Source organism: Mastacembelus armatus, chromosome 12 (genome assembly GCF_900324485.2).
Source record: "Mastacembelus armatus chromosome 12, fMasArm1.2, whole genome shotgun sequence".
Lineage (NCBI taxonomy): Eukaryota > Metazoa > Chordata > Actinopteri > Synbranchiformes > Mastacembelidae > Mastacembelus > Mastacembelus armatus.
In genome coordinates this window covers 5,934,477-6,219,972 of record NC_046644.1, presented here as the reverse complement: position 1 = coordinate 6,219,972, position 285,496 = coordinate 5,934,477, and the positions used below count along the sequence as shown (strand labels likewise).

The window sequence follows — 285,496 nt, the reverse complement described above, 5'->3', positions numbered from 1 at the left end:
TGGATTTATACTTAAATCACAGTTTGACGAGCAGGCATGTCCCATAAATCAAGAAAGCATTTTGACTCATATGAAATAGGATTTTTATCGACTGCATTTGGCAGCCCCTCTGGAGAGATTTGTGTGACTACTGTGTGAATGTGTGATATTGAAGTACATGTCTGTAGGTTTTTTTTTTTTATGTGTTCCAGGTGATTGGACTAAAGCAAAAGGAGGTACTGAAACAAAACTTTGAGTATGCAGTTCAGCAGGCCACAACTCAAGCTCTCACAAATCTGTTTTGAAAAGCCCTTGGATTAGTTCTCCTAGTACACAGTTGACTCTTCTAATTGGAGGATAGCTACTTTTTTTTAGACATTTGACCCATTGAAAACTTTGTTGAAATCCTTGAATTCTTTATCTTTCAACTGAACACATAACATTTCTCATACAGAAAGCATATTCAGCTCAGCTTAGCACCCATTCACACTTCAGTCCAGTCCAACAACAATCTGAACTCCTATAAGAAATGAAATGGCCTTCGAATAACATTTATCTTCCAGTGAGCAGACGTTATTCATATATTGTACACTGCTCTGTTCATTTCAAAAACACACCTTTCCCCGCCGAATGACACGACTGCCATTGTGAACCACAGTATTTCAAATCATACACCCCTGGTAAACTGACCCATCGTGCTTTGCTCGTGGAGCGACCTAATTTCAAGCAGCACATCCTTCTTGCAAACGAGAGCGCTGTCATTATCACCGAGTGCCATCAGATACCTGGAGGAGGACGACAGTGGCTAAGGATTGCTGGGGGTTCGGTTCGGTGGGAGAGAGAGTAACCCGAGCTTCAGATGTTAATCTTGCTACGCTTGGGCATTTTGGGGGATAATTGTAGCCCTGGATGAGCTCAGGTGATGATGCAGGCAAGCCACTGAAGTTAAACCCCACCATGCCCACTAGTTTTGCTCTTGTTCCCCTTACCTGTCCTCCCCCCTCTGCTTAGTCCTAATCTCTTTTTCTTTCTATATCCTCCCCTCCTCCCTCTATATGAATATTCCTACAGAATACCTGGCAAACCGACATTAAGAGCTGTTGGGGAAGGGTCGCAGGCGTCAACTTTAGCTGGAGTAATGAGGCCTAATCCTCTGCTGACTGGGGCCTGTTTAAACAGCTCCTGGCTGAGCCACCCAGTAATGGAGTAATTAACCCCAGTGCCCTCTTTTGCCCAGTAGTGCTGGTCCTCCATGACAAATGCCCCCCACATTCCACTCGCTGCATTGCTGCTCTGTCGTCGTCCTGGATGTGATAGGGAGGAAAAGGGCAGGTGAGTGAAAAACATCACATCATCACAATCTCATCATCTCAATAAGCTTGAGATCAATGAGTAATGCTATGCAACCTTTCTCAGTCTATTGCCGCATTTCCCTGATACTGTCTTTGTAGTGTATTGAAAGAAGCCAAATCATATGTGCTGTGTGAAGAATCAGTAATAGGAACAGTTCAAGGTTCAAGGGTCATTATAAGCGCTGAGAATCACTCAAAGCAGATCTAGCATTCGGGTGCGAGACACAGCTCTCTCCATTGATCTGATTTCCAGACAATCATACACGGCAGATTCTTTGTATTTGCTTTAGGTGGGCTCACAAAAACAATCAGCACAATCAAACAGCATACGCTACACACAGGCATCCCATCAAGCCAATAGGAAAAGCCTTGTGTGTTCATGTCCCGGCTCTTGCCGTCTCCAATGGGCTTAATGCAGAGAGGCGCTGAAGCGTTTGAAGTAAGCAGCAACCACACATTATGCCAGATGAAATGCTATCATGCGTGGTCGCTGAATGGTTTGTGTCATTAAGAGAATAAGGCAAACAGGGAGCCGGGCGTGCTCAGTACCTGTCTGCACGCGTGCTTTTCTGAGGGGAAGGCAAGATTAAGGGGATGTTCAGAGGCTCTCGTCTGTCAGGACTTCAAAGATGCCATCGACACTCCTTGTTTCTGCCAGCACAGCGACCAAATCGCACACACTGTGCTGCCTATGTGGCTGTCAAAGCTCCTCTGACATCCCCTTTATCAGGTATACAGACTTTAATCCAGGCACAGATAAATAAATCAACACATTGGGGTCCTGCACTTTTCAGCGCCTCCTGGTGGCAGGGTATCTCCACAGCCAAGAAAAATATCAAGAAGTCATTAGTCTGGGCACAACAAAGAAAAGGCCAATTACACCATACAAAAAGGATAATTAATGTGCAACTGTCAGATACAGACAAGCAAAGAAGTGAAACAACAATCACTGCATTTTTTTTCTTCTAGCAGCCATGTCAAGATAAATCTGTGTGAATAACAAGATATTAAAACAGCAGTGGCACCAAGGCTCACTGCTTTTGGCTCCTCTCTTCCTACATGCCTGAACTTAATTTCAAAGTGTATCTATCGACTCCTACAAACAGAAAAATGTATTGCTTTCCACCTTTTTTGGGGAAGCAAGATCCATTTTGACACCCAGCGCAACAACTGGAGCCGACAGATGAGAGGAGAGCAGAGGAGTTTGAATTAGAGTTGACACGTCGACATGCAGGCAGACATGGCGCACATCAGAGTCAGCCCTGCGCAGTCGGGATGGACATACCAGTCTGTTTGGATATGAGCGAATCCTGAGTGCAAAAAAAACAGAGCTGAGTGGGACAGTGGGAAGCAATCTGAGATATCGACAATGAAATAAATACAGAGGAACAAACCAAAGAAACATCAGTGTGTACCCAATATGACTGCTTTAACTCGCAGAGAACTTCCCGGGAAGGAGAAGAAAAAAAAAAAAACACAAGCTGGAAAGACAGAGTGTTGTACCTGTCTGGGTATATTTCCTTGGTTCTTTTCATTTTACTTTAACAGCAAAAGCGAGGCAGACAGAGATCACCACAACAAAAATATGATATCTAAACTGAAAAGAGAGATCTGTTGTTCCATTGTTCTGTTTGTTTGTTTTGAAGACCAGTCTGGCAGCGGAAAGCACATCCCTTTCAGAATACAAAAGATGCCTTAGAGGCAACATAAGTGAAGTTTTATGCTGATGACTGACTGTTTGACAAACATCGGGGGTGAAACTGCAACTCCTTTCAGTGAGCAAGAGGAAGAAGGTGCCGAAAAAAATAACAGGGGTACCTGAGTAATGTGTAAAAGAAAAACAGAAAAAGGGGGTTTAAAAACTGAAGGAGTGAGAGGACAAAAAAAAACCTAATTTATATCCTATAAGAGGAATGTGAGGCACCCAGGGGGGGCCTGTAAGTTGTGAAAAATTAAAGGAGACGGATTCAAACTGTCCAATTTCCACATCAAACAAACCCTGGGCTCCATGCTCCTGGAGAGACTGCCTCATATCCAACACATAGCCTCAGAAAAAGGTCCCCCCCACCACCACCCTCCACTGCCTCTTCATCCTCTCCATGAGTCCACCACTGCAGCCGCCACAGTTTTTTTTTCTTACTAGTACCCTCCATTTCCTCAATAACCCTACTCTCTAATTCCCCTAAGCACTGTACTGGTTACACTAGCCACTGTCTCTCCCCTGCCTAATTATACCCTTGTGAGTCTATTAATCAACTTGTGAATTATTTAAGAAGAAGAGCTCCTCTGCCTGTAACTGGCTTTGACACTGGGAAGGAGAGACGAAGAAGAGAGGAGAAAGGCAGCGGGTAGGTGGGGGGAGGATAAGCAAGAGGGGATGAATGTTAGGAAGGAGAGAAGGAAGGCGGTAGGTGGGTGGATGGAAGGGAAGAGAGAAGGGAGACGAAAAGACAAGAAAAGGGAGATGGAATCGTGGTCTTCTTGCACACATCCCTGAGGACTGGGCTGCCTGTGCAGCGCTGCACCTAGACGAGACATCCCCCCATCAACATTCACCCTGTTTGTTTTTTTTCTGTTGTTTTTTTTTTTTCCTTCCCACCCTCTATTTTCATGCATAAGTTTTAATGATAAACAGGAAATTCATGAATATATGGAGTGATACAGTGAGAAATGAAGGAGGGGGGAGACAGAGGGATGAGGTGAAGGAAGAGAAAGAGAAGTGAACAGTCAAAGCCAAAGAGTGAGCCGAGACTGGGAGGGAATTATGTAGACAGCAGGAAGCGCACATGCACACACACATACACACTCACACACACACACACACACACACACTTGCATACACATGGACACACACATACACAAGCAGATGCAGTCACATACATTTACGCACACACAACTTCACATTGCAGGCAAACCGGGGTCCTTCGCTGTTTGACAGGAGGCAGCGTCTCCCCAGAGCAGCAGCTACGTGTGGCGATGGTGATGATGATGATGGTTGTGGTTGTTAGTGTGCCAGAGTCTGTCCTCCTCCTGCTCCCCTGGTCCCTACTGCTGCAGCCGCTCCTCATCAATTGAGAGGAGAGCCCGACCCTTCTAATGACTCCCATCGACACTGACGCCCGCCATAAGCAGCCGGGGCAGGAAGAAACAAGCGTGAAAGTGAGATCATTATTATTTTCATAATGTTTTGTGCTCTCAGTCGGACCCCTGGCGCATTGCTGTGCTGCCCACAGAATTGCAATGAACTCTAGTCTGAGGAGTGTTTTGGGGGCCGAAGAGAAGAAGTTTATTTCAAAGGCAGGATGCCAGTGTAAAGGGTCAGTTCACCCAAATTACAAAACCAATACTGTTTCTCATTTACCCTTGATGGAATCTAATCAAACAGATATGTCTGGACTTATCTGGCCAAGTTCTGACTCCATAGCAAATAACCATTTTCAAAGGGATTATTTCTTTGGTACAAAGCAACACCAAAAAAAGAAATCCCTACAAGCTCAGTGGATTATCCAGAGTGAAAAAGTACTTTCTGATTGTTGACTGAAATGTATCTGAGGAGCATAAGAATCCGACCCAGCACTGACAAACAAAATTCAGTGACTGACACATTTCAGACACATTCTGCATCGTATGAGTTCAACAACAAATCTGACTCAAGATACAATGTCCTGCTTGGCTGAAGGATCCACAGACCACATAGTACTTTTCCAAAAAACAGTCCTTGCAGAATCTTTTGACAGTATGTTAAGTGGATTATCCAACGTACTACTGTTTGTAGGAAAGCACCACAAATGAGGCTGCATTAATTTCCACTGTATTGATGTACAAATGAGTATTAGAGCCCACAATAGGCAAGTGAGCCTGTGGGCTGAATGTCAGTGGAAGGGTGTGTGCATATTTCATATATGTGTGAATAGGTGTGTGATAGCAGCACATCTCATTAGGTCTGAGCATGGCTGTTGTCTGCAAGGGTTCGTAAGTCCACATCAGTCTCTGTGGGATGTTTATTAAATTAATAAAAAGTTGCTCAAGGCGAGCTGTGCCGTGGAATGCCCAGGGCTCGGCCGTGATTGGCACTCTCCGCCGCCCCGCGTTCTCTCCAGGGTCCGCCTGTGTTTGCTTTATCTAACTGGCCGTGACTGAGGAGAGCGGGCTGACATGAAGCCCCTCTCCTCTCCCGCTGCCTCTCTCACTTCCTCCCATCCACCTCACCCCTCCTCTATCTGACTGGGCCTTGTTTGCTTTGTACGGGAAATCAGTCAGAACAACTGCTTCTTGTTTTGATGACAGGCTGCTGTTTAGTTATCGATTTAAAAGCATCAATTACCTTGAACCTTGGCTCAGTGGACCTTGGATGGAGACTATTACAAATATGCAGTGCAAAAAATGACCAAAATTTGAGTGCAAATAGGGCATAAGAGGTGTTTTGGGCAAATCTGTCCTGCTGAACGTGTCTCAAACACTAACTTAAATAGTTTTTCATAAGGTCTGGAATGACATTACTATTTAAATCCCCCCCTGTGAGGTGCAGGGCTACTGAATATTACTCATTATGTTCAACTTTCTGCTTTAGATCCACCTGGTTCCATTTTTTTTAACAGAGCTATTTGTTAGAGAACAGCCAATTCCTTTTTATAGGTTCTTGTATGCTGCTCTCCTGTTTCCGTGTACATCGGAGCACACAGTGATGTGACTTTAACACCTGGCTCCTTTCCTCAAAACCACCAGGATGACTAAGCAGAAGACTGAGGCCTGCAGACAAAAAAAAAAAAAGGAGGGATCCAGACAGAGCAGAGGTCATGGAGAGGAAAACAGTATTTTTATTGAAAGAGAATAACCAGACAGGCAGAGGTGGAGCAGACTCCTGAGGGGAAGATGTGTCTTACTTGTAGGAGAAGAAAAAACAATAAAAACAAAAAATTTAGTCATTATCCAGCCATTTCTCACTTCACACGAACACTTTATTTAGACTACTAGTATTATGTTCCAATTAAACACAAAAGAAAAGTCTGGCATTTCAAACTCTTCAGAGAATCTGCATATTGCCTTTCAGGAAAAAAACAAAGAGAAAAATTAAAATATATTATCATCTTTTAAAAATCCTTTTAAAAATAAACAAGAAAAACACAAACAAAACACAACAAAAAAGCCCCACTCTGTCTCTTTCTCTTTATGTCTCCGTCTATCTCGCTCTCTCTAGCTCAGATGGGCGACTCTCTGAGGAGGAGGAAGCTGAGAGAATCATTTGCATATAAACTGTGAGAGGCAGGGATTGTCATCGGCGGCACATTAGATGCAAGGAGCGCGAAGGGAGAGGATTTTCATGTGCAAATTTCAGCCTCGCCAACTCTGTGCATTATTATTTCATCAGCGACTAAGAAGGAAACCCCTCCGATCCCCAAACCCACCATCCCCACGGACACTTCAAGATTCAGACCAAATCCCCTCGCTGCACCTCTTCGTCAGAAGGCCTCACAACTGACTAGCTGTTTACACCGGGCCCACAATGCAGGAGGAGTCGATCTGCCTCTGAGACAGCCATGACATCAGATAAGAGGGAGCTGATACACACCAGTTGTGACCAGCAATATTGGTGTTCCTCGCATTAATGACTTGTAAACTGTGAGGCTGGATGGTTGCAGGCTTTCAAGTTTAAAAAGGAGATTACAGCCAATTAGCAAGGCCTGTGAAAACCCTTTACTGCCTGGGGAATAGTGGCTGATCCCTAATGTAGGACAGCTGTGAGCAACAAAGGACCAGTCGCAGTCCTGCTTTTGAAAATACACTTGCAAGCACAGCAGTTTCAAAACACACACACACACACACACACACACACACACACACATTGGAAGCACTCATGTATCATCTCAAATGCAAACAGAAAAGAAAGCTGATTGATAGCAATAGCTGCAAAGAAGTGCTGTTACGAGCATGAAAAATGAATGAGTACATAGATGCAACCATGCAAACGTGAAACAAAGTACACACACACACACACACACATTCCCCAAAATGACAAAATGGGAACAGACAGGGAGGTAAATATGTTTTAAAAGGTGAGGGGAAAACGTTTGTGGGTTGGGGAACGTATTTCATCCTTTTAAATCAATTTGTCAGGTTCTTCTTGGAGCCACGTTACCAAAAGAGCCGAGTGTTTCCCTGTAAACTGCCATCTTTAATTTCTTTGTCTGACATGCTCCACTGTACCACGACACACCAGAGACAGAGTGTGAGGTGAGCAAAAGGTTCAAAGCCCAGATGGGAGCAGAGCCTGTGTACCCCTGAGCACAGTGGATTACCTCATTCACTCTCATGTCAAAACAGAAGGCAGGAAGAGGAGGAACACAAGTCGAAAGATCTCCACAGGCTCCGTAATCTACAACGATTTATGCCGAGCCCCGCGACTCCTACATTACCAGTCTCGCTCAATGATTCCCTTCTTCCTCTTTATCTTTTCCTCCCTGTTTCATTCCACTTTCTGTCTGTTTTCTGTCTCTGTACCTTTCTGTCACAATCGCTGTGCACCTGCACATCCACAGCTACACCTCGCCGCCCTGCCATTTTCCTCCTCCTCCCTCATCCCTGCACACACATTAGGAAAAACAGCTGTCTGCCGACTATTCTGACTTCAGGTAATGAGATTCAGATCCTCCATATGTACTGAACAGCTTCACCTAAAAGTGTTTCTGAAAGATAAGATAGCTTCATACCATCAAAAGGGTTTTTTGTTGTCGAACAGTTTAACGTGTTCTGGTGTTAAAAAGGGCAATTTCACCAAACTACATCAATGAATTGTTTTCCAGATGTTTTCACAAAATCCTCGTACTGCTATGAATTAGCACTGAAACTTTTAACTGCTATCTCACAAGATAAACAGGGTAATTCAGCTAAGACAGATGTTCCCAGCCCATGTTCCTTGATGGCCAGTGTCCTGCTTTGTTGAACACATCTGATCCAGGTAATGAGCATTGGGTAGGCCAGGGATAATTGAAAAACAAGCAGGGCAGTGGCTCTCGGGGACTAGAGAATCTGTATTGAGACTCTGAAACTTCTGAAAAAAGAAATAACACCTTTCTCTTAAGAAGTTGAAGCAACGATACACACCCTTGCTCAGTTCGGTATATCCATAGATTTGGTTACTCCAGCCTAAGTATGTTACAGATTAAAACAGTCAAGTTCTTCCTCGTCAGGACTCAGAAACATTGTCCTCACCAGAACAACTAGTGTCCTGGCTGTTGCTGAAGTTCTTAAAATGACCAGTGTTTGTTAGAAGCATTTCCATATTGTGGCTCAAACACTGCTGTCATCTCAGCCACCCACAGAAACTACCAACATATTTGATAGGAGAAGGTGGCGAGAGATGGGGGGGTATGGGAAGGAGAGCCATACAGTGTATGACAGCGGGTCCAGGAGTCAAACCAGCATCACATGTATTCATGGCTGGGAACACTAGCCATTACACCACCAGCTGCCCTGAGATTGCAGCAATCTTTTAATCAGCTCAGCAGAAGTGCCACTGTATGTTCTTGAACAACACAGAAATCCTCTGGCAATGACTGGGTTCAGCCACAAAAAGGTTAAGGTCAGAGAATGATCGCAGGGTGCACTGATGGTATTAGCTCCTGTGTAATGTAGAAATTTGTGTTTTTGGTACTTCTCATTCCTGATCCCAGTTACTTTTTTTCTGATATGCTCTACTTACTGTGCACTACCAGTGCCAGCATAAAGTCTATCTTACCTACCTAAAAGCTGTCACAAGCTGAGTTTATGGTAAAAACACACGGAACATGATTGATTATATTCATGATCTATTGCATTCAGTATGCTTACTGTTGTTAAAAGCTTTTGTTGACTATACAGATTTTAAAACATGTAACGGCGAAGCATTATGTTTCTTCATGGCATATAAACATAATTCTATAGGAGACAAGGTTGAACAGAAGGTTCCTGTAAACTATTTCATGGGTCTGCACATTTTCAGATAAGCCCAATACATGTCCAAGAAATAACATAGACATTGCCATTTGTTTCCAGATGCACACTTCAAATCACCTACTTTTCTTCATTTTGTATGCCAGATGTATTATGGGTAGATGCCTGCTCTGTTCACTGTGCTCAGGAGACTATTTATTGTGTGACCCTCTCAGGAAAGTCAACAGCTGTTTCCAGTCGGGCTTAGCTGCGACATCACCATCCTTCAACATGATTGGTTACTCCTCTTAATGCATCACAGTTAACTACGTCTTAATTAGAACTAATGACTTGCTTGTTAAAGAGCTCTACAGCTAATTGGCATACTGAACTGCAAGCAGGTAAACACCACAAGGAGGTAAGGAATTTAAAAAAATAATACAAAAGTTGTAAAGCTGACCAGAACATGCTACTAAAATTCTTATCAGGCTGCATTTTTAATTACAGACAATCAATATTCAAGGCGATGGATTTGCCACAGTTTATATATCCATCAAGAATCATAAATATTTAATGCTTTAAAAAATCTGAAAACCCCAACATTTCCAAATTTTTATTCCCCAAGTTTATGGCAATCTGGCAAATCAGATATGATTAATTATAAATTAAGCCATTACAGCGCGCTTCAGAAGCTCACGTTCATAAATTACATCCACAACTGGGGTTGAACATGAATTTGCTCTCCTGGTATTTCTGCAGCTCATATGCAAAGTTGCTGGGTCTGATTCGCATGCAAGGTCCGTTCTGCACCCTGTAGTTTCATTTAGATCAAAAAGACTCAAATAGACAGAGAATCACAGGATATCCAGAATATCTGATCACCCCCCCCCAACCTTGTCTCTTAAGAATCTCAGCCGCTCCTGAGACGATCTCATTAAATCAGAGAGGTAAGAACAAAAGAGAGAAATACACAACAGAAAATGTCCCGGCTATTGTCTTCACTATAAGACACGATGCATCCAGGTTAAGTGCTTAAACAGTCCTCTATGTTGGACTGTTCAGGGCAATGGTGGACACAAGTCAAAGCTTTGACAGTCACACCACATTAGTGCAGTAACTGTAAAAATGGCCTTTCTAGGACTTGTTTCCTAAAAATTCTTATACCACTGGAAGCCAGAGTCTCCTAGGAGCGTGATTTAAAACTTTGCAGCCTGAGGACAAGGTAAGCAAAGGCAGAAAAAAAACTGAGCATGTCCCAAAACTGTTCCTATTACAGACACAACATGGAAAAACAGTGGAAAACAATAGTTTTTTCAGTGCAGGGCAGAGCAGGATGGAAAGCAATGGAATCTTAAGGCAGAGGGCTGGAGGGCTGGGTGGGGGCCACCCGGGCGGAGGTGGAGGGAGGGCTGCTCTAATGGGCTCAGGGAGGATGGTGAGCCCTGCTGGAGGCCCACAAGAGGCCCTAGCCTGTGGTCTTGCCTTGGGCAGGCCTGCCACAGCAGCAGTCAGGTGGGCTGACAGACTGAGGAAGAGGACGCCGTCCCCATGTGGCCTGCCATCAACCCCCCCACACCCCTCAGCCCCCTCTGCACAGATGTTTGGGGTTTGGGGAGCAACAAGCTATATAGAAACAAACAAAGACAGGGACTTGATATAACCAAGCTGCCTCTGAGTGATATCTTTCTTTGGATTCCTCTAACTGAGTCAATCTAATTCGTACTTGAGCATGTGTTGACATGTCTGCTCCCAGATTAAAAGTTAAATGTTTGCTCATGCAACATGGAGAAGACTGAAGTATGAGCTTTATTAATTAATGGTCATTTAAGCTTTAAATGAAACATCAACATGAGCCCTCAGCGTCCACGCAGATCAGTACAAGGCTTGTTTTTGTGTGTTTGTGCCTGAAAAAGAAGAAAGGGTCAGCATCAGTGCCAATCTGTGCATCAACACACACAAGCCTCTTCTCTCAGGTGTGTTATGGATTTGTGCTCTGTACTTACACAGTCGACCTTTAGCCCCACGCTCCCTGAAGCCCCATCCATATAGCCCACTGTAGGAGGTAAAGATCAGGGCAGACCGTCCTGGACTCCCCCCTCCTGACCGGCGAGGCGTGTGAAGCCTCTAGCATGACTCTCAGCATGGGAAAAGTGCAGCTTTATCACCACTACTCAAACATTCATCACACAGCCTCTCCTGCAGTGCGCTCCAAAGGGAGGCAATAGTGCCTCCATCAACTCCCAATTGAAACTGCCGATTTAGGCAGAAGGTGGCAGAGAGGCAGCTTCAAAGTTTTTGGGGCCTGGGTCGACGCACACATCGCACCAAAGAAGAAGAAGAAGAAGAGAAGAGGAGAGGAGAGGAGAGGAGAGGAGGGACAATCAAGGAGGAGCGGCTCTCTCCAGTCAGGAGGGAGGTCATTATCAGGCCATGTTTACGCCAGCACAGAGCACACTGATGTGTGCTGCTGTTTTAACATTTGGAATATAGTACTGCAGCCATCACTGCAGGCAAAATAGTTTATGTTCCCGTGTTTGTGCTCGTCTCTGTGTGCAGTTTTTCCAAAAGTCTACTGAGACCACACTTTAAAATGTATTTGCATGATATCAGGGTTAAGGTCAGTGTCTCCCCAGTGAATATCAACATCTTTGCACAAACAGCAAAATAAATACTTTAGACAATATGACATCAGGAGAATATACTGCAAAAAATATCAGATTTAACAAGTCATTTGTTAGTTATACTATAAAAATGTCTTTTTATGTAAGCAAAAAAGTTTTCCTGGTTTAAATAAATATTAAATAGTTTCAATATTTTTGTTGCCTTGAGAACACTGATTCACCCTGTTAACACACATTGTTAACACAAAATCAGTATCATTAATATGTGACAAATCTATCACCTATATAAGCCATTTTTCACACAGCTAAAAGATATGAATATTAAATTAAATTATGAGAAAGATTCATAGATGTTCTTCTTTTGGTGAATCTAATACACGTTTGTATTTATTTAGATTAACCATTTTTGAAGTGTAGAAACAATCAGGTCATACGATTGGCAGAAACATGAAATCGTGAAAAGACTTGTGCTAATAAATTTAGGTTTCTCAAACAGTACAGGCAACAGTCGGCTCTGACACATAGTGCCAGATGTTTAATTACAAAAAGGTGATGACGTGAAAAATATGAAAGAAAAGCAAATGTTTTGGGACCATTGTTGACACAACCTGCAGACTTAGCAATTCCATGAACTGTAGTTATCAAGCAGGTTTTTGGTGTTTAGTAAACTGATCTTGGTGTCACTGTGTGGAAATGTGGAACACTGCTCATCAGTGACTAAAGCAAAGTTGACATTTTATGACTTGGGTCCAATTTCAAGCACAGATGAGGTTGGCCCAGACTAATTTTTAATCAAAACATGAAACTGACAAATTGAAGTGTTTATGTTCAGTGTAAGCATCCTTGTCATGATTAGTGGCTCCATCCATCTGTACACTGTGACAATAAAAGCTCCATGTCTTGGCAGAGCAGAGAGGCTGAATCAGAAATGTGCAGTGCGAGTTAACCGAACATCGATCATTAATGAAATTCACACAAAGTGAGTCCAACACAGACTAAAGTGCTGTGCTTTTGCACCATGTGGGCATAAAAAACAGCTGGAATCATTTTAAGAATCAAAAACAATAAAGAACAATAAATGTGCAGTTATTTCTCTTGGTGGCAGAGATGTTTACAGACCTGCTGTGCCGTTCCTGTATCTACAGACCAGTTAACCCATATTTTATAAACACATAGAGAGACTGAAAATAGCAAAACAAAGTCAAACTATGCCACATCACTGGTGTCAAGTGAAGTATGATAGCACATTTGAATTGGAAATCTGGCAAAGTGATGATAACAACCTCATGCACTCGCTCGAAAGGCGACAACAGGGTTAAATGAACAAAGCCTTGAAAAAGAGTCCAATTCTCTAACTCCTGCCCCAATCCTCACAGTTACCCCCACAAAGTACACAAGAAAAAAGAAAATAGTATCATGCATATCATTCATTAGCAGCAAATAAAAGAAATTCTCTCTAATAGTGCCCCCAAATCCCTGAGCTCCCAGCACCACGGAGCGGGGAACTAAAGAAATGGGGAGGGAGATGCAAAAGGAAGCCGTCTCCCTCAAGTGCTTGTTAGGCCCAAATTATTATGGCGATGAATAATTTTAAAAATAAATAGGAAAATAAATAAATAAAAAAAGAAACATTTATAGATCTAAGTATTATCAGAGGAGCTGTGGGTCTGTTGCCAAGCTCTCTGGGCCCGTTTGAAATCCTCCTTTGTTTTTCACTTTGATCTTTAACTGCTAACCTATCCGTCGCTTCACCTGATCCCCTGTTAGCGCTTCTTCACCCACTTCCTCCCGTTAAACTTTCTCCTACATGGCATGGAACTGCCCGCACTAAGTGGTAATCATAATTGCATCATCATCATCATCACCATCACCACCATCATCGTCCTCGTCAGCGTCATTAACTTTCCGTTCTTTCACAACAATAATTAACATACTGCGCAGGGAGCAAGATGAGACACAGAGATGCAGGAGTAAATGAGGGAATACAGAGGAACGCAGAGCAAAGAGATGAGGGAAGGAAGCCATGTTGGAGGAAGAAAGGGAGAAAGGAGACATGAGAGAAAGTTGCAACAAGCTCCTCTACTCTTGCTCCCTCTAATTTTATCATGATTTCTCTGATTTCACTTCCCTCCCCTTTTGTTTCATGTCTTTTCATCTCATTTCCTTTCCTCTTGCTTGCTTGTTTCCTCTCATCTATTTATTGTATATCTGTATACTGTATGTTCTTTCTTGTTTGTTCTTTCCTCTTCACTAATGCCATTTCCTTTCCCTTACCCCAGTCTCCTTTACTTGTGCTCTCCTCTCATATACTTTCCTTTCCTCCCTCTTGCTTTAAGTTCATCTGGTTCCTCTGCTCTCCGCTCAGTTCCTTTTCGTCTCATTTTTCACCCTGCTTCCTCTGTCTTTCCTCTCATTCTGTCTCTTGTCATCCTTTACTTCCCTATTGATTCCTCACCTCACATCTGTTGCATCTTCTCCTCTTGTCTTTTTCTCTTATTGTTTCCTTTTACTGTCCTGCAGTATAATGTCCTCTTCTCCTCTCTTGCATCCTTGTCTCCATATTAGTTTATGCATTTCTCTTTATTTCCTTTATGTCATTTCCTCTGTACCTCTGGTTTCTCTGGAAAGTCAGAAAGGAAAGGTCCTTTCTGACTTTCCTTTCTCTCTTCTCATCCACTTTCCTCCCCTTTGTTTTATCTCTGTCATCTTCATAATTCTCATCTAATGTCATCTGTTTTGCATTTCTCTCCCCATTGTTCTTTCTCTTCTTCTCTCCTTTTCTTTATTCTTGTTTCCTTTCTTCTCTCACCCATCTACTCTTCTCCCCTTTTATTTCCTTACTCTAATTTGCCCTTTCCTTGTTTCCTTCTCTTATCTATTTATGGTCCATCTCTTCTTTCTTCTCCAGTACCATTTCCTTCCTCCTTTTTTCCAGTTTCCATTCTTTACTTCTCCTCTAATCCCATTTCCCAACTACTTTCCTCAAAACTTTCTTCTGATCTGCTTTATTTTCATCTAATTTCCTCTTCTTGTTTCATTGTCTTCCTCACCTCTTCTCCTCTAGTCTCCTCCCCATTGTCCTTCTCCTGAGGTTTTTGACCCCCAGTGCAGGGACATCCCTACCCTGTTCTCTGTGCCCAGCCTCTGATTGATATTGTAATGAGATTTACCCCAACATCCCTTCCTCCTTGTACTCTTCCCCACCTCTCCTTCACACCCACCCCATCACTCCTTGTAGCCTTCCTCATCTCCTCTCCCTCCCCCCTTTGCTCCCTGAGCCCCTGAGTGGCTCGCTCGATTCTGTTTCATCACACATCAAACAGGCCTGACGGTCTCCATGCAGGCAGGACCCAGGGACAGCAACATCTGCACGGGGAGGCATGCGGGGGTGTACTCCGGCCTCCGGGGGGGGAGAGGGGGGGCACACTGTGCTTCGAGCAGATGTCACCGAGACCTGAACAGCAGGCTGGGGGGGATGCCGCGGGGAAAGAGATGTAGTGAGGGACCCACCCCTGCAGTCCAGCCCAGGCTGGGAAGAAGTGGAGATGAGCCCAAGTCTCTCCAAACATTCCACCTCTGCTCCTCTCTCCTCTTCTCACCTTGCAGCCCAGTTGCCCCTCCTGCTCCCCCTTTTGACAGTACAATTAGGTAATTAGTCACCTCAGCGCTAATAACCTAATCATTACTTGTCTCTGTGTGTTTTCTCTCTATTTCCATATCTGCATCCTCCACAGGAACTCCCTTGAGTAGTGACGTGGAGGTGGGAGGGCAGAGGTAGTGTACAATTACCTTTGTCTGGATACTCCCAGTGGCACAGACAGAGCCAAGGCTCTGATCCAAACCAAAGCAAAGGCCCTTTTTAATGGAGACAGAGAGCCTGCTCTTTGGAGAAGGTCAAGATTGCTCTCACATCCATTAACACCAGAGCTATTCTATCACTGCCTCGTTCTGGCAGGCAGAAGCTGTAGAGGGACTGTGATCAGCCCCTGTTGAGTGCAGACGCTGACATTTCCCCAGTTAGCAGAAGTGGCAATTGGGAGCTTCTGCTGTCAATGAGTCATCAACGGGCTTGTTGGAGAACAGCTGCTGACGTCAGCACGCTGCCATAAGCATTAGCCCTGGGTGAGCAGGGATTTTTTTTCTTTCTTGGTTGTTAATTTTGCTTTAATCTGCTGGGACTGCTGTCATTTTCTAAGAAGCTGAGGAGAAATCTCAATTTAGACAATGCATCCTAGAGAACACTTTGTATCTCTGTGTCGCAGTGCATTTTCTTCACACCTGTTCAGCTCAACCAGAGGTTTACGTGTAGGTTTAGGTTAACTGTATCTTTATTACGTATCTAACGTATCCATTTTAAATAAAACACAATCATTTTGAGAACAAACTGTACTGAAAGGACACCAATAGCTCATTGGAAGATCATAAAACAAACATTCAAAAAAAAGTTTTTGAAACAGTTGTTTTAATAGTAATAATAGTATGATCAACAATATCAACAATAATAGTTTAAAACAGTTTTAACACATGTAAAGTAGTAAAGAGACTGAAACATTCCTAACATTTCCTACATTTTTAAACTGCTTTTCTTTCAGGAATAATTTTCAAATCTCCAGACGTCAGGTTTATCAGCAGCACAGAAAAAGCTGCTCATCCTTGCTCATGAATCCGCCCTCATACATTCCTCGTAATCTAGTCTCATGTTTTTGGTTTGTGCCGTTTCAAACCCTGCTATGCTCCCAGTGACAGCTGTCATGTCATCCGCTTTATAATTCTGATTTCTTGGAGCCAAACAGCTGTTTTCCATGGCAGATTGAATCAGAGCTTGTCCTGACTCCTGACGTTCAGGTGTCAGTCTGTCGGACTGACGTTTGAATCACGTCAAAAGTTGCTGTTGAAAACGTAACTAATAACATAATGCACAGCACATCAATGAAGAATTGTAGCTAACTCCTTTTTACTTTTAAGTGTGCTGTGGAGGTTGTTAGTGTGAAAGCTTCACATAGTGTACATCCATACTTGTATATAAATTAAGTTTTACAATGAATAAAACATCTAGACTTCACGTGCAGGAATTTTTAACTATGGAGACAAGCGTCAAAGCACAGAGCGCAAAAATTAATTGCTGCAGCCAGTAACAATATTTCTCCTCCATAACAAACTGCTGCAAATGGATTTCATGAGCAAGTGCATGGCAGGAAGCAGCCTTTATTAGATGGAGCTGAATGTATTGCTTTAACTTGATGGGGAAGTCAGTGCACTTTATCACAGTACGGGTAATGAGAGATAACTTCCCTGCATCTGTGGGATGTGAGTCCGGCACCACAACAGCCATGCATTTTTTATCAGCTGCAATTACTCAGAGCTTGTTGATATTTCCCATTCGTTTCATTTGGGAACATTTGCATCAGATCACCACAAGCCTGCTGTAGGGCTAACCGAGCCATGCTGCAGTAAATTATAGGTCTCCAACTGTCCAAAAACATCTTGGAGGATATGCTAATGGTCCTGCAGAAAGGAAGGTCAGCCAGTTCCTTGTGATGTTTAGTCTGTTGGCAACTCTCCATCAGTTCAACAATTCCTGGGTCAGAACTTATGAATTTACATGCTGTTCAGGTGATGTGGTTACTATCCACACACTTTGTGTTCCTGTATGTTTGTTAAACTTTCTAAATTACAGTTTCAAAGTTTCATGAAATTATATAAAAGTTTGTGACAATGACGAACGGGATTTTAAAACAATTTTTTAAAAATGGACTGCGTACAGTGATGATGGCAACGCACTGGCCAGGCTGTCCTGAGGTCCACAACAACAGCGTTACTCAATGTAACGAATGAACAATTTTATTTATCAAACCACCAAACTTGCTATTAATAGTAAACCTGCTATTCTTCTTCATCTATTAGTTATTATTAGAGAGAGAGAGAGCGAGAGAGATAAACTATGCTATTTGTGTGTCAGGCTTTCTCGTCATTCTTAATTAGCATCAGTACTGCTCAATTAACGCTGCAGACTTGAGGTACAGATGAAGGGCTGAATATCAAGAGCTTCCTGACAGCACAGGGTAACTCCGTCTGATTGACAGGCAGACTTCTACCCCAATCAGGGTGCAGAGACCAGGGTGGCTGCTTCCTGGTGTTTCAGATTTGATGTTATTGACAGGTGCAGAGACGTTTGGGGGTCCTGGTGGAGCCCTGTGCCGTTTATGCAGATTAACACGTCAAAAGTACAAATGAATACATAAACCGGTACGCACGAATCAGGCATTTAGCCCGAAGGGATGCCATCATTACCAGATTAAACAAAGTGACTAATCACAAAAAACAATCCACTTCAGAAAACGAAGGGAGTCAAAAGGCACCAAAGCTTGGGGGTAAAAAGCTAAGTCACCTTAATTATTCAGCTATAGGCAAACAAAGACATAAATTCATAATTAACAGAGCAACTGCAGGTAATAGTTTTATTCTACAAACAGATGCTAGTTTTAATAAAAGAGAATGTGCTTTCCTATTTATTATACATATACACACACATATATATGTATATATATATATATATATATATATATATATATATATATATATATATATATATATACATATATAACATTGATTGACAATGGAAACTGTTAAATTCAAACTAAAAATAAGCTTTGAGGATGGGATCACAGGAATGCCCCACATACCTGAAGCAACAAAGGAGCATGGGCACCTGAGGTAAAGGCCTGGTGGGAAAAGTTTAGGTCAGTCTAAAGAAGAAGGTGGGGTAAGAGAAAACTAACAAAAAAAAATGTTTGTCCCACACGGTGTGTTTTGACACTTCCACAGCTTTCTTTGAAACCCAAATGAACTAATGCAAGGAGCTTATTCCAAACAAAAGCCATGACACTGCCTGAATCCAACCCTCAGATGTTTGAGAGGAGATGGTGTTTTTTTCAAGGTGATTTTCTTATTTCACCGGGCTGACCAGACCAGCCATAACCTCAGCTTGAACTTCCTCCTGCTTGGACACAACTCAGCTGTAAACACATCACTTTTCTTAAATTGGCCTAAAAGCGCCCCCGGTTTCCAGACTTCACTCCACCAGGCTCCCTTGACCCTCACACCAAGCCAGGCCCAAACCTCGGCCATTGATTTTTCTAACTATCTGTTTACTCCTCATCTGCACACTTTCCCAGCTGCTTGGAGAGCATCGTTTGCCCTGAGGCGATCAGCAGGGCTCAGCTTGTTCCAGTCTTTGATCATCGTTCAGCCAGCGGATTAACATATGCACACTCTCTTCCTCCCTTTGTCGCTGAGCTTGATAATAAATCTACAGCCTTCCTCTATCTCTCTCTCCTCCCTCTCTTTCACTCCAATATGGGACGAGCCATGAATCAATCACCCCGCTTTACGCCTCGTGTCCGACATGGATGCAAATCACAGAAGGATCTGTGGGTAAAGCTCTGCTTATTAAAACCCGATGCCTGACTCATTACAACCCGCTCATGCACATGCATGTCGCCAAGATGAACAGCAGGTAGCACGCGTGAAATACAGCAACATTGGTGGAGATAAAACACAGACACACAAGATTAACCGATTTCTGTGACTATTATCTCAATGGAGGCCAGAACTAAGCCCTACCCACTTTGCCAAAACTAAAAGAGAATTGAAAGCTAATGAAGTTAATTACCGCCTCATTGTGGGAGGTTATAGCCTCGTCTAAAAGAGGCTTAATCTGAGGGAAACTGCAGTGCAGAGGCTTGCCTTCGTACCTGCCCTCGCTGTGCACTAAGTGTACTAATTAAGGTTGGTTTGAGCCTACAACCACCCCGGTTAGCTCACTTAAAGGGCCAGGGCTTCTGGGGTTTAGAACAACACTCATAAGGACTCTGCAAGTAGGACACAGTAAATGTGTGTGAGACCAAGCAGAAAAAAAGAGAAAAGGACTGTGTGCATTTCCGGGTGGACAGGTAACTTTTTTTTCTTAAAAAGCAGCCTATGTGGTATAATCACCACTGTTGAGACACGCCCTCACTCGTGTTGGCTTTCTCATTTATTATGACCTAATTATATCAGTGTGTCAGCTAAAGTAACAAGCTCCTTGCCCTAAATGCCGCAATGCTCCTGTGGCTGAGCTCATACTTGCAGACCTTATGTTTCCGAGCCGTGTACCATTTAACCATGGCTTCTTAAGGCACACACAGTTGTTTAGCCTGCACTCTCCCCCATCCCATCAAGAATTCAACAGATGAGGTAGAGGAGCACATGCGGTGAATAAAAATACAGTAACAACATGAGCTCAGGCCTGGCAGGAGGAGGAGGAAGAGGAGGAGTGAATTTGGAAGAGTTCCCCTCCTCATCATCAGCATGGTGGCCTAAGGAGGCCTGTGAAGAGACGGTGTTGGGGCCCTATTAAAAAAAAAAAAGAAGCCCGGCTTGCTGGAAAAGATCCGTCCTCTCACCTTGGAAAACAACAAACCTGCCTGCACCAACAGTGAGACAATCAGCCTGCACCACTCAGGGTGAGGCGGTGGTGACCCGGCGTGCCGAGACGTGGCTGGTTCTACACACTGATGAGAGCTTCCTCAGACATCAAATGGGGGTGCCGCAGACCTCCCCATGACCTGCCTGTTCTGCCTTGTCTCCTGTGTTCCACGTTTATTTGAGGTTGATACACGCAGACAAATTGGCAAATATCGATCACGGTGTGCTTGGCAAAATTCTTTCTCCAGGTCTGAGAGGTGATTACAGGCCCTGGACCCAGGTGATACAGACTTGGTGTGTGTATGTGTATTTACATTTAGGTTTTTCCTACCCCAGCTGTCAGACAGGCCACCAGCTCTATATTCTTTGGTTTGACTGTCTCCAGCCATCAGCAATAATTGAGACCTCTTTACAAAAAAAAAAAAAAAAAAACAACAAAAAAAACTGAAGGCACTCAAATAGAAAGGCAGGCAGGCACCATACAACACAGAAAATAGGTTATAAAGCATGGAGAATCATGCACATGAATCCCAATCATCGAAATTCTAATTATTTGGAAGCGTCCCCAACCAGCCCTGCTCTCCTTGTCTGCCTTCTGTCTGGGCCTCAGAACTCACCAACTGGATTGAGGGAAACAGGCTGCAGATTCAGAGGGTTTGCATTAAGAATGGCCTGTTATTAATTAAGCTTGTGGGGATGAGTTTTCTGACAGCGGCTCCCAGTGCGGCAAGCGGTGTGGATCTTGGCGCTGACCTGGCCCAGCAGGGGTAGGAGCTGTGTCTTTGAGGTGGTGGGGGTAGCGAGGGTAGAATGGTGGTGGGCAGGAGAGAAAAAGGGGGAAGGAGGGGGTGCTGGCTTCATGCCGACAGTCAGGCCTGCCACGTCTGTGTGCCCGCTTTGAAGTGTCACCTTGAGGGAAGAGCCTATGGCCGGGAAGCCGGGAGGGCGGGAGCTGTGGAAAGGAGTGGCACGGTTGGCATTGCCAGACATGGTGCTTTAATATTGCATGGGCTCCCGTCCATCTCTGTACACACTCAGGACATTCCTTCTGCTTGATTTAGTTTGAAAGTAGATCTTTGTTTTTTTCCTCTCCTTTCCCCTCCTCTCCCACCATGCTGGGGCTCAACACCTGTGCTGGTTTTGTGCTCATTTTTGTCTGAACAAATGTCAAGCTCTGCAGTCAGAGGTACTTTAACAACTCCCTGCACCATGAAAGTTGACAGTGTTGCATTTGGCCTAGTGAGTGATGTGGAGCTGATGAATATGGCTTCTTATACAGATTAAATGATCACACTGCAAAAAATGATCTCAAGATAAGCGAGTCCGTTTAATCTAACATTGATTTTTAGACAGAAATATAAAAATGGTCTTAAAAACTAGATTTTTGTAAATAAAGTTAAAAAAAAATGCAGCTTAATTTACTTGAACATGGAAAGTGAAAGAATTCTGCAGAATGTCGAGGCCAGTCTACTGATCTAGGCACACAAATGCTTTGTGTTGTCTGAACTTTGACTGTACTCACAACCACCACTCTCTTTCTCCGCTCTACCTTCATGCATTTTGAATAAGACAGTTTGCTCCACAAGAAACAAGAAAATGCATGAGACAAAACAATCTGCACTGTGAGCAGACAGACCTTCATCACTCCATGACCGTCCTTGGCCTCAGAATAAAAATGCAATAACTGTTTAAATCAATAACCTCATACCGTATTCACCAACCTTCTGCAAAATCTAGGCTCTATTGTAGAGGTCACTAACAGGCGGACCGCGGTCCGGGTGCGGACCCAGAAGCCGCCCCATACGGACCCGGACGTACAGCCAAAACAGAAGATTGTGATTTAAAACCTAACGGGGCGCTTCTATTTCCACCGGCGCAGCTTTTTTAGACTTTACAGTAGTGGAAACGCACAGACCAATTGCATGCGAGTTGAGCCATCCCACGTGATACCACTCAGCCAATCAAGTCTGTGCATCCCAGGCGGTAAACATTACGACTCTACAGTGTAAACAGCGCTAGAGGCAAGTTACACATGAAAACAGTGTTGCCAACTTAGCGACTTTGTCGCTATATTTAGCGAGTATTCAGACCCCTCTAGCGGCACATTTTTTTAAAAGCGACTAGCGACAAATCTGGCGACTTTTTCTGGTGTTACTGGAGACTTTTGGAGACTCTGATGTGTCTGTACTGCACCATTCTTACACTTCTCAATTTGCTGCAGTAAGACGGCAAATCAGCTGCAGCCGCGGGCCCCTCCCCCGTCCCAAAGCCTTCACAGGCGGCCCAGTCCTCTCGCAGCAGTCCCTCCCTCCAAGTTGCAGTCACAGCAGGAAGTGTTCACGCCTCCGAGTCCCGACTGCAAATGAATCGCGCGTGCGATCATGTATGTGCGTGATCTGTGCTGATGCATGGCATAATAAAAAAATAAAATAAAATAAAATAAAAAGTAAAATGTTCTTTGTCTAAAATAAATCACTGCATTTGACTCAAACAGCCTCAGCCATTTACAGTAAGGCAAATGTATTTAGTTCTGAGAACTTATTAACTGCAGGCCGTCATGCTACATTATATGGCACAGTACAAATATTTTGAGTGTCCCTTATTCTGTCCCTTATTTCTTATAAAGAATCACAATTGTCTCTTACTTTCCATTTCTGAAGTTGGCAAAAGCGTCCATCACAATTACAGCATGTGCCATGGACATTATGCAAATTACGCGATGACGTCATCCAGCGACTTCTAGCGACTTTTAGGACAGCCAATAGCTACTTTCCTTACTGACGCGTTGGCAACACTGCATGAAAAGACAGTACAAAGAAAAAGAAAGAGAGCGATACATGTAGAAAACAAAGGGAGAGAAACTGTAAAGTGAGACGGAGAAAGAGCGAGAACTTAATGAGAGAACATACATATCTACAGCCATACAGATATGTTCAGTTGTGTGTTACATGACAATAAATATTGTCAGAAAGTTTTTGAATTGTACTGAATTCATTTGATTTGACAGTCAGGTATTGATTACATGCAGATGTTGATAAAACTACTAGGCTACTTAAATATATATCACACTAACTAGTTAGACATTATGATCTTCCGGACCTTTGCTTCAAGAAATTTTCTCTAACTGGACCTCTTTAAATTTTAGTTGAATACCCCTGCTCTATTGTGTTGCTGCTAATTGCAAATTTTGCTTTCATCACTTCCTAAAATGGCATTTTACTTTATGAAAAAGAAACCGTATCACTGGGGACTAAACTTAAACTTTAACTGTTTTCCTCCAGTCGTGCTGTGTTTGTCTGACCTGCTGCCAGCACAGTTTCAGAGCGCGGCAGAGAATCAAACATGGCGTTAGTTTGAGGAGATGCATGAGAGGGAGTTTATCAACAGAGGCTGGAGGAAGGAAGTGTTTTGAAGTGAGGAAAAATGTATTTAAAAAAACACTCACACTGCACGCACTTTCTACCCACTTTAACAACCGTCCCAGTTCACAAATAGCAGTTTTAACTCCCCTGATTAGCACTGACATCTGCAGCCTTTCATCTTTCCCTCCATCTTGTTTTTTTAATCAGATTAACCCAAACGGGCATCCTTTAATGGCCTCTTTTTTAGGAAAGCTGAAAGAGGAGAGATAATTAAAATAATTAAACCGCTGGGACCAGTCTGTGCACGCTCATCTCCCACTCTTTTCTTTTCTTCTTGCCTTTAAGTTTGGATTCTGCCTTGCTTACTGATTCAAGCAGCACAGAGAGAGAAAAACTCATCATCTTCACTTAATTGTATTAAGTTGACTCTCCACGGTCCAATTTTTCCCTCCAAAACCAACAGCCAATGTAGGATCTCATCTTTAGGTGCATGTCAGCCATCTAAATGTGGAAGTAGAGGGTGGGAGGGGGGCACATTTCTAAACAGTCTTTACGGAGCATATTTATTCAGTCAGTGAGTGTATTTTGCATGAGGCCGAAGATAAAAAAAAAAAAGGGGGTGGGAGAGAAGTATCCCCTTGATTATTTATTCATGGACTTTTAAGCTTTTAATGAGGACAAATGAAGCCGTTTTCCAGAGTGTCAGTATGTAGTATGCTTACCAAAAATATTCTTGTTTAGCATTTTCTTTTGCACTGTGTGTCCACGAGGAATAAACATTACATTTCAATATAACTAGGATTTTGGAGCAAGACTTTTAAGTGATCAGTTTATCTTGATCTTGCATGAATGTAAAATTTCCCACAAGTTTTGATCAGACTCCGTGATGATGATGATGATTTATTAATTTTCAGTAATCCCTGTAATTGAAGCTAAATTGACGAAGGGTTACTGATGTCCACTGCTTACAAATACACTGCAACAATTCTTTTCAGAATAAAAACTCTCTTCACTTCTTTCCAACTCAAACACACAAAGCAACTTTATCAATAAATGACCTTTTTCACCAATGTATGCCTTACTATATGAATTATTCAGTCCAGTGTGATTTATTCCCATTCATATGAACACATGTGTCATACATTTATATTCTCTAACTTCTACACTGACAACCTGTGCAAAAAGTAGGCTATATTTTTCATTATAGGTGTACATATCTTGAATATTATAATTACATGTCTTCAGATGAATTCAAACTTTACTTCCTGTCAAAAAGAATCTAATAAATTCTTGCATGAGGATTTTTACCATGAGCGAGAGCCCCAACATCCTCCTCAGAGTGCAGCCCCGAACTTTACACAAGCTCAGATATCCCCCCCCACTACCCCGTCATACACTTTCACTTCATTCAGATCATTTTCACAGGGCTTCATTTCAAGCTGGCACACAAAAAAGGAAAGAAACCCTTTGCTGGAAATACTTACGATTTATATTTAAATTTTCATGGAATCTTTGAGAACATTGAGGAGCAATTTCACATTTGCACTGACATCTAATTTCTCAAGTAGACTCTGAAAGCACAAATTGCCAAGGATTCCCTATGTGCCCAATTATCCTGCATCAATTTCCTTGACCCTGCGGAACACTGGTAAATTAATCATACCACTTTTTTTTTTGGACTCTCTCTCATGAAATACATATGCACACATTTGATAAACTAATCATACTTGGTCGGTTATACTCACAAAAATGATCCGGCCCCGGATGTAGAATGAGATTTAGCAGCAAGGCCCCGGGAATTGGCAGCTGAAAAAATAAACAGATACTTATATATACATACACCGTGTTGGTGTAAAAATGATTTATTGGTTTACTACTGATCTTACTTTCTAATATGTCCATTTTAATATGAAACACATTGAGATATATTAATGAATTAATAAGGCAGATTTAATTTGATAAATTATACTCCGGGTTTTAATGTAACGTCTGCACTGTTTTGCAAAAGGTGTTTCAGTTTTTTTCACTAGTCGTGACATGGCTACTCAAATATCAAATCAAAAATACATAGGCTGCAAAAAAATAATGTTAATAAAAAATAGCAAAAACTATAACACATCTGGTCGGTATCATCAATACTGCTGTAATGATTTGACTGTAGCAGCACCTTTAACCGCCTAAAGATCTGAATCACCTTCAATCATCAGCTGTGTAACAGCATATTTCCCAGCCTGCCTTACCTGTTGATCCCAACATGGCTGCAGAGTCTGGGGCTAGTTTTTGGAGCAACAGTGTCCTCTGCTGGAAACAGGACAACTAACAGAGGTAAATACAAAAGATAAGGAAACAGAAACATCTACAGTTGTCTATGTGAAGAAATGATCACATAAATGCACTCACCGTTTTAAAGAGCAGAAAAAATCATATCACAAACAATAAACTTGAGATTAAAAATGTAGTTAAAAATTGGAACCTATTGTTGGTATTAGACACCACATTACAAGGTAACAACCGTTTAAATGCTCTAGTAAAACTAGCAACTGCAATATTTGCATTTATGACATGACATAAATCGATGATAAAACAACTGTGCAGCATCCTCCAGTCAAAAATCTCACATAATCAGAAAGCAGGACAGCACTTCAGTGCAATACTGCAGTTTAATAAAGCACAAATAGGGTTTTGGCAGATAACACCTGACAAAAACAAGTTGTCATTTTTAAATGGTGTCTTTTTTTTTTTATAACAGTTTTGTGAACAAGCTGCAACCTGTTGGTATTAGGTGACCTACCTCTAGTCAGACAGAGCCTATTTAATTAGCAGCAGCTATTTCCTGCTGCTTCATGTCCTTATACTAAGACAACCTCCGCCAACTCTTCTTCTTGGTGTTTAAAGGCAGTTGTTATCCTGGGGCTGCATTAAAAGCCCACTTCACTACAGCAATAATTCAAAACTAATGTTAGAGTTTAAATATTGCTATATGCCAAATTTAGTTTTCCTTTTGTAAATCTGTGTAATAGGCTAAAATGTATAGCAGAACTAAAACCAGTGTCTTGACTGGGTGTTTTTTTAATTACTGGGTCTGTTTCAGAAGCAGGCCAGAGTATGTTTAAAAGTTGACATTTGAGCAAATACAGTTTCAGATTTTGGGAATATAAACATGTTGCTGCTAATTTAACGACTCACCAACCTCAGTGTTTGATAAAAACCTGTTAATTATTTTAATATCTTTAACTATACTGTCTATGAAATTCACAAAATAGAGCAGGCAGGGGTGTCTTATGTCTTATTTTGTTCAATCGACAATTCAAAACTTAATATTAAACTTAATATTACTCACGTGGCAAATCCTTATATGTGACAAAGGTTGGTTTCAGTAATGTTTGATAATTTTACTTGGGATCATTTTAATTTCCTGTTACTATTCAGTTAATCACGTAGCCATTTTAGCTTTATCGTTTGCACCTGTGCTCCCATGTCCAGGTGGATCATACACCAGAGCTCAGTCCCACAAACTCAGTCCTCACTGATCAAATTGACAAAACCTTTTGATGCTGCATTTTAACAGAAGTACAAACCATATGGAGGGACATGCATAAAAGAAGCAAAACTCAAGCATTGTAGTGCAAAACATCAAAGACGATCTTTATTGTTCACAGTTAAACACAAGCCACTGCTTTAAGAACTTCCTTTTTTTTTGCCATTTTGTCCTAGTCTCTCCAGCTCCGGTCAGAGTCCTGGTTTCTTCCGTTTGTGCTGATCGTACCTTCTGTCTTGGTTTGCTGTAGTTACTACGGTTGGCATTTAAAGTGGATTGTTGAACATGCTTTGGATAGCGAGGCAGAAGGAAATGACAGCAGGAGTTCCCAGTGGACAACAGGATTTAGACGAGTTTCAAAAGCCAGTTTAATTCTAATACTCAAAAGCACAGAGGTAACGCAATGTTTGTCAGACCTGTAGGAGGATAACCTATTGGACAAGACATTGTTGGTCTTCCTTGCTGTACGTAGCAGCTGAGCATAAAATGAAAAGCAACACTTCTTTTTAGAGATGTTTGAATTCAGCTAGAACCTAATCTTCTCATGGCACTGCCAAAATGATCAGTTGGTAGTCTTTACCAAAAAAAGCTGAAAACAGAGTTAATTTTTTAACTGTGCCACTTGCCAGGTCTGATTCAAATTTTGAATACAATTTTTCTTGTGAGCATCCTTCATTAAGGAATAAAAAAAAAAAATAAAAAAAATATGTGTGACAGTGAAATTTATAAAAATGCAATAAAAAAAAAACGTTATCGGTTTCTAAATTTCATACTTTCATCCTTGCTTCTTTAATGAAATATGAGAATATACACCCTCGCACAAAAATATTCTCACTGATGTATTTTAAACAAAAACCAGAGGGAGTTTTGTATGGAAAGGTTACTCTTCCAATTCAAGGGAGCAGCAATAATGTCACATAAAGTTTCCCCAGTCAACATGACTCAACAGAAATATTTTGGCCCACGGTCAACACCAACAGACGACATGTTTGACAAGACAAAACATAAAGAGATGGCAGCTTTTAAATGATTAAGGGCCAGTTTACTCCTGCCTATTGGTATTGACTTCAGCAGATAATTTAGGTTTGGTTTGTTCAAGGTTTGTGACGGTATCTACATTTTCCGCCTCCACCCGGAAATATATGAGGTGAATGGAATTGTATTTGTAGTGCTGACAGCATTAAAATAATGACATCTCACATTTTTAACAGTAACTCGTCTTTCTTCATTACTCTGGACGATCCATAGACCTTGCTGTGACCTTTTTTTGAAGGAACTATTTCTTCTATAGGAAGCAATTCCAATCAAAACTCTTCACTGGGAGGTGTCAAGATTATCTTTTCTGCATGGCGGATACAGCTGAGGTGATGGAGAGCAATTTGTACATATTTGTAATCTAGTGGATCTGGCCCTTTAAATTTCACTCAGTGTGTGTTATAACCAACACTGATCCCCTCCTGTCGGTGTATGTTTGTCTCATAACCAAATTCATACTATCTTCACTGGTAACATACCAACTTTTTGTTATTGTCACCTTGCTGAAATTGTCAGGAGATTGAATCAGTATGAAAAAAAAAAAAAACGGGGAAATCCTGTTGTCCACTCAGGGGAATGGAACAAATAACACTGAATTTCAAAGAGTTGCTGACGTGTTACTCTTTTGCTGATTTGTAGCTCTTCTCCATCATTAAACTGCAGCTTCTAATTGTCGCCCGTGTCCCGGCTCAGTTCTCTATCTCTAACTGTGCTCATGATGTGTTTCATTGTAGTCCATGATCTTCAGCTGCTGCTGCCGGGGGCGACCTGGCCCTGCCTGACCCCGCCCTCCACCAGACCCCACCACTGCCTTCCTTCGGGGGCTTTCCTGGCTGGAAGCCCGCTTGGGTTCAGATGGGGACTCCTTGGTGGGCACAGTGAGAGGGGTGACAGGAGGTGGGGTGGGGGACAGCGTTGGGATGGAGGAAGGTGCAGGGCCGATGGGGACAATATAACCTGTGCAAGGCGGCTCCACGCACAGCTCAGTCTTCAGGTCGTGTGCAAGGCCGGCCAGGCGTGGAGGAGGTTGTTCCTCATCACACTGGCTCTCGCTCTTGTTGCGGAACAGCTCGCGCGCCCTCATGCCGAGAAAGCTCTTGGCGCTGGGGTAGGAGCCCACAGTGAGCGGCGCGTCAGAGGGGGGCAGGGGCGTGAGTGGGTTGGCATGGGGGCATGAAAGAGAGGGCTCTACCAGCAGGGGTGGGGTCAGGTCCTGGCTGCCGTTGACAGAGTTGGCTGTCGACTTGGAGGAGTTGCTCCCCTTTGTTTGCCCTGGTGATAAAATGCTGCCATTGTCCCGGGACGACTCCTGTGGTGGTCTGCTGTCCATCCCCTCGACATGAGTTTTGCTTGGTCCATCTGCCATCATGACACTGCGGAGGACAAAATGATTGCAATCATCCAAACAATATCTTATAAATACAGAAGTGCAAGCATACATTAATTACATTAGAAATACATTATAAAATCTGTCTTAGCGTTGGTGTCACTTGTTACAAAAGTTGCTGCATTTTAGACCCCTTATGATGGTACACTTTCCATTCCTCTCATCTTCTTTGTGACAAAGAGAAGACATTTACTACTTCAGAGTGCAGACAATTAATGTACTGTGGTCATTAACATGTCAGTAAGACAATGTGACAATCTTTGTTCTTCTTACATAATAATGGACAGTTTAAACCTTAGTAAAATGACTAACTGAAAATGTGTCAAATTCTGTAGTAAATTCAGCAAAGCAGCCCTAAGATAATACCACGCAGACTGGACTAAAACCAAATAAATCCATTACTCGCTGAAATTAAAACAGCTGTGTGTTTGGAGCCGAACCTGGAGTCAGCAGGGATGTGCAGGTCACCTCTGCCACCTGGTGGTGAGATGGAGGCAGTGCTGGCTGGAGCCTCCATCTCCACTCTGCTGTAGAGCTGCAGGAGCTCAGTCTGCAGCAGCTGAGTGATTCTCCTCTGAGCCTGATACCTGCTGTCTGAGGCCTGCAGCTCCGCCCTAAACAGAGAGACAAGACAGGAGCAAGGAAAAAGACAAAGAGGCAGAGAGAACATGAGAGCAGACATGGAAGAAATGGAGCAAAGCAAAGAGAAATACACAAGAGATTGTACGAAGTGTGACAGACAAGAAAGAGAGACTAATTGCAGATGCTGGCACAGAAACAGCTGACTGTATCTGCTGCTCCACACAAACAAAACTATGATCTCTGATCTACTTGATGTCCTTCTGATGGTGTTAAACATGTGTCACAAACATTAAAATACTTATGTCTTTTTTTATTATTTGCAGTTTTTCCCATTTTGTGCCATATAGTTATGACCATTTGTGTCAAAGACAACTGCAAATTTTGAGGACTTGGAGGTTTAAACTAATTCTGACAAAGCGGCACTCACTTTGCTTGACATTTTACGTCCTCGAGGAACTTCTTTTGCTCTACGATGAGGTGTTCCTTCTTGGAGAGGTGCGTCTCCAGCTCGGCGACTCTCTGCTGTGCTGCCTCCAGTTTCTGACCCTGAACTAGCAGACTCTGCCTCAGCGTCTCCACCTCTTTCCCATAGGACACCTGCAGCATCTGGGCCTCCTGGATAGTGGGTAGTTGTTCAGATCAGAACAAAGTGAATAAAGAACCTCAAAATGTAACGGTGAAACATATTTTTCTACTGTACTGATGAACACAGTAGGCCATTTCTAATCTGTAAATTATAATAACACAAGTGCCAAATTCCCAAAAGTGGGCAGTATTGATCTGTAGGGTGTGGAAACATTGAAACACTAGAATTATAGTGGTAGCCTGGCTCAAGAGTGTGGCTGCAGCTAAACACTGATTAGGTGATAATTTTCTGAATTTTTTCTTTTAGTCCTTTAAAATGTGAGGAACCGACATACAAAATGCAGATCACAACTTTCTATTGGATCTAATATTACATCTCTCAGACTGAAATGTTTTAACTAATTATTCATCCAACCTTATTATCTTGTTTACAATTATCATATTACGATCACACTTTTGCCCCTCCTCCTCAGAAAAAGCAGCTGTAGCTGTGAGTGACTTTATCTACCAGAGCTGATGCTGCAGCGAAGCTGAAAATGCTTTAGTGGGGCAGTCTGACTAGACACGCAACAAAAACTCACTTAGTGTCCCTTTATTCACCTCAGTTTGCTGTCTCCGCCATCATCTGCATCTGTCTCACACACAGACACACACACAGACACACACACAGACACACACACAGACACACACACAGACACACACACAGACACACACACAGACACACACACAGACACACACACAGACACACACACACCCCTGTCCACCATACCTTTGTATTATCTGCGCCTGCGTGCTGTAGCTCCTGCATGGACAGCTTATGTGCCTCCCCGAGGAGCAGCAGCTGCTTGTTCAGGAAACTCATCTGCTGCTGGGTGCTTTCACTGTTGCTCAGCTGAAGGACACATGAGACAAGCATTGATGAGCGAGAGGGCAAAACGGCAATTATGTTGTAGATCAGACCTGTCCAGAAAGATTTGGGAATACATCAACAACAAGTGAGAAGTAATGATCACCAAATTTAGTATGGTGCAAATACCTCCTCAAGAAAGGGAGGTATTTGTTCGAAACAAATTCCAATTTATGACAGAATTTACTCTGTGCTCAACGTAAAAGAGGAACACTATGCTTAGCCATATTATGAAAAATATCTTTAGAAATCAGTCCTCAAGCCATGACACTATAAATAAAATCCTTTTGTCGACTGCATGGGTGTTGTCTGATTTGAACTGCCAGCTTCCTGAATCAACGGCTCTTTGTTAGCCAGGATTTGGGTTCAGTCTGGGCCAGAGGAGGAACACAGACTTCAGATAAACCCCAGGAGGCAGAAAAACACCAAGACCTCCTGTGCCGCTGACCCAAAAATAAAGAGGAGAGACAATGTCTCCAAGGCAACCGAGCCCTGGGACAATCTGCGGTTCATACAGAGGTGGCAGGACAAGCAAGGGGGCATGTGCTGTTGGAAATCCCTGATTCTCAGATAACTGTTTTCTGACACACACACACACACACACGTTATAAAGATGCTGTACAAATAAGAGTGACTGGTATTGAATTACAACGCACCATTACGTAAACAGCCAGATGAAGCCAGACAGGAGCTACACATTCCATGTCTGAAAGGGACTTTAATTAATTCTGTGACCAAATTGAAACTGAATTAATTAATTATAATATCCATCCATCATCTATACCCACTTATTCCTTAACCAGGGTCACAGGGATCAGCTGGAGCCTATCCCAGCTCTCTTTGGGTGAAAGGCAGGGGTACACCCTGGACAGGTCACCAGTCCATCACAGGGCCACATAGAGACAAACAACCTCACACACTCACACTCACTCCTATGGGCAATTTAGAGTCACCAATCAACCTGACATACATGTTTTTGGACTGTGGGAGGAAACCAGAGTACCTGGAGAAAACCCACACAAACTCCACACAGGAAGGTCCCTGATGGGTTTCAAACCAGGAACCTTCTTGCTGTGAGGCAACAATAGTAACCACTAAAACACCATTCTGCCCACTTAATTCTAATAATAATAACTGCAATAATCTACCAACTTACTCAACTTAGACCATGGATCAGGCCGTTTTGTTTTTTTTTACCTTGACAGTCATCTGGTTGAGTAAGTGACCCGTGTGGCAGACTTTGTTGTTGGCCCTCTGAAGCTCCGCCTCTAGTTCATCCATCCTTTTCTGACACTCCTGTAACTTAATCTGAAGATGCAAATCAGATTTTTAACAAAGTATCTTAAATTTGCACTGTATTATTCTGATTGGGTTGTGACTGATACAGTTTTGTATCTATGTAAACCTGGGTGCATATGTGTGTGTGTGTGTGTGTGTACCTGAAGCTCCTGGTTCTTGGTGTAGTAATCGTCTCGGCCCTGCTGCAACTGTCTGATCTGACTGTGCAACCTGGTGACCACCGTTTCCCGGTCATCCCACAGCTGCCTGTACCGCTGCTGCTCCACCTGCAGGCTCTCCCTCAGAGACAGGATGTCCACACTCTGCAGGTTCAGCTGGTCCTTCTGCATGAACACACACACACACACACATGCACTTTCTCTCAAAAAGGTCAGCTATTCTTTTAGTGAAAGCAGAGAAGGACTAAGAATCACTAAGTCTTTCAGTTAACTGTGCTGAAGTACCCCCTCCTGTTTCATTCCTCGAGACTAAGCAGCCTTCATGGCATCTTTGGAACCCTCAGTTGTTGAAAACCCCTGAATTGCTGAAATAAAACTGTTCCCTGTTACCTGCAGCAGATGACACTCAACTCTCAACTTATTTAACAGCTGGAGTTAAAAATTAAACAATCTGTCTAATGAGTCCATGGAAACTTACCATAGCGTTGTTCTGCTCCTCCAGCGCAGTGGCATTGATGATGCGTCGGAGGAGGCGTCGGTTACGGACGGCGTGCTGCTCCCTCTTGTAGCGCTCGTACAGCAGCTGGTTGTGCAGCAGGAGCAGCTGGCTGCGCAGTGTGTGAAGCTCGTCCAGCGGAGCCGAGCCTGGGGAGGCCACGATAATAACGCTGTAATTAACGTAGTCACACGCTCACACACTACTAGAAATGACAGTAAGTGTGGAAGATCAAAACAGCACAGATAAGGTTTTGAGGATATAATAGGCCAAATAACTGTATAATACGAAGCTGGGGGTTTTGCTGAGTTATAAACCCAGAAAGGTTGCATATTTCATGCATATTTCATATTACTTTATAACTGATTGTGAAGATGTTTCTAAACTTCAGCTGATATGTCACATATATTGACTAAAAACTAGACGAAACAAAACATTTACCTGAGATTTAATTAACAGAGCACGTCTGCATTTTTAAAATCATAATGACAACTGCAATTACTAAAGATACTATTTGACCACTTTCCTCCCAAAGAAAAGTTTTGTGTTATTTATATCTTTTAAAAATGGCCAGAATTTTTTAAAAACTGTGCCAGGAATATATAAATTTATGAGCACCACTGTTTCACTTGTTTTTTGGCTCACGGTCCAGCCTCCCACTAAATTCCACCAGTGTGTTTCAGAGATATCTCGATAAACAGGATGGAAAACATAACCTCATTGGCAGAAGTAACAAGTACAAAAAAATCACAATGTTTCTATTTTGCTGTGAGCTGCAGCTGGGGAGGATTGGATTCTTCCTGAGGTTGTCTAAGCACATACAGAAAGCTAAATACAAGGAGAAGAAATCATTAACGGCCAACCTTCAATTTTCTAAGGACATTCAGGTTCCGCATGTCTGTGGGAACTTTGTCCAGCTTGGAAATGTATTAACATGCTGTTCATGTCTCAGAGCTCGTGATGAATCACTAGTCATGCCTGAAGAATACTCTGTCTGTGGCCTTTATAACAGCTTTTTGTATCAGTGCTGTGGTGGGAGTACTTTACCTCCAAAGTGCGTCCAGTCAGCTGACTTACTTGGCAAAGGTAACCTGTAAAACAGAGAGAAGGGAATAAAAAAACGATTTTCTGTTTACTGCTGCAAGAGATTCAACAAGACTCACCACAATTGCTGAGACCAGCCATGGACAGCACTGTTTAAACAACTGTGATACTGTTCCCTATACGGTGGCAAACATGATGATGACAGAAAACAAATTATCTGCAATACAGAACAAAAATGCTAAAAATATTAGACAAGTTTTCCTCTTAATATATTGTGGTTTATAACTGTCAATGCATAAGTCAAACAGTCTGTCATGGCATAAAATACTTTTGGGAAATGCTGCTGTTTTTACATTTTGATTTCAGTATGAATTTAAAAAAAGATGCCAACAAGCTGCTGGGTCTAAATTTACACTGAAGCATATATATCAAGTATTATTTCAACTAAAACAAGTTAAGATTGTTTGCCCAGTGATGATATTACTCACACTTTCGGCTATTACGTTACTGAATCAGAGGACTGCTCAATGTGTGTGTGTGTGTGTGTGTAAAGAAGTGGGGCGGCAGATTCAGGACAATGTCATACTTGTTCTCAGCAGGGTCTTTTCTTTGGGCTGCAGTAATGGAGTGGAAAGAAACCAGGCAGGCTCTGCACAGTAAACAGCTCAACGCTCAGAGTTTGGTCAGTGTGTTCAGCATAAGCTGACAGGTCTAGAGAGCAGAATTTTAGTGAATCATCTACATGTGCAAGGTGTGTGCTTCGCTGAGGACTGGCTGTAGAAGGAATGCTGAAAACAATGATCTAGTATCGCAACAAATTTAACTGAAATCTGCTCACTTTATTTAAGTGGTTTAGAGAAATCAGAGAAAATAGAAGTTATTGTATTTGGGCCTAAAAATCTCAGAAATAACTTTTCTAAAACTATAGCTACTTTAGATGGCATAGCCCTGGCCTCCAGCACTACTGTGAAAAACCTTGGAGTTATCTTTGACCAGAACATGCCCTTTAACAAACACATAAAACAAATCTCTAGAACTGCATTCTTTCACCTGTGCAACATTTCCAAAATTAGGAACACCCTGTCTCAAAACGATGCAGAAAAACTAGTCCATGCATTTGTTATCTCAAGGCTAGATTACTGTAACTCATTACTATCTGGATGTCCCAATAATCTCCATAAAAAGCCTCCAGTTAATCCAGAATGCTGCAGCCAGAGTCCTGACAGGAACTAGCAAGACAGATCATATTTCTCCTATATTGGCTTCTCTTCATTGGCTCGCTGTAAAATACAGAATAGAATTTAAAACTCTTCTTCTCATATACAAATCCCTTCATGATCAAGCTCCTTCAGACCTTAAAGACCTCATAGTACCATATTATCCCAATAGACCACTTCACTCTCAGAGTGCAGGTCTACCTGTGGTTCCCAGAGTTTCCAAAAGCAGACTGGGAGGCAGAGCCTTTAGCTATCAAGCTCCTCTCCTGTGGAACCAGCTCCCAGTCTGGGTTCAGGAGGCAGACACTCTCTGTACTTTTAAGGCTAGACTTAAAACCTTCCTCTTTGACAAAGCGTATAGTTAGGGCTGGCTTCAGGTAACCCTGAACCATCCCTTAGTTAGTTATGCTGCTATAGGCCTAGACTGCCTGAGGACCATCGGTGCACTGAGCTCCCCTACCCTAACCCCCCCCCCCCCCCCCTCTTCCTCTCATCCCCCCTCTTCCTCTCATCCCCCCTCTTCCTCTCATCCCCCCTCTTCCTCTCATCCCCCCTCACATGTATATTCCACCATTGAATGTCACTAACCTTATGCTCTCTCTCTCCCTCTCTCTCTCTGTACCTTCTGCAGGTGTCCCTGGTCCTGGAGCTGTTTATCGCTGATGTGCAGTTACTGGCCCCACCAACCTGCAGTGTCTATTTGTTGTTTATTGTTGCTGTTCTTTTCTCTCTCCTCTATCCACTCACCCCAACCGGTCGAGGCAGATGGCCGCCCAAACTGAGCCCGGTTCTGCTGGAGGTTTTTTCTTCCATTAAAGGGAGTTTTTCCTCTCCACTGTCACCAAGTGCTGCTCATAAGGGATTTGTTGGGTTTTTTGTTTTTGTAAAGTGCGTTGAAATGATTTGTATTGTGATTTGGCGCTATACAAATAAATTGAATTGAATTGAATTGGTTTATCTGTATCTGACTAGGTCAAAATGCCTTGGTAGAGGTAGAGTAATAAACCCAGAAAACAACCCTGGTCAAGCAATTGAATTGCACTGAAACTAAAGCTAAAGGGCCCTCACCTCTTGAGAACTTTATCGTGGGCATCACTCCCCTGCTGAACAAGGCGATCCAGCACCTCCAGTGGTGAAGCACCAACCACCCCTTCCTCCTCTCCATCCTCCAAGCCCTCCTCCCGCTGTGACAGCCTCTCCATTGCCGCCTTGTGCACTGCCTCGAACGTCTTCTGCCCCACGAAAAGCGAGGCTGCCCTGGGCAGAGCCAGGTCAAAAAACGACTCATATGGCACTGGGGCCGGGGTCTTGCTGCACGGGCTCGGGGAGAACATCCCGAACTTTCCTACCTCATCATCTGGGATGCAGGGGCTTTGGTGCAGGTGGTGATCTATGGGGGTGAAACCTGATTGGAAAGACCAGGACTGCTCGAGGCTAATGGCTGAACTCCTGCTGTCTCCTCCTGCTCCTCTTTCACTGCCCACACCACTTGTATTCGCAGTGTTCTCCGATTTGTCTGGTGTTGATACAACATTGTGGGTGTCCCGGGCTGGGCCTCCCAGCTGGGTGGTGGACAGGCTCTTGGGTTGTGCCTGGCCTCCAGTCAGGGTCTCAGTGGTGCGATAGAAAGAGAAGTCAAAGCCTCTCAGGACTGATAGCTCCTGCTTGTCTTCAGTGATCTTCAGCAGCTCCTCCGTGATGGCAGCTGCAGCAGAAACAGCATATGGAGAATTGTAGTGGAGTTAAACCTGTATGTATGTTCTGAATGTCAATGTCTGTGCTTAAATATTTCTACATTCACAATAGGCATCAGGTACCTAAGGTCCCACAACTGTGAACTGAATGAAAATAGGTTTTTGGGGGTTTTGTTTAAGCAGCCAGATTTGGCAACAGATCTCCAGCCGTTTGGCAGATGCTTTTATCCAAGGTGGCTTTTAGCAATGTAGGCGTATTTATTTTTAGTACAAGTCGCTCAAGTGGGATTTAAACCAATAACTATGCAGAGCTAGGTAAACACACAGATATAAACAGGGATGTGGATATTTAATCTAAGAGCTCAGGCTCATTTAACTTAACAGGAGACTTACAATGCAAATTTTACATTCAACATGATTTGGTTACGGTGAAGTATTTCCTTTAAGACGATGAGCCCAGTTTGACCTGTGCTTTCCACGCTGAGTCACACAGTGACTGGATCTGGTCCTATGATCGATACTCACCCTCTTCCCTCTCTTTCTCTGTTCTCAGCTGAAGCTCCAGCTCCTGTTTCTTCATGAAGACAGACAGCTCCGTCAAAGTCATGGACACGTTCTCAGCAGCTCCTGCATCTTGGGAACAAATGTACAGCAAGTATCACAACTATGAGTAGAATGTCAGAGAGATAATGATTCCAGAATGAAAACCAACTGAACTATAATCACACCTCTGATAATTATTTTGGGAAAGATGATTACATGTTTGCACATCAAGATTAACACACAAACACTGGAGCTCAATTGCTGGTAAATGAGACCTGACCTGTATCCAAATGATATTCATTCTAATCTGGTTGGTCCCATTGTATTGCAACAGGTTTAAGGTATGTGTCAAATGACTCATCGCTAGTTAACTGTTGTGGACCCACTATCAGTTCTGCGACGTGCAGACCTGGAATTTTAGTGCAATAAATCACGTGACCAACCTCTGTTTGATGTTATTTCTGCACTCCTCTCTGTCTCTTTCACTGGATCCTGTCTGACCAGTGCAGGCTTACTGCTGTCTCCCTGTCGACGCTCCTGAAATTTCACAGTTAACAGTTTCATTTTGGAGTGTATTATGGATTCATTTCAGAACACAAGACAGTGGATTTCTCTTTTATCTGGTTCTTCAGGGGTTTTTACAGAATAGAAACACATGCAAATGAGGATGGGATGCTCTTATCCTCCACTACTGCATTTTTATGCAAATCACAGGAAAACAAGTTCACAATCGCTGAATGATTGACAGATACAAGTTTAGCCCATTCGGCTTTTTACATTTATGTATATACCCGAATATCATCTATTGCTTAGAACCAAAAATACTACCACCAGTATTTCAACTCTTTTCTTCATTTCCTTACTTCTGGGTGCTAAATCAAAACACTAAAATCACATTTGACAAATAAATGTGTGGCCTGCTTTGACAGAAATGAGTTTTCAAGATGACAGAAGCCAAGATAATTTATCTGGAGGTGCCTGTCATGAAATTTATTAAAACATTTCTGGTGATGAATCATCACAATCTATCCACCAGCCTTTGCTAACTCTGTCACACTGAAAAAATTCTTTTAAAACTCAGCCCAAGAACAACTATTATTTAAAAAATAGCATAAACGACAACTGTTCATTATAAACTCCCTCATGACACATTTCACAATGATGAGAGAGCATACCTTTCGAGGTGGACTGGACTGGACTGTGTTGGTAGGTAGGGAGATAATGGGGAAGTCGTCTGATAGGGTTGGAGGTGGGGAAGAGGTGGCCGGAGTGCTGGAGGCAGGTGTTCCTTTCCCTCCTGCTCAGATCAAAACCATCAACAGTCAGTCGAGAAGAAAACTACAAAGTGTCACTCAGGTACAAAGTTAACTGACAGCAGAGTTAAAATTTATTATGATGGTGTACATCTTGACCTGATGTGCAGTGGAAGCGGCTGGGAAGGTGCGAGGCACTGTGGGAGAGCTCTAAGTTGGGCGACATGCCCCTGGAGGAGGGGGGCGTGGCCATGCCACACAATGACGAGGGGCTCCACAGAGGGTCCTTCCCACCACAGGAAGTGTTGAATTCACAGGTGGAGTTCTGCAAAGAAACAGACACAGCTGCAAATTTATTACAAATGTGACATGTATGGAATTAGATACCAGACAATAACAACTGTAAGTCTATAAAACTTGATTTTTGAGGAAATAATGATAATGAATAATCGCAGAAAGCTATGTTGCAGATAATCAGGCCGTCACCTCCATCCACGAGCTGTGACTGAAGAGGGAACACCGACCTACACTTCTTTGGCCGCTATTATGATTATTCTGTTACCATTTCCTCAAAAATGCAAGTTTTACAAAGACATGCCTTCATACCACATGCACACACACAGTATCTATTTTCTAAATTTATTACGGGCCAGCTTCAGAGCATTTCAGTCTCCAGGCACAACAGCCCTGGCAACAGCAGCTGGCCAGTAAGAACAAAGTGCAATAACAGCCACTCAAAAGTAACAGGCCAATGACGACACAGTCCTGTGACAGTCAGCCCATATTAGCCAATGAGGACATGATCCTGTAACACCCGCCCTCATGAGACTTTTGTGCCAGAACTGAAACGGAAAAAATGAGAACTAAAAAAAAAAAAAAAAAAAAAAAAAACAATTAAATATAAAACTGAAACTGAAAAACAGAAAAATGAAACTGAGAAATTCCAAATTGAAACTGACAATTTTTAAACTGTAAACTGGAAAAAAATTAGACTTGAAACTGAAAAAAAAAGAAAAAGAAAAGAAAAAAAAACTCTCAGTTTCCTAATTTCTGTTCAGTCTCATATCTCATTCCATAGACATGTAAACAAAGACAAAACACACAGCAAAGTGTCCACTGGGCTTAAAGGAATTGTTCAACATTTTTGGGAAAGAAATGTATAAAAAAAATAAAATGAAAAGTGTCTAATATGAAATCACACCAAGCTTATCTTAGCACAAACACTGAAAACATTAATTAGCCAGGCTAGCTGATGTCCCTGCTGGGTCTGGTCTTTAAGCTGAGCTAAGCTAACATTGACAGCTGACTGTAACTCCTTACTGAACAGACATATCTTGCAAAGTGTTGAACTGCTCACTGCATTATATGCAATGCCTGATTAATCGTATATCACACCCAACGAAAGTGAAATTCAAGTCATCTATATTCATGTCAGCTTACCCAAATCACAGAGCGCATATTTCAATCACTCTGGAGCTCTGGTTCTAGGTGTTTCTATGGTTCTGAGATAATAGCCTCTGAAAATAGTAACTTATTTAAGTAATTTAAGATGCAGCTTTTGCCCACATGGCAGTTCTCCCATGTTTCCTAGAACATCCATCTGTCTGGGACGAGGCGAGTGTTAATGCAGAGACAAATCCTTAGACAAATCCTTAGACAGACCCCAGGGGGCAGAAAAATACCCCTCTCTTGTGTGGCTGGCCCAATAACTTAAAGGAAGAGACAGTACCTCCAATGCAACCAGTCCTTGGGCGTGTCTACAGAGAGGTGAAGAGGCTGGGGGGTAGGGCATATTTTCCTGAAAAATGGCTGCTGACTGTCCAAACCACTTCCTCTCTCCCTCCTTAAATAACATGCCGACAGTAGCTGTTCTGATTAAGGGCATTGAAGCAATTTTGGACAGAAGGAATAAGCTTCCTACGTCTGTGATATATGGAGTGTAAACATGCCGTGTACAACAGCCAGGAGCCAACAGATAATGAGCAATGTGGTTATTTCATTTAACCTCCAATTATCAGTTACTCCCCAATCTCATGTATTAAACCAGCCTCGGACAGCATCAGCCCATGCTATGGATGATCTTACCTGACGTCTGGCGGACTGTGGGCTGCGGTAGGAGGACTGTGACCCTGAGAAGGGGGGCAAGGACAGGGGCGGGGGTAGAGGCTGCCGTGGAGTCGAGAACGGGGTTGAAGAAGAGCTTCCTGTTGTCAAGAAGACAAAACATCTGATTAGTCTTCAAATGGATGCAGCTAGCAGCCTGTGGTCTTTGCTCTTCTGGACACCACTGCTCTGTGTTTGGCTCTATCATTTTCATTATTGACAACAAATGATGCTATGCTTTAATTGATGAATAGCAGCTAATCAACTAACCAGCACAGAAAAGCTAAATGGTTTGACCAAAACCAGTGACACTATTTTACTATGATCATTTATCCAGTATCCATCCATTAGGGGTTTTATGCATGAGATGTTTTCTGACCATGGCTGCTGTGAAGGTCAGTGAATGGGCTGGAAGTGCAGTCTTGTGGTCGCAGGTGGATTTGGGGGTAAAAGTTCTCAGGCATGGTGGCATAGCCCTCCTCGCAGGAGGCCTCCTTGGGGTCTAGTGACACTTTGGCACATTCGATTACGATGTCATGGATTTCATACTTTTTCCACCTGAAACAAAGCACAGCATCATCAGCCAGAGTCAGAAAGAAGGTTAAAAACTAAATAGTTCTTTTGACAGACAGAACAGCATGGCACTTACCTTGTGGGGTCAAGCTCATGATCTTTCGTTCCTGTCACCAGTTCTGGGTGTATACGAACGTGTTCGAGCATGGGCTGAAGGTTAGACACAAAATTTCTGTTAGTAATTATTTTTGCTACACAAACTCTAATGCAGGGCATCAAACTCCAGGAGCAGCAGCAACATCACCTTGACTACCTCCTCAAAGGTTTTCATGTTCTCCTTCATACTGTAGTGTGATCGCAGGTAGGACACAAAGTTGCACGGGTACATGCCGTAGAGCCGATGGAAGAGTGAATAGACACTGGCGTGCAGGTGGATTAAGTAAACTTCTGAAACATGCCCTGAATGTACACAAAATATCAAAGATGGGGAAAAATACAAAACATGAAGTCTGCACTCACAAGTTGTCTTTCCTTTAACCAAATTTGATCCTTAGACTGTTGAATAATACAAGCAAACATAATATTTACTATGGTCTGTGGCTGTACAGTTAAACACAAAACATCTAAATGCATCTTGCCTTGTGCACTTACTACGTTGGTTAGCTGGGACTGTCCCATCTGAAATGAACATGTAGTTTTAACCTCTTACCCTGAAATGTTTTAAGACAACGAGAAATTCCTACCAGGATTCTTAAGGTTCCAGGATGCCAGGCGGCTGAATATGTCAAAATACTCCCAAAGGTGCTGTTTCCCAGCCTGAGGGATCATGGGCAGCAGAGTGATCAGCACCAGCACTCCAGTTATCAGCACCACTACATCTGTATCCGTCTGCCAAGAAACATCAAATGTTTTTGATACAAACTGTGATTATGAGGATGACTAAAAAATTCTAACTGAAACCCTTTAACCGATAAAGACTTCCTCCGTTTCTTGGTGTGTGTGAATGTCACCTCAAGGAGGAACATTTTTCCCCCCAAAATATTTTCTTGTTCTCCATTTATTTTGTTCAAATCATGAGTAAGTTTTGCTTCCCTTTTAGATTATACACAGCAAGATTTACAGATCTATTCCCGTGCAATTCTGCATTTATATTTTATATCTGCCCTTTGCTTTCCCTCTCTTCCTCCACAGCTGAGCTAGTGGGAAAATCTCTGGGCTTTATTTTTACTGACTTTTGCATAAACATGCTGGAGGGTCGTGTTTAAATTGGGTTTTAGAAATATGACAAACTGTATTTCACACGTTACAGCTGTTTAAGCAAGAATAAGAGTCCAGCTGAAAATGTAATCAAGGATTAGTAACCAAAAGTCTGAGCAGCAATACTGTAAACTTCACCTCTGTTTGGTTTGGGTAGGCAAACAGTGTTTCGGTAAGGAGCACTAATTGACAAAGCTAATCAATAACATCCTGTGCCAAACCTGTAACAAACTAGTTAGAATTCAACAACACACTTCTGGTGCTAGCCATTATTAAATATTTGGTGTGTAAAAACTGAAATGAAGCTGGTAAGACAGCCCTCAAGGATCAATGGAGATAAAATAAATCCAAATAAATATTCCCTTAAGTAGCTGTTAACTGACATGCTTAATACTTCATGTGCTGCCACAACATGCAGGACGCTTACAACACACAACACAAAGAAACTTTCACCAAGAGTCTAAATGCAGCTGGGTGAGAATGTCTAATCCTCATCTGTCCACACACACCTCTCAGCATCTTAACAAGCCATAACTGGGTTGTTACCTTTAGGCATTTGAGCAGCGAGTGCAGCAGAGGGTAGCGAGCGATCTTGTGGATCCAGGACGGTTGCTTGCGGATTACATGGCCGAGAAGGGTGAGGGTGGGCAGTCGGCAGACCTGTTTGGTCATGCACTCGTTCATCTTGTCCAGAAGGTGCTGTGAGGGAGGGCGAGACAGATCGGTGTTTAACATAAACGCTGTTGCAGACAGGTTGCTTAATTCAAACCATATGCATATACGTGGTGTGCTGTGCAGAGCATTCAAAGCTACAGAAAACTTCAAATAAAAGCTAAAAACAATTACTGTGATTCTATATGATCTCCAGTCCAGGAGTCCAAACCACAATGTGGCATTTCAGTTACATGCAAACAGAAGACTATAGGATGATCGCATCAAAGCCCCATATCAAGAAATCTGCTCTTTTTCATTCAAACAGCTACATTTATAATGTGTTTGTTGGAAACAGTAAATAAATCAGTTTTGAATACTGAAAGTATAGCAGTGGTTACACCAGAAAGTGAAATCTGCTTGTCCATGTGAAACAGGTGGCTTCCCATCTGCCAACAGCGTAAATTCATGTCAGAGTTTCCAATCGTTGAACATTTGCTTGGATTAATTTCACCTCCTCAAGGGGGATAGCCTGATCTTGGCAAAACCATTGGAACGAAGCCATTTCACAGTTTTAAATCCCGGTGTGACCAGCATTTTGCAGGAGTGTTTCTCACCTTATCATGTGGCTCTCTGACTGAGGAGAGGATATGTATGGCCTGGGCAGAGTTTGTTTCCAAGTAGTAGTCCACCAGGCCGTTCAGCAGCATGGACCCTCGCTCTTCAGGGAACACAGGAAGAATTATTTGAATGAGTTTGCTGAATTTGACAGAAAGACACATCAAATCAGAAACATTCTACCAACAGGCAGCTATGCCAAAAGAGGGCAGCTTATTAAGAGCACAGATAGATGCACCAAGCTGAAATGAAATGAAACAAGCAGCCCTACCAGTGCTGAGCTGCTCATTGATAAGGCCTCTGATCTCTTCGAGCTGGTGGAGGTCAGAGGTCTCCAAGAGCGGGAGAAGGTCCCCCACATTGGGCTGCTCCCTGGCCATGGTGGAGGCAGTGCTGGAGGTGGAGGCCGCTTCTCTCTCACGGTGTCTGTCCCTGGCTGCCTGGAGGACACCCGGGGCCACCCACCAATACAGTCTCCAGGCACCTCTACATCCACACCAAGACCATTTCAGAAACATTTTCCAAAATTAGCTTCAGATCTGAGCTGGGATTAGTGGTCACATGTACTCAGAGGCAGGTTTTGTGCAAAGGCATTTCTTCAAAGATGAAAAAAACCTATCCTTGAGGAGGTAATTGTTTCTTTATCTCCTTTACTTAAAGGATAAAGCCTCTGAAGAATAAAATGAACTACACTGTACGGTGATACGACGGCTCATTTTAAGGCAAATAGCTTAGTTCCCATGAGGTCAATCCATTAGACAACAGTGCGACATAACATACCATGAACCTGTTATTCTGCAGACTGCTCATAATGAACACAATGGTTTTTGCTGTAAGTACTGGTAAATCTCAGTGTTACTGAATTATGGAGAATAATCCTAATAACTTCCATTTAAGACCAATTTAACCATAACCTCAGTGAGGACTTGCACTTCTATTACATTTTTGGTTGAGAGTATTCATACACTGTTTTGTATTATTATTTGAAACAGTTACAGTGTAGTTACTGGTGAACACTAAAACATTTGTCATTACCACCACTGTGGTGCCCTCGATCGCAGTGAACACAACACAGACATATGATCATATTTTCAGTTGCAGACTGTAGTGTTAATTTCGTTAATGAAGGTGATAACGAAAAATCCTAAAACCTTTCTTTCAATGACTAGGATGAGCGAAGCTGCAAGTAGAGCAGAGTTACATGAGTTGTTACCTGGTTTCTAGACCTGTGGGATTTGGTATAAAGAAATTTCCATTTTGTAGTAATGTAATGACTAATAGTTAAAAAGAACATAACTTTTCATTGACAAATACTATAAAAGATGCAAATGACTAAAATGTGACTAAGACTAAGAAGTGTTTTCATCTAAAGACTAAGACTAACTCTAACATAGCTGCCAAAATTAACACTGTTCAGTTGACAATGGCAGTCTGGTCAGCAAACAGTCCATATCAGTTTATATTTCTGAGAACCATGATAATACATGTAACGTCATGGCTACATGATGAACAAAAGGGCAATATTCACCCTTTTTAGCTTTGGTTTTGGTCTCTATCAGAGGTCAACCGATGTGGATTTTTGCCAATGCCAATACTGATCTTTAGAAATCAATGCTGCTGATGGCTGATATTTGATGCCAATTTTATTTGGCTGATATGTTGGGCTGATTTTCTTTCTGGGTTTTGGAGCCCATTGCTCACTCAAGTTGAAGGCTCATTATTAGGGCTGCAACAACTAATCAATAAAATCGATTATTAAAATTCCTAGCAATGGGCGTATTTATTGATTAGTTAGGCCTAGTGATGTAGCTGTTTGTGGCACTTTTGCCATGGCAGAAGAGGATAAGAGTGAAATTGACATTTTCCATAAATAAGCTGTTTACACTATTATGTGGATAGTGGTGGAGCTTTGTTTTGTTTCTTTTTGTTCAGATAATTAGTCATCTAGTAAAATGATTATGGTTGTCAGACCAATTGACTTGTAACTTGTGCATCTCACTGAGCAGACAGACTTCTGTTGTTCTCTGATGTCAGTCCACAACAGATTTCACTATTCAGATTCACTGAAAACCTGACTGCTGAAACTATTATTTAAATAGTCATTTGTTGCAGCCCTATTCACTATCAATAACTTATAGTTTCAAAGTATCATTAGGTTATTTGCATTTTCTAGCTTAAAGTAACATTTCTTATCTAACTGATTAAATGTATGAAGAATTAGTTAGCCTCTACATGTCCACATCCACTGATGTCTGATACAAAGACAATTTGACTGACACAAGGGGCCGTGTCACACAGGTCACACAACACCACTACTTGGGGGCCTGCAGATGTGCCTAATTCAGCTTAATATGCACAGCAGCCCACCAATGATGATTATTGTAAGTCGGCCAGCTGACTAATCGGTCAACCTTTAGTCTCTATCATTTCCTTATTAGAATTTATAGAATTATAATGGCCTTTTAGGACAGGTTTTTGGAGCTTTTTGCTGACAATTGCTTGCTATGGGCAGTAAGAGATGCTATGTGAGCAGTGACAGTGACCCAAAACAGAAAAATTGTGGTCCGGTCAGCTAAACTAGAAACTCACTACAAAGCTTTGTTAAGCCTCGGGTAGTTACACTTTCAGTAAATACTGTAATACTGTAAATAACTGTAAGTTCATAAATAAGCAGCTGCTCCCCAACACGTAACTGTTTTATCTTAACCACAACATAACGAATGAACTTAAAAAAAATATATATATAAGCACCATATGCAGCCTCACAAACAACAGCAGGCCTAAACTATCACTCGGTTTTGGAATGGATTTAGCAAAATAAATTAATAACAGGCAGCCAATTATAATCCTCACTACTTACTACAATATCAATGTCCTGAATAAAGAGTAGAATTCAAGAGTGTTTACTGCTTCAGGTTATTAGTTATGCTGTTTATGATATATTTAGGGTAGATGCTGACTCAGTCATTCAAAATAAAGGAGGCCAGGGGAGCCGTGCAAATCTCCATCTGAAAAACAAGCATAAATAATCCTGATAGGCAGGTCATTAGCATCAGGATGTGTCCTGCACCCAGCAGCTTATTCCCTAACAGGGGTAATGAATCAGCACCAGAGATCAGCTCTACAGACCCCTTTCACCATTTAGGTCACAACACTCAACGTGCTAGAAAGCAATTAGCATCAAAATATGGCTAAACCTGGCTGTTTTCTGTTTACAGATTATTATTTTCATTAGTGCAAAATCCTAAATCTTTCAAAAGGTTAACAAAACTAAGGTAAGAAGAGCAAATTGAAAGAGTGAGACAATATGACATTTCTCAAGATTCAGTGTATTTTATCTTTTTCCATGAAAGTCAAATGTCAACTTAAATAAGCACTGCCCTCTGGAAAGAAACATTACAATATCAGTCTCCTCAAGCCACTCTCATTCATAACAAATCAAAACAAGATGAAATATATTCTTATTGGCTGATTCATAGATGAAGTCAGAGCACCACTGTCCCATTTCTCAAATAACTGCTCAGTCATGGGGTTGCTCGGAGTCAGGGAGTGGACAGTCAGGGACGGGTCAGCAGCACGAACACAAGCCACCCTCGGTGTGATCTCACACAGCTTTGGGAGCATTCGGGAGGACACAAAGAAGCTTTATGCAGCCTGAGCGCGTCATGTGCACGTTGGAAATTACATTTGGTAGCTAGTGCACGAGCTGTTACCAACAACCTCCTTCTCTCCGGCATTAATATTTTAAAGCAAGTAAAAAAAAAATAAATAAATAAAGACACAACAGCCCTCTGAGTCTATCTGAAGAAATAACAGTCATCAGCCCAACTGTTAGTTAGTTAGACAAACAGCAACTGGACCAAATTTAGTTTTAGGATGTTAATCACAATTATTTTCATTATCAATTGCAATTATTACTCTCAAGTATTTTATTATTATCATCAAATTAAGCTTTAAGCATTTTCATAAGTGAAAAATAATGCCTATAACATTTTCCCAGGCCCCATAAAATCCTCAAATTACACATAAATGATTTAATGACTTCAAATACAATGACCAAACTTTAACTTACTTTACATAGACCGGACAGTCTCTTGCCTGCTGCTAACACCTGGTTGAGTTCTGTAAGGTTGTTTGTACTAAGACATGAACCTCCAATGCACGGACACAGCTGACATCCATCCATCCATCATCTATACCCACTCATTCCTATTTAGGGTCAGAGGGATCTGCTGGAGCCTACAGCTGACATATTACTGAAATGAAATGCAGGATCTGCACCAAGAAATCTGCTATTGTACTAATTTTTGTAATGTCATCCAAAGCCCAACAGACACAGGTACCAATGATAGCACATGATGGCTCTGCTTCAGTAGATTATTATGCACAGTTTAGATTTGACTAATTTTAGGCTAATGATTAAATAGAAAATTCACTAATTTCCAGATTTTTGTCAGACCAAGGCTTTGATGCTCTTGTGATCTAAACATTTATGAATTATTTGTCAATTGCAAATGAAATTTTGAGCAATGTTTTGGTGTGTGTGTGTGTGTGGGCGGGTTGCACCTGTAAAATAAGCTGTAGGAAGCAGACGTGAGCCCCAGGAAACTGGGAGGTCAGACTGAAGCAGGCTGACAGAAAATGAATGAGTGATTTATCAAACGATGCCCAGCAGGTTTGGGGTTTAGCTGCAAAACCAAGGCAAGGAAACCTGATGCAGATAACTCACTGAGATAAACAATAAAGCATCAAATGAGCAAATGAAGCTCGGTGGTTCCACTGACTCCCTGAGAGCCGAGTCCGGACAGGCTGAGAGGACTGACCACTGTCGTAAACAACTCGGAGAACAATGGGCAGGCTCGGCTCTGCTTTATCCGATTATACAAACATTTGCCGCTCCGCTAGGACCCGGAGCCCCGATCTATGACCACAAAACCCGCTAATAAAACCCCCAAGACCCGCATGAAGCACCGGCGTCAGTTACATCCTTCACCGGATCTTTCCGAAAACAAGTCACCGCAGAGAGCTAACGCTAGCTGGGAGCAACGACTCACACTCGGTCGGGGACTCATCGTGTCTGTCAGCCGAGTTTGGTCGGCGGAGAAGCGAGCCGGACGACCCGTGTGCAGTAAAGGAGGTGAACCGCGGTGAGACTCGCTGTTAAAAAGACCACAGGTGTGAAAAACCGGAGCTGTTTACCTGTTAGAGCAGCTGCTCTCCACAGGGCGCCGCCATCTTGGACTCCTCACAGCCCACCCCACCGCAGTGCGCCTCCGCCGACAGCCTGCGTGCAAACGATCCCACAAGTTAGAGCCCGCCGGTCGCAGCCGCAGCGTTTGCAGATGATTTAGCAAGACAACACTCTAATCACTTTATTGTGTTTACCTCTGCTAAGTTAGAGGTGCTACTTCCATCTGTACTTCCCGCCAAGTTCTTCGCTCTGTTGCAAACCCAAGATTGTTTTCCCGTCTTCCCATTGGTGGAAGGATGAAGTGTGTGTAATGCGGCTTCGCGTGACCCACATGTGAAGAGCGCACGCGCACATTAGAATTGTTTTTTACCGGATGACTGATCAATAGGGGAAATAAAGATCGATATTGAGTCGATAAGAGGAAACAAAGATCGATATTGAGTCAAGTAGAGGAAACAAAGATCGATATTGAATCAAGTAGAGGAAACAAAGATCGATATTGAATCAAGTAGAGGAAACAAAGATCGATATTGAGTCAATAAGAGGAAATAAAGATCGATATTGAGTCAATAAGAGGAAATAAAGATCGATATTGAGTCGATAAGAGGAAACAAAGATCGATATTGAGTCAAGTAGAGGAAACAAAGATCGATATTGAATCAAGTAGAGGAAACAAAGATCGATATTGAGTCAATAAGAGGAAATAAAGATCGATATTGAGTCAATAAGAGGAAATATAGATCGATATTGAGTCAATTAGAGCAAACAAAGACCGATATTGAGTCGATAAGAGGAAACAAAGATCGATATTGAGTCAAGTAGAGGAAACAAAGATCGATATTGAATCAAGTAGAGGAAACAAAGATCGATATTGAGTCAATAAGAGGAAATAAAGATCGATATTGAGTCAATAAGAGGAAATATAGATCGATATTGAGTCAATTAGAGCAAACAAAGACCGATATTGAGTCAATAAGAGGAAATATAGATCGATATTGAGTCAATTAGAGGAAACAAAGACCGATATTGAGTCAATAAGAGGAAATAAAGATCGATAGTGAGTCGATAAGAGGAAACAAAGATCGATATTGCGTCAAGTAGAGGAAACAAAGATCGATATTGAGTCAAGTAGAGGAAACAAAGATCGATATTGAGTCAATAAGAGGAAATAAAGATCGATAGTGAGTCGATAAGAGGAAACAAAGATCGATATTGCGTCAAGTAGAGGAAACAAAGATCGATATTGCGTCAAGTAGAGGAAACAAAGATCGATATTGAGTCAAGTAGAGCAAACAAAGACCGATATTGAGTCAATAAGAGGAAATATAGATCGATATTGAGTCAATTAGAGGAAACAAAGACCGATATTGAGTCAATAAGAGGAAATATAGATCGATATTGAGTCAATTAGAGGAAACAAAGACCGATATTGAGTCAATAAGAGGAAATAAATATCAACATTGTGCCAGTGAGAGGAAATAAAGATCGATATAGGGCCAGTCAGAGGAAATAAAGGTCGATAGTGGGTCAAAGTTTCAGGTATCAATTGTATTAATTATGACACAGTTACCCCTGAATTTTTACTTAAAGGGAACAAATTTTAACTTAAATTCAGATCAAAGGTCAAACTTTTCTCTCAGGTGTTTTACTACTGAATATTTCTAATTGTACCATAACATCTCCTAACATAGTTTGTCTTCACACTTAGACCTCTATACAATCAATACTAATATTAGAGCCATTATCTGACAATATGTAACTGGATTTGATGACAGTTCAGTGGAAAGTTAACAACATAATTCTATAGTTGCATTAGACCAGGTTAAATTTAACTCTCACTGTACAAGGGCCAGTTTTAACTGCAGTCCAGCATCTAACCAGAACATGCAAATAACAAGATAATTTATGACATGCACATGCAGAAGGCTGAATGTAATACATGCTCCATCGATGGGCAGTGGAATAACATGAGCAGCTTTTTCAGACTGTAGAGTGTACAGGCATATGAAAACTGCAGTTTGTCTGCTTTCTTTTTTATTTCTGTATAAACCAAAAGTGAGCAGGCTCCCATTCGAATAGCATCAAAAAAGATAAATGAAATTGTTCCACCTTCCAAACATATTAGTTTTTAGCTGAAGTGAAGAATATTTAGTCTTATGTGCAATTAAAAACAAACTAGTTAAATAGATTAGATCAAGAAAAACACATTGCAACACAAGGAAAGTGATTGCACCCAAGAAACAAGCCTGTGAGACTTCACGAAGATGGGAAAAGGAACAGGAGCATCAGTAGCTGCCGAGCTTATGTTGAATGCAGTTGCAGCAGGGATTAGGAGGTCCAGGCAGACCTACTATTAACAGGAGGTGCAGAGGCTGTACTTGAAAGATGATGCTACACAGTTCACGACATACACAACCTTGCTTTGTGAACCAGATGGGTGAGTGCTTGTGATTCAGCACAAGGATTACCTGTGGAAATGAGTGTTTCAGTGACTGACCTGAAATATTGTTCACAAAATGTCAGAAAACTGCAAGATTAAAACTCACCAAAGGACATGGCAGAGGGCGAAAATGCAGACAAGAAAACAACCACACACTTGTGGCCAGGTATGTTCCTTGAGTTGAGTATTTTAAAGCAGCAGGCAGAGCAGAAAAACGTCTCCAGCTGGAAAGACTCATCTGTGAAGAACATTTTCACATAGATTTGTACAACACTGGTAACATCCACTCCCAGGAGGCTCAAGCCTGCAATCCAAAATGAGGACAGACATGCAAAACATTTAAAAAAGAAGAGACTCTCACAGATGGAGAGTGTTGCAGTAGGTTTTTTAAATGACTTTGCTTATAGTTGATTTAAATGTGTTTTTAATGTGTTTGTTCTTTCTCTCGCTGTATATTGCTGATGTGCAGTTACTGGTCCCACCAACCTTCAGTGTCTATTTGTTGTTTATTGTTGCTGTTCTTTTCTCTCTGCTCTATCCACTCACCCCAACCGGTCGAGGCAGATGGCCGCCCAAACTGAGCCCGGTTCTTCTGGAGGTTTTTTCTTCTGTTAAAGGGGGTTTTTCCTCTCCACTGTCACCAAGTGCTGCTCATAGGTTTTTGTAAAGTACCTTGAGATGTTGTTATTGTGATTTGTTGTTATACAAATAAACTGAATTGAATTGTTCATCATCTTCAGTGACCACTGCTGACATTGATCATGATCAAGCCATAATAAGTTAACACAAGCACTTCTTGTCAGATTTACCTTTGAATGATAAAATATTACAAATAAATGACTAATTCTTAATTTCTGATTTATAATATCTAGAGGACAATAACAGTCAAATCAGACTGCGGCGTTCCTTAAACAGTTTTAATCCATGGTTATGGCTGACTGAAGCTCCACATTAAACTTCATTTTCAAGTTGCTCTACTGAGAATTATTGTTGTTAGTTTGTTTTTTAACACATAGTCTAAAATATTTATTTGACATCTCCAGATTATAAACTCTAATTTAAAAATATGTGTTTTAAAAATACAATGTCCTAATGTTTCAAACTTTTACCAGTGAACAAATATAAATTTAAAGTCCCTAAAGTTGAATTCATGTCAAAAGTTACAGTACATATTTTGTCCACAAGATGTCACATTTAAGCTTCTCCACTCAAGTCTACGTCTTAACTCCTTAAAGTGTTTGTCGCCCGACAGACATGATGATTTTGAAACGGGATTTAAAAAGTTGACTATTTTTAAAACATACAAATATATTTTCCCATAAACTTAATTAATTTCCCTGTTTTATTAGTTTTTAATAATTGGCGTTGGTTTTCTCCTACGTGTGTGACACAAAATCATCAAGCAGAACCAAAAAACAAAAATCAGTCATGACACAATGTTTTAATGAACACACAGTCAACAATGCTAATCCCCCGGACTGGTTTGGTGTGTGTATCTTTGGAGGTGCTACAGTCTCATATGATCGTGTGGCCATTAAAATCTTACACCCAAAACAGACATACACTCCAATACTTCGAGTAAATCCCGTAAATCAAACATGCTGAGGTGGAAATATTTGGAAATATTTGCTTTATTTTGGATTTTTTTTGCGTCAAAATCGTTTATCTTAATTTAAAAGTTTGTTTTTATTTGAAATTTCTTTATAAAACCAGCGCAAGAAATTAAATACAAATAATTACTCCTTTAATTAAGGCTTTGAAATGCTCTCCTTGAAAAGTAAGCTATATTTATTAACATCAGTTTCAGCTTTGAATCAAGACGTCTTTTAGAGAACTGGGTGTTTTGTATAACTGTTCCAGACACGGCAGGGCTGTGTGTTTCTACGCAAATTTCCACCTGCAGGTTGGCCTTTTCATTGGTTGAAACCACAGTCAGATTCCCCTGCGAAATTATCTGATTGAAAATCAGGGAGGGGAGAGAAGAAAGAGCAACAAATGTGATGGTTTTACACTGCTTTGCTTTTCTGACTTTCAGGAAAGGATTTTGTGGCGCATTTTCGAGCCGATTCTCGTCCAGAGAAGAAGGAAATTATTTTAGCTGCTCGTTTGAGTTGGAGGGGAACCTGTTCAGTTAACGGTGAGTACCCGCTGCCTGGAAAATAAAAGCACAAACCGAGTTAAGCGAAACTTTTGCCGAGTTTTCCGCTTTTTCAGGAGTAAATTGTGAACGTGTCTAAAATGTGTAACATTTCGCTAGTTGAAGGGAAACATAAATTCTTTTCAACAAATTGCGCAGAAAGTTTTGATTATAACTTAATATATAATAATAATAATAATGATAGATATCATATAATAACCAATCTGAAGTTAAAGAAGACTCGCACAATTAAAAAAGTAAATTAGCGCACGGAAGATATAGTTAGATTTATGCGCTTACATTGTTCGTTATTACTAAATTTGACCTACTCACTACGTTTTCTTTTTTTGTTTTGTTTTGTTTGTTATAACAGCCAAACCATATTCCAAAACAAGATGTGTTATTTTGTCTCTAACGATTTTTTCTGGTGTAGGATCACCATGCCCCGGTCATTTCTGGTTAAAAACAAAAGGTGTGCGTCTTATAATATTCATCGATCATATGAAGAAGAGTCGAAGGCCCCGATATCTACAGGTGAGGCTCGGGGGGAAAAATCCTATTTAATCAGAATATATGAAAGAAGCCATGTGGTGGGGCCATCTGGGACAAAAAAATGCCTGGGCCAATTTCTCCTTCCAGCCCTGACAGTTGGACAATTACATGACTGTTGTCTACTTTTATTGCCTTTTATATCTGTGTTTTAAACATTTGCATGGATGATTTTTTTTCATATTTAAATAAAGATGTACATTCACTCTTCAGTGCCATTTTTATTTTTTAATTTAATTTAATTTTATTTTTTGTCAATTTGCAGATGTCCCACCAGAGGTTGAGAGCACAGACTCTTCAGACAGACCTCAGTCAGAAGGCCAGTCTCCCCCCACAGACCGCTGCTCACTTGGAAAAGAGGAAGCAGAGTCTAAATGTCCTTTACCTGTTCAGCCAGAGCCAACCAGACCTCCTGTGGCTCCTGCACAGCCATACTACCTAACTGGTGAGCTAAAAGTGCATCTATCTCCATCTTTTTCTGCTGCAGTATATCTTCAAATCAGAGAGGTAAAACAGGTTTCTTTTGTGTGCACACTCAGAGCCTCACATGGCAGAATTCCCTCCTTATTACAAGCCAACATATGCCTGGGAGCCGGTGCCGTCCTCCTACGAGCTTCGTCAGATGAGTTTCAGCCCCACAGTGCTGCAGCATGCCAGCAGCCTGTATGGCACCCACATCAGTCGTAGTCCACAGCCTCAGCAGCCTCTGGACTGCAGCACACACTACTCCCCCACCTCCAACACTTACCACTGTATCACCTGTGACAAGGTACACACAGCATGTTACCCACTGCTTGTTCAAGTTGTAGGCACATTTTTGATGAAAATTTTGATTTTAATATTTGTTGAGCAGTTTCAGATTTCCTGTGTGTGTGTATGCACACAGCATTTCTACTTCAAAGCAAAGGGCAAATATCAAATGTAGACAGGTTTTAGACTGGTTTCTCTTTGTCTGCAACATTCGTTAAAGGACAAAGTGTCTTTCAGGTGTTCTCAACGCCCCACGGACTGGAGGTTCATGTCAGGAGGTCACACAGCGGAACGAGGCCTTTTGGCTGCAGCATCTGCAGAAAAACCTTCGGTCATGCAGTCAGTTTGGAGCAGCACATGAATGTCCACTCTCAGGTACATCAGTGACCTAAAGACATAAAGAATGGTCAAAATCAGCACAGCCGAGACTCGGATGTTCAGACTTTTTAGTCCTATGTTTGGGTTCATATCCTTCCCATAATGCATCTCTTTTCATTAGACTCCTGACGGGTGGAGTTTGTGATGCAGGTTTTATGTTTAAAATGACGATGTTGACATCACTATAACACTATAATTATAACATTATAACACCAATGTACTCCAGTCAGTACAACTTTGGAAGTGAAATTAGGGGCCATCACTGCTAACAGTGTCAAATGTGATCACTTCTGAACTGGAAGAATTTCATGAATGGTCAACAGGACACAAAAACTCACAGCATCAGGTCATATAACTTATAATATAACATATATAACTGTTATAATATGACTAATCACAGCAAATAAGGATTTAAGGTTCTGACAGGGGTCTGAGAAGGGAGACTGAAATTATGATGTTACCAATTTACCTAAAGTTGATTACAAGAATAGTTAATTTCACTAAATCCCAGTTTTACAGGATATGAACAGAAATGAATTACTGGCTTTTACTACTGTTTTTGATACTGACTGGAGATTTCAATAATGTCACATAATATTTTTTCACAGATAATTTGCCCTGGTCACACTGAATTGTTTAAAGTGTGAAAAATCTTGAGGACAGCCACTAAATAGACTGTGTGGTGAAGTTATTTTATCAGCGGCTGTTTCCAAAACCAAGAATTTTTTATTTTGTAGTGCGGCTTTTCTTGCACGTTTGTTGAAACCTGTGTAACCCTTTCTGTGCTTCTGTGTCTGAGCAGGAAAAAAGCTTTGAGTGCAAAATGTGCGGCAAATCATTCAAGCGTTCCTCCACCCTCTCCACACACCTGCTCATACACTCAGACACCAGGCCTTACCCCTGCCAGTACTGCGGAAAGAGGTTCCACCAGAAGTCTGATATGAAGAAACACACGTACATTCACACTGGTAAATATGTCTGCTTATTTCATCTTGGACGGCTATTGTTTTTATAATACTAACAAAAACTAAACCTGTCTAAGGCGCTCCTTGATGTAAGTGTCTGCTTCCCAGGAGTAATATAACAGCTGATAAATCAGAAAAATAAACTTAAACAAATGTCCTGTTGATTTGCATAGCTGGTTTTCCTGCTTCACATAGAGCCCTGTGAAAAGAACTTGCCGCATTTGTTGCCAATAAATGTTTGACAAATCTGAACAATGCCAAGGTTCTTCACTCATGGATAATATTATTATAAAACATATGGCACCATTTTTGGTATGGATGACAGACCTGTTTACACAAATCATATGAGTGTATTTGGGTGTCTGTGTTTTATAATGCAGGTGAGAAGCCACACAAATGCCAAGTGTGTGGTAAGGCATTCAGTCAAAGCTCCAACCTGATCACTCACAGCCGGAAGCACACCGGCTTCAAACCGTTTGGGTGTGACATTTGTTCCAAGGGCTTCCAACGAAAAGTGGATCTCCGCAGGCACCACGAGAGCCAGCACGGTATGAAGTGAAGATGAAACCAACACAGGACCCTAACCCGAACAGTAGCATGTGTTTGTACGTATATCATAAACATCTATTACACATCTATTATTAAACCATCAACTCCTATTAATGTAACCTAGACATCTGCAATATTTTGGAGGCTCTTTACAGTAATAGGAAAGCTGTGAAATCTACTTACAGGAAGATGTATGAAGAAATTGAGTAGTTGAACCTGGCTAATATATTGAATGTGACTTAATATATTTAATTTAAAATATGCTTGTAAATTAGCCAGAGTCTCTATGTGTGCATTTCTCGAGCAGGAAAATCTTTGGATATTCTATTTCAATAAAGTGTAGTACAATATGCAATCCTTGATAGCTACAAGGCAAAACACACACACAGTGTTTGTCTAAGATGAAATGATGAGCACTGTAAACACACTTTTTCTCCGTGTTTGGCGTTTTCCGTGTGTTTTTCTGAGTCACTGTCCTGTCGGAGCAGGATGTAGAGTAACTACATCGCTGTGGCCTCAGGTGAAAATCTCATGCAGGACCAGAGATAGTGTGTGAATTCAAATAACACACCTGGAAACAGCATGCAAATCCGAAGCCAGAGAGCTATTCATTCCTGAAAGTCGACTAGATAGCAGATGAGCAAAGGTTGAACATTGTCGAGTGAGATACCACTGCTATGTCTGATGCTCAGCAGCTCCTTCGTTTTTCCTGGAAAGGCAAAGCCAGCTCTATAATCTCAGTTAAAAATCAGAATTGCACAAACGGTCATGTAGACCATAATGAAATTTGGCCACACACCCTTGCATACATCCAGGTGTAGCTGCTTGGTTTCCACAGCCCATGCAGTTAAATGGGACACTGCAATTAATGAGAGGCTCTGGAAAAGGGATTGATTACTTAGTCAACTGTCACCACACCCAGCAAACCTGATGGATTTACTTCAGCAAACAACTAGCAGCTCCAACGAAGGCTCACCACCTTCCTCAAACATCAAACCTGTTAGGACATTAAGCTGCTCGAGGCAAATCAGATCATCACCTGGGACTTTTAAATCTGACAAGAAGTGGGTGAAGCATTGTTTGAATTTGTAAAAATGGTTGAAAAAGAACGTGTCAGTACCGTTATAACTCGCTAAGTTTTTCAGCTTATTGCATTGTAATTACGAGTGGATGAGTGAATGTTTTCTATTTTGTTATTGTGTTATGCATATACTGTAACTGAAGTCATTCAAGTCAGGACTATAGTGCTGTATATACATTAGAAAGGCATGTATATATTGTAATATTGGAAACCTGAAAATAAAGTGTGTGTAAATGTAAGTCTATTTTGCCTCTGTCTTCAGTCTTCTAAAACAAAGTCAGCAAAATAAGAAACATCAAAATTAAATAACAAAACAAACAAATAAAAGGTTTTCCTCCTGAATATTTCAATGAACCATACTCAGTAGCCAGAGGAATATCAGCTCTCAATTAAAACTCTTTGCCTTACAGTTAAATGAGATATAATATGATGTGATTCACAGAAAAACTTTTGTTTCATAATGGACATACTTGGCACCTCAATTTCGAATGCAAACGTGTATTTTTTTGTGTTGTGTTGGGGGAGTTGCAGAAATCAGTGTCTGTACATGGAACCGTGGAGACATGAGGGTTTACTGTCTGGCAAACAAATCTGAGGGATTTATGCAAAATTTGTTTATATTACCAGGGCAACAGGGTTCGTTGTGATCCTGTACAACAGTTAGACCTGCTGCTGCATCCTGGTTAGAGGAGGCAGAGCAAATCAAAACTCTACACAGGTAACATGTGTAGAGGGATCATCTTGGGTGGGACAAAGCAAACAGGACACAGGTCCTGAAAGGGGAGGGGCGGTGCTGCAGGGGTAGCCTGGGGAAAAACAGGAGCAAATGAAGAAAGAGTGTATGCACCTGAAGAACCCCTTCATTGGTAAGCAGGTATGCAGGTGTGAAAAGTGGAATAAGATTAACTTTTTTCATGTCAGACAGAATGGCAGGAGGGACAGGGCTTTGTTGTTGTTTCATGTGGTTATCCAGCCTTATTTGCATGTGGGCGTCCCCTGAGGTGCTGTGGTATCCTAAAAATAACAGTTTTGCCCGATTTTCTTTCTAACTGTTCAATTCTTATTCCTAGAAGCGTCCAAAAATACCGGAACAAATGTTTTTCACAAACTGCACATACAGGAACAAAGAAATCAAACCACAGTCTTGTTAATATGTTTGCAGATTGACAGATACCCTTATCAAAAAAGTTTGTTTTATTAAGTAAACTTAAGTAAAGTTCAGGTCTATTTCCCAAGTATACTTAGGAGTGTACTATTTCACTTCTTATGACTACATTTTTTGGTTACAAAAGTACATTTTAAGTATACTTTAGATGCAAATGTAGTAAACCTTAAGTACACAAGGACTTCATACAGGAGTTTAATTTTGTACTGCAACTCTTCTGTGTATTAAATTTATACATGCTAGTTATATATATCTAGTCCATTTTGAAGTTTATGAATATATAGTTTGAAGTATACTACTATTTGCATTACCCTCATCTATTTTTTAGGTTATAAAAGTATTCTTTAAGTGTACCCTGTTATCTATAGGAGTAATACACAACTAAGTTGAATTTTGTATTGAAACTACATTGTAGCAAGCACTGGCCTGGGCAGGAAACTATGAGAACTTTAAAAATCTTTACAGCTGCTTTTTATTTTGACAGGACCATAGAAAGCTCATTATAATCACAAGAAAGACCTCCAATGCTACTACACATTAAAAGATAGGACATGAGTCACATGGTGCAGGTAAAAATAACTGGACAAGACTAATTAACTACAGCACAAGATGAAACAATAATCACCTACACTGCTACAAACACACACAACAAAAGGAACATAGTGGTTAAACACTGTTTCTTTCCTTAAGCTGGAAACCTGGCCAGGTTTGGTTCAGCTCCACCAATGTACCCAAGATTCACTAGAAGTAAAGGCAAAAACACTGAGTTGTGTCTGTATACTTCTCAGTATAAGCCAGGTATAACTGGGTATAATTTTGTTTAGTATATCTCTTACAAGTACATAAAAAACAAATACACTTTTGTAAGGATAAGTATCACAGCACAGTCTGACAGCAGAAACAGCTTCTGCACCAACAACAACCACAGGTGATCTGCCAAATCTGTTTCATCCAGTGATTACAACCAACAAATTAAAAAATCAAGACAAACATCAGTGCTATGTCACATCCACGCCAATCCAAGTGCAGCTCAGTCTCTCTCTGTCTCACACACACAGCCACACAAACGCACACTGACGCTTGGCGGAGCGGAGCTGAAATTTGTCTTGCAAATTGGTTCTATGCAAATGAGGCCTAGCCAGTACTGTGGAAATGCTGCAGGATGGAAAGATGGCAGAACCTGCCTGAGGCAACAATGACACATTCATTCTACAGAGCGGGAGAGCCCAGTGAAAGGCAGCTCTCTGTCCCTGTGTGATCAAAGTAATATCATGGGAATCTGAGTCATTATTTACTGTTCTAGGTTACCTGTCACTAAATGAGCTTTTTGTCACAGCTTGTGTTTCCAACTGAAACTGCACACATCTTCACGCGGACATACACATTCCCATCGCTCATCCTGGTACTTCAGTTACGTTTCAGCAATTTGGGATTGAAATAATTTTTTTTTTCTTGTGTCTTGGTAAATTATTACAACTTTCATTAAAACAGAAACCTTTCCTGTCCGTCAGCTCACGTCAGTTGTAAATGTAAAATGATCAGATTTGAGACCAAGAGTGGAAACTGAAATTGCTCCATTGGTCTGAACCTAACAATATACAATGACATAATATGAAATAAATATGAAAATGTGACAGCAGCAAATATGGAGACTTTGATCTTTATTGCAACATCAAATCCCTTATTATTAAAGCCCAGCAGAACAAATGCTTCCCTTGGGTATCAGTAGTAGATAAAAAAAGGCCAAATGCATAAACCAAAAAAAATTATAAATAGGTAAGTTAAGTACCTTTTACTTTGAATACCTGAATTTCCCTTCAGGGATTAATATTTCATCGTATTTCATCTCATAAAAACTAGAACAACTGTAGAAGAGTAAGAAATAAGAGGAAATAAGCTTTTAGGGACAATTTTATGGTGTATTGAATATCACATTTTGAGTTTTGTTATTAGAAGAACCCAAAGCATACAGATTTTATTATTGAAAACAGCAACAAAAAGTAAAGGTAGGGCCTAAAATCATGAACACAAAGAGAAGACATGGAGAGAATAATGTTGAGTCAGAGTTAAATGTTTTTAAAACTGACAGAACAGTCCAAAGAGAGAACAAAGCTGTCAGCAGATTTCCTCTGGACACGGTGAGATGCTGCATGATCACATCCGCTGCTGTCACAGTGTCGGGGTGTGATACTGTTTGATGGCCAGTGACACTGCACCACAGTCCTGTCCTCCTATAGATAAGTGCAGTGATGACATGCTGTAATGGCCTCACCCACCAAGCGGCTTTCAAATGAGATGAAGAAACATCAACAAAATCAACAACAACATTTCGTGGCTGAGGTGATAATATATTTATATATTTATTCAGTTTAGATGTTTGATGGCTGTTGGACTCTTTATCATTGTCTTCGTTGAGCTCTGGCCCTGGGTAAAGGCTTTATGCACAAAACAGCTCAAAAGAAGAACTTTGTTTTGTTGACAAAGTTTCATTTATTGACACACCCCGAACTGGTCTGAGGGCCAGTAAAATATGTCAGATTATAAACCATGGATGTGGTGTAAACAGCAATGGAAAGATCTGATACTGGCTGGGGTAATGTTGGATGTAAGCCATCTTCTGAGCCACAGGGTATCCCCTTCTCTCTGTCTCTATGTTTCCCTGTCCAAACTGTCAGATAAAGGCAAACAGTGCCTTTTTGGCTATTTTCTCCTGCTATCAGCATGGCTCTATTAACAGGTTAACATTTTTATTAAGTTACTAACTAATGGATAAATACTTAAATTGCAGATTACTGAAAAATTACATAAAATAAAGAACAGAAACTAAATGTCTTTATTTCAAACAGCTGGGGTCACAGGTAGACATTGTTTTTTAGGGGATCACAAGTCACTCAGTTTGGGTTCCACTGTGGTAGTGTTCTATGTACCATACTCACAGACACAAAATGACCTGCAGCAGAACCACTCACTGATTATAGAGTTTCATGTGCCTACATAAAGTGGACAGGCTATGCAGATGTATCCAGATAATATTCATATCTAATATTGTCATGCATGTAATATCCCCTTCTAGCTGACAAACTGCCAGCTGCAGGTCCAGACACTGCAGGTACAGAAGCTGAGGAAAGGGATGACAGGAGAGAGGGGGGTATGCTAAACTGAGTGAGACGTCAGACTGAGTGGCAGTAGGGGGGGGGGGGGGGGGGTTAAATCTGAGGGCAGCAGGCTCTTCCAGACTGAGCCGGGCGGTGGATGCCATCTGATAACCTTATCATGGCCTCCACAGACTCTAACGGCTGGAACAGGCCAGCAGGGAGGCAGGGAGGAGCGGACAGGCCTTCGACAAAGATACCACCAAGAGCTGGACACCCTTCAGTGAGAACGGCCCGCTGGAGAAAGAGAGGACAGAAAGACAGAAAGAGAAAAATCATCGAAATCTTTTCTTCACCACAACACAACTGATTGTCAGTCAGTGTCAGTCCCCACTTCCTTATACCCCTCCCACACAATGCTGAGGTTCATCACATCGTGATAGATCTGCACAGGCTGAATGTTTCTGTTGAAGCTATCAAACTATTCACAAAGTTTGTACAATTGCATGCGTCACTGTTCTATCAAATTAAGTCAGTGCAATAATAGTACGGCAACATCAACAGGTTAAACAAAGTGTGAACAAACAGGAAATAAATCTATGAACCCCACTGTTTCTGTAAGAGCTGTATTTTAGAGAGTTATAATGAAAAGTGATATGAGCCATAATACTCATAATCATAAGGGCACTTGAAAAGCTTCAACCCTAACATGTCTCACTGTAAGGTAAAATTTTCCTCATTAGTATGAGGCAGGCGTTCATAGCTCACATTTTAATATGACATAATAAGAAGTGCACAGGTGTAATGCACTGAGGACAGAACAGAACTGGCACTGGTTCCTGTGGTTGCTGGTTAAGAAATAGCACATACATGTCTCTTAAACAAAAACATACATGTGACCAGCAGGTTCACCTCCAGTTAAGGAGGTTAAAGTGTTTTTCCAGTCTATGCAATTGCATGATAATGCAGCTTTCCAGCAAACTGTCAGTTTGCACTTTCAGCTCAAGTCTGCTTTCACACAGACAACTGACACAACAGTTATGAAGAAAAAGTCATCAGAATGCCAAATAAAATATGATAACACAAAACCCTAATAACCTAAGTCAAATACAGGTGATTTAAACAAAACGTTCAAAGAAGATGACTACAGGTAACATTGCTAAAATCTATATGGTGTCTCTGAAAAGCATGAGAAAAGAAGACAAACAAGAATCAAAGTAAATACAGTGTCACATTGCCTATATAGCAGCATCTTAAACACCTCTGTAAACACACAGACATAACTGTTTCATTGAGTCTTCTTTCTTCTCTTAGGGGAAACTGTCTGTTGACAGTTTCTGGGAGGGACAGCACACAAATCCTCTTTAATAAAGTCCCTGGGACAACAGTGACTGTCTCCTCACAATACACATACATCTTTACCAGCCGTCACTGGAGTCTAATAATAATGCGTAGATTAATTGTTCACACGGACTCTTTAAAGTACACGGAGGATGCATTTACTTGTGTTGTTAGGCATATTCCCACAGCCAGAGAAACTGATCGGCTGTATATTGAAGAGGTTATAGCCTACACCGCCATCGTGTGGTCAAAACCTGCTTAGCAACATTGTTTTAACATGAACATTGAGTTTATTGGAGCGCTATTTTTAAAAAATACAATCTAAGTGTGTGAAGCATAGAGAAAGTACAAACATGGTATTATTTGAATAATGTGAAAAATAGTATTTAACTACATCATATTTAGTATAATGAAATAAATACAGTAGAATAATTAAGGTTCCATTATTAAAGCATTCCAGAGGAGGATTTACAATACTTTATAGAGATTAATCCCCATTGTTTTACTTGCCTTAATGTACAACTTGAATGGTGAAATGCTTCGTTTTAAATTAAAAGAAAATTGCTGGGGTTGAGAAGCACCTGTGGAACCATATGTGCACATATGCGTTTCCGGCCGGCGTTGTTTTGCTTTAGCACACATCTTTACGCTGCCGGAAAAGACGGACCAGTTTTGAGCGGTTTTTAAGTCTGGCTCGTTAACACTTCCGTTTAAATATGACAAATAAAACAGAGGCTATGGCGGATAAAACGGAGCTGAAGCTGAACTTTACGCTGAAAGAGCTGACTCTCTCCTGTCCAAATGAAGACGTACATGTGCCCGGCAGCTCGTCCAACGTGGAGCTGCGGGACAACAAACTGGTGTGTGTGGAGTATCCGGCCGTGATCAGCAGCGTGGACAAGATGCTGCAGACTCTCGGCGGCGAACAAACGGTGTCCAAAGTGAGTAGACAACAGCTGAGACACTCATCAGCCCCAGGACTAAACACTCTCAGCTACAGTTCATTGTGTTTTATGTCACACAGCTTTATCATAATGCATGTACCAACTGCCCGGAGTGTCATAAATACATGCTGAGCTGTATTTTTAATATTTCACTGCTGGTGCTTGGTAGTTATCCATGATGCTGACATTAACTGACGTTTCTGTCCGACTAAAGATTTGTTGTCTTCAGAGTTCAGGCCAGTGGTTCCCAGCCCTGGACCTCAACTACCCACTGCTGATCACCTGGACCAGGTGTGTTCAGCCAGTCAGAAGTGGGAAGGGCAGTGGCCCTTGAGCACCAGGGGTGGGAACCACTGGTTTGGGCAACTACCCCTGAGCCCCCCAAAGCCCCAGGTACATCCTGTGTTATTGGTTTGTGGTTGTTTTATTCATTTTAACTTCCTGATACCTGTTAATCCACAGACCTTCGCTCACCCCAACCGGCGTCTTGAGCTGCGTTACCGTCCTCAGGACCCTTTCTCTCACTCTCTGTGTGGAAACCGCTTCTTGTCCAGCAACCTCCTCCTCAGGGTGCGGCGGCGGGTGAGGAAGAAGGATCCCCGGGATGCTGAGATCCACATGGATATACTCGGAGTTATAGGAACAACATACAAATTCCAAGGTTAGAATAAAAAGTCCTTTGGTGTTTAAAGTATCGGTATAACATCTCAGAAAAAATAATAAGGTTGGCTTTTTTGATTACGAGCTTGTTCTTTGCAGGGCTGGCAGACTTTCAGTGCCTGGCTGTGCAGTCAGAGAATGGGAAAGACACGTCTCTATACGACAAAATCATCCTTCGCAAATCAGAGAATCAAGAGTTCTTTGAGCAGCCAATGCCTTACTTTCTTCCCCCAGCCATCTTCTCACGACTTGACAATCCTGTGGATTATTTCTACCGAGCAGATGTCTCTCAAAAGTCTGGGTAGGAAAAAGCATAATTTATTCCTAGTAGCTTTTGCAGGTTTACTTTATCAAGTCCATTTTTTTGTCCTGATATCAGCTGATCTATGTAGATCTTGTTGTAATCCAAAAGCTGGCTACAGATGACATTATTTAAACCCAGAATTGGCTGTGATGACTGATACAGGTGTACGGCACAAAGGTGGATCAGTTTTAGAAGAAGAAGACGACGAAGATGAAGCGTCCCTTTCCCTTTAAACTGATGAATGAATGTTTTTATATGGAAAACTGACTGCAGCTTATCAGACATGTATTCATAGTACTCCTCCTTTGTGTTTATAGCCAGGAGTCCTTAAACAAGAAGAGCTTTATCTGTTTGAATCGTGCTCGCCGGCCTCATAATGCCATTTTCATCAGCTTCACTGATCCCACTGTGCCTACTGAGTGTCTCGAGGCAGCCAGGAATAACTGGGCACGAGTCTGCCTAAAGGACTCTGACAAAGAAGTTGAAGAACAGTTGAAAAAGGTGTGTGTGTGTTGAGCTCATGCCAGTATTTGAATTCCCTTTTGACACTGTTGAAATTGTTTTATTGTACATTTTGACTCACATCTCGACTTGTATTCAAGTTATTTTTCAACATCAGATGATTTTCTACAGTCACTCTGGTCCCCAGTTTAACCAAACCGTCATAATCAACAGTTTTCACTCCAGTTATATAATGTTACACAGGTATAGCTAACCATGATTTTCTGGCTTCTAATCTTATCTGACTCCGCCAACTTTTTGTGCCTAGATGTTTGAGAGCCGGCCCATCTGGTCACGGAACGCAGTCAAGGCCAACATCAACATCCACCCTGATAAGCTGAAAATGCTGCTGCCCGTCGTAGCCTACTACATGGTGAGCTGAGCGGACAGATTGTGTCTGGTAAAGACAGTGAGGTTGTGTTTTAATGCAGTTCTCTGCAGTCCTCCAAACCAAAAATGTATTCACTCATATTTTTATTTTTTTTTTTAACTTGTATTCAATGAATGTAATGGATGTGAAGCATATAATGCTGTATATGTTTTTTTTAGACTGTGGTGATCTGAAATGTTTTTCAGTATAGTGAAATCAAACATTACAACCCTGCAAGCTACAGTTTCCAATACTGTCATAGAAGAGAATTAGTTCCTGGTCAAAGTTTGAAGAATTATGAGATTATAAGCGTCACAAAGTTTGTTTCAGGGCTGCTCCACTGGATTGTGTTTTATGGTACTGGTGTCTATGTTATAGTGTATTTGTAGACTGATGCCTACAGTATCCTGTAACAGAATTATATGATGTAAAATGTAAATAAAATAAAAAATAGAATCAATGTTTTTCAACATCTGGCTTAATTTGGTAGGTGACAGGACCGTGGAGAAGTCTGTGGGTGAGGCTGGGCTATGACCCTCGAAAGACCAAAGAGTCCAAGAAATACCAGATGCTGGACTTCAGGATCCGTTGCAGCACCAAGCACGGTAAGAGCCTGCAGGACAACACTTAATTAGCATTTTTCCAATCAAGTGGTGGAATGCAAGGACGTTTTATCCAAATGCATTTCTTACATTTGAGATTTTTCAGCACTACTACTGCTAATGCTGGTGATATTGTACAGTGTTTTTTCTTTTGTCTTTTTTAATGAAAATCTAATACCTTCCTGTTGACATTAACTGTTGGCTCCTCCTTGTCTTTAAGGGTATTCACTATCTGATATGCCAGTAAAAGCCAAGAGGAGCGCCCTTAGCTATAATCTACCTATCATATTTAACAAAGCAGGTGAGTGGGTGTATGCATTAAGATACATGTCATATTACCATAATGGTCAAGAAAGCAGAGCAGACATTTTGACCTGTTACTGCATGGAAAGCATCTAACAATATTAACACTGACTCTGCTCTATTCAGGGGTGACAGTCAAATAGTACTAGGAGCCTTAAACTGAAGCAGTGACATAATATTTCTCTATCATTCATTTTATTGTTTGCACCTGTGCATTTTCTGCTGTGACGTAAGTAAAAAAGATCTATTGAGGTTTACGGTATCTCAGAGCTGAGCAAGAAAGCAGCATTAAGAAGTGCTGCATGTGCTCGAAGGAACAGGTTTCCATAGTGTGGGTAGGAGATTGGAGAAATCTGTGTTTCCCCCCAGCAAGATATCTCCTGGAGAACATAGGAGATAGAAGACCGATTGCTTGGCCATGTGTATTTCTAATCAGCTTTTGATGTGTTTACTGATTCACCTGCTGTAAAAAAAAAAAAAAAAATGATGTGCCCAACTCACCAAATGAACTGGCAGTAACAAAGCGCTTAATAATCTCCACCCTGTCGCTGCTGTTGCCAAGATAAACTGCTGCCATTTTGGAAAAACATCTAAGATGGGTTTTTTTTCCTAGTTCCCCAGCCAGCCAGTGTGATGGATCTTCCAGCTCAGGAGGGTTCAAGCACAAGCCGCGATCCAGTCTCTGTGACATACCAGCTGAAGGTCAGTGAAGGCTCACTGTTGACGTGTTATGTTGGAGTAAGGAGCTAGCATGCTAATTGGTTTCAAACATTTCTTGCCAAATTGCTTAACCATGGGTACTTTTATACATGAGATCTAATGAATGGAAAAATCCCACGATCTAACAATTTTATGTTTTTTAATGAATCTTAATGAGTCTCTTTTAAGTTTTGAGTATTTTAGAGCTCATTAAGGTTTTGGAGGATATTTGAGGCTAGTAAGGGTTGTCTCCTGAGAAAGTCTAACACTGAAGTTAAATGGACTGGCATCACAATGTCTTATGGTTTGGCATAGTGAGGCATTCATTACCAGCTACGTTATGTACTGACCTTTATTTTGCATCTGCAGGAATCAGCCTACATATTCAAAGAGGGTATGCTGCCTCCTCACAGACAGATGTTCTACCAGCTCTGTGATTTGGATGTAGAAAGGTATATTACAGTGGCCAAAAAGTTTTCACAAATATTTTCTTACCTCCTTAATTATTTGTGTTAATCGTGATTGTGTTAGCGGGAAATCAAACTGATACCAGGGTACCAAAAGCTAGAAAATTCCTCAATATAGTTAAATCATGCAAATTCTCATACAAGACCAGTAGGTGTAACATTTCTAGTTGCAGTACGTAATGGTAGCTGTGGCAGAAAATTGAGAATATATCAGAAAAAAAGTGTTATCATTAGTAATTAATGCAATGAAAATTGCAGTTTGTTCCTCTTGTTTTGAGATGTATTGCAGCAGTTTGTGTGTCTCCAGTATCAAACAGGTGATTGAGCAGAACAGTGGTAATGAGCAGGCATGTGATGAGCGGGACGGCTGGTGTGCTGTCGGTACAACAGACAAGCTGAGGGACATAATCTCAGCCATGATCAAGAAGCTCATCCGAGCACAGAAACCAGGTAGAGAAATAGTCATCACAAAGACGTGATGGTAAACAAAGCCAAAGTCCTGCAGTATGTCTGGGTTAGGTTCTGTCCTGGTACCTGTCACTGCTTGTGTAATTTCTCGTGCAGCATTTCTTTGATTAGAGGCCTGGGTGACAGAACTTTGGCTCATGTAAAAGCTGAACACTGCTTTGAAAAATGCATTGACTCGAAGGCCTGTCAGTCTGTTATATGATATTATGTCTCCTTCAGCGTTACCAGAAATTCCTAAGAAACGCAGCAGACGCAAAGGCCCACATTTAAAATCCTCAGCAAGAGAGATGGATGTAGACGAAGAGGAGGACGACGATGACGAGAACGAGGAAGATGAGGATGATGAATTTCAGCCATCAGAGGGGAGTGAAAATGAGATGGAAACAGAAATTCTGGATTACATGTAACAAAGGACAATGATTCTGACGACATGCACTGTTAATATTTTACATATTTGTTTCTGTAAAATGTGATGTTAGACTTTTAGTTAATAGTAATAAAAGCATAAGTGTTTATAGTGGTTTGTGTGAGAAGGAAATTCTTAGAATTCCTAACAATATGTGTATTAATATATGTATATTAATGTCTTAATGAAGGCCATGAGATAGAAAACACTGCAGATGCTTTTAAAGTGCTAAGATTGTTTTTCAGAGAGAAAATATGGCAAGTGTGAAAACAGTAGTGAGTGTAAGAAAAAAAATAAAACACACACAACTTGGGATTTGGTGCTTTGACGTGGACTAGAGAAGGGGGACATCAAACCACCAACCCTTCATGGCCAACTTCCTGAGCCACAGCCTCCTCACCGTGGATATACTGTGTGATACACTTTGTTCAGAGTAATGAAATCTAATTGGCTCTGTTCACTTTCAGTTTAAAAGACTAATACTTTAGTAGGTTATGTTCATGACGTCTGGATGGTTGAGAAGTTAATGAACACCTACATCCTGAAGGACCGTCTTGACTTGCTGTGCAATCACAACGGCTTTTTTCTGCATGATGGAAAGGCTTGTGCTTCTCTGACTGCCTGGTTGTTTGCCATTTTCTAGTTTTCCAGTGCACACCTGCTGTTTTGGGATGTACCCAGCTGTTCATTCTGGCAAACCAACTACTGTTGATATCGCTCTGATAGAGGTCTGAACTTCATTATTTTTGTCACTTGTGTGGGCGCCCCTTTACTCCTAATACTGACAGACCTCCCCATTTATGGCAACTCTTAGTCAACAATGTGGCTATATCCCTCCCACATTTCTTTTAATAATGCTGTCAACCTACTAAAATGAAAGCAGAGACTTAGAACCTTAATGCAATATTTATTATTTCATTTCAGACTGAACCTGCTCTGACACAGAGCTTGAAGAACAAAAATATGTAACTGGACTGTATATAGAAGAAGAAGTACTTTATTAATCCCCAAGGGGAAATTCAATTGTTACAGCAGTTATTTTAATTTAAAGTTATTAAATTTAATATTATTTAAATTTTATTAATTAATAGCAATTAATAAAGTAATTAACTTGTATGTAGAAAAGTAATGAAGATATATAATATAGGGACAATAGAAAAGGAGCCATGTCAATGCAAAGTGCTTGTGGCTTTCAAATTTCAGTCATAACTGATGTTGATTATAGTCTGAGATTAATTTTCAAAGTGTCTTTCAATTTTCTATATTTCTTGTCCAAAACAAAATGTGCATACACAGTGCTCAAAGTAAATTACATACAGTAGGTAGAAATTTGGAGATGTGCTAATTTCCACGTTCTCTGTTGCTAAAGTTGTTATTCACTGTAGATTATGATGAAGGTGACCAGTTTTGCAGCATTAGTTAAAAAAAGCTATGCATAAGAATTAAGTTTTGAATTGGCAACAGTAGTGTGACTCTGAGTGCAGTTGACAGCTGTGTCAACTTGGAGTTGGAAACTCACTTCTCAGAGCTTAGTCACATAAACGTTCTCCATGGAGAAATGTCTATCTGACTTACTTAACTTGCTAAATGAAAGTGCAACACAAGACCTTGGGCCTTTATTAACCAAACACTCTCCCGAACTAAATGAGTGAATGTTCAAGGACAAAGTGTCTTTGGGGTTTTTATCAAATAGATATTTCTGAAATATTTCATATTTCAGAAATTGGCTCATTACTGATAAGACCTGCCTCTGACTGCATGTGGCACTACAACACTTTTATTATGAGGCTCACTCACCAATGTCTAGTTAAAACCCTCATCTTGTACATTCAGAAGCTTTAAAATTGTTCATGTTGTTTCAAACCTGATATCTGGACAGTCTCACGTTATTGTAATCCACAGTGTGTATTGGGGAAAGTGCTGTAGACTGAATGTGGTTAAATATTATCTCTTACATAACAGTGAGAAAAGCCAACCTACAGACTGCACACTGGTCAGATGTTGTTCAGGGGAAGGGTGTCTCTATATAAGTCTGATCGACAATCAACCTGGTTTTCACACGTCAGTCATGATGGTGAAGCTGGGGATTTTGGTTGCTGTTGCTGCGTTTCTGCAGGCGGTCTCTGGGGCCTCCGTAAGTGTCACACACAAAAAAATTACTGTCAGTGTGTCTGTAATAGCAATTAGCATGTAAAACAGTTTGTTTGCACCGTCAAATCAGACTTTTTACAGCAATTAATCACATATTCTACAACAACAGTCTATATAAGATCATATTCTAAATTATTATTAGTAGAACATTATTTAAATTTCATGATGGGCCAATTGAAATGTTTCTTTCAAACCTTGCCGTGTTGAAATTAAGAAATCAAAGCTAAACTTTAATGAGTTTAGTTCAAATGTTTTGGTGGTCTACCACAGCAGGTTTATTTGTGCTTCGTTTCTCTAGCTCGGGGTAGTTTACACAGAGGGAGGGATGGTGCAGGGCGAGAACATGCGTCTTGGGTTCGGCCGTTACATGGACGTCTTCAAGGGGGTTCCCTTTGCTGACATGCCTGGAAGGTTTGAGAAACCAAAGCGTCACCCTGGATGGGATGGTAGGTAGACTGACTAAACTACTAAATCACAGCACATCCAGGCAAATAATTAAAAATTACAGTGATTCTTTGTATCATTCCACAAATACATGTAAAAATGTCATCCAAAAAAGACCCTGCTAATATTTCTCCATTCATTTTATTAATTGTGAAATGTTTAGCTTTGCAGAACTAGGCCGCTTGTTTATTATATGTTTCAGTGCGAGTGAGGTGTCTTAGTATTATTGTTTTAGCAGTGAATGTAAATGAGTAAAAGCCAAACTGTACAATGTGTCATGCAAACAGATCGAGATTTTTTTTTCTTGGCTTGTCTTCTGTCAGGTGTTCTAAAGGCCACTGAGTACAGAAAGAGATGCCTTCAGGTAAACCTCATCATGACTGAAACCAGGGGCAGTGAAGACTGTCTGTACCTTAACATCTGGGTTCCTCATGGCCGTTCAGGTAAACACTGAGAAAAGCCCACAAAGTGTCATCCACATTAGATCAGCACTACAGCTGGCTCCAGTTCTCTTTGTTCTCTAGTGTCCACACGTCTGCCGGTCATGGTCTGGATCTATGGAGGAGGCTTCCTGGCGGGCGGCTCGATGGGTGCTAACTTCCTGGACAATTATCTGTACAGCGGGCAGGAGATTTCAGATAGAGGAAATGTTATTGTGGTGACACTGGGATACCGTGTGGGAACCTTAGGCTTCCTGAGCACCGGAGACTCTAGTTTGCCTGGTATGTGCTGGTTTGAAGAACCACTGAAAGAACTGCACAGAACCCTGTTTTTTTATGTTTTGTTTTGTTCTTTTTAAATTTCATCTCCTTGTCAGGAAACTATGGTTTGTGGGACCAGCAGGCAGCCATTGCTTGGGTGAATAGGAACATCCGCTCGTTTGGAGGAGACCCTGATAACATCACCATCTTTGGAGAGTCAGCTGGTGGAGCTAGTGTCAGCTTCCAGGTGAGAACCTTTTGGTTCTAGCTTATTGTGTGCATTGCTCCATCAAAGCTGAATAACATAACTGAATGAGAGGCTGAAATGGATGATACATTTTAAATAAAGCTCATAGTCTGTAAATATGAATCTAACTTTATTCAAAGATAATACTTGAAAATCAGTTTTTCTGTGTGCCCACAGACTCTGACTCCCCATAACAGAGGGTTGTTCAGGAGAGCCATCTCCCAGAGTGGGGTCGCCCTCTGCCCCTGGGGTGTCAACAAGAACCCCCGCAGGTTTGCTGAGGAGGTACACAGCAGCTCCTTCCATAGAACTGTGAACACTGTCTTGTTACTTTTAATTTAACTGTGTACCTAAGACATGGGAGCTGGGAATTTGAAGATGAATTGAATCGTCTTCCAGGTTGCTCTGAAAGTCAACTGCCCCACCGACGAGAAAATGGCTGGCTGTTTGAAGATGACCGATCCTGTGCTCCTAACAATGGCCGGCACTCTCAGCCTGTCCAGCTCACCTGACAGTAAGCCCTGCACACAGCCCCGTTTACAATTTTATTTTCCAACCTTGTTTTCTACCAGAGCAAAACAACTAAGCTGTAACCTGAACTACATGGCATGTCCAGTGTGTGCTATGGGTTTATGATGATGCAACATTAAATAACGTTGCCATTGGGTCCCTTGTTTCCATTTACATAACCTGAAAAAGTCCAAGGTTTGGTTGTCACGAGACAACAGATGATACAGCAAATGGCCTGTTATGTGTCAAACATAGTGTTAGTACTATGGAAAGCCGTTTGAGAATAAATTAGATATCCTTGATATCAGATGTTAATTTCACATACTACTTCAGTCTTTGTCAGAACTAGTTCAACATTTGATTGCACTAGTTGGACATGTAATTGCACTAGTTGAACAAGAACCCTTACTAGTCATGCTTTCTCAGCAACTAGTGGCATTTCTGTCCAGCTAGTTCCATGAAAAACCCTACTATCAATGTCAGTCACTGCACTAGTAGGACCAAAGTCCCAACTAGTCAGCTTTTTGATGTACTAGTGGCCCTCTGGACGACACTAGTAAGGCTAAAAGTCCTACTAGTTAACTAGTGTGCTGAAGGAAATGTGACAAGTTTCCTAGTCAAGCATGAGTTTGGCTCACTAGTGAACTAGTGAGATTCAAATGTTTACTAGTTTACTACTAAATACCAAAATGTCCACTAGTTCCACAGGTGGGAATCATTTTGGCATTACTTGTTAACTAGTTAAACACACAATCTGTTACTAGTGAGCTAGTAAGGTCCAAATGGAGTAAGTAGTTGACTAGTGACAATGATGTTCTCCTCACTAGTTAACTAGTGGAAGACATTTTGCCTCACTAGTGAAAGTCTGTATCAGACATGTTCAGACTATGATTGAACATGTCAGACATTTTTCCTACATGTTAGGCCTTTTCTTTAGCTAGTTTAGCATTTATTGGCACTAGTGAGCGACTATGTGCAACTAGTGAGACATTTGTTTAACATGTTGGTCTTTTTGTTTGTTAACAAGTAAGGCTAAAATGATCCCCACTAGTGGAACTAGTAGACATTTTGGTATTTACCAGTAAACTAGTAAATATTTGAATCTCACTAGTGAACCAGTAAGAACCAATAAACATTAACTACTTGACTAGTTGGCATTTTATGTTGACTAGTCAACTAGTGACTCTGTCTCTAGGTCACTAGTTAACTTGTAAGGTCAAAAGCCCCTAATTAGTGGACATTTGGCCCTCGCTAGTTAACATGTAAAGTAAAACATGCAGCCACTAGTGTCTCTACTGCCACTTTAAAGTCAACATGTTGCACTAGTGGACTAAATGCAAATGAGGCAGGCGGGACAAAGATTTTGACTGGGCAGTGGTCAACTGTGTTCTGAAAAGCCTTAAAGTGCCTGCTCTGAATAGTAACTTGGGTTTTAGCAAAACTAATTTCAGGAGGTGTTTGAATAATTTTATTTTATATTATTATGGAATGGCAATTTAATTTGTAAATTTAATACACAAAGTAATTTTAAAACAATATTCCTCTGTTATCAATGTTATTAGGTTTGCTGTTAAATTAGAGATCCTGATATCTGATATCAATCTGATATCTATCTTGCCATATAGTGGCAAGCCGTTTGATATATGACATCAACATGATATGTAATAATGTTGAAAATTAAGAAAAAACATATAGCCGGAAGCTGCGATGAGCAGCCCTCGTCTCGAGCAGGCGCCCTCAGCGAACCACCGGCGCGAGCGACCCCCGGCCGGTCGAACCGCTCCCCCGGGCGAAGCGGCTCACCGGGAGCCCTTCGGACGAGAGCGGGACTCAGAGCCAGAAAGCCGAGGCGGGGGATTTTTTCCGGTCAACGTCACACACGACACCGAAACACTTTACATCTCCACGGTAATCAAAGCAGCAGTTGTAAACACAGACACACATATCCAGATGTACCGAGACACAAAAACGCACAGACACTATGGCGGATATCTAATTTATGCTCAAACGGCTTGCAATATAGTGGCAAGACGTTTGAGCATAAATTAGATATCCTTGATATCAGATATCCTTGGTAGGAGATATCCTTGATATCTGATATCTGATATCAGATATCTCCTACCAAGGATATCTGATATCAGATATCCTTGGTAGGAGATATCAGATATCAGATATCAAGAAGGTCAGGGATATCTGCCTTGATATCAGACATCAAGGATATCTAATTTATGCTCAAACGGCTTGCCATATAGTACTGTATACTCTGTATTAAGTCTATAATGCCCCTCTGTTAGATCCCCTTGTGGAAAACCTAGCTCTGTCTCCTGTGATTGATGGCGACTTCCTGCCCGATGAGCCTTACAAACTCTTCCACAATGCGGCTGATATCGACTACATCGCTGGAATCAATGACATGGACGGACACGTCTTCACTGGCTTAGATGTCCCATCAATCAACTCCCCACTGACAGACACTCCTATGTGAGTTCAAGCTATGTGATCAGTGTGACACACTGACAATTATGCAAAGGCTCCAAAGAGAAAAGTGTGTACTTTTGTAAGAACCATGCATTTTTGCTGTCTCATCACACCTAACTCTCAGACCTTCTCCCCCTAAATGCAGTGAAGATGTGAAGAGACTCCTGGCGTCATACACTAAGGACAAGGGCAAGGCTGGGCTGGAGAACGCCTTCTCTACATACACCTCAAACTGGGGATCAAATCCCAGCAGAGAGACCATCAAAAAAACCATTGTGGAGATTGGAACAGACTATATCTTCCTGGTTCCCACCCAGACTGCCCTCTATCTTCATGCCTCCAATGCCACGTGAGAAAAGGATCTTGCAACACAGACATTACTGTCAGTTTATTTAGAAGCCCTTTTGTTCCTCACATTGCTTTAGAAGGCAGATGTTGCGCCCTTGTGGCGTCGGTGATGAAGGAAAGGCGTGAGGACCCAAATACAGGACAATAGGCAGGTTTATTCCCCTGGATCATCCAGGGCTCAGGCAAAACACAGACAGGGAAACTAAAAACTCTTCTTCGAAGAACATCAATCAAGGTGACTAGCAAGGGTAACGTAACTAAGGATAACTAATGTTCCGGCATGGAACAAAGGAAAACCAGGAACATATATACAGAACTGAAGACACAGGTGAACATAATCTAACTAATGACAACTGAGCATAAAGGCACCTGGAACACGACACAGAACAGAAACAGGAAGTTAACCAAAATAAAATGCAAAACAGGAAACCAGGACTCGGGGCTTAACAGCGGAGAATAAAAGCAGGCGAAAACTTTCAAATTCAGGTGCAATGATAATAATTATTCCATAATTTCAAATTCAAAACTTACTTAAAATAGTTTATGTATTAAACTATCTTTAAATTAAACTTTGTTTTAGTTTTTCTGTATTTATGTCTCTTTTATTCTGTCATTGTCAAATCCTCATCTTTTCTTTGTCTCACCAAAGAACTGGCCGTACCTACTCCTACGTCTTCTCTGAGCCCAACCGCATGGGTGGCATCGGGCGACCCTACCCCAGCTGGATGGGAGCCGACCACGCTGATGACCTGCAGTACGTGTTTGGAAAGCCTTTCACCACAAAACTGGGATACTGGCCTCGCCACCGTGATGTCTCCCGCTACATGATCGCCTACTGGACCAACTTTGCCAAAACTGGGTATAAAAATGCAAACAGGGGACACAGGGCCTCACAGAAATCAAAGAAACCTGAATCAAAAACAGAAACTGTTTGTTTGTTTGTTTCCACAGAGACCCCAACAAAGGAGAGCACAATGTGCCTGCAACCTGGCCCCAATTCACCAGCAATGGACACCAGTACCTGGAGATCAACTCTAAGATGGATAAGAACTATGTGAGACAGAAGTTGAGAATGCGTTATGTGCATTTCTGGGCCAGTGTCCTGCCCAACCTTCCCACAGTCATCTCAGAGTAAAGAGCCTGTGCAGTTTGCTGTGCACCTGCAGTGTTAACCTGCAGATTTAAATTAACACATTGCTATTGGTTCAACAAAAAATAAATTAATGAATAATTGCGTTTCGTTGTGTTGTGCCTCTTTAAAGTTACAAAAAACTGATGCAAAACAACAAAGACAATGACAAAAAACAGCCAGTCTGTTCAGTTTCTCTTTTTTCTGGTTGTCCACCAGGAATAGATTCACCAGCTTTAGAGATCAAGAAGATCAAGAACTAGGACTCGGTAATACTGCAAATTAGACTGTTTTTGGACCAATCTCCTGCCCACAACAATAAAAAAAAAAAAAACATATAAGAGGTTGCATGCAGCACATGAGTCAGGCCTTGGGTTGCTAATATTACAGTGTAGCCTACAATATATGGCCTAAAATAAAACACTCCTGGCTGTTTCATATGGTTAGGAAGTTTTTCACTGCAGGATACTACAAACCTTTAAGCAGTGAGTTTCCAACTTTGTGGCAACACATAAAAAGCTCATGTACACAAATCCAGGCCCATAAAGAAATGATGTTCTCTGTTTGCTGTGAATGAACTGGTCCATAATGTGCTTTAGGCTGAACTGGAGCAAACACACATCAATTAGTTTTAACAGCACAGCTTTCCTGCAGCATGTTAGTTCACTGATTAGGTTCACTTGTTTTATACTGAAACTGAAAGTTACATAGACAATTGTATTTGATGACTTCACAAGATAATGAGTGATAATGTGAGTTTGACAATGATGGTAAGTCAGTGCAGTGCGTTAACATTTTGAAATCGCTGTGCTTCAGTCTTAGTTTTATTTTGAAAGGGTCTGCCCTTGGCATAACCTGTAATGACATGTAATAAGGTGAACCTGGTCTCCGGGGCGACCGTGTCACAACGTGCCAAAACTGCGCGATGCGCATCGTAGACTAACACGTTGATCCTGTGCAATAGAGAGGGGAGAGACGGGGACACCACAGAGACATGTCCACAGTGAAGGTAGCTGCTCTTATTGTGGTAGGTGCGATGCTTATCACGCAGGGCGGAGAGCCGCTGGACTCTACAGGTAATGGGGACCCGCTGGGGACAGAAACTCTGTACCCCGCACCGGCGCAGGCTCTTCTCTGCATCATCGCCGGAGTTTTCATTCTCTCCGTGGGGTGGCTGTACAGGCTGCTCCTCTGTCCCCTGGAGCTGCTCAGGGCGCCCGAAGATGTGGGATACATAGCCGAGGACGGTCGCTCCAGAGCCCAGGCGGCAAACGAGGTCCGCCGCAGGAGGAAGACCGGAGAGCTGCCTCCGGTCTACCCGAACGGCTGGTACCGAGTGCTGGACTCACGCATGCTGGAGAGGGGGGAGGTCAAAAATGTCTCTGCTCTGGGTAGGATGACTTGTAGTAATTAGCATTCATTACTACTTATAACAGGAAATAATCAATAGAATCAGCTGCTGTATTATTATTCAGACTTCAGACTCCAGTTAAAACTGGACCGACACAACCAGCTGACCATAAATAAGATACTCAAAGAGGAGTGTTAAATTACTCAATTAGTTTTTAATGTTACAAAGGTAGACACATGTTGCTACAACATAATGTCATGTCAGACAGACAAATGGCTCAGCTCATTACTGTGATGCCAGATCTGTAGGCTACCCCCTTGGCCAGAGCTGCTGCAGGCACCAGTACATGAGTGTGATGCCATATTTAAAACCTCTAACCTACACAGGTGGACCAGGGGACCAGCAGATGATTTATTTTATTGTTTTTTCACTTTTCACATGTTTGTGCCATAGTAACTAAATGCTGCTTCTCAGTGTTTCCTTTGGCACAAGTTGATCTATGACTGGTCAGAAATGTACTGTGATCAGAGAGTCCTATGATTTTTTTGTGTGTGTTGTTAAAGCACTAGAAGTTAGACTCTGCTACTGATTTGAACTTACTCTTAAAGCTCAACGTTTAGACAGTCGATCCATTACGACAAGTAACTTACAGTCATCCCTGGATTTTAGGAAATTATGAGAGGAGCTTTCCATTATTTGGACTTTTTTTTGTAGCAAAATGATCTAGTCAACCAAAAATTATAAGCAAAGTTTGAGTTGAGCTGAGTTACATGATTTGCTTCAGATTATTCTCCTTACACTTTCAGTTTTTTCTGTTAAAGTTGACACTCCTGGCCTTTCAATAAACACGATGGTGGTTAGATCCCCTGATGTCTGTTGCCTCAGGTGGGAGTGTAGTGAGCCTGAGTTGCCAGGACAAGAGAGAGAAGATCATCACACAGAGATTTTGGTGTTTAAAGTACACCCTTCAAACATAATGTCTTACTGCCTTTGTTAACGTAGTTTATTTGTTAAGGCTGCTTAGTAACATGGTGTTTATGAACAAAGCCTCATTGTTTCAGGTCACACAAGCTTGATTGATTTCTAGGTGTCAGGATACAGACATTGTGGTGACTAATATCTATTGAATTCTCACATAATGGTAGTAAAACAAAGTCAGTCTATGAATCTGCTGATTCCTGATCAATCTTTTAACTTCTTAATGGTCTTGTCTAGACAATAAACTGTAATTAAAAAACCCATCAGAATTTCTTTTCTGATTATTTTTGATTTCATGTCTGACCTCTTTGATTTGGTGAGTTCACATGGTCACAAAGGGCACGTGGTGCTTTCGTGGTCACATCACCTGCCATAAATAACCAAACAAACAGCACGTGAAAGGTTTTATGCCTGTAAAAATATCTTGCTAATGAAAAGCGACACCTGCTGCTGCAAGTTATTAGGCATATGGTTAAACATAATGATAATGTTACTATTAATTAATCAATCAGCTATTTTTTTATTGATTATTTTAAGCTACAGAAATTATTTTTGCAATGTAAAAAAGGTTTTTGCAGCTCAGGGTTGCATATTAACATTACCTGAGAAGCTATAACAACAAAATGATTATTTTCGTTTAGAAATAATGGAAATGAGTAATACTTTAGTAAAGCAGTGGCCAGTTACTAATTCATCTCAACACAAAGTCGACTTACTACACTTCAGCTCATGTCCTGGTACATTAGAAATGACTGTATGTAGTTAACAGACCACATGTGGAGGGATTGGCTGCTCTATATTTTAAATCATGGATGACAAACACAAGCGTGGCGGGTTAATAAAACTCCTTCACACTTAAAGTGAGATGTACTGTGTATCACTGGTTGCCAAAGCAGAGATGAAAAGCTTGCCAGCAAATCAGTGGGGTGTATTGGCATGTTTTAAAACATGAATTAAAGTCCAGACTTTGTTTTCTTCTAGTGAACATGAATTTATATATATATATTTAATGTGGCGGTAGATATAAACATATTTTATTGTTCTTACATATCCCATTATTCACTGTTCTCTGGCTTTATATTACCCTTCAGCACAAGTTCACCCTGCAGGTCCTGCCATCTTACTGTCCCCAGTTCTGTTGAACCAAATAAAATCTTTGCTTCCATCAGGGTTTGCATCCTGCTGTGAATGTCTGCAGTGTCATGCTCCTAACTTTTCTCTGCAGTCATCTGTGGTCATATATTAAATTCTGCCTAGTGCGTCTTTTCCCCTGTGCTCTTCTCACACGTCGTGCTCTGGCTTGGTTCTGCCTCACGGCATTCTGGAAACAGCTGTGCTGTGTCACCCCTCATTTGGATGAGCCTTATTTTTGGAGTATTTTACTGAGAAGTAACCCGACTAGCTCGTGCTACAGCTAGCACAGCAGTTACTCTCAATCACACTGATCCAGGCTGCGCTAATCTGGGTGCAATCTAAGCACTGTAGGTCAGCCAAACATCACACCAAATACAGTCCAGTATTGTAGATAGAGATCTTCAAGTATGGTGTCAGACTGGGCACAGATTCAAACTGCACACACACCATCGAGAAGCGTTTAATATGAGCTACTGTTTTATATCCTTGACCAGGCCAGGCCAGGTGTAAAGCTGTGACTTTGCTGCATATGCATATGACAGTTAAACACTGGGATGAGCGTGGAAAAGACAAAATAAACTCTGCAAATGGCTCACAGACTCCAGCAATCTTTAACCCACGAAATGATTTCAGGGATGTTATATGTAAGAAATATGTTTAATCGGTGGCTGCTGTATTCGTATGACTCCTTCCTCTTACTGCTCAGCAAATTGGCAGTAGATTTGTCAGCATCTGAATCAGTGCTAATTTTGAGTTGTGCTTATTCTGATTATTCTCAAATCTTCATTTTTTTATGACTGATATTTTATTCATTTCAACTGGATGCCTTTAGCTACATGTTTCAAAAGTCTGTCTCTACTATTATTAATTGTTGAAGGTGAGCAGTGGGCGGTGTTTCGAGGCGAGGATGGGAAGGCTTACGTGCTAGACGCCTACTGCCCTCACCTGGGTGCCAACCTGGCTGTGGGAGGACGGGTGGTGGGAAGCTGTGTGGAGTGTCCATTTCATGGATGGCAGTTTCGGGGGAACGATGGCAAGTGTGTGAAGATCCCCTACGCAATAAAAGGTATGAACTGAATTGTCATTTTATTCTACTAAAAACTTGTAAATTTAGAATTTAATCATGATATTACTATCTGACAATACAGACTGAGCAACAATTACAACTTACAATTAAACAGCTCTTGGAAATTAATTATGTAAAAAATGTAATTGATTTGACCCCTTCACATGTATTAATTTCATGCTTTGAAAGGGTCATTATTTTAAAACAAAAGCTTAAAGGCATAAAACCTTCCTAGTGGTCCCTAAAATCTCTAATATTCATGAACCACTTTTGGGTGAAAAGGTCCTAGACCGTCACCAGTAATATCGAGGCTTGTCCAGAAGGTGGCACTACAGAATATCTTGTGATGTTTAAAGTTTTAGCATTTTTGTCAAGAGTGCAAGAGATGTTTATGTACAAATTAAATATTACACTGGCATCTGAACAAGGAAATCTGCACAAACAAGTACTATTCCTGCCCAAGGGAACATACTTATGACATATTTTGTGAAAATCTGAACATTAATTTATGTAGAAAGTTGGAAATTTGACCAGAGGGTGGCACCACAGACAAACCTAATTTTTTGTTGCTCTTCACAAATGTTGCAAATTGTTCTACTAAAGACAACAGGAAACCACTGTTTCTTAGGAAGATAATAATAAACAGTGTTGAAATTGAATATACTGTTAGGAATGAAGAGTGTATGATCAAAACAAGGTGCTACTTATTTCCCCTGTTTATATGTTGACTATGATTCAGATTTAGGCTTGATTTGTCTATCAGTACCAGAGTTTGCCAAGGTGCGCTGCTGGCCCAGCTGCGAGGTCAACAAGCAGATCCTGGTTTGGTATCACTGTGACGGAGAAGCTCCTCAGTGGACTGTGCCAGAGCAGGAGGAGATTACAAAGGGCGAGTGGATCTATCGAGGGAGAACTGAACATTTTATTAGTGCTCACATAGAGGTAGGTTTATGTGTATCTTTGTTTGAAGATGTTTTAGTCCGTTTCAAGAATAAAAAACAATTTTCACAAATAATCAGTGCAGTAGTTTAGGATAAAGCAACACATTTCCTTACTGTAGCTGGGCAGAAAACAGGGGCATGAGGGAGGGCCGGTACCCTTCAATCCTCAGTAGAGCCACTTTCTATAAATCTACATTAGTTCAGTTTCAAACTCCCCCAGGCAGAGACATTTTTCTTACCAAGATTTTTAGCAAAACTGAGAGAATGTGTCATGAAGCGCTTTCTTCTCCACAGGAGATTCCTGAAAATGCAGCAGATATTGCTCACCTTGATCACCTGCACACGCCGGGCATTGTCAGTGGAGCAGACCTGCGCTACACCAACAGCAAAACCTGGGAATTTGTGCGACATCACTGGAAAGTAAGGATGTTGATAAATTTAAGTTAAAAAACAAAATGTGATGGTTTACTGTCCATGTCAAAAAACAATGACAATATATGATTTTATATATATATATATATACATATATATAAATATATATGCATGTGTGTGTTCATCCAAGGTTCACTGGGAACCAGAGCCAGAGCCCAACAAGCATTGTTCTCAAATGTTGATGAAACACAGTTTGACCGTGTTTGGACGCCACTGGCCACTGCTGGATGTTCATGTTGTGGCCAGACAGGTACAGTAAAGGTGAAAGTGGGAATACAGCTTCTGTATTACTTCCTATAACTAATTTGTAGCTTGTATTGACAGCATAATTAGCAAACTACCTAAAAAGAAAAAAGGATTTCACTTAAATTTATAAGCTCTTACATCAAACATATCCCAGCTGATCTGACGAGACAACAGCTCTAAAGGTTTCTCTTTTAGCCTAAAGGATGTGAACTGTGGTCAGCAGCATTAGTGCTGGATGAAATCTATGAAAATCTGGCTATAACCCTTCATGTTAATGAGTTGTTCTACAGTAAAGTTATATTTACTATTATTATTATATTATATTATATTTACTCCAGTTAACACACTGTTCCTTTTTAGGCATTACATTTTCTATACAAGAGGCTTGGTGTTGAATGATGCGAAATTTATTTTGTTTCATGCTTAAGTGAACCTTTATTGATGTGAATGTAACTGATGATTCAATCCGTAGTGCATAAACACACAAACAACAATTTGCACATCACTGTACATCATTTCATTCACAGGAGTTCAACACATGAATATACAGGTTGTGATTATTGTACAATTGTATTTTTCAGGTGGGTCCAGGAGTGGTGTTTCTCCTGTTCAACCACAGTTTCTTGGGCCGAGGTGTAATCCTGCAGTGTGTGACTCCAGTGGAGCCTCTTCTGCAGTATGTCTCTCACACCATCTTCTATCAGTCTACTATCCCACCTCTGGTGCCCAAATTCATCCTCAGAGCAGAGTGCATTCAGGTGCAGTACTCACTTACCTCCTTTTGCCACAGTGAAGGAAGTGTTTCATTGTGAAAACTGTTTCAGGTGTCAGTGTGGACAGAATCTGATTCTGATTCTGCAACACCTGTAATGAAATATCTGTTATTTTACAATTGCAGGCAATGAAATTAATGACGCAGTTTCCAATTTCCTTGTTTTCTGCATAAATTGGTCATGAAATGTGATCTGATCTTCAGCAAAGATGCAAATATCAACAAACAATATTTCTCGGCTGAGAAAACAGTTATGATCTTTTTTGATTATTTATTCAACACAATAAACCAGACGCTTATTCAATAGTAAGACAGTCAAATCTGTTGAATAAACTGGCAAAACAAAATGGTAAAACGGTTCATTCACGGTGATAAATGCACTGAATTATAGCCAGTTTTGCAACTTAATGACAAATGTCTCTTTTAGGTCACAGTTTTGGTGTCATAACACTCTCATCAGCAGCAGCAGGCTGCTAATTAAAGGTATTTCGGGGGAAAAACTTTAAAACCTACAAAGTAGTTGAACTGAACAATAAAACAGTACATACTGTACATTTACATCACTGTTTAATTCCGCCCCCTCGTTGTCACCAGAAGTCACACAGTCACAGAAAAGGTGTAAATAGTCCTCATTAAACTTGATAATTAACTGCGTGGTGAAGTGAAAAAAACAGAACTTCAAAAGAAATTTAATAAGTTGGCTCAGAAAACAAGGGGGAAAGTATTTCTCTGAATGGTAGGCTGAAGTTCACTGTTCATCCCTACTGACTGTGTGAAACATTTGAGTGAATTCTCGTCATTTTTTTCTCTCCATGTGGTATAGACATAAAGAGCCACCAGAACGAGAAGGGGAGTCTTTTTTAAAGTTCAGCTCAAGAGATGGAGTTTGTGTGTGGAGTGAAATGCCAAATCTCAGCAGCTGATGGAGCGACTGTGGAGTGACATTTAATCAACACTTCGCACAAACATCCCTGCTGATTACCATATATTAATTATAATGTTTTAATGTAACAGCAGTGGAAAAATCAAGTTTTTTTTTTAGATATTGTTTCATTTATAGTCATGATTAAGTAAAAGGCTCTCACTTTTCAAATCATCAGCCATGCCACATGTTTGATTATCAATTGCTCAGGGGAAGTAAACAGGAAGAGCAAATGCTGAACATAAAAGCAAATACTTCTAAGGGAATAGACGTTGTAAAGCAAAACAGTAATTTAGCCCGTTTACTGTTTCATACGTCTTTGAAATGATGTTTTATAAGTCCCTCAAGTGGCTTATTTTTATTCATTTATTGTGTCTAGTTTGAGCGAGATGTGATGATCTGGAACAACAAGAAATACATCTCCAAGCCTCTCCTGGTGACAGAAGATTCAGCCATCCACAAGCACAGACGCTGGTTCAGTCAGTTCTACAGTGAGAACAGCCCACTGCTACAATACCACCGTGACTCTTTAGACTTTTGACCTCCCCGAAAAACAGGAGGAGCGATCAGGAGGGAAGGTGTTCAGTTAGCGATGACATTAATGAGACTCAGAGGAGGGAGACAAGGATTGATTTTTATCTGTCATGTATAATAAATCAAAGGAGGAAACAAAGCCTGACTTGTTTGTGGGATGGCACTGGGCTAAACACCAAAAGTTAAATCTGAAAGCCTTGGTTGAATAATTACATACACTCTAATTCATACACACCTACAGTATATTATGAGACGTGCTTGAGTGACTGTTTCAGCACATATGTGAGGTTTTCCGTCTGTGTGCTTGATTAGTTTTAATATAAAACCTGCCCCTGTTTCTTTCTCACCCAGGTTTTATTTGTATTAGAAAATATTAGTCTAACCTTCCAAAGTCTAAGATTAAATCTTTAATGTGCCTCCACCGCTGGTATAATGACAGGTATGTTTGTTTTCTGGTTGATATCTCAGGTGACTCAACAACCAGCTGATAGTGACTTTCCAGTCACAGCTTAAAGGACCATTTCACCATTTGACCAGGAAAATGCCTGTGGTATTTCCTGCTGTCAGGTGGATGATTCAGAGTAGTAAGAGCTACTTGTTTCATTTGATTTACAGTGAGTAGTAAAAGAGTTGTCTGACATTTTGGGAAATGCACTGGCATTCATTTACAGGACTGGTTTGTGTATATCCTGACACCCTCACTTCTTCCAGCTCTGTTTAACTCTCATCAGCTTCTGAGAAAAATGCCTTCCTCTTTAGCTTCTAAATGTTCCACAGTGTTCCCCAGCTAGTCTGTAAATCTGTCTGGCTTCTGTTGGGTGCTAGGAAGGTACAATAAAACTGTTTTTAGACACTTTTCACTGGCACTATTAAAGTCTAAAGCTAAAACTGTAAAGCTAAAGAAAATTCTCTGTGGCTTCATCACTCCAGGCGACTGCTTTCACGTCGTCACTGTCATGTTATCCATTAATGTATGTCAGATAAGCATAGTTCCAAAAACAATGAACTATTCTTTTGGCAAGCGTAATTGTGCTTTAACTCATACACTAGTGAGATAATATTGCACAGTGACAAATGATGAAGTGCTTCTTTCATTAGCACAGATGATGAGCTCTGTTCTGAAATGATGACATCCAAGGAAACTACTGACATAAATCCAAGGGGCATTTTCTTTCTTTTTGTTTATATAGACCTGGTGCAGTTGGTCAAGTCTTTACTGAATTGATCACTGATTTCTAAAATGCTGTGCTAAAATGCTGCTTTATTAAATGCTACTGCTTAAAATGTGACAGAAGTATGGAAGCAAAAATGTTCACCTTCCTGGGGGTGTGAGGTTTCATTTCCGTTAGATTGTTAGGTGGTCATAGAGGAGAGAAGATATGTTTCAAAGCAAATAACAGCAGTGTTAAAACGCTCTCCTCCCCTCTCTGCCTTCTCAATATTAAAATGTACTGGCTAATTCACAGATGTGATGTGTATTTAAACATGCAGAATAAATCTATTTGATAAATGTGCTTGCTCATGCATTTCTGAACTGGCAGAAGCTTTCCATTGCACTGAATATGTTAGTGTGTTAAACTGAGCGGAAGGGTGAAGCGTTTACTACACTGCTTGGCCAGTGGCGCTTCTCCAGGCTCGTATTATTGCTAAGCACTTCTTTAAATGTGTTTATCTTATCTGGGTTTATGGTGGGGAGGAACTGTGTTACTTTTTTTTTTTACAGTATACTGAAGCATTACATCAACAACTGAAGCTTGGTTGAGGTTTGCCCAGGGAGACGTCCGGTTTGCTGTAATGAGTAAATGAGTCTAGGGTTAAGTTGTAAATATACTGTTAAGACATAAACAAAAAAATCTTGGTTTTATGACCGTGGTGAACTAGAAAACATGGCTTAGATGGTACTAAAATATTTGTCTATAAACTGTAACCATCATATGATTATTAAAATTATTAGACATATACAAAAATAAAGAGGTGTGCCCTGTGCAGGACATGTGGCAAAATATTTCAAAATAGAATGTATTATTTATGCGTGTCAACCTGCATTTATCAATAAAAAAGGCAAGGTAATATGTCAACTGAACAGTAATTTACAGATGATCCCTAAGTCATTGTGATTGTGGAGGGTAGGCAAGGTCCTTTTGTATGGAATGAGATTTGAGACAATAAAAACTGTTTCAATTTTCAACTTTTTAATTGGCACAAAAAACGTCATGGGGGCAGGTGTAACAGGACCGTGTCCTTATTGGCCAGCTACTTTTGAGTGACTGTTATTGTATTTCATTCTTGCTGGCGAACTACTGTTCCCAAGGGTGTTGTGCTCTGCTGGAGACTGATTATGACCAGCAGGAGCACCCAGCCTGTTTAATGTGATGCTGCCCTGTTTTTTCTCTGCATTCAGCTGATTTTGCAGACTCAACCCCGTGTTTTTGCGCCCTCTAGTTTTGGCATTGATGTAACGCCATAGTCACCGGCCTATAGTTCCTGGAAGTTACCCTGTTGAATAGCCAACATAAAACCAACTTCACTGCGGTTATTTTATGAAGGATGGCTGAACCAGAAGTCTTTGACACTGGGGAAGACGTTGTTACACCGGAGGAAAAGCATCCACCAGCTACAGAAGAGACATCCGTCAGAGGTTTGTGCACAGCGAGGGCAGTGGAAACGCCAGAAGATGAGAGCAACTCGGTCGTGCAGCCTCTGCTTCGCCACAAACCTCAGGACAGCTGTGATGAGAATCACAAAGCAGGCGTGCCAACAGCGACAGATGGGGCTGACCAAAAGACATCTGCTCCACAAGAGCTGGAATCGGCTGGCAGGGATCAGCCCCGCTGCAGTGGAAGTGTCAGGAGTTTGTCCAGTGACAGCAGTAGACACGAGTGTCCCATCTGCAGAGAGCTGTTTGACACGCACGGAGAGCACCGTGTCACCCTACTCAACTGCGACCACGCACTGTGCCACCACTGCACGGCCGGAATCATGAGGCGGGCAAAGGACCAGAGCCGACTGCGGTGCCCGTTCTGTCGACAGACCACCCCGTTCCCGCAGTGGGAGATCAGGCTGCTGCAGGAGGCGTCGTACAGTAACAGCGTCTATGAGCCCGGACCGGTCCTCGGCATCAGCCCTGGCCCTGAGCTTCAGGCCGTCCCAGCGTCGCTATGCTGCTTGGCTCTGGAGAGGCAGCTGGAGGGACGCGCACACAGTGTGCACCCTTCCTGCCTTGTCAGAGGGCTGAGACTGGTGCGACTACACTGCCTCTGCCTCTCCATCGCTGCCCTGCTGCTGCTGTTTCTGCTGCTGCTGGGCTGTTTCCTCTACATGGTTGTCCCTGCTATAATGCGTTAAACTATTGCTCATTTCTAATATGACAAAAGCAAACTGACTTCCAAGTAAGATGATTTACAGGTGGACATGAATAATTGGTTTTCAATATTCTAAATGTCATTAAAACCTCACTAACTCACTAGCAGAAAGTTGATTGTGCATTTTAAAAAAAAAAAAAAAAGATCCAGTCTCATATCAGTTTGTCAACCTCTGACTCTTGTATTTTGTGAAAACTGACACCACTTTGGAGGAGTTGGTGCCCCAGATTATGAAGGTTTGACTTTGGATCAAAACTCTTCATATCTTTCTGGGTCTTCCATTGACCTACTTCTTATCAGAACAGCTTGCTCTCTGCTGCTACTGCAGCATATTCTTAGCAACAAAAACTTAGCTTGATCTCCTTTATGAAGCAGACCGACAATTTCACCCTTCATATCAAAGTCATTCATTCAAAGAGAGGAAGAGAGAGGGTCAGCAGTGATGAAGGATGCTCTGGACATGTTCCTTTCTTTCTTTCTTTCTTTCTTGATGCACATCCACCACGTACGATTGTTAGACCATATTTGGTAGCGTGTGAAGTACGCTGGCCTTTTTAAACTAGTTGAGTGTTGTCTAAGATACTTATCATACTTGACAAGATCCCCAGTTCAAATCCAGTCAGGAACCTGTTATGCCATCCCCTCTTTCAACATTGTCTGGGTGTTTTTCTGTTGTATAGATGGAAATCACAATTGGCCGTGCTGAAGTACTTTTAAACAGTAACAAGTTTATATTTAACTGTAACACTACACACCAACCCTTATTTATGTTAACAATAAATCAACTCACCAGCTCTATAAAGATGTTGTTTTACATCACTTATAACTTTTATGTTCTTGCAGCATTTTCTCCTAAATTATAGCCTAATATGGGTACTTGTCTGCCAGACTGTATTCATTATGTTCTGCCGTGGAGGGCAGACCTTTGGCCTAGATGTGTTATAAGACACTTTGACGAATTGGGAACCCTCTAGGTACTTGATGGATCACAGACTATACACACTCTCCGCTGTCCTCCCTCTACACGATGGAGCTCTATTATGAAACGAACAATTGATCAGGCCTGTAGCCCACCACAAGGATTTGCAGGTTGTTGGGAGAAAACACCACACTCCAAAATCCAAGTCTGTTTTATTTGCAGCATGAATACTTCAGTGCAGCATCATGACAAGCAAGCACCGAGGGACTCACACATGTATAATTTATGCAAGGACTTCACACTACATGAGAAACACATCAGACAGGCAGGCATCCATCTACAGATGACTCACTGAGGCAATACATTTCCAAGATGTCAACATATCTGTTTATGTGAAAGCACTGGCAAAGCATGGCCTGCTTTGCTCCCCGCTTTGATCAGATAATGTGTTCTCCAAGTCAATGGTGTTCAGCACCTATGGACAGCAGCTCCCTGGTGCTCAGTGCATTAAGGTGCCCCTCACATGCCATTTTTAAATTTTATTCACATTGTTAGTGCATTTTGTCAATTTAAGGGCTCCAAAATCTCTGTACAAGCACTTTACCCAAAAGAGTATCTAAAACATTTTGAAAGCTTGGTTGGTTTATGACTTGCACTGTTTAAATACATTTGTTTGCATTACCTTAAAGAAATTCCAGACAAACATATAGCACTGTGAGGAGGAGATGGTTATAATGATGAGATATTAGTTTGGTGTTAACCTAAACAACACATACAAACGTCCTTTGACTAGCCTTGCAGAGGACTGCGTGGGTGTTGTATGACTGTATCCCTACTTACTGTGTGGGCAGATGAAGTGTGAATTCGAATGTGTGTGTGTGTGTGTGTGTGTATTATCGTGTATATGTGTATACTTAAGTTTAAGAGCCTGCAATGATCTTTGTGTGCTCATCTGCTCGTGCTTATTTTTCTGCATTAGTCTCTGAACTGGAGAGTCTGAGTTGTGTTGCTTCAGCAGCAAACAAGCAGACTTGTTACATAATGGCTGCAGAGCAGATTGGTCCAGCTTTATTGATGTTTGAGTAGTGGCTGAGTGGGCTGGAAGAGAGGCAGAGGAGGGCTCCATAACCTCATTTAATAAAAGGCCTTCATGCTGTCAGGGCCATCCAATAAGTGGTGAGTTTAATACAAACTGGCTGTTGCAGTCACGCCGAGGCTGGGAGAGTAATCATTAGGTGCTCTGTTCAACACCATTATTTTTTATTTTCAGTGGTTTGATAGTGGCAAGGGACTGCCTCCTCTAGTCTAGGTAGCTGACATTTTAGAGAAAGTGTGTCTTGTGGCACCAGGATGTTTCAGTTTTAGCTTATTTACTTTAATGAGAAAAACTGCCTTTGGAAATTGATCTATCCAGGCTGAACTCCAGAGAGACGCTGTGTACCAAAATCTTATAATCAACAGGATTGGACCAATAAGAGGAACAGCTTCACTTTCTCAAGACGTCATACTAATTATCTGGTCTTTACCATTACTTATGCTAAAAATACATTTATATTTGAAACTCTAATATGATATTGTCTTTATGGATGTCTCCTTCTGTTTGGCGAAGATGATGGAAATGTAATGTTGTAACAGTACAAAAAACATCATGGAATAAATGTTCCTTTAAGGTTTGAGAAAATCCTCTTACACAAAAATACACCTAAAACTGTTTTTAAGGATTTTCATGGGTTGTATAGTTGCTTGTTAACATCTATTTTGAGCATGCTTCATCCACTGACTGTAAGAAATGGCTGAAAGCCCCAAGGTTTACCATCTCTTTAAGGTATAATATATTTTATACCTTTCTCCTCTTTCAGCAGTGCAAATAAAGCCAAATGACAGGAACTTAAAAGTGGACACAATGTGTTAAGTTATGATTTGTTACGTCTTCTGTGCTGCTTCTTTGCAGTGGGTGTATATTTTATAATACAAGGCTTTCCGTTAAATAAATATGTTACGAACTGAGGAATTATTTACCCAGTTGCCTATAAGTCCATATAATATCCTCATTAATAGTGCATAAATACATTTTCTGTATTTAAGGTTAGGAAAAACCTTACTAAAACATATTTGAGTCAAGCTCATTTTGGAAGCACACAGCCAGCAGCTGATGAACGTTCATTGTTTCAGCCTTGTGATTAATTTATCAGCTCTCTGCAACACAGAGAGACATCACAGTGTTGTGTGATTTATAATTCAGAACACAGTTCAATGATTTTATACTGCCCCTTTTCCAAAACACATTTTCGTCAGCAGGAATAGTTGACGTTAATACTTACAATAAATATCCCAAGGCCCAGGGCTAGATCCCCTGTGGGAAATAATGAAGTATTTGACGATTAATAATTAAAATATGATGACAAACGTCTTTTTATCCCTACATTGTTGGGTGCATGTCCGTTTTGATAAACTGATTTATTTGGACGTTTCTTGCTGAGAAGAATAAACTCCCTGTCATCTTACCACGGAGTGTTTAGTGGAACAAAACGTGTACGCGCCTGTGCACGTGTGCGTCTGTGTTGTAAAAATCTAGTTTCCTAGGTAACCAGGAGGCCGTAGCTACAAGACGAGTTTCCTCAACAGTCCATAGTGCGGGGTCAGAGATGAGACATAACATCCACACCGCAGTGTGAGTTGACTGTATGTCCGCGCACACGCGTGATTGACACTGGTACTGGATGGCACTGACATCCTGCATGATTAATGAGCTGTCCACTTTACGAAGAGAGAGAGAGCTAGTCGGCTCCACTTCCAGTTTGGAGTTGGGGGGAAAAAACTCATTAAAACCTGTGTTCATAGCTCAACTCTGACCTGACCCCTCCTCCCTCCCCGTCTGCGCTTGTGCAATCAGGTTCTTTGTGGGGGAAACTCACAACTGTCTCATTTCACACATCGCATCACAGGCATTAATAAAGCCCACATGCTAATCTGATTTCATTTTTGCAGCCTATCCATGCACTACAGGTATGCAACTTAATACCGCATGTGAGCTTTCTTCAGTGAGCTTGCCTTTCGTGTCCTATTATGGAAAACATGGTGATTGAGTGGGTTTGAAATAGGAAAGCCTATTTATTTTTCATACAATCACCTTCTGCTCCTCGTCAGCAGCAGCGCAGCACGCCAACACGCAAAACCCAGAGTGGGGAGCTGATACGGCGGGAGCGCGCAGCACCACTGCGGCGCGTATGCACAGCTGTCAGCACCAAGGACAGCAGCCGCTCAGCCCGGAGCTACCAGCCAACGCGGCTTCGGTGTAACCAGTCCGCACGGAGCAGCGGCTGGAGATATCGATACACACGCCGGAGAGGAACCTGCCTAGAAGCTTGCGCTACGGTTTAACTCTTTGTTCGAGGGAGGTTTGAACAATTCTGCAGAGGAGAGCAGAAATAGGGTGGACAGTGCGGTCTACATGTCGCCGGTTGACATCTATCCCCTAATATGATCGTACACATTCCTGCGCTTTGCAAATAATTTCACCAAATTTTCAGTCCTCTTTTTGTCTCCCTCCCTCGTTTGCACACACCGCCCACCTGGATCGTGTCTCCAGTTGTGCATTCAACTGGCTGAGCCGTGCTGCTGTCCAGAAGCTGGTCGAGCCGACCCGCCACCGGAGAGAAAAGCAACCGGGTTGCACTGTGCTGTTTGGTGGTCCACACGATGCGTCTGTTTCTGCTTGCGGTGCTCTTCTGGTGCTCCTGCGCGCGGGCCGGCTGCGAGCCGAAGATCGTGAACATCGGGGCCGTCCTGAGCCAGAAGAGATACGAGCAGGTCTTTAAAGATGCCGTGACCCAGGCCAACCAGGTCTACGGCAGGGACAAATTCAAGCTGACCGCAATTTCTGTAACGCATAAACCCAACGCCATCCAAATGGCTCTATCCGTGTGCGAGGACCTCATCTCCAGTCAGGTATTGCCACCTTTGCATGGGCGCTAACATGTCTCATTCATCTCTAACGGATAGCGCTTAGCTCAAGCTACGTGTTATACTCACACCTTCAACCAGCTGTAGAAATTGTTTGCTGTTAGACTCTGTATCAGGGTGGTTTGGATGATTGACAGTCCAGAAATCCGTCTTTCTTGACGTACAAAGTTAGTGCTTTCAAGAAACACTTGCATGTCATATTCAGATGCCTTCTCACTCAAGAATCACTTGAAGCAGTAATTTAGGAGTCATGGATATGTTTTTAATACAGTAAATTCCCACATAGCTGTCTGTTTTACCAATATCCAAAAATAGGCTTTGTTTTAGGGCATATCTCAGATGATATGGCTGGACTGTGCATTTCAGAACACACAGCTGCAGAACTGATGAACTGAAAATTAACCAGTGTGGAGTGAAAATGTGCAGTATGTCACTTACAATTAACTACTTGGCTTAGATAGAGAGAGTGTGTGTGTGTGTGTGTGTGTGTGTGTGTGTGTGTGTGTGTGTGTGTGATGAAAGGGAACATTTTAGCATCAGTGAACAGTTTCTGCATATTGGCCTTCAGGGGTGGATCATTCAGCTGCACTCTGTATGATTTGGCGCATTGTAACGTGAAAAACCTATTCTACAGAGTCCTATTGAGAAAGTGCCCAAATGCAGATTTTTCAGATAGACAGGCCTAAAAATTCATAGCACATGTGCTGCATACTGTATGTGCCAACAAAAAGATATTTCATAAGTAATGCATGGTGACTGTGTGTATGCCTTTGAGAGCTGTTAAAGCACTGAAACACAGTGCAATGCACAGACCATTTTCTCATGCAATGTTCTACATGGCTTTTAAAAAGTGCTAAGATTATGTCACAGCATTTTGATGTGTGAAGTCCTTCTCGCTCTCACTCTCATTTCTCCCACACACATAATTAGGATTCATGTGAACGAAGAAAAAAAAAAACACACCCACAGCTTTGGTGCTGCTTTCATGTCCTCAGTCCTCTGCTTTGAGTAATGATTCCGGTTGATTGAGGCTTGTAGAATAATACTGTCACATCCAGTCTCTTGTCACATGTTCACCCAAAGCTTGAGTGTGCAATGAACACCTCTTGTAAATGAGAGGGAACCACATATAATTTAGACAGAAGGCCTGTGGAAGGTTTAATCAGATGAGGTTGGCTGTAGGCGATAACAGTCACTGAGAAGGAAAGTGTGTGGCAGATGGGGGAGTAGATGCCTGGGAGCAATCCTTGGAAGATAGACCTCATTTTTGACCCAACCATACGGACTGCTCATATCCCATAATCCATGCCTGTACAGCCATGCCAACTTCATTTCTCTTCCTTTACATCTCCAAGGTTGAGCTTTAAGACAGACACACAGTTCTATTTTTACTGGCAAAGTTGTCCAGCTTCAGTTTGCTTGATGCACTGGATAAGACTAAACCAAACAGCCTCAAATTAATGTTAGTGTTCCAGCCTACATAGTGAAGAAAGACATTTTGAACAGAGAGCAGATTTTTTTTCTATTTCTTTGTTATAGGTTTCCTTGACTACAATCTATGTAGACTTGCACAGCTCAAATATTTTATTTTTAACCTATTATGAAATACTTTAGGGCAGCAGTTACACCCAGTGAAAGATGACTATATTAAATTTAAAGTAAGCACAAATTTAGATCATCTTGAAGCAGAAAACTAGATGTTACCAGTGGGCAGGATTACCTACCAGGCAAGGCAAACTGCCCCAGAGTCTAGATTCAGTGGGGAAATTAGTTTATGTTTATGAGTTCTTAAGCATAGACCGAAATGAGAAAGGCTCTAAAGTAACTCCTTCATGTGGACTTTATTTTGAGTTTGTGTCTTATAGATGCCACGTCTTAAACAGTGTGCATTCTTAAAATAATGTGCATTTATGTAGCTTGTATTCAAACTAGCAATACATGGGGCTCAAAAGAGGTCAACATCTCCCTTTTTCCATTTGCCCCTACAAGCAACTTTATTAGTGTTAACTGATGAATCTCTAACAATGCATTTTTTACATAATGTTAACATTAACATTTTACAGTGTAAATATATTGAAGTCACCATTGTATATGTGCAGACTACACATGGTTTTTTGGTGTTAACAGACCTAAACAGAGTACTAAGCAGATTCCCCTGTTGCAATTGAATTCTACAAGAAATATGCTACATGTAGGAAGTCAAGACAGTTTCATGCATCTGGAGTCTTGTAGTTCTTTGATGCTTTCCACTTCAGCATTTAGAATTCTTCAAATTAGGAGAGGAAGGATAATCAATATGGTAAGGGTGAATAGATGTGCTGTTTATTGCGTATGAGGAATTTATGTTTAAATATATTTAGAGCCAGTGTATGTTTTGTTTTGTGGTATATGGCATAGTTTTTTTGCTTATTCTCTGCAGAATTACAAACCTAATATCCAAAATGGATGCCTTTAAGTCTGTATTCAATTACTGGTGCCAACACCATCTTAATATAATTGCCAGTGTCAAAATGACAAACTGTATTTCTTCTTCTCTGCAGGTCTATGCTATCCTGGTGAGTCACCCTCCACAGTCCAATGACCACCTCACTCCAACGCCTGTCTCCTACACTGCAGGCTTCTACCGGATCCCCGTGGTGGGACTCACCACGCGCATGTCCATCTATTCCGACAAGGTGAGTGACAATTAAGAGAGATGTAAAGACGGAGAGAGAGTAAAACAGGAAGACAACTAACAGAAGTGATGGAGTTAGGACTTCCCCTGGGGCAGCTTCAGAACCTTTCTAGATTAAACGTTCCATCACTGTCCATTAAGGAAGCAGTGATTAAATGGGTTTCCAGCTGAAAATTGATAGAACATTATTAATAATGCCTCTGACGTGAGCGATGTTTTAATGAAGTATGATCCACTAAAATGAAATGTTAAAGCAGTGGCATAAATAAAGTGGCTGTTTGTTTACCACTTAAAAATAAGAGTTTTTCATCATTAATACATGTCACTTTTTATGGAACAACATTTTAACTTTCAGCACATTGTACATCTATATTTTTTCTGTACAAAGTCACTGAACTACACTACATGGTCAAAAGTATTTGGACCCTCAGACATTAAACACACACATGTAATATGCTCATCCCAAAGGTGTTGGACTGCATTGAGGTTAGAGCTTTAAGCAGGTCAGTCAAGTTGAACACTATTTCTTTATGGCAACAAGACCTAAAAAATAAATGACAAAATACCTTGTAACTGGAGTTTAGTGCCATCATTTTTCTGTACCTTCCAAAACACCTTCCATTGTTATTCATCACTCTGAAAACATAAACCTGTGTTAACTCTATGGTTAATTTTTTGTTTTAAAGTCTTATACTTTTTTTGAATATCCCAACAAGAGCCACCACAGCCATAATCACAATAGCTACTAGAAGACTTCGAGACTTTGGGGCTTTCATGTGGGTATAAACATATGTTGATTTTGAGCATTTGCTGATGCTGTTGCTTTTTTTTTTTTTTTTTTTTTGAAAGGACAGAACTATTTTCCTAAGATTCCCTTCATAAGATACAAGAGTGCTTTTATTTGCTCAACCCCTTAGGGCTCATTTCATTAATGTGTGCATGCGTATGCTTGTATTTTTATGCTCAATTTAACTGTTTATAATTCTGAAATCCTCAGGGCTCATGCATCATGTCCTCCGTGCCATTGGTAAAATAATACTCTGGAAATTCCATTTATATGCTTTTTTTTTTACCCCTCGTCCTAGCACAGATAATTTGGCACCTTTAGATCCCATAAAACCCAATAAAACTTGAAGTTTGTTAAAACATTGATGCTATTTATTTTGAGGGCAATTTTATTACAGGCTGTAATTGTGTTTTATTTGATCTGTCTTTTAATCTGAACTCCTTACCTTTTCAGCATGAAATTAGCTCTCACATAGAACCACCTTTCTGCTGCAACTTTTTGCCACTTTTCAATTTAGCTCAATATTTTTATTCACATTGACACAGATTTTATGGTATAGGCTTTTAATGAACACTTCCTTTCTGTTTTGGATAAAGTGGCCTCCCTTGATTAACGCCTCTCCCTGGATAATTGACAAGATTTGTACTGTTAATGCCAAGGAGTGTCCACTCAACTCCAAGAACTTCATGTTCACCATTTGTACTTAACAGAAACGTTCAGTAATTTTTATACCAGGTGATGCCTGAGCTACCTGCATCTCTAATCTAAACTCAAAATACTAGAAAATCTTCTAATATTGGTAAGCGGGTCAACAGTATGAAAAACTCCTTTTATCCCCTTGATGTTTTTCCATCTTTGTTTGATTGTGTCATTGGTTTGATTGATCCTTGTGTGCTCGCAATAAATAAAAGCTTTTTGATATCTGGCGGTGTACCTACTTATTTTAAACTTTCTACTGTTCAACCACTTATGAAAAAGATAAACCTTGATTCTTTTTTCCTCAAAACTGTAGGCTCATCTCTAAGCTGTCTTTATTAGCCAATATTTAATAAAGTACTCTAGTAATTGGTTTCTAATCTTTTTTTTATGCTAATATTATGTCTCTCCACTTTGTGGCATCTGATCTAGAAAGGTGCTGTTGAAATAAACTTTATTTACTTACTTTATTAACCTTTAGGAAGATCAAAATTTGCCATTCTGACAGGTTGTATCCAGTTATTTTGCAGAGAGCAGCGAGTCATTCAATAGATATTATGCCATTATGAAAAAACTTAATTCTTTCATTTCCTGCTTTGTGCTCCTCAGAGTATCCACCTGTCCTTTCTGCGGACAGTCCCACCCTACTCTCACCAGGCACATGTGTGGTTCGACCTGATGCGCGAGTTCAACTGGAACCACATCATCCTTATAGTGAGTGATGACCACGAGGGGCGGGCTGCTCAAAAGAGGCTTGAGACCCTCTTGGAAGAGAGAGAGACAAAGGTGAGACGCTCCGGCTCCCAGGGTCCCCAAGCGTGTGTGAATGAGTGTGCGAGTGCATAAGGTTTTTAAACCTCAAAGGTCTTCGATGTATGTAACTGTTTTCCTTTCTGTTGTGTGGCCATATCTCTTTTTCACCATTGTGTAAACATTGGCTAACATTCCTAGAGACATCAGCAGTGTCTAATGTGGTCTAATCTGACAAAAGTTTGTATGTTTATTTGCTCATCTTCACATTGCTTTTCGCCATAGTCCAGAATATCCTGTGTCTATCCACATTGGGAGCCAAATAGTGGACTTTAACGTGGGGCTTTGCAAACCATCACAGACTGAAGTGTTGTTTTACTTGGGCCATGGTGGGCAGTAGGTGCATCTTTGAGCTTGGTGCATGATGAATTGCAGGATTCATTATTGTACACAATAGCCTTGTGTTCATTGCATCCTGCTAGGTCACGCTCATATGGGAGATGTTCCGCCTTTTTATATTGCTGATGCATCCATTTAAAGTGTAGCTCTGAGCTGTGTATGTGGGTCAGTGAAATGCTGATGTTTTTTGAGCTAAAACAGACTTGAGACTGCAATGATGTGTGCCCTTTAGGAACAGAGATAGAGACGAGGAAAACAACTGCCATCTACTTCATCCATTTATTAAGATGGAATTACTGTGGGATATGTTTTTTCTTTATATGCTCTCATTCTTGTCCCTCTCTGGGGCTCTTTGCTGTAATTGTGCGGCAGAATGAAATGAGTCCCAATTCAGAGGTTTAATTAAATCAGAGGCTGAAGAGACACTGAATATGACACACACCCGAGGTAATTTGCAGAAGGCAGTGAAAGTTAGAGTGAAAGCTGAAATGCTGAAACGAAGTGACCAGGATCAGTATTGATCAACAGCCATCAAGAGAAGTACATTTCATCTGGAATAGTCATACTGAGCTATGCAACCACATTCATGCAGCAACACCGATAGTCCATTCAGCTAGTAGTGACTCACATCCTGCACTAAACAAGTAAAATTTGTGTATTAAAAGCCTTTGATCAAAATCTGGTTGGTTTCTATTTGTTTGCACAATCTGACTTTGGATCTCTAAATGAAGCCATCTGTGAGTCCCATTTAATTCTACAGTGTTGAGAGGAGTTGCTGCAACTCTTAATATGAGGCTTTTATTGGGCATACATTCATTTATAACAGAAGTGCCAGTGCAGGCATTTTTGGGACTCTGAAGAGGATTCATTTGAGTATCTCCCCAACACATCAACAATGAAACTGAAAACTTGGTTATCAAAGGGTAAGGTTATTAAAATTCTATATTTGTTCTCTCCCATAAATCTCATTGTCGGTGTAACCAAAGTCCGATAAAGCTTATTCACCTGTCACTGAGTTTTATTGTTGTTGTGGGAGCCACACACAGGGCAGAGAGGTCATAAAGTATTGAGAGACAAACAATCGTGCTGTTTTTGGTGTGTACATGGGATTTGTTAACGTCAAGAAAATACTGAATAGAAAAATGGAAGCCTCGTCTTTTTAATAAAACCTGTTTGGTCCAGTATCATGTTTATTGCAGTTAAACATGAAAGTACATTATACATAAGAGAATATAACCATAAGGTGCGCTCACTTTTTGTGTGCAATGTCTTTTTAATGGGACTGAAAAATAACTGAGGAGTGTACCTAAATTAGGTACAGATGAACAGATGAACCAAATAGCTTCGTTTCTTTTTTCTTTTTTACTTGTTTGTGTACAACATGGCAGGTTGCAGCAGGTAGTTGCGTTTGGTTCTGGTCTGACATCACATGTGAGTCACCACATCAGCACAATGATGAAAACTATACCAGCTCTTTCACTGTGGGTTTGTTTGGATGATGGTGTCAGCTCTATATCCAAACTATAAAACAGCTTTATCTGTCTTAGGTGATGTTAAAGGGTGTTAGTTTGGATGTGGCAGATTGCGGGTTTTGCACATCATGCTCTAATTAAAAGAGAGAGGTGTTATTCTTGCTAATCACCCTGCTGTGTTGCATAAATTCGGTAAATGGTGATGTTATTTTTAGCACCGTGGCAAGTCATTGGTGAGGTCATATGGTCACAGGGGATCACTGTCACCACCAGCAAAGCGTCTCCGGACACAGTGGACTTAGTCTGAGTGCAAATGTGACCAACACAACATGAAATATTAATGTCTAACTGAGGATGCAAAAATAGAACGCTCAGAAAAACTCTTGGGGACAAGAAGACAAAAACAGTGTTTTTCCATCCACATTGGATCAAGAATTTTGCTCAGAGGATTACTGTGTGCTGTAGTTGTATAACCTTTCTCTCTTATCTTAAAATTCTAAATATTAGTGTTTGCATAAGATGGGTTCCATACTTAGTATTGGTATGCTGACTATACTAGAAATATGACTGAAATGTTCTCTGTAGTTTTTGTTTCAAAAAATGTTGACATCTTGCTTGAGCTTAGGTGAAATAACTGCTTATTTACTTTAAAGTCACAAATGTTCTATTGCAATAGCACCAGCTGGAAAAAAAGCTTTCACTGATGTAAATGGAAGAGTTTCTGGATTGTAGTTGTGAATAATGTACTGATGCATGGTCAGTATTGTGTCTGTGACGGGAGGGAATCAGATGCAGAGTGCACTGGGGTGTGAGTTGTGAGGCCAGGCTGCTGTGCAAGAAACCCTTTGAAGCAGAAGGATGATGTATATTCCTACAAAATGGCTCCCTGTCTCAGGCAGGACCATGGGTGCATGAGGAGAGCTGGATACTTTCTGCCACTCGGCCTTGCTGCTAATTTTTCCCAGTGGTCACTTGCTGTATTGCAACAAAAAGTCCGTCTGTGGCCCAAAAGGAATTTTCCCCATAGGCCATGATTATAAAATAATTGTAACACTTAAACTGCAAGCAAGTTCATGCTTTTTACTCTTTTTGTTATGACTTTTTAATCAGTCACCCAGCCTGGAGAAGTGTTTTGTATTTTTGTGATGTCATCCTAAAGTAGAAAGCCTGTGGGCTTAGTGTGAAAGCACAGGGAAGCAACATGCAGGCAAATCCACTAATACATCCATGGGCAGGAATCCTCTCACAGAGCCCTGAATAAAGACATGATAGGTCAGGTGTCAAGTAGTCTGGATTTTATTTAGCCGACTTATAGCCAGTGTCATGACATCAGCTGTGTCTCAGTTTTATACTACATGCCAATAATGTAGCTTATACTATATAATCTTTATATGGTATTGTTTTTGCAGTTAGTCAACATACCTTGTTTTTTATACCAATAGAAAAGACTACAATACACCTGTCAATACACCTTTAGACTACCACGATATTTCTGGAGGTGTCTCATGCTCTCATTACTATTCACAATTAATTTTAATTCTTTGCAGCTACAAGAAGAGCCTCCATTTCCTTTATTGCAATTCATTTTGGACAGTAATGGAAACAAGAGCACACTGAAAATCAGGTTTTGTATCCACTGTATAGACAATTTTATGAGGATACACTGCTTCATCCCCAAAACATGCTTAGAAATCTAGTATTGAACTGAGCCACAGCTTTGTTAATCACAATGAAATGAGTAACTATAGAATTGCTCAGACTTGTATAACCAATATATAAAAGAGAGTGTTACCAATAACCTTTGCAGTAGATAGCGGCCTCTAGCCTTAGGCAGCTGTGTGAGGATTTTGGTCATATAGTTTAATAACAGTAAGTATAGAAATGGCCGCAGCATCTGAAGTTGGCACGTTGGAGCTAATACAAATTCTATCACGTCAGCAGATGGTTGGCTCGATTAGCAGTTTCCATGGAAGTTTATGTCTTGCAAAAATTCAATTTTTTAGAAGCCAAAAATATGTTCACTGTTTGGACTTGTTGTTGTGTTGGTGGAGTTTTGAAAATCTGATCGCTTTCTTTGACAGCAGGTTTGTTAAATTTCCCCTTATGCAACAAAAGTCTGCAGTATAGTGAAATAATAGCTTGGCTTTTATATAATTAGTTTATATAGCTCACCAATGCAGCAGAATTGGTGAATTCTCACTGATAATTGATGGCTTTAAATACAATGAATAAATCACCTGAGTAGTATTTTATAATTTGACTAACTACATGTGTACATGATTTAAACATTACTATCGAGCTGTAATCTCTGATGTTCTTTGCAAGCCCTTCTGTTAAAGATCCCAATTTGAAGCAGAAAAGTGGAGATTTGTTGGAATGCTTTACTGCCCTCCATTTTCAACTGTTTTTAATATTTTTCTGTGTCTGCATATTTTCTCTGTGCACATTACTCATCAGAATAAAAAAAGGAACTATGAAAACCTCGACCAACTGTCCTATGACAACAAGCGAGGACCTAAGGTATATTTGCATGGTCAATGCACGCCGCCCACCAACTTTCCAATCGTAGCAACTAGAAACCAGCCCAAACCAGTCACCAGCCGACCCAGAACTGTCCCTCTCTTGGTAGCACGTGTTTTCTTTGTTTTTTACTTTGAGACATTTCCCTATGATTTAAATGAAGAATGGTTTTGTTATGAAAATTCTATAATTTTTGGTCATTACAGAAAAAAGAAAGCAGTGAATAGCGCCCCGCTTTTATCATTTTCATTTTCTCCTTTAATAAAGGAATGCATGTCCTCAGAACACAGACACACACACGAACACACACACACACTCATACACCCACAAACATAAAAAGAGTTTGCAAGTCCATTCCTTTGTGGAGAACCGGTAGAGTGGGACAAAACCGTTTCCCAGATGCTACTTGCTCCTGTTCTGTAGCACTTCCCTAATTTTCAGCAGTTTTTTTGTTGGGGGAAAACGTCCCTCTCACCCCCTTCACCCGTTTTTAGTTACTGGTTGCATTGACCTTCTTCTTCCCTCTACCTAACACATGCACGTCCTTCTTTGGAGCCTTGATAACCCTCAGTTTGCATGCAAACAAATGCAAAGTTTTTTTCCCTTCAAGCTTTTTTTTTTTTTTTTTTAGTTCAGCCGGTTCCCCTGGATCGCTTTCCTTTTTATCTCTGTCTCCCGTTTCCAAACAAAATTGGCCAAGCTCGTACCCAACAGGTAAAGAGGCAGCATGGTGTCTGAGGTAGGGAAAAGTAGCTGGCTTGACCTTTCTTATGCCCCAATCACAGGCAGAGAAAGTCCTCCAGTTCAGCCAGGAGACTAACTTAACTGCTCTGCTGCTGGAGGCAAAAGAGCTGGAGGCCCGAGTCATCATCCTGTCCGCCAGGTAGGGCAGTTGTTCCTAATTACGTACACATTAACACACATTATTATAAATGAATACAAGATATAAAACTGGTAAAAATAAATAAATAAATGAATAAATAAAACACAAGACCTTTGTAAAAGTGATTTTAAAACAAATTCATGTTAAACCATTTGTTTGACACCGACGTGGCTCTTTACGTTCAGTTCATCTTATTATGATCATGTATTTCAGACTGAGCTTTAGAAAAATTTGCAGATGCTCATAAAAAAGCATCAGCATCACAGAACAAGACACTGTTCTTTTTGTGACACACTACAACAGACAGAACAGGTAAATGTTACTCATTATTCCAGAGTCCTGAGTCAGGACATTATCTGGTTTATGGTGTGTAGTCTGATCATTGCATTAGGTTTTAATATTTCTCTTATTTTATGCATTATATTGCTTTAATGCAAAGTTTGAAAATGTAGATACAAAATAATAATGTGGTACTGTGAAGCAAGTACTGTATATAACTTTAATGCTGTTAAATTATTATAAATAGTATTCATAAAATATGGTTACATAATTAATAAATAAATAAATAAAGGTGAAGTAATAACAAAATGTTGAGCAGCAAGCATGTCCCGACAACATTTAATTGCTCAGTCCTGTATTGTATAATGACTCTAAAGGCTTGAGCGATGAATAACTACACACGATTGCCATTCTCTTCTCACTTCTTTCCTCAGTCAGCATGATCTTATGTGAAAAACAATCTCTTGTTTTTTTTTTTTTTTTTCAACATGGTAAATTCCAGTGAGGAAGATGCTGCTGCAGTGTACAAGGCTGCCCGCTTCCTCAACATGACGGGCTCAGGCTATGTGTGGCTGGTGGGCGAGCGCGAGATGTCGGGTAAAGCCCTGAGTGAGGCACCAGACGGTATGTTCATCCAGTAAAGAACACTGGGAATACACCCTGGCTTTACTCAGAGGCCAATTATAACACAGAGCGGATTAAAGAGATTAACTGTTTTACAGTGATTGCGTTACATAATTAACAGTATATAAGTGCTTGTTGTATGTTGAACATTTAAACGTTTAAGCATGGTGTGTTTAAAGGTTTAAATGTGGTCTGTACCTACACTAAGGTTTTAGTTAAGTGTGTTTGCCCTGGATTATTTTAAGGCAAATTCACTGCTGCTCTGTCATATTAATACCCTGGTTTCTAATGAAATATATAAGGAAGGTTTGCAACAGATAACTGATAGAATGGTAAGCTACAACAGCCTTTTTTCTATTTTCTTCGATTTTTTCACAAGTCTCTCACAATATTTTATCATTTTTTGGTCACAGATGTCGAGTGTCTTTTGCCACAAGCACCCTATCACAACCAATCCCTGCAGAGCGTTTGTTGTCTTGTCCATGTCGCGTCTCATCCACCTCTCCTGCAGCTTCTTCTAGAAACTTGCAAGACTATTGGACCTGGTTGCAATCGGAAAACTTAGCTGAAGTTGGATTGTTGCCTTGTTTAAATTTAGGGCTGATGGTATTTTTGTTTCACCACAAATGCTTTGCCTGTGCTGTGTGTGATTCCTCAAACCTTATAGCTGCCAGAAAAAAAAAAAGATCCAACTTCAAGGGACTCTTTACACATGCTGTGAAAAGGTCATCAGTGGCATCTTTACGATGAATGTATTTCTTTACATATATGACAATATGTAGATATCTTCTGAGTTAACCTCCAACCTCCAGATTAAACAGGCAACAAAGACAGATCATGCATCTCATGTCTGACCTTTATTCACCATGTCTAAATTGGCTCTGTAGGTTTTTTTCCACTTTGTGCATTGCAAAAGGATCCAGGGAGTCATATCGTTTGCTCAGATCAGTGACTGCCTTTGCTGTTGGATTGGTCTCAGGTCTGATCGGCCTCCAGCTCATCAACGGGAAGAATGAGTCGGCCCATATCAATGATGCAGTGGCTGTGGTGGCACAGTCCATCCAGGAGCTCTTTGAGAAGGAGAATATTACAGAACCCCCAAGAGGATGTGTGGGCAACACCAACATCTGGAAAACAGGGCCCCTCTTCAAACGGTAAGCTTGATTATAGATGCTACACGATGCTCTATCTTTTTACTGATATAGATGATAAAGGTGTGACAGGTTGTTATGGCAACTAGCAACTGGACTATATGTGTAAATAGAGTGATTCAAAATGATGAACCCACAGACAACTACTACCCTCTGTTGTAAAATTTTATTTTACAATAATTCAGGGTTTTTTTTGTTTTGTTTTTTTTTTTGGCTGGACAGTTGCAGAATTAATGGTTTATCAGGTTTTCTGAATTGTACAAGAAACCCTATTGCCACTTCCAAGTGAAACAACTCTGTTTTAACTGACCCACTTATGCTGCTGTGAACCCTCTCCAACAAATTCACTGCTTCCAAACAGATGTGCGGACAAAAACAGAATTTATCATTCCAGCTCAACAACCACAGCTTTGCCTAGTTCATGATATTTTAAGCAAAGTCTGTGTTGGATGAGTCATTTTGAATCAGTCACTGAATTTTTACATGCTTATACTCCTAATAGACGACACAACACGCATGAACACATATGCGCTCAGTCACATGTGTAATCCTCTATTTGCTTGCCACAGGGTGCTGATGTCATCTAAATACCCAGAGGGACTCACAGGACGAGTGGAGTTCAATGACGACGGCGACAGGAAGTACGCCCACTATAGTATACTCAACTATCAGAAGAGTCGACTCATTCAAGTCGGCATATACAATGGAACACAGGTAAACTGATAGGCAGAGTCCGCTCTGTCCTATTTGATATTTTAAACTTACTGCCCCATTACCGTTCATACTGGACATGCAGCTCCAATTTTCTATTTGTAGTAAAATGCACTTAATGTAGGGCAACTCTACAACCCTAAGTCTGGAGTCCACACGTTTTCACAATGCTACAGCAGACCTTCACAGTGAATTTGAGAGGAAATTGAAATATTTATAGTTTTTATTCCTGTGATGAACTGGAACATATGCTACATATAAAATTTACAACAGCTGGCTGCAGAGAGGCATTGAAAGTAGAGGAAATGGTTTGTTAAAGCGTAACAGCAGTATGAAAAGCAATGCTGCACTTCTACCTTTGGCTGAAAGATTCACTGAAACTCAAAATTATGCACTTCATAAGACCTATGTATTAAATATGGACAAATAATTATATAGCCCCAATTTCAAAAAAGTTGGGATGCTGTGTAAAATCTACATAAAAAGAGAATGCAATCATTTGTAAATCTCATAATCTTATATTTTCTTCACAATAGAAGATAAAATACAAATGTTTCAACTAAGAAAATGTACCATTTTAAGAAAAACGAGATAATTTTAAAATCGATGACAGCAACACATCTCAAAAAAGTTGGGACAGGCCCATGTTGACAACAGTGCAGCATCCCCTCTTCTTTTAACAAGAATCTGTAAACGTCTGGGAGGAAACCAGTGTCTGGAGTTGTGGGAAAGATTATCTGTCCTGGGTCTTCTTTGTCATATTTTTCATTTCAAGATGTTTCAGATATTTTCCATTAAAGGTCTGGACTGCAGGCTGGTCACTTCAGCACCTGGACTCAGAAGCCATGCTGTTGTCACAGAGCACAGTATGGAGTTTAGCATTGTCCTGCTGAAACATGCGAGGCTTTTCTTGATAAAGATGTCTGGATGGGAGCTGCTCTAAAATCTGGGTGTATCTTTCAGCATTTTTGAACTGAACGGTGATAATAAGCCAGAAGGTTGCTCTCTTTAGTCTGAAAGAGGACCCATGGTTGCTAATGTCAAATTTTGTCTGACCACAGAACAGTTTTCCACTTTGCCACAGCTCATTTTACAAGAGCTTTGACCCAGAGAAGATGGCAGCCTTCTGGATCATGTTCATATATGGCTTCTTCATTACATGATAGAGCTTTAAGATGCTTTTTTGGGTGGCATGGCAAACTGTGTTCACAGAAGGGGGGGAAGTATTCCTGAGCCCTTGCAGTGATGTTCATCACAGAATCATCACTATTTTTAATACCTTGCCATCTGAGGGCCCGAAGGTCACAGGCATCCAGTATTGCATTTTGGCCCTGTCCAAGGTACCCAGAGGTTTCCCTAGATTCTCAGAATCTTTTGCTGATATTATCTAATGTAGGTGATGATATATTTAAAGTCTTTGTAATTTTATGTTGAGGAACAATGTTCTGATATTGTTTGACAACTTGGAGCTGCAGCTTTTCACAGATTGGTGAACTTCTGCCCATCTGTACTTCTAAGAGACTTTGACTCCCTAAGATGCTCTGTTTAATTAACCTAATTAGTTGTAAGAGGTTCTTCCAGCTCTTCGTTGTTAGTACCACTTACTTTTCCAGGCTTCTGTTGCCTCTGTCCCAACTTTTTTGAGATATGTTGCTTCCATAAATTTCAAAACCACCTAATTTTTTTCCCTAAATACATGAATACATGGAAATTATTCTTTCTCATAACTAACTTATTCTTCACAGTTAAGCAAACTCCATCTGCTAAACAAATCTGCACGATAGAGTTGAAAGCTGACCTTGTGTTAAAATCATTTTGTCTATGTTAATGCTATTCTATTAGAATTATTCTGTTCTATTAGTAGTTAAAGCAGCATGCTGAAGAGTCAAAGGACTGCGAGGATCAGCACTTCAGTTCCCTGGTGACAGGTGTTATAATAATAATTTCCTGAAACCCTCAGGTATAAATCATAAGTCAGAGGTCAGCACAATAAAAAACCAAACCGCTGAGCTGATATGTATAAAGCTGACTCATTAGTGATGCCCCCCCATGGTGTTCGGCGCCTCATCAGCAGCATGCCTTCTGTCAGCACTCACCTATAATACTGTGGCATCATCACTGCAGGTGGTAATGAACAATCAGCGGAAGATCATCTGGCCCGGAGGAGAAACCGAGAAACCACAGGGCTTCCAGATGTCCACTCGATTAAAGGTAAGGATGCCTTCACTTTGCTGCTGCAGTATGGCATCTGTGTCTACACAAATTGTGTAACAACATCTGATATACTTGTTTTAGACAGTGCGCTAACATTTGTTCCTCAGAGGGAAGTGAAGTTACAAAGGCAGCAGGGATATACATGTAGTGACGTTTATCTGTTCAGATTTGCTGTAGGCCTGCAAAGAACCTTTCATCCCTGTCAGTTATTTTTACATTAATCTCTTTGTCTTTGTGTCTGTGTGTATCTGGCAGTTTGTACATGGGTATGTGTGTATTTGCTGGGAGGATTTTTATTTTATTTTTTAGGATATTGTTTCTCTTGCTTTACCACTCTGAAGTCTTCTGGGATTGATCTGATCGAGCTCTGGCTATGTAATAAAGAGCTTTCTATCCCATCTGTTGTAGATAGTGACGATACACCAGGAGCCGTTTGTGTATGTGAAACCCACTCAACCTGATGGAACATGCAAGGAAGAAATGACATTAAATGGAGTCTTAATTAAAAAGGTTATCTGCACTGGGCCCAATGAGACCATACCAGGTAATGCATAAGATATGTTTATATTATTACTGTGCTTTTACTGCATCCACCAAACTCCCACTGGAAATGCCTACATATATAGAGTATACTACTGGTATCTTTATATGTATGCATATAGCTGAGCATTATATTCAGATGGAGTGATTGCAGTGTACAGTGTGACTATGTGTGGTCATTTGCAGTGCACCGTCTCACACATTTTGTTCAGTCTAAGTGTGTTTTTGGATAAAAGTAAATCTGATGGATTTCCTCCAGAGTAGTTGTAACTTGAAGCTATTGCTGGTTTTGTTACAGGGCGCCCAATTGTACCCCAGTGTTGTTATGGATTCTGTATTGATCTCCTGATCAAGTTGGCTATGACCATGAACTTTACCTATGAGGTTCATCTGGTGGCTGATGGGAAATTTGGAACTCAAGAGCGGGTTAGTTTTACACTAACAGCCCCAAGCTGTTTATGTTTTTGTATGAGGTTGCATGGAATATCTCAGATTCAATACTTAACATTTTTAAACATTTTATTTTACTCCACAAACAGTGAGCTTACCAAGTATTTAGACCTGAAGTGATGAGCAGTGAAATAGTGGAGATCCACAGATGTGAAACACAAATACAAATTACTTTTAGTTATATAACTAACCTAATTACCAATTTGTGTAATATCTCACAGCATTGACTCTAAATTGCCCATAGGAGTGAGTGTGAGTGTGTGAGGTTGTTTGTCTCTATGTGGCCCTGTGATGGACTGGTGACCTGCCCAGGGTGGACCCCTGTCTTTCACCCAAAGGGAGCTGGGATAGGCTCCAGCAGATCCCTGTGACACTATATTATTTCTTATTTTACATACTAAAACAGGATGATGTCTTGAAAATAAATCTATTTAATAACTTCTAGCCAAAATGGCAGCGTGGCTGTGTAATGACTCAATATAAAATCAGCATTCACAGAAATGAGACAAGAAAGAAGAGGGTGAGAAACAGGACATAGTCACCTGAAAAACTTGCAGTATCACATTCTGTTCTTTTATGTAAGACACAGACAATTTTCAAAAAAGTGGAGCACCCCTAGCATTTATATCCCCACTAGGCTTAACCTAAATCCTTAAAGCCTGTAAACATTCTGTGGTCTAGACGACACCCTGCTGTCGTATATAACTCAATAACTGATTCATCGTGTTAACACCTTTCTTTTGGACTCAAGGTGAACAACAGTAACAAGAAAGAGTGGAATGGCATGATGGGAGAGCTCCTGGGGGGCCTTGCTGACATGATTGTTGCCCCACTGACTATAAACAACGAACGAGCCCAGTACATTGAGTTCTCCAAACCCTTTAAATACCAAGGCCTCACCATCCTCGTTAAAAAGGTAAATGCAGGCGACTTACCCATATACTGTCAATCAAACATTTGGGAGTTTGATTTAGCTTCCAGTTGTGGAATCCTCTATTCATTAAGACCATTTTTATTCCTTTTGTATTGATTACACAGCCAGCCTGTTATTTTATCCTTTGGTTTTTACAACACAAATACATGGCAACATAGTGCAAAAGCACAGAAAGTGAATTAGAGACACAGAAAACATGCCTGTTAGGGATGTCATGTTAGGGAAGGTTTAACATTGCTATCATTAAACCTTCTGCACTATCACACAACTCAGCAATGAATGCATCCATTTGGTTTGTCATTCATCTGAAAATAGAAACTGAGTGTGTGCTAAAGATAATACCATGTTTTCATGTTTTGGCAAATTGAAAGCAAATAACATATACTTTCCATTTCACCTGACCATTTTGCAGGTTTTGGATTTGTGTGTTTTCAGTTCAAATTTCTTTGTGGTTCTTAAATCTTTTATTACATTTGTGAAAACTTGGTTGAGTTGTGTAATCCATCACAGTGAACAGCAAATCTGCATTCATTTTTGTTTGTCATAACTGAGAATAATTACATCCTTTTCACGCAGCAATAATGGTCATCAAAATGGAGATAAACTTGGGGACAGGCTGGTTTATGTATAATATACAAACATAAGTTAATCAGTCATTTATGAGTCAGTCACTAACTCAGCTATGTGTTTTCAGGAAATTCCTCGCAGTACACTGGACTCGTTCATGCAGCCTTTCCAAAGCACACTGTGGCTGCTGGTGGGTCTATCGGTGCATGTGGTGGCGGTGATGCTTTACCTACTAGACCGGTTCAGGTACAAGGGGGAGCCCTGTGTGTACGATATATATGTGCCCATGTGTGTGTTCATGTGCATTCAAGACTGAATCAGTGTGTGTGTGTGTGTGTGTGTGTGTGTACATGTGTATATGTGTACATGCACTCCCGAGCGCTGCAGATCTTCCCTCAGTGTGGACACAAAGGTAGACAGAGGTGAAGATTGGCTCCAATCATCCCACTGCTCTGTCCCTCTTTCACTGTCTCTGTGTTTTTTTTCTGTGGGCTTTGTTTAACTCTTGCTTTGCTTGTTCATGTTCAGTTCCCTTCCCTGCCTGGCACAACCAGGAATTTACCTTCTCTGGGTTCTTAGTGATTTCTTATTTTGTCTCCTGCAACCCTCCTAATTTCTCCCATCTAGCCCGTTTGGAAGATTTAAAGTAAACAGTGAGGAAGAAGAAGAAGATGCCCTCACCTTGTCATCTGCTATGTGGTTCTCCTGGGGAGTGTTGCTGAACTCTGGAATAGGAGAAGGTGTGTCACAGGCAATAAGATAAACAACGTTTTTTTATTTCATAATGTGTATATGATCAGTTACCGAGCAATAAATGTTCCCTCTCCCCTAGAACACTATAATGCATTTGAGTACTCTGATCTTTACTGATTTCAGATGTAAAAAGACCAACAAATGAGGTTGTGGTTCCAGGTGTTGGCTGATTGTAGGGTTTTTCTTTGAGGATGACAAATTAATTCCTTTCAAACCAGATTTTGTAAAAGCCGGCTTTGATGCTGCTTGTCTTTTAAGGGTTTATACCTGCAGACTTTGTTTAATTTGTCTTTAAATGTTTCCTTTTAATGTCTAGTGTTCAGTGGAATATATTTTTTGGTAATTTTTTTATTCTGGGTTCTGTTGTAAAGTGCATGTAAATTTTAATGTATGAGTTTGTGATTTTGGCAGCACGGTGGATGGGTGGTCAGCACTGTTGCCTCACAACAAGAAGGTTCCTGGTTTGAAACCCAGCAGGGACCTTTCTGTATTGAGTTTGCATATTCTCCCCGTACTTGCGTGGGTTTCCTCCCAGAGCCCAAAAACATGTATGTCAGGTTGATTGTCCATAGGAGTGAGTGTGAGTGTGTGAGATTGTTTGTCTCTATGTGGCCCTGTGATGGACTGGTGACCTGCCTTTCACCCAAAGAGAGCTGGGATAGGCTCCACCAGGTCCCGGCGACCCTAAATAGGAATAAGCAGGTATAGATAATGGATGGATGGATGAATAGATGGGTGGAGTTTGGGTTTTTCTTATTTACTGGAATGTATGGATTAACAGCCCTGTCATTATCATTTGCAGTAGTAATATTATTACTATTATAGAAGTAATATTGTTTGTGATTAACAGTACTGAATGGTAGAACTACTGGTTAATAGAAATTAAGTAATCAGCTAACTTCTATATTACCAATACATTACTCCACATTACCAACACTGATCTGACTGTAAATACAAAAGGACTGAGCTGAGAAGTTAAAACTTAAACTCCTTCCACAGGTGCACCACGCAGCTTCTCAGCGAGAATCCTGGGTATGGTGTGGGCAGGCTTTGCCATGATCATTGTGGCTTCTTATACTGCCAACCTGGCTGCCTTCCTGGTGTTGGACCGGCCTGAGGAGCGCATCACCGGCATCAATGACCCAAGGGTGCGTGAAGGATATTATTCAGATCATCTTATTGCTTTAGAGCTTTTTGTTATTTATATAAATACATTTACATCAATGTTTTCTATATATGGTAAAAAAATACATAAATATACAAATGTATATCATTCTTTTATATATCGCACTGTGTCTTATTGTTATTGTCTTATTTTCTCTTTGTGCAGCTGAGAAACCCATCAGACAAGTTCATCTATGCTACGGTGAAGCAGAGCTCTGTGGACATCTATTTCCGGCGGCAGGTGGAGCTTAGCACCATGTACCGCCACATGGAGAAACACAACTATGAGAGTGCCGCCGAGGCTATCCAGGCCGTGCGTGACAAGTGAGTCTCGGCTAGGCTGGGCCGACCAGACCACATGTCGGCCGGCTGCTCGACCTATCAGGCACACAGACTAGGGCCAGCCGAATTGGCTCGGGAGGGGGGCATGGACCTCTGGGCCAGGCGGAAGCAGCAGGACTTACTGCAGTATTCCCTCTGATCCAGGCCCATCACCCAACCATAAAAGTCGTTCAGGGACAGCAACAGGTGTGGCCACTATAAGGTTGAGCTAACATTGAGTCGAAGAGCACCCTTTTTCAGGTTGTACCCAGGCGAACATCTTTGAGATGTGGGGAATCCAATGGGGGACGCGCCCTCACCTATCTGCATTGGATTTCATATGGGCCATAAGCAACGGTAGAGATTGCTGGTAAACGCTGAATGACACACACGATCTGGTGTGCGAGAGAGAAAGGGGTAGGAGCCGTAAATGTGTCTGTAAATCATTGTACTGTTGCACCGTAACCCCCTCCTTCCCCTCCTCCTCCCTCCTTCCTCCTCCTCCCTCCCCTCCCCCACAGCAAGCTGCATGCTTTCATCTGGGACTCTGCGGTGCTGGAGTTTGAAGCCTCGCAGAAGTGCGACCTGGTGACCACGGGAGAGCTGTTTTTCCGTTCGGGCTTTGGCATAGGCATGCGCAAGGACAGCCCCTGGAAACAGAATGTGTCCCTGGCCATTCTCAGGTCTGTCCCAGCCGAAGCTGCATTACTCGTATGACTCTTTTTTTGGTATCATCTTATCAATATAATTTTATGGTCACGTATTGACCTTTTAAGCCATCCAAAACATTGCCCAATGTCATAGCTACTCTCTCTGTATCTCCCTTCTCCCTCCCTATCTGTGTGTTTGTCTCTGTCTGTTATGTCTGTCTGTCACAACACCTGTCTAGCTGTCTCTGTTTTATTTATGTTGTCTGGGAGTAAGCGGTTCAAGTATTTCACCATTGCAGTATTAACTTTGTCACCTCTCTCCCCACCAACCCCACTCCCCTGCAGTTCTCATGAGAACGGCTTCATGGAAGACCTAGATAAAACCTGGGTGAGATACCAGGAGTGTGACTCAAGGAGCAATGCCCCAGCCACACTCACCTTTGAAAACATGGCAGGTATGGTCCTTATGGTGTAGAGAAAGCGTTAAAAGTGATTGGACAAAAACTGCAGTGGTAAGGTACTGTAGCCCTTTTTTGTCCAATACCTTTACAAAATCGTTGTTTTAGTGTCTGCGTGGGTGCTCTGTGAAAGTGTGCCGTACAGTTTGTGCTGTGGTTTTGTGCGGTTGTGGTCTTCTATTAATGTGGTTTTCAGCCGCCGCAGTAGGAGCTGGTTGAAAAAGGAGGGGCAACCACTGGGCATGACGAGCAGACCATGCATTCATGCTCAGTGGGAGCAGCAAAGCTGTAGACCAACTCACATATCTTTACCTCTGCTCTGTTTCTGTTCACCTCTCCCTCCCCAACAGGGGTCTTCATGCTCGTGGCTGGAGGCATAGCAGCAGGGATCTTCCTCATCTTCATTGAAATCGCCTATAAGCGACATAAAGACGCCCGCAGGAAGCAGATGCAGCTGGCCTTTGCGGCCGTCAATGTTTGGAGGAAGAACCTGCAGGTAGGAATGATTCCCTCTGCCCACTCACAGCCAGTGTGGAAGGGCCAAAACTGGGGTGCAAAAGACCCAGCAAAGACCCTCATGGGTATTGATTTCTATCTCTCAGACATTCTAGGAGATTTTCAGTTTGCACATCAGTGGTTGTCAGACCGCCAGATCACCATACGAGAAACCATGATCTCTGATGCCTTCATGTCCTGTAAGGCATCTTGAGCAGCCACTCTGTAGGTCCTGACAGCCACTAGGCCAATGGCGCCCATGTCTCTTGTGTGTGCCTGCAGGAGAGTAAAGAGGCCTCTGGAAGTCAAGCCATGGCTGGGACCCCCTCATTAGTATGTAACTAATTAATAGGGCCATTTCCACCCCCATGTCACTTCTTGCTGTTAGAATAACAATAAGATAATTAGCCTTGTGGCCCTCTAACATGGTGGACATCTCAAAACTTCATCCTCCCTGTTCATGGCATGAATTAGTAGTTCTATGCTGTTGCTGTGGTGCTTATATGCTTCATTAGGTCAGATGATGCAGTCATGGAAAGCCAATGTAGAGAAACATTCTGCCAGAAACATCATAAAACAATAATAATAGTGATTACTGTACGGTTGATGCCCTTTGATTGCATTATTATTGATTTCCTTCACTCTTGCGGCCATACTGGCAGCAGCCAGGAGCTAACAATGCAAATAGAGCATAACGAGTAAAATCAATGCCCCAGCACAGTCACTCAGCAGTGATTCTTTCATCATGCTACAGTGCACACTATGTCTCTTTATCCACTGCATTGCCCATAGTGCAGATACCAAATAAAAGCGTAAAACTTGCATATCAGAGGCGTCATAAAACACAGTGACTGCCTTAACAGATGCCAGAGTCAATTCTCTCAAATTCAAAAATACATGTTTTTTTCTTATTTTGGTGGTATCTAATATTGCAGATAGTTTTGTTTCTATGTGCTGGGATTTTGACGTATCTTCCACTGTAACTTCTGCCAGCAAACCAATAAAACAAAGCAAATGGATCAAAACCGTCTGCATGGGGAGATACCACAAGTAAATGAGATTTGTTTTTTGAGTAAACATGAACCTTTAAGCTACAATCAAGCAATGCAGTCCTTCACACAGCTGAGGGAGAACATAAATTGCCCCCATGCTCCAGTCAAATATGGCTGTGAAGCATTGGTGCATTGGAGCATCCCTCCTCCACCCACACATCGTGATTGGATAGCTTGGGGGTTACAAGAGCTCAGCAGCTAATGTCTAATCACACTGTGAGGGTGTGATGTGACCAAAGCTCAGTGTTTGGCCCTACTGAAAGACACAGCAGGGCTAAAGGAAGGTACAGTATAAAATTACAAATGCCTGTCAGCAAATCAGTGTCCTTCTGAGAGTGTCTGCCATTGACATGACTACTGTATGTAACTGTCGTGAATGTCCTCGTATGGATGTACGTTCTCCAGGCGCATTACAGCAGGTGGATGCATGCTGGGGGGAAGGTATCACTGAGAAAGGAGAGGGACATATTAAACTGCTAGACCAATGCGTTTTAGATCGATATTAACATTGTCACGTTGATTTCTTTACATCGCTAAATCACGGCAGCCCATGCATGCTTATCTGGCTCGCTGACTGTCTCTGGGCCCTAAAGCTAAAACAGTATGCGTACACATTCTTCACTACCTATCACTAACCGCCATTATGGGATCTCATGCAAGGGCGACAAAGGGAGCCCATGAAGTCGAACTAATACAGAGAGTTACATTCAGCATGAATACTATTCAGGATATTATTAAGAGCGTTTGGGTGCACTGATTTGATTACTCACTGTGATCTAATTTTCATAAATTAAAAATTACAACTTGGTTAAACAGGTTACAAAGCATCACAGTTTATATGGCCTCCTCCTTCCTTAGTACAGTAACCACTGAAATTTGGAGTCCCATGTGTGGCATCATTTTGACTGCTTGTACATGTGTTTGTACTGTATGTAATTATGTGCTTATACTGCCTCAGGTTAGTGTATTATGCAAAGCACTGTGCAGTACTATGCACCTACATACATTTCAACACAAGGATGTAATCTCCTAAATGTGCACTTCTGACTAACCTAAATCTGTTAAATTAATACACCCCTCATCCTCCACAGGCTGACATTAACTCGACATGCTATCATTGCACAAAATGCCTCAAAATATAATATGCCTACCATGCCACCAACCATTACTACTTCAAAGAAATGAAGATGCATGCATTGTTAGTCAGTCACATGTTAGTCAGTACATGCTAGATAATTTAACTGCCCTTAAATAACTGATTTAATCTTTATGATTACATTTAGGATTTACATATTTGGATTTAAAGGATAAACTGTCTAACAATGCTATCATACATATGCTGTAGCGTAGTTTTCAGCTCTACCATGCATCTGTTTCCAACCAAGAGGTTGCAAAGCTGACTGCCAAGCCAAAAGTCAGACACAAGAAACCAGCAACCAGCTGGTGAACAGATATTTACAGATATAAGCCAGATATTTTCCTAAGGTGTTGGTGGAGACCAAAAACAGAGGTATCAGTGAGTAAATATAGGGCTTACCTTTATCATGGATGTCAATGTTGCTCTGTTTCCTGCTTTACATGCAAAAAGGCAATTGTTTTGGTTTAGTATATTGGCTTAATATAATTTCTATTGTCATGTAGTTAGTTTAGAAACTTGGTCTTATTACTATTAAGTAGAATGTCTTACATACAAATTTACATGTTGCAGATTTATAATGATTTCTGCTACTGTTAGATGTTCACCACTACATCGCTGTATGTCTGGCTTTTGACTTTTCCTTTTGAAATAGATGTTATTCAGAAGTGCACTGTCTGAACAAGACTGTATAGTGTATAGTGTCAGTTTGGGATGAAAATAATGTGTTAGAGACCACGTTCCATGCTGATGATAATAATGATGCAGAGTATGACACTGCGGCAGCTTGCTTCTGTTTCGGACGTGAAACAGGCGGCTTCTGTGTACTAGCAAGCCTCATGCCACACTTCATCTGATGGCCCAGCATGCCCTGCATGGCCGGAACTGTGCACACGCAGCACCTCATCAGGGCTCAGAGCGGCCAGAGTGCACTCCTGCAATCTCAGACGTGTAAGAAATGGAGGAAACTCTACATTAAAAGAAGAGAACTGAAGTCACCAGGGCTTTGATTTTTCCTGAATACAGTTAGAGGCACTTGTCACACAGGCTGACTTTCACCTTTTACTAACATGAAATGTCATCTTCCAACAGGAAAAACATTTAATTTTATGACCTGCACTAAAATCAAGTGATGTTGTGCACCAGTCACTCCTCTGCCAGCTTTCATCTGTCCTCCATGCCAGCTAATGCCTGCTCTCCACCTGATACCAGGTTGAGAGTTGAGAGAAAAGTGCTGGTTGGCGCGGTGATGGGTGACATAAAAGCGCCCTAAAAGAGCCTAGTCATGTGACCTGATGAAAAAGGATGTCCTGCGGGGCCAGTGCTGGCCAGGATTGATTTGTCATGCTGTTTGTTTTGTGTTTACTTATTCTATGTTTCCCCCCTCTTTATTCCTTCCCTCCATCCATAAAATGTTTTGGCATGTGAAATTCACACCACACTGCCCCGCCCCTCAAAGGGCCTCCCTCCCTGCAACTACTTACTCATCCTACACTGATAATTTACTAACATCCATCATATACTGCTTTTTTTTAGAAGTAGAGTATTTTAGCCTCCATCTTCTCAGATCATTATTTGCACTTACAGTAAGAATATTGTTTTGCAGTTACAGTAGCTGACCGTTCCTTCTTAAACCCTTTTCCCCCTTGCTTTCAATCTCATATTCCATCTCATTCCCTTGTGTGTGGGGTGAATTTCCATTATACCACATTAAGGTATAATGACTTTAAATGGGCTTTAATTACTGATTTTTGTCGCTCTTGTTTTCCCTCTTGATATGCATTTTAGTGGCCTCCAATACTGTAGCTTTTTGACTTTATACCTGCCTGGCTTTGGATGTGGATGTTTGCTTTGCTAGTGTTTAAATATCCGCCCTTTTTGGTTCCCTTGGCTTTTGCTTAAGGATCTTCTTTAAAGTAATAACAATCAAGTGGATGGAAATTTATTTTATTTTTCTTTTCTCCCCCTATGCAGCCCTCTTCCTCTCTAGAGACTCAGGATGTAAGAATACCTTAATATGAGTTTTTTTCCACACAAACACGCAGTTATTGTGCTGAGAGTAGCTGTGGGGCATCCTGCTGGTATGAGGGAGGGAGGGCACCAAATTGAATATGGTTAAAGCTGCTTCTTTTTCTTTACTTATTTAATTTTCTGACAGGATCGCATCTGAAAATGTTTAGAGTTTACATTTAAGCTTGCTGCGCGATAAGGAAGTTGCAACTGTAAAGTGTGTGTTCAGGCAATAGCGAGCATACAGGCGGAGTACTGTAGATGGTTAAAGTAGCGCAATGTAGGTACCACATCCACTGACATCTTTATTAGTCATCATTCATTCCAGTGCATTTCTAGGTGCCAAGTGAATGTGTCAGCGCATTTCTAGAGGACTACTGTGCCATCTTGAACAGTCCCAGTGTGATAATCTTACAAAAAAATGCAGATGAATGCCCTCATATCAGACTGAACAGACTATTTCCACTTTCACATCTAACAGGCTTTATCCCTTTCTTTCTCCCTTCTTGCGCATTTTACATTTCCAAATGTTGTAGCCTTTCTCACAAGGACCCTCCCTGTATTTAGACAATATAAGATAAGGTAATTTATTGGGGTGGTTGTGGGTGGTTGTTGTGGTGGTGGTGGGAAGAAAGAATGGTTGAGACTGAAACCACGGCTATCACTGCAGCCAGAGAATATGAATAATGTCTCTACATATATTTATTTTAGGATAGGAAAAGTGGTAGAGCAGAGCCCGACCCCAAAAAGAAAACCTCTTTTAGGTCCATCAGTACCACCCTGGCCTCCAGCATCAAGAGACGTAGGTCCTCCAAAGACACGGTAAGGAGATGAAGAAGCAACATCTTCCCTTATTTATTCTTCCCTCTCTTTCCTCTTTTTCTTTTCTTCCTCCTCTTCTGTCTCTCTCTTTTCTCTTCCTCTGTCCTCTCTGCCTACATCCCCATATCCGACCGCAAGAGAGTCCCATGTTCCACTCACCCATTTCCACACGGCTCCGCGGCCTCTGCCACGTGTCTGTTCTTTCACCATTGATCAGTCATCACCATTTAGCATCTGTAGCTCCTCTACAGGCTGGAGGGCATCAGTGCAGGAACTCAGGTCAGGCCAGGCCAGGAGCTGGGCTGTGAATTTTGGGGAGGTGGCAGTGTCCAGGACTTTTTGGGGGTTTGGTTGGATTAGTGGCTCTGAGGAGGGGGGCAACAAAAGCAAGCAGTCTGCCAGTGGTGTTTTGTCTTGGGCTGCTCTTCCTCCCTGCCTCTGGTTTGGACGTGGATTCTGGCGATTATGTCCTATTTGGTGGCACTGTGGTGTGTGTATTGTACATGAGCGTGTGTGTGTTTTTATATATTTGTGTTTGTGTCCTGTCTTTTTGACTGCTTGATCCTTTGTATTTCCACCTTTCTTTGCATCAATCCCGCCCGCACTTCCTCCGTTTGGGTTTCAGCAGCTGTTGGTTCGCTTTTGTTTTGAAATGCATGCGCTGATGTTCTGCCATTTTACCAAAATCCATTTCCAAGGTAGTCGTGATGACCATTCGTCTTGAGAAGAAAACTAATGGGTTGTTTATTTATCAACATATCTATTTCAGGATTACACTCATGGATTTCTATTAATCAATTTACTTTTGCTTTGTCATGTTTTGTTTGTCATAATTGTTTTGGGTTTTTTTTTCAGTGTCTTTGTGGTCTGAACTGTGAATGCCTTTTTCAGAATGTAATTTCAGGTGGTGAAGACAGACTCCTTGTTTTTATGGATCACAAACTGAAACCTTAGACTCTCACTGTGTTACAAACCAAGGCAAACACAAGTGATTCTTTTTTTTTCTAAATCATATTTTACACAGTCCCTTTGTTTTTGCTTGACTCCTTAGTTGCAGCACAATGAGAGTGTCAGGTTTCCTCCACTCCTTCACAGTTCAGTTAAGAAGCCCTGCTCGTTGCGGTTGGGGGATTGTACTCTACAAGCTTGGAGAGCTCTGACAAACCAGTGACCCACAGTCGTTTGTGCCCAGCTGCTCTGCCAGACATAGCTGGTCGCTGACCAAATCTGGCATGGGCCTCTAAAATGAAAACACCTGCAGGATTCTCTGGAGATACCGCAGACACCTTCTTTGAAAGGCTTCTGCACTAACATCAACTTTTAAATGTGTTTTTCAGGCGATACCTAGCATATTGGCAGATAAGTTAATATGTCACACGATAAAACAAATATATTTTATTTTTTAATTTTCTGTCTTTCTCTTGTGTTAACTGTCTTTTTGTGGATGTTTCTGCATTGAACCAATCCTTATTTACTCTCACCCAGAGGTTTCCTAATAGAATTGGTATCGTTTGAAGAGAAGAAGAGTGGGATCACCAGTGCTTAAATGTCTGTATAAGGATTTGGATGCTGGTTTGGGAGCCCTAGTGGAAAGAATTGCACTTGAAGTGGAAAAATAAAGCAGGATTTAGTGTAATCAAAAAGATGCTGTAATTGAAAGATTTGCCATCTTCAGTCTTTGACCATTATTTTGATTTTATATGAATGTTCTTCTTTTGTATTAATGGATATCAATGGACTTGAGTGTCAGTGTCCCTCACCCACATGCCACACTGCTCCTCTCTCCCTCTGCAAGCATGCTGATTACTGTTACTGTCGTAGATGCTAGTAGCAGTAGAAGAGGTAGAACTGCACCTTATAATATATTAAGAAGTCTCTATAGCTGTATTCTTTTAGTTGCTTTATAAACATTAACTGTGGTTGTGATGTCAGTGAAGTGTCTCTCTTTTGCTGGTCCATTTGACCCCAGTAGGGTGTGCTGTTAGCAGGCCCTCAAGGTGCAAGACATGAGGAGACCCAAATGGGGGCTGTAAGCCATTTAATGATGCAACTTGCAGGTCAAGGAGATAAAGGGACATCCACACTGGATCCAGAAATGTTCACATTTTACTGTTCAGTCTGGATGTTACCCCACTTGTCAGCATATTAGTTGCATCATAACAGCTTCTAAAGCTCATATGCTTGAATGCACTGGCTATATCAGCTTACAACAAGAGGCACTTGTTCTAAAATCTGGTTTAATTCAGAAAGACAAAAAGTTCAGTACATGTGAGATGGGTACACTGAGGCAAGACTCTTCCCTGAGTCTGCAGTTCATGAATGTACAAGTATAATTTGCAGTGCATGTAATGTACAAACAATAGATGTTTTCGGGCACATTATGAAACAGGTTTTTCCATCATGCTGAGTCAGGGTTAGGACTGGCATGCTGGAAATCAGCTGGATTACACAGTTCATAATATATGAGTTTACTACTCCACCCAGTTTCACTGTGTTCAAAAACATAAAGCAGGTCCTAAAAAAACATCCTGATACAAGCTCTGTTTATAATACTGTATTTACAATGTATGATGAGTTATTGGTTCATCAGGTTTCTACATTTTTCTTATTAGCAGACAGAAAAAGCAGCATTGTAAAAGAGTATAGCTTACCACTCTTAGACTGAACAGACTCAGCCCAAAGCAAAATCACTGTTGCCATAGAAACTAAGCACCTGCATGAATTGGGATCTTTTCCCCCTCTCGGCTCTGTAGATGCTTCCAGTGCCACGCTCTCTGCTTAAAAAGAAGCACAGTGAAGCGGGGACTGGACGTATGAGTCCGACACAACAGCACTTTGAAATCAGCCTCAAATTTATTTTTTCATCCTCAGCTGCTAAATTCAAAAAAAAAAAAAGCCACCTGTCTACATGTATACAAATGACTGTGGGGAGAGAAATATGAGCTGTCCATTTTACCCAGGGCAGGAAATTATCACTGAGCGATGTTGTAAAGATTTTTTTAAAAAAACGATTCAAATTTGCTGTTGTCTAGACTCTTAGGCCCTTATGTCTGCTCCCAACTAGTCCATCTCAGGCACAACCAAACCAAAAGTCCACACTTTTAAATAACCAAATTGAGGTCTGCCTGAGAGGGGTTAGATAACCCTCCTGCTTCTATATTTCTGTGGAAATGAAGCAGAGGTGATCCTAAGGTTGAAATGTGTTAATTAATAATTAGATTACTGTTTCAAAAAAAGCTACCTAAAGTTGCTCTGTCTTGACAACCTGTTATGTGTTTCCTTTTGCCTCATTTCTCTTCACTTCTGCAGCAGTACCCACCCACTGACATCACGGGCCAGCTCAACTTGTCTGACCCATCTGTCAGCACTGTGGTTTAGAGAGAGGGAGACACTGAGGTTCGCTCCCACAGGAGAGAGGAAACGAGACGAGGAAGGAAGTGGAAGCGGAAAGGGGAGGGAGGGAGAACACATCTCCTTGTTCCCTTCAAAGCCGAAGAGTTCATTTCACCACCTGCCAGTGGAGGAAACTGCTTGTGGAAGAAGTGGCTAAAACACTGAACTTGCACCTTTATTGAAGTCAGGATTACCTGGCATTAGATGTTTGTAGGGTCCCTGAGCATGCACAGAAGAACCCACCTGACTCCCATACACAACATGTAGAATCATTTCCTTCTGTATACTATTAGCTAACTAATTTAATATTGTTTTTGTCCTTTCGCTGAGTAATTTACTTAATGTTTTTCCAATTTCATGATCAGATGTATAGCATTTAGCAAGACAGGTTTAGTTTGTTAAGTTTATGAATAAAGCGATTTCGGTGCAAGTACTATATTCTACATATCACTTGCAATTAGGGCCTAGATACTGTAGTTATATGTAGAATTTCTGAACAGCATATACTGCAATACATGATGTACTGTAAGCTTCAATGGGTATACATTTTTAATAGGAACTACCTGTGTTTTTATCTACTCTTTAAAGGTTTTTAGATGTTTCTTTGAATGGGAGGCACTAATAATGGCACCATCAATGGGGGTGTAAGATAATGAGAGCATGTGTGTGCTTGTATACAATTAAGAGGTTTATGTATCTGAATGAAGATACTGATATTTGTTAAATACCAGATTCTACAGCTTAAATAGTATTTTTTCCCCCACTCATTTTGTACTAATCTGCCAATTGTATGTGTTATCTCTATTAAGTGCTCAGTTTCTTAAGGAAAATCTGTTAAGCTTTACTACTATTTATGATGAAATATTTGAGTAAGGTTGGTGTTTTTTACGTCCAAACACTCAGCCGTAAGCCATGTTGCGTTTGGGAACACCCTCTCTCTTCCTCTCTCCTGCCACAGCAGTCTTTCTCATTTCCAGTCTCGAAGGGGTTGCATCAAAGGGCCAGGTTTTTCACCCAACCATCTACTCGGCCTTTCATGCAAAACCTCCTCCCTGCACAGCACTGGAGAACTTTTACACGAAAGAAGCCGAGTGAATTGAAAGCATTGCTCAGCTTTTGTGCAGGTCTTGGTTAGATGCAAAAACAGGCCGTTTCCCATTTTCTGGAGCGGAGAAACCACTGCTGTTTGTTGAAAAGACTCATATTCTTTTCTGGTGTCTGGCACTGCATAGCACTTTATGCTGAGGGGTCCCCAAACTGTAAATCAAGATTTATGAAGAAACTAGAAAGGAACCACTATAACATCAGTCACACATATTCTCCACTATATTATGTTTTAATCTCACATTAAGAGAAAATAGCATTTAGAAAGTCATTATAAGAGGCATAATGACACTTACAAAGCCACACAAAATGCTAAAACACAATTTGGTTTCTGAACTTAACCTGAGTTTACTTCCAATCATGTTCTCTGTGTGGCCTGTGCATGCTTATGTGTTATTATCAGTGCTTTGGTTTCTTTTTGTATGCACGTTGTTGCTGTGTACAGTTAGCTGAGCTGTGTGGGGCAGTTCCTTTGAATGAAATGTAAATAGAGTCTGGTTCGGTGTACATGGGGTTGAGGAGATTGTACTATGCTTGTATTATGACTGCATCTGAGAATGTCACACACACACACACACACACACACAGTTGCGATACACAGGCATGCATTAACACGCATACACAAACACAAAAAAAGGAGTCACTTGTTTTTCTTACCTTTTTTCCAGTAAAGATCTTGCATTGAACCATCTTGTTTATATAACTCTGAATAAAATATACTTACATCGCCAAGTTTATTAAACATTGCTGTTTGATCATTTGAGGGCTCCAACTAACACTCACACATTATTATTAATTAATACTTTTGTCTGTTATTCTATCAGTCAACTAATTGCATTGTTTCTAAAGGTAAAGACAATAAATTTATAATGACTGAATGCATAAAAAAAGATCCTCACATTTGAGAAACTGAAGCCAGAGAATGAGAAAGCTTTTGGTAGAATAATGTCTTTAATTAGTGATTATCAACATATCTATTAATAGAATTTCTTCCAGATGATAAATAAATTATTAATTTATCATCTCAACATACATTATATTTATTAGTGTACAGCAGTTTTCTAACAAGCAGTGTAACGCTAGCAAAGCTCTTTAATGAATGTAGATGTTTTACATTTACCAGAAAGACAAAAGAAAAATAACAGCAAAACATAGAAAAAGAAAATAGAACATGTGGATTAATATATGAATCAAAGACAAGCAATAGAGGACAAAGGCAAAAATCAAATCAGGGCAACAAGTCCATCAAATAAAAGGCCTTAGAGAAAAAGTACAGATTTAAAATGTGATCACACAACACAACTTGAAACTGTTCCAGGTCTGCTTCACAAAGGTGTCATTGTCTATTGAACAGAACAGGACTAATGGAGTAACAGTGCTGTCTAGATAAGCAAAGGCTGGGTTGCTGTTGGCAACAAACTTAACCGGCTCCAGTGGTGGTCCGACACTGGCAAAGGCAGACTTTTTTTTTTTAACAATTTCATGTGCAGGGGATTCAGTCAGTCAGTTTCAGTGGTGCATGAAGAAGATTTGATATAATCTGTTAACCATCCTGCACAAAAGACTGTGTACCTTTGTTTTTTAACATCTTCTAAAACACAGATAGTACATTTATGACAGTGAAACGTATCGATAGATATCTATACAAATAAACAAGGCATTCAAAATGAGAGGTCTATCTCTTCTAGTTGAAGTTATCTGAGACACTCCATGGGTTTTAGCATCCCACAGAAATAGGCCTATGTCCTTGTTACATTTTCAGTATTTCTTGTTTATATTCACAGATATCATGTAACCCATAAAAACTACATGTCCCACAGAGTCTTCTCTAATCATAAGTTCAACATCTCTTTGCCATATTCGTCTTAGGTTTTTGTTTATTCTAGTTTGACTATTTAATCTGACACTTAGATTACAGGTGTTCGTTAATGTAGAAAAACTCATGATAGCAGTAAAAATAAGTTTCTCTCAAGGACAAGGTCATAAAATGCTATGCAAAATATAAAGTCTCAAGTAGACTGAGCTGAATTAATGTCTCAGCCCTGCTACATAATGTACCCTGTTATTTAAGAACAAATATTGTAAAAAAAACAAACAAAAAAAAACATTTTAAATATTTGAAAATGTGTATTTAATATTTAAACATATTTAAATCAAGGCTTCCTCCTCTCAACTCTTTGGATGACAAAATAAAGGGTACTGGCAGTTGCTGATCCACAATGGACAGACATGTACATCCTCAGACTAATTCAAGGCGAGTTTATTTGTATAGTACAATTCATACACTGAGTGTTTCACAGAAATAAAAGTTAAAATAAAACACAGTAAAATAGAGATTTTGAATAGAATACAAAATTAACTTAACATTAAATTAAAGGAGAACGAGTGCAGATAAAACCCTTTCAGTTGCCATATGCAGAGCTAAAAAGAAACGTTTTTAGCTTGGACTTAAATATTGTCAGAATTGAGGCTTGTCTAACATCATCAGGAAGACTATTCCAGACTTTAGCTGCATAAAACTGAAATGCTGCTTCTACATGTTTAGTCCTGACTCTGGGGACAAGCAGTCCTGTTCGTTCTGAACCACTGGCAGAGCACAGATTGGTCCTGTTGATCATAACCAGATTTTAAGAACTGGATTGGTCTGAGCCCTCTGTTGAGAGATGCATGATTTAAATATGATCTTTCTGACATAGACCATGCCACTTTAATGATTATGGAAACTAATCTCTGCTTTTTACCTGCGTACACACATTCAAATCAGTTTCCTGCTGACAACATGCACAGCTCAATGTTCACAAGCTGCTTCAACATCATTTATTATATATTCTGTTCAATTTAGACACAGTCTGTGCAGAAAGTTGTTTTTTTAACTAGGCTACATGTAGAAAGAAAGTGTAGGCCTGTGAAGAAATCTTTATTTCCGTGCAGTACAACAACATTGAAATATTCAAATGAGGGGCCAATTTGCAAGTCAGGTTTTAAGCTGCGCCCATTCACATGCAAATACTCTACGAAAACAACAACCAGCTCTGCAGCTCTTAGGTCCAATAGAGCCTGGACCTCCGCCAGTTCAGCCCCCATTAATGACTGAACAGATATGATTCATGTCATTTTCCTCCGTCAAACTAACTAGGAAATGATAAAGACAGAAATTTTACTGTGGCCCCACCCTAATCAACCTCTGAATGTGAATTAGCAGCAGGTTTTCCTCTCGCCAGCTCAGACCCTGATACAAACATTTTTCCCTGTATGGCACCAGTAGCCCGGGAGCTCTTTTCATTCCCTGACCGAGGAGCAGGACTCGGGCGCGCGGAGCAGGGCCTGGCTGCGCTCGGAACATAAATCCAGGTCAGGCATTGCTACCTCGAGTGAAATGTAAAACAGGAGGCAGGCTTACAGGCAGCAGGTGAAGCGTGAACCACAGGCAGGCTGTGATAACGTCTGGTCAGCGGAGAGCCATCAGCCACTTTCCCCTCTTGGCCGCTTGGCACCGCTCAAATTTCCACCAGGTGCAGAGAAACGCGGCGCTTCTCGCTTTCCCTCCATGGCTCAGCGCTGCGCTCATCCCGTGGTCCCCGTGGCGCTGCTGCTCTTTGGACTGGTTGCAATCCTGCTCCTGACTGTTCCCACTGAAGACGTTCAGGAGGCGCCGGGGTTCATGGTAAGGTCTGTTCAGCTGGGTATTTTTGGATCCGCGTTGGTCAGCGCGTTATGCTGTAACCAAAGCTTCGCTGTACGCGGAGCACAGAGGAAACATGTGGCACAGAAAAGGAGATTCTGGACATCATTCATTCTCATTTCTCCTCTTCCCAGGAACTTTGTTTCTGTGTCTCCTCCTAACTTTACAGTCCTGACTTACTTTCAAGTTATCTGCTGTTGAAACTTAAAACGACGGAAGCCCAGGACTGACAAACTTAAATATATTACTCAGTCCAATAGAAATTCTCTGTTAATATGAATGAACTTAAAAGTCCCATGTTATTATAGGATCTATGTATCCATCACAGTATGGATCTGCAGTTGGATCTTAATCTTAGACATGAAGATGTACAGTAGACCTGTGTCACAAACACAGTACTGTTTCAACAGCATATCTCTGCTTCTATGGAAGTATGAAGGTATGAACTTTTCCTGTTGACATATTGGAATTTAAATGTTGAAATAACAACAAAGACCAGTTTTAACCTACAGTAACATCAAAGTCTGTGTTTTTGCTTCAGGTTTCAATATTAAGAGGAAAATGAAAATGCAAAATTAAAAAAAAACAAAACTAAAAGTGTCGTGGTGGCTCCAGCGTATCACTTTGCATTTCCATTTTCAAACCATCAGTCAAAGAGCATGTGTTAACTGGGAAAGCTTGATAATGAAAATGCTATGTTATCCTATTTCTTCTGTAGCTTAGTATCTGTATGTTTGGTTCTTGGCCTTTGTTAAAATGTCACTCATCCCTGTCTCGCTCCAGATAAGCTGGGGGACAGTGCGTTCAGCTACGTATATGGACATCCCAGTCTTTCCCTGAAACTTGAGTGCAGTGTTGTTTTGGTATTCAGAGCAGGACTGCTGCATAAGTCAACTCTAGCTTCTCCCACGATTCTGTGTTAAATAGTTCCTTCTTTAGCTGCCCTTTCACTAACTGTGGTGGACCAGTCACAAAGACAAAGCCACACAAGGAGTTCTTCTTAGATTTTGCAGAGAGACAAGTGCAGCACTATAATGTTATCAACCGGGACAAAATAGATCATTAGTTCTCCTTTTTGGAAGCGTGAGAGCGAGTCCTTACGACTGACTGCACAGCAGTAATGAGAAAACATGAGACGTAATGAAGTAATTAAGCACGCATCGACATGATGTGACTGTTCACCTGTGATACTGGTTTGACATGAACTATGGTTCTGGAGACAGTGAAATCATGAATACGTTTATTCAAAGCAGCACACTGTTTAAAAGTGATCTGTGCAGTATTTTGTAACAATAGGAGATTGATGTAACCAGGGCTGCAGATAATCACAAGATTAGAGACTCCGGAATTTCTGACACAATGTTGGGTACCAGCTTAGGCAGGTTTGTCATTGATGACTTAAACAGGATCAGCGCTGGTTTTATTCATCAGTAGTTCATAGGTTAAAATAGTCCGACTCTACCACACACAAAAAGAACATCAGTTTTCTCTTGTGTCACACAGAAGAGTGTGAAGGTCAGAGTGTCCATTATCAAAATGTCTTATTGCCCAGAGTTTCCTAAGGCTGAGTTAAAATGCAATGCCGTCGTCTCCACAGCCAAAAGTATGTACTTATGTAACGTAACACCCAGATGGTTGTCCTTTAAGATTTATGTTATTACTTATATCCTTCCAAATGCTTTCCCGATGCCAGGATTCAGTTCACAAGGCCTTGATTGTAAACATCTTACATGTTCCCTCTAAGGCGGTTTTCATCCCTGTTCTTCATATTTCTCATTGAATATCTTCGTGTTCCTGTCTCTCTCTGCAGTATGGGATTGTCCTGGATGCAGGATCTTCACACACAGCTTTGTATATATACAAGTGGCCAGCAGACAAGCACAATGGTACAGGTGTGGTCACCCAGCACAGCGAATGTCATGTTACTGGTATGTAAAAACCATTTTTCCACTAAAGACTCATGTTTTACATGTCAAACACTTTGGTACAGTCCTCAGTCCTCCTGCCCAGAGGTTGGACAGGTGGCTATAAAAATATTAGCAACACTAATCGTTTGTCCTCTGATTATTTTAATTATTATTATAGAGGAAGCCAGAGTACCTGAAAAAATCCCTACAGGAAGACCTCAGATCAGGATTCAAACCTAGAACCTTCTTGCTCTGAGGCAACAGTGTGAACCACTTAGGTATCTATTGTTAGTTTCTCCAGACATTTTGGCACATTCCTTGGCTCAGTAACCATGTGTAGAAATGAATAAAGGAGGGTCCATTGTGATCCTTTTGTTCATGTAACGCAGCATTCATGTCATGTGGAAGAAATTAGGACTGCCATGTTACTAAAAATTATCAAGTTCAACAAGTTAGAACAATTTGGAACTTGCATATAATTTGAATATATTTGAACAAAACTCAGGTATCATAGGGTGTGAGCCTGAGCCACAGCGACATAAGCACATATGGCCACTCTGCTCTGTTTATTTGACAACTATATAACATTTTGCAGAAAGTTACTTTCTTGCTATATTCACCAGTGAGTGGGATCTGAAATAGTACCAGCTGCTTTCTTGGGAAGCCACTACTTTACCACATCACAGCCAGTGAAGCAAGTCTTTATCAGAAGCAGCAAGAATCAGGAATGAGTCAGAGTTTGAGTGCTGTGGTGTCTGCCACAGGATCTTTATGTTCTTTGACTCACATAAACAAACACTTTCCCAAGTTAGTCATAGACACTGTACTTATATTGTCTTGTTTCATTCTTGGAAAAAAAATGCCTGAGGTGAAATCAGTTTTAATTTAATTGAGAGCGGTAACTAATAAGCTGATTTTTCAGACTGACTCAAGAAAAGTAACGTTACCCTCACACTGGGATTTCTTTCTCAGTCGCTGGGACGTGGGTGTGATCCACATGCATTTGTTGTGTATCTGGATGACAAAACAGAACTGTTTTGTCTAATCTCCTGTAACAAGATGCTACAAGCGCATTACGTAACCAGATGTTTTTCTTTTATTGTCCTGTTCGTCACTCCTCAGGAGGAGGGATCTCCAGCTACGTGGGCCAGCAGGGAGCAGCAGGGCAGAGTTTAAAGGTGTGTCTGGACCAGGCAGTGAAGGACATCCCCAAAGAAAAACACCAGCTCACACCTGTGTACCTGGGAGCCACAGCTGGCATGAGGCTTCTGCAGTGAGTCAGTCAGTCTGTGTACAGGCTGTCTCAGTCTGTGTTTATCTTGTTTTTATGCGACTTTGTTTTTTTTTTACCTGCTTCCCTTTAATCCCAGTTATGAGAAACCAGGACGGTCCTAAGCTTTTTCCAGTCAGAAGACAACAATCTATAGTGCACTTCTACAGATTGTCTTACACAGCATTAAAATGTAAGACAAAACTGCACACACAGCATAAGGAAACATGATGTATTGCTGTAGGAAATTAATAGTTTCCAATACATAAAAAACATTGAATTATTGTTATTGCTTTGCTCTTTTAGACCACTGTTAACTCAGATACTGGTGATTCTGTTTCCAACAAATGGAGTGTGCAGTTTCTCTATGGCTCATACTGTATGTGTTGAATGAGCTATGCAACTATAATGTCGTAAGCAGATAAATGAATGCCTTATAATGACATCTAGCATGACTCCTAGCATTTTCAGAGAAATATTAGTCGTTTCAGGGAGCCAAAGATCAAGATGAATGTCACTAAATGTAGTATTTGTTGTGTTTAGTACACAACAACATGACAAATTCTATTATCTGTTATGAACTATCAGCCCTGAATATGTACTGCAGGTTCAGACTTGGATATTATTCACAGGTCAGGATTTCAAACCTGACGCTTCAGACAGTCAAGCAGCGAGAAATAACCAAGTTGATGAAAACTGCTAATTTTCCCATCAAACATCCAATAGCATTTTATTCATGCCACTTCTTAATCAGTGTTCATTCAAATTACTACTCTAGGTGTAACTGGCAAATACTGTTTGTTTTTTTCTCCCAACAAGTATCTCCAATCCAGAGCAGTCGGCTCAGATTCTGCAGGAAGTAGGCCACAAAATCCAGTCCTACCCTTTCAACTATCAAGGTGCAGCCATCCTGAGCGGTCAAGAAGAGGGGGCGTATGGCTGGGTCACTGTCAACTATCTCTTAGAGAACTTCATAAAGGTACCTAATGTTGTATGAAGTGTATTTTGGGAGTCAGAAGCTTATTTAGCAGTTAACTGATGACACCTAGTGGCCTTCCAGCACTGATGGTCATTTATCACTATTCCCTCCTGTTGTTATCAGCTTGTTGGAAACTGGGAAAATTAGAGTAAAGTCTGGCAATATTTGTGGGAACGTGTAGGAAATAGGAGCAATGGCATTTTAGATAATAAATACAAAAAAGTGTCTCCTTCTTTTATCCCTTTGCAGTACGGTTTTGTGGGACGCTGGTTTAGTCCCGGCAAGCCCACAGTGGGGGCGCTTGATTTCGGCGGAGCATCCACCCAGATAACGTTTGCAACTCAGGAGGAGGTTGAGGACGTGCAGGACACGATGAAGCTGCGTCTGTATGGCCAAGAGTACTCACTGTACACACACAGCTTCCTGTGCTACGGGCGGGACCAGGTCCTCCTGAGACTGCTGGCACATTTAGTGAAGGTGAATGGAAAACAGTGAAACACAGCAACACAACACTTGGTCTCTTTGGTCAGGATCCAGATGTTAACTGTCGTCTTCACTGTCTTTAGATCAGGCTTTAACATAGACCACTTTAACAGACCCAGACTTCATAGTTAAGATCGTGCACTACATTGATTGATTTGAAACAATATTAGGCGTGTTCTAAAACATGCTATTTCTTTGCATTGAATATATGTGCAGATCGCATTATTTTAAACACAGCTCCCTACAAAGGAGACAATAAAAAACAACAGTGCAAGAAAGGTTTAACCAACACACCAAATGAAGTGCAAATTTTTAAAAAAGTTTTAAAAATGAAAATTGATTAGTAAGTAATTAAACAGATGCAGGAAGAAAAAAAAAGAAAAGTCTATGCTAATTTTTCATGCCACAGATGTTTGAAAATATCACATAATGTTTTTTAAGGAAATGTTTCTCTGTCTCAGTCTCAGGGATACTCGGAGTCGGTCGAACACCCCTGCTACCCTGCAGGCCACAGTAGAACTTTAAACCTCAACAGAATATTCAACTCCCCATGTACGACAAAGTACAGACCCAGCTCCTACAGCCCCCGGGCCTTATTGACAGTACAAGGTAGTGGGCATTATGAACGCTGTCTGGCCAATGTGTCCGAGATCTTCTCCTTCGATAGCTGCCCCTTCTCCCAGTGCTCCTTCGACGGAGTCTTTCAGCCAAATGTCACTGGCCGCTTCATGGTAAGAACCGCTGGAAGAAACGGCACAGAGAAGTTTAGACACACTGCCAGCACTATACACTAAATGTCAGCCTGAACAGCCTGAGGGGTATAGGCACTGCAGACAGCTGTATATGCCAAAGATAATAATAGAGTTAACATTCATTTGACTAATCTAAATTTTAATGGTTGAGAAAGTTAAATTAATGTAACTACCACAAAATCAATGTTGTTGTGGTATTCATGTTTCTCTCTTTTTCTGCAATGTTTCATTTTCCATGTGATATTAATGGGTGAAGTCTGAGTTTAACCCTGTCTCTGTGTTGTCAGGCCTTCTCTGCGTTCTTCTACATTCACTCCTTCCTTCAGCGTATCACTGGTATCACTGTGAACACTCCCTCACAACTGCAGGAGGCCACCAAAAGACTGTGCAGGATGAATTTCAATCAGGTAATGTTCTCCTGTCCTCTGTTTACTCATATGGTGTATTTTGTGTCCATGGATACAGTCTGGAGTCTGGAGTGTGCAACCAGATGTGTGTAAAGTTACTCTGGTGGTCATTTAATAATTTTCTATGTTCTATTAAAAGACTTTAATACATTTTTTGGGGGGTTGTTCCAGATGTTACTTCTTGCTCCAGATCAGAAGACCCGTTTGCAGGATTACTGTGCTTCCTCTGTGTATGTCAGCGTTCTCTTGTTGAGAGGATACAGCTTTGATGAGACATCGTTCCCACAAATTTCCTTCCAGAGAAAGGTGAGAACTTTGTATGACTCAGTTTTTCAGGAAGTAAAGATTCATTTTCCTCTAACTTGTTTTGTTGCTGATCCTGCAGGCAGGCGATGCCTCTGTGGGTTGGGCTCTGGGCTACATGCTGAGTTTGAGCAATTTGCTCCCAGCAGAGAGAGTGGGGCTGAGGAAGGCCCTGACCCCGGGAGCGTGGGGAGCGCTCATCTTTCTCTTTGTCCTTCTCCTCACTGCAGTCCTGATCTTCATTTTACTCAGAGTTCATGATGGGAAGAAGAAAGGAGGCAGTGAGAGCACCATCTAGATACTGCAACGACATTCACTACAGTGCTGTCGGAAAAGAGTAGCGCAGTTATACATTTTTGTTTTTTTGGCTGTGTGATCTTATTGAATCTGAATCTGATGAGGTCTTCTTTTTAATGCATTTGCAGTCATTGAGCTACAGAGTCAACACAATGAAGGTGACCAAATACTGTGTGACTGCCCTGTAGAGTTAGCACTATTACTCTGCAGTGGAGGTCTGAATGTAAATTTCATTCTTGAGAAATCAAACCAGTTTGGGGTTAAATATAATTTTATTAAAAATCCATCAATTTTGTTTAAAGTGTGCCTGCACTTCAAGACACTGTCAAATTTAACTGCAGCACACTGTGGAGATTCCTACTAGTTTAGTATGTAAGGAGGTAGTGTTTTTGCTGTGTTTTGTATTCAAAGTAATTTTTTCACCTTTAGGTCTGCCTAGATTACATTTGAATAAAAAGTTACAGATGTGTTGACAAAAACATACTCCAACATCTGGGCACATTAAAGTAGTTTCAAAAACTGTCAGAGTGAAGCTGCCTTTTATAAACCCTGTTTTTCATGGAGACCTTCCATGAAAAATGGGGTTTAGAAATAACTAAATTTGATAGTTTTCTAAGAAAAGCCTAACTAACTGATTTGAATCGAAAGAAAATACATTTTGTTATTTCATTGTACAGATATACTGATAGTTGGTGTCAGAGTCACGTTTAGACATTTAGCTCTCCTAAGATCTGTAATAAAATGTCATATAATTTTAGTGGTTACTCTACAATATCCCACTCACTCTTGAACATTATCATTTACTGCATTTTAAGAACTTATGATGCAACACGGGGTCGATAGTCCCGTGTGTTCAGGGTAAAGGTGACTCTTAATATGTAGCTGTACCATAGAAAGAATTTGGTAATAATTCACAGCACTTCTGAGCGTAGATGAAGATGTTTCACATCTGTTACACTTTCTCCCTAAATGTTGGATTTTTATATATGTTCCAGCATCTTTGAAGTTATTGCTGTGAAATAATACATTGAAAGAAACAGACCATCAGGGTGAATGTCAGTGCTGTGTTTTATATCTTACCATAGTTTTTATAGCAAGCCACATGCTCCATTATTAGGGTGTTCATTTTTAATTGCCATGTCATTGTATGGATCTCTGTACTTTTGTACCCAATATAACAAAATAAATGTTTTTTTATATATATGCAAGAGGCCTGCTGCATTTGGATCCCTTACATCCAATTACAATTACATTTCTTTCTGCCTTTACTCTGTTTGGAAAAAAAAACAAAACTGCAATATGTTGAGTTTCAGTATTGTCGCATTGCCTTCAGAATAAAAGCTTCGAATTTCAATTTTAAAATTTTTACATGTAAATACATGGGTTCAGTGAAATATTAAAAATAGTGCAGTAAAGAATACATACATATATTAAAAATGCTATAAAACCTATATTGTTCATTTGTTTGAGTTATTAGTGTGCACAAGGACAATGAGGCCAGACACTGACATGATTTAATTTATAAATGCAGGGGACGAGGTGGATCAAGAAGCTGTCACAAACTTCAGCACAACACAAAAATACTACTACTATTTCTACTACTACTACTAATAATAATAATAATAATAATGATAATATCCATCCATCCATTACGTATACCTTCTTATTCCTATTTAGGATCTGCTGGAGCCTATCCCAGCTCTCTTTGGGTGAAAGACAGGGAGAGGATGGATAGGATCAGGAATGAGGACATCAGAGGGACAGCTCATGTTAGATGTTTTGGAGAAAAAGCCAGGGAAGCCAGATTGAGATGGTTTGGACATGTTCAGAGGAGGGACAGTGAATACATTGGTAAAAGGATGCTGAGGTTAGAGCTGCCAGGAAGGAGGCCTAGAGGAAGACCAAAGAGGAGGTTCTTGGATGTAGTGAAGGAGGACATGAGGATAGTTGGTGTGGATGAGGAGGATACAGAGGACAGGGTTAAATGGAGGCAGATGATTCACTGTGGACCCTGAAGGGAGCAGCTGTAAGGAAAAGAAGAAGATTTGTGTGCTGTCGATTCAAATGTAGAAAACTTTTCAATTAAAAAATGTAAATAATACAATACTTCTCCTAACCCATGCCTGTATCGAAGTCAGCATGCTTGAAAAGTCACAAGTATATTCGAACATAAAAGTCTATGGCCTGGCTTTTATTTTGATGACGGTGACCGGAAATGTTCTTGTTGTTGCTGCAACCCGGAAGTAGACTGCGAAGTGACAGTGTAGCGGCTGTTTCTGTTGTAGTGTGTTTTCTTCGTTTGTTCTCGTCTTGTTCAAATCATAAACGACTTGTCCTCGACTTGTCCTCGGAGGCAGATACGGAGTTTCTTTTAGAGAAAATACGGGCGTTTTGTTTGTTGGTCGGTCTGCTAGCGTGGCTGCTGACAGGTTTGGAGATGTGCAGCCAGACGAAGGCAGCAGCCCTGATGGCCAACATGGTCCAGGCTGATATCGACCCGTCCGGAGTGTTTAAGTACGTCCTGATCAGAGTTCACAGCACAGAGGAGGGAGACGACTCGGAGGTGGATATAGTCCGAGGATACGGCTGGGCTGAGTACCACGGTGAGTGAGAAACACTAAGGTAATGTTAATCAAAGGGGGCGGCCCGGGGTCCACACATAAAAGTCACTTCGCTGTATAGGTCGCAGGACAAGCCATATGAGTAAAAAAAAGTGTGACTTATAGTCCGGCAAATACGGTAGTTTATTTTGGAAATGGTATGTTTATTATTGAGAACAAAGGTAAAGGTGGTGGGGGTTTGTCCTCTTTATTCACATGTGTGACAGCGTCAGAAAATTAGGCACACCTGAGAATACAATTGAATTTATACATTTCTGACAACTTTGTCAAACACTGAAAAAATTCTGGGCTTCAGAAAGACACATTTTATGACAGGGCTGGTGTATTAGTATGTGGCATTCAGTTGTACACATGTACTTAGTAAAGTGAGTGTATGCCAGTGACAGTCGGTGGTTTGGGGGCTCCTCTCTGCTGGACAACACTGAGATGTGAACCACCTCTGTTTTCTGTGTGATTTTCCATGGAAAACTCATGTTACTATAGGCTCCAGCAGATCCCCGTGACCCTGGTTCAGGACAAAGCGGGTATAGAAGATGGATGGATGGATGGAAATTAATGTTACTTTGAAAAACAAAACAGCAATTATAGACAAAAAGTTCAATAGTTGTAATTTGACAAATGCTTTATTTTAACTGTGACACAGTAAATGTTTAAATGTATACATAAAATCATTATCTAAATAAAAATGCTTATTGTATTTGACTGTATCATTGTATTTTAATATGAGTACTTTAGACCTCACATAGAAACTGTCTGCATCTACAAAAATTTAGAAACTATTTATTTAATTTTAAGTGTATTAAGGTTGTGTTTGTGTTAGGCACAGAACATGCAGTTTTCTCTAACAAGTCATTGCCCTTGTTACCAGATGGAGGCAGCACGTCTACACAAGAATCCACCATTTGTGATAATTAATGAGCATATTTTATGGGCAGTTGGCAAATCAACAGCTAGTGGCTTCAGTCAAGTTTATTACAGACAAATGCTGAAGCCAAACTCTAAGTCACAGTTGTTATTCATTAAAATTAACAGTACACAGTTTACAATATACAGTACTGTACCAAAGTTTTAGGTATTGAAAATACACGGGATGCTTTGATATAAATTTCATAAATAGTGTCATTAATGAACTTCATACCAAAGTGCAGTAAAGGGAACCAAACCTAAATCTAATCAGTATTTGCAGCTCTCCCCTTTGGCCTTAAACCAGCAGCTGTTCTCTCTGGTTTGACCTGCACACAGTTTCTCCTGGTACTTGGCAGCACCTTGGAGAAGCTGCTGTAGTTCTACTGTAGATTCAGGCTGTCCCAGTGTTTCTGTCTCTTCATGTGATCCCAGACTGAGTCCACACTGCACAGATCAGGGCTCTGTGGGGGTCAGACCATCTGCTGCACGACTCCTGGTTCTTCTTACCTCTGAAATAATTGTTCATGAAATAATCTAGTGAGTTATTTATGGGTTTGTTGTGCTGACAATGAACCTGAGATCAACCAGACACTTGATGGTGTTCTTTTGATAAGAATCTAAAACATCACAATGTGTATTAATAATATTTTAGTTGATATTGATGCTCACCTTCATTACAGTACATGTGTTTTTTTTTTTATTTACTTGTAGCTGATATCTATGAGAAGGTTTCAGAGGAGGTGGAAAAGGACGGCCACCTGGACTGTGAGTGTATTGGAGGGGGGAGGATCAAACATGATCCCCAGGCCAAGAAGATCCACGTCTACGGGTACTCCATGGTGAGTGAATTCTGCAGGAAAAGACTGAGGTTATTCAGACAATAATGGTACACACAATAATTGTGCTACAAAACTAAAACTATGAACAAAGAAGGGCTAAAATGTTTAGTAGAGCTGCAGATTTGGATGGTTACTCTAGATGGGTTTGTAACAATTATTTCTTTCTCATTATTAATAAATTGTTAATATAAAATTTTTTTTATTGTTTTAGCTGTAAGGGAATGTTGATGTTTTATTTTCATTTCAGGGATTTGGACGAGCAAACCATGCAGTAACTACTGAGAAACTAAAGGCTCGGTATCCAGACTATGAGGTGACCTGGGACAATGAGGGATACTGAGCTGAGACCAGCCCCTGCTGGAAACCTTTTCTACTGGACTGACATAATACTTTTCTGTTACCACCATGATAAGGCAGAACAAGTCATTTAAAACCATACAGAGTCTGATTAGGAGCTATTTGGAGCCTTGTTAATAATCTAATACTGACCCACAGCAACAAATAATTAGAAAAATTATCATTCATCAGGAAATAAGTTGACTTATAAAATAAACAATTGGTCATGACATCTTTGCAGGGTGACGTACACTCACAGACTGACTTGTTATAGAGTCGTATAGTTCATAGTTGACCATATCACTAAGACGTGTGGGAAAGTGAGCTTTAAATTCTTTGTCATGATGTATGTTTCATAAATGCTTCCTGAAAATCTGATTTTTAGCTTCCTGCCTACTGTTTTCCTTCTGCTCAGTGTTTTTATTCACTTTTGGTCTAAAATGGGCATTTCTGTGTGTTTTGATATCTCCACCTTGACAAAAAGAAGTGAACTAGTGACAAAGCAACTGCAAAGACACTGTTATCACCAGTAACCCTGATGCACTAATTTAAAAAGCAACTATGTTTTGTTTCATTTGGAAACCACCAACAATTTTTGGTCTGACAGTGAGGTGAAGTGCAGGGCGTACTCCATGAAATTTCCTTTGTTTTTCCTGTGGTGCCAGGATGACATGAATGAGGTGTGAAACCTTGTAGATAACGCTGTGCTCCCTTTAGCACTGTACTTCCAACTGCTTTTGGCAACAGGAAGTCAGCAAACTCACACAATGATAATATCACCTAAAGTGATTATTGCTCTGCATGTCTATTCCCAACAAGGTCTACTTTGGTTAATGTGCAATATACAGATGTGTACCGTCATTTGGAGGAAATTGTTTTATGATGGTTTGCTGCATTCTCATGCTGGGACGATATAAAGTCCAACTGTTATCTGTCGGAGACGGAGAAGAGGTCAGAGTCAACCAGTAGAGACTCCAGTTTGTGTTCAGACTCTCAGGCTGATCTGGTGGAAGAGGAGAAAAAGTTATAGTTATAGAAAAATGTTATATTGGAGGAGCTCAGCCTTTATTCTGCTGTTGGTTCTTCACTGGGGTAAGTGCACATTCAGCCAGACTCTATTCTAACAACATGGCCTCTTAACAACATTTTTATATAGTAATAATGCTGCTTTCAGGGCTAAACTTGGTATGATGTTCAGTTGCTTCAGATTTGTAGATAAAATTCTTAGACCCAACAATCCACCTTAATCCCCAGTGTTGGTGATATAGTGTGTTCAATGTGTTTCTACTGTTATATAGAGTTTTTACATACAAGTGACAAAAGCACTTCAGGCGTTTTCTCTGACTGTGCTGTGTTCATGCACAGGGAATCTTTTTATGTGCTATATCCACACTTTATTGCATAAATGAGCATGCACACGTTATGATTCTTCACTTTCAGTTAATACATATTTACTGTAATACAGCTGAAACAGTTTGAACATAGAAAACATGCTTCACAGCATTTATTCATTTAAAAAATGAAACAGTTGCCAGATGTTACTCTGCTGTCATGTCACTGCTATTACAAGATACTGTACCTGAATATTTTACCACTTTGAAAAGTGCAGCGATGCATGTCCCTACTTAGTGTTACTCAGCCACTGATTTGCAGCTGCCAGGTCACTGAAGTCTTCAGTCTTAATCAAAGACCTTTGGATGAACGGATGCTATTTTGCTGGCGTTAACCAAATGACTTCCTTCTGTCCTTTGAGCCTGTTGACATCAGTAACGCTGCTGACACTAATCCTGATAAGTGAGTTTGGGGCTGAGTGGAGTTTTACACAGCCTTTAAACTGGTAAATATGGAAAAAGTACAATTATTGTTCTAATGTTTATATATATATATATATATATATAAAATTTGTATATTTTCCCTTCACATTGTCAGAGGAAAATATTACACTTCTTCCTTCACTACTGCATTTAGCTGATCGCTAAAGAAACATGATGCTTTTCACCTTAAGGAATTCAAAACATAAGAAATGAGTTGAACAGTTTCTTCTTGATCTTGGGCAACACCATTTGACAAAACAAGGTCCACTTCCTACTAGTGACCTGTCCAGGGTGTACCCCTGACTTTCACCCACAGAGAGCTGGGATAGGCTCCAGCAGAAGTAACACTGCCGTCTGATATTTCATGTTCTTCCACAGCTGCTGCTTTCTGGGCTCTTCCATGTCAGGCTCCTGAGAGGAAATGTGACTTTGTGTGTGATTGTAGCGACTGCAACGATGAACAAGACTGCGGTAAGTTTTAAAGTAACATATTTATTCACACTCCTCAAAACCGAGTAAAACATTCACTCACCTTTGCTTACCAAAAGGGAAGTCCATCTATAGACAACAGCAAATGAATGCAATGTAATTGTAATGTAGTGATGTTGAGTGAAGTTTGATAAAAGGTTGTGAGCATTTGTCCGCTGAAATATAGTTTAAAAACATTCTTTTACACGTCAAGGCTACAGAGGAAAAGGATTTGAGTGTGACTTTGAAGATGCAGGAATGTGTGGATGGACTGACCAGTCCCTGAGTCCAGCATACCGCTGGGAGAGACGTCAGAGAGGGGACACGCTACCCGACAGTGGGCCGTCCTCTGACTACAGCACCGGGACAGCTACAGGTATAGGCTGATACACAGTCACCTAGTTAGTTGGATTTCCCACAGATCTTTAAAAGTGTCTGTGAAACGGTAAAATGAGAATATGAAGACAGTTTTGAAGAGGTGTGTTTAGGTTCTTCAGAAAACTTCATTTCAAACACTTCATTTTAAATTACTGCGTTGACTTCCTCTCTTGTATTTTATTCTTCTTCTGTACACAGATCAAAATAGACCTAGTTGGGAATAGACACGCAGAGCAAAAATCATTTCAGGTTATATTATCATTATGTAGGTTTGCTGACTTTCTGTTCCCAAAGGCAGTTGGGACAAGGGTATAAAACCGTTGCTAAAGCTTTGAGTTTTCCCAAAAGCACAGTGTCCCCAATAAGTGTTAAATGAAAGAGGTTTGTGAGCACTAGGACTCTTCCTTGTTGGCCATCCGACCAAACTCCCATCTCAAATCTTTGAGTGGCTCAACCAAAGCCCAGACTGACACCGCAGAGCACCCCAAAAATTTCACCTATCATAATATTTTGTATGCTATAAACAGCAGCTGTGACTGCTAGGTTCTTGCAGAGACTCCTGATGAATTGTGTAATTAAGACATCATGGGGTAATTTTCACAGCCAGTTCTTCCTAAGTTCACTGCAGCTGTGAATTCAACTATAAGAACATCAATCTCTTCCCAGCAGTTAAATTCACAGCAGAGTCATCATTTAGAAAGAAAGAGGACCAGTGTTCAACATGCTCATGGTATTAGATTGTAAAACATCAAATGGCAGTTCAGTCAAATTATCAGGCATCCTGCACCAAGCTGCAGTGTTAATAAAGTCACCTAATATTTCCCATCACACAGGTTGGTTTATGGGAGTGAGTGCAGTGAGGACGAAGTCTTTCAGTACTGCCGTTTTAATCTCTCCAGAGATGCGACAGTCTTCACCAACATGTCGTCTTCATCTCAGATATTTCCTCTGGGACTCAGGTAACAACTAGTGAGGTCTGCAGGTCATATATTCAAACTGTCAGCCCTGATCGGCTTCTCTTATAACACACAATAAAATTAAATATGATTTTATACAAAGCTGGTTTTATAATTTATGTCTTTCACTCTAATTGTTTCTCATAGCTCTAATTTGCCCAATTCATGCTCATTTGTAGTGTATTTGTATACTGTATACTATATTGTATATTACTAGACGTTTTTTGTTAGGCTAGATCTAAGTTCCCCTGCTGTTGTCATAAACTGTTTATCCCGTTACTTGTAGGTCACGCAGGTCTGGGCTTCACACCCTTGTGGGCATCTATCCATCACCAGGACTCTCAAGAGGCCACGGTTTGGCGTCCAGAGGCCACCAGTTTCCGTGGATGGAGGGAGGCTACCATCTTTCTGGGCCGTATTCCTACAACCTTCCAAATCCGTCTTTACTCACAGCGCTCCGAAGGGCAAAAGGGAGATGTGGCAGTAGACCAGCTGGAGTTTCTGGACTGCGCTCTGCCCTGTGAGTCCCTCAAAGTGGTCCATACAATAGCAATTAAAATGTATTAATACATTAACAAACTTCATGAATAAAATACCAAAGCCCTGGTGATCATAACCATGATATTGATTTTGATGTTGTTTTTCTGTCATCAGTACCACTCCCTGGTGAAAAGTGTCCAGCAGACATGTTACAGTGTAAGCGTGAGGGATGCGTGGAGCAGCGGCAGGTGTGTGATGGCAGTGACGACTGTGGCGATGGGACTGATGAGGAGAAGTGTGGTGAGAATTTTCATATTGTCTATGTTCCTCTAGAGAGCCTTATTTCTCACACTGCAGTGCAGTAAATATGCAGGAATTTGTCTCGAGATGTATGATGCAGAATGCAAACTTATCAAAAGCTTCAAATCTGAATAATCTTGCTACATACAAGCAGAGGTTTCTACATAACTCTTGACCCTGCAAACAGTAATTTGACAAAAGAAATTCTCAACTCAAGTCCACTTTTTCTGAGGCCTTAAGCAGCACCTTGTAAACCTCCTCTGCATTATCAGTGTCGAGCACTGCAGGCAGTCTACACAGCACAGCTACCTCCACGGATGAACAGGTAAAGTCAACTGTGTGTTGGTTGTGTCTGCAGAAGGGTATCAGCTCTGTGACTTCGACGAGGGCCTGTGTGAATGGGACCTGAGGTCACTGTCCAAACTGAAGTGGGTGCGGACGAGTCAGCAGAACATCTCCATCACGGATCCTCTGAAAGGCCCAGGCAGAGATCACTCCACCAACAGTGCATCAGGTAACATACTTTAATAGTTAATAACATAGTACACATTGCTGTGGTTCCCTGTTCAGTGGTTTTATTCTAAATATTTTAAGTAATTTTGTTCTTGAAGCAATGCAAATAAAAAGTTATGCTGATGTATTAATATTTATAAAGGATTGTATTAATTTTAATATTGCAGGTGGCTTCCTATATGTCACTGTACCTGATGGTGGGCTCTCAAACGACTGGGCTGCTTTCCAGAGTCCTCTACTTGAACCCACCAATAGTTCCCATCCTTGCAAGGTGGGGATAGGGGCGCTACTTTGTTTTTCAATTGCATAGTAATTTACAAATTAATTAAAGTCAGAATTTATTATATAAATCAGCATCACAAGTCATATGCTCACCTCAAAGTGCTTTATATCCTGTATGGGATACAACATCCTCTGTCTGTAGAGCCTTGAATCAGAGAGATTACACAAAAACAGTTTAATGGGGAAAAAATGAATGGAGGGATCGTTCTCCCAGGATGGACAGACATGCAGTAAATGTTGCCTGTCGAGAATAGAGCAACATAGTACATGCATATTGTGGAAGAAGACAAAAGAGAGAGAGAGAGAGAGACATGCAGCCTGGGTGTATGTACCCAAGGGAACAAATGGAGGGTTATAGGGCTATAGTTGCTTTCTTTTACAGTACAGTAGTTAGCATCTCAGTTTTAGGAGTATCATCAGTGTAGCAGTAGATATTCATTACATTACATTACATCATTTGACCAAGAGGGGAAACTAAAAGGGGTAAGCAAACTGTTTGCCATTTAATGCCATGTGAACCTAATTTGAGAAGTTTTCTGTATGTGACTGCTGTAGATGGTGATGTACACTCACCAGTTTGGGCCGAGGTCTGGTGGGCTCACGGTGCTGGTGGCCAGTCGTAAGATCTACCCCGTGTGGAAGAGGGGCGGAGCCCTAGGAGATGTTTGGGTGAAGGCAGAGGTGGAGATTGTCACTGACTTCCCTTTCCATGTGAGTGTTTGAGAGGATACCCATAATAAAGCTCATTTTAAAAACAGTAAAACAGAAATATTGATGCTAAAGTTTTGTGTGAGTATGTTTCACAGGAAAATGTTATAGAAAAATGGAATTGAGAGCCCAAATTTTTGACTCTAGTACTAAAATTATAAAAATATATTTTTTATACAATTTTTATACAAATTAGGGCGTTTATGCCTGATCCACTCTTCTCTTTTTATAGATTCTAATAATGGCAGCAATCAGGGACTTTAACTATGGAGGCATTGCTGTCGACAGCATTATGTTGTCTCCTGAATGCCGCACATCATCTGGTAACTTTTGTAACTGTCTCAACTTTAAGAGAAAAAAGTTTATTCCTCATCTGCAAAGCATCATCACTAAAATCTGCTTTCTCCTTGCTTGGACAGCAAATGCATCCCGTCCAGAATTCCCAAAACCTCCAAAACACCCGTGTACTGAGCCAGAGAAGATGTGTGATTTTCACCCTGACTGTGCAGAAGCAGAGGATGAAGCCACATGTGGTGAATTTATTTATTCAGTTTACTTAATTTTTTTTAATTTATGTCTTTATGATTTTATTTTTCTACTGAAAAGGGATTTTAAAGATTTGGTCCAATGATGACATCATAGCACCTTAAAAAAATCCCTTAGGGAGGAGGTCAGATTGTTGTTGTGATCTTTTCCCAATTAAGTTATTTAGACTTCACCAAACCTCAAAAAAGAGGTGGTAGATTAGAAAACACTTTTATGTTTTATGTTTCCTGTTTGCTTTGTAGGGCTGAAAATGATCTGCTGTTGGACTTTTAATGACATCTGTCTTATGCACTGCACTTACAATAATAAGACACAATTACATGTGATTGTTGTTCTGTTTACATATCTGGGTGTTATCTCTCCATGAATCATGTCTGCAGGAGATTTCTCTTACCCTGAGGGCAGCTCAGGCTGGACTGACAGCAGCATCGGGAGTCAAGGTTGGCTGCTGCACAACAATTCCACATCCAAAGGTACAACCACCCTCTAACATTACATTATTCTCTCATCTTTAATGATTACAAAAATAAGAATGTATTTTGATATTTGCACCTTTCATATTTCTTAGAGGAGTATCTGTATGTGGCTGTGGCCCCAGGCCAGCAGCTGACTGAAGCCCAGACACGGACCCCTCTCCTCGGCCCCTCTGGTCCAGCCTGTACCCTGAGCTTTGATTTTGCACTGACAGGGAATTCAGACCACATTGGTATCTGAACTAAAGTGTTATCTGACTTCTCTTCTTTTTACTTCTTACCTTTTCCAAGAGAGCACAACTCAGATCTTTAAATATATTGTAACTCTCTGCTGCAGGTGAGCTGTCAGTGAGGGTGGTTGACAGCTTCTTGGGCATGGGTCCCAAACTCTGGGAGTTCAGTGGGAAGACAGGAACAGAGGAGGAGGCATGGCAACACGTTGAGCTACCCGTTGGAGTCAGGAAGCATCGTTTCCAGGTCAGCTTTTTTCAGAGCAGCTAATCTTGCTGATATAATTATCATTTTTTAAAATGTGACATTTTTGCTCACAAATATGAGCCACGCAAACAAATAAGAAATCAAATTTTGAACATCTGCAAGTTGTCAGTTTCCAAGATTTGTCTGAACTGCGTGTACCAAAGATATTTCATGTAATTTACAATAAAGTACATTTTTAACCAATTTTTTCCACATCGATCCATCCATCCATTTTCTGTACCACCTCGTCCAAATCATGGTTTCATTTGCCCCATATTTCTCCAAAAATTTGTTTCTGCCATGCTCTGAAAATGTAAACATAACATAAAATGTGAAACATGAAAAACTATCACTTTTAGTGATGCATTACAGCAACAGGACAAGTGGGAATATATGTCATTTCTAATCACCATCTTTACCTTGTTGAAATAAAACAGTTGTATCTTGTAAAACTGATAAAAATTGACTTTATTGTTAAAGTTAAATAATAAAGTTGAATTATATTTTGTTCTTTACCAGCTGGCACTGGAAGCTCGAGCAGTGAAACTGAGTCCATTTGCCAAGGTTAAAGTAAAAAGCATTCGCTTCGTTGGCTGTCATGTCGACTACTTTCCAGTTTCTCCAACAGGTAACACTCGTCACTATTTACAGTAAACATACATGACATTGCATAAAGCACAGTTTAGTATTTGACCTAGAAGTGTCTCAGTGTTGTCATGGTTTTGTTTATTTCTCTTCGGACAGCGCTGTCATGCAACTTTGAGGATGGACTGTGTGGATGGTATCAGGACAACAGTGACAACTTTGACTGGACTCTGCTTAATGGGATGGACCACACCATCGAGATCGGTGAGCTCCTTTAGTAACTTGCATAAGTCATGCTCACTATAAATAATAACGTCTGTTAAAATAAAATGATATATTTGTACCGTACAGATACATCACTAATGCCTTAACACCAATCTAACCGTCCTTGCCATCTTTTTGTAAATGTCCAGGTAAAAGCCTTGTTGTGAACCTGTGGAGTCCCTCTCTGCGCGGCTTGTTTGGACGCTTTGTTTCATATCCACAGGTACCAGGTCCTACAGATTACTGCTTGACCTTCTTCTACAAACTCTATGGGCCTAACACTGGTGAGGATGAGACACAATGGGAAACATTTAGATAGAAATACATCTTTTTTTCTGCTAAATCTTATTTATAAGGGCAAGCTGAAATAAACAGAAAATGGGATTTTTTTTTTCCTTTCTCACACCATCCCCTCCTGCCCACTGATGCTCTCAGGTACTCTGAATGTGAAGCTGTTAGGTAGCAATCGTTTTGAAACCCTCCTCTGGACCCGCAGTGGAGATCATGGCAACATGTGGCACGAGGCACAGTGCCCAGTACCACACCAGCTCACAAAATATCAGGTATGGAATGAAGAGATTCTGCCTCTGTGCAGAAGTATTTTGTTCCCTGGTATTCAAAAACAAATAGGAATTTTTATAAATCATCTTGTTTATGGTCATATTCATCCTTTGTGTCCTTTACATTACCAACAGCTGATGTTTGAAGCAATTCGCTCTGGTTTTGACGGGCGCATGGCCATTGATGATGTGGCGTTCGTGGCTCGGCCCTGCAACGCACCGAGGAAGTGTTCTTTTGAAGGCCAGAGGTGTGGGTACAATAGCTCTGGTAACGTCCGCTGGCTCCATCGCAGTGGACACACCGTCACGACAACTGGACCCAAAACTGACCACACTCTAGAGACTGAACTGGGTAAAAAAGAATCCATCATATAATCTGAACATTTTCATTTGCACCCAGAAAACTGAGACAGGGAATTATGATCTTCCTCTGTCTGGCTTGTGCTCAGGTTTCTACATGATGGTTAACACTGGATCAAACATCCTTCCTTCTGGTGGTACCACGGTCCTCACCTCCCCTCTTCACCATGGAACCACCAAGACGGAGTGTGTCAGTTTCTGGTATCATATGGGAGGAGTGAAGCCTGGTGAGACACAATCACACACAAATACACACATAACACACACAGAAAAGTCTGTAAAACACTATAAATCTGTGCATATTTTACAGGTTCTCTCACTGTGTATTTGAAGCCATTGAAAGGGGAAAGAGTAAAGATCTTCTCTGATGATCTGAACCAGGGAGATGTCTGGCGCCATGGCAACAGAAACATTTCAAGTGCCCTTGTGGACTGGCAGGTAAAGTGCGGAGGCTTGAAAGAGCCTCAGTTACATAGTTATATCAACTATGTACATTAAAAAGAAAGTGCACCGTGCTGCCAGGCACAGTTTCTCTTGGTCTCCCAAAACAAACTGGTCCCAGGTTAAGAACTGCCAGACCCAGAGAGATTGAGAAATGGCAAATTAGGAACTGTGCTTCGTCACTCAGACGCAGGACACCGCATCACTAATCCACAGACTATAGCTTTTAGGAGTAAATCGTTGTTGTACAGCAGAATTTCACTCAGCATCTGTTATTGTTCAATATTGATTAAACAAAGATGATTTTGTACTTGATTCTTCTTCTCCACAGTTGGAGTTTGAGGTGGTCGGAGCCGGAGGCAAAGACACTCACATTGCAGTTGATGACATCTTTCTTTCAGCTCACCCATGTGAAGCTCAAGGTTTGTAACAGCTTCACTAAAACAAACAGACTTTCAGACAAGTGTAATGTCTGTGAAGATTCTCAGTCGTCCAGGTAAAGTTATCTAGAGGTTGAGTCGTGGTAACTGGACTTCTAGTATTCAGGTTGAAACATTTCAGTACTCATCCAAGTAGCTTTGTGTAGTGTAGTGGAAAATGCTAAAAAATAAAAAATAAAGCTGCACCAATACAATAATAAACTAATAAAAATAATAAACAAATAAGAATTAGTCCACTTTCTTCTGTTAAATATTTCAGGCTCTACATGCAGCCTGGAGAAAGGGATGTGCAGCTGGAGCAACACTCAGAACATCCAAGCAGACAAACTGGACTGGGTGCTGACTAGTCAGGAGGCAGAGGAGCACTACTCCCCGCTGCCTGAAGACCACACTCTGGGCACAGAGAAAGGTAAACTAGATATCACAGCCAACAGCACTTTGTGTGTCCTGTTTCCAACACATAGCAGAAATGTACGACTTAGATGATAAATAGCCCACCTTCTCTTTTCTTTCTGCCAGGGCACTTCCTATTCTTGCCAAGCAGCAATCGGACAGCAGCCAATCAAAATGCTCAGCTGCTGAGCCCCCACCTGCCCCCGACCAAAGGCACCTGTCTGCAGTTCTGGGCCTACAAACCCTTCTCGTGTAAGTATCAAAGTTCTAACTAAACCTGTGTTATTGGTCCGTCTCTGGTTTAGCAGGTACTGTTCCGAAGTAGCTGTATCTGATCCTGTGAGATATGGTCTGGTTGTGCATGCTACACCCCACTTTTTATGAATGTGTGCAGCGAACACCCTGCTGAGAGTGTGGAGGCTGTCTGAAGGTCGGCTCACTGAGCTGCTGGTGGTGAGTGAACTGGGAGGGCCATGGAGACGCTTTGACATCAACATCACATCTACAGAGGAATATCAGGTCAGGCTGTCATATGCAGCAAACACTAAATATTACTGTGGTACCCAGAACACATTAACCCTACGTTGTCGTCTGTATGTAAGCCTATTCCCCAGTGCAAGGAACAACATATCAAATTTTTTTGTTTCTTTTTTTAGTCAGAAAACAGCTTTCAAACAATATGTTACAGTTCTGAAGAATACTCACTGCAATCTCTGGTCTCATCATATTAACAGATTGTGTTTGAAGGAATCAAAGGCACATCAGGTGTCGTGGCTCTTGATGACATTAAGTACACCGTTGGGGTGAACTGTGCTAAGAAATTCACAGATTCAGTAACAAGTAAGTGTGGAAATCTAAAACCATAATACATGTTAAGGGCCCTGACTCTGGTTTTGTGTGTTTTTCAGCAACGGGGGTCCTCATTGTATTTGGTTTTCACACAGAAAAATTTAAACAAGGTATATTGATTTTGACTGTGACGTTACTTGCACAGCTTTGATGCTCTGACATAGATGGCTACTGAACAGTAAGCATTATTATTTTATAAACCTCAGCTTTTAAGGTGATATTCACATCACATTGAATTTAAAATAATAGCAGCCTGTAATGCATGGCATGGCATGCTTTTAAAAATGTTTAGAGGTAGAGGAATTTTGTAATTGCCAGTGCCCTTTGTTTGAAATTATAACTGTAATATGATGTGACGCCATCTTCAGCAGGATCTCTAGTGGAACTGAAACCAAATGTTTTCTATCTCCTCTGTAGCCTCATCAAAGCGAGACGATGCAGGAGGAATTGCAGCATCTGTCATCGTGGTCCTCTTGCTGATTGGCACATTGATCGCTCTGCTGATTTACTACTTGCGAAGGCAACAGAGAGCCCAGGCTATGACTGGCCCATCATCATCCTCATCGTCATCTGGTGGTGGTTTCATTAATGAAGCATATGAAGCAGGCCGCCCAGTGAGTTAATGTGTCATTCGAACAGACTGACAGCCTGTCCTCTGCTGAGCTGCCACAGTTTCTGTTGTGTTAACTATAGGTGATTAGAAATAATACACCTAGCCTATGTTAGAAGATCAACTAAAAGCTGGGCAGTACCCAAACTCAAATGTTGTTTTAAACATGTAAGGTATTAAACCTAATTATGTAGATTAGGCACAGAGAATAACACAACAGATGAAAAGAGAGTGGAAATTAACTCTGGATATTATGGATTAGGGTTATTGGAAGTTATACTATGTATCACAGGAGCCAAAAAATCTTGAATTTTATGCTATTGATTAAATTAAATTAAATTAAATTATAAAAGAACTACAACAGATATGGCAGAGCAGCACTTTTAAACTTGGTTATGTTGTCGTGTGTTGTGTGTCGTGTGTTGTGTGTGTAGATAGCTACAGGAAATGAAAATGTCCATAACATCTTCAACACCTGATCATTTCTTGAGTGATGAAACTGCACTCTAACCAACCGACTCCAGTAAATATATTAGCCTGATATTACTTTATCAAGCAGTGATAAAGGCAAATGGTGTCCACTGGCGTCTTTCTGTCTCCTCTTATGGAATCCAAATTATTATTCACTACACTTTTAATCAGTGGGATAGAATTCATTAACGTTTCAGACTGAAGCATAGAGATTTCACATTTGAGGGTGAGGTTTGACTTATTTTAACTTTACTTTATTAATGACAAGAACACAAAAACTTTCTTTAATAACAAGTTGTTATCCAATTCACACCCACATCAAAGTATTAATGGATCCACTCGTATTGTGTTTCTGCAGGTCTCTGCTACTGTCAATGTGGTGCTCGTGGAGTAAGGCAAAGGAAGTGTTAGGTGTCCTGCCACCTAAAGGTGGCTTTGTCATAAGGCAATATCACAGCAGAAGAACTGCTTGTGTTGCCCTTAAATACACACACACACACACACACACACACACACACACACACTGGCCAAGGCTGCCTCAGATCTGGTGGAGCCCTCCAGAGTCTCAGCACTCTGTCAACGGATAAGTAAGTGAGAAGAGAAATATCAAACATATCGTGAATGTAAATTGGTTTATAACCAGCTTAGGTAAGGTTGCATACAGATTTATCTGTTTGGAGCCTGTAAGGAAGCACCAATGGTTACAGGTCACCGGTGTAAGTGCAGCATGACTGAATAACAAGTTTCTAGTAAGGGCTCCTGCATGTTGGGCTCCTGTCTTTATGGCTTAAAGGGACACTCCTTCTATATTACATGCCATCTAATTATTGGAGAACTACTTAGCTTGTGAAACTGGTTGCATAATGTCTGCGGCTCAGAAGGAGCTTCAACAATTTTGAGAAACCAACTCAATAAGTCATCACTCGGGTATCATCTTTACAACAGGAAGCCTGAACATGGAGCATGGACTTTACCAAGGAGGGAGACTTTTAATGGGAGCTGCTACTGAGACATTTTAGAGACAGAAAGGCAAGGTTTGATAAAAGACTTCAGGACAGATTTATTATTGTGGCTGGACTGGACCTTAAATTTACTCTGCTTTGAAGCATGATGTAACTGAGCTCTGATGATAAATGGATTAAAGTTGAGCATTGAAACACGTCTGTCAGTGTGTTTTTCAGAGTAAATTGTCCTAATGCCAAAAAAAAAAAAAAAAAAAAAAAAAAAACTGGCAAGGAAAATTAGTACTGCCTCTCCTTTAGAAAGAACCTGTTGATCATAAAACGTGATCTGAGCCTCCTATAAGTCACCAGCATACATAGTGTACTTAAGTTATTAACAGACAAACAATCTTTTGTTGTTACTGAACACAGCCATTACACATTCACAGTGTGGGTGGGAACAGTAAGTGGATTACTACTACTCAGCTTTAGTGACTTAAACTACAAGCATGCTCATATTTTTAACATCAGCTAAAATCATTGCTAATTCGAATCATTACTGGTTTTGCATAGTGTATTTTGATGTTTTGATCTATTTTCTGGATGCTTTGGTTTACAGACTAGTAGCTCGTTTAATCAATTAGTAAATATTCTGTGATTAAGTCTAAAATGTAAGTTTCCATTTCATTATAATACTTTAAGACTTATGACAACAGAGTGGTACAATATACACATATACGGAGAATGCAGATAATCAGCAGCCACTGTCAGAGGATGAATGGCAGCCTGAAGCAGCTCTGATTTGGTCAAATCCCTCGTTCATCTTTGGGAAGAGAGGATGACGACATCCTGCCCCTAGCAACCGTCGCGTCTCTACGGCAACATCCTCCGATGTCTCCTCTCTGCTGCTGTCACCGTGACTTTCATCTGTTCTCGGTGAGACCAGCAGAGAAAATACCGTTGCCCTCGGTGAGACGCTGGTTTTGGAGGATGGTGTGTTGTCATGGGTGAAGTATGGGTGCCCACCGCGACAGCAGCTCGTGTCTCGCGACTTGAGTGCCTAAAGTTGGGAGTGTACGCGGGGCAACTTGGGCACGAGGACCCTTTCCTCATCATCGTCAGCCGACCCTCATCCCGCACGAGACCGCGAGCCGACCCTCATCCCGCACGAGACCGCCAGCCCGCGCGCCCTTTGCAGTTCAAGCCTCATCTGGCTCCTTTTTATTCTCAGCCAGCGGCGCGTGCGGCTGAATGGATCCCGCCGTGCTCATCTTCCTGCTGTACGTGATGATCGCGCACGAGCTGGTCTGTGGCTGGATGCAGTACCGGAAACAGAGCGCGAAGCCCCGCAGACGGGCTGCTGGACCTCAGCTGCGCTCCAGGTGTGTGTGTGTGTGTGTGTGTGTGTGTGTGTGTGTGTGTGTGTGTGTGTGTGTGCGTGCGTGTGCGTGTGTGCGCGCGCGCGCCCACATTTTTCAGTGGTTGTGTGAATAAATTTTTGTTAGAAATCCTGTGTGGACATTTCTGCATTAAAGGGCTGTGTAAAGTTAGAATCGGGTCTAGGTCAGGGCCTGGGTTTCAGTAGGTGTGTGTTCTCACAGAAGTTTCAATTTGCTTTTAATCAACAAAAAAAACATATTCTATCCCAGTTTCTGTTACTGTGTCTAATTAAAATAAGTATTTCAGCATAGAAATTAATTCATGACCTGAACACATATTTGTGATAGAATATTTGATAGTCAAGAATTGTTTATAGCTTAACATTAGGACTTTCAACCATCTTCAGTGAAGGGAAATTTGTTTGAAATATTTGTTATCTTGTGACCAAAGTTTTATTTACTCCAGGAACATGAACCTTTAATTTTAAAAGTTTGATCTAAAATTGAAAATATTGAATGTACATGTTCATTACATATATAAGTAAAACCAGTTTGCACAGATTCTACCACACCAAAGTATGTAGACTCAGCTTTGTGCTCTCACTGAAACAGAAAAGGGTCTTCACCAAACTGGTGCCACAAACCTAGAAATACTCAGGTAAAATTATGCTTGTAAACACACGTTAGTTTTAAGATCTTCATTGGGTCAAATATTCCTTAATTTTCTTTTTTCTTTTTTTTAGTCTTTTGAGTAAGGTTTGATTGATTGATTGGCATTTCATTGATTTTTATTGGCGTTTCATTAACAAGGCTTTGCTTCGTTAAAGAACGAGTCTTGAGCGTTGATTGATTGCAGGAAAATGACACCACCTATTTATATCAGCTGAAGTAATGTGTATTTTTTGAACACCTTCTTCCTCAGTGCCCACGCATGTCAAGGAGCCTGGAGGGCAAGCAGTCGGTTGCTAAAGGCTAACAGAGGAGGAAGGGACCTGAGGAAGAGCAGCCGCATTGTGAGAAAAGCCTAATGAAGAGAGAAGACAGACACTTGCTATAAAATGATGACTTCTGCATTTGAACCTGAACTGCTTCACCTTGCCTTTTTTAGTTTTATTGCATATTTGGGCATTTGAAGAATTTATTACTGTGATAATTTCTGTGACATATGAACCGTTTGACGTCATTATCAGAGTGATTTTATTTCGGGATCAAGAGTCAAGATAAAAGTGGACAAACAGTTGAAAGGATAAGATGAAAGTAGGCCAAAAATGTAGCATTTTTACTCAGCTCACTGTCACTCTGGTGATTTTCATCACTGGTATTCACCAAACCAATCTCCAAGCCTCTTTTCTATGTTTGTTGGCTTCGTTTTTAATTTGCAATTCATTTTACAATTGGGAATTTAAAATGCAATTTGGTCAGGCAAATTGGAAATACATTCTACAATTGACAATTTAGTATTCAAAGTGGCAGCTCAACTCAGCTCTGAATTCTTTTGGTTAAAAAGAAAGCTAAATCAGGTACTGGTGCTGTACGTGTATAAAGGTAATCTGTAAAGTGCAGTGGGTACATGTGCTGGCAATGTACTGTTTTTATTAATGTCTGGGTGCTGTGCGTGTTTAGGGTTGGTAATTGTAATTATAAATGCCAAGACAGAGAAAATCATGCAAAAGAATGTGGTGCATCATGTTTGTTGAGACTGTAAGTACATGGAAGTGAAACACTCTAATTAAAGCATTGTTTCTGAAGGGAGGGATCTGATTTGTTGGGTGTAGATACAAGTGTTCCAGCTCTCCTAAACGTCAGAAAATTTCACAATTATAATGGCACCTTGAGTCTCGGCTTTCAACATTATGGAATTTCTTCGTAACATACTTAAAGAAAACACACCCACATGCCAGACATAGAGAGAATCTTTGGAATTTTATGTACCCATTCGAAGCTTTAGGCTATTCCCTGCGATAGCTACACTGTGTCCTAATTTTATTCTAAAACCAACTATGGTTAAAAAACATTGATTCAGCCTCTTTTGTCATGAGGTTTAACACCTGCAAAGTAAGGTCACTTTAGAACAGGTTTTGAAAGAAAAATACTTTCAAAAACCAAAATTGCAAACAACTTCGCATTTGTAGCTGTCAGCTGAAAACCCCCATCCAGGCTTTGAGTTTTTGTACTTTTGGGTGAAAGATTCATGAAAACCTGCAGCACAAATCCATGGAAACACAGCATTCTCTTCTGCATATTTGTTGTAAACATACATGAAATCCATCCAATAGCTGTTGAGGCATTTCACAGAAAATCTCAAAGGTCAGCCTCATGGTGGCAAAGCCAGGGTATCACCAAAACCACTAGGGTACCATGAATGTCTGTACAAGATTTACAGATGGTATTGGAACAGTATTTGTATTAACAATGCTTTACCCGTGTTTTTTGTTTGATTGATTGTTGATTTGTTTATGTTTTACATTTATATTTTACACTGTTACCTCAACTATGCCCCCTTACTATCATTTTCCTTCACACTCACTTCGTAACCAAAGCCTGTTTTCACCATGACTGTAAACAATACAAAGGCTTCTGTCTGTACATTTTGTTGTGACATCCACTTCTTTTTTTGTTCGTTTGTTTATTATTTAGTAGCACTAGTTCGGCTGTTTGGGGTCCCTAGAGACCCTTTGTGCTCCCCCGTTGATGTCCAATCTTATCTCAAGACAGCCAACCTGGCGGAAACAGAACAAATGAACAGCTCCTACTTGCTAATTGTGCTCACTAAGCTGCAAGACTTTCAGCTCAGCAAACAGCCGTCCGTCACTATCAGCAGATGGCCTCTTTGCTACAGGTGCGTGTTCATTACTATTCCTCATGGGTGTTTACGGTGGCCCCAGCTGTACCTGTGCACTGATTTGACTCTCTCATTATTTTTTAACACAAGGAGGCACAGGGAATTTTGAATAGATGGTTAGTGCTCAACTAAGTTTGTCAAAGAAAAAAAAAGTTGATTTGAACAGATTTCATCAGGCTGAGACATGAAAGATCTTGTTTGGCCAAACAAAAATCAAAGTGTTGTGAAAACAAACACACACACGCCTACTGTACATTCACAGTAAGGCTGTGAAATGTCTTATGTAAAAGACACGTGAGCCTGTGAGGTCATTTTCAGTTAAATACCACCAACAGGTTTGGGCACAGCACACACTACGTCGTCTTATAGATATTACACCTGAAGTCGGCTGTAACGCAGTAAGTCCAAATCCCTGTGTTTGTATTTTGATTCATTGAGTAAAACTGTGTAAATTTTAGATCAAATCTCCATTTCTCCAATTTCTTGGACAAATGTCATTCTTTCATCAAATTCTCTTATTTTTAAAGTTAAGCTAAAAAAAATCTTTTACATGTTTAGAATCTAATGAAAGAAAAATAAATATGATTTGTATTTTCTGTATATACAGTAGTTTCTCTAGCGATTTCTCTTTTGGCATTTTATTGTGTTATAAATTTAATTTGAAATGAATAAAATTTCATTTCTGCCTTTCAGTCCATACTCAATAATCCACATGTTTCAGAAAAGTATTTAGAGCTAAATTAAATACTTTGTGGAAGCCCGTTCTGTAATAACTACAGTTTTTCATATGTATGGGTAGGTCGCTATAGCCTAGGCACACCTGCATTATCTCAGTCTTCCTAACTTTGTCAAACTGGATCTTAAGGTCTTGGGTTCGACCTCTGTTTTCTCTGTTGCTTTTTATGAGCGTTTGTGACTGAAAAATTCCATCTGTGTAAATGTTGTAATGTGGTAAGACTTGGAGGTTCCTAGCCTGACCAAAGACTACTGTCAATGCAGCATTATACATAAGAAGTTATGGACTTAGTGTGAAGAAGAGTAGAGTTTATTTTCACAAGCTTGTGAACAGAAAACATTGATTAAAGAAAGGGAGAAAAAGAAAGAAATCAAGGAACAAGGAACAAGGAAATAAAGAAATTCTAGGCCAAAGTCCCCATAGAAGTAATTAACCCAATGTAGAACACAGATGAATAGATGGAAAAAATAATGTAAAATGTCACATATTGTAATAATAACATCACATCTTGTTTGTGTTTGAAGATCAGCATGGCAGCAGTGTCGTCCAGCTCTCTCCTCAACAAGGCCGTACGCCAGCAGTACATGAGCCTGTCCCAGGGAGGGAAGTGTCAGGTCACCTACATCTGGATTGACGGCACTGGAGAGTCACTTCGCAATAAGACTCGAACCCTGGACAGTGAACCAAAAAGCATCAAAGGTCAGTGGCCTTTTTTTATTATTTGTTACATGGAATCAGAAGCATTTACCCCAAAACTAAATACTTGACTACAAACTATGGGTTCTGAGCTTTCCCCTTTAAGTTTGTACCTCTATCCTTTATCATCAGTAATGGAAGTAGAACCACAAAATGTTATCTCTGTCTGCTCTTACATTTAATTAGAAAAACCTAGTCTTAAAAATAAGACATTAAAGGGAGTCTTTGTCTAGAGTATTGTGTGATAAATGTATTTGAAGGCCTCTTTAAGGGATATTTGTCGACACCTAAAGCTGTTATTCAGAAATAAATAGGAAAGTAAGCTGTGAAAAGGCTTGACTGTACAGCTCTGTTGTCAGGGAGAAGCTCCATTGAAAGGGAAGATTACACACCGACACTGCACACAGCATGGGTGTAACAGTGTCCTGGTGCAACCTAACTAACACACACACTTTGCTGAAGAGTAAATATTTGTTACTGCTCACCACACTGGTCTAATTGAGACATGTTCAGTGTCAATTTTAAATATCTGTTAATATTACTCATACTCCTGACAGCCCAGTTATAATTTGTAAAATTGTCAACGTCACCTCTGAAACTATGCAGGGTTCCTGTCATGGTACCAGCTTTAATATGTCAGTGTCTGATTACCACCTTTGTTTCTTTATGGTTTCTCTTGTCCTCATCCTCATGATTCTTTAGCTGAACTGAGTATGTGGAAACCTCCAAAACTAATGATAGAAGTTTTTCAAGGCAAAAGTCCTCTGCAATTTTGATATTTCGGCACATTTTACTACTAATAATTTGAAACAGTGTAATGTGATGTAAATCCTATCAGAGCTAAAAGAGTAAATAGCTCACCAGTTTTCACAGTACACAGATTTGTTGAAATCCACTGAATTCTTAGAAGAGGTGTTTTAAAGATAATCTTTTGTGTAAAATTGTCTTTCAGATATTCCTGAATGGAACTTCGATGGCTCAAGCACATACCAGGCTGAAGGATCCAACAGTGACATGTACCTCGTCCCAGTCTGCATGTTCAGGGATCCATTCTTGCTCGACCCCAACAAGCTGGTCCTCTGTGAGGTCCTCAAATACAACCGCCTCCCTGCAGGTACATTTTTCACTGTTTGGGGCATGTTTTCCTGTTGCAACCACATTCATTAATATCACAATAGACAAACAGGACAAAGCTGTACGGACTTTTGTTTTTGCTGTGTAGAAACAAACCATCGTGCCAGCTGCAAGAAAGTGATGGATAAGGTTAAAGAGGACTGCATTTGGTTTGGTATGGAGCAGGAGTTCACGCTGCTAGGAACAGACGGACATCCATTTAGCTGGCCCACAAATGGATACCCAGCACCTCAAGGTGAGCCAGCAGTTTTCTTTTTTTCTTTTCTTCTACTTTTACTCACACTGGTACGTTATATTGAAACATAATGTACCAAGCATATGCTTTTTAAAGGACTTATATGTTTTAAATGATGTCTTATTGATGGTAGTATTGATTTACTTTACAAATAATAAATAAATAATAATAAACCACTTGTAATTCTGGGAAAAGATGTCCTTACAATTACATTTACAAATAGCTTATTATTGATCAGGGTGTGAGGGTGGGGGTCAGGTTTTTTTTACCATTGTTTTTTTTTTTACAAACTCAAAGGTCTTGATGTCTAAATACTGATGTGATATTTAAGGCACTGTTATTTTTTAACTAATTACATTCAATACAATTTATATGTTATTATATATCAGTATTGTCAGTTAACACAATGTATTATTTACCCAGGTTTTGAATTCATTTTGTATTAAGCTACCCAACTTGTCTGTGAATTTAAGGCCCTTATTACTGTGGGGTGGGGGCCGATTGTGCTTTTGGACGGGACATTGTGGAGTGTCACTACAAGGCCTGTCTCTATGCTGGGGTCAAAATCTACGGCTCCAATGCTGAAGTTATGCCGTCTCAGGTAAGTGTCACCACCACTGTACGCAATGGGAAGTAAAAGCATTTATATTGGTGTGATTGTGCACTGAACTTTAATTACTTTTCCCCCATGTTTGTTTGACACGTCTCCTCTACGATTCCCCCTTTTCTTTGCCTCCCCTTATTGTGATTTCAGTGGGAATTCCAGGTGGGTCCCTGTGAAGGCATCGAGATGGGCGACCACCTGTGGGTTGCACGCTTCCTGCTGCACCGTGTGTGTGAAGATTTTGGGATTGTTGCAACCCTGGACCCCAAACCAAAGACTGGCAACTGGAACGGTGCCGGTTGCCACACGAACGTCAGCACCAAGCGGATGAGGGAACAGGGAGGACTTCAGTAAGTAAACATTGCATTTAGAAATTGCTGTGACACTGAAAACCCATAAAATGTTAACATGTTTAAAAGGTAATATTTTAGGAATGATAAGAAACTTTACAGTACTTTGTTTTCCAGAAACTTTCCCATTATCAAGTCCACCATATTTTCAGTGAAAACCCAGTCAAATATAATGCTCTGATACATTACTATTGTGTTCTGGGATGAAAGCCATTCATTGTAGGTTTAAGGAGACACTGTTCATCCACAGAAAGTCACTGCAGCAGCCTCCAATAATACAACTGTATTTTTCCTCTGATGACAGATTCATCGAGCAGGCCATTGAAAAACTGGGCAAAAGACACAACGAGCACATCACTGTGTATGACCCACGTGGAGGCCAGGACAACATAAGACGTCTAACAGGTCATCATGAAACCTCCAGCATCAATGACTTCTCTGCTGGAGTGGCCAACCGTGGCGCCAGCATCCGCATCCCTCGCCAGGTGGGCCAAGAAAAGAGAGGCTACTTCGAGGACCGCCGCCCTGCAGCTAACTGTGACCCATATACTGTGACAAGGGCCATCGCGAGCACCTGCCTGTTGGATTCAGGAGAGGAAAAGGAGAGCAAATAGGAGAAAGACACAGCCTATAGCCTAATTTACTTTGCTGTTTTACATGTGTTAGTGTAAATTGAAAACACAGTTGTACTGTATTTGTTATTATCTCTGTTGTTTCTTGTTTCTTTGTTTCTTAAATTAAAAATAAAGTCAAAAATGTAACAGGTTCATACAAGAGCTGGGCAGTAACTCTATATAACTTCAGAATTGTCAATGCTGTATGATAAATGTTGTTTTTACGTTTTAAAGGTAATATATTTTCAGAGCTTTTGTTGGCTTGGCAGATATAACAGTGATTCAATTTTACTGTTTGGTCATAAAATTCCTGTAACAAATTTTGTTACATTATTTACAATTATTTTGAAAGTTTTTATTGAAACACTCATAGTGGTCCTACCATTATCTAATCATGTAAGTATAAGTAAGTATATCATGATAATTGTGAATTTATTTTAAAACGCAACGATATTTGCCACTATTGCCCGGTTATAACTTATGTCTTGTTATTTAATCTATGAGATGATTCTCTTATGAATTTTCAGAAAAATAACTTTCCACGACAGTCATCTGGACAAACCCACAATTTTCCACCAGGTGGAGCCACTTGTATAGTTCTGGTATCACTTTTTTTCTCACTATGACTGTCCCATTAATGTGCAATTGGACAGAATCACCTGACAAAAGGTCACAATGTGACAACTGAGCAGAGCCACTTTTTAGCACTTTAAGATGGAGGAGTGAGACTTGGGTTAAAACCTTGAGGAAAAACACAAAAGCAGCAAAAAAAAAAAAAAAAACCAAACAAAAAAAAACAGATGCCAGTATGAAGACAGCAAAAACACAAACGAGGTTATTTGCTCATTATAAAGTAGTAGTCTCAGTGCTGGCAGGGATTCACTTCAGCCTGATGCTCAGCACACTTGACATATGGTGTTGATGTCTTTTCCTGTCGATCTTCTCACTTTCAGGCTGACAGTGTCAAAATGACTCATTATTCAAGCTGTTTTCTAGGGAGAGTCTGCAAGACAAGGAGACAAAAAAAAGAAATATTCTTTACACCGGATCAGATGCCACCACACACCAGATTTCCATGGATACAAGGAGTAACATGGCAACCATGGTGTATGTCTGTTGTCATGGAAACAGCTGTCTCAGAGCTTTTCCTGGGAATATTAGCAGCCTGGTGATGGCAGAAAGAGACGCTGTCAGTCTGTTCAAGTAAATGCAACACAATAAAGCTCCATAATGAAAACTATAAATGAAGAACATTTAAGGCAGAAATGTTTTCTGTGGGCTTTCTATGCACCACAGCTGGAACTTTCACATTTGCTCCCACTGCTATTGATGATCATCAAAACAGGAAGTACAGTCAGAGACAGGAAGTTTGTTCAGAGATGGGAAGTACTGTGAGATACTTACATGGTAATCCATGTTTTGCTTTGAGAGGGCCTGTTTAACATGTACTACTGACAGATTTAGTCCATGTTCAGTTTTACATTGTATGTGAAACTTTAGTTTTTCTAAAGAGATTTTCAGAAAAATCTGTCTTTCTTGTTAATGAAAGATTATGTAATTTCTTGTGTATGAAATAGAAAATCAGTGCTCTTAATATTGACTAACAGGAGTTGGGACTCACATTGTTATGAATGTAAACTGAGACATCTACATGTATCTCTTGAGTTTCTCACAGTAATGTTTCCACCTTGCTGTCTTAGAAAATGCAGCATGGAAAATAACTGTGGTTGCACAATTTCCCCAGGGACCAGGGACCAGGAGCCTCCACAAGCCCCAGGTTTATTATCCTGAAGGGCCAGAAGGGTGCCTGCATCAAAGACTAGTTTTTATATACCTTTTAGTTTAGTGTTGTGCTTGTATGTTGCATATTTTTAAATTATTTTGTTTGTAATCAAATTCCAACGTAACAAATATGGGGTCAGCAATATTTCAGCATAAAGTGTGGGGGGAACTAATGGGCAATAGTGGCTCAGCAGATCATTACTACTCTCCAGTCAGACTTATTACAAAGCAGATCTGCTGTACATTTCTATTATAGGATATAGATATGTACTATTTCCAGTTTTTAAGTATAATAGAGGTTAGCAACATCCTCCCTATTATCATTCTGAGAAGAACAGCAGCAGGGTAAAAACGTACAGCGTATTACAGGATAAAGACTAGTTTTTGGATAAGGGCATGTTTGATCTGGTGCTCAAAAACCTAGTGATTCTGTTTATTTTCTAAACAATGCAGAAACCTTATTTTTATAGCCTTTATAAAAATCTTTGGCACAGAATTGGTTTAGACTTATGGCTAAAAGTGTCTTCCAATCAAAAGGTGCTACAACAGGCCTCGTTTTCTCTTCGTTATGCTGAAAAACGAGTGAGCATAACAAAACTGACATTTGTACCACATTTGTGCCTCTGCTACTGATTTTGACTTTCAGGTGGGTTACCTATCAAAGTAGACCTGGGAGGTTTGAAGAGCAATACATGTTTTTAAATTTCAGGTACATCAATTTTCAGCTTGTGCACAGAAACGATGTTAAAGGAAAATATAACTGGACTTTTTAAAATGCATGTAATATAGTATAATATATAACAATATATTATACTATCAGTTTTTATGCTGCAACAGAAGAATTGACCCTAGATGATCCTCATCATGACATTTCCACTTCCATTGACTTTCGCTGGGTGACGTCACCGGGCGGGGGGGGGGCGGCAGGTGAGGGCAGCACCGTGTCCTCGGCGCCTTCAGTCGCAGAGCCGAGCGGTGGCGGAGTCATGGGGAAGCTGCAAGAATTTGATATCACTTTTAGCAACAACAAGGTGGTTTACGGTCCCGGGGAGTCCATAAGCGGGACTGTGAAGATACGGACCAGTAACTCGCTGCATTACAAAGGTAAGATGTTTCCACGCGGGGACGTTTGTTTTCTCTTTTTTTTTTGCCAGCGTGTCTTCCGTTCACCGGCGGGGTCAGCGAAGCGCAGACAGGCTCGATGTAAATAAACTTTTCTTGTTGACGGTGGACCAGGCGGAGAACAAAGCGCCGTGTGGCTGTTTTCTCCTCAAGGTTTGCTGGCTCGTTTAGTGGCCGTGTGAAAATTTGGTGCGGACATGTCGGTTTTGTCTCGCCGGGAGTGTTTCCTCCCGTGGACGCTTTTGGCTGCAGTTGTCGGGCCATTTCATCTGGTTGGTGCTGCTCGGTAGTCAAGCCGTTTGAAAGCCACATCCCCAAGTTAGACCACATCCTGCTTGTTACGACATGTTAGTTCCATGTATTGTTTTTCACGAAATTGTTTTGGAGGTGATGAGAAGCATCCAAATAAAACCAGGACAACAGGTGTTATATTAGCATGTTGCTCATGAAAAGTGTTTTTCTGCTGATGAGTCTATTCGTTTTTTACGGTACGGAAGGAAATTCAGAGTTTTTACTGCCAACACCAGAGGCCAACTCGTAGAAATGGTTAATAATGCTGATATCGTCTTGCTGTGGAAACACAAACAGATCCCAGTGTGTGGTGGAGGGCCGTGTGGGGAGTCTTCTGGCTCCACACTTCTCATCTAGAGTCTCTGTAACGTGCAATGATTAAAAAAAAGTTGATTTTTAATTTTGGCACCAAACAAAATTCATGTCTAGTCATCAAAAACAGCAGTGACAGGTTTATATAGCACAGTATTTTAGTGTAGCATGTGGGGATCATACAACAGTGGGACACCTTTTCCATGTCCTTCATTAAAATGTGTGAAAATAACATGAATTAGCCCAGTTTTGTTTATTTAGTTACTGAAAGAACAGTTAATGGGTTGAGATCTTCAGTTCAATGTCTCAGTGCATATTTTGCCATATTCTGGCGGTGACAGCATTTCCATATAGTGAGATTAATTTCCCACAATGCACTGGCTGACCTGAAGCAGATGGTGTTACAGCAGAGGTCAACGCTCCTGCTGATCTCTGTTACGTTGTGAGCTCACATGGCTTGTAGCTCGTCTGTACCTGACACTTTATTTCAGATACACCCTGCAGCATTATGCTGTGGTGAATGACAGCCCTTGGAGCATACAGACAACAGGACAGCTTCTCCAAGTCATTTGAACAGCTCAAAGTTATTGGAGAGAGCATGTGCAGTGATGTCGTTGACTGAGGGTTTGGATCAGCAGCAAAGACATGAACGCTGTCATTTACTGGTGCTCTGTCTACTGAGTTTCACTTAGCTGTAATTAGTAAGAAGCCAAACTTCACACCTGCAACAAATGTGTGAAGACAGACTATGGTTTTATGGTTTTTCCTGTGTGTATGTAGTGCACTCCCATGCTGTGGGTTGTTTTTTGACATGTGGTGTTTTTGAAAATAACCACTGCGACAGAAGAGGGAGTCTGAATGTGCATGTTTATATTGCTGTAACTTTGCATAGTACCTGCAGTCTGTTTGTCCTGCAGGCTGGGCAGTAGGGGTATTTCTTGATACAATCTTTTAGTTATCCAGTGACACCTTTTTCAAAACGGAAGACTCTTTGTGCTGGTGACTACACCCACTTTAACGGTAGAAAGAGTTCAGTTTCTCTGTTTTCAGTTCACTCCACCTTTATTCTCTGGCAGGCCACAGATGCTTCTTTGTGTTTGTTGCCTGTAACTGTCATTTTTCTGTCGCTGAACATATGTCCCTTGGTGACACTAAAGCTTGCTTTGCTGTTGTGTGTTAAGAAACGATATACAAGATGCTGTTTTTGTCAGCTCATGTCCCACTGGTGAAGCTATTCCAACTCAGGAGACCTGGACTCCATCCCAGGCTTTCAGTGTGTCCGTTAATGTACTATGTAAATGCTGAGGCTGCATTATGAGTCCAGTGACATCACCCCTCTCGACCATGGCCGCTGATGACTCCATCAATCAGATTGCTTGAAACATGCCGCTGTTGGGGATATGTGTTCATGCCTGCTTTGTTCATTGTGAGCATGATTTTTGTTTGCTAAGAAGCGAAAACAGAGGGGTTGGTGGATTGTTACTGTAAATCTGGGAACTTATTGTTTAAAGGCTCAGAACAGGTTCTTGATTTGATAATTTTTCTCCATTTATTTTGTGATGAGTGGTCAAATATCTAAGAAACCAGTTCCCCATACAGCATTTGGAATCGCAATAATAATGCGGATTAAGGATGTCCACCAATGCAAACAATAAATATCCCTTTGAACTGAAGAGTGATTTCATTCTTGATTGTTTAATTAAGCAGAGCACTAAAATCTGGCCACCAGCCATTCACCTTGACCACACATGGGACTAATGTAGTGCCAAAAATAGTTGGCTGACAGAACAGAAAGGCGGTCATCAACATTTCTTCTGGTCCTGTCAGCTTTCCCATTTCTTATCCATTCATTGTTTATGACAGCTGTCTCCCACCCAAAATCTACCATGAAAGGCATCCTCAGACATGGGATGTCCTCATTCCTCTTTTTATAATAATAATTATAAGAATAATGATAGAGTAGTGATAATTAAACCACAACAATAAGATAAGAATAACCTTTATTTGTCCCACAGCAGGGACAGTTACATTGTCACAGCAGCAAGTAAGGTACAAGATAAAATTAATTATACATACATGAATGCATATACATGCATTATCAATAATTAAGTTAGTCTGTTGTGTTTCTATGAGATTATGGGAATGTGTGTGGCATCAGCCCCGAGGGTTTGGTTCAAGTTGAGCTGGGTAAAAAAGGGTTCATGTGTTGGTAAATGCTTCTATATTTCTCTTATGGGTGGATGTTGTATTCTCTGTTAAAAGGTCCAATGATTTGTGTGCAGTGATTTATTTGTTTTACAGTTTAGAAAGATTGTTTCCTTGGCAGTAGTTGTAGAAAGGAGGAGTAGATTTCTGTATTTAATTGGTTGATGGTGGACTTATATGATATTACCAAGCAGGCAGATTGATGAGGAGGGGAGGATGGTACAGCTCAGTATGGTGGAGAGTTTCTCTCTGACTGCTAGCCAGAAGGAGTGAACTGGTTGGCAGCATCAGAAAGAATAGAACTAATCACTGGTGCTCCCCAAGGTGCATTGTAAAACCCATAAACATTTTAGCTTGTGTGATGGGAGTCCTGTGTGTCATATTGTAATGTGTAAGTTGTAGTTTGTATTGCTGGTCAAGGAGAAAGTATTATTACAGATTTCCTTCCAGAAGTTGGGGGTGGGGCAGAGCTAGATTGCTTTATCATAACAATCTTAGCACTGTTATTGTTTGTGTCTGATAAGACTTTATAGAGCTTAGATATTATTTTGTATTTTCATCAGTTAGCTTGGAAGCCTGTAATAAGTTATTGATTATATTAATCTTTGTTTTAATTATACATTTTAACTGCTGATACTGTAGAGTACTGCATCCCCAGACAGTTTTAGCAAAGAGTACCACTTATGAATCGTATGTGTACAGTTACCTAGTAGTATGATAAAATAAATACAGAGGGCTAGTAATAAACAGATGCTGGCTTTCTGAGACGCTGAATATTGCAGAGGCCAAATTCACACTCACTGTATTATTGATGATGGAGACCATTAGACAAGATTTCTATTGATTAGCTTCTTTACTAAGACAGTTGTATTAGCAGAGTCATGAATGCGTGAATGGCAGTACACCAGTAAGCCACGTTTACACATTACTTACACATGGTGTTGATCATGCTCTAAATGATTTACAGCAAACTGAAAAGTTACAACAGCAACACAGGAAGTAGTTTGTCCTCAATGTAGTAAGGCAACCATTGTGATTGGGCTGATGGATGGGGGTGTCGCAGATATAGCTTCTGTATTGACCTTATTAACACCATAACCATGGTGTAGATTCTTCATTATTAGTGTCCTCTTCTCCATGTATGCATTTCAGAGCGTTTGAATCAACATTTTGTTGGTGATTGTTAATATCGGTTCAGTTTCGTCTGATTTTATAGAAACTCTTTCAGACTCTTTTAAACTCTTTACAGATCTGGAAGTCTCAGCCTGTCTGTTTGGTTCAGCCTCCTGCCTGTTAGCCCAATGCACAGTGTAGTTACCTGATACCAGAGATGTTGCTTTATTGACTCTGTTTCAGTTTATATGGACATTTTTCATGTGGGCAATACCTCTGTATTGACACTTCCAGTGTCCAGCACTCTCAGAAAGAAAATGAAGCTTTGTGACTGTATGGTACAGAGAAATGAGTCACTTTAAGTAAAAATCCATTTGATCTGTCGTGACTGGTTGTGGTTTTATTTATCTTTTAAGACTCTCAACTGTATTTCTACAGTAACCTGACTCTAAAACAACATAAATGAGATATTTAGGCATGTAGTTCTTTTGCATCTCAAGAGACAGTGATGAGTCTCAGCTTATTTTCACAGCACAAACGTTTATTGTAACCCAATCATTGTCTGTGGCAACACAAACCATCGTCTTTATGTAAACAAGACTAGACATCTAGTCAGCTCTACATGAAGCTGACCACAAGCAAACACACACACTCACACTCACACTCACACTCACACTCACACACAGACACACACACCATTTGTGCCTGTGAATTGTCTTATGATTTTCCAGTATCTTGCATTTTTGGCCTGTGGTTTGTAAATCACATGCCGTTCACTTTTGTCAAGCCTTTGATAAATCTCACTTCTGCTGCTGTAGTCAGCAGATATTATTAACTTACACTGTTATTTCTTGGTTCAGTTTAAATGTCACTTGAATGAAGATGTCTGTGTTCTTCCATGGCTGTGGGTTTTATAGATGTGCTGCTTGTATGCTGGACAAGTTCTTACGTGTACACAGAAATAATCAGTTCACAAAGAATTTAGTAAAGACAACTCATGTGAGAAACCATGGGGAATATAATCACTGAATACTTGATGCTGTGATATGTGTTGTACCGTTTGTGAGTGCTGTATTAACAAAAGTAATTTACATGTCTTCTTAAAGTTGAGGGTAACTTCTTTAAGCAAAAATAAGGCTGACAATATGGCTGCAATGGGCTGAAGCCATGTGGCTGATACAATGAAGATTTAGGGAAAATTTATGTACCTGACTGATAACTTCACTGCAACAGGACTGATGTATCCTGACACTTATGCATGGTAAATGAATCGGAGTATTCTCTATCCCCAATAACACAATCTTCTGTTGCAGTAGTCCATGTTTGAACTGACTTGATGTCTAAAATCAGCAGCACTGTTACCCCTTAACCCTCTCTAGTGTCTTCTTGCTTCAGTAAACCCAAACCTAACTGGAACTGGTGAAGTATTTACTGCAGTTTCATCTGAAAATCAAAACAGTATCCACAGGGGAAACAAGACCTGCTTTAGATTTGTTAATTCTTAAAGGAATGTAAGTTTGCCCATTACTTAGCCCTTCTGGATCTATCATGACCTGAATGACTGAATATCTGTGCAGACTTTTGTCTGGAAATGTGTTTTGTTAATGATTTTGTCTGTTCTTTTGTTTCAGTAACAGGGAACATAAAAAGCATAAGTAAAGACTAAATGGCCACATGTTTTTTATTTCCTTTTTTAGGAGTTCTTCCTTGTTTTGAAAGGCTGTTATGGCCTTTTCACCATTTTCCTTTTTGTTTTGTGAAGCTGCTTAATCAGAATTTACTTCTACTCGTTTTACGCCTTCAGTTTGCATTGTATGCCTGTTATAAAGACTTTTCAGAATAAATGATCTTCAGCTGAGGGGTTTTTAGTCAAACTTTGACGTCTTTTGTCCTGAAATGAAGAATGTGAAACATGATGACTGAGTGACAAAAACAGTGACTCAGACATGACTTCATTTTCTCTATTGCCTTTTAGTGTGGGAGGTTGGCATTGATCCACAAGTACATCATCGGTCAGTGTACTGTGCTCCATGGAAGTGGTGCATTCAGTCGGAAACCTTGGCACTGGCTGTGAGCACTCTCCTTGAACTTTGTCAAATGAATCATATTTAATATATATATATCTATATATATATATAGATATATATATATTTTGCTGGTTGCTTAGGTTATCATCCCCCCCGATAAGCGCACACACACACCCCTGACCTCTTAGACACTGTCCCACTTTCTGTGCTATAAAATGTGAAAAATAGCAACAGCAGCTTGTACCACAGTACTGTGACACCTTCTGTGGGAATGGACCAAATATAAATTAGTGCCTGCTAAAGAACAAACTAAAGATAGACAACATATTGTACTGGTAGGTCGTCACCACTAATGTGTTCATGCAAGCTCAAGTGATAAATAGATTATTTCAGTACACTCTTATTTTAAAGATGCAGGGATCAGACTGAAGGCTCTAACCTCTTTACTTCTCATAGTGTTGCTTTTAAGCTGCATTTACTCTGCACTCGGACTCAGTCAGCTGTTTTATACTGTGTGCTACAGGATACAAACAGGAAACAGAATACAGTGAGTGCCTAGCCTGTGAAGATAGAGGCACATCTAGCAGCTTGTGAGCCAAGGACTAATGATTGCAGCTTTAACCTTTTGTGGAACCAGGTTAATCCCACTGAAATACAGAATCATGATTTCTTTAAAGGAAAACTTTCTCATGCAAAGTCAATTCTATAAGAACTTGAAAAAGCTTTTCTTGAAAGCAGTAGCAAAGCAGGTCATGGTTTTTGCTAAGAGGGGTGAAAGCCTGTGAGGTGTTGGAGAATGTGAAGCAAGAAACCACACTGAATAACTCACTGGAGGACACCGATTATGTCCTTTATTGTCAGCATTTAGAGGTGAACTTGTGTGTGTTTGTGATATGTTCTGTTCAATTCAATTCTTTAGAAACCATGAGACGTTTCTCCCATCATTTCCTTTTTCCTGCATACTGCTCTGTCCTTCATCAATTACTCACTTTTTAGATAAAACGTTTTCATTTGACATAGTATTAAATGTTGTGATGGCACTTACTGGCATGAAACTACTGGAACAATTAACTTATTAAATGATTTGTCAAATGGCAGAAAGCGAATCTGTATTTTCATTGATTTAATCACTCTGCTGATCACTCTCTGTTTCCGGTCAGTCATGCTGCTTTTTTGTTTTGTCACTATAAATGGGTCATATAATTTTTGGTTTTGGACATTTGGTTGAACAAAACAAACATAGGTTAAACAGTCAGTTGGCCAAAAAACTTATCAGTAGACTATTTGATGTTGGGAAGGGGCATTAATTATGCACACCTATGGTATTGTTATGTATAAATCTGATTATTTGATAATTCCACAAACCTGTATATCTTCTGCTTTTTTCTTCCATTGCTCCTGCTGTCATTCTGTCTATAATTCTGACTTCTGTCTCAAGCTGTCGTGCTGTGGTTATGAAGACACCCTGCTTAAACAAGAAATGGTCTGTTGGCATGTGTGTATGCATATTGCATATTTGTGAGTGGCCAGAAGCTGCAATATGTTATAGTTTCTTCTTCCTTGTCAGGATTTTAAGCACAAGCCCAAATGAGATATTGACATTCTAGCTTTGCTTTCCTAATATGGTTTTCTGGAAACCCCAGGCCACCTGTGTCCAAAACACACACTGTTAACTAAGCCACTCCATGTTGCCCTTCAGCTCATGATAATAGATCCTATGTTCTGAAAGATCACTGGTAGAACACTTTATTATATGTTGCTGATGAGTCAGATATTAGTGCTGCCAAGCTCCCCACAGACATTAGCTACAGAGGTCTGAAGGTCACTATTGGACATCAGCTGAATATGAATTACTCAATGACTAATCAAACAGTCACAGCCAATGACTAAATATCCTTCTACCGTAAGTAAGTGCCATTTTACAAATCACAGTACAGGGCACTTTATTTAAGTAATTCATTAATAGCCAGCGATGTGATCCATATGAATCCCCATATGTTTCGTATGGATGAAAATGGAGTTGCTAACACTGAGCGAGTGTCTGTAACTCATAGTTAGGTTGCCCTAACTGCATTGACTAAGGACTGCTACAACTGTATCTTGTTCTGCCTTACATTTTTGAGGTTTTTTGAATATCTCGGCCATTAAACTTAGTTTAAAGACAAGTACTGAATCATGGTGCTTTGTATCTGAAACCAGTAAAATGAGATCAGGTCAACTGAGGACACTGCTAATTGCCATTAGGGAGAAGCCAATGCTCAAATGCAGGTCTCTGCAGACATAGATTCTATCAAAAGTGATCCTAAACTCACACAGAGGCAGTGTTTATACATCTTAATTCCACAGCCCACATACAAATGTCAAGATATGTCTTTTCTCTTGAAGTCTGTCTGGAAACTCTGGCATGATGGGTAAGCAGTGGGGGAATGTGCAGAGTACAGATTACACATCTGCTGGTAGTTTTATGATGTAACTTCTGCTGTGATAAGCCTCTTACACATGCATGCAGACAGAGATTTGTGTGTGTTGTACATGCACATCTATGCACCTAAACTGGAACAAACAGACACCATTAACTGATCAGTGGTGCAAAGCTTGACAGCAAGGTTACAAGTGGTGAACATCAGTGCTTGTGTTGTTTTTGGTATGCTGTATTTTTTTTTTTACCTCTTTAGTAGGCATTTAAATCACAATTCGTGTGTCCCAGTAAAAAATTGCTAAGTCTATTTTCATGACACTTTAATGCATTTAGTTTTTATTGATAGAAAATCTTGTCGACAGCAAGTATAAAATAATTTTCGTGATATGTCGATATTTTCTCTAGATTTTATTTTTAATAGTATGAGTTAGCACTGTTCCTGAGTGCAGTCATCATTTCCCAGCTGTACTTATATTTATTACAATAAATCACATTCACTTGACAGATGACCTATACAGTAATCCCATACAATACAACACATCAGACTCAGTATCTGGTTTTTAAGTGGGAGATGTTGGATTACAGCCTCCTTTGGCTTTCAGTTCATTCAACTTTTTTTGGCCGAATGTGTGTGTGTATATGTGTGTGTGTATATATATATATATATATATATATATATATATATAGAAAGTATTAATGCACAGCCTGACCACCATTATATATATATATATATATATAATGGTGGTCAGGCTGTGCATTAATACTTTCTCTCACTGAAGCAGGTCACAATGCAGCATTCTTGTCTGCTGCTGATCTTACTGGGAGGTAACTCAGGACATGTCTGAGTGAACAACCCAGGCTCTGTTCTGCTACTGGGGATTCCCTTACAGTCAGGAGTCGGCTAATAGATCATAAGATCAGGTGGCTGTGTTTGTCATGTCTCACAGTGAGGCATTAGAAAGGAGATGAGAGGAGATGGTGGAAAAGTGAGAGGGGCTAATTGTTTTCAGCACTTAAAGATTTAATGAAGGTCGGATTACTCAGCTGCCCCGTGATGCAGAGTGAAGGCTGTGATCTTTTAGAAATATTCAGGGAAAGGGAGAGTGGTTCTTTTGTCAGATCTGTTCTCATGTTGTTCATGATACTTTTTGTTACAAGAAAGTATCGTCTCCCAGAAAACAACTGTTCTGTCTGAAGGTTGTGCATGTTGTCTCTCCATGAAGAGTACAGGATGGTCTGTCCATCACAAATAACCATTTTTATTTGACATTTAACCCGAGTTAAAATGACTTTGTTACTGCCATAAGTGGGTGGGGGTGATGTTCTGTGCCAATTAAGACATACCTAATATTTCTGTCAGTTTTAACCAGTGAACTATCACACCTTACTAGACCACAGTTTTAGCTGCAGGTTGTCTACAGAAGCTCCATTAGTTCAGACTTATCTCACAGTCACTGCTTCGGGAGTTTCCATGCCTCATTATGCTGGAATGTATAAATGACGTCACACAAGCCTTTTGGTCCATGTTAGAGAAGTCAAGTAATTCGAACATGCCTTTTCTGTCATTCCTGACCCACTTCAAATGAAATTCTAGTTGGGTCTGTTTTGTCTGAGAAGTTGAGGGTTTTCTCACTCTGCTTTGTTCTTGTAAAGGGCAGACCTTAAACCAACACACTGAGCCTCCTTTGTGCTTCAGGCCATCAGCTGAAACTGGACTCAGTGTAATCAGTGTAAACACTGAACTTATCTGGCCAACTTCCCTCATGTATCCCAGAAAGCCCACAAACTCATGTACTGATGCAATAGGCAGCAAGCACTGACTAAATGTTTTTTTCCCACGCATTTTCCTGGAAAACATCTGTAACTATCTGATGTATATCTGTAACTGTTTTTTCAGTCAATATTTGTATATATGTGTGCCAGTGTGCAGCTAGTGTTTTCTGTAAATATAAAGAAAGTTAATGACTTGGTGTGAATAAAGGAAAAAAAATTTGAGGACGGCAGTTTGGGGAAAATGTGCTTGAAAAAAATATTGGCTAAATAGTTAATAATTACTTAGAGTATCAAAAACACCTTCAGTTATCTTACTACCAAAAGGCAGGTATTGTTTCAGCACTAGTACTATCTACCTTCACACTTCAATCAGTTCAGATATGAGCATGATAACAGGGAATTCCTGATATACAGAAGAAACAAAAGAAATCGATATAAAGAACACTTCGACGCAAACGGGTGTAGTATTTCCTCTCTAGGGTCTGTCTTTGTCAGCTCATTGCGGTAAAAACAGGATATTCTTTGCAGACGCAATATGCCTTCAAACAGATAATAATCTGCCTTCACCTGCCCAGCTCCTCCACTTACTTATGAGCACCACACCTAACCCTTGGATACAATACAACACAGCAGTCATGTTTTAGGCAGCCAGATGTAGAAACTATCGATTACATTCCTGGATCTGGCTGCCGACACAGTCTAATGTAAAATTCAATGAGTAGTAGTACCAGGATCTCCTCCACCTCTCATTGAGCCGTGGAGAGGGTCTGGACAGACTCCAGTATGTCTGCAGCAAACCCAGGCAGCTGCTGAGTCAGAGCATGCTTCACTGCTGTCTTCCTTCTCCCTACTGGGTGCCAGCCTCCCTCAGCCTGTGGTTTGTTCAGTAGAGAACTGGCCTCTGGCATAGATTCCTGTGCTGGCACCTCCAAGGTGTGATCAATAGCTGCTGGTGTGAGGACAAGCTGGAAGCTGTCAGCTTCAGAAAACTAAATGAAATCTTATGAAATGAGTTTACACTGAAGGATTTCAGACCTGGGACGTTTGTAAAGGCCTTCTTAAACTGGGGATCACCGATTTTACATGGATCTGAAACATTATGGATTGTTTTCTTTACCTCAACTTAAAACTGACTTGAGTGGTTCAGTGAACATGTAATAACATTTTAATAACAGCTATTGTGGTTTTCCCAGTTACAAAATCAGAAGCAAAGACAAAGGGCAGCCCTGTGATGGGTCAGTTTGTCCAATCACAGTCTACTTACAATGGTACCTGTTCCAAGTGGATGGCTCAGGACTTGTCAAACCACATTTACCTGACACCCAAATCTGTGACTCACGCTACCACACTTGGAAGAGATGAAATTAACTTAAACTGAGGAGAAAATTTTAAACTTACCACCAACTTCATTGGTGTTCAGGGGTCTTCTGAGTGATGCCATCACGTCACATAACTAAACCCATGAGATTATACCTAAAAATGGCCTCTTATCTTTGTTTTGCCAGATGACATTTAAGGAAATAGATCTTTGCGGAACAATGTTCATTAGATACTAAAAATGTTTTTAAAAGGTCTATCATGCAAATACTTTTCCAGGCTTATCTTGAGTCTTGGAAAAATATGCCAAAGAGAAAACTGAATGATTTTTAATAATGTTTTATCATTTTACCAGCAGTTGTCTTCATTAACTTTGAGGACAGTTTTACCAAATGACATTTTACCACTTTGGTTCTACAATATTCTGCCAATTTTGTGTTTTTCATACAATTATGAACAGGGATCATGAAAATGATGTGAAATGAACCTTTTAAAACAATATTAAGCCGTTTTTCTTCAAAAATATAAAATCAGTTGCTTATTGAAGTAAAAATCTAGGCGTCACGTCACTGACCCATGTACGTCGCTGTCCACATAATAGATGAAGCAGGGTCTTGGTGCAGTAGATTCACACAGGTTTAAGATCATAGACGAGCTCTGCAAATATCAGATTCTGACTGATGGAATGCTAGTCAGACAACACACAGCCAAGGTTGGGTTTAGGTTTTGTACTTTTTCTTTTTGGACTTTGGGGTTCCCGTGGTGAAATGTGGTGAAACATCTTTATGTCTGTCTGAATGTCTCATTAAACACACCACTCTTGGTCCATCTGGCCCCATGTGTCTGTGGAGAGGTCGGCCCATTATTTAGCCACAGCAGCCCGTCACCATTCAGCTCTGCTGCTGCTGCTGGGGATATTAACAGATTACCCCTTTGCTGACCTTTTTATGGGCTAAGCTTTTCATTTTTCCACAACAGACAGCTGTAAACAATATCTCCTTGCAGCAATGGCCCCCTTCCCTGTCATATTTGTGTATTTTCCAAATTTTTTGTTGCTTGTGTGAGGTGTGAATGAATCCTGAAAGCTCACAGGGTATTATTCTCCAGTGTGAATGAGGCAGATGGCTGGAGGAGCATTTTGGGTTTAATTAATGACCAAATAAATGGACATTAGTTTGCATAGCTGAAGGGCACTGTTCTGTTTTTTGAGCTGCAGATTTTAGTTTTTGTTTTTTACCACTAGCAGAGGTCCCTCCCTCTTCCTGTACACCATGCCAGCAGTCCTGTCGGTGTGGAAAACTCAACCATCTGCCACTTTGAGAGTGTCTGTGTGTGTATTCTGTGATGCCAGCACAGGATCCTGCGTGGGGGCGTGAGCTGTGGTTGGTCAATCTGTGGCATGATTTTTTTTAAAGTTTTTTTTTTTTTTTCAATCAGTCTTGATTTTTTTTGTTTTTTTTTGTTTTTAATCAAGCCATTCTTTTTGAGAAGTCATGAAATCATGTCTGAACTATGGGTGTCAGAAACTGTCATGCAGGGTTATCCAAAATGACAACTGCACTCTTGTTAAACTCTTTCTAATGTAATTAACTGTAATGTCCCTGTTTATGGGAAATGTTACAAATTAAATGGCCAGACTGTTTTGTATATTGGATTGACAGGATATCTTCATCAATGTGAAAATTTAGACTATAAGTAAAAGATTTTCAGACATGGCTGTAGGGATGGTACAGTTGGTGAGTGGCTTTTACCAAAATATCAATCACTCCATGAAGATGAATTTTTACTTTTCATCTAGTTTTGCCATCAGGTCAACTTTCATTTATCTAGTAGTTTGGTCTGTGACCAGCTGTCTGCAAAACTATTGGCATTCTTATTGGCCTATGCATTGTTTTTAGGGTTGTATTAATCAAAAAACAGTGACATGATAGGGCCCCACAGTAAGACAGTGTACATGTAAAAATGTTAACTACCATATTACCCTATTACCCATATTACCCTACACCTATTATCATAATAGCATTGTTACTGTAAAAGTGTGCAGAAAGAAATTCAGGGGTTGCATTAGGATCATTGACAAAACATTTAGAACGATACATAGGCCTATCTGTCTTGTCTGCTTTCAAAATACTGAAATAATACTGAGGCTGGGCCATCTCTGTTTTTAATCCTCTGGCTTCTGTCAGATTTAGTGTGTGTGTCTGTGTGTGAGTGTTTGCCATCTTGGGGTTTTCATTTCCTCAGAGGCAGATCAACAGAGTGACAAGGGTGATAGAAAGAGGAGGGCTGATACACAGGAAGTGAAGCTTAGTTTACATTGCAAACCTACAGTTCTGTTCCTGCTGCTCACTTCAACATCTTTTTTTCCTCTTTGGTGGGCCATCGATGTCTGCCAGAAGACATACCCATCAACCTGTGAACCAAAGAGTTTACGGAGTAAAAATAATCCTATTTTATTTAAATCAAGCCTGAGAAGACAATAATCAATTCCTGTACCCTAGGCAGCAGCAGAGGAGAACATGTGACTTAAACAGTATGGTATCATGCACTGTCAGCAAAAATTACGGAAAAAAAAAAAATCTCCAAATGCATGTCGGCTAAAAAGCCATACTTACTTCTCTTAGCTTGAAGACTTTTATTGTGAAGAGCCATCAAAAAACAATGAAGTGAAAATATTGTAATGTGATGTCATTGCTTTTTTTTTTTACTTTTTGTTGTGGTGCTCTGCTCAGTTCAGGTTTTCAGGAGTAAACAGGCGAGAGAGTGTTGGGTTCAGGTTCAGTTGGGACCAAAAAAAAAAAAAGCTTGTTTTTGTGCAGCTTTTTCATTCATTCATTTAATCCTTCTGTTCTCGGGCTGTTGCATCCTCACATGCATTGTCACCATTACCATCCCAGCAAAATGCAAACCTAAGAGTCAAACACGATAAGTGCTGCAATCTAAACCAGTCAAACCATCCATAGCTTTATTCACAGTAACCTCTGAGTGCTCCACGATAACCTTCCTCCTTTTCTCTGCCATCTGTTGACAGAAGCACCATTCTTTGCCTTTTCTAGCAGATTATTTACTACTACAGCAGAATGTATGGGACCACAGCAGCACAGTCATAATGATTTAGTGAGGTGTCTATTCATGACTCATTTTGATGCTAATCAGTGTATATTGTGCTGTTGGTCTGTATTTTTACACTATAGTGGCCAAACTACTCAGAACCAAGCCGCTGTGTTCACTTGTATTTGTACTATGTTACCAAAATAATTTGCAGATTAATCCATGGTAGTTCTCATGTGATTTTTAATGGCCATGTTGGACATTTCTCTGTAACCCAGCAAACATGTAAAGACCTTTTTGTTTTCAGGCAGTAGATTGACTCTTTCTCTCCTCTTTCCACAGCTATAAAGGTGAACTGTCAGGGCTCATGTGGGATCTCCAACAAACTAAATGATGTCTCATGGACTCTGGAGGAGCAGTACTTCAACAGCACGCTGTCTGTTGCAGACAAAGGTGATGACAGTAAAGACCTGATGATTTTATTTTTAGCGTATCTGTTGGTGGCAGATTTAGTGCAATTACTGAACAGTCCTCATTGTAACTGATACTGCAGCTACCTGACTAGGGACCTGAATGTGTAGGTTTAACATCTTTATTCCAGGTTGAAGAATCACATGAATATTTTTGCTTATTTGATGCATATACAGATTTCATAAGCAAATACTTCAGTGTACTTGACTTTCATCTGTATTTGTCCAAATTATAAAAAAAAAAAAACCTAGACAGCTTGCTACTTGCTACATAATATACAGTGAATAGAAACCATTGGCTGCTTGGACATTAGGGAAAAAAATAAAAAGAAGTTAATTGTCCGAACATGGAAACATACTAGTATCATCCTTCAATAGTACAGCACATTTCTTGACAGACATCCTTTAAATTAATCAAGCTGATAATCTCGATCCCCTGAGAGCATTGTAATGTCACAACGTCCACATCTCTGTCAGAACAGCACTGATGTGACTGAAGGCTCCCACCTTTCACCTCATTTGTTTTATGGGAAACCTGCTGGCACAGGCTTAATCTCACGGCAGCAGATTTTTTTCAGCCCGATAGTGAGGAGTTAAAGTCTTGGTCAGAGTAACAGTCCCCTCCGGGGATGATCCAGCCTGCCTCTCTGAGGTGAGCTGTTCAATAGTGTCTGATGTCTGCTTCACAGAGAACAGGTTTGACTTTCTCCTGGTAGTATCTTGGTTCTATCCTGCCTGGCAGCTCTGAGGCCCTGCTCACCTGTGGAAACCAAAGCGGGGAGCATGATCTTCCATATTTTGTATGTGTTGTGGATACCACCCAGAGCCAGAAGCTGAAATGTGCCGTGCATGTGTGAAGTCTGTTGTAAATGCAACGGCACTGTTGCAAGCAGTAGAGCATGTAATCCCACTGGTTAAACCAACAAAGCAGTTCAATGTTTAGCTCTCAGGACTTTAACACATCAATTTATATGTTACATACACTTGATATTTTGCATTGTAAGATACTATCATAAATTTTTTCAAACCCAGGTTTTTCGTGCAGGTGAAAAAAGTGTGAAGTGAGCCAAACTGGAAACCCTAAAAAAAAGTGTAACAGTGGTTGATCACTTGTACAGAGATAGTGTGTGGAGTCTTTTTCTGGTCCCTTCCGATTGTACTTAGATCCGTATACCTACCTATGCCAAACCTTTATAGTAATGAATACAAGAAAGATAAGTTTTATCAAAAATAACGTCATGGTAGTTAATCTGATTCAACACCTGTGGACACACATCCAAACACAGAATATATTGTAAAACACCAGGCACACTCCAAACAGACGAGGACATAAATAATTCATTACACACCCTCCTTCTGTGCTCCCTGTTATCTCTGTCATTTCTCCGTATCCTATTCTCTTCCAAAAATGGGTTTCTGTGCCCCCAGGGGGTTAGGAGCAGCACAGGGAGAGCAACACAGGAAGGCTGACAGAAGACCACCCCACACACACACACACACACACACACATACACAAACTTACACAAAATAAGCAATGCTCACTGGGGCTGACTGATAATGTGGTATGCCACAGCTGCTTGACAGTTGGAGGACTGAAGACCAATAATGTTAGCGGCTGCTTTTCATCCTGTCACTGTTCTCTGTTAATCACCTTCAGGAAATAAGTAGCTCCCTCCCACTGCAATTTGTGGTTCTACTAAAGACACAGAAACTGACAGGTTTATATTTAGTCCATGCATGGGGCAGGCTCACTGTAGCATTTCTTGTTTTCAAATTTTTTATTATTCATTAAAACATTCAGTACTTGTTTGTCATCATGTTTCATGAGAAATTGTTACATAAACTATACACGCAAATGACATTTCTATGCAAATGTGCAGCATAGATAGCTGTGTGCGCTGTAATGAATTCAGTTCTTAATGTGCTTCACAAATTTGATACTGTAATCTTATTTCTGAAGTCTGATTTAGATATTATTTCAAAACTGGACTGTTCGGTTCTTAATTTTAGTCAGTAGGTTTCTGATGCTTGGCCTGTCTCTTCAGTGTAAAAATATAGTTTATTCATTATTATAGTTTTATACATTATAGTTAATTTGTTGTTTGTTTGTTAATATTTAAGTTTTTAATAGGTCAGAAGGATATTTAGGTATGCTGAGGCGGAACTTTTTCTGTACAATCTTGAAATCAGCAAAGAGGCAGCCTGGTATTTTCCTTTATGATGTTTAAAAATATTTTTAAAAGTTTTCTGTCTGTGTGCACTGTGTTGCAAAAGCATAACTCGCTTCTCTACAGTTCAGTATATAAAGCAGCTGTTGCACCTGCACAGTGCTGGTTTAGAGCATGGCTGCTTCCTTTAGCAAGTAAACATGATGCAAATGAGCACGCTCACACATACACAACCTGAGTAGTTTCCCTCAGGAAAGTGAGACTAATGGAAAAAGTTGTGTCCGTCCCTAATGAGGTGAGACATGTTGCTGTCTGGAAGAATTTAATTGGGCTGGCAGCTCATCTAGAGAATTAATAACCAGCTTTGATAAAGGTGCTCTCCGTGTGGCAGGGGTAAAAATGCCTTTATTGGTGGCTTGTGCTCTTGTTATCAATTAAACTGAGCTTATGAAGTAAACAAGTGTGCGTAATTGATGCAGTAAGAATCAAAATTTGAATGCTAATGGCTGATGACAGGTATTCAGTATATGTAGTGAATAAAATGAGTGCCTTATTGTAAATATTGGTGTTGTGGCAGTTGCGTGACTAGAAGATGACATTCCACTGGCCCTGTGATAACTTCCAAGATGTCATTTTAGTTACAGTACTGATATACCAGCAAACACGCATAGTAGATGCATGGACTAGATTAGATATGATTTAAGATATTTTAGGGTTTGAGATATTTATGAAAGCCTATTGGAACAACTGGGATCCACTTTCCTGGTTCAGCATTGCTTTCTGGGTGGGGTACTGCAACCAGCTGATATTCTATCTGAGCACTGGAAACAGTCATAATAACCAGATGATGTGTGAACAACTGAGATAACAGGCTGTTTCATAGATTCAAATATTTATTCACAGAAAATGTACTTGTACAGGGTACAGGGTGTGCTTTATTCCACTTGTCAAATTTCAAAGCACTTCCTATTCAGATCCTCTAAATGCCACACAGGTTTGCTTCAGGTTACACCATTGGCCAAAAACATCAAAAATACAAAGTTTGCAGACTAATAATGTTGTACTTCAGAGGGTTTTCTCTCTCTTCAGCATTGCTGCTTGTTAGAGCTCTGCCCTGTTATTTGAAAGAAAATGGGTATTGTATTTTTCTGTTAATGTCAGCAAATCTTGTGAAAACATGAAACCCAACTTTGAATGGATCCTGTTATCTTTGTGGCATTTGTTGATTATCAGGAAAATACAGACTATCTTACCTGTAAAAGCACAGGTGTGGCACAGCACTGTTGACCTGTGTTGCACTGCTCTCAGTCTTGGGTCGATCACTACTGGCCTCACTGTTTGTAAATCATTGATTACCTTTGCTGAGAAATGTTTGAGCTTCCTCACGTACATCAGCTGATTGGTTTCAGTTGCTAGTTTCACTTACTGCAAAAAAACATCTTGGCTCAGCTGCCTTTGAATAACGAAACATGTTTTTCTCAGAAACTCCATCCCCCTGGGAACTTAGAGGAGCCCTACAGCCATGATGCCTCACCAGGACATCTAATTTTGCTAAGGCATATATAAAGTGCAAATAAATATGACCACACACACACACTCCATGAATTATCGCTATGTATGCACCCATAGCTGTCATGTTCATTTATTATTTTTTTGGTGAGTGTCTGTTGTGTAACTTGAAAACTTTCCCCTTTTACAGGAATTCTGCCTGCAGGTGAACACAGTTTCCCCTTCCAATTTCTCATTCCGGGTGAGTGTAATTGTTTCAGCTCGTTTCCCTATCATGACCGGGACATTCTTCTATGTTTCAGTAATGGTCACATTGACCTGCTACCTGCTTTATTGTTAAGTCCACATGACGTCAGGGAAAGGAGCTCACAGGTGTGAGATAACCTCAAATACCATGGGACTTGTATTACAAGGCATTCAGCTCTTTGCCCTGACACACTAAAATATGTGATTGAAGATAAGTGAGAGGAACATCCAAGTTGTCCTCGACGGTGCAATGCCTCTGTGCATTCTTAATGTGACTTGTTGGACCACTGACAGTACACAACAAAATCACAACCATGTAAATAATACAACAAACAGCTAAACATACTTGGCACCTGTGAGACCACAAGCATAGTGCAGTGTGTGTCTGGTATCTTTCATTCTCAGGCGTGGGCTGAAGCGCATGGGGGAGTTGGGTTATTTTTAGTTCCCTCTCCTGTTGTGCAGTCACTGTTTAATTGGTCTTCATGCCCCCATGCTTCGCCCTCCCCTGTGTTCAGCCCTCAGACTTGAAAGCATCATCACAGTGCATGTTAACTATCATGTAGTGATAGGTGGTCAACGGAGAATCATGTGTTGTCTACTGCCCCCATCTGGTATTACTAACAGACTAACGTGCTCTTCTATATCCTTAGAATACACTTAGAGCAGTTAAGGGCTCATATTTATAAGCATCTCAGAATCACTCATAGGAATTATGCTGAAAATTAAGTTAGGGCTGAAAATACTCCTACCTCGGAGTAGCACTTAAAAGTAATCAATGAATCCTCCTACTCTTACTTTCAGCGAGGAGTACGAGACCTCCTAGGAAGTGTGTGCTCTCACATTACAGTGTGTACAAGTACTTTCTTTAGCCTAAAGGCATCCTTTACTTCCGGTGTCCACCACCGGGTTCAAGGAATGCTGCCGCTACAGGCTCCAACGACCTTTCGGCCATTTCAGCAATGGAGGCACAGAACAAAGACCATTTGGACTCGATGTCCCCAGCCTCCCTTGGGATGTGTGAAAAGCTCTGTGTGACGTAGGATTTGAAGGCGTCTTGTATAGGGGACTCTGCTAGACATTCCCAACGCAGCCACACTATGCATTTGGGCCTGCCAGGTCTGTCGAGCTTCCTCCTCCACCTGTGGATCCAACTCGCCACCAGGTGGTAATTAGTTGACAGCTCAGTCCTTCTCTTCACTCGAGTGTCCAGAACATACGGCCGGAGGTCAGATGAAATGACTACAAAGTCAATTATTGACCTACGACCTAGGGAGTCCTGGTACCATGTGCACTCATGGACACCCTTATGTTTGAACATGGTGTTCATTATGGACAGGCTGTGACTAGCACAGAAGTCCAATAACAGAACGCCACTCGGTTTCAGATCGGGGTGTCCGTTCCTCCCAGTCACATCTCTCCAGGTCTCACTCCAAGAAGACCGGGTACTCTGCACCGTCATTTGGTGCATAAACACAAACGACAGTGAGAGCCCGATCCCCAACCTAAAGGCTTAAGAATATAACTTCTCATTCACCAGGGTAAACTCTGATGTGCAAACATGACAAGCTAAGCTGGGGAGCTATTAACAAGCCCACGCTAGCCTGTCATGTCTCACACTGGGCAACGCCAGAATGAAAGAGTGCAGCCTTTATCAAAGGGTTTGGTTCCAGAGCCAAAGCCCTACTATTTCTAGTCAGTACCTCTCAACCTCCCACACAAGCTCAGGCTCCTTCCCCATTAAGCCTGGCCAGCCAGACTAACTCTTTTTCTCTTCCATACAAAGAATTAGTCTAGAATCTCTTCAGTTGAGATCGAATTCCTGGGGACAGGCCAATAGACGCAGAATAAACCAGTCAGAAATGAAAGATATGATGCGAGCAAAGCAACAGTGAGACCAGTGAATGGCGTACACTGGAGTAGAGAGGCTAGTGAATGACTGTTGTTTTTGTTGTAAAAGCATGAGAATACATGGTGTTATCACCTGTTCTGTACATATTTTTAAACAGAGTAAACAGCTGAAGCCAGTTGTTGAAAGATTTGTGGACGTAGAACTCACATGGAGAAACGTTATGAACGAGTCATGCATACAGCCCGCCCCATTGCCGATAAATGCCTGTGATTGGCCCAGCTCATTTGAAGCCGGAGAAAAAGAGTCCCTAATGCAGGAGATCCAAACCCACATTCTTTTGCTAAGAAAGGAGTGGGTCTGGCTGGTCCCTTCTGCAGGTGGCGGGCCCACAGAATGTAGGCCCTGCGTCTTGTCTTCGGGCTGTCTTGTCATCCCTACCAGGATGGAGCTGGTAGGGTTTAGAGGGCTGTTGGTCATCCTGTGGATGTGCACAAGATTTTAATTCTGGAGAATTTTGTGTCTTTGTGAACAAAGTTGTACAGGAACTGGCCAGCTGATAATGCCTTTAGGGAGAGCCAGCTCTGTTATCTTGATTTGAAAGATGAAGTGTTGTTCTAGGTCTGATCATTTCTCACTGAGGGAACAGAGACATTCAGACAGAAGTAGGAGGCACATGCTGATTTAAATTTAGTGCAGGATAAATATGGTTGGTTGACCTTGTTCCAAAGGGACATGAAATATGACTTGAGGATGAGAAGATGCACCGATTGACCGGCCAGTGATCGGAATCGTCCGATTTTCCGGATCGGATTTTATCTGATTCATTGAAGAAAATATTCCTGCATATGCTTTCATTACAGTTCTTTAAAAAAAAAAAAATGGAATCGGCAGGTCACACTTACTGAAAAATCGGAATCGGCCAAGAAAATTGCAATCGGTGCATCTCTTTAAAAAATAAAAATAAAAAAATACATTTATTATGTTTATACGTTTTAATATAGAGAGGTATAAACTTTTTGTAGACTAGCCCCTGCATATAACCATCCTTGTTTTTAAAAAAATCAATGTCCAGTAAGAAGTTGTTTATTTGATTCCTTAAAATCCACTTTCTCACTGTTGACCTCTTAAAATAAACTGTCACCTGTGATACATTTTAACACATGAGCCATGAGGAAGGGTTTGGATTTGGAGGTGTTATTGGCTGCTAAATCCAAATCAGGGAGCTAACTGTTAGACGAACTATGTAAAATGGCTACATTTGAATATGAAAAATACTGAAATACAGTTCTTGGGCACAGAGGCAGTTAGAGCTGAATGCTAACACATTTCCCTTCTGAAACGTAAATGATAGGGGCTGCCTGCTGAACTGAAGATGGGAGGTCTTTGTCTGAAGCCTGGAGCTTCAGTCTGCCCTCTGTCTGCCAACAACATAACAAAGCAACAACATCCTGCTTCTCCTGGTTAATTATTATTGACAGCAGCAGCAGCAGATTTGTCCCCGGAGCAACTGCCAGCCACGCTGACATTAACATCTGAATAAGGATCAGGGGAAAAAAGGAACCCATTAGAACAGTCAGGATGAGAGTGTGGCCCAGCTTTTATTATGACAACACATTAATCACCTTTATGTGCATCCTTTTGGTTATTTATATGCAGATTGTTTGAACAGATCACAATATCAGACAAGGTTTTGTGTCATATGTCCTTGAGCTACATGAGTGTCCTTTTGCGTTTCAGGATGAAATGTGTAGGAGTCAGTGCGATAGTGGTTGCATGATAAGGAATTTACACACTTTTTAAGTTTTAACAATATAAAATGAAATGACTTTAAATGTTAGCTTGATTAATTTTGCTTCTGCATGCAGTGCACATCACCATGCTGTTTTTAAAGAATGTACATGAAGTGACATGAAGTCTTTTGGTGCAAAACAAATCTCAGTTAAATCTGACTTTTCTTTTTTCCTTTTCTCATTTATTTAATTCTTTGTCGCTTTCTTCACTTGATAAGTGCATTGACCTTTTCCTTTGATGATGCTACAATGTTTTGTACGTGCAAAACTGTAAAAACCCATGTCTGTGTTAGTGATGTTTAATGACAGTATACCTGGAAGCAGAACTTTCATGGATAACTCCAGAGTTAAAAGTGACATCAGCATTGTCTTTTCCCTAATTCTTCTCATCAGCTACCGCTCCAACATCTTTTGAGGGACCCTTTGGGAAGATTCTCTACCGTGTGAAGGCAGTCATCGACACACCCCGCTTCTCTAAGGATTATAAAGCCCAGAAGCCCTTCTACTTACTCAACCTGCTCAACCTCAATGAGGTGACTGGTATTGAAGTAAGTGTTTGGTGCACAAAGCTGCCTCAATTTTCACCTTGATTCTCATTTTATTCTTTTAAAACTTAAATCTTGCTGTTGAGTTCATGCTGAGTAAATCTGGGAAAGGCTTGAAAAAGTTTTGGATATAATCTGAAGATAGAAAGAGAATAGGGGACTGAAAAGCTATAATGTATCTACTTATTTGATCAACCTGTGTCTTGGTCGAGGCTTATCTGATTTGATGGCAGAGTAGGATATAATTTGTTTTTTCATTTACTGCCCTGCCTTACTTACTTATTCACCCTCTTCCCATCATGCCAGTTCCCTGATACTCTCAAACTTATCAGGGAAAGATTATCAGAAAAGCATCAGTTACATTTATCCTGTGACTCTGTCTTTGCAGCAGCCGAGTTACGCTGTGACCACTAAGAAGTTCAGCTACCTCCTGGTGAAGACAGGGACCCTGATGCTGAAAGCTCGCAGTGACCTGAGGGGTTACATCCCTGGTCAGGTCATCAAGTTGGCTACTGAGATCCACAACAAATCTGGGAAGGACACAGGATGTGTACTAGCCAGTCTCATACAGGTTAAGTATTGAATACACTCAGTAGCAGATTATAAAATAAACAGAAGAAAAAACAGCAAAGACACCCCTGCAGCTCACATCCCTGTGCCTTCATAGTCTTTGCCCTATTGCCCTATCTCAAAAATAATTATTATGAGCACAGTCAGTTTTCCCTCTGAAAATGTCCATTTTAGACAGTATTGACCTTCAAGGGATGTATCATATGTTTCGACTGGGTTTCTCTGGAGCTTCCAATGTGGATATAATCATACATTCATTGAACTAATCCTGTCACATAAAATCTCTCTGTACCTCAAGATAACAGTAATAGAGGTTTGCTTGATCCATTTCAAAGTAACTTCCCCTTGCGCTAAGCTAGAAGTGGGTGAAGTGCTTTGAAGTCACTGTCACATCTCATTTCTGTTTTTTTTTTTTTTGTTTTTTTTCCACACCAGAAAGTGACCTATAAGACCAAGCGGCCCATGTTTGACCTGCGGACCATAGCAGAGGTGGAGGGAGCCGGAGTGAAAGCAGGAAAACACGCAGAGTGGAGGGAGCAGATCATTGTCCCTCCTCTTCCCCAGTCAGAGATGGCTGGCTGTAGCCTCATAGATATTGACTATTTCATTCAGGTCAGAGTGTGTGTGTTTTGTGTGCATGCCTGTTAATAGACTAAGTTGATCGTAGCTTTGAGTTTATCCTGCAGCTGTTGAAAATCATTAGACACACTTGTCCGCTGAGCTTCCAAAGTTAAAGTTTTGTTGTTTAATACTTTAAATAGTGGTATGTACTGAAAGAACAGACACAGACAGCATAATTTAATATTTTACACTATACATGCTGTGTATGCATGGCATCTATTGTAGATATGCTTCACTGCTCCATTTTCAGGTACCTCTGTGTTTTTTTTTTTGACAGACTACCTCTTGACACACTGATGAATAATGTGTTTACTGTATAAAAACCACAGAATGATAATTATTTTGTTTTGATTGTTATCAAGAGACATGTCACTCAATGGTGGGCAATGGTGTGAGTCACTGATGTGTTTTTGGACAATAGAGCTCCATTACACAGAAGATTAAGATATATAATAATACTTCAAAGTAGGATCAATTCTGTGTTGGTTGGAAAGAAAAATAAAAAATAAATAATCAGATATCATATTCTTACCACTTTTTTATTACCCAAAATTCACACAGATAAATCCCTTGTTTAAAAAAAGAGTTTTGTCTCCCAGATGAAACTGCAGCCAGAATAAAATCTAATTGAGGCCTGTGCTCCCTTCTTAAATTGTGTTTGTGTTACAGGTATCACTAAAGTCTCCAGATGCAGTTGTCATCCTGCCCATTTACATTGGGAACATCGCTGTGAACTTGTCTCCATCGAGGTCCATGCCCACCAGTCCAGACTACCATGGTGTGACCACTGCACCCAGTGCTACTGGGGTGACACCCAGTGCCCCGCCAGCAGAGGAGGAGCCAGAGGAGGGGTTGTGTGCAGGGGGAATGGCCAGCGAGGAGATTCCCACAAAGAGTCACTCTCAGCAGGATCCCTCAGGTCAGCCGGTCACCATGTCACCCAGCGCCTTCAGCCACGCACCGGGTGCAGTGCTGCCTCCCAGCCACAGACAGCCCAATGCGTCTGCTCCATTGTTCTGTGTGTCCACTGGGGCCACCATACCTTTCTTCACCGAGGGAAATGTAACCCCTGTCCCCACGTCCTGTTCTCTCATTCTCCCTCCAGAGTACAGCAGCTGGGACTACCCTCATGGTTTGTTCTCCACACAGTCTTACACTCTAACACACAGACAGACACACGCACAGATGCATTCAGGGATACAGACAGCTAGGGCTGCAGCTATCGATTATTTTTGGAGTTGAGTATTCTCCTGAATATTTCAGCGAGTAATTGGATAAGATAACCTTTTGCATTTGGAAACAATAATACTATTGGGTAATGCATGACAAGCATGACAAACCGGCAGGTTACCTTGAAATGATGTTACCTTGTGCCGGCTGTGCTGAGTGAGCCTATCTGGTTCACAACTGGATGCTTTCTGTTCAGATGTTGAAGCACTGACGAAGTGATGTTCTGGTTTGCCTGTGCTACTTCACAATACACACACTGCACCATGTTGTCATCTTTTTGAAGTTTGAAATGATCCCAAACTTTACATTTTCTGCCTTTTATGAACAGTTTTGCTCTCTGCCATAGCACCAACTTTTGATACTGAAATGTGTTCTCCAACAGTGATTTCGGGCCGTGTGGAACAATGATTCCTAGGCGGAGCAGGTCCGATAACACAAGTTATCGTAATAAACATTTTTTGTATTTGAATCCCTTGAGTTCCTCGAGGATTCATTGCAGCCCTACAGACAGCATGAGTTTGGTGTAAGGGCAGGATAGATATTACTATCACAGCTCATGCTTTGAGTGTTATGTTTTCATCACAGTCAAATCGGGCAGATGTGCCTGAAAGTTGCCTGAACTTCAGTCTTTACAGTGAAAATGGTTACTTAACTTGACTCTTGTTTTGTGTGTGTGTTACAGAGCCCCCACCTACTTATGAGGAAAGCTGCAGTAGTGCCAACTCCAGCTTCAACAGTAGACAGTAGAGAAGAATGAGGTGGTAAAGCATTGTGGCCACACCCACCCACACCTGTCTGTACTTGCCTCTAGACAAATCAGGACAGAGACATGCTGGGTGAAAAAAAATGGGCACATAAAACGGCCCTACCCCCTACCACCACCATCTTCACACCCACACCCAACCAAGATTGTTTCTTTGTCTTGTAATAATTTTAAAAAAGGGATCCTTTCTTATATTGAATATAAGAATTTTCATTTCACCTGATTGACCCCGCCCCCGGCTGTTGCCAGACAGAACGGGTGAAGATCACTGTGCCTGTGTTTTGGATCATCATACAGCATTTAGACTTGCTTCCTTTTATGGGCAGGGTCCAATCTGTTTTTCTTTATTTTTCAGCAAATTCTTGCATCTGTGATGCCTTGAAAAAGATTTCAGCTTACTGAAGGCTCGAGTTTAACAAGGCCAGACTCTTTTTTTTTTTTTTTGTGGTGGCATTCCAATTGTGCATTTGTCAAGTGACACACACTTTTCTGCATGTTGTCATCAGCAGGGCAGAGCTGTCTTCATGCTGGACATTAGGAGGTGAGTTTTACAGCCACAGATATACTGTCTGTGGCTGTAAAACTAATTTGATTCTCAGTTTGTAGGATTTTTACTGATTATAAACAGACAGGGTTTGCTGCATGTAGGAATTAAAACAGAAAATAGTGTCTTTGGAAAAACTCTGTTGTGCAATCTGAAACAGAAGTAAAAAAGTCAAAATACTCATGTAAACTAATGCACCCAAAACATAAATATAAAATGTTTTTATTTATTGTTATGTTTATGTTGAGAATGTCACTGCTTCTATGTAAAATTCATTGTTTAGGAATTTTACATAGAGGCACATGCACTCATATGCTCTGTTTTTAGAAGTAAAGTATTAAATATAAACATATGTCATCTTTGTACTGCCACAATGTGCTGACTCATAACTGAGGGGTTGTCTTCTGTGAGCAGTTTTGTATTCAGAGGGCAGTTTATCTGCAGTTGAAGCTCATTTTTTAGCAAGCTGGACAACAAGCCTGCAGCCCACAGGCTACAGTCATTATCTGCCCTCTTGTGGTCATCACTGGTACAAGCTTTATCTCACCTTGGCCTCAGAAATTGGAGTTTGACATAATCACTCATTGAAACTGAAATGCTTAATGTAGTCCTTGCTTCTGAACCCTCAAATGTCTGTTATATAAATTTACATCATGTTTTCTTGTAATTGTTGAGCAGACCTAACTAATTGAGGATGTTTTAAGGATGATGCAAGTGATTCGCATCATTGCGTAGCTCTCACTATGGAAGAGTTGTTTTTCTGCCCTGTGTTGCCTTGTTTTCTTTCCTTTAGTGTTACACGCTGTGAATCCACTGAAATTTCAGTTGGTGCAGATGATAAACATACATATGCACAAAGCAGCACTTTTTGACAGTTTGAGTGCATATAAATTTGAGTGAAGTGCAAATATCTACTGTGCGTGTGTGTGTGTGTGTGTGTGTGTGTGTATGTGTGGGCGTGGGCGTGTGTGTGCGCGCGCACGCGCATCTGAAATTGTGCCCTCTTTTATACAATCACATTGTGAGGACACAGCCTTCCCTGTGCTGGTCCCCACCATGTTGATCAATTTTAGGGTGACAACTTGGTTAAAGATTAGGGGTATGCAATATCAAGGTATGGGTAAGTCTGAGAAATAAGTGTCCACGAGGAATGAAAGTGCATGTGTAAAAAAAAAAAAAAAAAAAAAGTATATATATATATATCTTATTTGGACATTTTTTTTTTTTTTTTTTTTTTTTTTTACAAGGGCTGGGTAATCATTTCAATATTTTTGATGTTCAATACAACCATTTGATGATCTGGTTACTGTTATCCAAATGAAGTCAATCAGCAGAATTGGTGAATGAAGTTTTTGTTTTGCACAAAAGAAAAATTTGGTCCCATGTGATATCTAACAATTCATAACTTTAGATTCTGTTTTTGCCTACATTAATGTGTCAAATATTAATGCCATAAAACATCCTTGTTTTTATGATTTCAACGCTATCACTCAGGCCCTGCCCAGTCGTATTGGTACGGCAAAACTAAACACTTGACTTGAGAAAGCAAACGCCTCGAAAAAATCTTAAGCACAACTGCTGTACTAAATGGTTATGTGAATGTTAATGCGTTCATCTTAATTTACCACATTTTAGTACCTAGTATCTTAAAAGTTAAAGTCACCATTGTTGCCACAGTTTCCAGAGTTTTCATTTAGTAAGACACATCAGTTTTGAAATTTGCAAAGGCAGTATGGTTTTTACAATTTGTCAATGAACTGCCATCCAAACAATTGTATTCTGGCTCTACATTATTGTGAATGCATGCCTTAAACAATTCCCACTTCTCATCATTGCTTATAGGAACCTGTGGACTTTTTTCTTCTCTGGCAGGGCAGACATTCGGATGTGCTCTGGCAGTTCTTCTTGTTCTGCCTCCTGTGGACTGTGCTAAGTGTACTCAATGTACACAAATGTAGCTTTTGAAAATAGCAGACACTGGAAATATTGAACATCATTTTTATTCTTGTCTTAGAAAATATGTGCAATTCCACTTATCTTCCTGCAGCAACAGTTTGGTTCCCTGAAGTCATTCCAAGTTGCCTTTATCATTCCTGATTCTGTTGAATTCTCCACCTAAAGGTACTATAGCTTTATGAAACCCCTTTTCTGGTCCATGTTTTATTTCATTCTCTCTCCCTCACATATTGATGAGTGGTGTCTGGTTTTGTATTTTTCTACTAGTAATTGTTTACAGGTGCAGTATGCAGATATTTACAATAGCACCTTGGTCATTAAGTGTAATATTTACAGTGCAGATTCAAAGTTGCACTGTGCAGTATAACAATAAAATTATATGATGTGTTGTATACATGAGCAGTGAACAACCAATCTTTGTTTGTTGTCATATATCAGTGCAAAAATATATTGCCGTTATCTCTAAGTAATTATCAGCCTCCTTCCATGTTTTTCTGCTTCTCTTCGGTTTGTGTTTTACGTTTAAAGCAGCCGAACAGGTACGAGTGACTTCGGCTATTTTCGGCTGTATTGCGACACGGGGCTTTAAGAAAACGAACATTGAGCATCTGCGCATGCGCAGTATCTTAGCTGAAAAGTAGCGGCTAAACGTTAACGTTAACTGTTATAATGCAGATATTTCCCAGCATCCATTGTGCTCGGTGTCGACGGGACCACAGACATAAAATGCAATAAAAATGTGTTTTATGTGTCAATGTGCGTTGCCGGGCGACTGGTTTGTGACTTGAATAACTCATATAGCGGTTAGTTACATTATTTAGAGGCACCGGGACTTTGTTGCTGAAGAACTCCACTACCCGTCACCCCCTTGTTTATTGTCGGAAGTCATGCGGTGGCCTCGTTCCGCTGAGGAGCAGAGTGGCCGCTGCTCCGCTGGGTTCGTCTGAGCTGTGTGTACTTGCCTGCGCTCGAACAGCCACTCCTTTCCGAGCCGTGTGTGATGGGGAACTGGATTCGGTAACTGGTGTTAGCTCGTCCTCAGCAACCTCACTATGATGTCCGTAAGTTGAGCGATTTATTTTGCCTATTTTGCCTATTTTGCCAAGGTGTAACATAACGCCTTTACTTTTTAGGTTCTGCTTGAATAAATTATTTAGTTAGCCTTTGAAATGTCATATACCGAAGTGTGGCGCAGTGTGTGAGGATAAACCATGACAGGCACTGTCAGAGCTGACCGTCGTCATTTTAAACCCAGAGGTTTCAACATCACTGGCTTTCATGGGTTTTGACCTAATTTAGAGAGTAGAGTAACTTAACACCTATCATAGCTTGAAAGGACACATGAAACCTGGCTAGTGTTGAAGGGCCCATTTAATTAGGGCTGGATAGTATGAACCAAAGCATATCTGCTAATATCTTACATAGACGAAGTAGATATGATCGCACAGCTCCACTTCTAGTCTGTTGAAATAACGTGTGAGTTTACTTTATGGTGGCCATAATTTCAGTACAGCAGAGTAAAGTGAATGAGCAGCCACAGCATCATTTTGAATAACAAAAAATAAACAAAACATGTTTGGACTCATTGCATACAGAGAATATCTTACACTTTACTGTGGTGTACCATCCAGGTCATGCTGAAGTTCAACCTCAGATCTGTTTTTGCATTTGATTATGTTCATATTTTGATTGTATAATGTTTTGGTTGTTATGGTTATGGTAATGTTATGGTTGAAAAGTTGAAAGTTAAAGAGCATCTCAAACAGCATTACAAAACTTTTGCAAGTTGGTTTACAAGTGTAATTGACTTTTAGCTGCTGGCAGTTTGGAAAATATCTTCTAAGTTATGATAAGCTTAGGAACTAGTTGTTATGATAGTAAAGTGTTTTTGGGCCAGAGCATGCATATAGAGCTCTTTGAAAACATACTGACAGTATTTGTAGTAGACTGTTTTCAGTACAGACTTGGTGTTAATTTTCTTGAGGTGTGAAAGATAAGCTCACAGTGATTAGCTTCACTTGCTTTGAGTTTATTGTTGACTTAGGTTGTCTTTATTTAACTTTCGCTGATGTATTCAAACTGCCTCAAATACGTGCCTTCTATATCACTATCACTATTGCATATGTCTGTGAAGTGTTTGTAGAGTTTGTTTGTACTTTGACCTTAAACCATATCTAAGTATTAAAACTGTTTACGGGCCTCTTTTTCAGGAAGAAAAATTTCTTCAGGTTAATGGAAACAACTCAATGAAAAACATTTTCTTTGCATTTTTTATTTTCATGGAGCAATAATAACAGCAATCAATTAAAACCATCAATCAAGCAAAATTTTAATACATGCATACACATTTTTTTTTTTTTTTTGCATAGAGAAGAATTTGTTCAAACTGACAGTGGAGCTGAAAATTTAAAGGTTAATGTTAGTAACACACATTATTCTGCAAAACCAGTTGTTCGTCTTTTCCTTATCTGCAAACTCAGTACAAAGGGAGCATTACTTTTCAAAGGACTACACACTGTTCAGGTTCAGTCATCATTGTAAGTTAATTGCTGAGATTTGAGAGCACGGTGGCATCACTAAACATACATCAGGTTGGGTAAGAAACACAAGCACTTAGATGCTCCAGAGAAGTTTTAAACAAACCTGAATTAGGGATTTTTACCAACATTTCAGGTGCAGTTAGTTTTGCTTTTACCTCCAAATGAAGTACCCTAGATAATCTGAAACCTTTGCTGATGATTTGATTGTTATTTCCTGCCCTGCTGGACATCATTGGCATGCATTTCCAGATCAGCAATTTACATGGTTAATAAAATGTCTTAACAGATAAACATGATAATCACAACCTTATAAAATAAGAGTTGTTGCTGTTATCTTTTGTAGACTTTAGCCTTTAACTGGATAGTTTGAACATGAGGTCGTAAATAGAGAAGAAGGAAATGAAAAACAATTTAAATATATATCTTGGATTCAGGAGCCACTTGTCAAACCTCTAAACCACAAGGACAACTGTCATGCTTTGTGTTTTTCTTTGTTTTTCGCATAACCGGAAGATAACGTGAATTGAACTTGTCTTGATAGATGTTCTGCTACTGTAATTGTTACAACAACAGTAACAGTGAACTGGTGAGAAACAGTCATACATGGACAGATGGTGAGTTAGCAGGGTAGTGGTGAGGGTGGCAGGTACTGGGAAGCTGACAGTGACACACACGTGCATACACACACACACACACACAGACACACAGTACATTCCTCTGTAGCAGGGCAGAACAGTGTGCTTTTGTGAGACAATGCTTTGTACAATTGTGGGGCAAGAATCAGCTGAATGGATGTTTGTTGTTCTTTTTTAATATAAAGAATCAAAAAATCCATGTCAAACAGAGGAGGCTTTGAGGTTTGCATAGACAAATACAGAGACAGTTCTGCCTGCAAAGTATATTATGAATATTTTACAAAACTAGTACGGAAACAAAAGACCAGTGCTGCTGTTCATTTTTAACTTTTCTTGTCTCAGATTTATTTTACTGTATCTGCCTGTAATTTATTCTAAATCTTTGTATGTATGTTTTATTATTACTTTATAATACTTTATAATAATAATAAAAATAGAGTAAAGGTTTCTTAGATCTGTTATCAGACGTTGTTAGTCACTTCACTGGAAAAAGGAGTGATCATGCTACAGTAGCTGGATGACTGGTCTAGGAGGTAAGGTGGATGAAGTCAGCATTGCTCTAACACCTGGTCCTGCATTAATTATGGTTCTCAGAATTAGAAAGGTGTTTTGGGAGTTGGCCAGTGAATAGCACCGAGCTATATAGAGGTTTAAATAACAGTCTCATTTTTCCTTAGATGACCTTTGAGGCGTCCAGCCGTGTCACGCTGCTGTTTGACTTCTGGAATGTGCAGGGACCAGCCGGTAAGCCGCAAACAGCACCTCCACTTCTTCCTATTGAAAACCAGTATTCATGTCATTCATGAGAGGTGCCACCATTCTCTGTGCATTTAAACTCATGTGAACTAATATGAGCTAGGCAGCTTGTTGCTCAACCCACCGGACAGCAGCCAAGAAATCAGCCTCAGCTTCTGCTCCTATTCACCAAAGTAGCCCCTCAGCTAATTACCCTGCAGCATACTTGCTGTTCCATGCACTGCATCATCTCAACACCTAACAAAGCATCTAGTGCTGTTTACTCTAAACAGGCCGATAGACTATTTAGCATACTAACTGTGTGCTAAGGTGACCAGCATACTGCCTGAGCCACATACCAGAATGGGACAAAGCCGGTTCATCTTCTAAAGATACTGCCGTTGTGTCAACATTTCTATTTCCTTATTTTTTTTATTTAGGAAAGATGATATTTCATCACGTCAGACTTGAGCAAATATATTAATGCCCTTACAACCTCAAGGCTTAAGAGGTGGTCCAGGAAGGTTTTTCATTACAAACCAGTCGAGCAGTTACTTTGGATTCAAATAGGAACCCAGTTTCTCTCCAATTCATGAACTGTCTCAAACCTAGTCCCACTTTTCAATCACTATAGACACCTCAACAAAAAACAGGTATTTGGGAACAAAGATGTTTGGATTTGGATCCTCTGAATTAGTTTGTTAAAGAGTCGTGATAAAGTGTATACTGAGCAGTGGAAGTTTGTATTTGAGAAATGATGCCAAACATTTCTGTGTTTATGTATAAACACGATTACCTGAGTCTAAGTGAAATTGAGAAAGATTATGATTAAGAACAGAAAATATGTTGCCAAACAAGAAGAAAGTGAAACTTTGAATCTGACCAAGCAGTAGTTGCCAGAATTTAATCTTTGTGAGTTTGTGATACAGTGGTAATAGAAAGTATAGGAACCCCTTGGAATTAACTGGTTTTCTGCATTAATGTGCCATAAAATGTGATCTCATCTTCATCTAAGTCAACAATAGAAAAGAGCAATGCACTGAAGCTAAACATAAACAATTTTAATTTCTCATGTCATTACTGAACACACCCATTAAACATTCACAGCGCTGGAAGAAAAAGTATGTGAACCCACATAACTAATTACTTCAAAGAAAGCTAACTGGAGAGTCCAGTTAATGAGGTGTGGTTTAGAGCTCCTTCAGCTGATAAACGTTTAGTACTGTGGCAACTCTTCCTAGAAGTGGGTAGCCAGCCAAGATGACTCCAAAGGCATCGCTAGAACTGGCAAACATCTCATTGCTGTCAAATCAAGTTGAACCAGCTATAAACTCCAAGGGTCACATACTTTTCCCTCCAGCGCTGTGAAAGTTTTAATGGGTGTGTTTCTCAATTGTTTTGACTTAGATGAAGATCAGATCACATCTAACTGCAAATAAAGCCAGAAACCCTATGAGTTCAAAGGGGTTCCCATACTTTTTCTTGCCAATGTGTTTACTGCTAATGACAGAACTCACTCTACTGCATTTGAACTTAAATACTACTGGCCAATATTCAGTCTGTTTGCTGATACCAGTATATTTGTGATAAGCTAAAAAAGTGGCCAGTAAGATTATCCTGCTATGAATCCATTATCCTGGATTAAACTGCTATGAATCCAGGCTGAATGTACCTGCTGTCTGCTGAGGAGCCAGGTGTGTGTTTGACATCTAGTTACTTAGAAGGGAAGGCTGATAACACTGTTCACTGCTGGGGACAAATGCTGTGCTCAGCCAAAAACTAGTCCTGTGCATACTGTTACTGTGTAAAACTGTTGTTTTGTTTTTTTCCCACATAAAACATGTTAAATGGTGTGCACCTTTGGACAGAACCAGACCTTTTCATCCAGCTACATAATTAGTGAACAAATATGTTATCAGTCCTATCAACTGACTCAGCATTTTTCTAAATGTTGGCTTTTTCCTCTAAGACAGTAAGTGGCAGCTTTTGTGACACTGCGTTCAGCTGTGTGAGGTGACGGCAGCGTCTGTTGTGTGTTTCCAGGGATGGTGCTGTCGGTGTTCGTGGTCTTGCTGCTGACAGTTTTCTACGAGATGCTCAAAGTGTGGAGGGTGTGGCTGGGGAGTAGCTCTAAGCTGGCCCAGCGTCAGTCTCCGCATGCCGCCCCTCCATTCTCCCAGGGCACCGTACTGAACTGCAGCATCTCTGAGTCCTCGCTGACCACCATAGAGTCACAGCCTCCAGCTCCAGACACCAGGAACAGGGCAAGGTCTGTGAAATAAGAGGTTGAAGTGAACACAGGCACTTCATTCAGACTGAATGCTGCTAAATTTGCTTTGCTTTCTGTTAAACGACTCACCTATTCTGTTCTGATTGATATCCCAAATCAGTATGTAATCTGAGGCTTGGCTTATCAATCAAAAACCTTTTACGCATCATCAGGTTGGTGACACTCCATGGTCATTGACTGTTGTGGGTTTCTGCTCAACATTCAATTGCTTTTCCTTTCACAGGATTTTAAGTCAAACATGTTTGATATCTACAATTCGAAACTGGGAAGACTGTAAGATTATATCTGCAAACCCTTAACACTGCAGGATCATCTGGGCAGATAATCAGTCCAGATCGGCCTCGAGCCGGTTACGGCACTGTCGTTGACTGGAGGGTCGAAACAAATACAAAATCTGCCTTAGTGTGTTAGTCCTTGGTTTGGCAACTCCATACTTCCTTTGATAGGGCGAACTCCTAGTACTTAAGTATATGAGAAATAGTAATATGAGGTAGGGTAGTGATCTTCTCATTTGCATGTATTAAATCCTTTGTGTAACTCATGTATTCCTCTCCTCCTCAGGTGGTTGCTGCACAGTATCCAGACAGTCCTCCACGTGCTGCAGGTGACTCTGGGCTACATGTTGATGCTGTGTGTCATGTCCTACAACACGTGGATCTTCCTCGGGGTCATCTTTGGCTCTGTTCTCGGTTATTTCATCTCATTCCCTGTGCTGGGAGACAAAGTTCAGACGCTGACTTGAAGACAAGGGCTGGTTTTTTCTGAACTGTTTTAAAAGTATCAAATTTTCTTGATTCTAAATCGAAACCAGTTGATTGACTAATTTCTGTAGGTTGTGCTCTTGAACAGTTTTTATAGCAGATCTAACATCAACTATTGCTCAAAACTAATCTCTTAGGCAAAAAAAATTTTGTTGATTGTCTGTCACCAGTTTTGAGCTCGGTTTTTTTAATTTCTGACATTTGTTCTGCCACAGAAACTCAAAAGTTTGAGGTTGTTCTTTGCTGTTAGAAGGACATCACATTTTGTTACTGAGGCAGTGATGCTTCTCTTCTCAAGTGTCTGAGTGAGTGTTGCATATGTAAAAAGTTTTTTAGTCTTCAGGGTGCAGGGTAGCGCTGATCATGTTTTGCCTATTTGCCCTTAAATGTTCTAGAAATAGAAAAGTGTATTTAAATCAAACAAAACTCAGAAGACAGAAAGTAATCTCTAGCTTGTGGCATACTACTCTTGTTTTTGCTGTCATTTTTTCTGATCAGCCTCGACAGACGTTTCTATCTAGTCATTCGTTACATTTCGTATGATTCAAGGTGTTATGACACTACAGGTGATTGAGAAATGAGATGTCTCAAAAACAAGGAAGGATTGCTAAGTCCTGGACACTTTTATTACCTTTATGTTTCAAAAGCAATATTTTGTGAATGGAACCAGCAATACATTTTTAGTGTTTTAGTATTATATTATAAATTTATTTTAGTATATAGTTTATGATTTTTCTGTGTTTTTTGCAGTGTTTTAGACTGAAACCTTAAAATAGACATGTACCTGGAAGTGAGATACAGTCAGAGCATGTAACATGTCAGCTGAGGACTGACTGAACCACATGATATTAGCTTGTAAAGTTCCCATGTGTGTCATCTTGGTTCATTTACCGATCAGTCAGTGTCACGTGTATATCAGGGAACAGTGAAAGTGGATTATGTGGCAATAATTGACAAACCACGTCATTCTAATCACAAAACAATACTCAAATACTGAATGTCTGATCACTTACCTTCAGTGTTGAATGGGTTTGTAAAGATTTGATTGACAGAAATAATAAAGTTGGTGAAATTATTTTATTCATGCATTGTTTTAATATTTAAGGATGTTTATGCACCTCACAGATAGGCTTTATAATAAATAAAAAGAAGAAGACGACAGTCAGTGGTCCTGTGCAGGAAGTTGTGGGTCTTATGTAAGAATAGGAAGGCAGCAAACTCAAAATGTGCCTTGGATCAGTAAGATGAGCTGGTTTCACAATAGGACACTGACTCACAAAACTGAAACGAGACAAGACAAGACTTTCTTCTCAACATTTGACATTAAGTTGCAGCTTGGCCTTCAGAAGTGAACAATTTTAACCTTTAGAATGTGTCATGCAAGCAACAAAAATGTGATTACATTGTATTTTACCCCTTCTAAAATTTCATAGGTTTTCCCCTAAAAAAAGCTGTAAAGAAATGTAGAGAAATGTTCCTGGAAAGGACTTCGTTATTTGGTAGTAAATCTAAAAATGAAGCAAAAAACTATATGTTTATACTCAACTCAATCCATACTTTATTGTACTGGGTTGTTGTTTTTTTTCTGAGGGTTTATAGATACAATGTGCCACCTGCAGGCTGTAAAGTCATCTAAGGAAATTTTATCATAACAAATAATTAATTCAAATTAAATGCTAAACTAGCAAAAATGTGAAGTTTTTAAACAGCCAAGTATACACCTATACTTTCCACAAATTCACAAAATACTATTAAAATATACAAACTCCTTTCCAGCTAACTTGGCAAGTGACGCCCTTACAACAAAGTATCTACATTAAGCCACATTTGGGCTGTGGGTTTGATAAACAGTTACAGGCTAATAGTTACAGTTTTATCAAACTTTCAGTTTTATGGAACATGTATAACATCTTTGTCCCATTTCTTGTTTTACACTGACACGAGATTGTTTCCCACAAAGATAAATATCAGTTATACTGTTGTACTATGAGTTTATTTTTTTACATCAGTTCATACTGATCCCATAAAACTGCTGAATTAAATAAAAAACAAAGGGATCACTGCCATGTTTGAATAAATGTACTTAAGCTGAGAATATGTGATAAAACATAACTAAAATCCAGCGTTCATTATGGATCTCAGGATTTCTCAATTACAGATTCGTCCTCCAAGTTAAAAAAAATAACAAAAAACTGTGTCTTGGTCATCTACACCAGCAAAGGTCAAAAGAAACAATGGGCTAGGGTCATTTTGCCACAAGGACGTCAACATCTTGCTTTCAAAGTCACTGTGGAAATAATAATCATTCCCTTACAGTTGAAACATTAAGGCCATTTGGAAATACAAGAAATGCCTACAAAGTAAACTAATTACATTTTAAAAAATACATTTTACAAAAATAGATAGCAGTATTTGAAATAAAATGTAATCAAAATAAACATATCAATACAGGCATAACACCTACAGGTTGATTATAGCACTCCCCGCTGTCCAGGTACAGGCTGTGATCATTAGAGATGAATCCCTTCATCTGCAGCACTGTTAAAGCTATTGGCTGTACTGATCATATAACTGATATATATCAAGAAAAATATAGGCCTGATTTCCTTGTGCAGATATTACTGATTAACATAATTTGAAAGCCTAAATAACTTAAATGTAGTTGTAACTTTGTGTTTATCTTTATTTAGCATTTTTAAAGAAGTGGATTCACTTTCAAATCCCTGATCCATCGTAGGGGCCCAGACTAAGGGTCCTTCTAATGGACCCTTAGTCTGGGTTCTCAGTTTACTGGTATAATACAAAAGGATATGTTGAATTCAGTGTCATGTACACAACATGAAGAAAAACTTGCAGTCATAAGCTGCAGACAGGGGAACCACTCACCAGAGAAATGTCTCAGAAAAGTCTAGGGGAGGATGGGAGAGCTGATTTTGCAGAGTGCAGTGTCAACAACAATAAAGAAAAGGCAACATTTTGAATTAAACCAATAAATACAGTCTAAATCCATTCCACTTCCAATCCCATTATATGTGATGCACATTATCTCTGCTTTTCTCAGAGGATTGTCTTCCTACGGTAAAATCACTTCCACATCTGCCAGGTCGATGACTTTGTCCTCTCCATTCAGACTGTGTGTGGCTGACTGAGGCTCACCCCCATCCAGCTCCTCATTGCATGGTGACTGGAAACCACTGTCATCATGCGAGCTGGAGTCTGTAGCCATTGGTGGCAGTGGTGAAAACTGAGAATCAGATTTTTCTGCAGAGACCTCTGCATTCCTTGCAACGGCTGCTTTTTCCTGATGCCCTTGATCAACTTCCTGCTTCTTGCCTTCTTTGAGCTGCTGGAGTAGGGACAGTGGAGACGTCTTGTCTCGTACAGACTGCCTCGGAACATTCTCCACCACTGTAGTGACAGATGTAACCTCCTCCTGGACCCCATCCTCCATGATAATGGTGCCAGTAGTCATCTCCGTCCCATTGGCCAGTTTGCTCTCCTTTTCCTCTGAAAGTGGCAGTACCACCTCCATCACTGGATTGATCAGGTCCCTGATTTCATCCACACTATCAGGAGACTTTGGATCCTCATGAATGGGAAGGTCCTCCTCGTCCTCCTCATGGATCTCCTGTTTGCCCTCAGACACCTCTGCATCCTCCTCAGGGATAAGCTCCACACCCGGCACCTCCAGACAGGACTCATAGGGCAGAGGAACCCCTTCCAGCTGGATCATAGACACCACCTGTTTGCGTTTTCTCCCAGAACCCCTTTCTGCTGAAGCACCACCAGCACTGCCCTGTGGCTCATCACCTCCAAATTTGTTGGTCCAATCCACTGAGGGAGTTTCTCCGAGCAGGTGCAAGTTGGGGTCACTGTTGTTTAGAATGATGCTGTCCCTGTAGAGGTTGTGTTTCCTCTGGACAGCTGCCTCCTTCACGGCTGATGAAAAGAGAATCAGTCAATGTGTTAGCAAGTCAGTTTGGTAATGCACTTTTCTGATATATATTTGCAAATTACTACTACTATTGGCATGCTGACATTATTTTCTAAATCTTCACATTTATTGGCCCTCACCCATCATTATGTCCTTGGAGACAGATTGCAGCACCACCTCCTCAAACATGTTTTCCACCAGGAGGAAATGGGAGAAATCCTCAAAGATGAGCTCCTTGAAATGAGGCAGCTCCTGGAGAAGAAGGGGACAGAGATGAGCTTTATAAAGCTTTCACCATTCAGTACCTATTTCAACTAATTATATTTAACACTTCTGATCCCTTAAGTTAGCATTCATCCCTAGTGATCCTTGCATGTGTTTTTCACTATCATAAGGTATCTGAATCAAACCCAGACTCATCTGCTGGCCAGGGAAGTGTGCTAATTAAAGGAAACAGAAACAAACCCTTTTTTTATGTTATCCAATATATAAATATAGATTCAGAAAAAGACGAAGTCTGTGTGCGGTGCCACTTACGGGTGAGCAGGATGGCGAGAGACGCTGCAGCATGTATGGGATGATGATCTGTAACAGAGCCTCTCTGAAGAACTTCTTGCGCACTGTGCTGCTGTCATAATCATATTTCTGACAAAGACCAGAGAGACATGTATAGCTCAAAGAATTGTAGCTTCGTCTACTTCTCACAAATATTATTTAGTAATTAAGCACCAGATGAGTTGTTTTTATTATTTTTTTTATTTCTTTGAAAAGCTCAAGCCATGTAGCAACATCTTTTTCATCAATAAGAACCAGCTTATCCTGAAAGATCTATATTAAAAACTTTTTTTTACACTGTAAGCACCACAAATGAAATGTTTTTGACCTCATAGTGTTAAACCAGATACCACTAAGGTTAACTGAAAAATATGTTCTTTGGGCTAAACTGATATTATTTAGAAATATACTTTCTCAAATGTGCAGTAAAGATAATAGTGAAAACATTTTCTCAATATTGTCATTCTACTTTATCCTGTCATCCTTTCACCCATCTCTCCATCTGTCTGTCTACTAAAGTGTGTTACTTGCGCTTTTCAAATTTTGTTTTACCTTGAGAACCCGGTCCTGGCATCGCTGGATAGTCTTGCACGTGTCATTTTCTCCCTGGGGCTCCAAAGATTGGTGAAGAAGCTGCTCAAATGTGTACACCGCATTGTCCATTTGCTGTCAAAATAAAAGCAAGGTATAAGTTATGCTATACAAGAAACAGATGAATGTTGGGTGTAAACAATGGCTCAGCTCCATCTCATAAATCTTTCTAATTGTAATACTCTTTTTGTCCAGCAGGTGGAAGTAGAGACTTCACCACAGGCAAGAGGTCTGTGTTATCATGCTAGAAATTAGGGAGTGTTTTCAGGCATCCTGACAATGCTTTGGTATGGGCTGATTCTCTCTATTATAAGAGAGAAGGACTGTGACACCCCACCTCACTCATGAGGATCTGAGCCCTGTTGACGAACACGCAGGGACTGGAGACGTCGAACCTCTGCTGCAGTCCCTCCAGATTGAGTTGCTCCACCTTCTCATAGCAGCTCTGCATCTTCACTGGGTGGAAGGCAAGCATGGACAGCCTCTCCATGTTCTGTGGGGGCGACCGATAGAGGAAGGCAACAGTGATCAAGGTGGTATGAGCATAATCCAAGCAGAATTTCAACCACACACAAAGAAGCCTTGTGTTGATTGTTCAGGATCACTGAGGGCAGCTGAGGACACACCCTGACTTCTAATTAAAGAGCAGTGCTAACTTGATCAAGGCTTCCACAAACACATACAATTGAATAATGTCAAAAAAAACAACAACAGAAGTTAGACAATACTCCACACATGCATACATTAAGAAACTAACCCTATTCTCTAACTCAATTTTAGTCTTAACTGACGTATATACACTACAATTAAAGCTAGGTAACTCATATACAGCTAAGTGAGGTTTCTGTCTGTTATTTTCCTTGGTCATATTACTATGAACTATGTTAACACCAAAATCCTTGCACAATTGAATGCACATAAAGAAAGATTATAGAGACGATCCCAGCCACAAGCTTTGACTCACCTCTCCAAGTTTTTCCTTGCCCCCTGCATTGAGTGAGTTTTTGCTGAGCTCCACCAGCTCCCTGAAGAAAACATCCCTGACCTCAGAGAAACCTCTGCTGGTGGGCTCCATCAGGGCCTCCAGGATGGAACTAATGTAGGGCTGCACACTGGTCCGTAGAAGCTGTTCCGCCTTGGGCAGCACCAGAGCTGTACGCCGACATATTCAAACATATTGATGATTAGCTATTTCAGCCTGTAAACACATAATACACTACAGATGGTGTTTTAAAGCTCAAAGTATTAAGAAAAATAAAGCTATGGCCCTGACAGTGCACAAACCGCCAAAAAAGTCATCACAATGCTCAATGTGCTGTTGAAAACTGAAATGGTTGAAATGGTTGGTATGCATGCAATGACATTTAAGTAAACATGTATTGTTTGTATGGAAGCCCTGAAGCTTTCATTTTCACCCAGCTCTCAGATACACTCCTTGGTTAGAAATGTACCGTCTATGCACAAATTAAAATCCACAGCCAAGTCTTCACTTCTCAAATTTCTGCATTACCCTTATGTAACGTGAACCTTGTCTTATACAGTTGACTTGTAGCTTCAAGCCTTATCTGTGGGATGAAGTCAGAAATGGTCCATACAGTGCAGGCACTGGAATGCAGTTCTCCTACTTTAGCTCAGTGGGAAACAGCGCACATGAAAAAAATGAGTGACCTGTGCCAAGTTTTGAATAGGAGGCTGACAAACTTGCCCCTCACAGGGTGGATGCTGTGGTGCCGTAAAAGCCAGCTAATCGCACATAATGATCAAGGGAAATAAAAGGAATAAAAGGAAGGAAGTAACAGACATAAAGACTAAAGAAAAAGCTGTGATGAGAAAGTGCAGAGAGTAAAACAAAAGAAGGAAAATGTCAGATATGGAAGGAGGTTCCAGAAGAAAGGCCCTTATTCTGTTATGCAGTAACCAAACTGCTCACTTTGTTGTGCCAATTATCCTGAACCAGAGAAACCACAGCTACATCTCATAAGGCAAACAATGAAACATGTGCTTGAAGTCGGCAAGATTATTTTACCGGACACAGCACACATCAAGTGAACCAAGGCATTGTTGGTCATGTGCAGGGGGGCGCACTAAGGTGGTCTTCTGTTAAAAGTAGAATAAAACATGCTATATATGTTCCTCATGTTGCTTAATAAGGGATATTCATTCTCCCAGCAGAACCTTTGTTGCTGCAAACTGCAAACCCTTTCCCACCAGTCTAACTGTATAACAACTCACTAGAAATGTCTCTTTTAAGTGACACAATTAAACATTAGCTGATGGTTTGTCAAATTTAAGATTACTCTTTAAAACAAAAAAAAAAAAGGGATTTACTTTGAAAAATCATGTAACATGTAGGTCTTCAGTCACCTCGTATCTTGCTGATGACATGTTCCTTAGATGTGATGATCTGGTCCATGTCGGTTCGCAGTCTTGCATCCAGTGGAGCTTTTTTGGCCTCGCAGGCTTCAACTAGTGCTCTATACTGGCCGGTGGTCTGAGACAACACCTGCCTGTACACTGCATCAGAGATCTGGAAAAGAGAACCGTCCAAGAAGCTAATTGGTTTGGACTTGTTTGATTTGGTGCTGTGTTTGTGCATTGCATTGTACAGTATTGTGCAAACTTACCAACATCCAATCCTTCTGCCTCTGCTGCATTTTCCCCTTCAGACGTGGACCAATCATATTTCTTAGGTCAGCGTGAAGAGTCTCCATCACAAGATTAGCTAAAATCTGTACATGCACATGCAACACATTTATTTGCAACTTCAACATAGGCTACTTGATATTCAAATATGCTTATTTAAAAAAAAAAGATCCTACTTGGCTTTCAGTGCATAAAAATAAAGGCTGTTGTTCATACTGTGAGTTTCTACAACCTTTTTTTAAAAGTTACTGGATGTTGTAGTTACTATGGCAGCATCATGAATGAAGGTTTTCTATACTAGAGTTGTAGTGAAAAAACAAACAAACAACCAAAATACTCCACCCAAAGAAAAACAAAAATAAACCTTAAAAAAGTGCAGCTTTTCCTGTGTGGTTACATGGAAACAGTACAGTGGTGTGGCTGAGCTGGTCCAGAGGCCCGCAGGCTGGTTTTAATGCTACTGCTCTCAATACACACATATCAGCTCCAGCACCTCCATGAGGTTTTAACTAATTAAATATTTGGTGAAGTGTATTGCTGGGCAATGAATAACTGTGACAAAAGCAAAGAAGTGTTTTTTTTTTCATCCAGACAGAGAACAACAAACAAAGAGTACATTGTATAGCCTGTGTGTCTAAAAGCTTGTTGGTCTGGAAGTACTAAATGAAACTGTGTTCTCTCTGCATTACTGGATCACTGAACTGGTGGATGCTCCATGATAACTCATACACCAGGGTATTTTATGGCTCAGTGGACGGGTATGTAAAATGTAAAAAATTCAACTTCTTTAAGTCTCCAATCTGCAGTTTTATTATAAATGTTATTTACTGATTAGTTAATCAGTTTTTAATCAGTTTTCTAAATAAAGCTGACTAAAAGGTGGATCTGACATGGACTCTAACCTGCTAGCAAAACATTAGTCCATAGTGTGGATACAGTTGTTTGTCAGATTTATTTGATAATAATAACTAAAAGTAAATGCTTACAGAGTGATGAAGAGTGATAATACATTTTATAAAGGCTAATAATTATTAATAATAATAATAATACATATTTGGACACAAAGGGTCTGAAAAGCACTGGTTTTGAAAAAGCAGACTGTAGCTGACTCTGGCGAGGTTAGCGTTAGCTTAGCTTAGCTTAGCTTAGTTACATTGTACTTCCGTTTACTGTCGTTACCGCAGCATTTATAGTAAGGCCTGCCTGCTAAGAGTCTGACCATGTTTCTCTGGGATTGGTTTGTAGAAGAAATCGTTATATTGCGTTCTTGTACTTGTACTAGCTAGCAGCCAAGCTACGAGCTAAGATAAGAGATATGCTAGGAGCTAAACTAGGAGCTACACTTAACCCAGGTAGGTGTCAGCAGCTTCTGCTAACCTAACTTTGCAATCCACTAACCTGCAGGCCTTAGCTTTGTGAAGCTGGTCTTTGTGTTTATTATTTCACATTTGTTTACGCCCCTTAACCTAGAACGCCATAGGTATTGTTTTTTGTTTCGATGTTTTTTTGTTTTGTGTTGTCTCTTGCTTCAATGCAAGCCTGGTCTTAAGCCAAGGGTAATAATTCACTTTAATAATAATGGCAATAATAATAATGATAATAATAATAACATTATTTATAAAGCACTTTTCAAACATAGTACAAAGTGCTGTACAAAAAGTAAAAGGACAAAGAGAAAAATAAATAAATAAATAGATAATAGTACGCTAAATACCCAACCTACTCCTATATTATCATGTTTTAATGTTACCCACTGGTAACTGTCAACACTATAGTTTATTGTAGTTTTAATATGTCTATATAATGTTCAGGAAAGCAGAAGGAACCTGGGGTACTGACAGGGAACTATGACCCTCTAGTCGGTGACTGAAAGGGTCTTATTCAAAGAGGAGACCCCAGTCAACAGTGTTTATGTGTGTGTGTGTGTGTGTGTGTGTGTAGGTGGGTGTGTGCTTGTGCACATGTTGGTATGTTGAAGGGTGGGGTCTTGTTGCTGGCTGTGTCATTGAAGGTCTTGTATAGGTGCATTCTTGTAGTGTGAGGAGAGTGTGTGTGGTGTAGTGTTTTCTTGAGCTACATTCATTGAGGAAAAACATTTCTGTGGCCTCACCAGAGACTGGACTATAGCCCTGGAAAAGCTCTTTTAATGGTTATTTTTATGGCAAAACATGTCAGCCTGCCCAAGACGGAAACATAATGTGAGACAGGGGCTGGATCCTCTGAAGGGGGCAGCGCTCAAGAACAGGTCCTTTAGAAACTTGGAGGCAGGTCTCAAATGTCTACCCACTATAAATGCAGTTTTTAGAGGACCAAGCCTACGAAGTGGGAAATAGATGTATTGTGATTAATCTGAGAACCTGACCTGGGAGGGTGCTCCGCACATCATGTCCCAGGTCCCATAATGTCCTTTGGCTTGTCTGTGAAGTCTCACAGCGTCAGTGAAGGCTGGTGTCTGAACAGTGCTGTCCTCTGACAGACCTGTTGGGACAGGAAAGAGTAGATGCTTGGTAACTTTAGACAAAGACCCCTTTATCTCTTCTTCCAAAAGTCTCCACAGCAAGATGGTAGGATTATTTTTTTTAAACATTTTCTTTGTATTGAAGTCAGGTATCACAATATTCAGTAATGACTAAAGGACTTTTTTCTGGATGAGTTACTTGGGTGCTGAGATGCTTCACTGACTTCTATAATATCCCACACTAACAACAGTTTCCATAACATCTGAGTCACCTCTGTGGGATGGTCTGACAGTATAATTTTGGCCAGCGTTGCATTCAGCCACTATCACACGCAGCTGTGTCATCCTTGAAAACAGGAAGAGCGGGCCTGTTGGAGGACAGATTTCTGGTTGCTGTGGCTACTGCCATGTCAGTTGACAGAACAATAGAGGCAGCTCACAAAGCACATGGCAACATGCATGTGTTTTTAGGAAGTTAGTTCTTGTTTTGTTGTGTTTAAAGGATAAAAATACATCACTAGCTAAAGGGCTGTGTCTCTCCCTGCTGTATAGGTCCTCTCCAGGCCACAGTGCTGAGAGACACTGGGTGCTGAAAGTCATACACCCACTTACAAGAGTGTATAAAAAGGTGTATGGAATAAAACATAACTATAATTAGCAGGTCGTCCTTCGAAGCTCTTCCTTTACATAAATGTGACTGCTACTTTGGCCGTGTGTTCCCCTGTGGCAGCAAGAAAGAGGTCTGTCCTTCTGATGCAGAAATGTTAAATTAAAGGAGAGATTTGCTGTTTTTCACCCGTGCCCTTACTGAAATGTTGTTCACCATTATAGCCAACACTATAGTACAATTTCAAATATAGCAGCAAAACATTCAACATTATAAAGCTTACCCCAAGGCTGCAGCTTTTACTGGGCCAAAAACACTGTATACTTCTATGTACTTTCAATTTGCAGAGGTGGAAGAAATATTTTGATCCTTTAGTATCTATACTTGGTTATCTCCTTAGAGTTGGTACATCTCTAAGGAGATGACCAGGCCAAACACAACTACAGACATGTTTATATGTTTGGTCATGCTGTTGCTCTTGAGATCCCAACAAATGAGATGACAGAAATACATGAAAAGCAAGTACTGCATTTTGCATGCATGAATGGGTGGTTTAATCAGAGCACACCAGGCCATTAATCTGTAAGTGAAGTCTCCCATGTTCAGACCCCAGTGTGCATGTTTTTATTGCCTCAGTGGCTAGTTGTTTTGTCTGTGACTGTAAGTCTGTGACTCAGAGGAGGCTGACAAAGACAGGATGTGAACAAGGAGTGACGTGGAGAGCCAGAACCAGACAGGAAGTCATCTCTGCCCCCTTCCTCACTAACTCTGCACTGCTATTAGGTGTTAGCTTGTTTTGAAAATAGGTTTTCATGAGAGTTCATTGAAAGTGCAGTGGGAAAACAACGGCACAGACAGCTGCAAAGTTGGAATCATTCATCAGCCATTGGCGGTCAAATACAGTGAAAAGTGTCTGAGAGACACAGCAAGTCAACATATGGTTTACTATTAGACCCACAACTGGTAATGTGCATCTCAATGGCAACCACATTGCCTGTTAATGGCCACTCGATGCTGGCTCCAAAATAAGAGCATTTAGTGAAATGGAAAACTCCCAATTTCTGTTCTATTCAGAATTCAATTCATCTACTGTGCTTTTTGGTTGTGATTCAGGAAGGTAACAGTTCCATTAAGAAAATATATGGGCTTTCACACAAGTGAATAACATGAACCTGTGGTGGTTGCTGCTTGCACCTCTTACCACAGCTCCACACAGTATATACCCTTTGCCCATGTTTGAATTGGCTATGTCCCATTTCACTGTGCTGGCGTTCTCTATGTTACATAACAGCAAGGCCAGGAGAGCCTGCTTAAAAATACACAAGGTGGCAGGTATAACATGGTAAGACTTTTAGCATGGGCTACAGCCAACTTTTTTCTGCACTGTTGGACAGTTCAGCATAATAATACAGATGTTCATTTATCTCCTTTAGCTCTTAAAGCTTTCTCAAATGGCTGGAGATTTTATTGTTAGCTAGCTAGTTACACTGGTAACAGGAACATAGCTCTTGCAATGTAAAAAGGTGATGATTGACTGCTGAAGAACTGTACTGTAGTTCACAATCTCCTGCTATGGGTGTGACAGGAAGTTTTGAGAAAAGGCTGAGAATGAACAATTGGGCTACAACATTTGATCTCTGTGGTTGCTGTTTTCATTTGACTTACAATCTAAGTCTCTGCCTGATTTATTGGATGGTGTAGTTTAACTCTTCTACATTCTCAGCTTTTGGCACATTTAAGGAGAAATTATCTCTTGGTGCCATCAGAAATAGAGAAGTATTTTTTAATGATCTGCCAGGCCTGCAAATCCCAACACATTCCCTATGTGTCTGAACCAAGCTAGATCAAGGGGCAGATTACAGTTTCTCTGCACTCTGTTTGTAATGTGTATAAATAGCACATGTGGTAACACTTACTACGGTCTTTATTTGAGGCATTTCCCTTCATGCCCTGTGCACCACGATCTGGTTGGTGAAATTTTAACTGCATTTGTAGATGCATTCCCAGCCCTTCTTATCCACAAGTGTGTGCATGAGTCTCTACGTTTGAGGTATATGTAATCTTAAAATCCGGATCTCCCCATATGGTGTAGCCCTGTTAAGAACCAAGCCCACTGTAGAGAAAACACTGCACACACTGCACACCTAACATGCGTTTTTAGCAGATACCTTTCAGTAGCACCAAAAAACACAGTGCTGAAGAATCCATACTGGTCTATTGATATATACTGGTAATGACACCAAAGGGAAGATAAATCTCAGCATTTTGAGCCATATAACATGCTGAAGAGCACACTGCTCAGGCCATAAACTGTGGTTGAAATGTTCTTTTGGCATCCTGTGAATGTGCTCATCGCAGGTCTCTTCCTTCTGAGGGCAGTTAGTTTGAGGTCTGTGGATCAAAGCAGATGGCTGGTGACTGGTTTTAAAGGCTGTGGGGGTGGAGAGCCAGCATGATTGATGGTACTCCAGTGGAGCAGCAGCAGCAGCAGCAGCTTGGAGCAGTCTTTTACTACTAATATGATGCCCTGCAGCCAGCATCAGGCTGGCAAAAAGTGAAGGCATCTTTAAGACTGCAATGAATTATTATTTTCTTTATCAATTAATCTCTTTATTTTTTTTTAATTAAGAGAAGAATTATCAAAAAAGATCATGCTCTCTTATGGCTTGTTTTGCTTGGCCAAAAGTTGAAAATCATTGTAAAAATGTATAGAGCAGTGGTCGCCAACCCTTCGATTTTGATCGACAGGTCGATCTTTGTGCCATTCAAAGTCGATCTTTAAGCGTCAAAAACTATTTACTATGTTTCACCAATCAGAGCACTGTTGCAAATATGTTTGCCACAAGACCAATATTCCATTTAACTGATCGGTTCGATGATGTGCCAATCAACTTTTCAGCACTACGCCACGAATTTTACCAGAAGAAGAGAAGAGCCTGGTTTTGCCTGCTGTCAGTAGTTCATGCCTTAATGTTTTTTTTAGGTACAGTGGGATTTTTCATTGCCATGGTTTTCATTGTGTTGATTGCCTACATCTAAAATGTTTTCAAATCTTGTGACTGGAAGCCAATAGAAACTGAGGAGATTCATATTTTATACAAGTTTTAGATACTGTTTTCTATATTTGTACATCGGTTGTCACATTTGTGGTCAAAATGTTTTGCTAGTAAAAAGATAAAGCATTCTTTCACAATTGATCTTCTGTATGGGATTTAATTTTTTTAAACTACTTAAAGGTACAGTAGATCTTTGCTTTTTGTCTGACATGAAACGTGATCTTGGCTGAGAAAAGGTTGGTGACCACTGGTATAGAGGATGAATGGACGATTATGGAAATTCTTTGGTCCATGAATAATAGACTAGATGAATAATAGACATAGAATTTGATGATTACACATAACCTTTTGAGTGGCCTGCAGCTGAGTGCCTACTGGGTCCACTCATAAGAACATTTTACTCCTCAGGTTAGAGGGACATTGTAACTCAGCTCTAATGAGATCTGTAACAGTCATCTACTGTAAAGTCAAGCATCCAAAGCAGTCAGATCCATTTTAAATACTTCTTCACCTTCATCACAGCACCTCTGTCACTTACAGCATGTTTGAAGTGTAAATAAAGCTGAAACGTTTGAAACTTTACAACCCAAAATGTGTTTTATAAGATTCCATTAGATTTTGAAGATTATCCTGGCTTGACTTCAAACATAAGCATCAATGAAGTTTGGAGATGCAGGAGATTTTAAAACAGATTAGTGAGGAAGCAGGGAGACAAAACCTGCCACATTATCCAACCATTATCATGTTGTTTTCCCAGGTATAAAGCTGAATCGAAACATCCCCAGACCACAGTAACATGTTACAAATTTTCTGTATTCACCTGAAATGAATTCAACATGACTGCAAATCCATTGAGAGGCTGGATATTTAGTTTTTTTCTGGTTTGATTCATGTTGACCAGTCAGCTGAGTTGCAGCTTTGTTTTGAAACCTGAAACCTGTTACCTGATCTGATTAACAGGACACTTTGCAAGTTGTCCTGTTAACACGATGCAAAGCAGTAGCTGCTCATTTTATTGCCGAGATAAACATAAAACAGCAGGAGCTTATCCTCAGTGTGTCAGTGGGAACATTTAACCTGAGGTTGTCCCTTATCAAAGTCAGGTGAATAGGTTTAGTGTTCAGCTGAGGAACTGTTTTGCATGAAGCTTCTGTGATGCTGCCAGGTAATCCTTTATGGGCACTGAAGATTTTCTGTACCATGACTGACACTTTGTCCAATTCAGAAATGCTTTAGTGGTGAATCACCCACTGATCACCTATAGAAATCATTGGCAGAGCCTCAGATACTTTCAATGATCTTGACATTTTCCCCTTCCATTTACTACATTACTTAAAAACCTACTCCAGCACACTCACAGAAACACATTTGTATACCATTTGTAATGCTGGCATGCACAGTTGATAAAATGTGTGTGTATAAGCCCAGTGAGTCAGGACAGAGGTCAAGCTGTGAGACCATTTATTGCCTTGGTGAAAAGTCTTTTACCAATTTTTGATTTTCCATAAAACACTGACAAGATAGAGGTCAGTACAGGGTAAATACATGAATTCCAGCAGCAGCACAGACTCTGTATTTTACAGCGTATTTCTGGAGCCCTACCTCACAGCCCTGGCAGGGACTCAGCATGTCTGAACAGGCATGTAGAGGGGTGAAGATTGGTTTTATGGCCAAAGAAACATGTGCACTGTGGGCTGAAGTTGTTTTTCACTTACATGGTTTTAGGCAAAACTAACACAGAATGTTTGTAGGACTTCCACTGAATGTTTTCAAACTAATACTGATAAGAGATACCTGCTACCATTGTCATGTGGTTAAGCAGAACGCTTTGAATTCATGTAACACAGACAGTTGGCATAATAGATGGCTAAGTGAAAAACAACGCTAAATCAGGTTAAGCAACTTTGTCAGCTTGGTGATGAGCTTAAAACCGTGTGTTTATTCATTCAATACATGGTATGATGTTAAACAGAATTATTCATAATACAGGGTTGTTTAGGCTTTAGCTCAGTTTTATTTAGACAAACTGTAGTGCACAGGTACTTGCATCTTTTTGCTGGCATGGAGTGACCTAATGCAGCTGACTTTTACAAAGATTCTTTATGCACGATGCTCCACTGAAACAATCTAAAATACAATTACAGCTAATTTAGCCATACATTACTGTAGCTTTCTATAAATGTATTTGTTTATTTATACTATACATATCCGCAGTTACGCACAGGTATTATACTCAGGGTATCTAGCTAAAGCCAGTTTGCAGCTCTCACCTCAGAAAAAGAGCTGCTGGAGCCTGAAAGCTTAAGCAAAACAAATGGCATTGTCTCATTAGACGTGCACACCCACAGGCGTGTAAAACCACATGCTTGCGTACATATGTGTGTTAAATTTGGGAATGTGATGTTAGAGTTTTGTCGCTAAAATGTTTTAAGATTTAGTTTTCTCAAAGTTAAATGATGTGATTGTTTGAATGTTCTTAAAATAACTTAAGAGACAGGATCTGACTAATGATTACAGGCTTTGATTTATTTATAATGTAGAGAGGGTATATTTGTATATAATTAGGTGCCACATTTAGGAAGGGAATTGTTTGCAGCAAATATAACAATGTGGATTTATTTAAAAGAATCTCACATTCAAAGATCGCTTCAATAGAGAAAAAGTGAAACAAATATTCCCAATAAATTTGAGTATTACGTTTTTGGTAATTAAAACTTCATTGATCTTTATTGCTCTTAATTTGTTTATAATTAAGACCTATCTACATTTGCTCTGTAGACTCAAACAACAGCACCTGCATTTACAGCCAACAGGATCCAAACAACACTGCTGACATTCGCTGTAGCTGCCATATTCAGTAGATTTTTATCTCAGCTTCTCAACTCCTCATTCTGATTCCCACTGTTTCAGGTTTTAGTAAAGCACGCTGAATTTGAACTTACACATTCACATACATGTGCATGCATGCACTTAACCACAGAAATTTAAATTGACACTCCTCAAATAAAAGCAGTGAATAGGCTTCCTACACTGTGCTGCAAAATTTAAATATACCTGCTATTTAAAACCTGTAGTTAGCACACCATATGAACAAAGTCTGGAAGCAGGCCTCTTTTGCACAAAGCCCAGAGGTTTCAGTCAGAGTTGTCTTGTCTAGCTTTAGACCACGTAGGCCGAACTATGGACTGAACCATAAGGAGACAACCTGGCCTGCAGAGGACTTCCTGTTTACATCACCAGCTGTTTCTGCCCTTACTGTCACATCACGAAGCGCGGCTCCTGTCACCTAGCAACCTTGACAGCTGTAGGTGGACCATAGTTAGACACCTGTACTGGGAAAATTTATCACTAATGTTGGAGCCAGAAAATTAGATGCTATTGTTTCTTTTATTTTTATTATATTCTGTCAGAGGAAAATGAGCTGCTTCACCACTGGCTTGAGCTTCTCAGGATCCCTTGTTTTCAAAAATGTGTATAATTATCTGTTTGATTAAACTGAGACGCATTACTTACATTTAAAAGCGAATTTGAGCTCAACCAGATCCACATATTCGGCACTTGCATCAAACGTAATATTTGCTTTTTGTTGCCCTAGTGAAAAGGATATCATGATAAGTTGGGCTGCGAAGGACAGAATAATTGAGGGAGCATTTCTGGGCTGCATTTGATGCAGCCTTCGAAATGAAACAGCCCTGTCGCGACACTGTGATGCACTCAATCAATGTAGCCTCTGAAGGATGCAGCCCCTGAATTGAGAAACACTTGCACATGTTTGCACATCCTCTGGCTTACGTTCTCTGTCTGAACACAATAACACAAGTCAAACCATCACAAGAAGAAACCCTATTTGCAGATCAGAAGTAGTTCTCCACCCTGGTAAAACAAACATCCTTTATGTGCAGCAAAATGCACCACAGTATCCTCTAAAATAGCAACAATTCAAAAATAAAAGCCAGTGTTCAAATAATGGCAACAAATAAGTATATAGAGTGAAAAACAATATGTAATTAAAAGGGAAAATCAGCAGCCAATCAACACTGTTTCTCAAACTTTGAAAATACAGCATGCAATAGGATTAGGGCTCTTCTATAAGCGCTCAGATCAGAGCAAAGTCTCTTTTTTTTCAGTTTATTTAATGCAAGATGGTCAGAGTCAGCTAAACATCCTGAGTCAAAACCACAACCGTCATGAGTCAAGGTGGCTTGTAGCCCCCTCATCTACGTTTACATGACTAAACTTCTTGCAACAAATAACCTCTGCACATGTAACAGCGGAGATGCAGTCCACACGTTTACTGAGAAAAGATGCAAATGCAAAGCATGTTCTTGGAATTTTAACAGTCGATATTTGATTGTTTTTTTTTTAATTAATCCCTACATGTGAAGAGTTTGTGTTTCAGTATTTTTTCACCACAGCTGCTGCTTTTCCCTTAGTAGTATAGTGTAATTTTACCATGATGTTCAAAAACCCCTATGAATAGAGTAAGACCAGAAATTAGAAATAAAAGTTTATCTATGATAGTCAGTTTTCTCAAATAAAAGTCTCATCTCATTCTGTTAATAGTCCAGGCCAGCTCTTTGCTAATGAAATTGTCTGTTCGAGCTGTAAAATCTACAACAGTCGTAGCTTTGACCTCATGATGTCAACATGACACAACATGTGACAATGTTACCAAGACCGAACTTAAAAAAACAAATATACGTCATTCCTGTAGAATTTCAGCAGCCACCTCACTTAGATGGCATGTAAAGGCTTCTCACGGTGACACACTCACACACACCCTTGTCTGATCCACCAAACAAAAGTGAAGGCAGTGAGAAACATTAATTGTCCTGGGTGGAGCAGAGAGACAGATAACCTGCTGCTGTTAAAGTACTATTTGGACGACTGAATTCATCAAATTACTGACAGTGTGAATACTGCACTTATCACAGTGAGTGCATAAATGAGTGTATAAAAAGATAGTTGTTGATAGTTGACAGAGATTTTATGAGTGCAAACATAACAACCCCACCCCACGAAAAAATTCAACTACATTTTACTTTAACTTCTGATGAAGTAACATTCATACTAGCAGAATGTGCATTAAATATTATTATAATATGAATATTTTACTCTTTTTGCCATTTCAAAATAAGGGGACTGTAGCAATGTGGACCTTTCTAGTGGTAGTATTGTCATTGTCATTGTGTGCAGTCATGTGTATGTGTTTATTCTGTTACCATTGTTACTGTGTCTGACGCAGTCCTGCAGTACCGCATGCCACTTCTTCTGCTCCTTCTCTGTCAATACACAGAAGTAGTGGTGGCGGGCGTATGGGTGCCACAGGATGAGAGGGAACGGGGTCGCACACTTGATAATTGGATTACTCCCCACTTTACCTTTGATACCTACAATATGTGACATAACAGAATGAGGAATGGAAGGCAAACATTTTACAGAAAGTGCAGGAAATGATGACTACAATGAGGAAAGAGAGAGATGGACTAATGTAGCAGTAAAGAAAAAAAAAAGAAAAGAAAAAAGTTATTCTGCCCATAATATATTTCTAACAAATTGAAAAATGACCTCATTAAATTAAATTAGTGGATTTTCTCTGTTATGGTCCTACAGTACCTGGCAGGCTGGTATTAATCAGCTCTATGTACTCCTCCATTGATGTCAGGGCCTTGTACCCTGCACAGTTGATGGTTACCTTTGGGTGAAGTCCCCGTTCGTGTGCCTGTTAGAGAGCCAATTTGTTTTAACACAAGTACACATTTGACTGAATTGGACAGCAGTCTAGTCAAGTAAGACGTTCACTCACTGTTTTGCTCTCATAGAGGTTGATAGTGTAACTGTCTGGCACAGACACAAAGCGGTTCCTCCACTTACGATTCTCCTCCAGGTACTGAAACAGACTCCCTGAGAAGATTGACCTACCAGCCAGGGGGTCCTGAAAAATGACAGAGACACTCAGTACTAAAGTTTCATGCATTGTCCATTTTAATGCATTATTGTATCGCATGATACAGAGCATAATTAGGTGTGGCGATTCATTAAAATTCATCATTCATTTAGTTCGGACTGAGATTTTTCCGTAACCATGTAAGAGGGTTGAAGCTTATTTATTGTTTCCAGACATGCTGGAGTGGAGATTTTTTTTTTTTTAACCAAAAAACACACAAATGTTTACACTCAGATACACACCACCCACTTTATTTTCAGATTTCCTGTCTTAGATCTAATAATCCTGTAATTCACAGCGCTCAGAGGGGAAGGAAAGAACGAAGCAAACAGGGGGGAATGAAGGGGAGCTGAAACAGGAAGCAGAGGTGCTTGTGTTTGCCAACAGAGTGGCTGAAGTTTGTTTGCTGCAAAATGTTAAATTATATGTGGATTTACCACTTTTGCACCTAAAAGTTTGTTTTTTTCTGATACAGCAATACACTGATCAGACAGAAATATTCGAGTGTTAATCTACAGTGTCCATGGTGCAAATACTATATTTATATTACAAATCCCATATATTTAGACCATATTTTAATACATTTTGTAAATGATCAGTGTAAAACAAATAATTAACACATTAGAGAAAAGACCATTTGTATTTATAGGAATAAGTTTGCATGGTCTTTTGTATAATTTGATACAGTAGCTGCTTCACTATAAAGAAATACCAGACTTCTGAACAACATCTTTGTTTATGTGTGAAATGTGCTCCACTTTGACAAACACTGACAAAAGTGCTTCACTATATTCAATAAGCAATAAAATGAAAAACCAGAGCTGGAGCAGAGGGCTCACTTGCTATGTACTATACTGGTAAATATCCCCCAAGAATGAGCTCATTCATACATTTTGCATAACATCCAGCCCTGTCTGTCCAACAGAATCCCACATCGATGTCAGTTTTATGATAGACACCAATATCTTGTGAATTTTGTTCAACAAAAATGTCATGTGAATGTAAACAGAAAGGATGCCAAGGGCGTTAGAAGGCAATTTTAGTTGCAAATGTTTTTGCAAATGTGATCATGGAAATATTTTTTCATTGCTTTATTTGCAAATGGCCTGGCAATAAGGCAAACAAGAACATTTCTGAATGACAGACAGGTTTATCCATAACATGATGCATGAATATATTGGAAATATTACATGGCAAGAGCATAGGAGTTACTTGTATACATTATATTATTATTATTATTATATAATTATATAATGAATAATTATTATAATTAATAATAGTTCTGAAGACATTGTCAGTGACTTGGTGACATGGTTCCTCCACTTTAGCTAACTTGTTTATTTTCCAGTTTTATGTGGGACATCCTAACAAGTATGCTTTCATGAATGACAAAGACATTTCAGAGATATTATCATTAATCCAGTCACAGATGTCTGTAGTCTGCGGTCTGTGTTTTTTGTTGAGCAGGTTTGAACATCTCTTTTAAAACAGACAATGGACTTGCCTTTCTGTGAAGCAGCTGTGACTGCGTCCCTCCTCCTCCTTCTATCTCAAAACGAACACTGTTGAAGAGAGCGACTGCATACTGCTGCTCGTACATCGCACTGAACTCCTTCATCACATTTCTGGTCCGAGCTGCAGGAGTCCACACACAGACGAGATCAGGACACATGCATACTACATAGATTCATTATTACAAGAACAACACATGCTGTATTGTATTTCTAGAGCAATTTGGCTAAAATACAGAAGCCAAGGTCTTTTATGTTCCACATTTTTCTTTAACTGCAGTGGACCTTTTTGAAAAATTCAGGGAAGCAAAAAGATGAAGAAAGCTTAAATTAAAAAATAATACTTAATACTGATTTAAGTCAGAAAATTACAAATCAAACACTAATGCATTGATAGAGTATTCAAAGACATACTGTCTTTTTGAAATGGAAGCCTTAACTTTCACTGCTGCTATCAGGTCTTTATGAAAAGTGCAATATAATAAAATTTAAAATGCAAATCTTAAATAGCATGTACAGAGAGATACAGTGAACATTTACAATTTACAATTTTTGCACACTTATTACAACTTCAAAACCCCATTTACATTGTTTCTACATTTGATGTATTCAGACGCTTTATTGTGATTCTCTAAGTTGCGGTCAGACCCATGCGGTTTGTTTTAATTGTCTATATAAAGTCAAACAGTTCAGTTGCATGACAGAACAAAAACATGACAAAGACATGAAGTCCAATGAGCTTTTTGTAATAGCTCTGTGATAAAAGTGTAGTGAGGTATAGATCTAGGAATAGCTATAAAACAATTTCTAAAGCTCTGAGTGTTCCCAGAAGCATAGTGGACTTAATAATTGTAAAATGGTAAAATGCCCTGACATCAATGGAGTTTTGAACTATCAGGACTCCTCCTAGAGTTGGCTCTCTGGCCAAGTTCAAATCCAATCAAACTCAATTTGAGAAGATGTGCCAGGAGGAATAGGATGAACTGTCCAAGTCTCTCAGTGTGGAAAGCTTTTAGTGATCTACTCAAGAGGCTGCAATTGCTGCCAATCCCAGTTGGTAATGGGTTAGAGGCGGGGTACACCCTAGATAGACAATCAGACTAACACAGGCCTGGCACAATGAGGCAAACACTCACATTCACACCTACAGGCAATTTAGGGTCACCAATTATACTAATCCAGACCTGCATGTGTTTGGACTGTAGGAAGCTGGAAACTGTAAAACCCACATATGACAGAGAACATGAACACTCTACACCATAAGACCCTACAGTCTGTCATGTCACCCTTTTATATGCTCAGTGATTAGCAAAACTGGAAATAATTGTTAGATGAAAAAACAATCTCCCAGTGAAGATCAGTTAAGATGAATCATTCTTTTCCTGTATTGCACAGGTCCTTTCCACTGCTTGACTCAGCATTTCTTTCCCACCACAACCCCTCCCTGCCAGCAGCAACATAATGAATAGTCTAAGAACCCGACAGAGGGGACATTTCCCATGTTCCAATGCTGGAAACAGAGAGAGTTTGCGATCCTATCAGCGTGTTTGGCTCAGTCAGCAGACAGGGTTCACTATGATCTGTTTATGGAACGGATAGCACAGGAAGGAGGGAGCCGGCCTTCAGTAGGAGAGGAGGAAGGAAAGAGCTGACAGGACTGGACAGACAGGGAGAGAATGTGGAGGAGACAGGCCACAGGAATACAAAAGTGTATGAGAAAACACCGTGTCATAGCAGATAGAGATGGGTGGACAGGTTAGAAGATAGTGAAGCAGCCGACACTGAAACTAATGGTGACTCAGTGTTCGTCCTGAATGCAGTGGTTATTAAGACTGGGTATCAAACTGTAAAACCTGCTCGGTACAAACTTGAGTTTCCAAACGGTCAAGTATGCAGTGTTGCTGCTGAATGTCTGGCCGGACTTGTAGTTTTGTTTATCTTTACTCAAACTGCTCCTGACATAAATCTAAAGTCTTTTTGGCGTGGATGCTTGTGTTTAGACATTAACATTTGAGAACATTGGCTTTTTTCCTTAAATTAAATGTAAATGTAATGAAATTCTCAAAATGGGCTACTGAAAATTGTATTGTTTTGGTATTGATACCAATTAATTATTATGAATGGGCTTCATCTGGGAGCAGAAGGATAGATACCTGTTAGATTATAACATTGCCTTTTGAAATGTACGTAGAGCTCTGGATCTCGGTCTGATTTCAGCCTTCATTATATTGTGTAAAGTTCCACTAGATAACTGGTGCTGGTTAACTGGGTCTGCACTTCAAACATGAATAGAGTCGGTACTTTCCAATGGTGATTTTCTTGTGCCAAAGTCAGCAAACTGGGAAACTGCACATGGACAGTCTTTTAGGTAGTTGAAAGTGGGAAAGTAAGAACAATGACAGCTTCATAAAACACACGCTGTTTTAATTTCTATAGGCATGCCAAAAGGTTCTGTTAAATCTCTTCTTCCACCTGTCACTTGTTCTCCTTTTGTGCTACTGACATACTATAGCCACAGTGACATTATTGACATGGTTCCTCCACCCTAACTTAGGAATTCCTGAAATCATTATAACTATAACGTCAACATTACCTCAATCCCAGATTTATGCTATCCTCCCCAACCCTGCACTCACATGTAGAAGAAGCGAGCAGAAGCAGGTATTTTATTGGCTTGACAACATGTGTAGAAAGGTGCAGACTGCAGAGCCTGTCTCGTCATTACAAACTAAAAATTAGCTAAAGCAAGGATTTTTTTTTTTATATACATTGTAGTGATCTATTCATAAGTGATATAAATGAATAAGATAATAAATGAAGCAAAATTTAAAGACGGTCCACCAAATAGTTGTTGTATGTCAATAAAAAGCATGTCTAAATTTTACAGTAGTGGATACATATTATTAGAATTTAGACAGACAATACTAACTAACTGTTTCAGCAAACACTGATAAAACCCTGACTGAGGAAGCCCAGAGTTGACTTCAGCTACACAAACTGCGATCCATCTCACGGTTATGTGTGTGCGTGTGTGTGCGTGCTTGTGTGTGTGTGCATACTGTGTCTCACAGTTGAGGAGATCATTTTGTCAGAATGTGCTTAAGCAGCGATGATGAAGAAATTACCTCGTTGGGAGGCACGCACTCCAAACATGACTCCCAATGCAGAAACACTGAGTGGCAGTCACACACACAAAGTGCACACCCAGCCCAAAGTTAAGACTCTACAAACAAAAGCCTTTTCAAAGCTACACTAATGTTCACTTATAACTTATAGTTTAAACAACATGCTACACATACCTCTGTACAGTACATGAGAAAATGAAAGCAAATAATTTATAGTGAGAAGGGTAAAAAGGCTTTAGAGAGAGGGTGTGTGAGAGCCAGACTGAATATTCAGGTATTAATCTAGTGGCATGTTTCTACTTGCTTTAACTTCACTCCACTTCACTCGTTTTCTCCTCTCACTTATTTCTTCATTTATGTTATTTTTTCACCATCATACTTTGAGTCATAAACACGTGTCCCAAATAGGCCAACTCCTTTTTTTTTTTAACAACGCAGGTTAACTGATGAAACCTGAGCCAGCTCAAGTCGCTCTGTGAAGGTTGTGAAGTGCTGTTGAAAGCTTAAAAAAAGTCAGTGAACCCTTTGACATAACTTTTTCACACATACTGTTCCCACCTCAGTTAACATCACACAGAGCATGTGTTTGCAGCTCATTGTAAGTCTGACAGTAGGTTGAGTACAGTAATTATTAGAGGCCTCTCCCTTTCTTAAGTGAGGATGACCTCATATATAGGGCAGTGGCATCACTGCAGTATAGCACCCAACATAATTTTCATTCTCTGTGAAATACTTTTCAAGAATACATCTGTAACTAAATCTGAAAAACATCAGAAATATATAAATGACCTTTAGACGCACCCATTGCGCAGTTTGACATCTTCAAATTGCTTTTTGAGCACCAGTAATAAACTTACAGCACAGATGTAAACAGAAAAAGAATCATATTCACTATCTCCAGCTATTTATACATATTTTATAACTATACTAACTAAAAAGTGTCTGGAAAGAACATAATCTTTGGTTCTTGGAAGTCTGCCTGTCAGTACACACACACAGCACAACTGTCCTGAAGCTGCAGAAGGACAGCTGTTGGGAAGCATGTCAGCCCAAATATAAAAAGAAGAAGGTCTTTGCCCTCTTCCCTAACTGTTTTGATCCTTGGCTGCATCATCAAATAGTCTTAGAATTTCAAATGAGCATCCACACGTCCATGGGAGTGCTTCAGCCTCTGCACTGTTCCTCTGCTTCCCTCTGATCCTGTGCCTTGTTGAAATAATCACGCATAATTCACAGTGGGAGGCTGGAGCAGTCTGAGACTTAAATAGCAGTCAGTCCAAAACTTATACAAACATGCTCCCCTTTAGGGAACCTACTTATTATCTCTATAGAAATAGGTCTGCAGCACAGCTGAGATTCAGGGGAGCTCTTCTGGTGGAGTAGAGCAACAGTGCACACAGAAAAGAGAAGCTTTGTCCTAAAATGAAGCAGGGAAAACCTCATGCTTTTTGAGCTGGATCAGCTCCGTGCAGTTATCACAAAATGGAAAAGTTGGTCTGCAGGCGTCAGTTGTGATGCAGGGAGGCTTTAATGGATTTCTTTCTGCAGGTCAGTTTGATAGTTCAGCTTAGTTTCAGGACAGATTCATGTGAGAAAGACAAAAAATCTGATATAACAGTTTCATGACTTCTCAGCACAGGTATTTGGAACAATGGATTAAAGACTAAAGACCTGTAGACAGTCCAAATCCTGAATTCTTTAATAGCAGGGTGATGAAACCCTTACTGCTGGTCAAAAAAAAAACTCCACAAACTTTAATGAAAACCTTCACTGGTGTTTGGATATTAACAGACGTTTAACAGACTAGATAACAGGCTACAGTTTGGTCTGTGGGAAACTGTCTGCATTTGTGTTTATCTTGAGTTGCAGCTCCAGGCACTTCTTTCTTACCAGTAATCATCTCCCGCCTGCTCTCATCCAGGTGAGAGGAAACCACGTCCCCCATGGTTGCAAGCGAGCTTAGAGCAGATCCTCAAAGACCCCGGCTGGTTACAGGCTGTCCTCCAGATGAAAATCGGCGTTGGTGATATTTCCAGCAGTTGTAAATATCCGAGCAGAGGCGCTTGGGTCAATTGCTTAACTTTCCCCGGTGAGAGACGCACGGCTCTGGCGCTGCTGCGCGTCTGCTGTCCCGCTTTCTTCACTAAAGGAGGAGGAGGAGGAGGAGGAGGACCGAGGAGGAGGACCGAGGCGAGGTAGCAACTCCGCACCGGTGTGGAGGAGGTGAACGCAGGTCTGTTTCAGTGTGTTAGGACACACCCTCTGGAAGTCATCACTAGTCCAACGTGTTCAGTCGGCCCTGCCAAGGGTGTGGCCACAGCCATGAGCTTAACAGAATAACAATATTCAATATTTGCTGCGTATGAGTGTGACTTGATTCAGCGCAGCCAGAGTTAATTCGGTCTGAAATGTATGACTTATGAAAATGACATTTAAGACACGAACCCTGTGGTGTTAAGAAACCCTTCTTTAACGACGTGGTTTTGGTTGAAATGGTTTTCCATTGTGGATTTAATTCATTTTAAAACTGGGGCCAGGACAGAATAGGATCTGCCCTGTGAGGGGAAAGGTTTTTCCATGATGCCCAGTTTCGGGGGTTTTCTTAAATAAAGATATATTCTGCCCCCTTGTGGAGAGTTTATCTCTCGACAGTTTAATGTTGAGGCGGGCCTGGATCCACCGCACACATCCCGCATCACACAACCTGCCACAGAAACGCAACTAGTCGCTTGAATTTTCGGTAATAGATGAGACTCACAGTGAAGAGATAGAAACAATAATGTCAAACTCACCAAATATCCTCATAATATTCCCATAAATAATGATAAGCGAAGGCAGAGTTCATAGTTAACATGACTCTCGTTAGTTGTTACCTTGGCCACATTAAAGTGTAGTAATCACAGAATATTTACTCTTGGGCTATATAGTATTTACAGGAGTAATACCTGCTGCTGAAACTTTCCATGTCTTAGTTATGTGCTCAACAGCAAATTCAATGAACCACTAATCATTTCAATAATTAACAAAAGGACAATGGAGAATATTGGCTGATCTCAACGTCTCACAGGATGTGCTGCTTTGTGTGTTGTGTCTAGAAGACAAAACCTGTTTTTGACAGCTGTGTGTAATAAACCAAACATAGGTCCACATGTCTCCACCCTTATCTGAATTCACCCAACACAAGAAAACACACAGTGACTGATTTCATATCCTCTGGTATTTGATGCGATGCATTACACATAGACACCAACTGAATTGGCATGTTTTTGGATTCCAGGTTTTACCATATGTTTGATTTCGGGAATAATACAAAGACAATGTAGGGACTTAAACCCAAGTAGAAGGCTGCAAATGAAACAGTGTGAACACCATAATCCAGGGCGGCTGTGGTAAACAGCTGTTTAGATTAATAAAACGCAGTTGCAGCCCCCACCAATGAGGGGTGATGCGGAAGGATACGCAGTGACGTTTCCAACTGGAGGCTCCTCCGCAGCGAGGTGAGGTGAACACAGAGAGGAGGGAGGAAGCAGAGGGTGATCGCTCGGTCCAACACTCAGCAGCATCATGGCACCTATCGGGTTAAAGGCGGTGGTCGGCGAAAGTAAGATGATTATCATTATTATCATTTTTACATCTACGGGATCCTGCACTGTGGAGCTGCGCTCTGGGCGCGATTGCGGTTGTGTTTGTGTGTTGTGTGTGTAGCAGGATGCGGATGGCTGCTAGTGCAGCTGGGTGATGATGATGATGGTGATGGTGATGAAGGTGGTGCTGTTGATGCTCCATTGTATCCTATTGCAAAGCACAGCCGTGCAGTGAGGGAGCTGTAGATATCCTGCAGAGGCTGATCTGCCTCGCCAGACTTCGGCGGTGTAGATGCGCAATTGTTCTTCAAGTGGCGGAGACTTGAAAATGGTTTAACCAGCAGTGATTAGCCTAGTGCTAGAGTAGTAGCCATCCTTCATCAGCAGGATGCAGAAAGCCTCGAGCCAAATGTAGCCTACATACGCCCTTTGCCTCAATCAGCGGTTATTTCAGGTGTAATCCGCGCTGCATTGAAGCTGCATCGCAGACTGGTTTTGCCTGAACGCTGTGCTACAAGGTGCTGCGGACAGTTGCTTCTCACGCCTCGGCTGGCTAATTATAGAAAATCGTGTAATGTAATGCTGTTCATTGTAAAGTGATTGGAAATTAACACCTTCCAACCGTGGGATTCCCTGATTTCAGCAGTGCCTCACCCCACTGACAGAGCATGAATCGGTTGCGTAAAACACCCTTTCTGAACCGGAGCGCTTCAGAACTGAAACAAGCTGCTGTCAGCTCTGTTTCCCGTTAATGGCGGACTGTATCCCAAAGGGGAAAGTTGCCTAAAAAGGCCGCTTTCCGAAAAATTCCGCATACTGTCCAGTGCCGATCAATGAGTGCCCTTTCATAATCATCATGCCCTTTGGTTGCGGTGCGCCACTGATCACACTCAGCCTGTGTAAGCCTGCATCTTTAGTACAGTGTAGACTCGACTGTTAGGTATCAGGTGTTTGTCATTTAGAGTCGTTTATTTCAGCTGATGCTTCAGCAGTGTCGGGTTGTGGTGTTGATGCAGGCCTGGACGTGGAGGCGCAGCTCGATTCTCCCCACCAGAGTCAACTGAGTGCAAATCACGCAGGCCTGTGTAGTGAAGTTAAGGCGCATAGAGACCACTGCATGTGAGGCCACGTCTCTTTTCTGTTATTTGTTCAGCTGCACGCTTTCCTCGGCTTTGGGGACGTGCCCTGGCCGTGGTGCAGGATTTGCTTCATTTATCTGTTGCTGAGCTTATTGATTGGTTTCACGTTTCACTAACTCAGATCCACACTGTCGTTGTGTTGTAATGTCACTTTCACTGGCAGATTGGAGATTGCCGCATCTTTTCTCTAATGGTCTGGTATTTGTCTTGCTTTCTGCTGCATATTTTAGGCCCACACCCTGTCTCACCAGTCTCACAGATATACAACCAGCTTCCTAGTCATACACTCATTTTAGCTGTGATGTGATAGGGGGTGAAAAGGTTTGTGCTTTGCCTGAGAGTCAGAGCTCTCACATGGAGCCTGAGGTGATTGCAAACTCTAAAAAAAAAAAAAAAAAAAAAGTGAATTCACTTTGAAGCCAAAATTACAATGTTATTACACGATAATATAAAATAACAATTATATATATAGATATACAGTTATATCCTGGACCTGTGTTTCACTGCTACTAGGGTTAAAAACTGTCCATGTCTTAACCAAAACTTTATTGACTATTAATGTCCTTGGAGGAATTGATTAGAATAATTAAATGTTGTAAATCAATCACATGATGTGACTATAATATATTAATTTCAGTGATGATATTTATTTATCACCCAGACTTGCTGTGGAGTTAGAGCCAATTTTTTTTATTTGGATAGGTGAGTTAAGACCTTTTGCTTAGCTCTTGTGCTATAATGAGGTCATCATGAGAATTTGTATTAGTACCATTGATAGTCACTGAAATAAGATTTACCTGTTATATAACAACCTTTTTGATTCAAGGTGATCATGCTGAAATTTGATAACAAATATTATTTATGCACTGTGAAGATTACACAGTACACAACACATGACAAATATTCTTGTATAGGTTCTGTGTTATTAAATTATTAATGCCTTAGCTCAGTTTGTAAAGGCACAGGCAGGCCGTCAGTGTTGAATAGATGGTTTCTTCCAGAACAATGTCAGCATATTTCCCAGTAGGTAAAGACAGGCACGCAGCAGGCAACACCTGTGCTCTGTTTGGCTGAGGTGAAACTGGGATGGGATTGGTGGGGGTGGTGAGGGCAGAGAGGGAGGACGACACCATCATGGGTCCTCTCTGCAGCAGTGGATATAGCGGCCAGGATGAAGGAGGGGGATGGGTAGCAAGCAGGGCTTCACATTCCCATTTTATGACTGCATCAATCTCAGAGAGCAGCAGAAGGAAAAAAGGTCTGAATGACAAGGTTGTCACCAGTCAGCAACAACCTGAAGTGGAAGATATTTATTTATCAATGGCGTGGCTGCACAGATTGTTAAAACCGGAGCACAGCAAACCTAGTGGCTGAAAAGAAGCAATACTGTTTACTTGACATGTTATTGCACTAGACAAGGAATCATGTCAAACTTTCAATTGTTCATTCAGTCATTAAGAGGTGGCCTATGTGTATAAAATCCTGTATCACAGTATATTGTATGTGACTTTCTATCATGATAGATTAATTAGGTTAATAAATAATATGCAACAATAACAACAACAAAATAAATTAAGAAACTATAAATAAAATAACAGATAGGAATATCTGTTTCTGCAAGAATCTTGCAAATCCCAAAGTATGATGGGATTTATCTGTCCTCAGACAAATACATATGTTCCCTACTTTCATTCATTTTCTACCTAGGTGCTGCTGTTCAGGCTCATGAGGTTCACTGCACATACACTGCTGTTAAATTGACACCAAGCATTCAGCATAAACAATCACTGTAGTGATAAGATAAAAGATCCCAGAATATACCCAGACTAAGTTAAAGGTTTAGACCATGAAAATGGTTGAATAATTATTGTGCCAGTAATAGCGTATTATATCATACAATAACGTAAATAATATATTGTGTCAACAGTAAGTCTGAAGACTAAAAATAATAATATGAGTCACAGTTACTGGACTGTTTTCATCCAGGTGACTAAGAAGTCACCTGGACTAAGAAGTCACCTGGACTAAGAAGTCACTGGGTGCGATTTAATTTAGTGGCTTTTTAGAGTGTCTGTAACAGCTACACTGTGCACATGAGCTCTGTTATTTAATTGTTTTGTGCATTTTGCCTTGATTTGACAGTAGAAGAGACAGTTAATGAATACAGACATAGGGGTTTGACATCTAGACTTGAAATGATCTAAGGCCTCTGTTGAAAGATGCCATTAAGTGGTGTGTAGGACTGGGTATGAATATGATGAGTGTGAGTATTGTAGCCTGTTTTTTTTTTCATCTCGTCTCTTATTGCAAGACTTTAAAACCAGTACTAATCTGACAGTTGGGGAATGCACTCTTTTGCTTTCCTATCAGGTAATAGATGAGGAAATTGAGACCACTGTCATATCATGTGTGTTAAGTAATTAGCTGGTATCAGGACATAGTTAGCCTAGCTTAGCATAATAACAGGAAGCAGAGGAAACAGCTAGTACCTATATAACGTTTTTAATTCTCCAACTTTGTGTGTAACACATATACACAGATTTGAGATTGATGTCACTCTTGCTCATTGAAGTAAATTAGCACATTTCCCAAAAGCCGACTTATTCCTTCATGTATCTGAATGGCTGTGGTGAGTAAGTCCACTCTTTCTTTGGGGTTTCTGTGAGCATGCTGGTGTGTATTTCATCTTCTCTGTAGAGGGCTTTGTGAAGAGAAGGAACGAGGAAGGTGGAACAGAGAAAGACGCACGCACACACACACACACACGTGCACGTACACACCGTAACTGTTATAGACTTTGGAAGTAGTACTGAATCAGAGCGTCACGCACTCATCTGGGTTGAGTGGCGCAGTGCCTGACGCCCCTGGGTGTGTGTGTAAAGCACACACACACAACAAATACACATGCACACTGCACACACACAAACACATAAATCCATGCTGAAATGTCATGTCACTGTGGTTATAGAGCACGAAGGGCTGGCTGGACTAGAGCACTCTAATGTAGGGTCACAGTGGCTCGTACAGTAATCTTAATGAATTCACCTTCGCTTTCAGTGAGGAAGAGTGCTGTGTCAGAGCTGGCAGTCGTCCTCTTCCTCCCACATCTTATGAGCAACACGTGACCGCGCTCCATCCTCCGCGTGTCTACCTACAGACACATACAGTGGAGACGTATTTACAGTGTTACAGATACAGCAACACGTAGAAGACCATTACAGTTCAAGTACCAAGTAGCATCAGCCAAGATGCTCTTGCCCTCCAGCACCGAAAACAAGGGGGAAATGATTAAATTTGCAAAATGCTGCTGATTTTGGCTTTTATGCTGGATATTAAGCAGCATAACTAAACTGGAGGAGACTGCACAACACTGTGAGCTTTGGACAGAGCTCCAGTCAGGTCACTGCAGCCTGCGGCACAACACATCTCTTGCAGTGCTTGCTCACAGTCTATTATATACTGTCTGCCATTTTCATTGCCCTCTTTTTGTGTTCCACAGCCTCACTTAAATCTGATCTCTCTGGTTAGCTGCTGTACAGGACTTAAAAACAGAAACTAAACATCTTTGAATTTATGAATCATGTCATTGCTTTAAATATAGCTGATTAATCAGTTTAATAACATGAATAAGCTGTGACCCTTTGTGACCCTTTTCCTGGGGAATTAGTTTTTTAACTAAATGTTATAAATGACAGTCAGATCATCTCTAGTTTCAGTAATCTTGAGGCAATTTCAGATTAAAAATGTTTGTTATAATTACAGAAGGGATTTAATAAAATCATGCAGTGATTTTACTTTATTGCTGGTAATGTGTGTGCTGTAATGAGCATGTGGGCTGGAAAATCACAGTGATCTGGCAGTGGGCTGTTGGCCTTTTCCTACACCTTTGTCACTTGCGTTATGTCAGGAGGCAGAGGATGATGGAGAAATTAGTAAATAAGACAAAGCAACGCTCTTTTGGAAACTATCTGACATTTAAACACACACTGGCGCTCTGCTAAATACTTTGACCCACAAGTGCAGATGACCCGAGTGACTGATGGTAGGAGTGAGCTAGTAGCACCAAATTACATTTGATTGGATACAGTAGTGAAAACACCTCTGACTGCAATGTGGGACAACAAGAATAATTCACTGATTTTATGGGAAAATTCTCTCATATACTATATCGTTCAGGGCTGGTTCTAGACCCTTTGTGTCTGTCATTTCAGCCCCCCTCGAACGGTTAATTATCAAACTACCAAAATTTATTGAATGCATAATTTTTACTTTTTAAAATAAACATGAAAACAACTAAGAAATGCAATGTCGATTTAAAAAAAAAGATCTGAGTTTTTAAAAAATTTATTTATTTTTTATTCTCTTTGCTATTTGCACATGCATGATAGCCCTTCCTTAGAAGTGCAATGGCTTGTGCTGTATGTCAGCCGGAGGCTGAAACGACGCCTAGGTGGTTATAGAAGGTAGGTAGTGTTATCAGCAACAATAGTCAGGGCTAAGCCCCCCTAAGGATGAAATCCTCGAACTGCCCCTGATATCCTTCCTTGCTATGTCTCATTAATATGTCTTTATTGCCACTTTATATACTTATATATACTTAATGAATTCGGAGAACAAGTGTTGAACCATAAATGTGAAAACAAAGAACCACTGCTCTTGCTGTTTTGAGAAGCTTGACTTAAATAGGTCAGTACTTACATAATCAAATGAGATGAAAATTTCAAAATATGTGCTCTTATATTCAAGAAACAGTTTCTTTATATCATGGGTGTTGAATTTCTTCTACAGTATTAGCAGACATTATACTTTCACTGGGAGTATAATAGCAATGATAGATATTTAACGAATAATTATGTTAACTGCTGTTGTTGACATGATTATAAGAAAACATGAGAGAAGTGTATATCTTTGCAGCATTTTTAAAATGTTAAGTGGCATTTTGTGTGTGAAATATACAGTGGTGACCAAGCCACTCTAGTTTTTATACATCTTACCATGGGTGACCATGTTTGCTGGTCAGTAGGTGATAATCTGGCACCTTGAGGCGTTCAAAATGCGTTACCATGTTGATTCGTGCTGTGTTGTTGTGCTCATGTTGAATGATGCTTAAGGGCGCTGTCCAGTCCACTCAGTTTGTTCAGGTTTCAGGTTGTGTTGAGTAGACTACATGAGATTTATTCAACGTACTGCCAAAACGGTGACAGGTCATTCCACTGCCATTAACACAGCATTTGATGACAGGAGGATTTCTTGGTGGGCTTGAATCAATTTAATTTCAAATGAGTTAACTGCTTCATAAAACTGAGTTCCAACAATTTAATACATACATGTCAACATTTACACATGGGAGGCAACTATTGATTGTTCTACGTAATTAATCTGTGGAATATTGTGATCTGTTGTTTGATCAACAAATTGATAAATCATGTTACCTCTACTATAAACTCATTTTGTCTATTGCAAGTTTTTTTCCATATCAATATCACAATATCACAAGTCACAAATTCCCCTCAAGGGGCTTTACAATCTATATAGCAGACAGCTTCTGTCCTTAGAGCCTCACTATGCTGCATCTCTTATTGACATAGTTTAATTGATATTAGCTGTGATAGGACCTGACTTCTTTTTTCTTAGTTTTTTACAATGGTTGCTTTTAACTGGATGTCCTAAAGCCTGAAGTGTTTTTTTTTTGTTTTGTTTTGTTTTTTTGACAGAATCAAAAAAAGTCTCTGAGCTGAGCCATGCTGAAGGCTGTTGTATTTCAGTGGCAACTCTGCTGAAACAGATGCCTGTCCCTTTAAGTTCAGTGGTGCCAGATTCTCTTGGGAGTGACGCTACTGCAAAGCTGAAATCCAGAGAAAAATATGGGTCATGAACTCATAGGTGAAAGTCCCTGAAGGGGCGAGAACCACGGAGCAAGGGGAGAAACTGTCAGCTTGTCACTGCCGCATAATGTGTGGAGTTGAGGCTGCTGGAGGAATTTACACTGACCTAATGAGCTGCATCATTTAGACTAAAACATCATACTGTTTCTTATTGTGCCTAAATGTTGTTGTCATGAGTAAAATGCTCACTGAGTATGGTCCATTTGTTGCGTCTGTCAAGGAAATCCTTAGTCACTTACCATTCTTAATTTCATTGGCATTTGTTAGTTTATTTCCTCCTCTTTCCACATTTTTAAGGGAACTGCAGTCTATCCAAGAATGCTATCTATGAATTGAATCAGCTGTTATTGAAAGACAAATAGGGGAACGACATATGGTGTGATCATGAAAGCAGCAAGAACAAGCAAAAAGGAAATTGCTTGGTGTGCTTACATTGCAAAAGCTAAAATTTCACTTTTTGAATTAAAAAAAAAAAAAAAAAATATATATATATATATATATATATATACATATATATATTTTTTTTATATATGATATATATATGAACTCATAGGTGAAAGGTGTATATATATATACATCTCACAGTGTAGCTTATGTTTATGTTTATATTTGTAGATTAGGTTTGACAAATTAACCTTGTCGTGCCTTTGATTTGCCTTCGTTTTCTTTTCAGTTCTGACATGAGGATGATGTGTCTGAACTGGTTGTGTGTGTGTGTGTCTGTGTGTGTGTGCCACGCTGCCTGTTTGGTTGACACAGCTGTTGCACTGTTTGTTCAGGTCCTTTCTCTTCTGTCCGGCTGCTGTCTTCTCGTATTGTTGTGCCGCTGCCATGACGTCAGAAGGGAAAAATCCGCTGTTGTCTTCTGATGTGATTTTGATCTTCATTCCCACTCTTAAGTTTCAAGAGTGTGCAGTGGTCACTTGACTATTTTATTATCACATTATTCACAATGTTGATTCTGTGAATGTCGCGTTCCGGGAGGTGAAAGACAGGAATTAGGTAATAGCTTAAAAAAAGATCAGGATATTTTATTTCCTTTCCCGTTCATCCAAAACACTTTTACATTAACCAGCAGAAAAATAACACAGAAAGAATTAGGATCAAAGATTTCACACAATAGTTAAAGTTGCATACAGATTACTGTACACCTGACAAATAAAACACATCATAGCTACGCCTGCTGAATGGCTGGAGCTGCTTTTATCAGAAAACTGCTGCAGCACAGAACTAGAGGAAACACATCAGCTTCAGCAGAGGAAAAGGGTAAACATGTAGCGGATATCCCAGCTGCTGCTTTGTTGGTGGAACTGTCTTATCCTGTATCCTGGAGCTGCTGCTGGAATAACAACCAGTCGGCTTATTAGGACTGAAAGTGAATCTGCTGTGTTTAATTTTACAACTGTTTCTTTGAGCATTTAGCTCTGGTTTGTCAACAGCTCCAGTTATATTACTGGCTCCCTAATAATAAAAGTACATTGTTTTTGTTGCTTTGGTTTGTATTGGCTCTGCTGCTTTGCTGACACAGCAACTCACAGAACAGGACACAGAAGATGCTGGAAATAGTCTGAAGCTGAGTCAGGGAATCTCTCTGTCTTTCAGTGAGAATAATATCCCTTCTATTCCAAGATCATGAGTCCCACAGGAGGTCAGATACAGTTCTCCTGACTCACAGGAGGTGCAGGCCTGTGTCTGTCTCCATATTTGGATTCACTCGGTCAAATTTCAGTCACTTACAGTACAAGGTCTGCTTTTAAGGCACCATTTTGTATTTTTTTAACAACATAACACTGAGTTATATACATAATTGATGGATTTGAGTTATAAATGAAAAGTTTTTTCAGAAGTGATTTGTGACTTTTTGATGAAGATGTAGACCTGCTACTTTTGCACACACAACTTACATAAACAAATGACTTAAATGTTGTTGTCTACTTATGCTTTAATCCAATCTACTGTATTCATTTTTTCCTTTCTCCTGTGTTTCTGTCTGTCCTTCCTTCCATCCTATCTATTTATGGCGTTGGTGGTTCGTAGCTCATCCCTCTCAAATGGCTGAAAAGAGCCAATCAGCACCTTTTATCTGCAGCATATCACCTAGAAGAATGTACTTGTGGTGGTTTTGGAGGCAGAAAACACAAGTGGGATCTTTATTTAGTGTGTGTTTTTTTCTGTGTGAGTTCTCTTTAATCTGTGATAATCCATCTGTGTGACCTCAGGTTTTGGCTGGGGCCGTTGGGCTTAGCGGTTTATGTTCACAGTGATCCAACATGATGTTAAACAGTAATGCACCCTAAATGGATTTATCCTAATGCAGCTGGCAGATAGTTGGCACACTGATTAGGTCAATATCAGTATTGTGACAAAAACACAACCATTGTGCCTTAACCTCTCTGTGGATAGGATTTTTTTTTTCTCTGTGGACCTTTGAGATCACTGCAAACCACTTCCCCAACAGTTTCTATGTTATATTAACACATGCTAATGATCTCTGAAGCTTTTTGGAGGATTTTAGATTCTAAGTTAGTTTTTTTTTTTTGACATTTCAAAGTATGACTAATGGCATCTGTCTACATTTGTGTTGTGATGCCTATCTGATGATGTTCATTTTCTTTTACAGAGATTATGAACGATGTAATCAAGAAGGTGAAGAAGAAGGGAGAATGGAAGGTAAGAGGTTTGCATTAGGGAGGAACTGCTTTAGGACTGGGCTGAATTTCCATCTCTGTCCAATCTTTGAATATCTGCCATCAGAGACATTATGAAATCTGCAGAATAGCCTTCATGGACATTTGTTTAAATCTATGTGTTTTGAGATAATACAGTTTCTAATCATCAGTGCTGGAGCTGTAATTACAAAGTGCCCATAAACTAAACCAGTAGCCTGCTTTTTAGGTACATCAAGCATTTGGTGACACAAATCATATAAAAGAATTTAAGGTATGAGAATTACTAAGATTAATTAATGTCTAAAAATGTACTCATTTGAGCTCCTTATTAACTATTTATGAACAGAGACTTTTCAAGGTAAAGAAGAACTACAATTTGCAGAAGGTTTTTGGCTGAAATTATATATTCTACCTTATATATAATGGAAAATGACAATATTGACTTAATGCAGTTGGATAGAAGTCTAACTTGCTTTCGGTGATGGAAGATCTCCCATTTCTTTGAGTGAATGCAAAGGATGCAGCCAAATTATCCATCCATCCCTCCATCCATCATCTATACCCCCTTATTCCTTAACCAGGGTCACAGGGACCTGCTGGAGCCTATCCCAGCTCTCTGTGGGTGAAAGGCAGGGGTCCACCCTGGACAGGTCACCAGTCCATCACAGGGCCACATAGAGACAAACAACCTCACACACTCACACTCACTCCTATGGGCAATTTAGAGTCACCAATCAACCTGACATACATGTTTTTGGACTGTGGGAGGAAACCAGAGTACCTGGAGAAAACCCACACAAGCACAGGGAGAACATGCAAACTCCACACAGAAAGGCCCCTGATGGGTTGTGAACCCTGACCCTTCTTGCTGTGAGGCAACAGTGCTAACCACTGCCCATGCCAAATTATCCATCAGTCAAATATTTTTAGGGCCCTGGAATCAGTCTCACAAATCAGATGTGATTGAAGCTGTGCGGCTTTTCTGTTGATTAATGCAGAGTTTTCCAGACAATCACAAAGTACAAAGCAATGCATGAAAAAGACACTATACACATGTAATGAACAAGTAAAGAAAAACAATGTGTATAGCATATGAGTTGGTACTGTAATGCAGGTGAAAAAACAAAAGCTAGCACTAATAAATGTGCTTCACTTCAATTAACTCTATTCTTTGTTTTTTACAGTTTTAAACATGAAAATAAAACAGACAATTGAAATCAGTGAAACATACAAGCCAGCTAGAGACATTCAGGTTCCCACAAGTGTCAAGAAAATCAAATTACCTCAGTGTACATAATGTAGAGCTTTTGTTTTATTGCTAGCCACGTGTAATATAAGTAATAACCTGTATATTTACTGTCTTCTCTGTTCCCAGGCGCTGATTGTGGACCAGCTGAGCATGAGGATGTTGTCGTCCTGCTGCAAGATGACAGACATCATGACAGAGGGCATCACGAGTAAGGATGATCACATCTACCCTTTCTCCATACTGGGTTTTTTTTGGTGTGTATATGTACCTCTGTAACTGCGTACATTTATGTCTCACATATGTTTTGATTCTGTTCTTATAGTTGTGGAAGATATCAATAAGCGACGAGAGCCTCTTCCCAGCCTGGAGGCCATTTACCTGATTACGCCCACAGAAAAGGTGAACGTGCTGTTTCTCTCTGTCTCATTCACAGTGTGTGTTTAGAGGTGTGTCTGTGTTTTAGCACAGAGAACAGAAGCTGTTATATGTCCAAACACAGACAACTATCTCTCTTTGGCTCTGTTTTGCTCTCAAACCCGTATTTGATTTATGGGCAACATTACGTGTTACCACAGCAGGTTATATCTACTGTCAATATTATAATATGCTGTGGAAAAGATAACATATGGTTTGCACATTACTACATAGTATAGAGTGACAAAAGAAAGAAAAAACTTTTGCAACTTCTAATTAAAGTATATGATGAGATTAGATCAAATTTAACAGTAAAGTATAATGGTAAAGGTGAGAATCATATAAAGAAATTAAACACGGGATTAATTGTGTTTATTTTTTTATTTTCCTCTTTTGGCCAGTTACTGATTTAGGTTAAGCTGTCACCCTTTTAGTGTAACTGCCTTTGTGACATATATTTGATCTGGAAATGAATCTTCATTGAATTTACTGTAATTGTACACATCCATGCTCCTGTACTGGAATCAACACACTGATCTGAACATTTCAGTCTGACGTCTGTTTCTCTTTCTTCAGTCTGTCCACACCCTCATTGCAGACTTCAAAGACCCTCATTCAGCTAAATACAAGGCAGCCCATGTTTTCTTCACTGATTGTGAGTATATACATCACTTGTAGCTTTAGGTTTTGGACCTCTTTTCTATTCTAATAATATTTTAATATCTTTTAATAATATTTAATATTATTTGGTGGCACTGTTTTCCGAGTTCTCACAATGCCACAGTTAGCTTTTACAGTTTTTTTTTAATTTAATCTTATCATATAGCAAATAATTAGCCATAAGTGCTATATTGTTGTTTCTTATTTATGTTTTTTCCAGCCTGCCCTGATCCTCTGTTCAATGAGCTGGTGAAGAGCCGTGCTTCCAAAGTCACCAAGACTCTGACGGAGATCAACATCGCCTTCTTGCCCTACGAGTCTCAGGTAAAGATCCAGCTTTGTGTTTTGCTTTTCCATGGGGACAACTGCTGCGGTGCTTTTAGAGGACCTCTCTGATGAGACAATCACTAAAACTGTATATCTTCTCAGCCAGTCACCCTTTTTTAAAAGCCCATTGTCTGTGCTGTCAGAGTCTGTGAGCCCCATGATTAACTGTAGAAGCTAAAACCAAGCTTGTAAACATGCACCCAGTTTCACAGTGATATATAAAGCACAACCATGCATTCAAATTGCTTTATGAATCTGACAAAAAGCATTGGCATTTCTGTTTTTGTTAACTTATGCATCAGGTCCTTGGTTTGTCATCGTGACAGTGAATGAAGACTGCTTCACTTTTACTGTTTGTTAGTGGCTGTGAGAGATAGAGAAAGATCCAGAGATAGAAAGCTCAAGCAAGTGCACGGAGAGATCGATTAGGAGAGGTGGGAGGAGAGAGATGGTGCAAAGGACGGACACAGGAATAGTAAGAGCGAGTATATGGTTTGTGGTGGTGGCTTGACACAATCCTGCCAACTCACCCGTCGTTGTTTATTGCCCGACTGTTCCAAAAACACTCACATTTGTCGGGTTGCCTTCCCTCCCTTCCACCTGCTTCTCCACCTTTGCTAAATCCTTTTCTAAATTTCCTAATTTTTCCTTCCACTGTTTTCTCCTCATCCCTCCCTCTCTCACTCTCTCTCTCTCTATGTGTTTTCTATCCCGCCATTCCTCCATCCCTGCCTTTGCACGTCGACATTGCTTGTGCTGTCTCTGTCACTCCTCTGCATCAAGCTTTTTATTTTTCTTCTTATTTGTATTTAATCTTTCCTTTCCTCCAGCCACATTTTTAAATGTTGTGTCACTGTCTCTCTAACTGCCACATCTCTCCCTCTGTCCATCCTTTTCTCTGTCACTATCTAAAGATGCTGCTTGGTCCACAGTCCCTTATTCCCTTCCTGTCACTATGATTAAGTCAGAGTCAGTGGTTTTCTGCTCCAGGCTAAGTGCTGCCTTATAGCCCCACCCACAGTCCGATTCTCTTTCTCTATTGGATGAGTCAGGATCCAGAGAGAAGGCGGTAGCCAATAGCGACCAGGCTACGGCAGGGACCCTTCTGCAGAAGAAGTGTGGTCATGTGACTGTGGACAGATGGGGTGGGAGGAGGGAGTGGTAGTGCGTGATTGCAGGAGAGGAGATAATAGAAGAGGAAACCGATGAAGTAGAAACAAGGAAAGCAGAGGAGAGAAGAGAAGATTAGACAAGGGAAGGGGAAGAAACACACAAATGAAAGGGAATGGAGATGAAGCATTAAAGGAGAGGAAACAGAAGAGGAAAGTAGTCAAGGAGATAAGATAAGGAAGAGAGTAGATATAAAAGATGAGCAGAAGAAGAAAATGAAAGAGGAGAGGAGGAAAATAAAAGGGAGGGGAAACAAGGAAGCACAAGGAGAGGTAACAGGACAGAAGTTTAAAAGAGAAGAAGAAAGATGAGGACATGGATATAAAGGAGGAGGAAAAAGGACATGACAGAAGAGAATTAAAGGCAAGAAAACAAAAATTTGTAAAGACATGAAAGAAGAGTTGAGGCAAGAGCATGACAAAAGAAGAGGAGAGGAAAGGAGAAAATAGATGAGCAGAGAATATGTAAATCAGCTGTTTGTTTACAGTATAATAACATATTGTCTGTCCATTGTTTACACGGTGCAGCAGGACATTCTGTGATATCAAAAATCTGTTGTCATGTCCCCTTAAATTGTTCAAAAGTCAAAGTCAGGCAGCAGCAACATGTCACAAATGACATTAGAAAAGAAGTGACTAGAGAAAATCTTAGATCTTAAGTCAGCTAAAGTAGAATGGGAAGAATCTGTTGCATTGAAGCAACGTTTATACAGTATGTCTGCGTATTTGTGTGCAGGTGTACTCTCTGGACAATCCAGATGCCTTTCACAGTTTCTACAGCCCACATAAGACCCAGCTGAAGAACCCGGTGATGGAGAGGCTGGCTGAGCAGTTGGCCACACTCTGTGCCACCCTGAAGGAGTACCCTGCAGTCAGATACCGAGGGTGAGATGCAGGGGGAGCTAATGAGATGTAGCCAGGCTGGTGTCATAAACAAGCATGAAATAAAATAGCTTATTGCTTATTTGGACATAAAAGTTGTTAAAGTGGTTCTTTGGTTCTTCACGTTTACGTCGGACTTCACATGCTTCTATTTATCTGTCCATCTGACCATCTACCCATCTGTCTGTCATTCTGTTAGGGAGTACAAGGACAATGCCACCCTGGCCCAGCTGGTTCAGGACAAACTGGATGCCTACAAGGCAGATGACCCCACAATGGGAGAGGTGAGCAGAGGAGAATTACATTTTCTGATTTGTTGTACAGTGAAATTACAGATAATGTACTTCAGAATTACACTATATGTTTAATTTATTGCTTCTTTGGGCTCCTTCCTTCCTGTTTCTGCTTGTCTCCCTCTCTTTCTCTCTCTGTAGGGTCCAGATAAGGCTCGTTCCCAGCTGATCATCCTGGACAGGGCATTTGACCCTGTCTCACCTGTCCTGCATGAGCTCACCTTCCAGGCCATGGGCTATGACCTGCTGCCCATCGAAAATGACGTCTACAAGTGCGAAAAACAAAACACATTTTAAAAAAATCTGCGTGAAAAAACTAGTAAAGCCTATGTTTTAGTTTTATTGAAGGATTAAGTATAAGCTACAATAAGCAACAATTTAATATAACTTCACTTGTGATTCTTCGTCAAAATAATTTGAATTCTCAGCTTTTGCTAATCTCGTTCTTCTTCAGGTATGAGACCAGTGGCATCGGAGACTCTCGTGAGAAAGAGGTACTTCTGCATGAAGACGATGACCTGTGGGTGAGCCTGAGACACAAACACATAGCTGAGGTGTCCCAGTGAGTACATTAAATACGCCTTTATCTATTTTTTTCATACTGAACTGAGATAACATTTCTCTCATATGCTCCTGCTGGTGCTTTGCGGTTTGCTTTTTGTCATTAGGGAAGTGACACGCCAGCTGAAGGAGTTTTCTTCCAGCAAGAGGATGAACACCGGAGAGAAGGTAAAGAGGAAGCTGCTAAAGGAGACGTTGATCTGCGGCCGAAGAGCTACTTTACATTTTAAAGGAATATGACTGTTAGAAGAAAATTTATCCCATGTCTCTGTATTATAGATGGAACTGATTAGTGTAGTATAAAGAGCTGAAACAGCCTGGACCTGGTCATTTTTAACTTTGTTATATGGATTAAGATATAACAGGTTAATTAGTAAGCTTTAGATGGGCTGTAATATAGTCAGCATCATTTGGTAGATGAAACAAAATGAATCATGACAATTTATTTATATTTGGTTTTTATGGTCATTTGTAGCAAAGGGCAAACTTGAAAACAAGATAACTGTAAATTCATAATTCACAACTATGAAATTAGATATAGTTGGTTTTCAGATACTTTTAAGGCCAGAACTGCTCCATGTTTTGAGATGTTCTACTTTTATTTTACAATTATTTGTGATGTAGTGGCCACTGGTTGGTCTGTGATTAGGCTAAAATCTCATTTTGAATGAATTTGAATTTATTGGCTGGAATTATGTAAAAGTGTTTCATTTTTTTCTCAACAGACTACAATGAGGGATCTGTCCCAGATGCTGAAGAAGATGCCTCAGTACCAGAAGGAGCTCAGCAAGGTGTGTGCTCCTATGCAGGTGTGCAGTTTTCTTGTGTGTGTGAGTGTGTGTGCTAACTCTGTGTGTTGCGTGTCTCTTCCAGTACTCCACTCACCTGCAGCTGGCCGAGGACTGTATGAAGCATTACCAGGGAACAGTAGACAAGCTGTGCCGTGTGGAACAGGTAAGAGGAGAGGGAACAATAACAAATCAAGATGAACGTGGAAACTGTCAAAAATGAAATATAGATGTGCCATTTCACAACTTAATACTGCAGAATAGATTTTGGCAAAAGCTTCTTGCACCGTGATAAATTATACATTGATCTCTGCTTCCACTGGCAATTGTTACTTAAAATAACATGTTTTCCAATCTCGGGGAAACATGTATTTGAGTTTTTAAGGTAAGAATGTGACCCTGAGACATTTTTAAATGACAAACATTGTATAAGACCTGAGACCTTTGCTTCAGGATTTGGCTATGGGAACAGACGCTGAGGGCGAGAAGATCAAAGACCCCATGAGGGCTATTGTGCCCATCCTGTTAGATGCCAACGTCAGCACATACGATAAGATTCGCATCATCCTCCTCTACATTTTCCTCAAGAATGGTAAGGAAGACAGTACAAGCTTTTTTGTTTTCCTTGTTTTGTCGTAATTATCATTATAATAATGAATATAAGTAAATAAAGATTTATACTCTTTGTTATTAGTTCAGGTATTCAGTTTTTTAAAAAGATAAATACATAATTATATGCACATCCCTTCTGTAGGTGCATATAACTATCAAATGACTTAACTACAGAAAGATAACACACTCACTCCAAAACCTGAAATTTATTAAATAACATTTTGATCCATTCTGGTTCTTCATCAAGTCACAATCTAAAAAATATTTTTAAAAAATCCAATGCCACATCCTAATATATCACTTACAGCTAATGGGCTGTGATGTTTCAACAAGGAAACAGATGAAATTAATCATCAATTAGAGCAGCAGAACCCCTTAATGTTAACTTATTAAAGACAAAACAATCTCAGCAAACAAAGACATATACTCCATCTCACAAACACAGATTTGTTACCAAGACAGATATGTGAACCCAAAATACCATGTGAAGTGTCCAAATATACACAATGTTAAACCTTCATAAAGAGGAGGTGGACAACCCGTCCAACACAAGCTTGTTTCACATCTCATCAAGACAGAAAAAAAGTACAGAAACGAGGCGTGTAAGACTTCTATGATCCAGTGATAACAACCAAAGGTTGAGTTTTACGGAAGTGATTTTATTTTTGTACATTCAAGATGAGAAACATGCGTTCCCCTTCATCCCAGAACAGACTGACCATATTGAAACTAAACATACAATTGGTACATTTTTTATAAGATATGGCTTGTGTGTGTGTGTGTGTGTGTGTGTGTGTGTGTGTGTGTGTGATTAGGCATTACGGAAGAGAACTTGAACAAGCTGATCCAGCATGCTCAGATCCCTCCAGAGGACAGTGAGATTATCACCAACATGGCTCACCTGGGCGTCCCCATCATCACAGATGTAAGATGCAATTTTTTTAATTTGCAAACAAGCAACATTTTCAAGAAAACGACCCAAATCAGACAGTACAAGCACTTACGCTTCAGAAGTCTGAGCTTTCATCCAAAACATGAATGCACCATCTTCAAACACTTTGTCACTCAACAGTAACATAACCTTGTCAGAAAATAAAGGTGACTAAGTACGACTATAATGGATTACCTCGAGCAAGGGTTTTTGCAAGATACATTATTTGTTATACTAAAATCAGTGGTTGTCGGTATCAAAGAAAACAACCCCAAAAAAGATTCTGACATGACATGTAGCATTCGTTTACACTGAGCAGTGCTTCAGTGCTGTGGTTACTAAGTGCATGACAGGATTGTGGTAGATGAATATGAAAGACACCTAGGTGATTATAATTATTAATGCACTTTCTATGTTCGTCCTGAATGTTGCTCTTTGCTTCTAGAGTACTTTGTGTTTTAGAAGAGTAAATCTGACACCTGACCGTTCTCCCTCATTGTCTGTTTTTTCTGTCATCAGTCCACCCTCCGCCGAGGAAAGAAATTGGACAGGAAGGAGCGAGTGAGCGAGCAGACCTATCAGCTGTCCCGCTGGACACCACTGGTCAAGGACATCATGGAGGTGTGTTTGCAGGAAAAGGAGGCCTTGTTTAGCCTGTTATCCAGCAGCTATATTGGGAGATTCCAACTTTCAGTATCCAAAACATTTTCATTGTAGATGTGCTTATTTTGATCATCTAGCAGTCCTGAATTGGGAACCCCAGATCAACACAGTAATTCATGCAAGAGTTATTTACCTTTGAATCGAGATACTGTACCACAGCCACACACATCTGTATTACCAGCCTGTTATCTACTACATTTACCCCCTTATTTATGCAAAGTCAATCCTCTGATGGACATCCATGATAGAGCCTCACATGGTTGCTAAGAGACGGGACGTAACAGTGAAGCCCCTATTGAAACGCGTTTGTGTGTCTGTACTAGGCAGACAATATTGCTGACAAATGTGTTTTGTCTTTTTGTCCCTCTGCAGGATGCTATTGATGATAAGCTGGACACCAAGCACTACCCCTACATCTCCACCCGCTCCTCTGCCTCCTTCAGCACCACTGCAGTCAGGTACACACACACATACGTATGCATGTATATGTGCATAGCAGTATTGGATCAAATGTAATTTGGGAAAGCAGATGACACTAACCGATCAGTGCTTGAGAGCAGGGAGGTGACACTGATGAATGCAGGAGGCAAAACAAGCGCTCCTTTTGTATATTTACTACTATTTACTATTTTGTATTGTTTTATCGATGAAGAACATCAATACAGACGCAGACAAGAAGCATCCATTTTGAGAATGATTACTCTGCATTTTTTCAAATTATGGATTCATAAAAATTTTTACCCTCACAGCAGATGAAATAGTTTATTCAATTTCAGTAAGGGAAAAAAAACTGCAAAATTGGACTTGTGTGTATTAGTATATCATCAAACTGGATGAAAAAAAAGTCTTTTAATAGACAAAGTACCAAGACAGTCACTACTGAATTGGACTGTCTCATCAAATAATGGATATCAGTTTGAATGTCAGTGCTGGTACCATAATTTTAAGCAGCCTCACATGGACACAAGTGATCAATGTTTCCGCATTGTGCTTACATGCAAATATGTGTGTTTGTCTATGGAGGGAGTGGTGAGGCCACAGTGAGCCCCACTAATCTCTACAATCCAGTCTGTGTGGAGGCTGGTGGTGGGTATTGATTTAGCATCAGATCCTCAGATCCTATTACAAATTGACCTGCCTCATTTGCTGTCCCTCCTCCACTGACACAGACACAGCCCGGTTGAGGATGATGTTAGAATGCATGTTGGTTAGTCCGATGAAAGCTAGGAGAGGAGAGGGGAGGGAGAGAAGAGGAAAGAGGATCTCAGTGCACCCATGGGAAGTCCTCAGGCAGTCTAGGCCTATAGCAGTATAACTAAGGGGTGGCTCAGGGTCACCTGAGCACAGCCCTTACTATACGTTTTGTCAAAAAGGAAAGTTTTAAGTCTAACCTTAAAAGTATAGAGGGTGTCTGCCTCCCATTCTACTTTTGGAAACTCTGGGGCCTGCCACAAGTAGACCCACAAGTAGACCTGCACTCTGAGAACGAAGTGCTCTATTGGGACTTTTATAAGGTCTTAAAGGTATGAAGTAGCTTGATCATGAAGGGCTTTGTATGTGAGGAAACAGATTTTAAATTATATTCTGGATTTTACAGGGAGGAATGAAGAGAAGCCAATATAGGAGATATATGCTCTCTCACCCCCGAGCACTGTTGCCTCTCAGCAAGAAGGTTCCTGGTTTGAAACCCGTCAGGGACCTTCCTGTGTGGAGTTTGCATGTTCTCCCTGTGCTTGTGTGGGTTTTCTCCAGGTACTCTGGTTTCCTCCCACAGTCCAAAAACATGTATGTCAGGTTGATTGGTGACTCTAAATTGCCCATAGGAGTGAGTGTGAGTGTGTGAGGTTGTTTGTCTCTATGTGGCCCTGTGATGGACTGGGGACCTGTCCAGGGTGGACCCCTGCCTTTCACCCAAAGAGTGCTGGGATAGGCTCCAGCTGATCCCTGGGACTTTGGTTAGGCCCTTGGTATAGATAATGGATGGATGGATGATCTCTTTTACTAGTTCCTGTCAGAACTGTTCTGAACATAAAAATAATATAATCCTGTTTTGCTTTCTGCTCTGACAGTGCTCGGTATGGCCACTGGCACAAGAATAAGACACCTGGAGAGTACCGCACTGGACCACGTGTCATGGTCTTTATCATCGGAGGTGTGTCCTTTAGTGAGATGCGCTGCGCCTATGAGGTCACTCAGGCCAATGGGAAGTGGGAAGCCGTCATTGGTGAGTAGTGCAACAGGGGGCACCACTGAGTGCAGACAGAGACCAAGACGTTTTCATGTTAAGTCTGTGGACATGGCTACTCAAAGATACACCCACCTCAGTCTAAACCACAGATTGGATGTACCTCTGAGTGGACATGTTTTAGACAAAGTGTAAAAGCTGATAAAAGCTGCACCCTAACTCAAGGACCATGTCCTCTGTGTAAGGCCGTACCAACAGATGTAAGTTCAGTTTGGCATACAGCTAAAAAAAAATAAAGATGGAGGGGAGAAGAAAAATGGAGGGCATCAACCACAGGAGGTAAACTCTGAGGACAAGGTGAAACCTCTCAGAATCTAATGTTTTTTGTTTTTTCAAAGCATGAGGTAGATGAATAAAGTTTATCAGTTGACTTTTTGTCACTATATGTAATGTAATGCACTACTGAAACTAAGCTGCATCTACTGCAGTGGAAGGTTCATGATAAGGGAGGTCAGTTTGATTTATACAAACTTACGGAAAAAAGGTCATCATTGACAAAAAGAAAAAAACACCACTGGCAAACTAGAAATACAATAAAAGAATATAATAGTTTAACAAACCTATGCGAGCTCCTACTGTTTTACATAAACTGTGGCTAAATACACCTTGACTTTTTTAAATACTGGGTGACGAATCGTGAGTGTAGTTTCAGGTTTTGCAGACAGAACTAATTTCAACACAACACAGTTCATGTATTACAGCGGAATTTCTTTTTTGACTTTCATGCACCCAAATCATAAAAACCACATCTTTGCAACACCAATTTCACAACAATCACACTGAAGTTGAAGTTAGCTATGCATAGCTACTACCTGCCTATTGTGTGTAATGTGCTTAGTTGAAATAGCCCTTTATGTTATTCCCCTCTGTACTGTTTATTTGATGTCTTGCAGCTTTGCCAGCTGGTCTGTGTTAAAAATGAGAAAGTGTCCTGTTTGTTTCTGTTGTGCTCTGCTTCAGCTGTTGTCTTTAAAAACAACTGTTGTCTTTAAATTGCAGCCACGCCATGTCTTTTTCTATCTGTGCGTCCCAGTTTATGTTTCTGAAACATGGCGAGAGTGTGTGTCTGTATGTGTGAAGTGTTAGTTGGCTGGGTGTGTCTCTGTGTCTGTGTATGACAGCTTGTTTGTTTTAATCCTTTTGTTTTTGGAGAGAGTGGGATAGGGGCGTGCCATGTGCTGAGAGATGAGTGGTGAAGCCGCCTCTGTTCCTCCACAGGTTCCACCCACATGCTCACCCCCACCAAATTCTTATCGGACCTGCAGCACCCTGACTTCCGAGAGTCCACTAGGGTGTCCTTTGAGGACGCAGACCCCTCAGCCGAGTGAGGCAGAGACAGATTGGGAGGGAGGGAGAGAGAAATCACACTGAAAAAAGTAAAGGCAGCCGCACAAAGAAGCCCTTTCTGAACCTTCACAGCACAAGGGCTTCCTCCATGATCCTTCTTCTTTGAACACTCAGTACTATTTTCTGTAACTCCACCCTCCTCCTCCCCGTGTCCTTCAGGGATGGGCACCCCCGACCTTTCCTCACTGCATGGACTGCACCATCAGGTTCCACTCGCTATATGCTGACAGTTAGCCAGTCAGAGTGGGACTCCTACTGTCCAGTCAGGTGCAATGTCTCTGCTAAGCCCACAGGAAGGCTAAACCCAGATGTCCAGACTTCATTGCATTTGCAGACTCCTAGACTTAATGTTCTGGATATACTTACTGTAATTTACTGTAATTTTTTTAACTTGCAAGTATGCTGATAAGCTACTCGCATCATGTAGAAACAAACCCTAGCTATGTAATGCTATAGAAAATTATTCACTAAAAACACAATAATGTTTCAGCCTCATTAAACATGATTTGCTGATGGTCAGCATATCATGGTATCTGTACCCTGGGGTCCTGTCTGCAGGTCAGTAGGGTGGACCTAAGCAAAGTCTGCTAAGACGTGGCCATGCCTGAGGGGGTTGTGAACCCATCCCTGCTGCCTCCTCCCATCATCTCAGCTGGGTGGATTAAATCGCCCTTCAACAGCCACCCAAAGGCCCTTTGAGCCTGTTGAACACTCACTTCAGATTTAATCTACCCCCGAGATCCATTTTTACCAGTTTTTTCCTGTGTGATTATTTTTCAAATTAACCATTTGCAGAGACAATCCCTTTGATTTGTTACTGGTTTCTTTCAGGACAGGTTCTTGAGTTGATGTTGGATTTGAAAGAAGGATTCTCTCTTATTTTTCCTTTTTTTCACTCCCAGTCCCCTGATTCGTTCTCATCACTTTCTCTCAGCCCACCATCATATGCTCACATGACTCAGGGCTCATCTGCAGAGGGTGCTGGATAATAATAACTGATCATCCAGAAAACTTCTACAGGACACTGACACACAGGGCACTTTGGTGGCAATGAAAAGGCAGACAATAAAATGTTTTTGTGGAATTCAGCCCAAAAATTGCCCTGTGTGTCACTGCCTGTATGATCCCTCTCTGCTCACAGTCTGAGAATGTAGCATTGTACCACCTGATATGCTTTAGCACCCTAACTAAAAATAACGATGCCACACATTTCAAGCAATCCCCCTCCCTTATTGTAGGACACACTTCATGTCTTCCAGAACTTAGCCTTTACACCAGTCACTTGCAGAGTGTTTGTTTCTCTATGTATGGGACCACAAACCACATTATTCATCCAGAGGAACCTGTGTAAAGCTAGAACACAATCACAGAGCAGATACCTCTGCCTAGGCCCAACAGGCCTTTAAACTTATTTGAATCATACAAGATATTCAACCTTTTTAAACAAACATCTTTAAACATGCTTAAAGCAGTGCATGTAAAGAGATCAAAGTTTTTCTTTATTCCTTTGCTCAAAAGTCGTAAACATTTTTTTTATAAAACTGTTTTTAAAAAGGCCACATAGTGATGCTATCTACACCAAAAACTGAGCAGTTCTTCCCTCCACTGGATTTCATGACCTCTGTCAGTATTTTTCCTGCTATCAAACTAATGTTTGGGAGCATTCAAAACCCCACCTCCTTGGCAGATGTAGGAAATACTTGTAATACGTATTTGCATTTCCAAGACCATACACCTTATTCCCTGTCCATGTAGTTTCCCTCTGAGCTTACTTGTATATCCACTTTGCCATTTAAAGCTGGATTTATACCCATGAAGACACAGCAGTGTAGTCCTGGGCACCTATCTCATTTCTGACTAATCCGCTAAAGCGATATCGTTTACAAACCAACTTTTGGTTTTATGGTTTCCTCAGTAAGCAGCTCTCACCATAAGCAGTATGGGTACTCTCCCCACATACTGCTGCATTCAACACCTCCTGAGCAAAATGGCCATCACTTACTAAAACAATTATTTGTTTTTGTTGCTATTTTGGTCCCAACCTAGCCATGTACAATAATTTAGTGCCGTCAAGCACTAATGTCATGGTGTTGTGTTTCTGGGGCAAAAAGGCCCCCAAAGCTGCGTGTTTGGGAAACAGCAAGAGAAGCAGGTGAGGCCAGTCCAACCACACTGAACCCCCACCCACAACACTTGACAACCCCCATCCCTGCTTCACCATAACAACCCAACTCAAGATGGGTGCGCCTCCTTCTCTTCTGTTTTTAACTTCCACTTCCTGTTCTGGATCTTCATAGGATCAGGTTGAGTTGCAATTGTAGGTGATGGTCAGAAGCTGAATGTCTGAATTAAAGCAGCTAATCAGACAAAAAGGAAAGAAACATGCAGCTTTGCAACAGAAACAAACCAATGTACAGTAGGCCAAATACTGTCGATATAACAAGTGTGTGGAGTAAATCAAATAGTCTCTCTGTCATGGTGTTTATGATGAAGAGTCTGCAACGACAACGACTAATTCATTTAAGTCTGAGAATGAAGCAACAACAAAATTTGGCTAAATGTTTGGTTTACTCCAGTCAGCACCTTTCCAGCTTAACAATGTGTGAAATGTGTCTTCAGCTGTCACAAGAGTTCATCCTTGTGTTTCTAGAGTTACAGAGTTTCACATTTTCATTCATGGACCATAGATCTAACTCTGGTTTTGGAGTTCATGACACGTAGAGAAGGTCTGCTTTTGTCTTTAGTGCTGTGTCTGTTTTTTTGTTTTCCTCAGAAGTGTCTTTCAGCTGTCTGCATGCCCTTTAATTAAAGGATTATATAATCACGCGTGTATTCTTACTGGCTGGCTGCACTGTGTAGGGAGCTTTGGTGCCACAGCTTGTCCGCTACCTCGTCTGCTGCTTTTAGGTCACTGAGTCATAACAGTCGTGTGTGGCCTGCACTAACCTGTGTGCTTCCATAATGTTCAGCTGCATGTGATTTAACGCAGAGTTGTGAGTTTATGTCGGCCGTGTGTTTATAGAGTAAGGGAGTGGTAGCCAGCTGAGCAAGTTAACATGGTACTTTATGCAGGCCAATCAAAGTGAAAACTTTCCAAATGTAAAACATATTTAGAAATAAATAAAGTAAAAGTAGTAAAAAATTTATAAATTCAAATAATAAAAAAAATCCAAATTTCACTTGAAGTTATCTGTAGTGATCTTTCATACATCATATCTCTTTATTTGAGGTTGTGCTGCTTTTAGATTGGGTTTAAGGTGCAGGTTGACAAAATTCTATACATTAATGTCTAAAATGATGTTGAAAACTGACTGAGGCCAGAGATTGGGAAATATAGACCGTTTTACCAGACAGATAAGCTCTTTTTACCTCTTCCTTTGAATGCCAAATACTTAAAGCAATTACCTGTGGTGGTACTTTAAAAATCTTTGATACATCACCCATCGCTCAGTGTTCCTGGCTTTACTTTCGACATTATACCTTCATCAACAGTAGGCATTCATAGCAAGAGCTGAAAACACATTTTCATTCATTTTTTTCACAACCGTCCAGATCTAATGCTCTGTGTGTGTGTGTATGTGTGTGTGTGTGTGTTTCATGTGTGCGTCTCCAGGATCGACCAGCATCTTCACCCCCACCAGCCTGCTGGAGCAACTCAAGGCCATGAACAAACCAGACGAGGAAGTAACAAGCTAAAATCTCTCTCCTCCCAACCTTAACCCCCCACCCCCATCTCTCCATCTTACCTTCGTATCCTTCCCTAAAGCCCTACCCATTAATTGTGTATGCATCTTGCTTGAGAAGAAAAAAAAGACATCTTAGATGATGAAAAAATATATGTTGTATCAAAGAATAAAATTGTTGCAAGTATTCTCATGTTTTACAATGGATGCAACTAAATCAACTTATTTAAAAAGGTTTAAATATCAGAACAGAAGGCCATGTGAAACTGAAAGTACCAAAATGTAATATTGTATGCTATGAAACTGCTAGAATGTGTACAAGGTTGGCATTTAGTCTTGTTTGTTCCTTTGGGTTACCTCCTTAGCGTGACCTTTATTGGAAGTGGGTAGAGGAGGGATGTGCAGTTTGAGAGGTTGATGTTGTAAAATATATCATATCAGTCAACATGCAATATACAGATAGAAACATTTATTTCTTCCCAGAGGAGCCGCCCCTGCCCGTTTGAGATGTTCATATTCAGTAGCATGCTTGGACTTGTGTGGATTGTTAATGTGTTTGTATCCAGTGAGGATGTTCTGGGAGCTGCAGAGTTAGCATTTAGCTTTTTCCTAAAATGTTTGAAATCTTTGTTTCGAGTATCAAAAAGCATAAAAACATGCTTTGAGACTTTTCAAACCTCTCCTCTAGTACCAGCCAGCCCTCAGTGGGCCAAAGATATGGTGATGTAAATCTAATAATTATACTCAGATATGTTTTATTGTTTTCTGTATTATGTCTAAAAATAAAGTGGATAAAAGAGGCTATTAGAAACACCTCAGCCTGATGGGGGTTATATTTAATGAGATTATTACTTTAAAAACTACAAACAGTGAAAATGAAATTGATGATTGGAGAGAGGAGGAACTTCCGTTTGTAACTGGCGCGTGCCGTAGTTATTCCGGTTGAAAAAGAAGAAGAAGAAGAAAAAACAGCGGTAGCAACAAGAAGTTGTCTTTCCAGATATGTTTTGACAGAAATCTAACTTTGGCGCATGTTTTGCCAACTGGCAGTGTGGGGGTGCCACAGGAGTGGTTGTGGAAGTTTCCAAACCTGTTTTTATGAAGCTCTGGAGGTGTGTCCAGGCGGGGCTCGTCAGCAGCTTCCCGCCTCTCTAAGCCTCGGCAGGTGAGTGTTCGGTGCTGAAAACTTGATTCGGTTTAGGTGATGTGCTCGGTTAAAAGCGCTTAGTGGAGCTGACGATGGGAGGAGAGCTCTGTAAAAAGCAAAGTAATGACTCACCCCTCTCCGGCTGCCTACACTGTATAGTAACGTTACTTATACTTGCCATAACCTTTTCCTTTCTCCAGAGAAACTTCCTGTTTTAATGTCAAAAGGCCGCTGCTTGCTGATATTTAATGACTAATCTTACAAAGGGCCGGTTGTATTTCAGTATTGTATTCCTGTCAGATTAATGATGTTTCATTGGGCCATGCACTCAGTAGTGTTGTGTATCTGCCATATGTTGCCGTTTTAGCGTCTCATTGTTGACTGGTGATATTTCTGACTGTGAAATAGTGATACCTTTCCTTTAAAAAGCACCAATGTGAAGCCGCCGTGTTTGTGATGTTTTAGCTGTAGCTGTTAGTGGGAAAAAAAAATACTATCTATTTTCTTTGTCTGTTTCCTCTGGTGCAATGTAAAACCCTCCAATGGTGAATGGCTTTGCAGAATTACCCTTTTCACGTTAATCCCCCCCCCCCTTGCCCTGTCCTGACCAAACAACTTGTATATTGCACTATAATGCGTTTTCTGTGATGCAAACGCTTGACTTTGTGTTCTTTTTTTAATTATAATTTGCAGTTGTATAGGGTTTATTCTCTCAAATCAGTCGATTTGTATCAGAATTATTTATCTGAGAAAAGAAATATGAAACATTAGTCTGTCCTGAAATTGTTTAACTTATTGGGATTGTATGTTTGCGAGTGTTGAAGCACAAACAATATTTCCATGTGTACCTAATATGTACTAAGGCTGTCTAATAAATTGGCTTCCATTATAATGAAGACTCAACTCTTTTTTTAAAGAACACTTAAGAAAAGATATGAGGAGCACAGTGACACTAGATGTCTGTTTTACCTTTTATTTGGCTGCTTAGAGACAAGTGAAATGATTCCCTGAAAAAAGGTTAAAAAAAAACATGCAGTTTGAGAAATAATGGTACAAAAGTTAAAAAGGATTAGATACTAAGCATACAGCACTTGCAACTGAATACACGTAAAACCAGTCAGGTACAGCAAATTTGCACTTCTGGATCATGCACATTTGCAAGCTTATGATAAAATGCTATTCAAAATGTGTAGCTTACAAATTAGCTTTAACAACAAAGAAGAGGGCTAATTTTGAGGATATTCAGAGTGTCAGATGCTTGGTGGCCACACAACTACATTCATTTTATTTTCAAAATGAGTGATAGACAACAAAATAGACTGTGGTTCATAATCTACAGTAGTATATACAGTATTTACAGCAAAATGTAGCCACACCAAAAACATACATTATGTACAATAGCATAATCCTTCAAACTAGAAAACAAAGATAGTCACATGCAATATCTGCTCTGAGGGCAGTAATGAAAGCATGTGTAGTATTAAGATAAACTTTATTCATCCCTGAAGGAAAATTCAGGTAGTATATCAGGTATTAGTAGTTCAAAAATACTCGAGTATTAACTTGACTACTGCCATGGTCTGTGTACATTTCAGCTGTTTGATATCACCACTAAAACAATTTTGGCCCCAATCGTTCATCAGCACTAGTTACCGTTATAGAAAATCATGGTGGCTGCACCGGAGGTGGCGAGTTGCTTGCAAAAAACAGGTTCAGTATAAAAGTTCCCAAAGACCAAAAATCTTCATCATAAAATCATGAGTACTTCAAATGATCAAAGAACAAGAAAAAGAGGTTTTGCATACAGTGAAAAGTGCTGTGGGCATACCAAAGCAAGAGAGCGTTGCTGCCCATGTAATGTAGATATTGAGAAGAAAATGTGAGGGGAATTAACTGGTTACCAAAAAAGAACAACCAGGCATCAGTGAGTGATGTGGACAGAGGCCACGAACTTAACAAGTTCTTCAACAGGTTTGACACTGTGGTAAATATACTTTCTGCCCCAGCCTGTGCAGCCATTAGTTTTACCAAACTAAAACATGTGGCAAGTGTGCTTTTATGCTGCAGCCTGCTGGGGCAGACTAGTATGTCAGTAGGCAGCTTAGTAGTATAGTCATGAAAAGTATACATGATTGTAGTATGTCATAAAAAATGCTGAGCATAGTGTTCTCTTAAAAATACACCCCTTAATATGTCAAGAAAAATACAAATTATTATAGTAGGTCATGAAAAATGTGCCCTAGTATAGTAGGCCACGAAGAATGCCAAAGTATGTCATTAAAGAAGTGCTTAATTAATATATACACCGATCAGCCATAACATGTTGACTCACTGTGCATCCTCTGTGAATCTGCTGCCAATCAGGCCCAATGTGTGTCTTGCTAATGTCGAGGACAAAATAATCTCCAAGTGTATAGAATGTATAAAAAAAAAAAAAAAAAGGTAGGCTACTGTTTGTATATGTCCATACACTTCACATGCACTATTATTGTTGAACAAAATATGCATGCAATGAATGAATGGATGGGTGGATGAATGAAACTCAATGGACTAAGTTTACCAGAAAAGTAGACCAGAAAAATATGTCCCAATAATTTCATTAGTTCCACTTTTTGCGCAAGATGTTTAGTGGTGGTCAAGCTCCAAACTGTCCTTGCAGCAAACCGTCCACAGACTAAACAGCTTCTGTCAAAGCATGCAATAATAAGAACTAAATGGATAATTATCTTGCTCCTGATTAATAATAATGGGATAGTATTATCACTAAGGTCTCATCTTCTACTTGAGTATCTTTTGGGAATAGTCCATTGCACCTCTGCTGTCATTTTGTCCTTTTAGTTTTTCTATCTCTTTTCAGAGCACCAGACTTGTGTGACAGGCTATTTTTACTGGAGGTGTGGATAGGCACTGGGTAGATGTCAAATTTTGACTTTGCAGTTGCCTGATGGACCAAACCTGTTTCAACCAAAGAAAATTAGAAAGATAAAAATAAACTTTTATGTGACTCACAACCAGTAGGCTACTATATTAAGTTTTCACTTTTGACAAATTATACTAGCAGATTATTTAAAAGTTAGTGGGCCATTTTGGGCCCTTCCTTTACACAGGGTCTGGAACAACTGAAACTGACCCAATGCTCCCCCCATGTCAGCAATCCTGTTCGTGTGCGTATGTGTGCGTGCTGTACATTTTGGAATATGAGGGCCATATGAAACTGGCAGCATTACATTTTTTGCTTTAAAAAATTATGAACATTCATTACATATTTTTCACATTTATTGTGGATTATATTGGTAGCTGACAGCCATTTAAAAAATGATCACATTCTCATATGTACACACATATACACACACACAGTAGAGTAGGATCCGACAATACAAACTCTTCTCAGAAACAAAGAACAACAGAAATTTGAAACAATGGAAGAATCTATGATAGGGAATACACCACGTAATCTGGAGAGGCAGGGAAACACTTGACTTTTCAAGTGCGTTCAACACTATTTCACCCCACCTGCTCACTGCAGAGCTGCAGGAAATAGAAGTTCCCACAAACATGGTGGAGTGGATCAAAGACTACCTCACTGGACGGCCACAGTTTGTTCACTTAGATGGCTGTGTATCTGATGTGGTGATGAGCAGCACCGGTGTACCCCAAGGAACTGTACTGGCACCATTCCTGTTTACACTCTACACATCAGACTTCCTAAAAAAGATAAACTAAACTAAAAAAGATATACGTTTCTGTGGCAACAGCATCTATACAAGGAAACAACTGTTCGCTCTCAAGAGAACAAGTCTGCTTCTTGGTATAAAACCTGAAATCCAAGACCTGAAGAGGCGAAGAAGGGGCTGCAGAGCAGGAGTGAAGCATCGAGAAAAATGTAGGAGATTCAAACCATTTCTCCCAACAATTATGGGGAATGTGAGGTCACTGCAATAAAGTGGATGAACTTTCTGCTTTAGCTAGCAGCCAGCAAGAGTACAGAGAGTGTAGCTTGGTTTGCTTCACCGAGACCTGGCTGCATGAAAATATACCAGACAGCTCGCTTGAACTGCCTGGGTTCTCACTAGTGCGAGCCTACAGAGGGAAACAAAGCGGCAAGAAAAGAGGAGGTGGTCTCGCTGTTTTGGTTAACTCCAAATGGCGCAACCCTGGACATGTAACAGTGAAGGACTGCATCTGCACTCCAGAAATTGAGTTGTTGGTGGTTGGACTGAGGCCATACTACCTGCCCTGTGAATTTTCACATGCCATTGTTGTGACTGTTTACATTCCTCCATCAGCTGCAGCACAGAGTGCATGTCACATCATCCACAGTTGTCACTAGTCTCCAGAGAAAACATCCTAGCGCCCTTATAGCAATTCATGAAGATTTTAACCATGTCAATATTTCAGGAACTCTGACCAACTTCAAACAGTATGTGGACTGTGCAACACGAGAAAATAAGAATCTTGATCTCCTTTATACCAATGTGAAGGAGGCATACAGCTCTTCAGCCCTCCCCCCACTTGGTAGATCAGACCACAACTTAATATATCTAGTACCAACATACAAGCCCGTAGTAAGACAACAGTCTGCTACCAAGAGGTATGTGAAGGTTTGGTCAAAGGAGGCTGAGGAGGCCTTGCAGGAGTGCTTTAGGGTTACAAACTGGGACCTTTTCATGGATGCTCATGGTGAGGACATCAAAGGCATCTCTCACTGCATCACAGACTACATCCACTTCTGTGAGGACAATGTTGTTCCATCCAAAAAAGTTCATTGTTTCCCCAATAATAAGCCATGGATATAAAAGGACGTTAAAGGCCTCCTCAACAAGAAGAAGAGGGCGTTCATGGCAAGAGAGAAGGAGGAATTCCAGGCTGTGCAGAAGGAACTCAAGAGGAAGCTGAGTAGCAAAGCAGATCTACAGAGAGAGTAGAGCACAAGTTGAGACAGAATAATATCAAAGAGTTGTGGAATGGGATGAAAATAATGACTGGCTATAAGAAGTCACACACTGCTGTGGAAGAGACTCAAAGTTTGCTAATGAACTTAACCTGTTCTTCAATAGATTTGACACCACCTCTGCTTCTTACTCTGACCAAGTGTCTTCACACACCATCCCTACTCCCTCCACCACCTTAGCTGATGCCTTGGGGTCTCTTCACATCCCTCCACCCAACATCTCTGCCAATGCTGCCTCCCCATTTCCCACTGATACCATCTCCTCTCTCAGCAGCCATACAACATTGAAGTATACCTCACCTTCAATACCTCCTCCCCTGTCCTCACCATCTGATTCCTCATCAACACAATACACAGGCCCAGCCTTTTCCACAGAACGGGGGAGGAAGGAACTGTCCAAACTAAAGACAAACAAAGCAAAAGGACCAGATGAGATCAACCCTAGAGTACTTAAGGTGTGTGCTGGACAGCTTGCAGAGGTTTTTCAGCAACTCTTCAACCTCTCTCTGAGGCTCAAAAAGGTGCCTACGTTATGGAAAACTTCCTGTATTGTCCCATTTAAAAAAAAGAGGCCTTCCCAAAATAAAGAGGCCTTCCCAGTTTCCTTAGTGACTTCAGACCAGTAGCACTAACATCACATGTCATGAAAGTGTTTGAGAGACTGGTCCTGCAACACCTAAAGTCTCAAGTGTCTGAATTTCTGGACCCCCTGCAGTTTGCATATCGGGAACACATTGGAGTGGAGGATGCCATCATCTTAATGCACAGAGCATACTCCCATCTGGAGAGGCAGGGCAACACTGTGAGAGTCACGTTCTTTGACTTTTCAAGTGCTTTCAACACTATTCAGCCCCACCTGCTCACTGCAAAGCTGCAGGAAATAGAAGTCCCCGCAGACATGGTGGACTGGATCAAAGACTACCTCACTGGACGGCCACAGTTTGTTCACTTTGATGGCTGCGTATCTGATGTGGTGATGAGCAACACCGGTGCACCTCAAGGAACTGTACTAGCACCATTCCTGTTTACACTCTACACCTCAGACCTCCGTTACAACTCAGGAACCTGTCACCTCCAGAAGTTCTCTGATGACTCCTCAGTCGTTGGATGCATCAATAATGATAACAATGAGGAATACAGACACTTGATAAAAAGCTTTGTTGATTCGTGTAACAACAACTGTCTAAAGCTCAATATCAAAAAAAACAGAGAACTGGTGGTGGACTTAAGGAGGAGCAGAAAGACCCCAGTCCCTGACTCTATCCTTGGAGACGAAGTAGAGATTGTGGACTCATACAAATATCTTGGAGTCCACATTAACAACTGAACTGGTCAAACAATACAGATGCACTCTTCAAGAAAGGACAGAGCAGACTGTTCTTCCTCAGGAGACTCTGTTCCTTTGGCGTGTGCAACAAGCTACTGAATATGTTTTATCAGTCTATAGTAGCAAGTGCACTGTTCTTTGCAGTTGTGTGCTGGGGAGGCAGCATCAAGGCTGGTGAGGCCAACAGACTAAAAAAGTTGATCATGAAGGCAAAATCTGTTGTTGGACTGGAACTGGACAGTCTGGAGGCTGTGGCAGAGAGGAGGATGGGGGACAAAATCAACTCCATACTGGACAATTCTGCCCACCCACTTCATGAGGAACTGTGGGCTGAATGGGAAGTTCATTCAGCCACAGACTAATTCCTCCTAAAGCCAAGACTGAGACTTTCAGGAAGTCTTTTGTGTCCATGGCCATAAGACTCTATAATTCCACAATATAAACAAAAACGCACACACACACCACATACAAACACATGCGTGTGTAATGAACTTCCCACCATTCAGAATGAACTTCATTCAGAATGGTGGGAAGTTCATTCAGCTCACACACACACACACACACACACACACACACACACACACACACACACACACACACACACACACACACACACACACACACACACACACAAAGGCTGTAACAATTGAATTAATAAATTCTTCTTCTTCTTAATACTTTTTACTACAGTGTCCTGGAGGAACAAATAAGGAATGAGATTAAGGACAGTGAGGCAAGGCTCACCAGGAGTCATACTGAGGGGAGAGTCAACCTGGATATCCATGAGGATTTGCTAGCTGACTTCCTCGATGAGAAGGAGCAGATGCAGAAGACAATCTGTCACCTGAGCGCTCTGCTAGGAGAAGCCGTAGCAAAAGTGAACTCTTCCAAGAGTTACATAAAAAACTTAACAATGAGCTGACAAAGTCCAGGAAAAGTGAGCAGCAAACCAACAGCAGCCAGGACCTGCAGCTCAAATTTGTGAATAGATCATGAATTGCTGCTCTGAAGGAAGCTGAGCAACAGTTAAAGACCGAACGTGCCCAATGGGAGGATGACAAACTGTCCCTTAAAGCACATGTGGCAATATACCAAAGCCGCTTTCTGTCCCAGCTGAAGATCTATAATCAGGACAAAAGCAGGTTTGAGACTGCTCTAAAAACAGCCAACGATCAGCTTCAGAGTGAACATCTTCAGTGGCTGCAGGAGAAAACCTCCCTGCTGGAAGAGCTGGAGAAATTCAAAGCCTCTAGTCTGAATCACCTGCAGGAGAAAAATAAAGTGATTGCTGCTCTGAAGGAAGCAGAGCAACAGTTGAGACTAAACCAAGTTTGAGACTGCTCTAAAAACCGCAAATGATCAGCTGCAGAATCAACATCTTCAGGGGCAGCAGGAGAAGAACCAGCTGATGACTGCTCTGGAGGAGGCACAGCAACAGTTAAAGTCCAGACAGCTCCAGTGGCAGCAAGACAAGCTTTACCTCCAGGCGGGGCTGGAAACACCCTAAAACGTGGTGGTAAAAGGTGGTTGGAAGAGAAAACACCAAGCTTAAGGCTGCTCTAAAAACAGCCAATGATCAGCTGGAGAAAACCTCTGCTAGAGGAGCTGGAGAAATCAGAGAAGTTCAACAAAACTCTGCAGGAAAAGGAACAACAGTGGAACACAACAGAGCAGTCTTTGAGAGCCCAACTGGATGCACCAAGAAAAAGAAATGGAACCGAGGATTCATGCCCAGCGCCAGGATTCAATGATCAGCAATATAAAATGAAAACCCAAATACATCTGTATTTGTATATTTGTGAGCATTATTCCCCAGAAAAATTATGTCAAGGGCAGCACAGTGGAGCAGTGGTTAGGAGTGTTGCCTCGCAGCAACAAGGTTCCAGGTTGTTCGACCTGGGGCCTTTCTGTGTGGAGTTTGCATGTTCTCCCTGTGCCTGAGTGGGTTCTCTCTGGGTGCTCCAGCTTCCTCCCACACACCAAAGACATGCAGCTTAGGTTAGCTGAAACTGCTCCTTACAAATATACAAGTGCACAGACCCAGCCAACTGTGGTGAGGGGATCTCTCTCTGAATTACCTTTCCTGAGGTTTCTTCCTCTGTCCCTTCAGTTGGTTCTGAGGTTCATTGAGAGTTTTTTCTTATCTTCTTAGAGAGCTTGGACTGGGTACCTATTGCTGATCTGGATCCCAATTAAAACATCAATTTCATTTGGACATTAAAAACCAAACCAAATTAAATCTAAATAAATTCATGAATAATATTAAATGCTTTGTTTGATGTATAAATCACAGGACAAGCACTTATGAGTTTTGATGTTTCCAGTTTTCTTATGTGTATTTGCCAAGTGACTGTGGCAGCTACAGGACCCACATAGAGAAAACAAAGAAGGAGATTATTTCCTGGCCTGCAGACAAACCTGAATAATATGAAACTTAATATCTGATAAAAATGCTGTTTGACTTTATCTTGCAGTTTTTAAAAGGAATATATATATTTTATGATTTTTAGTTTTATTGAAATTCTATAACAGCCCCCTGCCCAGAGTGAAGCTAGTATAAGATTTCTTAACCTTTGTTGACATGTGGCAGTGCCAAGAAGGACACAACACACACACAAGCAGTTGATTTTGGGATCCAGGTATTTTAGTGAAAACAGATGTAAAAGGAATGAAAACTGGAGTCGCAGACAAGTTAGAAATTATTTTCCTATTAGGCAAATCCAACAGCCTTCCCACTCCAGCTGTAATATCACCACTACCTATGTATCTCTTCATAGAGACCAATATACAGTGTTTCTCATTTTCAGCCAGTTTAACAAATATTCCAACAAAATGGAATCTTTTGAAAATGATGAATCAACTTTAAAAGTTTAAAATGCAGTGGGTCAAGCTTGTCATCAGTGCAGACCGGGCATGTAGTTTGGGAGATGCTCTAACAGTTATCCTAGGCATCACAATTTGGCCCTTATCAGAGTCATTCAGATCCTAACATTTTCTTGCTTCCAACACATCAGCTCCAAAGACTGAATGTTTATCTGCTGTCTACTAAACCCAACCCACCGACAGGTGCCAAAGTAATGACATAATGTTACTTATTTACCTGTCATGGCTGATCACTGTTGTACGCCATGAAAATGTGACTTATGGTAGCTTTTCAGTAAATATATGCTCAAGTGTAGGATGTTATGCATGAAGCATTAATATAGTATGTTATAACTTATACTATATGTATATATACCAGTAGCATGTAAAAAAAAAACCCCCAGCCACATGAGAATACAATAGACTGTTAAAGATGAATGCAGCTGTGATTACTGTCACAGAAGAATACAGTCTATTGTATTCTCATGTGGCTGGGTTTTTTTTTTTTTTCGATGTCAAGCATCATTAAACAGTTAGTAAATACACTGATCAGCCATAACATTAGGACCACTGACAGATAAAGTGAATAACACTGATTATCTTGTTATAGTGGCACCTGTCAGTGTGGGGGGTTTAATCAGGCAGCAGGTGAACACTCAGACCTTGAGGCTGAAGTGTTAAAAGCAGGGAGAATGGGCAAGTGTAAGAATCTCAGTGACTGACAAAGACCAAACAGTGATGACTGGTCAGATCATCTCCCAGACTGCAGGTCTTGTTGGGTGTTCCTGGTCTGCAGTGGTTATGTGAGGACCAAAAGTTGTCAAAGGAAGGACAAACAGTGAACCAGCGACAGAGTCATAGATGCCTAAGACTCACTGATGACGAGGTTGATCTGCTGTGATTGAACGTTTAAATTTCATTAATCTGTTAAAAGATTTCAGTTTCGATCTTTGTTAAAATGCTTGAAAATAAGAAATACTGTGCATCAGTCTCTATGAAGAGAAACATTCAGCAGATATAGTGGTGATATCACAACTAGAGTGAGGAGGCCGTTGAATTTGTCTGAAAAATGATGTCTAACTTGTCCTAATGGTCCTTTTTTTTTTCTTTATGTTTTTCATTGAATGGCAGACAAATGTGTGTTGCTATTCCTGACAGTACAACTATGGAAGCAACAGATTCACAGAAGATACACAGTAAGCTGCAAAGCGACACGAGTGCCAACTAACTGCACTAATACTGTCATAATGTTATGACTGATCGATGTATATCATGTCATCAGTTTATTAGACACACCACACTAAAACACTCTAATCCAACAGTCCTGTAATATGTTTAAACTGTTTCAACAAAGTGCTGATTCATTATGGAGGATGCAGAATGGGCAGTAGCAATGAGGGTAGGCTAACTAATAAACATCACATGTGGCTAGGTGTACCTAAACTGACAACTGAGTGTATGTGTCACATAAATATTTCCCTCTGAAATGTTGATGTAGATGTAAGAAAAGTGAACTCAAGTGCAAGCATCTCAAAAGTTTACCCAAGTACCCAACACCAACTTAGGGAATACTTTGGAATGGTGTTCGTTTTAGTTTGTCACAGTGAGAAAATCCGTGTTAGGGGCCAGCTTTGTTTTGCTGCTAAAATGAACAAAAAGAGACCCAATTATTCAATCCTGATATTGTTCTAGTGGTTCTGTTAAAATGTACACAGACCTGCATATCAAGACAGCTATAACTTTTCATGCCAGTCACAGAAACACGTCTCTTCAAAAATCAACATGATCAACATTTCTAGTCTAACTCATAAATGCTGCTACATATAAAGTTAGTCATTTCAATGTATGCCAGCACACCTTTTGAAATAAATATTATGCCTGCTAAAGAAACATAGTTCTTTGTCTGGCCCCTGAGACTTAAATTAGTGTTTAGTAAAATTTCTATTTAAAAATTCAGCATAAGAAGCTTCAGGAACAGTTATTCTCAAAGGCAGAAACCAAAGAGAAGTTGTGAAGAAAAGTACTTTTACATTTTTTTTATTCCCTTTGGTCCTGCATGCAGTACTTACAGCTGCTGGTGATGTTGACCTGAGGCTGGGATGTTAAAGTTGCTCAGTAGCTGCAGGACTGCATCAGCAGCTCTTGGCACTGCAGTCCAGTAGATAGGGATTGAGCCATGTGTCTAGAGGTGTGTTTCATGTGCCGAGCTGCTCTGATGGCTTTGTCCAGAGAGTTATCCAAGGACCGCTGCATGTCCGTAGACGGGGGGAACATTGTCCTCTCCTTCAAATCCCTGTGACGTCTGACCACTGAGGAGGTCGCAACATTGTTGCTAGGAGACAAGTAGAAGGGAGAGGGGTACAACCTAAAGAGAGGGCAAGGTTCATAAAACACTTTAGTATGACAGTTCAGGTGAAACTCAGTTAGAAGGACAATGAATTATATGATTTTTATAATAGTTTTGCAAAGTGTATGCCAGAAAGACATAAGTTCATTTCTTTTGTACTATTAGGAAAATGAAAAAAAATATGTATATTGACAGATGAATCATATCAAGGCCTTTCACTGTTGTAATTTGTTTCTATGTTTGAATGTTATAAAATCATTAACATGTTGTATAATATGAACAACAATTAAAATTTGTTATGTCATTTAGTGTGCAGGAATAGAACAAGCAAACTGCCACTCTGCTGTTTCTCTGCCACGGTTTGAAAGCAATCATTATGTCGGCTTCTTATTTTAGTTCACTATAAACAGGCAACGTCGCACCACCTCAACTGATTTCATCAGCTCTTGGAGTTACTTTACACATTTGGCCAGCAGATATCGCCATTTTAACTGCTTTGAAACCATTTAGCACAATTGCTTCATATTTGGTGCTCCAGAAAGCTTTGTCACTAGTACAAGACATACATTTATGTATTCTGTCCTACACACAAATTGTCACAGTATAGTGTCCTTGACATAGTATAAAAATCAATATACTTCTTTTGTACAGAAAATGTGACAGACATCAGACAAACTGAGTTTTTAATTTATCTGTGATCATCAAGTATGTAAAACTAAAGAACAGATACTTAAGCTAATGCCTTAAACTGAAAAGTGACCGTCAAACTTAAAGCGGCTGACAGTGCCCCTGTAATATTACCACAGTACAAACATCCACAGAGAAAGTGTGCTGAAAGGGCAGGTTACTTACAGGAGTGGTGGTGGGCACACTGGCATGTAGTGCATCAGCGCAGGAGAAGCTGCAACATATCTGCTCCTAGCAGCTCTGTCAGGGGACTCAGCTGGTTGGCAGCTTGTGTTAGGGGAGGGCTCTGAGTCTCTATGACGGTCTATGAATCACAGAGGAGGTCAGGAGCTCCATTAACACTCGTCATTTACTGCACACTGAAATAATGTATGTCCTGCGCTCAGTGACTACAGAATTCTGTGCTCTTGATACTCAGTGACCAAGATTAATTTAAGGTACACTGAATCTCTTTTTTTCCCCTCAAAAAACAAATTAATTGACACCCTTAAAATGACATTGACAACAGCTTAAAGTTAGTTATGATTAAGGGGAAGGATGAAATGAGCACTCACGTTCAGATCGTCTGCGATAATGTAACAAACACTGAGGACAAAGAGGATCCTGACATCTGCTGCCAGGTTCATCTGCTGTTTCAGACACCTGGAAAGATGTGGAGGGATGTTGCCCTGCAACACAGATACATGTACAGATGAGGTTTAAAAGTTCAAAAAAGAAAAAATAAATTATCTAGTAGAGCAGACTATTCTGTAAAATTCTTATCTGAAGGTACATTATGAATAAGACACTAGACTTCAGTCTGGACTGTTTGAAGTTGCATTAATCAACTGGATTTCTGTTTGATGGGAGAAAGTGAAGGAATAGATGTTCTTACTGGGGTGTGTTCTCCTGCTCTGGACTGTGTTTGTGTGTGAACGGTGGCTGTCTGGTGCTGCAGCAGATGTTTGAGTACATCTAGACATCTGAGGCCGAACCTGGGGTGTAGACGGATCCAGCTTGGAACTAGTCACTGAAAACAAAAACATTACATGCATCACATTCTTTCTTAGGATGAATGTGCAAATGTGTCTGTATATGGTCTATGTGTGAATCACAGCGGATCCATGTTTTCTATGCATCTTGTACACACATTTATATCTGTGTGTTATCCCCTTAGTCCCTTAGTATTACCATTTAGGATTCATATACTATAATAAACTGATTTTTATTCACCTTGTTCTTTATTGAAGAGCATAGTTATTTACGTTTGCAAGTAGAAAAGTTTGGAATAAGACAAAGTTCTGAGTTAGGGGTAAACAGAGATGAATTTACAAATGTCAGGCTGTGCTTTCTGTGTCTGTGCAGAAGCCAATCTCATCCTGGTTGTTCGTCTCATTGCAGACTCGTCAACCTCATCAACCGTTCGTCTTTCTCTTCTTCCCCTGCTGACGTCACCGTGATGTCGATCCCCAGGCCTGAGCAATTTGAGAAAAACAAGTACAAACCCACGTGAATGGGCAGATCAGTAATATATATATGTATTTAACAGTAAAGGGTTGTGTTTAGGTTGCATATATAAGCGTAACCAAAGGAGAAGCTGCATTTTTTACTTTTATTAACACTATAAACTCTTTCCTGTAGCTTCATTTCTGAATAATGAATAATGTTGTTGCTGAATAATGTTACTGTGCACTTACTGGATACAGCTTGTGTCCCAGTACAAGGACAAATGTAGCCTATTTTGTTGTTATACCTGATGAAAGGTGCAGAGGTATAGTGGGGAGTGTGATTCTCCTGAGCTAAAGGAGCTGCTCTCACAGAGCTGAGAGGCTTCTTAATTCTGAGACAACTTTCTAGTCTCCCCTTCAGTCTGGCCACCTCAGCCTGCAGTGTCTGGACTGCACCACTAAAACAAACAAAACAAAACAAAAGGCCAAATATTAAAATTACACAAAACAATCTAGTTGGGTTTCAGTTTTACATTTATTACAGATGCGGTTTTTCACCACCACACATATTCAAGCACAAACACTAGTAAAGTCCACTGAAGTGCTGCAGTGGGAAAATGTTTCAGGTGAACACATTTCCATGTGAATTGAAGTGTCAGTCCAAATGCTCATGTACACACTCCTTGAAAAGTCATGCAACACCACACCATGCAGGCAATAACAGAGTACCTCCTAATAAGCAACCATATTCATTAGCAGCCAGTTCTGTAATAAACATAAAAGAATATCACATAAGGATGGTTGAGCATTTCATGGGTTATGAAGATAAATATTACATGGGTTACCAAGTAAATTTGATATTTTTCCACCTCCTGAAATAATGTTATGACTTCTTTAAATTAATACTGGTTTCATTGCTAGATTTATCAGGGAGCAGGTGCAGGAGGTTACTGTAGGTCTATAGTTTTTAAGGAACATTCTGCCCAAAATGTTTGCACCGATGAGGCTTGTTCTGAGTTTTTGCAGGGGGGATATTAACTTGACCATGGCTGCTGCTGCTGCAACACATACTCACTTGTGATTTGCTACCTGACTGAAGCCCACTGCTCTGAGAGTTGGGGAGGAGCTTGAGTAGGAGCTATGGAGGGAATTTATAGAGTCAGCATACTGGTCACTCTGTCTGTCTTCAGACGTGGCATGACCTGCAGAAACAAGTGGAGAACAGCCAGTTAAATACAGAAAAGTAATAGTAAATGAATAAAGGAACTGAATATTGATGTCACTGATTCAAAATATGTTCTTTATTTTTTAAAATTCAAATGCAGAGAGAATATTTGTAAAAAACAGAAATCAAAATTGATGGAAAAAAACTGACTCACTATTGTCACTCTCCAGCCCAAACTCACTGCTTTCATGTTGATGACTGGCCCAGCGCTGTGGAGAGCAAGAGAATGTGCTCCTCCTCTGCCTCAGCCTGGTTCTCTTTGGCTGGTCAGAACTGAGCTGCGTGGCCTCTTCAGGCTCCATAGCTGTGTGGCTGTATGATGGTGAGGAAGCAGACGACGGTGCTGAAACTGGGCCTGTCTGAGTTTTTTCTACATTCCCCTCCTGACAGACAGAAACTCTGTTGCACCATGGGAGAACATTCAAACATACAAAGACAGAAAACACAAAACATGTGATCAGAAATGGACTGAAAGACAGTGTCTACTTTGATGCCATAATTAGAGGGTCAAGGAATCTTGTGTTATAGGAGCAAATGTCAGTGTATTGTATGTATGTGCTACAGGGCTGGGTGGATGGCACTTGTGGTAAAATGTCTGATGAACGAATGTCTGGATGAGGAGAACCAATGTTGGACTTCCTCACCTCTCTGGGGCCCTCTGGTGGAGAGGACTGGGAGCTGCAGCAGGTGTCAAACGGCTGCTCTCTGAGCCAACAAACCCACTATCCGTCACTGGCGAGATGAGCCCATCCTGCTCATAACAGCAAAGAAAACCCTTTTATCTATACACAAGCTATGTATAGAGTATATATCTATGCTACACAGCTTTCTTAGTGGAATCAGTACCACACAGTTGTGTTTTTAATCAAGAATACGTTTTTTTTAATTCATTACCAGTGATCTTTTTTTATAATTCACTGGTGCATTGTCGCTGTTGTATAAAAGCAACAGAAAATGTGGCTGATGAAAACTGAAGGACATCAGTGATTTATAGCCAATTTAATCATAAAGTTATGGAAATCTACACTGACTCTTTGGTAGCTGTTTGTATAATAAAATAATAAACTGCTTAGAATAATTTGATGAATTACAGCAGAAAAAGCTTTAAAAAAAGTATAATAAATTGTGGAGCTCTATATTTTCACCTTACAAACACCTGAAGTAAAACATTATGAGGCCTACATTTGTCACACATGCAAACCTTAGGCACTGCCTGGCCTAACCATGCCACATTTGTGAATGGATTCAGCAGCAGACTGTTATTTCACCCAGGCAGTTTACAATGAAAACACACCTGAGAAAGCCCTCTCTTGCTTCCAGTTAGTGGTTTGGAGTTCTTCCTCTCTGATGCACTGATCTCTCCTAGACTGCTCAGACTGCTACTCTGGGACTTCCCCACCTCTAAACCCCTACAGCTAGTGGGAGGATGAAAAGAGACTGTGGTGGACTGGCTGGTGGTCTTGTGTGAAGCAGCATTGAACCTGCTGGTCTCTGGTTTGCTGCTGCAAACAGGTGGGGAGTCTTGTGCATCTGACCTGACTTTGCTGTCAAAAGAGAAGTAGAGAGAATTATTGTGGACAATTACTATGTGTAATATAGTAGAGCGAATGAAATCAGCTTCAAATTTACATTTGGAGGTGTAGTCACTGTTTATAGAAAACACACATTCTTAGATACAGAGACACCTTAAAGCTGCCCAGTACAAAGACATGATGCACATCTGAGGAAACTACATCCTATCTGGTCTGTAGACTAACCTCTCTGGAAAACCTTTCTGAACATAGATGCTTCCACTTCCTTGACCCTGTTCCTCATCTCTTCTTCCTAGAGCTGCAGAAAGGAGAGCTCCTTCCCTCAGGCTATGGTCTAATGTTTTGGGAAGCTCCTTAAAACTTTGGTAGCTAAACAGAAAAGAGAAATACTTTCAGGGTGAAATCATAACAGTCCATTAAGTGCTGTTTTTTTTTTAAATTAACATTTGAAAACAAACATCACTCACTGATCTTCTAGCGTGCCAAAATCTGATTCAGAGTGTCTGAGGTAGAGAGACTTTAGAGTTTCTTCATGCTCAGCCTCCTCTTTTTCACTCTCTTCACTAGCTGAGCTCACCTCCACCTCTGCTCCACCCCCAGGATCAACCACTAAGGGCACAGGTGGGCTCTGCAAGGAGTTACAGGAAGTGAGTGTAAGTGTAGCTGGATAATATTCTCCATGAGTGGGTGAAAGTCAAAACACTGAATAAAGCTGAAAAGATAAAAGAGAGAAGATACTACACCCTTCTATATCAGAATAAGATCTCCGGACAGATTAAAAACATGATTTAAAACGTTTATAGAGTTGTAACCCAGGCACCTAGCCTTGCTCTGCTATAAAACTGAGAAAATGTTACTGATTTGTTGATTCAGTCTGTAAAAAAAAAAAACAAAAAAAAACCGGCAAACATAAATGTGGTAATTGCACACATTGTTCCTTACATATGAATGCCAAACCTTATGCCACCTTATACTGAGAATAACTGAGCATAAAGGAGCTTTTAGAAATAGAAAGGTAGACTGTACCATTGCCAGACACTATATGGATATAAACATGGGTCAGCTTCCACTCTTTTTTTCTGAAGCAGTTCTCCAGCTCAACATCCTGGTAGATAAATGAGAGCAGCAGTAGTGGTACCTGAGGGTGAATCAGAGTTTCTCCCACTTCAGAGGGCACAGATGAAGGGGTGGGCCGAGGGCGTGGAGAGGGAGGAGTCTCACAGATGGACTGCTGCTGTTGCTTCTTTTCCACCTGCTCCCTCAGCTCATACATTTGCAGTCCACACTGGTAGATTAACCCCTCTAGCTCCCTATATACATACACATGCATTTACAAACATGTAGGAAAAACAAAAATAACAAAACCAACTGACTTCATTTCTGCACAAACTATAAATATATGCAATATTTATGTTGAGTATCACTTACCGTTCATGGTCAAAGTGGCTGATTTCTGTCTTCTGCTGCTGTTTCAGGTGTTTGTGCTTGTCCCTTGCTAACAGGTAGCCCCTTTCTAAAGAGTCCAGCCCCTCAGCAAGTTGTGACAGACACTGAAGAAAGCATTACTTTATTAGTCTAGATATGAGTTGGCCTTAGAAATAATTTAGGCAAGTAGGTTGTTGCTTTTACCTTCATCTGTTCGAAAGGAGTTAGTTTTTCTCTCTTTAAGAGCTCTTCGAAAATGTGCAGCTGAATAGAAAAAAAAAAAAAAACCCCTCCAAAACCTTTATATTTGATTATATTCCTTAATCACATCATTCAGCAAAATTGGAAGAATTTTCATTTCTGACGATAGTTTCAAAACCTCATTTACCTGCTGGACAAACTTGTCAGCTTGATCGCAGAGAATCTTGTCCAGCTGCTGTCCTACCCGAGGGCCTGTTCATTTCACAGACAGGAGCAGAGAAAAAAAAAGATAAGCATTAGAGCAGCTGAATGACAGATGAGCGCTGAGTGATCTGTTTACATGTTGATGACCAAGTGATATTTAAGGATACATTTTTTCCATTGATGTATATAATTTAGTATATATGATGGATGAATTAGCAAAGACAGAGAACATGATGAATATACTCTGAGGAACGCTGTGTCCGTTTGGACGAGGAGAAGCTGAGCTGATCTCTGCTCTCTGAGCCTGAGAGAAGTCCAGAGTCATGAACTTTGAAGTGTCGTAGCTCAGCCCTGACTGCACAGAGTGGCTGGGCTTTGGGGGGTCAGAGTACATGTTCACCTGGTGGAAATGTGAAAAATAAGAACATACTGTGATCAAGGTCATCTGTAATCATTGGATGAGACTGAAAGTTCAGCCTAAGCAACAGCACATTTAGTACTAATGACTGGCATATTTTTAAACATGTTAGAATGTTTTGTAGAAAATTCTGCAACATAATAAAAATGGCCAGACTGGACTGCAGTGTACATCTTCAGTACAGAAGGATAACACCCCCATCTAGTGTCCTAAAGTTGTATTCACTTTCCATCGTTCCTGCTCTTGAATGTTTAATGAAGCAGCAAGTTGTAAAGCACAGCACCATGTAACTGTTCAATGTAGCAGGAAGACACTGGGGTCATTTCAGCAGGATAGACTAAGTGAAATTAAACTGGACTGTGTGACAAAGGGGTGGCCACCCCTCCCCTCCCTATTAATACACACACAATAAATGAAAAAGCAAAAAGAGAATGAATGGCCTCCTCTCCCTGAGCAGAAAGCACTAAATTATAATAACCTTAAACTGACCTCAACACACACACACGCACACACACACACGCGCGCACACACACACACGCGCGCACACACACGCACACACAGGTCCATGTTTTTTTTTCTCTCTCTCTTGGACTGAGCTAAATTAACATCATGAATTAGATTAGAACCCATTACTTCTGATACATTACATGCTGACAGAATCTTCCACAATTTATTGCCAATTAGAAAGAACAAAAAATATTATTTGATAAGGTTTTAAAATTGATGTTAAGAACGTTAAGAACCAGTTTGTCAATTACTTGATCTTGTAATGTGAAGATAAAGACATACCGTTATTTACATTAAAAAGTTCATGCAGTGAATCTATGCCAACGCATGTACATAATGTTACTGACTTACATGACGTTAGAACAGATTATTCAGAGCTCACACTACATAAAAACTGGCAAATATCTTCTTTTTAAAAAATAATCTGGCAGGAAATCTGAGTATAGAGCCACTCTCCCCCAGCTCAGTGTGCGGAGGAAGGGGGAGACAGATGGTGTTTCAGTGTTGTAGTGGACGAGAGGCGGGGAGCTCGGTAAGCTGGTTTTAATTGGTGCTGACCGTGGAGCCCTGCAGCTCTAACACACATTGGCCAATAATTCTTTAAAGGAGCTACTTCACAACAACACTCCTGCAGTATCTTCTCCTCCCTCTTTTATCTCTCATCTCACTTTTCTGAGACTTCTAATCATTCTTCTGACATACTGCTCTGTCTGTGATGTGCTGAAGCTGTCTGGGCCTGCACTGTTGGTTCTCTATAGCTCTGTCCTGTGCAAACACAGTTTAGGAAGAAAAGCAAAAGCATACATTCATATACAAATATGAAATAATGTAAATAAAATCTGTGGCTATATTTTACATATTCTTAAGAACATGCTTTCATTTGATTCTTTGTTCATTTATTTTTAACCATTTAAACAGCTACTACTATTTTATGGAACTCTGCTTTAAAAATAATGCTGTACAACTATAAATCATCATTGTTTTTTTTTAAAAAGCATAGCTAAGTCTGTATCTTTTACCTAGAATCCCTGCAATGTTAATAGTTGAATCTAAAACTAAAAACACAAAGGAGGCTACTGTCACCCCTTTTGTTTCATAAATAATAAGGCTTTCACTGCTGTATTTATACATGCCATCTCTGTTTCCTAAATAAGTTTAATTCAGTATTGCTTACATGTGCATATTTGAAAAAAATAAACCACCCATCATTTTAAGGCTTTCTCATAGTTTAGAGGTAATACAGTGACTTAAAATTGAGACCAAATAAATAAAAATAATGACATGTACTGTTAAAAAACCTGCACTATTGTATACCATTAAGTAGTGATAAATTACAGCCTGATCTCTAGATTAACTACCTTGGCTTCCAGACGTAGACGATCAATGGTGTTCTCCGCCTCGGCATACTTAGTCAGCAGTCTGTTGTAGTCCTCCTGCAGCAAGAAGAGAGAGGAAAGAGAAGGAAAAAGAGAACACAAAAGGAGCATAAGGAAGAAAAGAGAGTTTAAAAAGAAAGGGAAGACATAGTACCACACAGGAAAAAGAAGAAAAGAATGAGTAGAGAAAATGAATCATGGTGAGAGGAAATCGAAATGCTTTTACAGCATAAAGTAATAGTAATAAAATAATATAACACTGATCTGCAATGTCGACTACCTGTACTAAAAAGTCACCCTGAAAAGTAAGGTTTGTCCACCCTGGAAGAGTAATTCATAGGTTATTGTTATACTACAGTACTGACTGAAAAAGGTCTGAAGGTCAGTGCTTCCCACTAGTTCCCATTTTCAATCAGAATCTCTGTAGTACAAACAGTCTAACATCTGAATTTTATAATTGCCTTCTTGCAGCAGACAAACTAACAGTAAAACATAAGGATGCAATACTGGAGTATGGGCCAAAATACACAAGGGCAGAGTTGTATAGATAACACTACCAAAAAATCTCCGCACCAAACAAAATTCACTGGAATCTAGTTACTGTAGTTGCTGTTATGTTTCTGCTTCACACCAGAATCAAAAAGGTCTCATCTTCATTGTTATTTTTGTTACAACACATACTCAGTAACACACTGACATTTCATTTAGATTTTCTGCTCAATGCATGATGCAGGGCTCCAGAGTGAGACTAATGGGGTGGCTAATGTGACCAAAAATCTGTTTGGTACGCCCAACATTTCATAGGCCTGTGAGTATGACTGCAGCATTACGTATTACCTTCAGGATGAAGTGAAGTAAACCTATATATAGATTTCTTTTTATAAAGAACAATGTTGTGCTAACACCAATAGAGATATCTCCGACCCCAGATGATTCAAACTAGATCTTCACAGCCCTCGGTCTGTGTAAGATAAGCCTAATTCAAATAACAAAATTTTTAATTTCAAAAGACCTGCCGACATTAAAAAAATAAATAAATAATATAAAAAGACATCCGTTATAATCGCCAATAACTTGTGCATGGGGACACACGGTTCCACAAAAGAGTGTGTGATCATTTCATTTGGTCAGTTTAGTCTTAAAATAATTTATGTTTTTTTTTTTTTCAATTTCATGTTTATGCTGTTCAAATAAACACAAGTATTTATCTTCACTCTTATTTCTGTTTACACTGATTTGAACTATCAATATGTAACCCATTAAATATACATATTAATTAAGATAAATATATATATATATATATATATATATATATATATATATATAGAAATAAATTGTAACACTAAAGGTACAGCGAAACAATGTAGGTACACCTAAATTTTGTGCTGCTGCACCTAAATCAAAAAGTTAGGCACACCAAAGCAACCAGTGTGGACCTCTGTGATATCCAGTTTGATTCCAGTGTTGCTACAGAATCATGAAGGATATAAAGTGGGCCAGCTGGTGTAACACTGACTCTAGGAATGACCAAGGATGGCAGTGAAATAGTCACTTCACTAAATACAAAACTTCCAAATGGACATCAGGACATTTTCCTTTGAGATTCTGATGGATCCTGTTTGATACAGACAGTACAATTACTTCCTATGATTTGATACGGTGTTGCCCTGGCAGCCACTACACTTTAAGCTGACAGAAAGTGAGCTTACAGAAAGTACATTTTTAAGGTATTTAATGTGTTTCTAATATTTAACATTCAAATGATGCTGCAGATATAAAGTACAAACCGTGTTTTTCTCATCTAATCCAAACCAAAGCCTCCACTAGTACCTGTAACTGGTTGAGCAGTGTGGCAGCCTGCTGCCGGCATCTGAACTCCTGGGGAACAGTGGATTTGGGGGCACTGGTTGGTGGTGTGCTACAGGCTGATGGTGTAGAAGATCCATCAGTGGTGTTCAGTAGGACTTCTTTCACAATGTCAGCAGGAGATTTAAATACTAAAGGGGGCTCAGAGGACAGGTATTGCCTGTTGGGAGAGTGTCTGCTCTTGGGGGGCTTGTAGTCACCTTTGGGAAAACGGACCCTGGGCTCCACCTTGGAGAAGTCTGGTGTTTGGTAACTGAGACACCCGTTCCTAGATGTACAATAAAATTCAGCCACAGGTTTTCATGATTTAAAAAATACTACAGAAATACTACAGTATGAACACTGAAAAAAAGATGGAAGAGAAAGTAACAACATAAGAATAGCTAGGGGAATGTCCCTCACCTTGATTCATTCACACCAGCAGCCTTAGTTCTGATTCTTGGTGTCCTTGGCTCTCTGGCCACACTTTGTCTAGATTTTGAGGCATCTGCTCTGACAGTGTTGAGGGAGTGACTCTTTGAATATGTAGCTTTGGGAGAGGGCTGCCTCATTTTCCTCAGTGAGGAGTCAGGCTGCGGCTCACAATGCTTATCTGAATTTACAGTTTGCTTTGAAGGCACATTAGTGACTCCACTGTGACGATTTGTTATCACTTGTTCTGGAAAGATGGCTGCTGCCGGAATCTCATCCAGCTCCCTTGCAGATATTTGAGATCGCGGACTGGACTTGAGGCTCATCTGGCTGCTATTTGATTCTGGAAAACCATCTATGAAGCTGATCTCAGGTAAGGTTTCAGCATCAATCCCCGGAGCACCAGCCATTTCCTCTGCAGTGAAGTGGAGAAGGTGGGGGAAAGCGGGGGCTCTAATAGCTGTGGCAGACTGGGATACTGGGCAGTGCTGATTGGAAACTTGGGCAGGTTCTATGACTGGCAGGCAAGCACCACAAGATGGCGTTGAGCCGATCGTTTCCTTCTCCTCTCTGTTACGATAGCTCTTAGCCAAGTCATTTCTAGTTTCTTCTGTTGCACTAGTGAGATTTTTATTCCTATTACTGTCAGTCCTTTCCATGTCTTTGTCCACATCTTTTTCCTCAGTCATGTCCAAGTATCTTTCACTCTCAGAGAGGTGTTCTGTGCCCTGCTCTTTCTTCCTCTCCATCTCCTCCCCGTCTGTGTCTGCTTTGGAGCTACTCATGTCATCATCACCTGCCAAAGAAGGTATGAAGAAATGGGAAGAAAATAATTTCAGTAAACAGTGTAAAGCCATGTATTTTCTGATATACTGCTGTCGTATCCAAGAAGGTCCATTTGTGCATTTGACATTTCTACTTTTAAACTGATACCGATGTGTGGAAACATTCATGCGGTTCTGTGTGAGACTCATATTATTATTTGAGAAAATAAACTCTGGTGGTGGCTGCCTGGATCTTTATGAAAAACAAATTCAGAACCAGTGTTCTGGTTTGAAAAATAGTTGGCTGAGATTTATAGTAGAAATAATCTGTAGTGAATAGGCTAAACAAGTTAACCACATTGTATGTTACTTCTTAAAGTGCAGACTCACTCAGACTGTAACTCAGCTCCTCAGGTGATATATCCCGCTCATGCCCACTAGGCTCTTCCTCCTCTAGGATGAGGGGTCCAGGATAACAGACTGGATTACACGCTGCATCTGCATCAGCACAGGACGTCCCCAATTCCATATTCTTCAGTGCCTCCAATAGTCCAGTGATGGCATTCCCATTGTTGTGGCTGACACAATCATTGTCCTTCTCTGCTTGTTCTTCATCCTCATCCTCCCACACCTCCTCAGATATTACAGAGCTGGTGGATGAAGTGCGGGCTGGGGCAGGGGTCCAGAACAGAACCCCTGCTGTGGTGGTTTTTCTTGTCTCCATTTGCCTATAAGCAAATTGTTGCCTCCCAGCCCTGACCCCTGTTACTATCTCAGCCAGGCACAGGAACCTTCTGCATCTTTTCTTGTTGATGTGTGTCTGCAGTGAGGTGTATGCTCAAAGTCATGGCTGCAGAGGTTTACAGAGTGCAGGTCATGTCAGTACGCTGCTGACAGTCCAGAGGTGGAGCTAAGGAGGAGACATCTGCCAGTGTTCGAGCCTAAGGCAGAGAAGAACTCTTTGGATATAGTTCCTGAAACACATAACAGTATCTGGCTGTTTAATACCAATAACCATTTAAAGTCATAAACTGTCAGACAAAAGTATACAGAAACATGTACAAGGATGAGTTAATGAAAAGGAAACAGTGCATCATGAAATTAACCATTATCTATCTTGGTATAAGGAACATTATTAGAATTCTGGCATTAAAGGTGTTAAACTGAGCATTAAATTCAATAAGAGTAAGAACTGAAATGCAAAAAAAGAAAAATCAGTAAATGAATCAATTAATTAATTAATGTCTTTGGTTTTTAGAAAAATCTGAAGAAATCACTGGCATTTTTCACATTTTCTTTTACAGATTGAAAGGTTTACCAGTTAATTAAGAAATCAATCACCAGGTGAACTGATAATGAAAATAACCCTTGGCCTACAGCAGAAAAGAGATATTTGCTGCAGAATATGCATAACTGGGTTTTGATTCCTAATTCCTAAACTCATAAGGGCAATCATTGACACTACTCAAAAACAACAGCACCTGAGCAGACTGTGCCCTCATATCAAAAACAGCTTTAATGGAGTGACTTCAGCGCCCAGGAAGACATCAATCTTTTTCTTCCCACACACAGCTGCTCTCCTCTGTCAACATCTACACACCATATATCAGCTTTTTAACCTTGTCCTTCTACACACAAAGCTCTCTCTCAGAAACAGGAATTAATGCTAAAATAAATCAGAGCATAAAATATCACCGTAGTCATTCTGTAGTTAAAAACAATCACATCAGTGCTTTCATTTTTCAAGACAGATTGAAGCCTGACCTATTACTGTCGATGCATTTCATTCATTAGACGTGTTATTCAAGCTCATGAACATTTGGGATTTTCACCTGTTAATGTTGCAGGTGCAGAAATGGTGGGAGATGCGTTAGATGGGCTGGGTGGTCATGTCCTCATAGAGTACCATAAACTCAACACAAGGTTTGAGGGTTTGGAAAAGTACAAATGAGTCCAAGTTACAGGTGGTTCTAAAGACAGCACAGGGTTACTGATGCATTTACAGCTTTTAGTTTATGTTTACACACCATCTAAATTATGACTGCTAAAAACATGAACTAGTATTTTATGTTTCCTATGTAATTTTATGTGGGTTATTTTATTTATCCTGCACTTGGATGTGGGAGTGGTGCTGATGGGATTTGTTTCCAAGGTGACATGAACTCTGGGTCTCTCTATGCAACAGATATGCATTAATTTTTTTGGCCTTCTCTTAAATACAATGTTAGCAAGGTGCACCATTCAACATTTAGATCATGAAATTCATTATATACTTTTAACTCACATGTACTGACCATTGGTCTTTATTACAGACAAGCATATAATACATGATGTAACAGCATTAAAATACTAGTTCACAATGTCATAACATGTCCCCCAAGTATTTGCCTGGAACGCCAATGCTGCAGTGCTCACTATGGCAACTTCCAAACACGAACTGGAACGCCTGCTATAAAACAGCTCTGAAGGCTTAACATTAGATGGGCACAGTTATACTGGCAAAACCACAAAGAGGAGCACTGTTAATCAATTTATACCTGGCTACAGGCTACCCCCTAACAGACACACAACCGTGTTCTCTTAAGGGATTTTAACAAGCTTCAGCACCAGTGTCATCTTGTAACTGTGATCTTGTAGTTTTAATCTCAATATGTTCCCCTGATTCAACATTACTTTGATAGTGGTTGTCAAGCTGTTGTAGGGATTATGCATACATGAGTTGAAATTAATTTAAAAAGGTCTGTATTTAAACTCTGCATTACACAAAAGACTGTTTTTTTGTTTTTTTTTTGAAGCAGTATCAGCACTCAAACAGGAAAAAAATAAAAACTAGATCTAAATCATTATCAGAGAAATCTTCTGACAGTTTAATGCAAGGAAATTAGCATTTAAAGAAAAACATAAAGTGAAGTTCAAGACCCAGTATTCTGTAGCACGCAGATTCTCATTAAGAAAAGTGCTCACCATACGTCTTTGTTTCTTTCATCAGTGTCCCAGATTACCTCAAGAAGATTATTAGTCTGGTGCTTCGTGCAGTGTCTCTTACTGAGAGACAAACCTCACTTACACCCCCATCAGGAGAGCATGTGTTTCACTCTGAAATCCAGACACTTGAATTCATTCATTCACAGACACTCATTTTGATTGTGTTAGAAACAAACACACGACTCAAAGAGTGTAGGCGCATGTTGTGCTCACTCTACCTTTTTTACACAAATCAGCAGCAAAGTCACTCTCCACGCTAGCTGACATGGTAAACTCACCAGGCATTTAAAGTAGACTGCAAGGAATGAGAGCACAGAGCTCAGAGGATACATAACTTCAGAGGTTTTAGGAAAATCTGTAAATTCAGAATAGAAAGACTTTGAGCTCACAGTATAATCACATTATGTCTTCACTTACTTCTTACTCTGCTAGCACACAAGAATTTTCTGGGACTCAGGGAGACAATTCTAATAAGGAGGGTGTTTTAGGTGGTAATCTGTTTACATGGTGAGTGTCCTACAATGAGTAGATACAGGATAAATGTGGAAGAGCAGCAGAGATCCAGAAACGTAAAATGGAATTAAAGCCATTTCCAAATGAAGAAAAACTTTCATGGTTTCCTTAACTGCTGAGCTTCTTGGTAAAATTAAAACAAACACCTCACCTGTTGGTTTTCATGGTTCAATCATTCCTGGATGAACTAGAGATTTATCTCAGCCGCCAGATGGGGGGAATTAAGCTGCTCTAAACCCCTTAGAGGGGCTTCACTGATTGTAAACAGACAATGATCATCACTATACGTACACGACAGGAGTCTGGCACAGCTTCTCACAGACAAACAGACAGATAGGAGGGCTCTCATCACCTGACTGTCAGGTTCAGGGCAGGCAGGTGGAGATGTAGAAAGAGACAGAGAGAGAGAGCAGGAGAGAAAGGAGTGACAGAAAGAGAGGGAAAAAGAACCAGAAGATAGAGGAAGAACTTCTGACAGGCTGTACTGTCATTCCCAGTCGCTCCAAAACTGTCACAGAACGAGTCAGCCCGACCTACACGGACACCACATGAATTTTCACATAGTGATGCAGGCTGAATTTTGAGCACAAAGAACAGAAGTGCAAGAGCTGCCCAGGAGGCTGGCAGAGCTACAGTGAGCTGTTTAGGATGGCCTAGTGACTAAGATATGACAGCTAATCTCTTTAGGAGGCACAGGAAGAGCTGACAAGACTCGGCACACTGTGTGTGGGAACTGATGATGAGAGTGATTAAACAAAGCTGTGCAAAAACAATAATTAACATGTTAACTGATGATGAAGAAAGCCCTGGTTTAAAAGGTAATGACAAACATTCAAACTGTGTTCTCTGTTAATGTTACTCATTACACAAGCATAGCACATTTAATGTATTCCATGTTTACCACTATTACAATAAATGGACCTTCAAAGTTGTCGAGAATCAACTTCTATATCTGGAGCAATAACAGGAAACCTGGCTAATACGCAGGGCATTGAAAATGAACTTTATTATTTCTGGTACAATGAAATGTGCCCTTAGCAGAGTTTTTTTGCAAACAGTGTCAAAGGTAGGGACTGAATAACTGGTCTGATTGTGTTTGCTTTTTCTTTGATCAGATGTTTCCAGGCTTAAATATTTTATGTATTTTAGTTCTTGTAGAGCTGCTTTGTGTTAAGACAAAACTGAACATTGTATTTGTAACAGAAACAAAGAGCTATAAAAAACTAACCCTAGATCACCCTGTATTAGAAACAGCTACAGAAGTTTAAACAGCTGTGTCCAGTGCACAGACCATGTGCAAACATTTTCTCTTACCCAGAGGACCATGTGAGGACCCTTACACTGGACAACACTTGCAGAAACAATTCACCTCCAAACCAGGCACGTAACGCCCACCTTGCAACAAGAAGCTCCACTAACGTCAACTAAAGACACACTTTGCCCAACCCTACAACTGTTAGCCACGTCCAACCAGTCAAACTGGTGATCTGAGAAACAAATGTTTGCTTTTATGTGATAATGCTCAAATAAAACTATTGATAAGGGAAAGCTACTTTAATATGACTTAATGCAAGAGCAGCGCAATGCAAACTTACCTTATATCACATAGGGAGACAGATTATTTCGTCGATGGAGCGGGCAGACTTTTCAGCAACAGGGGTCGTTGCCATGAAAACCGCAAAACTAGAAGAGACAAGACCCACCCCTGTCACCATGACACTCACACAGCACAACAAACCACGGACTCCTCACAGGGCAATGAGGTTTCCGAAAACACGCTAAGTCCTACATAAGAGTTATACAACTGAATTTAGCAGCTGTATTAGCCGTGGAGGAGCTAATGTTAGATATCTAGGGAAAACGCCTGGTAGCAGAAAGCTAGCAACCCCAGTCTGTGCCAGTTTAAAAAGTTTGTTATTGTTACCGCCACTTATTCCTAATTTACACATGACAACAATAGATAACAAACCAAGAAGACTTTCAGCTGAGTCATGTTGGTACCTTAATTTTGGAGGCGTTACAGGAGGGAATTTATCCCAAGAGAGCAGCCTTTTCTGATATTTAGGAAGCTAATTACCAGTGTTGTGGAGTGTGGCACTGATTTAGCTGGCAGAGCAGTTACCCGAGGCAAACACTCTGGGAAATCTTCAGTCCTGAGTTTAGACTTTCAGGAATTTTTACCTGCTAACAAACAGGGAATAAACCGTGTCTTTCTCCAGGTAGTATCCTTGAACTAATGTTAACATTTACCACCTTAGTCTTAACAAAACCGTACAAGTTGTTGGATTTGTCTTAGGTGTTGTTACCTACAAGGAGAATTTCAGGACAAAGTTTACCCCCTATGTGCACTTGAACACAGAGACGGTGGCGATTGGTTGTGAGGCTGCTCGGGGGCGGAGCCTAGATTGCGCTGGTAATCACAACACTGCGGTTCAAAGAAGCAGGCACGAGATGACACTATTTCACAGTTTCTGTATCATCCAAGGACAACTGGTCCCTGTGTGGAAAAGTTAAAAAGGAGAAAGTGCACAACGGCATTTTACAAAAATAGATTATCATTCTAAAGGTCTGGATATTTTTTGAGGCATTGAAAAATATATTTAAATTCTAAAACAGTAAAAAAACCTTTGTTTCTGTTTCAACATGACAGGTCTCTGGAGCAGTGTAAAAAGTTTTGTCTGGAATGAATGACCTCAACCCATCTAATTCCCCTGGCATGAAGTAGAACAATAACACTGATGAAGATCTTCACAACCTCATTAATGCTCACCCTGAAAGTAGAGTAATTCATGCAATATTGCTCTAATACATTACAGCTGAGAACATTGCTATTGTTTCATGGTTAATGTTTTACTGACTTTGTATTGCCACTACTTGGCAAAACAAAGGTTTGTAGTAGAATAAGTCTC

General features: G+C 40.5%; 15 protein-coding genes across 27 annotated transcripts; 12 read left to right on the top strand and 3 right to left on the bottom strand.

The window, feature by feature from the left end:
- Positions 1-27,306: 27,306 nt before the first annotated feature.
- tsc1b (TSC complex subunit 1b) lies at positions 27,307-50,073 on the bottom strand. Of its 2 annotated transcripts, XM_026297405.1 has the most exons (23): positions 49,954-50,073; positions 49,768-49,852; positions 44,840-45,054; positions 44,568-44,671; positions 43,846-43,998; positions 42,786-42,930; positions 42,347-42,501; positions 42,179-42,252; positions 41,909-42,087; positions 41,512-41,630; positions 39,586-39,751; positions 39,349-39,470; positions 38,617-38,710; positions 38,156-38,263; positions 37,005-37,641; positions 34,723-34,766; positions 33,658-33,824; positions 33,162-33,344; positions 32,920-33,030; positions 31,585-31,707; positions 30,658-30,845; positions 30,089-30,262; positions 27,307-29,634 (listed from the first exon to the last, which is right to left on the bottom strand). In XM_026297405.1, the coding sequence occupies exons 3-23, from the start codon at positions 44,946-44,948 to the stop codon at positions 28,965-28,967; spliced, it is 3,825 nt and encodes a 1,274-aa protein (XP_026153190.1). In that variant the 5' UTR covers positions 44,949-45,054; positions 49,768-49,852; positions 49,954-50,073; the 3' UTR covers positions 27,307-28,964. The 2 variants fall into 2 exon arrangements, with proteins under 2 accessions (XP_026153190.1, XP_026153191.1); XM_026297406.2 differs by having other exon boundaries at positions 49,768-50,002.
- A 3,875-nt stretch (positions 50,074-53,948) lies between these two features.
- Positions 53,949-57,877, top strand: gfi1b (growth factor independent 1B transcription repressor). 2 transcript variants are annotated; one of them, XM_026298215.1, is made up of 8 exons: positions 53,949-54,102; positions 54,235-54,336; positions 54,770-54,870; positions 55,151-55,330; positions 55,425-55,654; positions 55,873-56,010; positions 56,816-56,981; positions 57,359-57,877. In XM_026298215.1, the coding sequence occupies exons 3-8, from the start codon at positions 54,777-54,779 to the stop codon at positions 57,535-57,537; spliced, it is 987 nt and encodes a 328-aa protein (XP_026154000.1). In that variant the 5' UTR covers positions 53,949-54,102; positions 54,235-54,336; positions 54,770-54,776; the 3' UTR covers positions 57,538-57,877. The 2 variants fall into 2 exon arrangements, with proteins under 2 accessions (XP_026154000.1, XP_026153999.1); XM_026298214.2 differs by lacking the exon at positions 53,949-54,102 and having other exon boundaries at positions 54,123-54,336.
- A 3,887-nt stretch (positions 57,878-61,764) lies between these two features.
- Positions 61,765-70,038, top strand: gtf3c5 (general transcription factor IIIC, polypeptide 5). 2 transcript variants are annotated; one of them, XM_026296578.1, is made up of 11 exons: positions 61,765-62,091; positions 65,609-65,811; positions 65,910-66,111; positions 66,432-66,615; positions 66,884-66,988; positions 67,476-67,590; positions 67,808-67,888; positions 68,504-68,592; positions 68,959-69,041; positions 69,364-69,506; positions 69,744-70,038. In XM_026296578.1, exons 1-11 carry the CDS (start codon positions 62,036-62,038, stop codon positions 69,929-69,931), a joined length of 1,449 nt encoding a protein of 482 aa, XP_026152363.1. In that variant the 5' UTR covers positions 61,765-62,035; the 3' UTR covers positions 69,932-70,038. The 2 variants fall into 2 exon arrangements, with proteins under 2 accessions (XP_026152363.1, XP_026152362.1); XM_026296577.2 differs by lacking the exon at positions 61,765-62,091 and adding an exon at positions 64,850-65,147 and having other exon boundaries at positions 65,613-65,811.
- Positions 70,039-72,385: 2,347 nt separating this feature from the next.
- On the top strand, positions 72,386-78,045 carry cel.1 (carboxyl ester lipase, tandem duplicate 1). Its single transcript, XM_026297469.1, has 10 exons — positions 72,386-72,527; positions 72,849-72,968; positions 73,050-73,247; positions 73,343-73,473; positions 73,651-73,758; positions 73,873-73,987; positions 76,278-76,464; positions 76,607-76,810; positions 77,459-77,668; positions 77,761-78,045. The coding sequence occupies exons 1-10, from the start codon at positions 72,407-72,409 to the stop codon at positions 77,942-77,944; spliced, it is 1,578 nt and encodes a 525-aa protein (XP_026153254.1). The 5' UTR covers positions 72,386-72,406; the 3' UTR covers positions 77,945-78,045.
- Positions 78,046-78,932: 887 nt separating this feature from the next.
- On the top strand, positions 78,933-86,321 carry LOC113124912 (cholesterol 7-desaturase). Its single transcript, XM_026298081.1, has 7 exons — positions 78,933-79,329; positions 82,279-82,467; positions 83,231-83,409; positions 83,703-83,828; positions 83,971-84,090; positions 84,668-84,844; positions 86,160-86,321. The coding sequence occupies exons 1-7, from the start codon at positions 78,933-78,935 to the stop codon at positions 86,319-86,321; spliced, it is 1,350 nt and encodes a 449-aa protein (XP_026153866.1).
- A 7,935-nt stretch (positions 86,322-94,256) lies between these two features.
- Positions 94,257-125,030, top strand: grin1a (glutamate receptor, ionotropic, N-methyl D-aspartate 1a). Its single transcript, XM_026297541.1, has 20 exons — positions 94,257-94,543; positions 97,099-97,233; positions 99,325-99,501; positions 103,794-103,856; positions 104,642-104,739; positions 105,521-105,642; positions 106,622-106,796; positions 107,363-107,507; positions 109,629-109,715; positions 110,127-110,262; positions 110,557-110,684; positions 111,460-111,624; positions 112,337-112,455; positions 112,837-112,949; positions 113,962-114,110; positions 114,293-114,450; positions 114,969-115,130; positions 115,443-115,552; positions 115,906-116,051; positions 124,379-125,030. The coding sequence occupies exons 1-20, from the start codon at positions 94,295-94,297 to the stop codon at positions 124,445-124,447; spliced, it is 2,706 nt and encodes a 901-aa protein (XP_026153326.1). The 5' UTR covers positions 94,257-94,294; the 3' UTR covers positions 124,448-125,030.
- Positions 125,031-128,676: 3,646 nt separating this feature from the next.
- Positions 128,677-136,777, top strand: entpd2b (ectonucleoside triphosphate diphosphohydrolase 2b). The gene is made up of 9 exons (XM_026296573.2): positions 128,677-129,230; positions 131,059-131,176; positions 132,278-132,428; positions 133,245-133,404; positions 133,654-133,881; positions 134,349-134,618; positions 134,927-135,046; positions 135,218-135,352; positions 135,432-136,777. Exons 1-9 carry the CDS (start codon positions 129,114-129,116, stop codon positions 135,645-135,647), a joined length of 1,515 nt encoding a protein of 504 aa, XP_026152358.1. The 5' UTR covers positions 128,677-129,113; the 3' UTR covers positions 135,648-136,777.
- Positions 136,778-137,888: 1,111 nt separating this feature from the next.
- On the top strand, positions 137,889-140,726 carry phpt1 (phosphohistidine phosphatase 1). Its single transcript, XM_026297667.1, has 3 exons — positions 137,889-138,249; positions 139,885-140,012; positions 140,260-140,726. The coding sequence occupies exons 1-3, from the start codon at positions 138,084-138,086 to the stop codon at positions 140,350-140,352; spliced, it is 387 nt and encodes a 128-aa protein (XP_026153452.1). The 5' UTR covers positions 137,889-138,083; the 3' UTR covers positions 140,353-140,726.
- A 531-nt stretch (positions 140,727-141,257) lies between these two features.
- On the top strand, positions 141,258-153,854 carry mamdc4 (MAM domain containing 4). The gene is made up of 28 exons (XM_026297927.1): positions 141,258-141,440; positions 142,541-142,633; positions 142,845-143,006; positions 143,842-143,967; positions 144,251-144,484; positions 144,619-144,744; positions 145,103-145,258; positions 145,425-145,528; positions 146,095-146,250; positions 146,480-146,570; positions 146,667-146,780; positions 147,174-147,266; positions 147,362-147,499; positions 147,604-147,743; positions 148,263-148,371; positions 148,488-148,592; positions 148,742-148,876; positions 149,028-149,155; positions 149,288-149,504; positions 149,602-149,739; positions 149,823-149,950; positions 150,285-150,375; positions 150,653-150,802; positions 150,913-151,038; positions 151,181-151,305; positions 151,521-151,626; positions 152,053-152,249; positions 153,075-153,854. Exons 1-28 carry the CDS (start codon positions 141,389-141,391, stop codon positions 153,108-153,110), a joined length of 3,576 nt encoding a protein of 1,191 aa, XP_026153712.1. The 5' UTR covers positions 141,258-141,388; the 3' UTR covers positions 153,111-153,854.
- Positions 153,855-158,231: 4,377 nt separating this feature from the next.
- Positions 158,232-162,402, top strand: LOC113124572 (glutamine synthetase-like). Its single transcript, XM_026297563.1, has 7 exons — positions 158,232-158,276; positions 159,139-159,313; positions 160,263-160,424; positions 160,533-160,679; positions 161,153-161,280; positions 161,434-161,633; positions 161,938-162,402. The coding sequence occupies exons 2-7, from the start codon at positions 159,145-159,147 to the stop codon at positions 162,245-162,247; spliced, it is 1,116 nt and encodes a 371-aa protein (XP_026153348.1). The 5' UTR covers positions 158,232-158,276; positions 159,139-159,144; the 3' UTR covers positions 162,248-162,402.
- Positions 162,403-164,959: 2,557 nt separating this feature from the next.
- arrdc1b (arrestin domain containing 1b) lies at positions 164,960-191,490 on the top strand. The gene is made up of 8 exons (XM_026297157.1): positions 164,960-165,133; positions 180,002-180,112; positions 183,997-184,047; positions 188,088-188,242; positions 188,628-188,810; positions 189,245-189,421; positions 190,100-190,562; positions 191,343-191,490. Exons 1-8 carry the CDS (start codon positions 165,016-165,018, stop codon positions 191,405-191,407), a joined length of 1,323 nt encoding a protein of 440 aa, XP_026152942.1. The 5' UTR covers positions 164,960-165,015; the 3' UTR covers positions 191,408-191,490.
- A 3,310-nt stretch (positions 191,491-194,800) lies between these two features.
- On the top strand, positions 194,801-201,964 carry slc31a2 (solute carrier family 31 member 2). The gene is made up of 4 exons (XM_026297156.2): positions 194,801-194,984; positions 197,776-197,842; positions 199,877-200,102; positions 200,685-201,964. The coding sequence occupies exons 1-4, from the start codon at positions 194,976-194,978 to the stop codon at positions 200,863-200,865; spliced, it is 483 nt and encodes a 160-aa protein (XP_026152941.1). The 5' UTR covers positions 194,801-194,975; the 3' UTR covers positions 200,866-201,964.
- A 290-nt stretch (positions 201,965-202,254) lies between these two features.
- Positions 202,255-227,507, bottom strand: niban2a (niban apoptosis regulator 2a). The gene is made up of 14 exons (XM_026297155.2): positions 227,202-227,507; positions 222,180-222,310; positions 220,535-220,663; positions 220,345-220,450; positions 219,951-220,118; positions 210,970-211,085; positions 208,589-208,693; positions 208,329-208,491; positions 206,929-207,116; positions 206,302-206,457; positions 205,926-206,039; positions 205,356-205,463; positions 204,959-205,070; positions 202,255-204,823 (listed from the first exon to the last, which is right to left on the bottom strand). The coding sequence occupies exons 1-14, from the start codon at positions 227,254-227,256 to the stop codon at positions 203,958-203,960; spliced, it is 2,517 nt and encodes an 838-aa protein (XP_026152940.1). The 5' UTR covers positions 227,257-227,507; the 3' UTR covers positions 202,255-203,957.
- Positions 227,508-228,766: 1,259 nt separating this feature from the next.
- stxbp1a (syntaxin binding protein 1a) lies at positions 228,767-269,245 on the top strand. Of its 4 annotated transcripts, XR_003295029.2 has the most exons (22): positions 228,767-228,912; positions 238,540-238,589; positions 239,964-240,045; positions 240,160-240,236; positions 240,828-240,906; positions 241,132-241,235; positions 243,144-243,292; positions 243,489-243,573; positions 243,724-243,854; positions 244,037-244,144; positions 244,251-244,311; positions 244,869-244,934; positions 245,017-245,097; positions 245,385-245,523; positions 246,359-246,468; positions 246,994-247,095; positions 247,510-247,595; positions 249,207-249,361; positions 250,601-250,758; positions 254,343-255,577; positions 265,831-265,895; positions 269,114-269,245. XR_003295029.2 is itself a non-coding variant. In XM_026297025.1 (20 exons), the coding sequence occupies exons 1-19, from the start codon at positions 228,876-228,878 to the stop codon at positions 250,708-250,710; spliced, it is 1,812 nt and encodes a 603-aa protein (XP_026152810.1). In that variant the 5' UTR covers positions 228,767-228,875; the 3' UTR covers positions 250,711-250,758; positions 254,343-256,040. The 4 variants fall into 4 exon arrangements, 2 of the variants coding, with proteins under 2 accessions (XP_026152810.1, XP_033181358.1); XR_003295028.2 differs by lacking the exons at positions 265,831-265,895; positions 269,114-269,245 and adding an exon at positions 262,528-262,738; XM_026297025.1 differs by lacking the exons at positions 265,831-265,895; positions 269,114-269,245 and having other exon boundaries at positions 254,343-256,040.
- akna (AT-hook transcription factor) lies at positions 264,095-284,711 on the bottom strand. 7 transcript variants are annotated; one of them, XM_026297024.1, is made up of 25 exons: positions 284,589-284,710; positions 284,183-284,270; positions 282,353-282,429; positions 279,480-280,063; positions 278,317-279,121; positions 278,115-278,182; positions 277,879-277,973; positions 276,031-276,105; positions 273,991-274,147; positions 273,731-273,795; positions 273,547-273,606; positions 273,346-273,467; positions 273,056-273,227; positions 272,385-272,545; positions 272,143-272,286; positions 271,680-271,929; positions 271,030-271,136; positions 270,540-270,784; positions 270,236-270,362; positions 269,466-269,618; positions 269,045-269,187; positions 268,608-268,742; positions 268,288-268,401; positions 267,899-268,037; positions 264,095-267,064 (listed from the first exon to the last, which is right to left on the bottom strand). In XM_026297024.1, the coding sequence occupies exons 4-25, from the start codon at positions 279,811-279,813 to the stop codon at positions 266,812-266,814; spliced, it is 3,924 nt and encodes a 1,307-aa protein (XP_026152809.1). In that variant the 5' UTR covers positions 279,814-280,063; positions 282,353-282,429; positions 284,183-284,270; positions 284,589-284,710; the 3' UTR covers positions 264,095-266,811. The 7 variants fall into 7 exon arrangements, 6 of the variants coding, with proteins under 6 accessions (XP_026152809.1, XP_026152808.1, XP_026152803.1 ...); XM_026297023.1 differs by having other exon boundaries at positions 277,879-278,182; positions 284,665-284,711; XM_026297018.1 differs by having other exon boundaries at positions 277,879-278,182.
- Between the last annotated feature and the right edge of the window lie 785 nt (positions 284,712-285,496).

What these genes read in the sequence shown, in the direction of transcription:
- tsc1b (XM_026297405.1), bottom strand. Translation starts at nt 44,948, where the DNA reads ATGGCCAGGGAGCAGCCCAATGTGGGGGACCTTCTCCCGCTCTTGGAG. An exon ending in CTGGAACCTTAAGAATCCTG is followed by an intron (nt 42,502 to 42,785) that starts GTAGGAATTTCT and finishes GTGTACATTCAG; the next exon opens with GGCATGTTTCAGAAGTTTAC. An exon ending in CACAGTCCGCCAGACGTCAG is followed by an intron (nt 39,752 to 41,511) that starts GTAAGATCATCC and finishes GTTTCTTTGCAG; the next exon opens with AACTCCACCTGTGAATTCAA.
- gfi1b (XM_026298215.1), top strand. Translation starts at nt 54,777, where the DNA reads ATGCCCCGGTCATTTCTGGTTAAAAACAAAAGGTGTGCGTCTTATAAT. An exon ending in GAAGGCCCCGATATCTACAG is followed by an intron (nt 54,871 to 55,150) that starts GTGAGGCTCGGG and finishes GTCAATTTGCAG; the next exon opens with ATGTCCCACCAGAGGTTGAG. An exon ending in ACTGTATCACCTGTGACAAG is followed by an intron (nt 55,655 to 55,872) that starts GTACACACAGCA and finishes AGTGTCTTTCAG; the next exon opens with GTGTTCTCAACGCCCCACGG.
- gtf3c5 (XM_026296577.2), top strand. Translation starts at nt 64,923, where the DNA reads ATGACAAATAAAACAGAGGCTATGGCGGATAAAACGGAGCTGAAGCTG. An exon ending in CCGTTGCAGCACCAAGCACG is followed by an intron (nt 67,591 to 67,807) that starts GTAAGAGCCTGC and finishes CTTGTCTTTAAG; the next exon opens with GGTATTCACTATCTGATATG. An exon ending in CATCCGAGCACAGAAACCAG is followed by an intron (nt 69,507 to 69,743) that starts GTAGAGAAATAG and finishes TGTCTCCTTCAG; the next exon opens with CGTTACCAGAAATTCCTAAG.
- cel.1 (XM_026297469.1), top strand. Translation starts at nt 72,407, where the DNA reads ATGGTGCAGGGCGAGAACATGCGTCTTGGGTTCGGCCGTTACATGGAC. An exon ending in GAGCTAGTGTCAGCTTCCAG is followed by an intron (nt 73,474 to 73,650) that starts GTGAGAACCTTT and finishes GTGTGCCCACAG; the next exon opens with ACTCTGACTCCCCATAACAG. An exon ending in ACCAACTTTGCCAAAACTGG is followed by an intron (nt 77,669 to 77,760) that starts GTATAAAAATGC and finishes TTGTTTCCACAG; the next exon opens with AGACCCCAACAAAGGAGAGC.
- LOC113124912 (XM_026298081.1), top strand. Translation starts at nt 78,933, where the DNA reads ATGTCCACAGTGAAGGTAGCTGCTCTTATTGTGGTAGGTGCGATGCTT. An exon ending in CAAAAATGTCTCTGCTCTGG is followed by an intron (nt 79,330 to 82,278) that starts GTAGGATGACTT and finishes TAATTGTTGAAG; the next exon opens with GTGAGCAGTGGGCGGTGTTT. An exon ending in TCAGAGCAGAGTGCATTCAG is followed by an intron (nt 84,845 to 86,159) that starts GTGCAGTACTCA and finishes TATTGTGTCTAG; the next exon opens with TTTGAGCGAGATGTGATGAT.
- grin1a (XM_026297541.1), top strand. Translation starts at nt 94,295, where the DNA reads ATGCGTCTGTTTCTGCTTGCGGTGCTCTTCTGGTGCTCCTGCGCGCGG. An exon ending in AGGACCTCATCTCCAGTCAG is followed by an intron (nt 94,544 to 97,098) that starts GTATTGCCACCT and finishes TCTTCTCTGCAG; the next exon opens with GTCTATGCTATCCTGGTGAG. An exon ending in ACAACAAGCGAGGACCTAAG is followed by an intron (nt 103,857 to 104,641) that starts GTATATTTGCAT and finishes CCCCAATCACAG; the next exon opens with GCAGAGAAAGTCCTCCAGTT.
- entpd2b (XM_026296573.2), top strand. Translation starts at nt 129,114, where the DNA reads ATGGCTCAGCGCTGCGCTCATCCCGTGGTCCCCGTGGCGCTGCTGCTC. An exon ending in AGGAGGCGCCGGGGTTCATG is followed by an intron (nt 129,231 to 131,058) that starts GTAAGGTCTGTT and finishes CTCTCTCTGCAG; the next exon opens with TATGGGATTGTCCTGGATGC. An exon ending in CAGCGAATGTCATGTTACTG is followed by an intron (nt 131,177 to 132,277) that starts GTATGTAAAAAC and finishes GTCACTCCTCAG; the next exon opens with GAGGAGGGATCTCCAGCTAC.
- phpt1 (XM_026297667.1), top strand. Translation starts at nt 138,084, where the DNA reads ATGTGCAGCCAGACGAAGGCAGCAGCCCTGATGGCCAACATGGTCCAG. An exon ending in CGGCTGGGCTGAGTACCACG is followed by an intron (nt 138,250 to 139,884) that starts GTGAGTGAGAAA and finishes ATTTACTTGTAG; the next exon opens with CTGATATCTATGAGAAGGTT. An exon ending in ACGTCTACGGGTACTCCATG is followed by an intron (nt 140,013 to 140,259) that starts GTGAGTGAATTC and finishes TTTTCATTTCAG; the next exon opens with GGATTTGGACGAGCAAACCA.
- mamdc4 (XM_026297927.1), top strand. Translation starts at nt 141,389, where the DNA reads ATGTTATATTGGAGGAGCTCAGCCTTTATTCTGCTGTTGGTTCTTCAC. An exon ending in CACTCTAGAGACTGAACTGG is followed by an intron (nt 149,505 to 149,601) that starts GTAAAAAAGAAT and finishes GCTTGTGCTCAG; the next exon opens with GTTTCTACATGATGGTTAAC. An exon ending in CACTCTGGGCACAGAGAAAG is followed by an intron (nt 150,803 to 150,912) that starts GTAAACTAGATA and finishes TCTTTCTGCCAG; the next exon opens with GGCACTTCCTATTCTTGCCA.
- LOC113124572 (XM_026297563.1), top strand. Translation starts at nt 159,145, where the DNA reads ATGGCAGCAGTGTCGTCCAGCTCTCTCCTCAACAAGGCCGTACGCCAG. An exon ending in ATACAACCGCCTCCCTGCAG is followed by an intron (nt 160,425 to 160,532) that starts GTACATTTTTCA and finishes TTTGCTGTGTAG; the next exon opens with AAACAAACCATCGTGCCAGC. An exon ending in CTGAAGTTATGCCGTCTCAG is followed by an intron (nt 161,281 to 161,433) that starts GTAAGTGTCACC and finishes TTGTGATTTCAG; the next exon opens with TGGGAATTCCAGGTGGGTCC.
- arrdc1b (XM_026297157.1), top strand. Translation starts at nt 165,016, where the DNA reads ATGGGGAAGCTGCAAGAATTTGATATCACTTTTAGCAACAACAAGGTG. An exon ending in GCTGTCTGTTGCAGACAAAG is followed by an intron (nt 180,113 to 183,996) that starts GTGATGACAGTA and finishes CCCCTTTTACAG; the next exon opens with GAATTCTGCCTGCAGGTGAA. An exon ending in ATATTGACTATTTCATTCAG is followed by an intron (nt 189,422 to 190,099) that starts GTCAGAGTGTGT and finishes TTTGTGTTACAG; the next exon opens with GTATCACTAAAGTCTCCAGA.
- slc31a2 (XM_026297156.2), top strand. An exon ending in GAATGTGCAGGGACCAGCCG is followed by an intron (nt 197,843 to 199,876) that starts GTAAGCCGCAAA and finishes GTGTGTTTCCAG; the next exon opens with GGATGGTGCTGTCGGTGTTC. An exon ending in GACACCAGGAACAGGGCAAG is followed by an intron (nt 200,103 to 200,684) that starts GTCTGTGAAATA and finishes TCTCCTCCTCAG; the next exon opens with GTGGTTGCTGCACAGTATCC.
- niban2a (XM_026297155.2), bottom strand. Translation starts at nt 227,256, where the DNA reads ATGGGGGACGTGGTTTCCTCTCACCTGGATGAGAGCAGGCGGGAGATG. An exon ending in TGTGCGGAGCACCCTCCCAG is followed by an intron (nt 208,694 to 210,969) that starts GTCAGGTTCTCA and finishes GTGCATGTACAG; the next exon opens with ATTTTAGCTAATCTTGTGAT. An exon ending in CTCAGATCCTCATGAGTGAG is followed by an intron (nt 206,040 to 206,301) that starts GTGGGGTGTCAC and finishes TTATTTTGACAG; the next exon opens with CAAATGGACAATGCGGTGTA.
- stxbp1a (XM_026297025.1), top strand. Translation starts at nt 228,876, where the DNA reads ATGGCACCTATCGGGTTAAAGGCGGTGGTCGGCGAAA. An exon ending in AGAAGAAGGGAGAATGGAAG is followed by an intron (nt 238,590 to 239,963) that starts GTAAGAGGTTTG and finishes CTCTGTTCCCAG; the next exon opens with GCGCTGATTGTGGACCAGCT. An exon ending in CCATGTTTTCTTCACTGATT is followed by an intron (nt 240,907 to 241,131) that starts GTGAGTATATAC and finishes TGTTTTTTCCAG; the next exon opens with CCTGCCCTGATCCTCTGTTC.
- akna (XM_026297023.1), bottom strand. Translation starts at nt 279,813, where the DNA reads ATGGAGACAAGAAAAACCACCACAGCAGGGGTTCTGTTCTGGACCCCT. An exon ending in AAACTCTGATTCACCCTCAG is followed by an intron (nt 272,546 to 273,055) that starts GTACCACTACTG and finishes AACTCCTTGCAG; the next exon opens with AGCCCACCTGTGCCCTTAGT. An exon ending in TGGGCTGGAGAGTGACAATA is followed by an intron (nt 270,363 to 270,539) that starts GTGAGTCAGTTT and finishes TTGTTTCTGCAG; the next exon opens with GTCATGCCACGTCTGAAGAC.